A 288,358-nucleotide genomic window follows, 5' to 3' on the forward strand; every position below is an offset into this window, starting at 1 on the left:
AGCTTGAATAGACCCTTGGTTGTGTTGGCATGACAGGGAAATTGCCCACAAGCCTGCAGTGTGATGCTCTGTAAGTAGAATCCTCTGGAGGTAGCCAGGCGCCTGCATCCATCCAGTGCCTCTCCCTTGCCCCTGGTCCAAGTAATATGGGGATGTGGGTGCCCTGTGGCCATACAACCCAAAGCTGCACTGGTGCCACTTAAAACCCTCTGTGTATTGGGGCTGGATTACAAAACTGGGCTTGGCTAAGGGAAAGCAAACAAGACAGAGATAGCCAGTAGCTTTAAGAAGGTTTATTTTCTCTACATTGTGGTTTTATGATTATATTTTCAAAATGCCTCTTTGCTAAGTTTTAAGCTAAATTTTCAAATATGCCTGTATGCTAAAGCACATTAAATTCTCAAATCACTAAATCCAAAATAAATTAAGTCTGGATTTAATATACATAATTTAAAAAAATAATGCTGACCTGGATGGTATGAGGCATCAGAGACACTGATAGTGCCTACCTATTTTTCCTTATCTTAGGGCTAAATGTTCAAATGTCCCCTTTAAAAATGCCTCCTTTCCAGACTCCCTGCAGCTGGGGGTATCTGTGTGATACAGCCCTGCCAATGAGATGCAGGCATGAGTTTTCTTCACCAAAAAAAGGGCAATGTCTAGCTCTCATGGCTCTTCCTCTGTTTGCTGCCTGGAATCTGGGCATGAGCCTGGGCTGTAAGAACCTCCTGTGACCAAGCAGTGACAGTTATGAGTGGGAGAGAAGAGTCCAACATGCAAAGGATGGAAGAATAGAAGGATGTCATTGGTGCTTTGGGCTCTAGTGGCAGCTCTGCGCAGATGACTCCTGCAGAGCTCGTGGCCTCTAAATCAATGCTCGCACTCCCACGGTACATTTAAGCCACATTTTCAGTTACTTCCAGCCAAATACAAATTCTTTCACCAAGCACCTTGTAAATACAAGATTTAGACTTCCACATAAGACATCTATACTAGACTTCCATAAAGACTTCCCAATCTTATTGACTCATAAAAGAGTTTCATCTTTTCTGGGGTTGGGAAATGGATCTCAGGCAGAAATTAAAGACGTATTAGGTATTAAAAATGCCTAATTATTGGATCTAAGTTTTGGGAGCTCCTTAATTCCTGAGATGAATATACCTTGTAAAGATAAATTGATTTAATCTAATTCAACAATCAAGATCTAATTCAATTTTAACAATCTTGAATGCCTTGAGTCTATTAGGAAAATGCTAGAAATTGAAAAGATGCACAAGACACATTTCTTTGCTTATGTAATCATGTCATACCTATAAGCACAGAGGACAAAACATGTAGTCAGTAAAACTACCCTATGCCTTGAAAACCATTAGTTAGGTGTAAAGTCCTATAGAAGAAAGTGTGCCACAGGAGGGAGGGGTGCTTAGGAAAAGCATGATAATAACTGAGGTAAGAATTTTTGACATTAGTCAATGGGAGCAGAAACGGAAAAGAAGATAATATGGTATACCTTGAAACTAAATTTGTAGAGACTTGAAGAAAAGGTAGCAGTAGAGGCTGAATCTGATCCTTTGGGAGGCTATTTCAACAGAAATGGGAAACATGAGATGACGGGTGCTTGAAGGATGCAAAAAATTCACACATGAAAATGAGTGAGAAGGCAGGGGAAATATCTCAGGAAAGGTATCAACAATAAAAACTATGGATTGTTTTTATTAATTCTTCAAGCTTGAATGTTTGGGAATTGCTTTAGAACTCAAGGCAAGCTGCGAAGAGGCAGAAAATTTAGGCAGGGCAGGTCGAGGGGAGCAGGCTGGGCAGAGCAGCACATTTCAGGCTAGCTGTAGAAAGCAGGACGAGGGCCTTAGCAAATGACCAGAGGGCGGCAGGGTCCAAACCTCCTGTGTGTGGCAACAGCCTTGAAGTGCAGGGAAAGAGGGTGAGGCTCTGGAAGAAGCTAGTGGGTTTGCCAGCTAGAAATTCCATTTGAACTAGGAAAGGAGTCCCCAGTGCAGTTGATGTCCAGCTCAAATACATATTTATCCTGGATACCTCTGCTCTTGGTGCCATTGTCCTGTTCCCTTCATCACCGCCCATCCCTGCCACCATCCCCCTGCTTGCTCTCCAGACCACTGCCAGAGAGATCTTTGTAAAAGAAAAATCCAACTCTGATCACTCTGACGGTGCAGCCTGATAACTGACTCTGCCTTTCACCTCGTCGAATCCCAAACCTCATGTGACTCCCAACCCTCCCAGGCCAGGAGTGTGCCCTTATTGTCCTTTCTATTAAAATAATATTTCAACTTTATTTGTCTGGCTTTCTCCCACGTGTCCTTGCTTTCAGCCTAGATGTCACTGGTCCTGGAAAAACCTTTCTTGAGTGAACATTGCTTTCCAAATCTGTTCCAAGGGCTCCTCCTCTTTTAGGAGTGTGTTGGGGCCAGTTACCAAATTTTCAGGATTTTGCCATCTGGTTGTTACACACAGCCATTGTTCGGAATTAAATGACATGAACTTACAACTAATAAATTCATTAATATCAAAGACCCTTCTAACTATCCCACATTTTGCTGTTATCTGGTGTCTTGAGATGATTTGCGCGTGTTGTGTGTGCACACAGAAATACACTGCTGTGGTGTGCTTCTCCGCATCTCCTCCTCGCTCCACATCCAGTGATGTCATGTCAGTAGCTTGGAATGGGCCATGGTGGGATTATTTGTGTAACCCAGTGAAACAGTTGGCATCTCGCCTGCATACTCTGTCCCCTTTGCTGCCTTAACCTTTTGGCCAAAAGAAAAAAAAAGGGAAAAAGGCTTCTGCTCAGCCTGCAGCACTGCACTTAGGCTTGTTGATCATCGAAAGGAATTTTTTTTTTCGAATTTGAGATTTCTGCAAAGCTCCTTCCCCAAAGCTTGCTTCCTTCAGCAGATAGGGAAATGTGTATGAACATAATGACTGCCCTGTCAGAGAGTTTTAGGGACATCATGACCAGACCCGGGTCTGGTGCATTTAAACCTTGAACACATAATGACTGAATTTAAACTGTAAGAAGGCAGAACAAGCAATTTTAAGACATTACAAGTAGATATTTCAGTTTTTCAAGTACCCTTGAACAATCTCCAGATGAAAATAAATTGAAGTCTTCTATCAGTTCAAGTTTCTCCTGGGCTAGATTCCAGATTTAATAGTATTCATATTTGCCTTCCTTCCAAGCTATTTTTAATCTAAGTTTATTCATTTTTGCAATACTAAATACATTTTATAAACATGTCTTATTTTGTGACAGTTACAAATCCAAATTATATACAGAAAGGACACAAACTATTTTATCTCTTAGAATATTTTATGAAGAAAAGCATAAAAATTCAGAGGTGATTATACACATAGACAGAAGAAAATCAATGAAATTTTGTGAAAGAACGGAAGAGATAGATGAAAACCATGCTGGTTACAAATAATGTAATTAACAATAATTGTCTAAGTGCTATCATTGAATAGTATCAACTACATAGTTCATTTTATATTTTTTTCGTGTTACTTTACCTCTCCTTTTTTAGACTTCTATTTTAACTTTTTTAAAAGCTTATACTGCTTGATTATACATTCGTAGACTTTTAGACTCATCAGTTTGTGTTTTATAAAATAGTGCAATGAGAATAGAATAAATGACTAGTGTTTTAAATAATCTTACATATCATTCATTGCCAATTCATTTACACAATCCTTTACTTATTTACTATATGAAAGTTGCAACACCAAATATGAACTATCAGTTTGAACATAAAATAATTAAGATGGGGTCATATCAGGTTACATTCAGATTTTAAAACAGTAGTTTTTGACTAATCCCAATATTTACTTTACTCCTTACTGTATCATACTGTATCTTAGCTCCTTTACTCACTGTATTTATAAACATTGTAGCATACTTTCTATTAGGCAATATGATTTTTCATCTCTTCCTTTGTAAATACTAGTCAGTGCATTTGGAACCCTGAATACATAATGACTGAACTTAAACTGTAAGAAGGCAGAGCAAGCAATTTTAAGATATTACAAGCAGATACAAAATTATTTTAGTCAATTTCACATCATCGGTGTCTAGAAATATACAATTTTATGGAGAAGCCCTCTAGATACTTTGGGCAAGTTAAAAGATGAGAGTTAAAAGACATTTTTGTGTCTAAAAAACTGATAATTTTGGAAATTTCCTCTCTAGATAAACCAGCTGAAGTAAGCCAAATTACAGAAATTGGAAAAGATTTACAGCATATGCCCAGTACTTACTTGTTATGTATACAAATGATCAGGTTTGGGGTTTCCTTCTGCCCCTCAAGTGAAATAGACAGTATTTCCCAATGTTACCTCCACATGTTGGGGCTCAAAGGCAATTGGAAGACTCTCTGTAACAAAAGAATTACTAGTATATTTTTAAAGATATAAAATCATATAACAATCTAAGAGACTGTTCAGAAGAAGCTATAATTTAATTTCTTTTTACACTGAAGTTTTATACATCATACTGCATTTTTTTACACAGTAATACTTGTACCAGTTTAGACATCTGACATATATTCAACTTAAACTTTAGAAGTTTGAAAGATTTATTGCATAAAGGAATCTCTAATGAAGCAAATTAAGTCCATATCCTGTGCTTTTATTTCTAGTAGTTCAATCCAACTTTATTTATGGAAGGTGTTTGATTTTATGGTCAGTATTTCAAATCAAGTACTTAAATGGAGCTTGCAATTTTGCACATGCTCCCCCTAGACATTAGTCATCCAACTGCTTGCTTTATATACTTTCACAAGAATTCCTATGCTTATACCTCAAAACCTGGCTGAGCAAAATTACTTATAAATGTAAATGAGTGCTCCCATTTTCACTCTCTCTGTCATACTCCAGATAAGCAAGTAAATCTGCCTTTATCTACCTTGACGTTAGCCTGTTCCTCCCTTAAAATATTCAAATGAAACTTTCATTCTGCTTCACTACTGTGTCTGTGCCCTTCAATTCCTTGTTGCAGAAGGGATGAGAATAGAGAACAAACTCATCACCTCCAACAGAGAGACAAAATATAGTAAGTTGAGCAGTAAGAAGTCTTTTAAAAATACACACTCCAAGAAAGGGGAGTGTGGGCACCCTCAGAGAGGAGGTGTGCTTTGGATTTAAGGTCTGGGATTTTATAGGACTTTCTTTGTAAGGGTCAGCATAAGGCATGATGTATACAGGTGATTCATAATTCCTTTGAAGTTCTGTCTTAAGAAACGGGTTATTTAGGTGACTGTGTTGGTTTGGACTTATGCATTCTTTGTCCACATAGATTTATTTACACTTCAGAGGTCTGTCTCCTGCCCTGGTTACATAGTTATTTGATTAAGGGATTGGAAGAAGAGGGAAAAACAGCATATAGGTTAAGTTAAAGAATAAGCTGGGCCTTTTTGCAGGCTAAGTAGATTTTACATTGGCACGATATAATTGACACAGTGAAGACATAGGCTGCGCTCTGATAGGTTTCTTCATCTGGGGAATGTCTGGACATTCCAAGTCACTCTTGCCTTTGAAACTTCAACTAATTACGTCATTAACTCTGTGAATCCTTTCTGGCTCTCTAGTTTTATCTAGTTAACTCTCTGAGTCTCTTTTATTGGGCTTTACTGGCTTTATTCTCCTTCCACCATGCTCATGTTTATTTTTATGCCTAACAGTTACCATCAAAAGAACTCCTTGTAAGAACAAGCCTGACCATGTCACTCCCCTGTTGAATGTTATCAGTGGCTTTCCACTGCCCTCAGGGAAAAGCCTCCTCATGGTTCCCATGGTCCTTGTTGATGTGATGCTGCTTGCTTCGTCCCCAGCCTGGCCCTCCTCATGGGCCATCCTGTCAGTGAGCTCACTCTGCTCTCTCTCCTACCACTGATGCTGTACATACATGGTTCTGCCCTTGACATACTACCCCTCCATTTGGGGCCTCAGGGAAGCCTTTCCTGAGGTTCTGGGTTATGTTGTTGCTTCAGGGGTTACCCCTGCTGTCACCTGCATGGTTCAGGAACTGAAGTCACCTTAGCAGATTTGCTGACTAGGTGTCAGCTCACCCTGTGAATCAGAACACAAGTTCTGGTGTGGGTAAAATTGCAATATTTCCAGTATCTCTCACCTGGCCTTAGTGCATCTCTTTAACAATAGGTGATTACAAGGGAGGTTGGCAGTGAGCGTGCACCTGGACCAGAGAGGTTTGGTGAGGTCTTTTTGTAGCCAGGTCACGAGAGACATGGTTGAGCAGGTGTAGATGACTGCTTGTAAGCAATAAACAGGTTTCTCCCACTTCATTTCTCCCTTTGACTGATTTTGGATTCAAAGGATTATTTGTCCTGTGCTGGAAACATATTTTTCTCCTGGAGATACATCTGGGAAGGTAGTGTCTGCAGCTGTTTTTTTTTTTTTTATCTTGTTTTTCAGCTTTTCTCACCTGTATCTGCAAGGCATAGAGGAATTAGGAATAGTAAATTAAAAAGCCTGAATTGAATCTGGGTCAATTTGACTCTAAAATTGTGTTCTATCCAGCACATCCGTGTCTTCCCTAAGCCAACTTGACACTAATCAGGAAAGCTAGGATTTTTTGGAAAACTGTTCAGAAGGGAGACTAGTTGTCCTTTACAGATTTTTCTAAGATACTCTGCTTATGCTGTGACTAACTGTATGTCCTTTCTTAAGTTTGTGCATGCTATTTTAAAGGAAGAGCTCCTCTTGTGTATCTCCTTCCCTCTTTCTGTTAGTCTCAGCCCTTCATTCTGATACTTCTGATCACCAAGTGTGTGGGGATTTCTCACACCAGCTGGGTTTCCTACAGCTCCATTCAGTTCTGACACTCTACCTACAGAAGGCGTCAAAGCCACAGGTTAAAGACCCAGTCCCACAGGAATGCCCACCCACTTTCACTCCAGACACCAATTCAAGTCTAGGTGGTTGCCTGTGCTTCTGACTGACTAGCTATAAATTGAAGGTTCCCACAATCCTCTACTTGAATTTGATGAATTTGCTAGAGCAGCACATACAACTCAGGAAAATAGTTTATTTAGTAGATTATGGGTTTATTTCAAAAGGAAAAAACTCAGGAACAGCCAGAAGAACAAGTTAAATAGTGAAAGCATGTGGGAAGGGGTACAGGGCTTCCACGCCCTCTCCAGGCACACCACTCCCAAGACCAACCCAAAAGCTCTCTGAATCCTCTTCTTGGGAGTTTTTATGGAGGCTTTGTTACACAGACATGATTAATTAAATCACTAGGCATTGGTGGTCAGTTGAAGCCCCTCTCCCTACCTGGATGTTAGAGGTGGAGGTTGGAAGGGGCGTGACTGACTGGGCCACCCTCTGATCATGTGGCAACATGATTCCCCCAGCAACCAGCTTCCCTCCTTAGGGGCTTTTCAAGTCACATCATTAACATAAACTCAGGTGTGGCAGGAAAGGGTTTGTTATGAATAACAAGGCACTTCTTTCTCTAACATTCTGGACCTATTTGAGGTCAAAAGAACAAATAGGATAACCAAAGGAAAGGTTCTTCCCTTGCTCTTATCACTGAAGAAATTCTGAGGGTTTTAGAAGCTGTGTGCTAGGAACTGGATAAAGAGCTATTATATGTTTCTAATAAGTTACAATATCACAGCTATAGAGAAGACTTCTTGAGTGTGAAGAGTTGTTTTAGTTTTTGTGGTCTGTGCTTAGTTTCAGAGTTCAGTAAAACTTACTGACTGCAATTCTGAGGCCCTTGTCTGCCATCTGAAGATGGTCTGCAGAGTGAAGCTCAGTGCGGGCCTAAGCTCTTTGATTCAGGGCTACATTCTGCCCAGCCAACTGGTTGGCCCAGTTAGGGGGCTCTGCTGGCTTATTCTGTGGCTTTGTGGCCTCTGAGATATCAGTCTTGGCTCTCTCTGCCTGTCACCACTTAGAGGCTTCCTTTGCAGTGTAGATATCCTGGGGGGCCGTGCTGGCACATACTTTGGGAAGAAAATGAGATTTACCCTTGCGTTTGAGTGCATGTTTCTCAGTCTGTGTTGTATTTGGCAGTGTGAACACTCCTTATCTGCATATTCTTGGGCCCTTAGTTTGAAATTATTTCGGGCCAGTGGGGAGCTGGCAGCCAAAAGCAGCAGCAGCATGACAAATGCCCTACTATTTGAATATGTACCTGTGAAACGTGACAAACTAAAATCAAAATGATGCCAGCATGGCTCAGGGAAATCACGGAAGCGGAGCCGGGAAATCATTGAGGAAATGCGGTCTGCTCATCAGCGATCCCACATCTCAGAAGAGTGCCGGACAGCATACTGCAGCCACATCCTGAGACCCCCATCTGTTATGGACCGATATGGACACTTGCCCGACACCGGCCATAGCAACCAACCAGAAACAACAATGTGCAAACTTCTCCGCCAGCTCTAATTACAAAACGTTCAAAACAACTTATGTGAATGACTTAACTTACTGCTGTTTACTTTTAAAAACCCAAAACTTTGTCAATAATTCAGAGCACAATTTGGGTTGCTATCTAAAGCTGTGTCTCCCTAGGTTGCAGTTCCTAAGATCCCAAAGGAATACGACTAATTGTTTCACAGCTTTGCCTTTTTTTGGTTGACATACTTTATTCAGTTGCAAGGGTGCTGTTTGATATTTAGTCTTACTTGTTTCACCAAAATAACTGGTAAATGAAGAATATTCCATTTTGATAATGGGTAAGTTAATTTCACTAGAATTTTGGGATTATTCAAGTGAGAGTTCATCTAATATTCTGCTCACATAATATCTAAAATATTTACAGAATACCAGGGCCACATTTGTTTTTTGAACTTTGGTTAATAAAAATAAATAAGATATATATAAATTCTCAGGAAAACATATTTATTCACGTGCTTCATATGAAGAACATCAGTTATGCTTATTAAATCTGTTTTATAAGTAATGCCTCTTTTAGAGATAACAGCTGACAGTAAGTTTATGAAAATAAAATTAATTAAAACTTCCAATTACAAAGATATTTTCAAAATGTAACAAAAATTACCTAGTATTAAACATAGCTTTTAAAAAATTAGTTCAGACACAAAGAGAAAAACATCATACAAATTTGTTTTTAAGAATGATTTGGCTTCTTTATACATTTTCTTCCAAACTCAGATAAAGCTATCTTTAGTCTGTGAATGTTTTCATGCAAATGCCAAGTTCAGCATCCTAAAGAATTTAAAACATCCAGCTTTTAAAGTTATAAAATTAATGGATGAGCTCATGCTGATAAACGGTATAAAAATTTCCAAATATATTTACAAAGAAGTGAAAGCCTCTAGTCCTTGGGGTGTCCTGAATTGTCCCGATGAAAACTGTAAAATGAAATACCTCAAATAGTCATGTCTGTCTCTGAGTTTTATACCATGTAAAAGACATATTACAACAAATCTCTTAAAAGAACTCTCTTAAAAAATATAACCAGAGCAAATGTGACTGGTGAAGAAGTGAAAACTGCCCTGTTAGGGCACTATATGAAAATACAGTAAAGGCAAATGTGGGCAAAATTGTAGCATTTCCAGAATATCTCGCCTGGCTTTAGTATATCTGCATATCAATAGGCGTTCAGAGGTGGAAAGAAGTATGGCTTTAGTGCATTTGCATCTTTCTTCAGGGTTGGAGGAGTTCATCTCCATATCAATGGGTGATCACCTGGGCAACAGAGGGCTTATCTGTACCTGAGAGGTGAGGGGGAGGGCCGGTGGTTGCTGCTAGAGCAGAGAAGAAAGATGGACTGGGACTGCAGTTTGTGAGAAATAAACGGTTTTAAACTTTATTTCTCCCTTGGAACGATTTTAGTTTTTAGAGGTATTTTGCCCCGGGATTTCTTTTCCCTGGACTTACAGCAAACTCTTAAGTTTCAGCTCTGATTGGCATTTCTTGGTTCCCTAGTGGTGGCCGCCATCTTTAATACCAACATGCTGGAAAGTGTGTAGTTGAATTACAGATAACTTATACCTCCTTCTCCCAACCTCCCGTGCAGCCAGCAGACATTGGCCCTCCCTGACTCTCATCACTCACAGAAAGGAGGAAACGCCTCCATGCTGGTCCAGGGACAGACTCAGCTGGTAGGTGCCTTCCTTCTCATTTCAACTGGTAAGAAAAAAAGCCATTTGTATCATCAAGGTATGAAGGCCGCCCGCCAGGGGTATTAAAGCAAGAGGGCTGTCCCCAATGACGCGGCAGGGGCTGCACCGCCCTGGGCAGCCTCTGCTGGCCTTGCTGTGGATGCATCTGTTTAAGCCTGATTTACATTTCTGTTATGTGCAGCCAGTTATTCCTAACTGATAGAGTAGGAAAGACAAAAAAAGGGGAAAAAAAGCGCACTAGGATTTACATATCTTCAGAGAGTGGTACAATGTTGCTTCCTGAAAAACTCCTCAGTTTCTTCCCCATTCGTGTTTGTGAGCCGCCTGAGAAAGCACTCCACTCCCTGATGATTGCAGAAGCTGCATGTGCCATGGTTTCCTGCCTGCCCTTGGGTTTGTCCAAAGTTTTTCTCCTACTGTTTTTGTGCTTTTCCATATTACTATTTATTTTCTGTGATGTGAATTAGACACACAAAAAATAATCTACAAAAAATCGTGGCACACATTCAGTTTCTTATACCATTATCCACAAGGATTCTGATATGTCTTATTTTTCATGAAGACTTTTCCTGGCCACAGGTAAGTCTGACTTTCATGGATTCAGCCTTTCTCTTTTTTAGTAGCTTTTACAATGCATAGCATAATGACAAATTTGATAACTACTCCTCAGTTTAACTATTATGTCAAATTGAGAGTCAGTCCCATTCACGGAATCAGCAAGAGGAAAAAAGAGTATTTCTGTATTTCTGTTCCATACATTTGAGCATTTGAATGCATGTTTGTTTTAGGATTTTGTCTTTTTGAAGGGATAGCAGTGCAGCCAGAACTGCAGTAGCCCCAGGGAATAGCTGTTAAGAAATATGTCCTGAAAGGGAATTGCTTCATTAAACATAAAACTTGCCTTTGTTCATTAGTATCCTGCCAGATGGGAATTTAGCGTTTTGAAGGCAGGCATCCACGTGGAATTTTGTTCCTGACATTGATGAATGACTGTGAATTCTGAGATGCAGGTTTTGCTGTAGGGTTTCAAGGAATGCCAGTCCAGCGTGTGACTCCAATGCCTGTTGTTTTTTTAGCATAGTAATGACAATTGTGTTTGGTGGAGTCTCAGAGCTGGGTTCATATTCCAGCTCTGCAGATGACAAGGTCTGTCTTTGGGCAAGTAACTCAGGGTCTTGTCTCCTCAGCATTGTTGTACAGGACACAGCTGTAACACTATCTCACTATAATTGTGAGTATACAACTCTGTTCATTCAAGAGCCTCTCATGCATGGCACATGATAAGGGCTCAGGCACTGTGGCCTTTATTGCTGTTGCTGGTAATGATGTGTTATATGTGTCACATTTACTTATTGCTGCTAGCAAGATTTGAAGCCAAATATGTGGCCTTTTAGTAGATAATAGTGTTGTACAGATTTCAGTCTTGCTTTTGGCTGGTAAGAAAAAAAAGCCATTTGTATCATCAAGGTATGAAGATAATATAAACATCATCTTCCACATGTTTTCTTCCTTTCACTCTCATTTTATAATTTATGCAAGTCTTTTTTCCATTTTATTCAAGCATGATTGACAAATAAAAATTGTGCATATTTAAGATGTACAGTGTGGTGGACTGATATATCTATACATTGTGAAATGATTACCACAATCAAACTCATTAATGTGTCTTTTATTTATTATTATTTTAAAAAATTTCCCCTCCCTGCATCTTTTATTTTTTGTATTGCTCTAAGCTAACTTAAATCCCTTCTGGAATAAAAGGAGCATATAAAATACATGCCTACAAACATACTCTTCGTAGGGGAAGCCCCCAACCACATTTCAGTCCATGGGATGTGTCTCCTCCCACTTGGTGGCAGCATATCATATATTATACGTGACCTGTTATATAATACAATAGGCAGTGCTCTTGAGGTAGTACGAAGTCATGGACGTTATGTCTTAGAACTCTGGCCTAGAGTCCCTATATGCCTGCTGAGTCATACAGGCACATTAAAAAATGTTAATGAGACAAAACTAGATTGTTTTATTAGGGGGTGGAGAATTGAGGGTCAAATGAACAGGAAGGACTCCTGACTCCTGGTCATTGGTGGGTGGTGGGAGGAAACAGAGATATAGAACTGGACAGAGTGCCTAGGTACAACGTGAACTTGATAGCAATGAAATCCCATCTGGAGGCTGTTTTATTTGTTTTAATTAATCTTCATAGCATTAATTTGTTAATTTTTAATTAATTCGTTTTAATTAATATTCATTACACTGGTAAACAGTAGTTCAGATGAATAAAAGAGTATCTACATTTATTAAGTGATTTCTGTATTCTAGGTATTTTATATACATTATCTATACTATGCATAACAACCTTGTTAATCGGGTGTTTTTATTTCCTTTGGAATAATGAAACTGAAGCTCAGAAAATTAAGTAACTTGTCCAAGATCTGAAAGTCTATAAAGCCTACACTCCTTTCTAATATCCTGATGTGTGTAAATGGGCCCTCTCACACCAAAGCCCGTGCTGTCAAGTCTCCTACATTTAGCACTCTTAGCTCAACACAGAGATAAGTGACTGTTAATAATAACCATAATCATAATCATAATCCTAAGGCAAATAAGTTTAGGTTGTGGTAGTTATCTCTGGATCTAGTGATTGGCTCAGAAGATAATGAGAAAATGTGTGGAGTGTGTGTATAAGACTGAAATCAGGTAGTATCTAGATATGGGAAAAAAGCTATCGCATTTATTAATTAGATTCTCATTTCTGTAGAGAAGGAATGAACTAACTTTAATTAATGAAACCTAATGTTCTTACATTGAGATACATGAAAATACTAGCTGAGCCACTATTTTCAGTTGTACAGAAAGTTGAGTATTTGCATGTTTTATTAGAAATGTAAAGGAGAAAATGTGAGATTCACATATAAAGTATAAAAATTAAATGAAGTGATACATCATGTTTGATTTGATTGTTTATAGTTTAAGATTTGTAGTTAAAACAGAAACGGTTTCTATGATATGAATGCCCTTGCATTGTTCGCCATGTAAAAACTTGTTTAGTCCCTGCAGTAGTGGTGTCATGGAGACCTGTGTATTATATGTCAGGGAGATTTTGGTATCCACACAGAAGAAAGAGAAATGTAGATAAGAAGGGGAAATTTAGTTTGCTGCTTACTGTGCCCTTTAAAGGGGTGTATAATGAAGATATGAGTTTATGACTTTAGATTGATTATAAATTTATTGAAGCCTCTAAGAATATATTTGTGGGAAAGAAACATAGCTAACTGTGGCAGTAGGTGACCTGTATTACACCCTGAGCTGACAGACTCCATAGTCACTGCTACATACTGCACGCTCCTATGGTCACATGCACTACTTAGAAACTTCGTTGCATAGAAATGTAAAACGTAAAAGAGTACATGTTGCTAGGAAAAGTTTTGGTCAAGGAACAGAAAATCATCACCTGTCTAACACTTGGCCAACCATGAATAGATTAGAAAGGAGAAGAAAAAAGCTTGCCTATTCCTATTAATGAACTGCCCATACCAATCAATCAACAGAACAATAAAAAATAATCATATCCTTGTGCAAAATGGTATAAATAAAGCTGTCATTGGCACTTTGTTGAGAGACTACCTCCATCTGACTCTGTGTCCTGTCTCTCCGTGCACCGACACCGTCTCATCCTTTTGGGCTTCACACACACCCCTGGACTCCAGCAACTACTGATTACAAAGTAAATACATACTTAAATCTTAAACCTTTAAATGAAGAGGGATGGCATTTTTTGCACCACTTGATAATACATGCACAAAATACTTTTCTATCCTCAGACAGTACTTTTGCTAACTCAGCCCTTTCCTTGGGGTTAAGATTAGACAGGATTTAAAGAGCTTTAAGAGTGTGATTTTTGAAGAAATTCAGATGACCAGCAGGCACATGAAAAGATGCTCCGTATCAATAACCATCAGAGAAATGCAAATTAAAACCACAGTGGGATATCACCTCACACCAGTTAGGATGGCCAACAGCCAAAAGACAACAAATGCTGGCGAGGATGTGGAAAAGGGGAACCCTCCTACACTGCTGGTGGGAATGTATATTAGTTCAACCATTGTGGAAAGCAGTATGGAGGCTCCTCAAAAAAACTAAAAGAAGAAATACCATTTGACCCAGGAATGCCACTTCTAGAAATTTATCCTAAGAAAACAGGATCACAGTTTCAAAAAGACATATGCATCCCTATGTTTATCCCAGCACTGTTTACAATGGCCGAGATATGGGCAACCTAGGTGTCCATCAGTAGATGAATGGATAAGGATGTGGCACATATACACAATGGAATACTATTCAGCCATAAGAAGAAAACAAATCCTACCATTTGCAACAACATGGATGGAGCTGGGGGAATTATGGTCAGTGAAATAAGCCAGGTGGAGAAAGACAAGTACCGTATGATTTCACTCATCTGTGGAGTATAAGAACAAAGCAAAACTGCAGGAACAGACAGCAGCAGACTCACAGAACCCAAGAATGGACTAACAGTTACCAAAGGGAAAGGGACTAGGTATGGTGGGTGGGAAGGGAGGGATAAGGGGATTAAGGGGCATCATGAATATTAGCACACATAATGTAGGGGGGGCATGAGGAAGGCAGTATATATAGCACACAGAAGACAAGCAGTGACTCTGTAGCATTTGACTATGCTGATGGACAGTGGCTGTAATGGGGTATGTGGTGGGGACTTCATAATAAGGGCAAGGTAGTAACCACAATGTTTCTCATGTGAAACCTGAGCATAAGATTGTATATCAGTGATACAATGAATACATAAATAAATAAATAATTTTTTAAAATGGCATAGAGGTCATAAAAGGCCTCAGGAAAAACAATTGTGCTTTTTGAAAGGCCTCTAGCTATTGAGGACCATTTGAAGCCTTGATAAGCGATATTTAGTGCTTTAAATGAGGAATTAAAACTCTCTCAAAACACTTGTAAGATCTTTATTCCAAAGATAAGTAAAACTCAATTCAGCTTTAGATAAGGAGCATTATGAAGTGTGGGTTTTTTTTTCTTTGAATAATTTCTGGTTTCATACCTTTGTGGTCTGAGAAGCTGGTTGGTATGTTTTTGATCTTCTCAATTTACTGAGGCTCTTTTCGTGGCCTAGTATGTGATCTGTTCTGGAAAGTGTTCCATGTGCACTTGAGAAAGCTGTGTATCCTGCTGCTTTTGGGTGGAGTGTCCTTAGATGTCTGTTAGGTCCATCTGTTCTAATGTGTTCAGTGCCTCTGTCTCCTCACTTATTTTCTGTCTGGTTGATCTGTCCTTTGGAGTGAGTGGAGTGTTGAAATCTTCTAAAATGAATGCATTGCATTCTATTTCAGCCTTTAATTCTGTTAGGAACAGCCAAATACATGAAACAAATACTATGTTGAGTACATAGATATCTGTAGTGGTTATATCTTATTGTTGGACTGACCTCTTTGTCATTACATAATGTTCTTCTTTGTCTCTTGTTACTTTTTTTATTTTTGAACTCTATTTTTCTGATACAAGTATTGCAACTCCTGCTTTTTTCTCCCTATTATTTTCATGAAATATCTTTTTCCATCCCTTCACTTTTAGTCTGTGTGTGTCTTTGGGTTTGAAGCGAGTCTCTTGTAGGCAGCATATAGACAGGTCTTGCTTGTTTATCCAGTCTGTAACTCTGTCTTTTGATTGGTGCAGTGAATTTACATTTAGGGTTATTATCAATAGATGTGTACTTATTGCCATTGCAGGCTTTAGATTCATAGTTACCGAAGGTTCAAGGGCAGCTTCTTTACTACCTAACAGTCTAACTTTAACTCGCTCATTACAGTAGTTCAAACATAATCTAAAGGTCCTTTTTTCCCCCCTCTTTTTCTTCCTCCTCCCCTCTGTTTATTATAGGTGTCATATCCTGTATTCTTTGTGTATTCCTCGACTAACTTTTTTTTTTTGAGAGGGCATCTCTCATATTTATTGGTCACATGGTTGTTAACAACAAAAAAATTCGGTATAGGGGACTCAATGCACAATCACTAATCAACCCCAAGCCTAATTCTCAACAGTCTCCAATCTTCTGAAGCATAACAAACACCGTTGACTGACTTTTTGGGTAACTGATTTAATTTTGCATTTGCTTAGTAATTAATTGGTCTACTACCTTTACTATGGTTTTATTTTCTCTCGTGACAGCTATTTCGCCTTTGGAGCAGTCCCTTTAAAATACTCTGTAGAGATGGTCTGTGGAAGGTAAATTCCCTCAAGTTTTTCTTATCTGAATATTGTTTAATCCCTGCTTCAAATTTAAGTGATAATCTTTCCGAGGAGAGTATTCTTGGTTGGAGGCCCTTGTTTCATTTCATTAAATATGTCATGCTACTCCTTTCTGGCGTGTAAGTTTGCTGCTGAGAAGTCTGCTGATATCCTGATGGGCCTTCCTTTGTATGTGATCTTTTTTCTCTCTCTGGCTTCTTTTAATACTCTGGCCGTGTCCTTGATCTTTGCCATTTTAATTATTATATGGCTTGGTGGTGTCTTCCTAGGGTCCCTTGAGTTGGGAGATCTTTGCACTTGCATGGCTTGAGCGAGTATTTCCTTCCCTAGACTGGGAAAGTTTTCAGTATTTCCTCAAAGCTACATTTTCTTCTTTTCTCTTCTTCTTTTGATACCCCTGTAATGCGAATATTATTCCATTGGGATTGGTTGCAGAGTTGTCTTATTATTCTTTCATTCCTAGAATGTTTTTTCTCTCTGTGCCTCAACTTCTTTATATTCCTGTTCTCTAATTCCTGTTCCATTGACCATCTCCTCTTCTAATCTGCTTTTAAATCCCTCCAGTGTGTGTTTCATTTCAGATACTATATTTTTCATATTTCTCTCTCTCTTGAAGTTGTCCCTGAGATCTTGAATATTTTTCTGTAGCTCTGTGAGCATGTTTATGATTTTTATTTTGAAATCTTAAATCAAGAAGATCGGTGACTTCAGTTTCACTGAGCCCTCTTTCTGGTGTTTGAGGTATCCTGGTTTGTACAAAATTCTTTTGCTGTTTCATAATTCTGATGATGACTATGGAACAATACCTTTGTGTAGGTGGCACCCTCTAGTGCCCAGCTCTACTCTCTGGAGCTATCCAGCACCTGGAGTGATGGTGGGGTCATAGGTACGCAGTGCTGGTGCCTACCAGGAGGAAAAGCTCTTTGGTAGCATGAAAATTCTACCTGGCTGCAGTGTCTGCATCCACTGCCAGGTCCAGTAGGCCGAGAACGGAGGTAGGAACCTCTGTGTTATGCCCCTGTAGGTACCCTAGGTGGGGCTGCCCTCCATGTGACCTGGTGCAATGGTGGTGGCATCAGCTGTGCGGGCTCATGCCTGCTGGGAGGAATGAGTGGCAGGCTGCACATCACAGTGGGGGGCCTTAGCACTGCACTGCCAGCCAGGGGGATGGAGCATCTGATGGTCCTGAATGTTCCTAACCTGCTGGGCTGAGTTTGCTACTTTACCCTTTTCTTTAAGGTCTTTTCTTTTCCCCAGATGTAGGCAGTGTGTTGCAGTCTTCTGGGTCACTCTTTTAGGATTAGTGGTATTTGCTGTATTTTCATTACATGTGGTTTTGGGAGGTGGTTTCTGCCTCAGTTCTCTCACCGCCAGCCTTCTTTTCCCCCTCCATCAGACAAGTACATTTTACATTTCTTTCAGATCATATAGTTTTTCCTCAAAATCTGTGCATATTCCTGTGACGTCTTCAAAAGTAGAGCTTGAGTTGGAGTTAACCCATCCATAGATCCTAGAGGAGCAGCTACAGAGGATTCAAATTCAAATTTAGCAGCATCTGAAAAGAAACAGAAAAACTTATACTCCATATAAAATACTTCAGCGTTAACATGTATGAGTTAATAAAAAGAAGTTGGGGCCTTTATGAGTGTTAAAAATGAAAAATATCTATACACAATTGCGGTACAAAATACGAGACTACTAGGAAATATAACTTGCCCATAGTTATACACAATTAATTCTGACTGTGGCTAAGTATCAGAGCTTCTGGTTTTCCTATTACAAGATGGAACTAGAGAAGATAAAGATGACACAGTTCACCGTGACAACCATATGCTGTAAACGGGAAAAACAGACCGACAGGCAGTTCCCACACAGTCAGGTATACCATGAGAGGTATAAAACAGGGTGCTATTAGAACACACAGAGGGGACATCCCAATTGATACTGCAGGAAAAGGGAAAGATGTGCCAGATAGAGGGAAGAAGCATCTGCAAAGAGCTAGAGGTGAGGAAGAACATTTGTGGAATTGTAAGTAGTCTAGTTCAGTGACATGCCAGAGCAAATGGGCAGAGTAGGGTAAGTAGCAAGAGATGAGACTGAAGGACTTGGCAAGCACCAAATTTGATTTGGGTGTTTTTATTCCTTGCTAAGGTATCTGTAAGTTTTCCTGAGAGTAGAAAGGTAAAACCAATGGTCAAGTCAATGGCTGGAGATTTAAATGTCATCCTTCAAGTGACACTTAAAATTGCCTATTAGTAGGTGAGTCTTGGTTTCTTGGCCTTAAATCACTACCAGAAACATGAGAAGCTGACAAAGCCCATGTGTTCTGAGAAGTGTAGGATGAGAGTTCTAAAGGAATAGCAGAAGTAAAAGAAAAGGTATAGCCAAAAATAAGAACAGACTGATGGATGTGTTGAGATTTTAAAAAATCTATGGAACATGTTGAATAAATGAGGAAGAAATATATTATTCACTATGAATGGCTGTGCCCTCACATTTTCTCATTAGATATGTATAAGAAACAAATATTTACATAATACCTACTATCTGAACAATGGAAAGAGTTGCTATTTACTATTCAGAGTTCATTTCAGAAAGCAGTGACATCTAAATTTAATTAATAAATCTTGGCAACATACCTTCTTTTAGTGCTCTAGTTATATTTTTGTCAAATTCTTGCTCCATCTGAAATAAGTCAAATATTATTTGTAATTTTTAAGTTAAGCAAGACATTATCATGTGAGTGACACATAGCTGATGATGTATGGCCTTTAACTAATAGTTTTAGAGACTAGACTTACCTCGGGGATTGCTTCAATAGGAAAATAATCACATGAATAAAATAAATTCCTACTCAATTTTAGATAACATATCTGCAATGTTATTTTGATTAATCTGATAAAAAGTACAATTTGGTGTGTGTTAAATACATGATTTCAGAAAGGTGATATTTGATCTTACTATTAAGAAGAAATTTAAACAATTCAAGTCATATTATACACTGACTGCATTACTTTGCAAGACTTAGAAAAACTATCCTGTATAAAAGCTTTATCAGTTTTCTTACTCTAATGAATTTTTCCTTCAAAAGGGCTTTCTATTATTGTACTTTTAGATAAGGTATAATCTGTGCTATTAATTTTTCAGCACAGGATCTTAAATACATAAAATGAGGAAAGTGAGACTGTCATAACACTGTCATGTAAAAATTCCTGCCAAAAGTTACGTGAAAGCATTTTTCTATCTGTACTATGACTACAAAATCTCTCTCTACTTCATATGGACACAAAGATTTCAGAATATCTGCTTGAAGAAAGGAAAAATAGAGGCTAGAGCCAGTTTTCAACCTTAATTTCTGATTCATAATTTTCTAGAATTAGAAACAAGGCAAATAATACTCAATTCTTTAATGACGATTTTGTTGCCTTTCTGGAAAGTGGGAGTTTTGATGCATTTTTTTCAAATATGCAGCTTTTCACAAAAATTAGTGTCAGTTTAGTTTCATTTATTGAATAGAGTTAACATTAGGTATCTCTTGAAAATGAGAAATCCAACAACTTTAAAAAATAAAATTTCTGTCTCCTTTCTCAGAAGCACAAATAATTATGACTTTTAAGTAGTGAGCCCTAATCAGTTAAACAACTAGAATTTCAACAAACTAAAAACAAGAATTACATCACAAATTTGAAACCCAGGGGTAAAAAGGATAGTATAACTAACCTTGGCAAAGAATGTGTCCATTTCCTTCTCTCTACGTTTGCTATTGATCTCTGCTAACCTCTCAGTAGTCCTGTGGAGAGTGGTGAAAACAAATGCTTATTATTTCATTTTTCCCTAAGTGATACCTAAATACCTTGCATTAAAAAAAGTTACTACAATACTAAATTGAATTTCTTACAAAACAGTGTTTCAGCATTGAAAATCTGCTTAAGATCTATTGTATACAATTAAGTAAGTACATGTTTTTCTAGGGTGACTCCTAACTAACAAGTAATTCAAAGTAGGGAAGGGAGAGAAACGGCGATTCATGATATAGATGGCTTACAAGTAAAACTTCCTGCCTTCTGGAATGTCTGTATTTACAAGATTCATGAGGAGACACTTAAACCTATTTAGTAAACCAGTTCAGAGATCAAAGATAAAGCATCCATCAAAGACATTTTCGAGCATTTGCTTTGACCACCCTTTATGTCTCACTCATTATCTCAGAGAAATTAGGCATTAGGCACTGAGGCATAATTGAGAGCAACAATCTCTAGGGGAGGAAAAAGGGTGTGGGTGACCAAAGAAGACTAAAATAGCTCTGGAGGCAGCATGTAACATCGTCACCAAGGTATCCATCCTTTCTGTTTTCCATGCACTCCCTCAGGCAGACCACAGTGTTGTCATTATTTTTTTATTTTGGTATCACTAATCTACCATTACATGAGGAACATTATGTTTACTAGGAACCCCCTTCACCAAGTACCCCCCACAAACCCCATTACAGTCACTGTCCATCAGCATAGTAAGATGCTGTAGAATCACTACTTGTCTTCTCTGTGATGCACAGCCCTCCCTGTGCCTCCCCCCACATTATACATGCTAATCGTAATGTCCCCTTTCTTATCCCCCTCCTTATCCCTCCCTTCCCACCCATCCTCCCCAGTCCCTTTCCCTTGGGAACTGCCAGTCCAATTCTTGGGTTCTGTGATTCTGTTGTTTTTTTTCCTTCAGATTTTTTTTTTGTTCTTTTACTCCACATATGAGTGAAACCATTTGGTACCTGTCTTTCTCCGCCTGGCTTATTTCTCTGAGCATAATACCCTTTAGCTCCATCCATGTTGTTGAAAATGGTAGGACTTGTTTTCTTCTTATGGCTGAATAATATTCCATTGTGTATACGCACCACATCTTCTTTATCCATTCATCTACTGATGGACAGTTAGGTTGTTTCCATTTCTTGGCTATTCTAAATAGTGCTGCGATAAACACAGGGGTGCATCTGTATTTTTCAAACTGGGCTACTGTGTTCTTAGGGTAAATTCCTAGGAGTGGAATTCTTGGGTCAAATGGTATTTCTATTTTGAGCATTTTGAGGAACCTCCATACTGCTTTCCACAATGGTTGAACTAACTTACATTCCCACCAGCAGTGTAGGACAGTTCCCCTTTTCTCCACAACCTTGCCAACATTTGTTGTTGTTTGTCTTTTGGATGGGGGGAGTCCTTATGATATCTCATAGTGGTTTTAATTTGCATTTCTCTGATGACTAGCGATGTGGAGCATCTTTTCATGTGTCTGTTGGCCATCTGAACTTCTTTGGTAAAGTGTCTGTTCCGCTCCTCTGCCCATTTTTTAATTGGATTATTTGCTTTTTGTTTGTAGAGGTGTGTGAGCTCTTTATATATTTGGGATGTCAACCCTTTATCAGATCTGTCAGATATGAACATGTTCTCCCATACTGTAGGATGCCTTTTTGTTCTATTGATGGTGTCCTTTGCTGTACAGCAGCTTTTCAGCTTGACATAGTCCCACTTGTTCATTTTTGCTTTAGTTTCCCTTGCCTGGGGAGATATGTTCATGAAGAAGTCGCTTATGTTTATATCCAAGAGGTTTCTGCCTATGTTTTTTTCTAAGAGTTTTATGGTTTCGTGACTTACATTCAGGTCTGTGATCCATTTTGAATTTACTTTTGTGTATGGGGTTAGACAATGATCCACTTTCATTTTCTTACATGTAGCTGTCCAGTTTTGCCAATACCAGCTGTTGAAGAGGGTGTCATTTTCTTATTTTCCCATTTCCTTGATCATATATTAATGGACCATATATGTTTGGGTTGTCTGGAGTTTCTATTCTGTTCCACTTGTCTGTGGCTCTGTACTTGCGCTGTTACCAAATTGTATTGATTACTGTGGCTTTGTAGTAGACCTTGAAGTTGGGGAGTGAGATCCCCCCACTTTATTTTCCTCCTCAGTATTGCTTTGACCATTTGGTGTCTTAGGTGGTTCCATATGAATTTTAGAACTATTTGTTCCAGTTCACTGAAGAATGCTTTTGGTATTTTGATAGGGATTGCATTGAATCTATAGATTGCTTTGGGCAGGATGGCCACTTTGACAATATTAATTCTTCCTAGCCAAGAGCATGGGATGAGTTTATATATGTTAGTGTTTTCTTTAATTTCTCTAAGAGTGTCTTGTAGTTTTCAGGGTATAGGTCTTTCACTTCCTTGGTTAGGTTTATTCCTAGGTTTTTTATTCTTTTGTGAATGGAATTGTTTTCCTGTTTTCTCTTTCTGTTAGTTCATTGTCAGTGTATAGGAAAGCCACAGAATTCTGTGTATTAATTTTGTATTCTGCAACTTTGCTGAATTCTGATACTAGTTCTAGTAGTTTTGGAGTGGAGTCTTTAGGGTTTTTTATGTACAATATCATGTCATCTGCAAATAGTGACAGTTTGACTTCTTCTTTACCAATCTGGATGCCTTGTATTTCTTTGTTTTGTCTGATTGCCATGGCTAGGACCTCCAGTACTATGTGGAATAACAGTGGTGAGAGCGGACATCCCTGTTTCGTCCCTGATCTCAGAGGAAAAGCTTTCAGCTTCTCGCTGTTCAGTATGATGTTGGCTGTGGGTTTCTCAAATATGGCCTTTATTATGTTGACGTACTTGCCCTCTATACCCATTTTGCTGAGAGTTTTTATCATGAATGGATGTTGAATTTTGTGGAATGCTTTTTCAGCATCTATGGAGATGATCATGTGGTTTTAGTCCTTCTTTTTATGTGGTGGATGATGTTGATGGATTTTCGAATGTTTTACCATCCTTGCATCCCTGGGATGAATCCCACTTGGTCATGGTGTATGATCCTCTTGATGTAGTTCTGAATTCTACTTTCTAATATTTTGTTGAGTATTTTTGTATCTATGTTCCATCCCTTGATATTGGTCTGTAATTTTCTTTTTTGGTGGGGTCTTTTCTTGGTTTTGGTATTAGGGTGATGCTGGCTTCATAGAATGAGTTTGGGAGTATTCCCTCCACTTGAATTTTTTTGGAAATCTTTAAGGAGAATGGGTATTATGTCTTCTCTGTACGTCTGATAAAATCCTATGGTAAATCCATCTGGCCCGGAGGTTATCCCCTTGGGTAGTTTTTTGATTACCACTTCAATTTCATTGCTGTTAATTGGTCCATTTAGATTTTCTGTTTCTTCTTTGGTCAGTCTTGGAAGGTTGTATTTTTCTAGGCAATAGTCCATTTCCTCTAGGTTTTCCAGCTTGTTCGCATATTGGTATTCATAGTATTCTCTAATAATTCTTTGTATTTCTGTGGGCTCTGCCGTGATTTTTCCTTTCTCGTTTCTGATTCTGTTGATGTGTATTGATTCTCTTTTTCTCTTAATAAGTCTGGCTAGGGGCTTATCTATTTTGCTTATTTTCTCAGAGAATCAGCTTTTGGTTTCACTGATATTTTCTATTGTTTTATTCTTCTCAATTTTATTGATTTCTTCTCTTACCTTTATTATGTCCCTTCTTCTACTGACCTTAGGGCTCATTTGTTCTTTCTTTTCCAATTTCAATAATTGTCACTTTACACGATTCATTTGGGATTGTTCTTTAAATATGCCTGCATTGCTATATACTTTCCTCTTAGAATTTATAATGGTTATATCCTCTTGTACTGACCCCTTTATCATTATGTAATGTCCTTCTTTATCTCTTACTTTCTTTGTTTTGAATTCTGTTTTGTCTGATACTAAAACTGCAACACCTGCTTTTCTCTCCCTGTTGTTTGCATGAAATATCTTTTTCCATCCCTCTACTTTTAGTCTGTGCATGTCTTTGGGTTTGACGCGAGTCTCTTGTAAGCAGCATATAGATGGGTCTTGCTCTTTTACCCATTCTATTACTCTGTGTCTTTTGATTGGTGCATTCAGTCCATTGACATTTAGGGGTGATTACTGAAATATATGTACTTATTGCCATTGCAGGCTTTAGATTCGTGGTTACCAAAGGTTCAAGGTTAGCTTCTTTACTATCTTACCATCTAACTTAACTCACTTATTGAGCTATTGTAAACACTGTCTGATGTTTCTGTATTTCTCTACCTTCTTATTCCTCCTCCTCCATTCTTTATATGTTGGGTGTTTTATTGTGTGCTCTTTTGTGTTTCCTTTGATTGCTTTTGTGAGTAGTTAATTTTATTTATTGCCTTAAGTTAGTATTTGGTTGGTCTGCTTTCTTTGCTGTAATTTTATTTTCTCTGGTTACATCTATTTAGCCTTAGGAGTGCTCCCATCTACAGCAGTCCCTCTAAAATACCCTGTAGAGGTGGTTTGTGGGAGGCAAATTCCCTCAACTTTTGCTTGTCTGGGAATTGTTTAATTCCTCCTTCATATTTAAATGATAATCCTCCAGGATACAGTATTCTTGGTTCAAGGCCCTTCTGTTTCATTGCATTAAATATACATGCCATTCTCTTCTGCCCTGTAAGGTTTCTGTTGAGGTCTGATAATAGCCTGATGGGTTTTCCTTTGTAGGTGACCTTTTTTCTCTCTCTGGCTACCTTTAATACTCTGTCCTTGTCCTTGATCTTTGCCATTTTAACTATTATGTATCTTGGTGGTGTCCTTCTTGGGTCCCTTCTGTTGGGTATTCTGTGGACTTCTGTCATCTGAGAGACTATTTCCTCCCCCAGTTTGGGTAAGTTTTCAGCAATTATTTCTTCAAAGACAGTTTCTATCTCTTTTTCTCTCCCTTCTTCTGGTACGCTTCTAATGTGAATATTGTTCCATTTGTATTGGTCACACCGTTTCTTCATAATCTTTCGTTCCTGGAGATCCTTTTATCTCTCTCTGCGTCAACTTCTCTGTGTTCCTCTTCTCTGATTCCTATTACATTAATGGCCTCTTGCACCTCATGCAGTCTTCTCTTAAGTCCTTCCAGAGATTGTTTTATTTCTGTATTCTCCCTCCCAGCTTTATCCATGAGCTCCTGAACATTTCTCTGTAGCTCCATCAGCATGCTTATGACCTTTATTTTGAATTCTTTTTTAGGAAGATTGGTTAACTCTATGTCCCCAGGTTCCCTCTCGGGGGATGTCAGAGTTATTCTTGTCTGGATCAAATTCTTCTGCCTTTTCATGGTGATAGAGGTAGTCTTGGGCATTTGGTGTGTATGTCAGCTGGGAGAACAAAGTCCCTTCTGGCTTGCTGTTCGCCTTCCTTTCCTGAGAGAACAGCGACCCCTAGCAGCTTGTGCTGGGCAGTTGCGCACAGACGGTGCCTCTGAGTCTTCCCCTGATGGCTGCAGAGTAGGCTCTGGGCAGTTGCTGTGGGTCTGGCCTCTCCCAAGCTGCTCACTGCCATGGCGGGGCTGCGCCGGAGGGGGAATGGACAGGAGGCTGTTGATCATTGTGAGGGGCCTAAGAGCTGTGCTGCCTTACAGGGGGTAGAGCACCCATAGTTCTCTGGGGTTCCCAGCTGCTGAGATGAGTGTGCCAGGATCCTTCCATCCAGCTGTGAGACCCCTGTCCCTTTAAGACTTTGAAAAAGCACTCGCTTTTCTTTTGTACAACGGGCACCGTTTGCGGGGACCCACTTGCAGATTTTACTGTTCCGTTTCCCTAATTTCCAGCACACTACGCACTGTGTGTCTGTGCTCCTGGTGTGGATGACAAGGGCTGGGTATTTAGCAGTCCTGGGCTCCCACTCCCTCCCCATTGCGACTCCTTTTCTCCCGCTGGGGAGCTGGGGTTGTGGGGGCGCTCGGGTCCCACCGGGCCACGGCTTGTATCTTACCCTCTTCGTGAGATGCTGAGTTCTCACAAATGTAGATGCAGCCTGGATGTTGTACTGTATCTTCTGGTCTCTCTTTTAGAAATAGTTGTATTTGTTTTTATTTTAAAAAATATGTATGGTTTTGGGAGGAGATTTCCGCTGCCCTACTCACGCCGTCATCTTGGCTACTCCCCCCACAGTGTTATTTTAACCACTTTGTGAATTATAGTGCTGTTCATCCCTATGTCAGTCTTTATTTCAGATGGATGCCTTTATGTAGAGTAGAAAAATTATGATAGTTTTTTCCATGAAGCCCTCTAGTGGTAACACCAAAGATTACAATCAGGAAAACAAAACTTCCATGCAGCGGATGTGCTAATGTGAGGAAAATGGAAGGTACTATTGCCAGGATCCTCAACAGAACCTAAACTGGTCGATTTAATTGGCCTGCTGCTAGGCTACTGCCTCCACACCCACAGGCAATAAGCTATTAGTGGCTGAGTCATTATATAAAGACCCCTTCCCAGAGGCAGAGATGTAGATTACGGACCTGCAGACTGTTGGGTGCATGTGATTCTAGTGTCCAGCTATTGATGGGAGAATAGAGCCAGGTAGAAACCTTTTAACCCCAGGAACGTTCCCTTCTCATTTCTCCATCTCACTGAATTCATAGTGAACTTGCCTGGAGCTGAAGCCCTCAGGCAAGACAGCTGAGTAGTAGTACTTGGCCCTTTGAGTTTAAGATGTAATCTTCCAAAAAATAGTTAAACTCATTAATATTTCTATTTAGTGGAATTCTTTAGGAAGTCATTTTATAATAATATCACTGTCTAAGTTACAAAGCTTCAAAAACAATGAGCTTCAAGACTAGTAGATCAGGTTAACTATGAAAATATTAAAAGGAAAAAATAAAGTCATTTAAAACCAACAAGGGGAGAGGGGTACAAAAACTCTTGGAGGAACATTTTAAATGTAAGTTCATTTACAAACATCATTTTCCAGAATATACTATCCAGTTAGCTTTCATTCCTACTAATCTTATAAACCTGGCTCCATAGAAATAATGCTTTAGAGGCAAACTAATGAGCTTAATTTATTTTCTATGATTCTGTTTTGACTTACTTGTCTAGTTGATTTGCCAATGACAGGCTGGTATTTACTTCTTCTCGGTGTAATTGTTTATATTTCTCCAATTCAGCTCTAGTGGAATCTTCCTGAGAAATTTTTTTGGAGAGTTGAAACTCGAGATCTTTAATTCTGAGTTCCATTTGCATTCTAAATGAAGAATTATCCTTCTCTCTCCACTGCTGTAATCTGTTTTGTGATTCATCCTTTAAAACAAATTAAAAGAATGCATTTTTTAAGTAAGTATAATCTGAATAATTATAGCGTATTTGTTTCCCTTAGTTTTGACTCAGTGTTTCAGAAAGCAATTTTAAATGTGAAAAAAAAAAAACTTGAAGTTTAATATATTTACCTTAACCTCATTTGAATTAAATCTGCATTATAAAAATTAGGTTGAGTCATTCTTATTTTAGTACTCATATAATCTGACATTTCAAAGAATAACAATCTATAGTTAAAATATTTAAACAATATAATCCAAGAATATGGTATACTTTTTAAATCACAATTTCCTTTTCCTCTTGTCAGCCAGTCTTGAAAATTCTAAATGATTGTCTAATGAGAATGATTCTGAAAGATGGATTTTGTGATAATGATGGAAACTGAAATATTTAGGAGAAACACATGCTACCATCCTTCCAGAAATCTATGAAACCAACTGGCATAAAAGTAGAGGAAATAGAGATAAATGTATACATCAAAAATGTAATCTGCAGGGAGATGAAATAAGGCACATTACAGATTAATAAATTAACCTGTAAAAACCAATCGACTTCTTTTAATTTTTCTACCGTTTTCTGTCTTGCTCTTTCTTCAGTGTCCCGTCTGTACTCTTCCAGCTTACTGTGTTCCAGTGAAATCCTTGCCAGGTGAGTTTTAAGGTTTCTGACTTCTGAAGTTGAAACTTCCAGTTTTCTTGAAAGATCAACAACCTACATGAATGAAATAAGTGAGTTTGGTAGTGAAGGTAGACTGAGAATGGCCCAAGTCAAAGCCAGTATCAATTAAAATAAATTAAGTTATAATAAAATGTTACCCATACCATAGTAGAGTCTTAGAACACTGAACCTTGAATTACTCAGAAATTCAAGAACAAAATTAAAACCACCAGGAGTCAAAATAACACACTCTTTGCTGCCATTTTTGCCATTACAACATTTGCACTTGGTTTTATGCTCTTATATTTTATATTATTGTCCCATGTTGTTTCTCCATAAAGTTATTATATGTCACCTCTCAGTAGGAAAGGTCCCCCATGCTAACAGTTCATAATTTTAAAAAAGTTTCAGAACTATCACATTGAGTTATTTAGCTCTAACTCAATAAATGCCTCCCCAAATAAGACTCTAATGATCTATAAATATGTATTTTAATGCCATAAGCCTTTTTCTCAACTACAAATGTTTTATGCTAATTCAAATCAGTTTCCAAGGAAAGGATTGTCACAGTTAAGGAGAATTCATACCTCCCAATATGGAATTTTAGTGAGATGAGCCATACATTTTTTTGAACAATACCACAACTCCATAGTGCTATCTTGTTATCTTTTGTTTCTTACCAACAAATAAGAAAACATAATTAACAAAAAGAAAACCTGTTGTAATTTCAGCGATACTGAGGTGGGAAGAACTACTTTTGTTTAGATACAGTGATTACTTGGTAAGATAAGGTGAGTGGATGTGGTTTTCACAAATTCTTACAAATTTTACATTTCCTGTGAAATTCCCTCCCCTTTCAAATGTGTGGCCTTACTACCTGGTTTTTAGTGAAGAGCATATGGTGGAACTGCTGTGTGAACCCTAGGCTTGGTTAGAAAGTGTAAATACAGCTTCCATCTGATATTCTCGCTCTAGGGACGCTCACCCTAGGAGCCCAGCCACCTTGCTGTGAAGCACCCCAGGGCACCAAGTGAATCCTCACAGAGATGTGCCAACTGAGACTGATGTAGCTTCTGTGCCAGCCAAAAGCTGACCTCAACTGCCAAACAAGTGCATGTGGCACCTTTAGGTGATTCTAGTACCCAGTGGTGTATCATCCCAGCTGATGCAAGTGGAGAAGAAAGAAGCTCGCCTCACTGAGCCTTGCCTAAACTGTAGATTTGTGAACAAAATAAGTACTGTTTTGAGCCACTAGGTTTTGAGGTGGTTCATCATGCAGCAATAAATAACTGGCACAGATACTGATATTAAAAATGGGGTGCTGCCATTAAAAAAAAAACAACTAAAACACATAAAGAGTGCCTTTGAACAGGGTGATAGGTGGAACCTGAAAGGAGGTGGAGAAGAGTCAGAATGAAAACAAGCAGGGCCTCCGGGAGCCTGTTAGTGGAAGCCTGATGGCCCCTGAAGGTGCTGACAGCAAGGGCTTCTAGGCAGGGAAAGACAGTGACACTGGAACCTGGAGAAAAGGGGACTCTTGCTCCAAAGCAGCTGAAAATAAAGATCAGTGAGCAAGATAAGCTGAAGGATTTTACACATAAAGGAACTAGGGCTTACTAGGGTCAAATATCTGTTTCCCAATTACAGCCTTTCCTCATGTCTAATTGCCAAATAATTCTAAAAGAAATGACTTCTGAACTAAGATCAAATCCAGGGTGCTGCCAGGAGAAAACACAGCCTAAAGTTGCAACCAAGACTGTAAAATCCTTTGTTAGGATCTCAGAAAGATTTACGGTGGTGCCTCAAATTCTTCTAAGGATCTTCAGAGTTTACACATTTTAAGGCACCATCCTACAAAAGCTTCACAGGAAGCCCAAAGTGAAGAGCTTATCTCAAAATCACTCATGAGGGTCCCTTTCCTATTGGCATGAACCCCAATAAAATTCACAGGAAACTGTTTAAAAAGAGTATTAGCAAAAACTGCCTGGTAGCCTGGACTGAGAGATGGAGAGAATACAAATGAAAAGAGGCCTTTGGGTCTTAGAAGTTCTACAGGGAGGAAGCAGGCTGAAAAAACAGATGCAAACACAGGTCATCTCTTATGAGCAAGACAGAACTGAGAGCTCAGAGGCACAGCAAAGGGCCACGGAGAGGCATTCCCATGATTAGGACTAAGTCTTCCTCAAAGAACTAGCAGCCTGCAGCAGGCTGCCTTTCAGAATTGCTATGGACTAATGTGTCTCCCATTTTCCATTCTGAATGAGAGTCTTGAGCAGGTCAGCAGAATGTTGGCTCTGTGGGTGGTGGTAGATAACTTGGCTCTTCAGTTCTCAATCTTTGTATTGAGAGGAATTGTACTCCAAGGGCTAAACTGTAGAAACCACAGCCCAGGCTCCTGTCCCATCTGCACCTGATGAAGATGTAAGATCTCAGACTCCAGCCTGAACTGGATGCCATCATCACTGAGGCTTGGCACGCAGATACAGGGTAGGGGTGAGTGTGTTTCTCTTGTCTTCTTTTCTTTTTCATGGAAATGTTTTATATATCTTGACCAGTGTTTTGGCTACATGGATATATACTTTTGTTGTTGTCTGTTTGGCTTTTTTATTTTAAGTATAGTTGACATACGATATTACACTGGTTTCAAGTACATAACATAGTGATTGGAGTGTGTTTTTCATGTGGGAGGGTAATTAAAAATTGTGCTTTTTAAACGTGTCTCTACTTTTAAAACATCCATTGATTTCTTTTAGAAAGGAAGGTTATGGGCCAACCTTACTGACTTGCTCCCAGTGAACAGAATATGGGGAAGTGATGCTGTATGAATTCCAAGGCTGGTTGGCCGGGATAGGCCAGGTGTTCCAGCTGCCCCGCCCAACTAAAGTCCCAGCCAGGGCCTGGCGCCAACAATCGGACATGTGAGTGAACTAGCCTCCAAATGACTCCAGCCTCAGCCTCCGAGCTGTCCCAGCTAAAGCTGAAGGAAGCAGAGACAAGCTGCCCTGGCCACACTTTCCTGACGGAGGTTTGTGAATAAGATAATGTTATTTAAGCTACTGAAGCTGGGAGTTTATTAGGGTAAAACAGATAAACAGAAAAGTGGTGAAAAAAGGGATAATATGAAAACTAACTTATTTGTGGTGAACTGATTTTCATCAAGGGTGCCAAACAGTAGAAATGAGTCCCCTTTAAAATGGGTTATAATAAATGTGGAGATTAATTTATTAATGGTAAACAATGCTAATGAGAAGAAGCAGATGACTAGAAGACGTAAGAAGTTTTTCTAGGGTTCCTTTCAATTACAAATTCTTACCCCTAGGCATATATGCCTCTTCATAACTTTTCCTCAGGTTAGGGGATAGGGAAGACTGGTAAGCAAGGAGAGACATAGGATTTAAAGAATAACAACTGAAATACTTTAGTAGCCAATAATGAGGCATTTTATCCGACTTCAATTAACTGAAATTCTAATAGACAGTATGGAGTATTTATTAGTCAGTCTAGCACTCAATCTTCATTTTACTTTCCTCAGTGAGGAAATAAAGAGAACATTCAGGAATCATTTTTAATCTCAGTAGTAAAATAAATGCAGTGTCCTTTGGACTATTTAAGTACACTTTCTCCTTTATCTTACCTCAAGGCTGTCAGTATGGGGAGGTAAGATCATCTCATCTTTATGTTGCACCATAGTACTTCTCCCTATCATACAATTTAGCTTTGAAATTCTGATTCAGTCAATTGTTTATTCAATGACTTGGTTGAATAATTACCTCACTTTTAAGAGTTGTACTCTTGACGTTTTTTTTTCTTGGGATAGGAAGAAATAGGATTATGTCAATTATGCATTGAGCTATAAAGTACAGCTATCCATCTCTTTCGATTTAAGTAAAAGGAGGTGGATACAGAGAACTGAGGTTTCTGAGAATAGAGGATCAGCACCAAGAACAAGGTTGGCCTCAGGATTACACACAAGAACCAGGTCAAAAGAAGATTTAATTGTGAATAGAAAGATGACAGATTAGCAAGACTTCCAAAGAGAAAGCCAAAAGCCCAGACTTCATCTCTTCCTTCCTAGATGGTGAAGTCTGTGGATCAGTCTATGCCCTATAGTGAGTCACTGAAACATAATGAACTACACAGACTGAGTCAGCAGATCCTGTGAGCCAGACATGCAAATGGGAGTGAGGTGGAGGAACACTGGTGAGAGACTAAAGGTGTGAATGGAGAAAAGAAAGGGTATGGGCTCTACCTTTGTTGTCAGCCTGACTTCCCATCATGGCACGGTCAGCAGGGCACAAGCTGGACAAAGGCTCTCTGAAGCTAAAAGTGTCTGCATGAGCTGAGAGAAGCAAGTGGTACTATTCAAGATGACCGTGAAAGAGTCCTCACAATATTTGATTTGGTATTGGCATAAGGATAGACATGCAGCAACCGTATTAGAATTGGGGATACAAAATAAACTCTGGTGAACTGATTTTCAACAAGGGTGCCAAAAGGTTAAATGGGTCAAGAATAATCTTTTTAACCCATGGTACTGGGGCCACTGAATATCCACATACAGAAGAATAAAATCAGACCTCTACTTCATAGCATATATACAAAGTTAACTCAACATGTAAGCGCAAAAATTATAAAACTCATAGGAAAAAACAAAGATGTGTATCTTTGTGACTGGATTTGGCAATGGTTTCTTGGAGAAAAGCAGATTAACTGGATTCATCAGGACAGTGAAAAGGCAAGCTATAGAATAGGAGAAAATACTTGAAAACCCTTTATCTGGTAATGGATCTGTATCTATAATATAGAAATAACTCTTGCAATACACTTAGAAAAGACAGTCCAATATTAAAATAGGCAAAGGAATCAAACAGCCAGTTCTTCAAAGAAGATACCTGAATGGATAATAAGCATAGGAAAAGATGCTCAAAAACATTATTCATCAGAAAAATGCAAATCAAAACCACAGCGAGATGCCATTTCACACCCACTATAGGATGGCTACAATAAAAAACACAGATGATGACAGATGTTGTTAAGAATGTAGAAAAGCATCAGAACCCTCAAGCACCACTTGGGAAAGAGTAAATTAAGAATCTTACTTAAATTCCTGCCTTTTACTATGCTGTTTACAGCTGGGCCTGCATGCTAAATTAGTTGCCTGGGTTGCAAGTTATTTGATTAGCGCTGAAGGTGAAAAAGACCAGCAGATAGGTAAAGTTAAAAAATAAATTGGGCCCGCATAATTAACACAATAAAGACATGGGCTATGCTGAGGTACCCTCCTTTACCTGGGGAATATTCAAACATTCCATGCCAAGTTGTTCCTGGCTTTTTGAGCGTTAACTGATTAACTCTGGGTCTTTTTCAGTGGGCTTTTTCCTGGCCTTACTCTTTTTCCACCTCACTCATATCTATTTTTCTGACTAACAGCTGGATGTAGATAATTTTCTTAATTCTCTCTGTTTGGATACATACTATACATAATCTCAATCTTTCCACATTTTTACAGAATATCTAAAGGGGAAAGGAAATGAGGGAAGTATCTCATTTCAACTGGTTTATATAATGACCTTTTGTACAATTAACCTGAAATCCACAAAATAAATGTATTCTACATCTGCAACAGTGAAGGTAACAAAAATTACAATTTTCTGAAACATTCCATTAAACATTATGATGTGATTTTATTTGGCTTGCCTCATCATGGCAAAAGAGAGATCTGTAAAAAAAACAATGGTTGGTACTAAAAAACAAAGTCTCAACTGATGTGAAGAGTGATGTGTAATTTTGTTTTCCTAAGGATAAATATTGTAAGAAAAAATGGGTAATATAAATGGCAGAACTAAAGTCAGAGTTTAAGAAATAAGTGCATTGTAAAGACAGAATTGTAATAAATTTGTTGTAATGAAAATATAAAAGCTGTCCACAGAAATTAATATTCTCAAACACTGTGTATTATTTCATTAGCTATAGATTAACTGTTGGTATGTTAAATTTCACACATACCTGACTTAGGGCTTGATTTAATTTCTTCTTTAAGTCCTGTCTCTCAATGGTATAGTAGGAGGTAGCTTCTAGCAAACTCTCTGACTCAAATCGTTGTATTTCCATGTCAGCCCATTCTTGTTGGAGTTGGTGTCTCACACGTACCTAATAATATACTTGTTGTTAATATATCACTCTAACATACGTGTTTTGAAAAATGTCACTGCATTCATCAATTCACCTTTTCCTCGTGCATACACACTCCTGGTTACTGAATTTTGTGTGATCCTCCTGCCTAATCAGTACTGTATACTTAAGACAATGAATTCAGCCCCACTATCCACTCCCCCTAAGAATTTGCAGAGCTTTACCGCCTAGGGAAGTCTCAAAAAAAAACCATATACGTGAGACTTGGAGGTGGTAAATTATATGTTGTGAAAGGTTTTCCCTCTTTTTTCCTAGTAACCTAAATTGACTTCAGAGTTCCTCACATACTGAATCCTCTGCGTGAGTCCTTGCAACAGACCCCATCTGAGAATAAATGTGAAGTCATGTCAGTGGGACTCAGGCCCTAGGTAAGCAGGCCTCTACCTGCCTCCCTGACCTTGGCTCCTATAACGCACTCCATTCCTGCTATACACAAATCCTGCTGCCACTGCGCATTAGTCTGAAAAAGAGCTTCAATCACAGACAGTTACAGTTCTCTTTGTACTGGACACACTTATTATGTCCAGTAAGTTTGTTATGTACTAACCTAGGTCTTATAACCTGTCAACTACATTTCTCCTTGAAATGAGAATTGTGAGCAAACTATTTGTAAATAAGTTTGAAGTAGATTTCAAATAGCAATGGGAAAAATCAAATACGGTTTTTTTCTATGCGTCATCACATTTGTCTTAAATTATGATGTATTGGAGAGCAGAAGCCTGTAAACAGGTCATAATACATGATTTGAGACTAAAATGTTTCCAAATTTAATTCAAATTGACATGAATCAAAATAAAATTACACCAACTGAAAATGTATAAAAGCTACTGAAGGAAAAGGACTGTGACATACAGCATCGGCCCTTCATCTCATCTGGGAAATCTGGAATAACTGTCAAGGTGATCCACTTGATTGAATCTAGAGGTTCATTTTAAGTATGAGCATTTCCACTTATCTGCTTCGTCACGGTATTAAAATGTGATGACACATAGACTAAAATTATTATTTAAGCAGTATGAGACTAAATTATAAATGAAGAGAGTCAACACAAATGTCTTTCTTCAAAATAAAGCACCTGCCAAAATTAAATTTTTGCTGGATACAAGCACGCCTTTAAGATATTTATAGTCTATATCCTTTTTATATTCAATAGACTCAACACTTTTCCATAATCAAATATTACTTTGAATTTTCTTTCAGGAATTTTGAAAAATGTTTATTTTCCTGGATACTTACTTCTAGTTCTCTTTTCTCATTTTCACCTTGAGTCATTCTTTCTTTGAGATGATTAAAATCGTCGAGTAATTCTTTATTCCTTCCTTCTAGGGTAAGACATTTTTCCCTTTCAGTTTGGAGTTCATTTTTAGCTTTGTTCTGAGCAGTATCCAGTTGCTGTCGGAGCAACTCATTTTCACTTTGTAGTTGAGATAATCTCTTTTCTAAGAACTCCTGCTTTCTGATGTATTTATTCAGTTTATCTTGTTTGTTCTCATACTTGTGTTCAATGTTCTTCTTTTGACAGCGTATGTGGCTTAGGTCTCTTTGCACACTTTCTAAGTCCAAAGTCTTTTCTCTAAGGGCATCTCTGGTGTGACTCAGCTCAATTTCCAGGCTACTGACTTTACCTTCAGCTTTAGAAAGCTGTCGAGAAAGAATGCTCATGTTTTCTTCCTGATTAGACAGAAACCACTCATTTCTTGCTCTAAGACTATGGAAAGCAAATCCTAGTTCTCTTTCTGATGCCTGACTTTGCTCATGATCACGGGTAGCAGTAGATAGTCTAGAATTGTCTGATACAACTTCTGTCTCCAATCTTTCTCTGCTTGCTTTTTCATTCTGCAACTTAGAATGTAGCATTGTATTCTCAGATGTCAGGAAGTCAAGCTGTCCACCATGCTGGAACATTACTTTTGTAGATGTTTCCTTAATCACTGTTTTCTTTTGAAGATCATCTTTTTCTTTTGTAATTTCAGTGTCCTCAAGATATTTCTTTTCTTTCTGATCTTTCATCGTTTGTGTTTCTGGTTTTAGCATGGCAATTTTATCCTGCAACATGTAGATTTTAAGCAATAGATGTTCATGACTATCAGAAATCTAAGTAAAAGGAGACTTTCGGCTAGCACTCAATTAAAAGACTTATCATGATTTCCTCTGAAAATAGGGGACAACCCGAATGTTTATACAATGAAAACTTTTATGATTCATGGATATCCAACTGAAAAACACTAAGTTGGATCCAAATCTCAAACTTTATTCAAAATTTAACTGAAGAATTACAACTCAGAAGGCATAAAATAGAATAATAATGAATCTAACTACACTTAAAAATTGACTTCAAAGTTTGAAATCTAACCAATTCAGTTACCCTAGAGTAAGAGCCTTAGATCGGCATATATTTGGGCATATTTTATTTCCTAAAATTCTTTTTCCTAAAGATCACCAAACTTCTGCTTTAACTCATTTGTGATGAGTTTTAAATTTTTTTTTTTACTCAATTTGCCTAGTTTGATCCACATTTCCTCACACTTTTGCATGAGGAAGACCTGAATATATATAGATATATTCTATGACATTCCTCATTCATTTTTGCAAGTAGTAAAATTTTAGACTTCCTATTAAGTGATCTATTGACTCTGAAGGACTAGTTCAAAAGGTAATTTCATTTAAACTATGTTACAACATTAAAGCATAGTCAACGATATTAAACCAGAAATTAAAATTTTTTATATACCTGTGGGTGGTTATAGTCACTTCCATCAGGCTGTTCTTCTTCTTTCTTTGACATCATTATGAAGTCTTGTTCTGCTGACAAATTGATATATTCAGTTAAATTGAACTACAACAGAATGGTTCAATAAAAGCAATACTCTTAAAAAAAGAGAAAATAACATATTTTCAATTGAGAGTTTAAATTAAGCTTGATCTTTATCTGAATACTTATTTAGGAAATACTTCTAAATTATGTACAACTTCAACAAACACTTGGGAAATACTAGAAATTGCCAGGATAAAAGCATACAAACATGTAAAACCCTCATTCAAAAATCCATCCATCCAATATCAAACAAAATAATCAGAAACAAAACAATTTAAAAATGCAGAAGAAGAAACATATAAAGCTGCAAGGTACTCTATTTTCTACCTCAGAAGTGTACGATCTTAACAACATGCTAGGCTTCAGCTACATTATTTAGGAACCAAAATTATTACTTTCTGTGACATTATTGGGGTATACACCACCTCTCCTTTTACCTGAAATGTTTGGCTGCACTATTTGACAAACTCCTCTTCCTCTTACAAGATTCAGACTGCTGTATAAAGCCCTCCCTTACTATGGCTGTCTTTCCCCAGATGAATAGGTGTTTCTTTGGGCCTACCTTAGTGTTTTATAGATTTCTCTTGTATTTCTTTACCATATGAGCTGTAAATTATCATCTACGTGTTTGTCCCCTTTGCTCCGAAACTATCGGGGACAGTCTCGTAAATTATCTTTGTATAAATAGTCATTATTTACTTTACTCAATTGTTATTTATTGAGTTCCAGCTAAATACTTTAAAGGTTTAAAGAAGACCGTGGACAACAGGAATCAGGAACGGGTTTTTAGAGACAATGCCTGTGCGGATTAAACAGTGAGGTTAGCCAGAACCAAACAGGTAGTGGGCAGGAATGCGGAGAGCATGCAGGACCAATGCAAGACAGGCAGAGCAGCACATGATGGGGTGACTATTTGACTGAAATACAGGGATTGGTGAGGCTGGCATGCCCAGCAGTTCAGAATGCCAGAGAAGAGGGTGGGCAGTAGAAAAGGCTGATGGTAGGGAGTTAGATAGGAATCAGATTACCAAAGCCTTCCTTATATGTAATTTTGGATGCCTGGACATAAATGTGTTTTAGGGTGCTTCATGGTTGTTATTTATAGCTGAGATAGGTCACTCTAAGTACTGAGGGGAGGGATGAACATGGGTGGGAGGGCAAGCGAATAAATGGAAGCAGACATATTATAAAGCAGTAATGTAAAATAAAGATGATACAGGCCTGAACTGAGAAGATTCTGAAAATATATTTAGGATATAAAATTACCAGGGCTCATCATAAAATTAAGGTCCCTGGAAAACTACTCTCATTACTCTGCTCAGTACTTTGTAAAAGGTATCAGATAAGAAGAGCAATGGTCCACATGAACTGTTCTGAGTTGCTTATATTTAATTCTGTAATTTTTCTATCTCACATCTTCCAATGCAGCAGGAACTTGTGTAGATGTTTTGTTTTAAATGTCCTGCTTTTCGGGTCTGCCCAACTTGAGAGGAAACAGAGCAAACAAGTCAGTTGTACACGTAAACAACTGGGCTGACAGCTCAATGTCATCACTACTCTAGGATATAACTGAAAATCTTCTGTAAACTACATTGCTAATTCTAAAGGTAAAAAGAAAAAGAATATAAAACTATATGGGTAGGAAAAATATTATATAATATTTTAGTAGATACCTGAGCCTATGACTGATAAAGGGCACTGAATTAACTGGTGCACAAAGTTAGAATACACATTACATGTGGTTAATCAGCAGACACATTACATATGGTAATAACAGACTGGTTGTCCTAGCAGTATTAAAATTGGTTTTCTGTATATTAGTTTTAAATGACACAATCCTCAAAATAACCAACACTCCTTGTGAATTATTTATTCATTAAAAAATTGTTAAGACAAGTTGACAGACTATGTATACATATCGGGGGCGGCACTGTGTAGTAAATTCCCAATAATTCCCATTACTCTTGGGAAAGCCAACTCTAAATTACATAAAGTCATAGAAAATACAAGTAATATTTTAATTTTTGGCTTTGGAAGGTGCTCTTTTCGTTACACTTAATGTAGCTGTAACTAATACTTGTGAATTCAGGGCTATAAAAATAAAGCTAGGAGACTACGTTTGGTTTGAGTAGGCAATCTTTAGCTATCTACCTAGTTTCCCAAACAGTCCCTAAACTCTATAAACACAACCCTGCTACACACTCTTAAGTATGTTCACAATACTAGCCTAGAAGAAATTACCTTTTCTCCTAATTCTCTGTTATTTATATATTGTTTTGGGAGAGAAAGAATGCCAATCCTTGCTAAAAGGTATTCTGTTTGCTTGTAGGTTGCATAGAAAGAGTAACCAGAAAGATTTTGTCACAAAATTATTTTTGAAAAATCAAAACTACATGAAGCCATGCAGAGGTGATCAGGGGTTGAATTCCCTGTGCTTTTCTTCTTACCTTCTGTGCTCTCTCTGTCCTCTGGAAGCTGTGATTTACAAAGGTCAGAGTTTATAATCCTCTAACAGAAACACAGCTCCAATATTAATCTTTCCTTTATCTCTGTGGGTCATCTGTCCAAATTCTGTGGAAGCTGACTGATTTTTGTTCATTGACAGTGACACAAATGGACACTTACCTTCAGTTTTCAGATCCCCAGCTGTTTGACTGGACACATCACTGACAGTGATGCCAGGAGAGTCCGAACCTGAAAAATCGGAAAACAGGGTTTCCATGTGTTAGTCTGTAAGTAATGATACAAATTTAGCTAACTTATGCAACGTGTTTATCAGAGAAGCACTCCCACATCCTCCCGTCCCCACTGAGACACACTGCTCCCTCACCGCTTACATGGGCATTTTACATGCCCTATACAGCCATTCACACAGGTAAGCCTACCTAATTAACTAACCCCGTCTGCGCACAGTTGTCCACCACAAGCCACTAGCGGTCGCCATTCTCCCAGGAGAGGAAGGCCACATACCAGCAAGAAGGGATGTTCTCGCAGCCCCCACATGTTCCAGTTGCCCACAACTACCTCTATCGCCATAAAAAGGCAGAAGAATTTGACACAGACCAGACCAACCCAGACTTCCTCCCCTGAGAAGGAATCTGGGGAGACAGACCTAACCAATCTCCCTGTAAAACAATTCAAAACAAAGGTTATAACCATCCTGATGGAGCTGCAGTGAAAAATGCAAGAGCTAACGGATGATGTCCGGAAGGAGATTACAGAAACGAAACAATCTCTGGAAGGACTTATAAGCACAATTGAAAAGCTGCAAGACGCCATTGATGGAATAGAAACCAGAGAACAGGAATGCATAGAAGCTGATGCAGAGAGAGATAAAAGGATCTTCAGGAACGAAACAACTTTAAGAGAACTGTGTGACCAATCCAAAAGGAACAATATCCACATTATAGGGGTACCAGAAGAAGTGAGAAAAAGGGATAGAAAGTGTATTTGAAGAAATAATTCCTGAAAACTTACCCAAACTGGGGGAGAAAATAATCGTTCAGAGCACAGAAGTACACAGAACTTCCAACAGAAGGGACCCAAGGAGGACAACACCCAGACACATAATAATTAAAATGGCAAAGATCAAGGACAAGGACAGAGTTTTAAAAGCAGCTAGAGAGAGGAAAAAGGTCACGTACAAAGGAAAACCCATCAGGTTAACATCAGACTTCTCAACAGAAACCTTACAGGCCAGAAGAGAACGGCACGATATATTTAATGCAATGAGACAGAAGGGCCTTGAACCAAGGATACTGTATCCAGCAAGATTTTCATTTAAATATGAGGGAGGAATTTTAAAATTCCCAAACATGCAAATGTTTAGGGAATTTGCCCCACACAACCCACCTCTAAAGGGTATTTTAAAGGGACTGCTCTAGAAGAAAGCACTCCTAAGGCTAAACAGATGTCACCAGAGAAAATAAAATCACAGCTAAGAAAGCAGAACTATCAAATATTAACTGAAGGCAAAAAATGAAATCAACTACCCCCAAAAGCAGTCAAAAGAAACAAGAAAGAGCACACAAATAAACCACCAAACGTACAAAGAATGGAGGAGGAGGAATAAGAAGGGAGAGAAATAAAGAAGTATCAGACTGTGTTTATAACAGCTCAATAAGTGAGTGAAGTTAGACAGTAAGATAGTAAAGAAGCTAACCATGAACCTTTCTTACCACGAACCTAAAGCCTACAATAGAAGTACATATCTTTCAATGATCACCCTACATGCAAATGGACTGAGTGGACCAATAAAAAGACACAGAGTAATAGAATGGATAAAAAAGCAAGACCCATCTATATGTTGCTTACAAGAGACTCACCTCAAACCCAAACACATGCACAGACTAAAAGTCAAGGGATGGAAAAAGATATTTCATGCAAACAACACAGAGAAAAAAGCAGGTGTTGCAATACTAGTATCAGAAAAAATAGACTTCAAAACACAGAAAGTCACAAGAGATAAAGGACATTACATAATGATAAATGGGTCATTCCAACAAGAGGACATAACCATTATAAATATATATGCACCCAATACAGGAGCACCAACATATGCGAAACAAATATAGAATTAAAGGAGGAAATAGAATGCAATGCATTTATTTTAGGAGACTTCAACACACCACTGACTCCAAAGGACAGATCTACCAGGGAGAAAATAAGTAAGGACACGGAGGCACTGAACAACACACTAGAACAGATGGACCGAATAGACATCTATAGAACTCTACACCGAAAAAGGACAGGATACACATTCTTCTCAAGTGCACATGGAACATTCTCCAAAATAGACCATGTACTAGCCACAAAAGAAGCCTCGGTAAATTAAAAAAGATTGAAATTCTACCAACGAACTTCTCAGACTCAAAGGTATAAAACTAGAAATAAATTGTACAAAGAAAGCCAAAAGGCTCATAAACACATGGAGGCTTAACAACATGCTCCTAATAACCAATGGGTCAATGACTAAACCAAAATACAGATCAAGCAATATATGGAAAGAAATGACAACAACACAAAGCCCCAACTTCTGTGGGACGCAGCAAAAGCAGTTTTAAGAGGAGATTATATAGCAACCCAGGCATATTTAAAGAAGGAAGAACAATCCCAAATGAATAGTCTAAAGACACAATTATCGAAATTGGAAAAAGAGGAACAGATGAGACCTAAAGTCAGCAGAAGAAGGGACATAGTAAAGATCAGAGAAGAAATAAAGAAAATTGAGAAGAATAAAAAAATAGAAAAAATCAATGAAACCAAGAGCTGGTTCTTTGAGAAAATAAACAAAATAGATACTAGCCAGACTTATTAAGAGAAAAAGAGAATCAACACACATCAACAGAATCAGGAACGAGAAAGGAAAAATCACGATGGACCCCACAGAAATACAAAGAATTATTAGAGAATACTATGAAAATCTATGAGCTAACAAGCTGGAAAACCTAGGAGAAATGGACAACTTCTTAGAGAAACACAACCTTCCAAGAATGACCAAGGAAGAAACACCAAATCTAAACAAACCAATTACCAGCAAAGAAATTGAAGTGGTAATCAAAAAACTACCAAGGAACAAAACCCCCAGCCAAGATGGATTTACCTCGGAATTTTATCAGACATACAGAGAAGACATAATACCCATTCTCCTTAAAGTTTTCCCGAAAATAGAAGAGGAGGGAATACTCCCAAACTCATTCTATGAAGCCAACATCACCCTAATACCAAAACCAGGCAAAGACCCCACCAAAAAAGAAAATGACAGACCAATATTCCTGATGAATGTAAATGCAAAAATACTCAACAAAATATTTGCAAACCGAATTCAAATATACATCAAAAGGATCATACACGATGACCAAGTGGGATTCATCCCAGGGATGCAAGGATGGTACAACATCTAAAAATCCATCAACATTATCCACCACGTAAATAAAAAGAAAGACAAAAACCACATGATCATCTCCATAGATGCTGAAAAAGCATTCGACAGAATTCAACATCCATTCATGATAAAAACTCTCAGCAAAATGGGTATAGAGGGCAAGTACCTCAACATAAATAAAGGCCATATATGATAAGCCCACAGCCAACATCATACTGAACAGCGAGAAGCTGAAAGCTTTTCCTCTGAGATCGGGAACAAGACAGGGATACCCACTCTCCCCACTGTTATCAAACATAGTACTGGAGGTCCTAGCCATGGCAATCAGACAAAACAACGAAATACAACCAATCCAAATTGGTAAAGAAGAACTTGAGCTGTCACTATTTGTAGATGACATGATATTGTACATAAAAAACCCTAAAGACTCCACTCCAAAACTACTAGAACTGATATCGGAATACAGCAAAGTTGCAGGATACAAAATTACACAGAAATCTGTAGCTTTCCTATACACTAACAATGAACTAATAGAAAGAGAAATCAGGAAAACAATTCCATTCACAATAGCATCAAAAATAATATGAAATACCTAGGAACAAACCTAACGATACATGTGAAAGACCTATTCCCTGAAATCTATAAGACACTCTTAAGAGAAATGAAAGAGGACACTAGCAAACGGAAACTCATTCCATGCTCTTGGCTAGGAAGAATCAATATCGTCAAAATGGCCACACTGCCCCAAGAAATACAGAGATTTGATGCAATCCCAATCAAATTACCAACAACATTCTTCAATGAACTGGAAAAAAAATGTTCGAAAATTCATACGGAAACACCAAAGACCCTGAATAGCCAAAGCAATCCTGAGAAGGAAGAATGAAGTGGGGGGCATCTCGCACCCCAACTTCAAGCTCTACTACAAAGCCACAGTAATCAAGATAATTTGGTACTGGCACAAGAACAGAGCCACAGACCAGTGGAACAGACTCCAGACATTAACCCAAACATATATGGTCAATTAATATATGACAAAGGAGCCATGGACATATAATGGGGAAATGGCAGTCTCTTCAAAAAATGGTGCTGGCAAAACTGGACAACTAGATGTAAGAGAATGAAACTGGTCACTGTCTAATCCCATATACACAAGTAAATTCGAAATGGATCAAAGACCTGAATGTAAGTCATGAAATCATAAAACCCCCAGAAAAATCATAGGCAAAAATCTCTTGGACGTAAACATGAGCAACTTCTTCATGAACATATCTCCCCAGGGAAGGGAAACAAAAGCAAAAATGATTAAGTGGGACTATATCAAGCTGAAAAGCTTCTGTAGAGCAAAGGACAGCATCAATAGAACAAAAAGGTACCCTACAGTATGGGAAAATATATTCATAAATGACGGATCCGATAAAGGGTTGACATCTGAAGTATATAAAGAGCTCGTGCACCTCAACAAACAAAAAGCAAATAATCCAATTAACAAATGGTCAGAGGAGCTGAATAGACAGTTCTCCAAGGAAGAAATTCAGATGGCCAACAGAAACATGAAAAGATGCTCCACATTGCTAGTCATCAGAGAAATGCGAATTAAAACCACAATGAGATATAACCTCACACCAGTAAGGATCACCACCATCCAAAAGACAAACAACAACAAACGTTGGCGAAGTTGTGGAGAAAGTTGAACCCTCCTCCTATGCTGCTGGTGGGAATGTAAATTAGTACAACCATTGTGGAAAGCAGTATGGGGGTTCCTCAAAAAGCTCAAAATAGACATACCATTTGACCCAGGTATTCTACTTCTAGGAATTTACCCTAAGAATGCAGCACTCCAGTTTGAAAAAGACAGATGCACCCCTATGTTCATTGCAGCACTACTTACAATAGCCAAGTAATGGAAGCAACCTAAATGTCCATCAGTAGATGAATGGATAAGGAAGACATGGTACACAATGGAATATTATTCAGCCATAAGAAGAAAACAAATCCTACCATTTGGACTAACATGGATGGAGCTAGTGCATATTATTCCCAGTGAAATAAGCCAGGTGGAGAAAGACAAGTATCAAATGATTTCACTCATATGTGGAGTATAAGAACAAAGAAAAACTGAAGGAACAAAACAGCAGCAGAATCACAGAACCCAAGAATGGACTAAAAGTTACCAAAGGGAAAGGGATTAGGAAGGATGTGTGGGAAGGGAGGGATAAGTGTGGGGATAAAGAAAGGGGGCCTTACGATTAGCATGTATAATGTAGGGCGGGCATGGGGAGGGCTGTGCAACACAGTGAAGACAAGTAGTGATTCTATAGCATCTTACTATGCTGGTGGAATGACTCTAATGGGGTATGGGGGGGTGTCTTGGTGAAGGGGGGAGCCTAGTAAACATAATGCTCTTCATGTAATTGTAGATGAATGATAACAAAAAATTATAAGACAAGTTGATAGACTGTGTACATATCGGAGGCGGCACTGTGTAGTCAATTCCCAATATTTCCCATTACTTCTAGTAGAGCCAACTCTAAATTACATAAAGTCATACAAAATACAAGGAATATTTGAATTTTTGGCTTTGGAAGGTGCTCTTTTAGTTACACTTAATGTAGCTGTAACTAATACTTGTGAATTCAGGGATATAAAAATAAAACTAGGAGACTAAGTTTGGTCTGAGTAGACAATCTTTGGCTATCTACCTAGTTTCCCAAACAATCTCTAAACTCTAAACACAATCCTGCTACACACTCTTAAGTATATTCTCAATACTAGCCTAGAAGAAATTACTCTCTCTCCTAATTCCCATTTTACATGCCCTGTACTGCTATCCACGTAGGTAAGCCTAATTAACTAACCACGGTCCCTCATTTTTTCTACTTTTTTATTTTCTACTATCACTTACTTAGACTTGCTCATCAATCTCTATTACCTATTCTATATTCTGTAGAGCTTAATGAGGAATTATGATTCTTCAAGGTATGAATTTTATTATTAATGAAATTTATGGGTAACCACTTATTTTACATTTAAACATGCATAATGGTTATTGGGTGCTGTAGAGACATAGGTTTCAAAAAAGTTGTCAGTGAATGGCATCACTTTAATTACAGTATGCACCAGGATTTTCAGAATTCACTTGTTAAACCTGGAATAAGCACAGTCAGTTTATGTGAGAAAAGACAGCCTTGAGTGACCTGTTTCCAAGTTAAAAGAGGGCAAGTTGACTCCAGAGTATAGAGTGCCATGAGTTAGGAAATGAATATATAACAAAATTATTTTCTTTAAGACAAAATCATCAGATTTAAACTCTAAATCTTAAGCAAGTGAGCAAAAAAAGAAATTTGGATGGAAACTTTGAAGCCCTTCCATCACAAGCACTGGTAAAAGTTTCATCCATGAGCCCTGCCTGGCTTAAAGTGGTGGTTGTAAAACATCACCTGGGAGTCCCTGGAGTCCCAAGATCCATCTGCTCATGGGGTCCAAGAGGTCCAAGTATTTTTGCTATAAAGCTCAATGTTACTTGCAATTTCCATTCTCATTCTCTTTACAAGCATACAGTGTAATGTTCCAGAGATACGGTATGTGATAACATCAGAGCTCTAATAGCTAACGTGATGTATGATCATGTACATTTGTATTTAAAATGTTTCAGTTTTAACTTCTAATGTCATGACTATCAATAGATACAACCCATTTAACTAAAAGTTCCTAGGAATTCTCAGTAATTTTTAATAATACAGAGGAATCCTAAGACCAAAACATTTCAGAATTACTGTTTTAAAATTCTACCGATATTTATTAGGGTATAATTACTTTTCCCATTTTTAATAATCAAAGACCTCTCTCCCTCTCTCTCTCTCTGTCACAAATGGCCAACAATGGAAGTTGAATAAATTGAGCACCCGGACTGTTCATTTCAGTACCGTTGGGTGAACACCTCAAGATGGGCTGATACAAGTCCAAAGAAACAAAAACTTCCTTTGGCTGTGTCACCTTCTGTGTTTTTCTTCACAGTGTCCTTTATATGAAGGGTCATCAAGCTGTGGCCCACAGGCCAAATCCAATCTGCCATCTGGCTTCGAAACAGTCGTCTGGGAGCAGTCATGCTTATTATTCACTTATGTCTTGTCTACGACTGCTTTCAAACTATTATGGCCCCACTTAGCAGATGTGACAGCACCTGGTCTCTCTCATTCTGGTTTGACTTAATGAGGTGTGAAGCCGGTAACAGGCCATGCTGGTGTAACAGTATGTAAAATAAGCTGTGTTTCTCAACGAGGCATGGCTTTTCTGACTCCCGTACTTCCAGCAGGAGTCTTTAAGAGCCTGTCTCAGCAGTACTGCTGCACACCAGCGAAGTTCTGAGTGTCTGCCATTTATGTATGGTTCTTCCAGGAAGGTATTGCTGTGTTCCCAGTTTTAAAGACAGTTATTTTTATTAGTGAGATAAATCAGTATGTAATAAGAAACATTCACGTACTAAATGTAATTCAGTTGTTGTAAAATATTCTATTTTTATTTATCATTTTTTACCTTTTTTTCTACTTCATTATGACAAGTTTAATTTGTTACAATGTGATTATAGAGGAAAGATACAACATTTAACTTAAAAATATTTTATGTACACAAAGATATATGGGATTTTAGGGGTCATGACTAAATGAATTCCTTTTCAGACAATTGAAATAAACACCATCTCAAATTTTAAGTTACCTACATTAGCTTTAAAAATAATTCTGAATATTGAACTATTAAGAAAGAAATTAAGAAAGAAAAAATACACATGTAAGTTATACACTGGTTTTCTTCATTGGTCTTTCAAAACTCCCTTATTCTAACTTTATCTATGGTAGACCACCAAGGGCAATTCACTATCTCAACTCTTACCTGGAGAAGAGTTTCGATTATTTTGAGAAGAATTTTTAATTCCCTTGTCCACTTTGTACATATCAATTAGTTGCCAAATGCTATGTGTAAAGAAAGGTTACAAATAATATTACTACTTTAGTACTAATTTGAAAAACATTTACCAAATAACATTCCTAAGAGTATTTTGGATAATAACAGGTAATACAAAGCCTTAATTAGCCCATATACTCCAAATTTCTAAGTATTACAAACGTTTTATTAAGCAAATAATTAAATATGACAAGCAGTAAGATAGTAAGGTGGACCAGTCATGAACTGAGGGCACTATAGCTCAGTAAATGAGTCAGAGTTAGCGTGCCATAACGGATGGATGTGTCTTGAACTCAGAAGGCCTAGCTCTCTAACCAACAGCTATTTGTTACTGGATAAGCTGCTTCTCTTCAATTCAACGTCTTGCTCTAGAAATTAGGGATCTTGCTCTAGAAAGTAGGGATCTTGCCGCCTCATTTTACAAAGTTGTTGCAAGGGTTTAATGAGCTACTATACCCCCAAAATGCTCAGAGGAACACTCAAGGAATGGAATGATTGCTCTTCAACTTGAAACTATTTTGGAATACCAAATAAAACCCAGTGGGTTTTCACATGTTCTAACAAGTTAGCTGCCGTGTTCAGAAGATGTTATTATTTTGGTTAACTGTTCTTCCTTTGTGGTAATTTAGGGGATAAGTAACTTATAAATATACTACCTCATTAAGTTCAATGACAGCATTGTCCCCTATCATTGTAGCTAATCACACCGAGGGCACAAAACAATAGAAGTCAAAACCTGTCGCCGACTGCTACTTTTTTCTCTCCATCTACTCAAACACTGAACTAGCAGGTCTTTATCTGAATGATGTTTCATCTCCATGTCATCTCCAGTTGACTTGAAAGACTTACCCCTACTCTTGTACATGTGGATTCTGATGAGACATGGATGGGGCTTAGCTCTCCTAAGACCAAGTAACCTACTTGAGATTCAGAGATTCCTGTTGAGTGGCTGGCTTTCTTGTGAGGAAGAATCTGAAAGTATTTTGAAACCTGAACTCCACTCAAGGCACTTTGGAAATTTTCATTATTATGGAAAACAGACCACTTAAGGGGCGAACCTTAATTATGGAATCTCAGGCAAACTGGCCCACTATTTAGGTCAGGGCAATATGGGGTCTTCCATGACCTAAGAAACCTGCTACCCTGTGGGTACAGAACATCCTAGGAGAAGGCAAGTCTAATCTCTTCCTGCAGCCTTATCTGAACCTCTCTGCTAATATCTGCAGCTAATGGTCCCACCTAATATCGGCAAACAGCACAGATAATATCCTCAAAGGGTGACTCATTGTGAGGGTCTCAGGCTAGGATGCAGGCTCTCCATAAGGCTTTTGAGGGTGTGCAGAAAAGTGTGTTGCTGAAGCTAGCAGGCCCAGCTGCCAGAACAGGGAGCTCATGCTCTGGAATAGTGGCTGAACATACAAGCATATGTATGTGAACTGAGAAAAGGTGTGGCTTTTCTAGTCTAGTGTAGATCACTATGAGGACAGGAATCTAGAAAGGCAAGGACATTCTGGGAGCAAAGGTCAACCAGGACTGCCTGCAGGGCCATTTCAGTAGCAATGCTGCAGCAGTACAAGCAGTGGAAACAACAGAACATAGAGTGTCCTTTCCCCAACCCCCTCCAAATGACTTATCAAAGAGCACTGTCTCTTTGGTCTTAGGGAAACCCTTGGGTTCTTGGAAAATTCAGGGGGGAGAGTATAGGGGTAGACACCAGGGAAAAAACCCAGGATTTTCTGCTATCCTGAACATGTCCAGATAACATGAGAAAAATCAGAGATGTGACATTATTTGTGCCCCATGCATAGCAGATATACATAGAATTAAATGGATAATGTTATGTCTCAAAAGTCCTGTGATAAAGAACTGGGCACCATTGCTACTAGTCTAGCTTTTTGCTGGGTTTCTGGCTGATGATGTGCACTATGTGTAGTGCCATTCCAAAACTGACTGAAACAAACTATGAAATCACCTGTTACATACTGAGTAACAGTTATTTTAAACATTAGTTCAGTGGTAGCTGGCATTTTAATGTAAATACTTACGTATTCAAACCTCTCTTATGAGCATAATTTTCGGCAGTCCATCCAAGGGTATCTTCTGAAAGGACATCAATATCTTGCTGAAGAAGCAGCCTGGCTATAACTGTTGATCCATTATCTATAGCAAGCATGAGTGTTGTTCTAAAATAACAGAGAAATAACTTCACCCTTAGGAACTTTGTTACTTAAATAACTAACTTAATACACTTTACCAAGTTAAAATCTTGCCTGTCTGTGTAGAACTGACCATGTTCATCTTTGTAAATTACCTCCAAGACTAAAAGGAAGGGACAAAAAGGAAGCCTTTTGTCCCACTTGGCTGTTATGTAGTAGAAGTTGCTACTTTAAAGTCCTCTGGTGGACAAGAAACTATAGTGAGGTCACTTTTCTGAAATAGGTGAAGATTTAAATGAAGAATCCCCCATTTCTTCCTTAGTCCGGTATATTATACTTGAAAAAGACAGAAGACTGATACATTAAAGCTATTTGCAGGCTTATAACAATAGTAGTAATAATGGTAATACTCATAGTTGCAGTTAAGATGCTAAGTATGTGCTAGGCACTAAACTAAATGATGTATCTGTAATCTTACTTATACACAACCACCCTTGAAGGATATATTATAATCCTTTTTTATATCAAACATACTGGTGCTGATAAGTAATGTTCCAAGGTCACACACCTAACAAGCGGGAAAGTGAGGTATCACACCCAGTCTTGTGAGAACCTAAAGCCCACCTCTTTTCTCTTTATCACCCACCTATGACTTGTCTTCAGTAAATGGAAAGTTTGTTCAACTAAAGCTATCTTTCTTCCTTCTACCATACCAATGAAAAATAAAAACATCAAAATATACTAGAAGTGAAAAAGGATAAAAACTGATGAGCCCATAGTATCTGGTAATAGTCATTAACAGTCACTTAGGAATAACCTAGTAACATCATTATTCTTTAAAGAAAGCAACTTAAAGCAAAGACACATCCAAAAGACAAAAATCAATTCCTTTTTATGCTCAACAAGCATCTTTTAGGAAAAAATGTATGTAAAGTAGAGGTAAAAAAAATACTATAAAAGCATTAAGAAGTCCAAAATTGGGTCCTTAAAAAGCCTGTATTTTATAAAAACCAATATGAAACCCACCCTGTAGCTAATCTAAAAATCATGAGCAAAAAAAGTCAGATTGCAAATGTCATCAGCTAATATTGTAAAGGACCCCTGCTGTATAGAATGTTGCCTAATCAGAATCATTGCTTTTTTACTAATGATGCATTGATATTTTCCACGACGTAATTATCAATTAATCCTACACTTAATCTTCTGATGTGTTTATCACGACGCTAGAGAAACATAAGGCTAAAAAAACAATACTGTACCTTTTTTTCTTATCAACAGCATGTACATTTGCTCCTTTAGTTAACAAATACTTTGTCATTTCATAGTTTCCTTGCCTTATAGCAAGCAAAAGTGGTGTGAAGCCTTCCTGTAAAAGAGCAAAAACAATTTATAATTTACAAAATCATATATTTCTAAACTGAATAAAAACTTATGAAAGATCCTCTGCCCTTAAACATATAATATAGAAGGAAAATAAAAAGTGGCCCCTTCCTTCTCAGCCCTCAGTTTTCACCTGCTGCTCCTTCTCTGGGAATGCCCTTCCTCTACACCTCTTCCACAGACTACCTGCAAAGGCACTCTCCACAACTCACTTCAAACACTGAAGTCTTCCAGAAAGCCTTTGCTTCCCATCACAGTATTGACCATGGTGTGCTGTACTTGCCTTACTGCTTCCCATCTAAACCAAGAGTTTCTTGAGGGCAGGGGCTATTTCTTAATCTCTCTGTATCTCCAAGCTTTAAGGTGTAGTAGGAAGTGCTTTAACTATTTTTACTGAGTTAACCGAAGTGAGTCTCTCTAGGGTACTGTTTCTTATAACAATTATTCCAAAGAATATGTATTTTACCAAAAGTTAATGACTATGCCGCAATGAGGATTCCATGTTCTATATTTGAGAAATATTTTAAAGCTTTGCTTTATATGTGTAGTACTAAAGAAACTGTTTAACTTTGCTTACTCCCTATCTGCCCAATACTTCTTTGTTGCAAACATTAACATTTGAGGAATTAAGTGTTTCAGGGATAGTTCTGACAGCTTTCCAGTAAAAATGAAGGTTTTTCCCATGTGTACAAAATTGCTTGATTTTTCTATCAATGGTGTCAGGTTCCAAGATGTCAATGTCAGGCACTACTGCTTCGAATGGGTCACTAGAAAATGGGCTCTGAATTAAAAGAGACAGGCTTCAAATGAAAGGATTGCTTATAACCAAATGGTCCATGGGTTTTGTCCTATAAGAAGATAGTTTTGTTTTACCTTTGCTGTTAGTAAGCTCAATATGAAATTTTAATCCCAATTGTAATGATAACCCTGGGCCCACTAAAAAATCTTTTTATTTAGGTTTCCATTTTAATTGCCACTTAAAATTGTATTCCATGCAAAATACGAATCAAATAAAAATATAATGGCTTATCAATAAAACTTCTAATACTGATCTATATGGATTATTTGTAGCATAATGGAAGTTAACTAAATCACTTGCATTTTTAAGGAACAATGCTGAGGGGAAAGATATAATATTGTCTACACTAAACAGATAACCTAACTGACTGTAACCATGATCAACCGCATTAGGTTTATAGACAGTCCAGTGGGGATAGGATTACCAATAATACATGTAAAAAAAAGTTATTTTTAAAAACCACTTATAGAAAAGATGGTGGCATAAGAGATGAGAGAGAGAGATCTTAAAATGACATATAATATGAAAATATAATTAATACAACTAATCCTGAAAGAGCAACAGGAAAGAAGGCTGTACCAGACTGCATACACATGGGAGAAAAGAGCAGACCTCACAGAATACAGTAACATACCTGACCCGGTGGGACCCAACCCCTTCCCCCACCCCAGCCCAGCAGAAGAGGAAGAAACAGCATGGAGTGAGTGGAAGCCTGGGACTGCTGAACACCTAGCCCTGGAGATCTGCTCTGGGAGCACGAACCTGCATTGTATGCTGCTCTGATTTAGTGCGGTTGGAAAGCTAAGACAGGCTGAATACATGCAGAGATGGAAATTCCAGCTGCTTGTGGAAAACAGGGATTCATATCTGGCTGATGTGGGTGGGCAGTCTGAGAGACTTCCTAAAAGTGAGAGGGCTGCTAAAGGGGCAAGGATTGCGCAGAGCTTACTGCTCAGGAGAAAGGACAGGTAGACAAAATTGTCTGGGTGCACTCTGCCCAGCAGGTTGGGAGCTTAAAGTATCTTCAGGCACTCCATCCCCTTGGCTATGTACACAGCTCCAAGCACCTCCCCCTACCCGCCATGATACACAGCCTGCTGTGTCTTACTCCCACCCGGCTAGCCTGCACCTGGCTCAGGATCACAAACCCGCAAAACTTGCCCTGCCATCAGGCCAGCCAGAGGGAAGCCCCGCCTACGGCAGCTACAAACACAAAGCATAGAGGCTTACACCTGTGTGTTTGGCCCACTGGTTTGGGCACTGGAGACAGGCATAGCAGCCTGGAAGCAGGAAACAGCTCTTTCCTCCCTCAAGGCACCAACACAGCTCTGCTGAGAACCCAAACATTGCTCCAGGGGCTAAACAGCTCCAGAGAGTAGAGCTTCTGGACACTACAGGGCACCACAGACAAACTATGAACTGTCAAAGGAACTTGGTTCAAAGCAAAATTATGAATACACCTGAGAAAGATTGAAATGAAATCGGCCTCATGAATCTTCCTGAAAGATATTACAAAATAAAAATCATTGACATACTCATGGAGGTATAGAAAAATATTCAAGATCTCAGGAATGAATTTAGGACGGAGATCAAATAGTTGAAGAACACAATGGAGGGTATTAAAAGGAGATTAGATACAGTGGAGACAATAAATGAAATAGAAATTAGGGACATGGAAGAGGAATACAAAGAAGTTGAGGCACAAAGACTGAAAGAATACTGAGAACTGTATGACCAATACAAATGGAACAATATTTGTATTATAAGGGGTACCAGAAGAAAAAGATAGAAAGTGTCTTTGAGGAAGTAATTGCTGAAAACTTCCCCAATCTGGGGAAGGAGATAGTCTCTCAGGCCATGGAGGTGCACAGATCTCCCAACACAGGGACCCAAGGACAAAAACACCAAAACATATAATAATTAAAATGGCAAAGATCAAGGATAAGGACAGACTAGTAAAAGAAGCCAGAGAGAGAAATAAGATCATATACAAAGGAAAACCCATCAGGCTTTCATCAGATTTCTCAGCAGAAACCTTACATGCCAGAAATGAGTGGAATGATATATTTAATGCAATGAAGAAGAAGGGCCTCGAACCAAGAAAACTTCATCTGGCAAGATTACCTTTTAAATTTGAAGGAGGGATCAAACAGTATCCAGATAAGGAAAAGCAGAGAGAATTTAGCTCCCAGAAACCATCTCTACAGTGTATTTTGGAGGGACTGCTACAGATGGAAGTGTTCCTAAGGTTTAATAGCTGTCACCAGAGGTAATAAAAAGGAATAGACAAAAAGTACAGAATATGATTTATAATATAAAAAGAATGGAAGAGGAAGAAAAGGAGGGAAAAAGAAAAAAAAGAACCTTTAGATTGTGTTTGTAATAGCATACTAAGTGAGTTAAGTTAGAGTCTTAGATAATAAGAAAGTTACCCTTGTACCTTTGGTAAACATGAATCTAAACCCTGCAATGGCAATAAGTACATACCTAATGATAATCACCCTTAAAGTAAATGGTCTGAAAGCACGAATCAAAAGACATAGTCACTGAATGGACAAAAAACAAGACCCATCTATATGCTGCCTACAAGAGACTCACTTCAAAATCAAAGAAATGCACAGACTAAATGTGAAGGGATGGAAAAAGATAGTTCATGCAACTAATAGGGAGAAAAAATCAGGCATTGTAGTACTAGTATCAGACAAAATAGACTTTAAAGAAAGACACAAGAGACAAAGAAAGACATTACATAATGATAAAGGGATCAATCCAACAAGAAGATATAACCATTATAAATATCTATGCTACCAACACAGGAGCACCTACATATGTGAAAGAAATACTAACTGAATTAAAAGGGCAAATAGAATGCAATGCATTCATTCTAGGAGACTTCAACACTCCACTCACTCTGAAGGACAGATCAATCAGACAGAAAGTAAGTAACGACACAGAGGCACAAACAAAACATTAGAATAGATGGACCTAACGGACATCTACACAACTCTACACCCAAAAGCAGCAGGACACACATTGTTTTCAAGTGCACATGGAACATTTTTCAGAACAGACCACATACTATGCCACAAGAAGAGATTCAGTAAATTTAAAAAGACAGAAATTGTACCAACCAACTTTTAATATCATAAGGGTATAAAACAAGAAACAAACTGTACAAAGAAAACTAAAAGGCTCACAAATACATGGATGCTTAACAACATGTTCCTAATCAATCAATGGATCAATGACCAAAGTAAAGCAGAGATCAAGCAATATATGGAGACAAATGAAAACACCACCACAACGCAACTCCTTCTGCGGGATGCAGAGAAGGCAGTTCTAAGAGGGAAGTATATAGCAATTCAGGCCTATTTAAAGAAGGTAGGACAATCCAAAATGAATTGTCTAAATTCACAATTATAGAAACTGTTAAAAGAAAAAATGAGTCCCAAAGTCAGTAAAAGGAGGGACATAATAAAGATCAGAGAAGGAATAAATAAAACTGAGGAGAATAAAACATTAGAAAAAATTAATGAAACCACTAGCTGGTTCATTGAAAAGTAAACAAACTAGATAAACCCCTAGCTAGACTTAAGAAAAAAAGAGAATCTACACAAATAAACCGAATCAGAAATGAGGAAGGAAAAATCACTACAGACCCCACAGAAATACAAAGAATTATTAGAGAATGCTATGAAAATCTGTATGCTAAAAAACTATATAACCTAGAAGAAATGGACAACTTTCTAAAAAAATACAACCTCCCAAGACTGACGCAGGAAGAAAGAGAAAATCTAAACAGATCGATTACCAGGAATGAAATTGAATTGGTCATCAAAATACTACCCCAGAACAAAAGCCCCAAACCAGATGGATTCACTGCTGAATTTTATCAGACATTTAGAGAAGACATAATACCCATTCTCCTTAAAGTTTTCCAAAAAATAGAAGAGGAGGGAATACTTCCTAACTCATTCTATGAAGCCAGCATCACTCTAATACCAAAACCAGGCAAAGACACCACACACAAAAAAAGAGAAAACTACAGACCAATATCCCTGATGAACACAGATGCAAAAATACTGAGCAAGATATTAGCAAAGTGAATTCAAAGATACATCAAGAGGATCATACACCATGATCAAGTGGGATTCATTTAAGGAATGCAAAGATGGTACTACATTAGAAAATCCATCATCATCATCATCCAGCAAATCAACAAAAAGAGGGACAAAAACCATACGATCTTTCCGTAGATGCTGAAAAAGGATTCGACAGTATTCAACATCCATTGATGATAAAAACTTTCAAGGAAATGGGTATAGGAGGGCAAGTACGTCAATATAATAAAGGCCATATCTGACAAAACCACAGCCAACATCATACTTAACAGCAAGAAGCTGAAAGCTTTTCCTCTAAGATTGGGAACAAGACAAGGATTCCCACTGTCCGTGCTTTTATTCAACATAGTACATATGAGAACTGTATGACCAATACAAATGGAACAATATTTGTATTATAGGGGTACCAGAAGAAAAGAATGGAAGAGGTCTGACCAATAAACTGACCAATACAACTGGAAAAATAATTCCCTCAATTATTTTCCTAGCCACAGCAATCACACAACACAAAGAAATAAAAAGCATCCAGATTGGTAAAGAAGAATTCAAACTGTCACTGTTTGCAGATGACATGATATTGTATGTAAAGAACCCTAAAGACTCCATTCCAAAACTACTAGAACTAATATCTGAATTCAGCAAAGTTGCAGGATACAAAATTAATACAGAGAAATCTGCTGCATTCCTATACAGTAACGATGAACTAGCGGAAAGAGAAATGAGGAAAACAATTCCATTCACAATAGCATCAAAAAGAATAAAATACCTAGGAATAAACCTAACCAAGGAAGTGAAAGACGTATACTCTGAAAACTACAAGAATCTCCTAAAGGAAATTAAAGAGGATACCTATAAATGGAAAATCATCCCATGCTCTTGGGTAGGAAGAATTAATATTGTTAAAATCGCCATTCTGCCTAAATCAATCTACAGATTCAACACAATCCCTAACAAAATACCGACAGCATTCTTCAATGAACTGGAATAGTTCTAAAATTGATATGGAACCATAAAATAACTCGAACAGCCAAAGCAATCCTGAGAAGGAAGAATAAAGCAGGGTGGATCTCACTTCCCAACGTCAAGCTCTACCTCAAACCACAGTAATCAAGACAATTTGGTACTGGCATAGAACAGACCCATAGACAGTGGAACAGAATAGAGAGTCCAGATATTAACCCAAGGATATATGGTCAATTAATATATGATAGAGGAGCCACTGATATACAATGGGGAAATGACAGCCTCTTCAACAGCTGATGTTGGCAAAACTGGACAGCTAAATGTAAGAGAATGAAACTGGATTACTGTCTAAATCCATACAAAAAAGTAAATTTGAAATGGATCAAAGACCTGAATGTAAGTCATGAAACCATAAAACTCTTAGACATGAGCAACTTCTTTATGAACATAGCTCCACAGGCAAGGGAAAACAAAAGCAAAAATGAACAAGTGGGACTATATCAAACTAAAAAGCTTCTGTACAGCAAAGGACACCATCAGTTTAACAAAAAGGCATCCTGCAGTATGGGAGAATATCTTCATAAATGACAGATCTGATAATGGGTTGACCTCCAAAATACAGAAAGAGCTCAGGCACCTCAACAAACAAAAAGCAAATAACCCAATTAAAATATGGGCACAGGATCTGAACAGACACTTCTCCAAAGAAGAAATTCAGATGCCCAACTGGCATGTGAAAAGATGCTCCACATCACACTAATCATCAGAGAAATGCAAATTAAAACCTCGATGAGATATCACCTCACACCAGTTAGGATGGCCAACATCCAAAAGACAAAACAACAACAAATGTTGGTGACGTTGTGGAGGAAAGGGAACCCTCCTACACTGCTGGTCGGAATGTAAATTGGTTCAACCATTGTGGAAAGTAGTATGGAGATTTCTCAGAAAACTAAAAATAGAAATACCATTTGACCCAGGAATTCCACTCCTGGGAATTTACCCTAAGAATGCAGGAACCCAGTTTGAAAAAGACATTGGTGCACCCCTATGTTTTTGGCAGCACTATTTACAATAGCCAAGAAATGGAAGCAATCTAAGTGTCCCTCAGTAGATGAATGGATAAAGAAGATGTGGTACATATACACAATGGAATACTATTCAGCCATAAGAAGAAAACAAATCCTAGCATTTGCAACAACGTGGATGGAGCTAGAGGGTATTATGCTCCGTGAAATAAGCCAGGCAGAGAAAGACAAGTGTCAAATGATTTCACTCATCTGTGGAGTGTAAGAACAAAGCAAAAAGTTAAGGAACAAAACAGCAGCAGACTCACAGAACCCAAGAATGGAGTAACAGTTACCAAAGGGAAACGGACTGGGGAGGTTGGGTGGGAAGGGAGGGATAAGCGGAAAAAGGGGCATTATGATTAGCATACATAATGTGTGTGTGGGGGACACGGGGAAGGCAGTTTAACACAGATAAGTAGTGATTCTATAACATCTTACTACACTGGTGGACAGTGACCTTAATGGGGTATGTGGTGGTGACTTGATCATCGGGGGAATCTAGTAGCCACAATATTGTTCATGTAGGTGTATGTTAATGATGTATCAATAAATAAATGAATGAATAAATAAAAATAAGCAAATAAAAAGGAATAAGTAAATATAAACCACTGATAAATTCTAACTTAAGTCAATCCTATTTCTGAGATTAATATATGACATGAACTCTACATTGTAAATTAATACAAACCATCTCAAAAACCTTGAATATTTATCAAAAAATACTATAAAATAGTGTAACATCAAATTGTAACCTCCAGTGTTTATAGAGGTGAAGTAGGTGACTCAAGGTAGTAAAGACCCCGGGTGGGGACAGAGGAACAGAAAAAGGGGAAGCCCTCTGCACAGCACACCTCAGAGTAGGCATGGCTCCACGTTGCAGATATGATTCTTTAAGAGAAGCCTGAAGCCCAGATTTCTACATGAGTCTCCTTCATTTTAAATATTGACTCAATTTATTGGGGCAAATTAAATGTATTCAGGGGCCACAGTTAGTCTATAGTTCACTTGTTTTACATTTCCCAGTGGTTGTGTTATAAAACAAATAGGTGTATGCAAAAATCTTCCCTTTCTTTAGTATCATATGGTTTACCAAAACATTGGGCCCCAACATGTAATAAAAATTGCTATTAAGATTCATAATACCCAGAAATAAGATCACTCCTACACTGTTGGTGGGACTGCAAATTGGTACAACCACTGTGGAAAGCAGCATGGAGGTTACTCAAAAGACTAAAAATAGAAATACCATTTGACCCACTAATTCTACTCCTGAGAATTTGCCTGAAGAAAACAAAATCCCTGCTTCAAAAACATATATGCACCCCTACGTTTATTGTCACACCATTTACAATAGCCAAAATGTGGAAGCAACCTAAGCATCCATCAGTAGATGACTGGATAAAGATGTGGTACATATACAATGGAATATTATTTTGCTTTGGAAAGGAAATCCTGCCATTTGCAACAACATGAATGCATCTTGAGGGTATTATGCTCAGGGAAATAAGCCAGGTGGAGAAAGACAAATACCATATGATTTCACTTATTTGTGGAATATAAAAAGAAAGAAAAAGAAAAAGAACAAAACAGCATTAGACTCATAGACACCGAGAAGCATCTAGTGGTTACGCAGGGGGAGCAAACTAGGCAGGCATGTTGGAGGGAGGAGGAGGGGTACTATAGAACCACCGTGCTGTACATTTGATAAAAACCAAAAATGATTCATAATACCGCCTCAAAGAATTTTTCCAATGCTTATGAAAGCTACAATCTATTTTTATTTAATTCTCCCAGATTGTTAATCAAATGGATAACTAGTTCTTAGGACTGCTGAACCTAAACTATTAAACAATTCCCATCTCTTTTGTCACTAACTACATGGATTTTGATATTTAAAATTGCAATTCTAATTATGCCAGGGCTCTATGAACGTAACAGACATACTGAGACACTCTATCACATGGCTTCAGCTAAAAAGAAGGTCCATGATTTACTACTATTGCAGTCGGAGAACCCTGCTTGTGATAACCAATTTGTTGGCCTAATGACTTTAATGATACCAAAAGATGCAAAATCCTTCAAGGGTCAGCCTCTATTTATTAAGACTATCCAGAAGCAAATTACTCAAGACTCTTTGAGTGCTAGGGAATAACTGATGGCTGGAAGGAAAAACGTGTTTTTGTTTAGGCCAACAGATATCGCCAGTAATATTCTTTTTAAACTTCTCAGTCACAGAGGTAGGGCCAGATGGAAGTCAGGATAAAATTGTCAGAAAGGAGAGAGCTGACGGAAGTAGTAACCTATCAAACTCCAACTCTTCTAGAGATTTCTTAAGTTTGTGAGATCTGCAAATTTATATATTACACTTATCCATTCAGTAGTTCTTAAGCAAGAGTTGTATCAGTTCCTCAAGGAAATATTTCCAAACATATATATATATATATATATATCTCCAGGCCTTACTGGACTTGGTTTTTTAAAGTTTCCCAGGCAATTCAATTCACCAGCACAACCCTAGCTGAGCACTGGTGCACTGGAAAATCACGTCATTCTCATCTCTCACATATGTGATCAATTCCTGCTATCACTAGAGGATTTTAACAAAGAAAGGAAAGCACAAGAGATGAGTCACTTAGCAAAACTGCATTTAATTTTCCTGGGTGGGGGCAGAACAGGGACTTGTAAGGAAATCCCAAATGTAACTTGATTTTGTTATTCATAAACTCCTCCCTTCCCATCAAGATGTTCTAGATCTGAAGGCAGAGTTTAGCTCTCATCTATATGGCTGTTTCTGAGAGAACAGGATATATCAGTTCATTACATCATCTTCCCTTGTTTCCCACCTCATCACCAACTGCTCCCTGCCAGTCTGGTTCCTCAGAGTCCTCCTAATGTTGATCTCTAAGCAAATATACAACCCATTCATCCTCTTTCCCAAACAAACAATTATTTTCCCTCAAGGCTGAAGACATCTTGCCTAAACAGAGAAAAACAAGAAGGAAAAGGCAAACACAAAAAACCTCTTCTTGTTCTTTCCCTTCGTGTGCCCAAATTCCAAATTGGCCTCCGTATTTCTGATTGCTCTCTCCTTTTCCCTTTCCTTTTTGCCTCTGAAACTTTAGCCAGTGAAAGAGGAATCGCTTTTAAATAAGTCAGGTTTTTTTTATAAAACAGAAACTCATCAACAGTAGCCACAATTTCAGATTATAAAATACATTTCTTTTGTTTTCTTTTTAGATATAGCCTGTTTCCAAAGCAAACTTGGCTTTCCTGTTTTGCTTTACACCAATTAGAAAAAAACTTGGGTGCGGAAAAAATATTTGAAAGAAAAGCTGTACTTCAGCAAATTCAGTGTTTTCACAAACATCTGCCATAAACGCATGTTACAAAGCTGTACTCTAATGCTTTCTTAGAAGAGTCATTACTTTGAGTGAAATCTTAGTTATTTCAAAATATTTTCTGTCAGGAAATGCTTGATTTTCCAAATATGTAAAATTGATCCTAACTATATTAACCTGTCGGGGCTGCCGCATGGGAGGTAATGTACGTCCAGAAGAAACATCAGGCAGATCAGCTTCATCATCACCTGTTCCCTACATACAGCTACAAGCCATCGAGGAACTGCACGAGGCTGAGCAGGAACTACTCTGTGATGTGAGAAACCCTAAGGTGGCACACGGCTGGCAGAGCAGCTGCCAGTACAAGGGAATTGCCCTGCTGATGTCAAGGTGTGACCCAAACCCCTCACTGGATCTTCAGAGCCCCGGGGTCCCAGAATGCCCAGGGCCTGTGGTGTGCCGCTTCCACATCCCACATGCACTCACCCAGCTCCTCTGGCCTGGTACCAGTTCTCCACCTCTCCTTCCACCCATCCCCAGCAGCACCCATTTCCTAAGGCTCTGCAGAGCAGTCAGCCTCCACCATCACCTCACACCCCCTCAGCCTTCAGTCCTATGTGGGCTCTGAGCCTACCACCCCCTCCCAGGCACTCAAGGGAAGGTCCTCCTTCTCAGGAAAAGCGGGGCCAGGAGACTGTACTGCCCTCTGTATGGGCAACCTTTCTCCAGCCCTCCCTGACTTGGCTTTGGAGGTGTTTCCATGGTGACAGGGCCCGATGTCGAGTATGCAGTATATGTATGTGTCTACATATACACACACATGCACATGTATATGTAAAAGAATTTTATACATCTATGTCTACTAAAGAAATTAAAAACATATTATTCAAATTTTTGTAGATAAAGGTGGTGGATGCATACCTTGTTGTTCACCTCGATGTCTGCATTGTGCGAAAGGAGCTGTGCCACTGTTGTTACACGCTCACCACAAGCTGCATAGTGTAAAGCAGTGTTGCCATAGATGTCACTCACATTGGGATCAGCACCATGGTCTAAAAGAATACGTGCACAGTCCTCCTGCTGGCATTGCACAGCCTGTTGGTATTACACAAAGAAACACAGTATAAATTCTAGGATTTCAAAGTAGACACTCTACAGGTTTCACCAGTGAGTTATATTTAAATGAGATAAATTGATTTATCTTCTCAGCTACTACATCAAATCCATCTCAGGCTGGCATCGACAGCTTCTACATACCTTGATCAGGGGTGTCCTCTCTAGGTTGTCACGGAGGTTAAGCTCACATTTTCTCTGTAGCAGAACAGTTACCACTTCTGCATGGCCGTTGGCACAGGCCAAATGCAGAGCAGTCCTAGGAAAGTGAGTGGACTTGTTAGGAACAATGCACTCTTCTCAAAACATACAATTATTCATGTAATTGTGAACATTAAAGAGCATAAGTCTTCAAAACAAATTTACTTTTTCTGGAGAAGGTACAATATTTATCAGCCTTATTACTCACCACATTAATGAAAGTACGGACTATTTGATAGAAATAGCATGACCTTGGGATTCAGCTCATCTTAGGTTTGAATCTTACACATTAGTGATCACTTGGCCTTTTGGTGCCTCAATTTCCTCACCAACATAATGGGGATAAAAATAAGTTATCTCATGGGATACTACTGTGATGTTTAAATAAGAATCGATGCTAAATGCTTTAGAACAGTTCCTAGCATAAACAGCGGGTCAGCAATTATTACACTATTGTTATGATTATTACTATTACTACTCCTTTACAAAGAGAATCCAATTTAGTAAAATGATATAATTGTGCCTACTTTACAAAAATTTTTTAATTAGAACACTGTTTGAATCATTTTAAGATTCTCATTCCCTCATATTTTTAACATCTCACATTGGAATGCAACTATAATTCATAATGTCTTATAACTAATTGGCAGCATTTAAAAAGTTTCTTATTAGTGCATAAAATAGTACAGCATCAGACAATCCACTGTGAATTACATTAAATGAAATAATGGTATACACAACAGATCTACTGCAGTTCACATACTTGGATTTAAATAAATTTTAGTTCTTAAAAGCACTATGATATTCATAAATGACAGATCCAATAAAGGGTTGACATCCAAAATATATAAAGAGCTCACACACCTCAACAAACAAAAAGCAAATAATCTGATTAAAAAATGGGCAGAGGAGCTGAATAGACAGTTCTCTAAAGAAGAAATTCAGAAGGCCAGCAGACACATGAAAAGATGCTCCACATCGCTTGTCATCAGAGAAATGCAAATTAAAACCACAATGAGATATCATCTCACAACAGTAAGGATGGCTACCATCCAAAAGACAAACAACAACAAATGTTGGCAAGGTTGTGGAGAAAGGGGAACCATCCTACACTAGTGGTGGGAATGTAAATTAGTACAACCATTGTGTAAAGCAGTATGGAGGTTCCTCAAAATGCTCAAAATAGAAATGCCATTTGACCCAGGAATTCCACTTTTAGGAAATTACCCTAAGAATGCAGCACCCCAGTTTGAAAAAAGACAGATGCACCCCTATGTTCATCGCTGCACTATTTACAATAGCCAAGATATGGAAGCAACCTAAATGTCCATCAATAGATAAATGGATAAAGAAGATGTGGTACATATACACAATGGAATATTACTCAGCAAAAAAGAAAAAAACAGACCCTACCATTTGCAACAACATGGATGGAGCTAGAGGGTATTATGCTCAGTGAAATAAGCCAAGTGGAGAAAGACAAGTACCAAATGATTTCACTCATATGTGGCATGTAAGAAAAGAAAACTGAAGGAACAAAACAGCAGCAGAAGCACAGAACCCAAGAATGGACTAACAGTTATCAAAAGGAAAGGGACTGGGGAGGATGGGTGGGAAGGGAGGGATAAGGGTGGGAAAAAAGAAAGGGGTCATTATGATTAACATGTATAGTGTGGGAGGGGCGTGGGGAGGGCTGTGCAACACAGAGAAGACAAGTAGTGATTTTACAGCATCATACTATGTCGATGGACAGTGACTGTGAACGGGTATGTTGGGGGGACTTGGTGAAGGGGGGAGCATAGTAAACATAATGTCCTTCATGTGATTGTAGATTAATGATACCAAAATAAAACTAATTTAAAAAAAGCATTATGAAATAGTGGTTCTTCTGAAATATCAAAACAGAAGCAGAAATTTAAAAAAAATAAGTGTTTTGATTTTCATGAAACTTTAAGCCAAAGGAAATTCAGGATTCAGTGAAAAGGATAGCTGGTTTTATTCAATATTTACATTTACAGGTTGTAAGAAAATTAGATATGTGCGATGATCAACTTAGGACTGAATACTATTATAAACATTCAAGAAGGCGGGTAAACATTATCTTTTACAATTTTGTATGATCAGAAGTGCTTTTGTTTGAAAGAGTAGGAAAAGCTTCAGCTGAGATTAGATCCTAACACTTCAATTTAAAAATTTTCATCTTGCTCACAATGGGAAACATCAAGTGTTTAAGAATGAAAGAATCCGGAGTAGAATTTGTTTGCTGTTGGAGAATTAAGTATTTTTTTTGGAGTTTTGTGTGTTTTATTTAACAATTTAGGCCATAATATTTGTAACTTAAAACTCTCTCTATACGATATGCATGTATCAAAGAAACCTGAAGTAAATGCTTGATAGGAATGTCTTTCCATGGCTTCTTTATAAAATCCTCAGTTATCTTCTCCTTTTTACATTAGGATTATATCTAAAGAGATCATCAGCAAGAGATTCTTCTTTTGCATGTTGATTTTGCACCTCCATTTCCTGCTTTAACCACTCTTCTAATTCACTATTCTTCCGAGTATGATGGGCTATTAGATCTGATCCTCCAATGATGTATGGAAGTTTTCCTGCTCCAGGAAATGTGACCTTTTTGAATTTCTTGAAGTTCTTCAGTTGACCATAATCATCACTTACACTGGATGCATTTCTGGAGGTAGAGTTATTGACCACCAGTGATCTAAACTCAGTCAGTAACACCTTCCTTGGAAGCATCTGACCATCATCCAGAAGTTCATCATTGTTAGAGAGTTCTTTAGTTGACCATAGTGAATCTTTCTTGAGCTCACATTTCTTCCCAATTCCATCTTCTTCAGATATTTTGTTACTTTCTGGTATTACTTCATCATTAAAAATGCCATTTGTTTCTACTTCCAATCTTGGCCTTTTTCTAACATTGACACCATCTGCCTGTTTTGGAAGTTTCACTGCAATTTCTAACTCTGGCTATGTATTCTTGAATAATTGTTCCAATACTTCATTTTCTATGACAAAATCATCAATTTTTTTCTTTTTTCTGATCTTGGTTTTTTCATAGAAAGAGATTTATTGACAGAATTGTTCACAGTAGATTTTAAATCTGTATCTGTAAATAAGTTATGTTTTTTTTTTCCAGTAGGCGCATTCTGAGATAGATGCTGCTCCTTATTGCAGAACTCAGATTTTTCAAAAAGAAAAATAAAAATACACTGGTACTACAAATTCCATCTGGAACAATTTTTTGTGGGATAAAAATCTGGCTACTTATCTCCACATAATTAACAGGTATCTCTCCACCATTTATAAATGATTCACCTCTTCCTACTGATAGGAAAATGTTATTTGGGTCTATAGGTCACATTCTATTCTGTTCCATTCATTTATCTGTCATTTCAGTTGTTAATAACTCAACACTGAATTCATAGCACATTTTGATATCTAGAAAGGCAAACCTTTGTTTAATATACAAGACTTTCCTAAATTTCATCACAATAAAAGAGGGACAGCATAAGGAACCTCAATTTTTCAAAGCGTGATTACTTTTTATTTGGTTTATGTGAAATTAATAAATTTAAGAGCACACATTTTGAAAAAATGAATCTTCCTATTTAATAGATAGATTTTCCCACTTCAAAATCCCTTTCCCAGGTTCATCAGTAAAAAGCAGATATATACATAGGTGTGCACCCATATAAAATGGATATTGCATTTTACCCAAAGGATTTTTACAAGTTGACAAATAAGTTTTCATTTTTCTCATTATGTATTATGTGCTTTTAGGCAGTATTGTTAGGCACTTTTATTCCATTATGCACTTTTCTCTAATATCTAATATTATGGTATGAAAATGTATACATTAAAAATAAAATGCTGTCTATACTCCGTTTTCCTATTAGTGATGTTAACTTAAATCACTGCCAAACTGTCCATAAGTGCTCTGTAAGAATTACGAGTTAGTCTGAAATCGCTAGTTTTTGTCTCTTCTTCTCATACTGTGGGCATAGGCACCAGGTACCCCTTGTCAGGCTTCCGGGACCCAGGTCCTGTGGGGCCTTGGTGCCAGGAGGCACGGCTCCCCAGGTGAGCCTGGAAGGTGAGCGCTTTCCCCGGTCCACCCACCTCCTCCCAGACCGCCTCTGGCCTCCCGGCCCCTCTTACCTGTTCTTCTTGTCCGGGTCATTCAAGCCATTTTTCCCCATAAACAGAATCTGCTGCACTCTGGCTACTTTGCCCTTACTGGCAGCCATGTGGATCTTTCTGACATCTTTGCTTCGGATATGGTACTGGGCCTGAAAGTTGACTCCCCAGCAGTCAACCTCCGTGTTAGTGGAATGGTTTCTGAAGGAGCGCAAAGATGGCCAACACTTCAGACCCCAGGATCCAAATATCCTCTCCATCGTAACAAAGCCTCGGGCTTCAGGAGATCTCAGCTCCCCTGCTGCCGTCCGCTGAACAGCACTAGTGCTGTATGAGCCTACCTAGGTGCCACAACAGCCCAGACACCTGTCAGCAGTTAGCACACAATAACTTCAGGCAACACAAGTGCCCCGCCCAGATGACATCACAGGGCAGGGCACTCAGAGAACAAGGGTGTGGAGAGTGTATGTGCTGGGCCCAGACAAGGCTCATTTCGGCGGGTGCTTGAGAGGAGCATTGGGTTCCCTTCAACTTCAGTGGGGGGGGGGTGTGTGTGTGTAGGTGTGGCTGAGGTGGGAAATTGGCAGAAGGTAAGACTAGTCCACACGGAAAAGCTGTGTACGGGGGCAAGAGCAGCGTGAAACTTCAGGATGCTGAAGGCCTCCTCCCCACAGAACTAGATCTAATATTGGAATTCAGCAAAGTTGCAGGATATAAAATTAATAGAAAGAAATCTGTGGCATTCCTATACACTAAAAATCAACTAGCAGAGAGAAATCAGGAAAACAATTATTCATGCCTCAGTGCACACATTATCCTGGATTATCGAGGTGGCCTCAATCTAATCACATACATCCTTCACAGTGGCAAATGGGGGCTGAAGAGCCCATCAGAAAAATGTAGCACAAGAAAGAACAGAGATTCAAAGCATGAGAGGGGCCTCAAGCCACCATTCCCAGTTTTGAATACGTAGGAAGACAGACAAGTAATACAGCAATCTGGACAGCTAGCAAGGAGCAGGGGATCTCGGATCTTTGACTGCAGGAACTGTCCTCTGCCTACACCTTGGAAAAGTTGGAAAAGGAAACAAATTCTCTTCCTGAGCTTTAGTCTATGAGACCATGAGACACTGCTCACCTCCAGAAATGTGAGATAATATATCGGTGTATTTAAGCAGCTAACTTTGTATCAATTTCCTATGGCAGCAATAGAAAACAAGTACGACCATACTACTTTTCTACAGACATACCTAGAAGGGAGGCTGATGAGTATGAGTCACTACAGTTCAAGTAGGAAAGGGTTAAATCCAGGGCCCATGAAATGAAAAAGATAAATAGGAGTTTAGTGAATGCCAACAGCCCAAGGAACTACCCACTTTGAGCCATGTGTCTTAAACTGGTCGCGAGATGAAGGCAGAGAGAGACCCTTCTGAATTGTATGGATGTTGCAGACTGCAACATCCTTTTTGGGACCCAGTTTTACTATTACTATCAAAAACCTGATAATATTCATATGTGAAAATAAAAATCCATTTCTAAAATACATTTAAATTCATATCTGAAACACTGAACAATCTGTACGAGCCATGATGTTTATTAGTGTTATTAGTGAGAGCACCATAGTGCTCTCATTAGAGCTCAGTAATAAAGAATCTGTATAATAGAGAATTGAAACATGCATATAATACAAAGTTTAAATTAATCCCTCTGTCTTTCCAATTCTACTAAAACTACTAAAAGGCACAAAGCTCTATGTGATGAATTCAAAATACAGTATTAAGCGTTTATTTCCATTGTAAACTTTCTACAATGCCCATTGTTTTCATTTGTGCTTCAGAAATTTAAAGGTAGCCCAAAAGTAAAAGAAAAATGTTATTCTGCTATTTAATATAAAATACATTTTAGTATGGTGTAAAATGGAATACCATAGTCATTTATTTTATGCCTTTCTTCTAATAAATTTTCCAAAAAATTGGTTATAATGCTAGATGGAAACCAGTCAGACAGGAAGCTGCTTAAAAAGCATGCTGTATATCTACAGTTTCCCTGATAAGGCCTAATTTCCATCCTTCTGCACTATGTTCTGTGACTGGAAGGCTGACTTACTCCATGAACATACTCTCTTGCCCTCTTGCTTCCCATTGGAGTTGCTCTGTGAGAGAAACTAATAAAAGAAAAGAGGGCAGAAAGGATACCAGGTGATTGTATATATTTCCCAGCCCTGTCCTGGCAGAGGCTGCTAAGGGTTCACCAGCTGCCAAAGCATGTCTTTGTCAGGCATCCTTATGCATATAAAGTGTCCTTCTCATGCCTCTTCAGCCCAGGTATAGCATACATGTACCACATGCCTTTTAGGTTCTCAAAATCAGCCTTATGATTTTATGAATAGTTTACTTAACTTTAATACCTCAAATTTCAAGTTTTATTTTTTACCATAACTTATCTACCAAAATTGTGCATGATACAAAAAAACATTTAATACTACTGATTTTTGAAAAGGTTAACAAATCATAATTAGATCAAACAAGTCTAAAACTGGAAAAGGTTGTGAAAAACAACCATTTCAAGTCTCTAGAGATTGAAGACAGATAAAAAACTGAAAAACGGTATTCTTCAAAGCCTGCTAGAATTTTGGGCATCTGCGGTATTGCTGCCTCAGTGCTCCCATCCTCCAACTCCATCCTCAGAGATCAGTGAAAATAATTACCTTAGTCCGGTAGGCCTGGAAATTAAACCCAGTATCTTTGATACCAGGAGGTTAGAATCAACTGGGGCTGGTAGCATAACTTCTGGCATTGACAGCTAAACTAGCAAACTTGGTAAAATACAAATGGGTGGATGGCATAGTTTGCCAGTATGACATCGTGATATCTGTTGGGGAAATTGTCAAACTGACAGATTTAACAGATTGACCCTGGAAAGGAGATAGTTAAATCAGCTCTCCATACATCCCTGGCTGACTGTGAAACTGTGGACAGGGAAGACCCACCAAAATGAAGTGGAAGAAAAGCCTAGGGAACTTGAGAGGTGGCTGAATTTTGACTACATTTTCCAACCTAAACAGAATAATCAGGGTACAGTGGAAGAATGTGGGTTTGAGACGTCTTCACACAATCTTTTCCCAAATCATCGGCTAGCCATTAAGATATAAAGATATAGAAGTTATCCCTTAGAAGTGAGGCAAAAAATAAAAATAAGAATTAAGGAAATAACTGAACAAAGATATCAGTGACTGCTCAGCATAGGGCAGACAGATTCTGAAGCCAGGCATATTGGAAAAAAATAAAAAAAATAAACTGTCAGAAAAAAAAAAATTCAGAACTGATAAAATGAATTATCTAAAGTGTCTAATTATCAACCAAAAATTATAAGACACACACACACACATACACACACACAAAGGAAAATATGGTCCATTCCAGTCAGGGAGCAGTCCATTGAAACTGACTCTGAATGAACAAAGGTGGTGATATATTTAGTTAACAAAAAATTAAGAAGCTATTATAATATGTTCAAATTATTTATTAAGGAAAATATGGCAGTATCTCAACAAATAGGTAACCTCCATAGAGAAATTTAAACTAGAATGAAAGAGCCAGATGGAATTTGAAAAGTTGAGAAGAACCAAAAACAGAATAAGTAAGAAAGAAATAGACTCATCGATGAATAGAATTTATCAAAAAAATTATTATTGAAGAAAATTAAAAGGATATGGAGGCCTGTGAGACAATGATAAGCATAGTGACATAAGTGGTGAAAGTTCAAGAAGGACAGAAGAGAAAGGGATGATATTATTCTAGGAAATAAAGGCTGAAAACTTAAAAAAATTCAAAGAAAACATTAACCGATTATTCAAGAAATGCAGCAATCTTAAATAGAATAAACACAAAGAGATTTAGGCCCAGATACATCATAAGTCAAACTTCTGAAAGACAAATAGAAGAAAAAATATTAAAAGCCTCAAAACTTTCACTAAAAATCATCAACATGCTTAAGAGCTAACTTTATATCAGAAATGACACCAAATGACTGTGGAGTGACATATTCAAAGTGTTAAAAGATACAAACAAAAAAGGTAAAAAAGGTCAAACAACATTTCTACAAAACTACCCTTCAAAGTAAAGACAAAATGAAAACTTTCCCAGGAAGGGGGTGGGAGCAGGGGAGGGGACAAAAACAAAAAACAAAAGAAACTTTCCCAGATAAGCAAGAAGTGAGAGAGAATTCATGGCTGCCAACAGACCTTCCATCCATGAAATATTAAAAGAAGTCCTACAATACAGACAAAAATGCTGTCAGACAGAAACCTGGTTCCATAGTAAAGACTAAAGAGCACCATAAATAGTAAATATGTTGGCAATTATAAACCCTTCTTCTTTCAGTAACTTATGAAATAACATGATTATTTAAACAATAAATATAATGCTGTATTTTTCAATTTATAACATATATGTAATGTATATCTGACAGAAAGAGCAGAAAGAAAGGAGTTTGAAATGGATCTATATTAAAATGAGGGAAAGTTTCTAAATAGTACCAAAATTAAGTCAGTATAAAATTGAAGTGGACTGTGTTAATTTAAAGATGCCTAATTCAATCCCAAGAGCAAATTCTAAAAAATAAAAACAAAAATAAAAGTATACAGTTAAAAAAAATCAACATAGGTGTTAAAATGATACATTAAAAATACCTGATTAAGATAAGTAAGGCAATTAAAAGAAACAGACAAGAAAAAGACATGAACCACCTACAAAAGCAGCAGCAAAATGTCAGATGTACATCCAAGCACATCAATACATATTTTAAATGTGATTGTGTGGAAGACTTTAATCAAATGTAGATATTGTCAGACTGGATATAGGAACCATAAGAGAGGTGGAGCAGCAATATTAACATTAGAGAAAATAGACTTTAAGCCAAGAAATGTTATAGAGTAAAAAAACAGACATCTCATGATGATAAAAACGTCCATATCTTATGAATATTTAACAGTTATAGATGTATATATACTTAACAAAAGAAACCTAATATATAATGGAGCAAATAACAGAACTGAAAGAAAAATACTTTTTTAATGACAGAGATTTAGATATTACTATCATAATAATTGATATAACAATTAAAAGTCTGTAGAAATAAAGAAGTTCTAAATAGTACTATCAACCAGTTTTACATACCTGAGACTTGAAAAACATTGTCTACCCCAAAATAACAGAGTATATCCATATTCTTGATAAACACACATGTGATATGTTCCAGGATAAACCGTAACATAAACCTCAATGAAATTTAAAGATCTGGAATCACATGAAATATATTCTTCGACTAAATCAATACTAAATAAGAAATGAAAAACAGAAAGAAATGGGGAAGATCCATAAACATTTGAAAATTAAACAATATCACTTTTCTAAATAGCCATGAATAACAGAATAAATAACATAAAAAAGTAAAGAACATGGTGAATGGACTGTAGAGGAATATCACAAAGTAGTCAAACCTGATGAGAAGCATTTAAGCAGCGTTTGAGAAGAATTTACAGCTTTTAAGACAAAAACTAGACAGGAAGAAAGATTTAAGGTTCATAACAGCCAATCAAGGAGATAGAAAAAGAACAGTAAAGCAAACATACAAAGGGAAGAAAATAATAAATATCAAAATAGAAAACCAAAAAGCAATAGAAAAGAATATGAAATCAAAAGATGGTTCTTTGAAAAAAATCAAGAAAATTAATAAGTGTTTACCTAGACTAACACATAAAAAAAAGGGAAAAGAAAGATACCAAAAATAATGAAAGCAAGAAAGGACATCAGAGAGAAAAGGGAGAGTATTATGAATAAATGTATGCCAACAACTTAGGTAAGTAAAATGAAACTAATGTACTTCTATTCTAGGCACAAATCATCAATCTCACTCAAAAATAAATAAATGACATGAATACCCTGCTTCTTTCTGAAGAAAGTAAATTCTAGTTGGAAACCCACACATAAATAAAACAACAGGTCTGGATAGCTAAACTCAGAGAATTTTGTGAAATATTTAAAGAATAAATAATACCAATGTTACACACCACTATTTCAAAAAATTTAAGAAGAGGGCATATTTCCCAATTCAATCTTTAATGCTATTATTACTCTGATACATGACCATATAAATCCCTACATACTTGGAAAGTAAATAACACTCTTGCAAATACCTCTGGGTAAAATAAGAACTCAATAATGATTTGATTTCATATAAAGACATTAAAAAAAACTACAAACCAATATATCTCAGAAAAATGGAAAATTTTTAAATATTTGGGAAAATTGAATCTAATAATACATAAAAATGTTAAGCCATTTTGGTCAAGTGGGGTATATCCCCAAAATGCAAAGTTGGTTTGACTTTTGAAAATAAATTAGTATAATAAGTATATCATATTAATAGCATGAGAGGTATTTGACAAAATCCAGCATTCACTCCTGATAAAAACCTATCAGCAAAGTGGTACTAGTAAGGGATTTCTTCAACATGATAAAGGACTTTGATGAAAAAATCTAACTAATATCATACTTAATATTCAGATATTTGAAGCTCTCTCCTTAAGAGTAGAAACAAATTATGAATGTCCAGTCTCACTACATATATTCTACATTGTACTGGAGGATCTTGCAGTGCCATAAACCTACAAAAATAAATATATCCATATGGAAAAGAATTAAAAAAACTACATTAATTCATATACAGACAACATGATTATCTACAGATCCTAGAAACTAGAAATGATGTTGCAAGGCTACTAATCACAAAATCAATTTAAATCATTTGCATCTCTCTACAGTAGCAAAGAAAAATTGGAAATTTGAATTTAAGAAATAATGCCATTCTTATGCCAGCAGAAGATTTTGAACTACTTAGGGAAAAACCGGATTAAAAAAAATACACAACATCTATAAACTGAGCACTAAGAAGTATTTCTGAAAGAAATTAAGGAAGACCTAGAAATATGGAGAAATGTTCATGGGCCTCAAGACTCAATATTGATAATAAGTCAACTTTTCCCAAATTTAGTTACAGATTCAATCCCAATAAAAATCCAAATACCCTTAAAAATATATAAACATTGGCAGGTTGATTTTATTTTCATGTAGAAATAGCACAGAGAGTAGCCAAAATGATTGTAGTAAGACTTACATGCTAGGGGATTTACACTATTGATGGCACGACATTCTAAAGCCACAGTAATCAAGACAGTGGGTTATTAATGTCAAAATATATAAATTAACCAGTTCAACACAACTGAATGTCCAGAAATTGATCCACACGTACATGATCAATTTACTTTTTAATAAAGGCATGAAACAGTTCAGTGGATAAGGAACAGTGATTTCAACAAATGGTGCTGAACAACTGGATATTCGTTTAAAAATAACTTTCATCTATACTTCACTCTTAAAACAAGCATTAGCTTGAAATGGATTACAGATATATAATATGAAACAATATTACAAAAACATCTAGGAGTAAACAGTTGAAATTTTCTACTCTGGATTAGGCAAAGATTTCATAAATATATAATGTCAAAAGCATCATCTATTAACATATGACAAATTGGATTGGATCATAATTAAGAATTTCTGATTTGGGGCAACATTTAAACAGGCACTTTACAAAAGAAGATTACAGATGGCAGATAAGAGCCCGAAAAGATGCTCGATAAAACAGAATGAAGAACTGATGCATGCAGTAATGTGGACAAAACTAATTATGCTGCGTGGAAGAAGACAAAAAAAATTATATGTACTGCATGATTCCATTTAAATGAAATTCTGAGAAATGCAACCACATCTGCAGGACTGGAAAGCAGACTGGTGACAGTTAGGGTGGGATGGAGGGAGGATGTGGTTCGGCAGCTTCTGGTGTGCAGACCGCTGCCTCTCAGGCTGGATTTTGTCCTTCTTGAATTGAAATGTGCAAGGACCTAAATAACATTCAAGGGCTGGAGAAGGGATTGAGAGTAAGTCGTGAGATGTCCTTGTGCGGCCACTGCTGCAGTTGAAGGGGCTGCTTTTGCTGGCAGACAGTCCATGGGGACTTGGGCTTTGCCTTTTTAGCACTGGTTGCTAAGGACATTCATGAACAAGTCTTCATATGGACATAATGCTTTCATTTCCTGGGAGTGGAATGGCAGGATCACATAGTTAAGTGTAGATATAACATTTTAATAACTGCCAGACTGTCTTCCAAAGTGGTGGGCCATTTTATATCCCCACCAGCAGTGTACATAAGCTCCAGTTCTTCCTTGCCAATATTTAGTATGAATAGTAATAATTAGCCATTATAGTGAATGTGTAGTGGTATTTCATTATGTTTTAGCTTGCATGCTCTTAATGGCTAATGAGTCTGAATATTATTTCCTGTAATTATTTGACATTCATGTACTTCTTTGGTGAAGTACCCAAATCTTGGCACATTTTCTTTTCATGGCATTGTTTGTTTTCTAAATATTGTTTTCAGTTTTTAAAAAAATGTATTCTAGATGCAAGTGCTTTATTAGACATATAATTTGCAAATACTTTATCTTAATCTGTGCCCTGTATTTTCCTTTCATTAAGAGTCTCTTCTGGAAGGTGGAAGTTTTAAATTTGATCAAGTCTCAGATTTTTTAACCATATTTCTTATTTCAATATATTTCCAAACACATTTTCATGGAGACCTCTAAAAAATCATGATATGTAAGGCACTGTAAAAGGAACTAAGGAAACTAGAAGGACTAATATCTTTACCTTCAGGAATTTATAGTCAGGTCTGGGCTGGCTGAGGGAGGATGGGTTAATAGAGAATAACACACATTGTGCTGCCTGAGTAAGACAGATGCCTAAGGGCCTATGGCAGCCCACTGCTTAATGCAAAATCAAAAACATTGCATTACTAGAAATAAACAATGGATTGTTTTTTTTTTATTAATCTTGAGATGATAAAATCTTTCTAAGCATAACAGAAATCCTATGAGCCATAAGAAATTGCTAACTTAGGCTACTTTGAAACACTAAGGGTAAAATTCCTTCAAGTGATGAGTATGCAGGGCTTAGAAATAAATAAGGAAACAATAGGAAGAATATAGGAACATGTTCAAAATATGGAGATGTATATATAAAAGTACATGCCAAAGTCATTTGAAGATATTCAACATCACACATAATATTAAAAGTTCATCTTAAATGGAGAGCATATAAATTCCTGCAGCTATCCAATAGAAAAGACCACAAGCCAGAGGACCTCTAATAAACAGGGTAGAGGGAGCTGATTCCAATCTATAGAAATGCAAAACAAGATGTAATAGGAGCAACAACAGAGTTAACACGAATCTGAGCTCAAAAGAAAACATGTACCAGTTAGGGAACTTAACAGAGTGAGTGGAAGCTGAAATGAAAGAGTTTACAGAGAAAGGCATAGAACTTGAGCATGTAGACGTGGGCCTGAAATCCTCAAGTGGAAAGGAGACTGGGCTGCAGTATTTCCCCCACAAACACCTTTACCAGATTCTTGGGCACCTTCTTGAGATTTTTTTTCATTTCTGCACAATAATATGTGTATGAATCATTCCCAACCTGTTGTTTCAAAATACTAGCTTACTTTATTTCCTGTTCTTCACTTTGCTATGGCCACTTAATAAGCTTTCTTCAATTATCTTCTATGCCAGCATCAATAGAGCTAGCACATCCTTTTAATGACTGGCTGCACAGTGTCATCCTGATTGGATATCTAGGTTGTTTCAGGTCCTTTGATGCTGTGGATTTGTTTCTGTTCATCCTGCTCGGAGGTTAATTTGGTTCTGTAATTTCAAAACTCATAGAAACTCTTCTCCTTCTTCTCCCTTCATAACTGCTTCTCAGACATTTCCTCTGGGCTTTCTGCAGAATAATTTTTTGAGCTTCTCATTCTAAACTACTTCATATCTTACATTATCTTTTATATTTTCACCCTTTTCTGTGTGTGTTAATTATGATGATATTCTCAGATCTAATACTTCCAATTACATATATTATCTTCATCTTCATTCTATTATTCAATTTGCTTTAATTTTAAATATACTCATTTTTTTTCATTTTGAACCTCTATTTGGCTCTTTTGCAGATCCACAGTTTTTAAGACCATGTCCTGTCTTTCACTTACAATTTCCATTCTTTGATTTTTTTTAAATGACAATTAAATATAATTGTGATTTCTTCTTTAATCTCTGGACTATGGTTTCCCTTAGAATGGTTTATTTTCTCAATGGTTTATAATTCAGATTCAAATCTCTTTGTCAATGAGAGTGGTTTTACTGAAAGTCTCGTGCACTCTGTACTGTAGGAGTGTCCGAAAGAAGCTGATCTGTACCACTGGCTTTTGCTGGAAAGTAGTGACTTTCTCCAGTCTCAGATCCCTTTATGTTTTGTTTTTATTTTAATTTCTCTGGGGTATCCATATATGGGTACCACTCTTTCAAAACCAAGCCCCACCAGAAGGAGACTTCTTTTCCAATGTATTTTCTGGGATGCCTTTTTTTTTTTCTTCTTCTTCTTCTTTTTTTGAGACCTAGAGCATCAGGAATATGAGGGGGTTTGATTTTCATTGTGTAACACTTGACTATTTTAACATATGCCTGAATTATTTACTTGAGAGCATAATGCACAAGGATTTAAATTTATATCTAATCTCAGCTTCAGAGAATTCTACATGAAAATTAAGTTAGGAAGAAATCTGAGATGAAAGCAACACGACATGGTTTAGTCCAAGGTAAAAGTCCTGTGCAAATGCTAAATATGGAGGAGAAATGAGATTATATATGCTCTTAAACTTTTATTTCTTAATACCACACTATGCAGGTGACTTTTTTTTCCAATTGTGCACATATATGAATGTTGAATCATAAACTAATCCTATTTCCTGAAAGTCTTCATTTACATGATGGAAAGTAGTAAGGGAAAAAAATCTATTAGCTCGTGCTTTCAGTTTATAAAGTGCCAAGAAGAATTCACTATGACTTCAAAATTGTGAGCTGCTAAGAGATTTGTAATTAAATATCAGTATATTAATACTAAGACTAGCAAATAAAAACCATTATACTAATGCTTCTCTATATGTATTATATATAAGTGTGTGTTGGAATATGACATTTTTATTATTATTTATTCTAGATGTAAGATTTTTCAGATTTTTATTTGCTTCACTCAGTATTGTTGGAAACCTAGAAAATGCAGGAATGTCAAGGGTACTACTAGACACGGGCGGGAATGTATAGGAAGTGTTATACGGAGTTGTCATCATAAACGAAGGATAGCTGAGGGGTATCAGGGTTACAAAACACTCCAAGGAATGTAAATCACACTAATGATTAATACTTCGCATGTGAGGTTACAAACAGCAAGGAAGGGTGATAACAGATTCTAGAGTCATTCTTAAAGAAACATTCGTTTGTATTTTTGTTAAGATTTCCACAAATGAGTACATCTGTATTGTATACATCTGACTATGAAATGGCCGTGTCCGAGGGTGGGTATTACAGCTTTCTCTCATGGCTGATGCTTCTTTCTATTTGAATTTCTCATGAATGATCTTTTTCCTCTACTTCAGCATTTTGAATTTGTTAAACTGTGTTTCCCAAGATGTTACCTGTGAACTCTCGGCACCAGAATCACCTGGGATGAGATGGAAGCTACAGAGCGACTTTCCCAGGAGACATCACAGAGCTAGCGAATCAGAAGCTCTGGGCTAGAGCCCTGGTCTCCTCAGGGTACAGTAGTCCTCACATGCAAACACATACACCTCCAAACTCTGCACCCTCCAAAACACCAACCTGGCCCAGGAGTGAGAACCTGCATGTCAGAGGCAGGGTGTATCTCGGGCAGGAAAGCCTTCATTTGGAATATTGTAGACACGCTGAGCTCTCTAAAGCTGTTATTAGTATCTCAGTCAGGCATGGTTTTGAAAGCTAGTCTGGGCTACTGGCATCATTAATGACATAATTTATACAAAAATATAAACTCTGTATTCCAAAAGCAAGTTTAAACTTCACACATTAATAATAATATGGCATTTATTGAGGATTTTACATTTGTTATCACTGAATTCTCAAAAGTAAACATGTAACATAGGTGCACTTATAGACATGCTCCAGATGAGGTCACTTCATTTTCATAAATTGAATACTACTAAAATTTTTTACCATTGAAATTCACTTGTGATTGGTGTACCATTTAATAACAGATACCTTGGATCCATAGATTTTGATTAACGGTTGCAAGCTGAGGTTGATTCAGCAGTAAGAAATTTGTATCTTTGCTTCCTGCTATGTGATGACTTGCATGAGCCCAAAACCTGAGCCTATGCTTAATTTTCCCATTGTAAATAATGTTTTTATTATGTTTGTGTAAACAATACAAAAGTTAAGTTTACCATGATGAAACTACAAGTGGAACTATTTACTACTTTCTAGACAGGCATGCTTCATTTAATTGGGCTTCACAGATACTGTGTTTCTTACAAACTGAAAGTTTGTGGCAACTCTGCACCAAACAATACAGTCTATTGGCACCATTTTCCCAACAGCATTTGCGCATTTTGTGTTTCTGTGTCACGTTTGGTAATTTTCACAATATTTCAAGCTTTTTGTTATATTTGTCATGGTGATCTGTGAGATCACAACTCCCTGAAAGCCCAAATGATGGTTAGCATTTTTTAGCAATACAGTATTTTTTTGTTTTTATAGACATAATGTTATTTGCACACTTAACAAGACTACAGTATGGTGTAAACACAACTTTTATATGAACTAGGAAACCAAAATCTCATTTGACTTGCTTTATTGCAATATTTACTTTATTGCAGTGGTCTGGAACCAAAACCATAGTATCATTGAGGTACGCTGGTAATTACTTTATTCTATATTCAATTATTAGTCTAATAAGTCAATTAAATCCTTTGCTTGATTAATCAGACATTATTTTATTTTCCATGCACTAATTTAGACTCATTGTCAAGCAATTCTGAAAATTCCCCTTAACTTTGATATTAAATATTGGTCTTCCAAAGGTTAAGATACAGGAAAATTTTTTTGTATGAGTATCTCTCCATGTTCTTTAATACTGTATTCAAATAAATGTGTTTATTTTGTCCAGAATAGTTTTGACTTAGTTTGCTTAGTTAAGTTTTCTCTTAACTACTTTTAACATGACTGGAGAGAGATATATATATCACATAATATGCAGGAAATCTAATAAACTATTTATCTTACTGAAAATAGCACATGATAGTACCAATTATTCCCACAAAAATTGAATGAAACCAACATTAATTTTTATAATAAAAAAAGGAAAGAAATATATGATTTGACTTCTTAAGTATTTCTCCATCTTACCTGCTGGTTTACAGGAATGTTTATGTTGATTTCTTTAATCTGCAATGATAAATAAATAATAAAAGTGAGAAAAGTAAACACAAGAAAGACATTTTATGAGAATTTACTTAAAGTGAATTCATATATATGATATTCTATGTTGATATCCAAAACTCACTTCATATCAAATATCAATTACTGAAGTTTCTTTTTAAAAATTATGACTATGAAAATTATCAACAATTTCATGCGTAAATATTTTGAAAAAGAATTTTCATCTACTAATTTCCTCATTGAGGAGAAATTAAAAGACTGTGTTTTCATACAATGTTAAATGAAAATCTACCAACAATATAGAGAGTAACTTTTTATAGCTTATTTTCCTGTATGAAATCAAATTATATTCCATTTGTTTTAAGGCTGAGGAGAACAGAGGAAATGGAATATTCAAACCCTAAAGGAAAAAGCATATGTGTTTAAATATTTTTTATTTCATTTACAATCTTTAAAAATTCATTAAAAATATTTATAATATTTTGTACCCCTAATAAAGTGTAACATTTACTTTAAGACTAATGAGTGACATTTCATAAGAACTTAAAATAAATCCTCAGAAAAAGAAAATCCTTTGTATTCAGCCATATGAACAAAGTCGGACCGTTAAATTAAAATGAATATCGGATTTAGAGAAATGACCTTATAATACACAAAGTGTTTGTTCAACAGAATTTTTACTAAATACAACCAATTATTATTTTTCATTGGTTTTCTAGAGAAACTTAAACGTTGCCAACTCTGTATAGTATAATCTAATATCAAACCACAAATAGGTTATTTTCACTTAGAATTTATTTTATTGACTTATTTTTCCTTTTTATAGTTTTACTTCCTTTTGCTTTACTGATAAATGTGAAATAACAGGAAATTTAATGGATATGATGTGTGGAGTTGAAGAATCATCAAATGGCTCATCCGCAAGATTAGACTTACTGTCAAGATTTGTGTTTTCTAAAATAAAAAAGAAAAGAAAATTTGATAAGATTTACGTAATTTCAGTAGGGTCATGTACAAATAACATGTCTTTCTTACATTGCTATAATCATTTCTAAATAGTTTTTGCTCTGAAAAGAAATCAGCCATGAAACCTCTAGAACTACTGTTTCCTTCAGCAAAAAATCAAGGCAGTTTGGATATTTAGACAAAAAAAAGCAGACCCCTAAATATCTGTTATTAACCAATCAAAACATCCATATTGAATACTTCATGGAATTATGTTTTTTGCTAGTTCTTAGGGATTGTTAGAAAAGTTAGAAAATTGTACCAACACGTTATACGGATCCTTGTCTTCAAGCACATATTATCTAGGTTTGCAACTATAATTCTTTAATCTGAAAAAGCAAAAGCCTAAATAATGTATTTTAGAAAAAAATCAGCTGTGTAAATAAGTATTGTATGATATAAAGTAGAGGTTGAGATTGTGAACTACATAGGGATCACAGAAACTTGTTCTACTAATCTAAGTAATGTTTGTGGAATTGACATTCTTTGTGGAATTGACATTCTTTCTCCAATAGCTTACAGAGTCTGAACTGTCCAACTTGGCTGCAGTGTGGAATGGGCTAATGCTCAGGGAAGGAGCTGCAGTGCAGATGCGTAATGACATGGTCAACGTCTGCCGTCAGAGAGACTTAGGTTTGAATTCCAGCTGTACCTATTACTAAATATCCTCGGACAGGTAACTAATTACCCTGTGCTTAATTCCCTTCCTTTGTAAAATGTCAACAATAATATTAGCCACATATATTTGTTGGAAAATGAAATGAAAAAACAAGTGTCATGGAGTTAGAGCTCAGTAAGTGGCAATTATTTATACAAAAGAAGTTTGGGTTTCCTTTGAAGACAATGAGAGTGTTTTAAAGAATGCTGAGCAAAGATGTCTTCCTTTCACTATACTTTGCAAATGCCTCTCTTGTTTTCTTGTCAACTCCAGATGCAGATTTGCATACTCCTATCAAGTGTGTGACAACCATGTGTGAATCAGGCGGGGTGCAGACAATGAGGGTAGAGGTCACAGACTATTAGCAGCCACAACCTCAGTCAACTCCAGGCATGCCCACAGTTAAGTGGGAAAGGAATCAAGGGATGCCTCCTTATATATGAAAATGGTAGAATGTCTTCTTGGTAGAATGTCACTTGGAAACAGAATGCCTACTCTTATATTTCAAAGCATATGCTAGGGAAACTGAATTATAAATGGACACACCTATAGAAAATACTAGGCATAATTTGTTTTCACAATTACTTATTTTGTAGTCATAACACACGATATCAATAAAAGAGCTTAAGAACATAAAAATATTAGAAACAATGACAATGTCTATTTTAAAAAATAAAGTTTTATACCATTATTAAGATTAGGTTTATTTTATCATGTGTGGAAAAATTAAGCTATAAATAATATATTGAATATAATGCATTCTTAATAATGAAATCTACTCATAGAGCAAAATTTAAAACCTATTTATTTTTGGCAACAATCTTAATTCTAAATAATGGAAATTCTAAATTTTCTACATCACTTTTAGACTTCTCTTCAAATAAGAAAAATTAACACTTGTCCCAAAGACATTTTTAATGTTAAACGTCTTAGAAACCAATGTTAATTGTATATTTTCAGAAGCAGTAATTTGTGTTATGAGAAGCTGAAAAATTAATGTAATCTTGAACAAAATAGAGTCAGTGTCTGAGCATGAAGGCTTGTAGAGATGAAAGGACATAATTGCAGTCTACAACACGTCACTGGCTTATGATGATTACTTAAACTATCAATCTTAAGGCTGTGAAGAAAGCAGAATGGTTTAGACTGGGATTGACATCTACAAGAACAGCAAATGACACAAACTACTACCAAGTAAAACAGAGGGGAAAGAAATCCACTTCCAGGCTTTTATCCCAAAAGGGAAAGATAATCTCATAAAGTATATATTCATCTCTACTTGATTTCTTGGAAGAGCACTTCTCACAAGCCTCAAAAGCAGATACTGTCTTGTTTCCAAGTGCCCCGTTATATTATCTCAGGCAGCAGACAAAGCTTCATAATTCCATACCTCTGACCCTGCATCTAAGCCTGCTAATTTGAAACCCGTTTCGCAAACATTGGTTCCAGACTGACTGACTGAGAGCAGTTCCTGTTCAAGCACCCCGTGTGCTCTGGGGTACAGACATGAAGAGTCCATGAGGCCAGCTTTGGCCAATGCCAACATCTGTCAAGACCACTGAGCAGACCAGTCTGAGGAGGAGATCCCATGTTAGCCTTATACAGCTGAGGTAGCTCCCAGACCATGATAAAAATAGATTTTCCTTCTTCCATATGCACGATAATGCCATTATAGTTCTATTACCAAAGTAAACTTTGACACTTACGTTTCCTGCCAGGCTACATTTAAGCTCCAACCATTGTGGAGGTGTTGTGCTGGTGTGTTTGTGACAGCAATTGTTACAGTTTCACCAACCAATGTTCATGCTCCCCAGTTTTCTCCCAGGGGTCAGACATTTTAAATAGTTATTGTTGCTGGAAAGCACAATGACTTAACCTTGGAGATTATGTACCTATGTTGTATCTTTAATTTATTATTTAATTTAATAATAAATTCCTTTAGAAGTTTGCAAACTTCTTATGTCAGCTCTTTGAGGTGGGGTCCTGTCTTTGTGCTCTTCAGTGTATCCTGTTTCCCCAGTGCCCACAATGCCTTTCCTAACACATGTACATGCTAAGCGCTCAAATGTTGAAGGATGTTACATATATTTTACCCACCAATGCAATTATTTGCTCAATATGAATCTGTCCCTTGTAATGGAAACATTCCATATTTTTCATATATAACTTTGAATTATTTGTTGCCAAAACATAACAAATATTTTAACACATTGTTGATTTAAACTAAGAATGTGTAATTAAATTAACACCTACTTGGAATTATAGGATGACACAATCTACACTTCAGAATTTCTAGGAACCCCTCACAACATCTTAATAAAAAACAGAAAGTATACTTGAATCCATACTCATAATAAAATGAAATGATGGAAGAAAGAAAGGAAGGGAAGGAGGGAGGTAGGATTTGAAAAAGAATAAATAAATAGCTGAGGCCAAAGAATTCCAAATAATTTATGTAAATACTCTACCCTCAAAGGTGACTATAGAATTAGAATTTATTTTGCAATCTTAAAAGACATTTACTTCAAAGACAGCACATATTTTTAACTATTTTTATTCATACACCTCTTCACAAATTTAAAGAAACTTCTATGACCTCTTTAGAGAAAGAAAAATATTCAACAATTTGCTTGCATTCCAGAGAATTCCCAAACTTTGGGGAATTTTGGAAATCCCATTCCGTGGAACATTGTAGAGACTTCTAGAAAAGAAGGAAAATGGCACAAGAAATGGAGCTGATTTAACCCTCTCCCACTAGGTAGTGAAATATGCTGTTATTCTCCCTCTCTAGAGAGAGTGACTACAGCGAAAAGAGTCTCAGCTGAGACTGAAACTGGTGCGCACAAGGCAGGAGGCTTGGTATCTCCTAGAAGTTTTGACCCCAAAGTTAATTATGAAATATGACTTGGTTTAGTGACATATATATTTTGAAACACAATGTCTAGAAAGTAACAGAATATTATAATTTTGATCTTTTCTAATTTTTTCCTCCATATCACTTAGCATTATCTAATACTATTTTGTCTGATTTTTATTTTATTTTGGTATTATGATCTGTTTGCCACCGTCCCCCACCCTCACCAAAAATAAGTTCATGAGGTCAGAGTTCTGTTGTTTATTTAAATACATCACTTCCTGCACCTACAAGATTGCGTAGATCTTAGCAGGTGCTCAATCAGTATTTGTTGAATGAGTGAAAAGACCAGATATCTCAGAACAAAGGGTCAAACTCTTGTATTTGAGTTCTAACTTTGTCTTGAAAGCAACTTACTTCTAAAGATTAGAAAAGATAAATTATTAACTTTGAGTATCTATAGTAAGTCTAATGGCTTCATAACTACAGTTTATACCAAACAAGTCTGATTGTCTATAGAAAGTCTAATGGCTTCAAAAACTAGAGTTTATACCAAATAAGCTGGAAGGAACACCTCATGATTTTAAAAAAAGCAAGTACTCATCTCCGACGAAGAAGAGTTTTTGGATTGAGACCAAAATATGGAGAAAGAGAGTCTGGTTGGTCTGTCCTTCAGAGTGAATGGAGTGTTGAAGTCTCCTAGAATGAATGCATTGCATTCTATTTCCCCTTTTAATTCAGTGAGTATTTGTTTCACATATGTGGTTGCTCCTGTGTTGGGAGCAAAGATATTTATAACGGTTATATCTTCTTGTTGGATTAACCCCTCTATCATTATGTGATGTCCTCATTTGTCTCTTGTGACTTCCTTTGTTTTGAAGTCTATTTTGTCCGATGCAAGTACTGCAACTCCTACTTTTTTCTCTCTATTAATTGCATGAAATATTTTTTTTCATCCCTTCACTTTTAGTCTGTTTATGTCTTTGGGTTTAAAGTGAGTCTCATGTAGGCAGCATATATATGTGTCTTGTTTTTTTATCCACTCAGTGACTCTATGTCTTTTGATTGGTGCATTCAGTCCATTTACTTTTAGGGTGATTATTGATAGGTATGCACTTATTGCCATTGCAGGCTTTAGATTCGTCGTTACCAAAGGTTCAAGGTTAACTTCCTTACTATCTAAGAGTCTAAGTTAACTCATTTAATATGCCATTACAAACACAATCTAAGGGTTCTTTTCTTTTTCTCATCCTTTTTCTTTCTCCTCCCTTCTTTATATATTAGGTAGGTATTATATTCTGTACTCTTTGTCTATCCCTTGATTGACTTCGGGAAGAGTTAATTTTGTATTTGCTTAGTAATTAGCTGTTCTACTTTCTTTACTGTGGTTTTATTACCTCTGGTGACTGCCATTAAACCATAAGAATACTTCCATCTATAGTAGTCTCTCCAAAACAGTGTGTTGAGTTGGTTTGTTGGAGGTAAATTCTCTCAGCTTTTGCTTATCTGGAAATTGTTTAATCCCTCCTTCAAATTTAAATGATAATCTTGCCAGATAATGTAATTATCTTGGTTCCAGGCCCTTCTGCTTCATTGCATTAAATACATCAATACGTCATGCCACTTCCTCCTGGCCTATACGGTTTCTGCTGAGAAGTCTGATGTTATCCTGATGGGCTTTCCTTTGTATGTGATCTTATTTCTCTCTCTGGTTGCTTTTAATAGTCTGTCCTTATCCTTGATTTTTGCCATTTTAATTACTATATGTATTGGTGTTGTCTTCCTTTGTTCCCTTGTCCTGGGAGATCTGGGCACCTCCATGGCCTGAGAGACTATCTCCTTCCCCAGATTGGGGAAGTTTTCACCAGTTACCTCCTCAAAGACACTTTCCATCCCCTTCTCTCTCCTTCCTCTGGTACCCCTATAATGCGAATATTGTTCCTTTTGGATAGGTCGCACTGTTCTCTCAGTATTCTTTCATTCTTAGAGATCCTTTTTCCTCTAAGAGGCTCAGCGTCTTTGTATTCCTCTTCTCTAGTTTCTACTTAAATTTTTTTTTTTGGCAAGAAGAGGGAAATCTTTATTTTGGTTAAAAAAGGTACAGGACAGCAGCCAAGCAACCCCCACCGTGGGCTGAGCAGATTTCCAAGGCTCACCCGGTTTCCTTTAGTTCCTCAGATGATTCTGGGGCTGTCAGAGCCAACTCAGTTCCCTCAGTGCCTGCAGTAAAGTGTACAAGCCTCCTCCTTGCATTCTACCACTGACTTGGAATAAGGACTGTGGGAAGTCAGCATGTTCTAACATCACCCATATCCTCTGAGCTTGTGCCTTTTTCTGCCCATGTGAGTCAAATTTAAACTCTTAATTAATATCTCGGTCCTACTGAGGTGTAAGTCTATTTGTTTAGATTATTAGCAGTGAGGACTAAAGCATCAGAAAATTAAATGTTGGAACTAAATAAGAATATCAGTACCTATGTTTGAAAGTTGATAAAATTAAGCCTGTCAGAAAAATAAATTTACTGTGAAGGGCCACACATTATTTGCCATACGATCCTAAATTCCTTTGAATCCGGATGAACACCATTAAGAAATGTCATTATTTGCACATTCAAATCTTTGATGCCACACTGATCTGTTTAATCAAAACTTCATCACAGTTTGTCTGAGCATGCTGCCTGCCTTTGAAGGGCCAACTGCAAACCTGAATCCATCTAACAGCACGTGGCTTTAAAAGACAATGCACTGTTTTGCTCCCTGTATAATGAGCTTAAAATTACACTGTCCTTTTGAAAATAAAAACCCTTAATTTGAAATATCTTTGCTTCCATGGCTCTATTTCAAATCTACATGAGTCTAGTGCACAGGGAGCTCTGTGTCCTGCTGTTTGTTCATTTGTCTAGAAACCTGTTCAAAAGTATGACTTTTCTTGGTACATATATGTAGCGAACTTAAGACTTGAAATTCTTATTTTTTATATCATGTTCACCAGAGTGGCAATAGGGTGGCCTAAGTAAGATTCCCCATAACAAAAGACAGGTCATCAATACTAACAAACCTTGATTAGTTATTCTGAGTGCACACAACAGAGAACCCTCTCTTGTCACTACCTGTGGAATAGGGCTTTTTACAGACACCTGAGATTGCCCCTTTGAGGTTTGAAATGTGTAAATATATCAGAAGTTTTCTATAAATAGCTCTTAACAGAGTAATGTATTCAAAAACCAAATAAACTAGAGTTGCGATAGCCAAAAGGCTTACAGTATTTTTCACCTTGTCTGACCCTTGAATATAAACTATTAAATGTAACTTCTCTATCCCTTCCCATGTAAGTTGATACAGAAATTCAGTGGGGTTAATCAACCATAACAAATGTTTCCCAAAACACCAATCACGGTTCTGTTCCTTTCTGTGCTATTTCTTCCATCATCTCACCATCCCCAGTGGAAGCTCGTCAACTTTCCAGTTTCTCCCAGAGTGCAGTTTAGAGGTTACCTACAATGGAGCGACTTGGGCTGGTTGTTAAAAATTCCAGGGCTCAAGTAAACTGACCAAATTAACATATCTGAGGCTGGGGCTTCAGATCTGCACATTTACTGACATCTAAGCAAATGCCACACTAAAAACTGATAAAATTCTGCCTAGTGCCAAAAAAAAATTTAGAAATCAAGCTCCTCTGAATTCTGCCTGTCTCGTGTGCATGCGCGCACACACACACACACACACACACAGTCTTCACATGCTCTTCCAAATGTCCTTGCTACTGAGATTTTACATATATAAATGTTACCATTTATAAGCTTTTAAATATTTGTAATGATTCAGACATAGTTTTTACCTAGATATATACTTGGATATTAACTGGTAGGGATTAACAGAAAAACTGAAAAAACATAGTAGGTGACCTCTGTAGGTATTTATTTGAATTACATTTCATCCTGGGTGGTGCTATGGATCTGTTTCTAATAGTAAAAAAAATTGAGATCATTTGAAAATCTGACAGCATAATTGAGCAATGTCCTCATTTCTTAATGAATAAAATGAATGATTTTTATCAATGCATCCTTGTTTGCATATGGGAAAAATTGTGACATTAGAGAAAAGGAAAGAGAACTCCCCACTTCTTCATGTCTGCATTTTCTCACATTAATTCCATTTATCTGCAGTGAAAGAAAAGCATAGCTTAACATGACATATTGTGAATTGGCCTTATGTTTTGCTTGCACAAAGAGAATAATGACAAATTACATACCTGTAGAATCACGTCTCCAATAAAAAGCAGTCCTGAAAGTTCCACTATAACGACAAGGACAACTGATTATGTATGGGCTACTTTATTCACGCGGGTAAAAGTTTTTTAACTAAATAAAGTCAAAACTGGTTAAGAAAATTAAATGCTTTATAAAAATCACATTTTAAAAGAACAAGTAATGGAACAAAAACAATCACATGATTCAGCACTGATATTGACATACATGCTGAGATATTTCTATTTAAATTCTATGGTTTCAGATCTAATAGTTGCCAACAATCAGTCACTCTTCTGGATGAATGGATAAATTTTCCCATGTACATATGACTTTAAGGTGTCTGTGAAAAAGTTGAGAACTAGACCTTCAATCCAAAACCTATGGAATCAGCTACAAGAACTTTTTAAAACATTATTTGTCTTACTGACTTCAGTCAGTGCAACAGTTGCTTTGCATCTGCAGTTATTCCCTAGATGAAATTTCATGTGATAGGCTGAGTTAAGTTGTACATAAAAACTGAAAAAGATATTTATTTGCAGTTGCCTATATTTGATGTGACTTGTTATCCTTACATTTGTCTACATGTTGGTTTAATGAAACAATTGGAAAGTTATGCAGTTCCTAGTTCACTCACAGTCACATGCTCTTTATTTTTCCTTGTTGCTTTTCTGAGAGAAAAGCCTCCCCCTGGAGTAATAAAGGACACAGATTAAGGAATCAGACTCGGCCACTTACTGCCCGGTCTAGGGGACGCTGGAGCTAGTCGGCCACATGCTCATGTATCATTCTTAAACTTCATCTTATTTTAAAATAATCATGATTTACAAAGGAATGGCTACTATATAATTCTCTTAACACTTTACCTCTTTGCTCCTTGGAGATTTTTGAAATGACAACTGGAATGTTATGTTCTGCTCCCCCCTGAAAAGAAAAAATCATATACTGTACTTTATATCATATCAAAAAAACCCACAAAAAAAACCACTACAGCTAGATATAAGTTAGGAAATAATACAGGTTATGAATAGAATGTTAATGGATAAAGACAGAATTTAAATGAACTTACGAAATCTCTCTACTAAGCAGATAGCACTCTGAAGAAATTTTTCCATCTGGTTAGAATTTCACTTTGACATCCAATAACTAATAGCAATTGATTTTGAAAGTTTTCATTTTTCAAATGAAGCTTGGTCATGCCTTAAATAGGATTTCCCTTCAATGAGCAGCAGTGTTGCCCATTGTAAAAATTCCCGTTTAAGGTTCCAAACACCAGATAATCAAGTATTCCATTAAATGGATTAATCAGATAATCCATTTTCTGGCTAAGTTGCTCTTTGCCAAACACAGACCCCTTTGGATGCTAAGTGACTGGAGGAAACTTTCTCTGCACAAATTGACACAAAAATTGAGAGTGTGCATGTGCATGGTGGGGAAGTGATCATCTGCATTACCTTAATTAGTATTAGATTCCTCTTTGTGAAAAAGCACATACTAAACAATTAACAGAATTAAGTGATTTGGCAAAAATAATGTAGTAGTGCTTTGCTTAACTGACCAAATGAGATATATAAAAAGACAGAAAAACACGTAAGCCACGCATATGTAGAAAGAAAGAAAATAAATCCCTGAAATAATGGCAAACAGTCTGTTTCTATACCACAGAGTTGGGAAGGTTGAAAGCAATAGTTGAAAAATCAAAAAAGTGAATTAAAGATTAAAATGTCATGTAGAAAATAAGTATAGCACTTTCAACACAGGAGAGTTGAAAAGAGGATCTTAATTCCACTGGGGTTTCTCTGTCTTCAGAATAAATAAACTTCCTAAGCCTTTCTATTTCAAGGACAAAATTTATTTTAGAAGGGACTTCTTTTCCATGAATGCCCATCTTTAACACTGAGCTGCCGATACACTTAAATATAAGATCGACAATAGTTGGGAAAAGTAGTGGTGTTCGACTTTTTTTTTTGGCAAGGAGTCCTACTATTTCTGGATTATTAAGAAGAGGCATGATTACAAAATGTTGAAAACTGTTTCACTCTGATTCAAGTTTAAACCCCTTCTCGATGCCCTTTCTTCACTATTTTCCACCAACACAGTATTCACCCACTGCCCAAACTATCCTGTGAGGGGTCTTGGCATCAGCTACATTGGCTCCTGTTTCTACTTTATCTTTTGTTCTGTGTGTCCATAACAAGCACTGATCTTGTCTAAAATGATCTGTCCTCTGGTCAAAGAAATAATGATTTGTGACTGCTGGGGTGGTTGAAATGAGTGAATATTTAGAGCACAGTAAATACTGACTATAAAGGTAGCTATTATTCTAATGCAACATCTTGATAAAAGTTTATGAGTAACATTACATGGCATTAAAGTGGTAAATAAGGTTGGGACTAACCCATTCTAAGACCCTTAGTATTTACTAAGTAAGATTCTGAGTTCCCAATCCCCTGCATTCTGTTCCTCTTTTCCCCATTATACTTAACAGCTTCTAACCTACTCTTCTCTTTATTCACTTCATACCTTTACTATTTGTGTCCTTTCTCCCTCCCCATCCATAACTAGAATGCACGTTCCACGAGGGCACTGAATGTTTTAGCCATCTGTTTCACACATTGTAGTAACCTCAGTATATAGCGTAAGGTTTTTCTTTTTAAATCTTTGACATGTTTGTTGAATGAATGAGTGAATGTTTAATGAAATCTAAAGCTTCCCAGGCCTAAGATCACTTCATTCATTAAATATGCTGCAGAATGATTCTGAGTAGAAGCTAAGAAAGTAGGTGGTATACAATGAAATCAAATGCCCATGGTCACAGATAGTTTCTAGAGATACTTGGAAACTGGAAAGCATTTCAAGTGCATCTCTAGTTCTTGGGAAAAAAGTCGGTTAATAAGATGAATCATCCACTGATGAAGTTTTAATTTGTATAAGAAAAGGAAACAAACTCATGTAAATATATGTCTAAGACATTCTGGAGCAGAGACTAATGCCCACGCCACTCTTGCCCGTGTGGCTGGCACCAGAGTGCTTTCCTTCAGTTCCTTCAGCTGTTTTTGCTTCTCAGAGCTTTCTCTCCTCTTGTACTACTGAATCCAAAGATTTTCTTATTGCTCTTGATTTTTAATGCAAGTAACCGTGTCAGGCTCTTGGGAAAACTTTCCCTAGGGTCTTTCTGGAGAGAAAAGGCTGTTGAGATAGTAATTTTCAGAGGGTCGACTCAGTAACCCCATTATCCCTCAACAGCTGAGACTTGATGACTATCTTTTAATAACAAGATATAACTGGCTCTTATTTTGCCAACGTTTTCTTTCTATATATAAATTTCTCCTGAAATTTGGATGGTTAGAGTCCAAAGGTGGTCTTTTGGTTTGTGGGGTTTTTTAAATCAGATATTTCAAGCTTTGAGATAATTTTTAAGTTAATATCAGAAAATTACTGTATTAATTACTTAGAGACTAAGTTTTAAGGCAAAACTCAGGAAATAAAGTTAGAACTTAAAATCACAGTACCTTCATTTGTTGGATGAAACGTGAGAGCTGCCCAGCTCCATTAAACTTAATTAGATTTGATTCTGGCTCTAAATGGGGAAATTCAAGACTTTTCAGACAGATATCGAATAATAGGGCTTACCCTGTTTAAAATAGGCTTCCTACTGCACTTGGAATGAAGACCCAAATCCTTAGCAGCCCTCTCTCCTGTGGCCCCGGCCTCCCTCTGCAGCTTCATCCTGATCCTTCATCATTCTGAGCACGAAAGGACATCAGTAAAACTGCCCCCTCGGCCTGGAATGCTTTTTTCCTTTACTCTTAAACCTGGAAAAGTCCTACTCATATTCAGGATTTCAGCAACAGGACCCTTCAACAGAAAATCCTTACTTGGAGTAATTCATTTCTATAGCATGGATCATGGCTATGATTTAGATTTATTTACATCACAATTTGATCAATGTCCTCTTTCCCACTGGAGTGTAAAGGGCCTGAGATCAGGGCTGGGTTTTCTTTTCTCCCCAAACCATCCTTAGGTCAGCCGGGTGCATGGCTTGTGTTCGTGGTTTACAGAAGAAGTGGATTAATTTAGCTTTTCTGATCCAGTATAAAATCAAGATTATGGAAAGTGAGGCAACATTTTATATTGGGTCCCAGAAAATATTAAAACAGACACCATTCAATTTTGTAACAGTTTTTTTTACAAAGCATACTTAATTCATAGCTAGCTTTATAGGAACCAGGATATAAGGTTCTGTCTGAAGTATTTTGAGTAGGACTCTATACAATGATTGCAAAAACCCATCAAATAAACCCAGGACATTTTAAAGTTTTGTGAATCTTGCCAAATAAATCTTTTTAATTTTATATTTCTATTATTCCAATCAATCAATCAATCATATTCTGGGCTCTGGGGGAAAACAGAAAGATACAAAGATCCTACCAATATATATCCATTTAGAGTAAGGAAAGCACTTGTATACAGATTAATAGCAACACAGTAATTAAGGCTAAAAACCCAGTGAACAGGTATAGAAGAAGCACTGACAGGAAGGTCACCTGAAAGAATATGGGCAAATATCTTTGCCCATTTGAAGGTCATGCAAGCCTGGTGAATCTGAGAGCTTCACAGAGTTAAAATAAAAAACTACTGGAGACCAACCATGAAAATTCCCTGGGAAGGCAAAAACAGCTTAGGCAAGCAAAACGGCTCAATTTAGCTTATTTTGCAAAGATAACTTGACCTGAGTGACTTGTTGTTTTTGTCTCGGGGAATCACAAGCAAAACTTGAACTGTTTCCCAAGTTTAATATGAGGTAACCCTTAACCAATCCCTACCACTTAAGGAAATTCTAATAGTATAACCAGTCTACTATATAAATAATCTATTATGTAAGTGAAGAATCTACTGTATAAACTTCTTTAGAACCATATAACCCTGAGCCACATTCCATATTTTGTTTTCAGTGCTTCCAGTTTTCAAACCGTCTCTGGTGTGTGCATAAACTATTAAATTACTAGTATGGTGTGCATCGGTTTTATTTCCATTATTTCTGAACCTTTGACAAAGGGAAACAGTTTCAGCTTAAGAACAGAGAAAAATATGTGATTACAAGTGCAAAGGTTAGTGATTCTTTATCAGTTTTTGGACAAAGATTTCTTTTTGGAAACTTAAAAATGTACATAGAAAACCTTAACATTTTAGTGAGGGGCAAAGAAAAACAGAAACTAAATCACAGAAAAAACACAGAACTCTGTGACTCCTGAGGGATGTATTAATCAAGGAAAATAGAATAACAAGAGCCAGGAAAAATCCAAAAGAATTGTCAAAAAAAAGATACAAATTGTTGCACATATGGGGATGTCTCTAAAAAGCAACACAGGAGTAAAAACAGCTTGCAGGAAAGAGCAAGGCTTCCTGGAAAACAAAGAGCAGGAGTGAGAACAGAGTGAAGAGCCCTAGCAGCAGCTCCTGAGTTTCTGGTCAGAACGCTTGGCTGGCATTTCCCCTATTTTAAGTATGACTGTGATCAGAATAGGGGCTCGCAGATAAGAAGTCACTTAAGGACAGCAGACGGCTGGGCCTGGTGTACTGTGTGGATGCGTGCCTCCAAGCTTCATCTCTGAACCCTGCTGCATGCACCCTTTTGATTCTAATTAGATTTGTTAACTGAGGGGATAACATACACCACAAGAAAGGAGAGAACCAAACTGTGATCCCAGGATGGGCACATTCCCCTGGGGTAAAGACTTCGTTTTCAGAAGCTGAAGACACATAGTTTGTCTAAACCAGAGGATGGGATCAAGGAAGTCAAGCACCAGAACACATCTGCCATGTGTTCAGAGGGCCTTGGTTCCTTGGTGTGTGTGTGTGTGTGTATGTGTGTGTGTGTGTGTGTTTGTGTGTGATTCCTTATTTAGAATTAACAGGGATATTTAGCTAATATTGGTCTCTACCTTTTAATGGTAAAACACTCTCACTATTAAAAGGTGGGATTTTAATAATCTAAAGGTGATTTTTTTGTTAACTTTCCATGTAATTGATGCCAAAACTTTTTGGATGACTCACTGTGTTCCAAACTGATGGTCTAGCATCTTCAAACATGATCTAAAAAAATAACAATGATGGTTTCCAAAGGAGAGTCTCAGATCTTATAAGACTGTCCCAGTAATGCAAAAGGAAAATGTTCTCAAGGTGAAAAAAACAATTGTAAGAGGAGAAGTCAACAAAACTTTAAAAGAAAATGGATAAAAATTCATTTAAATCTTAAAATATCTTAAAAGAGTTAAATCTAATAAAATATTTCTCTCTTTTTGTTTAATTTGTTTTCCTTTTATTTTTTGGAATTTTAGGAAAATTTGAAATGGGAATCATCTTCAGTGTATATTATATCATATCTACCATTTGGACTTCAAAGACGTCAAATCAAAGACCTAGAGTTGAACTGGAGAGGCATGTAATGCCTCAACGTCTAAGCCACCTAGACATTTTTTTTCCAGAAGTTTCAACATGCTCACATTAATAAGGTAGAGAAAATAAAAGGAGGTAAAAGCTTACTTTATTCACAACCCCTACAGGAGAATCAGCCAGGAGAGGGTGTACTGGAGCAGGAATGGTGTCCATGGACAGGGTAACATAGAGGCTTAGTGCTCCAGGGACACCATGCTGCCCACAGTCTGCAGAACTGGGGCATGTTAGTAAGTAAAGCATTAAAACAGATGCTGCACAAGGAGCCTGTCAGTGATACTGCCTACAGACCTTTGTAGCACTGACCTCCCCATGGAGACCTGAGGTTTTTACTACCAGGCACCACGGGCACAGTGGTAGGAGGGTCCTGGGAGCCAATGCTCCTCAGCAGCGTGGAGCACGGCCAACTGGCCTCAACTTCTAAGAGCACAAGTTAGAGTATTTTAGTGTTTTCTGACCAAAAAGGACATTTTGTTACCCTTCAGTCAAGTTTTAAAAGATAAGCTTTTTGGAAGGAAACACTGTAATACAGCTCCACGCATTCTGAGTACAGTGAAATTCAGGAGCATCTATAAGGAGCCTTAACTACATGGATTAATGCCTTTTCAATTGTCTAACACACACTGTTCCTTCATTATCTCTACTTGAGGTAGTCAAGCTTTTCATTGATAATTCTAACTACAAAACATCCACTATGTGCCAGCAGTGATTACTTAACTGAAGGTAAAATACATGCTTACATATTTATGTGAATAGTTATATTGTTGGCTGGAATTGTTCCAGCAATAATTAAAAAAATAAATAAATAGACAAATAAGTAAACGGTTTACATTAAAATCTTAATTCTGCATTTAGGCTAGAATAATTTCTTAACTGTTATTTACATATGTATATAAATTCTGAACACCTAAATCTAAAGAAAATAATGCAAATAGATAAATACAGTTTATAGTTTATCTGACTCACAAATGACAGGGTAAATGGGAAAAACATATATATATAACAACTGCTATTTGAAATAAATAAATGAATAAATGATCACATTTTGAAATATATTAACAGAATAAAAGATAGTTTAAAAATACAAGCAAAGATCAGAGGTTAAGTACTGAGAAAACCAAATGGAAAAACCATAAAAGGAAAGTCTTAAGGATGAATAGGTAATATTCTAAATAAAAATACTGATGTTTGTACTTCTTTTTGTTTGGTTGGAGTAAAAATGATATATAATCTTATATTGGCTTCACATATATAAAATAGTGATTCAATCATTATATACATTACTACTAGCTTGCCATAAGTGTAGTAACCCCATTACCACACCAAGATATTACAGTATTATTGCTTATATTCTCTATGTTGTACTTCTATTTCTACAACTAACATGAGATTCTTACCTATGTTTTCTTCTAAGAGTTTTATGGTTTCATTCCTTATATTTAGGTCTTCATCCATTTTGACTTTATTTTTGTTTAGTTTAAGGTAGCGATCATTCTCTTACATGTAGCTATCCAGTTTTTCCAAGACCATTTACTGAAGAGACTTTCTTTTCCCCATTGTATATTCATGACTTCTTCATCATATATTAGTTGACCATATATGCATAGGTTTATTTCTGGGCTTTCTATTAATTATGTTCAATTAATCTATGGGACTTTTCTTCTGCCAGTACCATCTATCTTAATCACTGTATCTTTGTAGTACAGCATGAAATCAGGTCGCATGTTATCCCCAGCTCTGTTCTTTCTCAAGATGGCTTTGGCTATTTGGGGTCTTTTGTAGTTCCATAAAAATTTTAGGATTATTTGCTCAAGTTCATTGAAAAATGCCATTGGTACTTTGAGAGGGATTTAATTGAATCCGTAAATTACTTTGGGTAGATTAGCCATTTGAAAATATTATCTTCCCATACTTTAGCATAGGATAGATTTCCATTCATTTGTGTCTTTTTTTTCATCCATATGCTATAGTTTCCAGAGTACAGGTCTTTCACCACCTTAAATAGGTTTATTCCTAGGAATTTTATTATTTTTGAACCAACTGCAGATGGAATTGTTTTCCTGATTTCTTTTTCTGTTAGTTCGTCATTTGTATACAGAAAAGCAACAGATTTCTGTGTATTGATTTATTATCCTGCAACTTTGCTGAATTCATTTGTTAGTTCTAACAGTTTTTTGATGGAGTCTTCAGTGTTTTCTGTATATAGTAACATGTCATCTATAAATAGTGATAGCTTTAGTTCTTACCAGTTTGGATGCCTTTTATTTCTTTCTCTTCTCTGATGGCCATGACTAGGATTTCTAGTACTATGTTGAATAAAAGTGGTGAGAGTGGGCATTCATGCCCTTATGCTGACCTTAGAGGAAAAGCTTTCTGGATTTTCTACTGAGTATGATGTTGGCTGTGGGTTTTGTCATATATGGCCTTTATTAGGTTGAGGTATGTTCCTTCTACACCCATTTTATTGGAGAATTGCTTTAGGACTATAAATAGACTGTATGGCTCTAGAACCCCAGCCCTGCATAGGTCATGCTGTTTGTGGCTAGGCAGGGAGCAGAGCAATACCCGATTATGGCATTTGAAGGCATTCCTTTATGACCAACAACTGCAAAGACTGAGTATACAATCTATTGATTCTGAAGACAGCAATCATTTTCTTTAACACATTCAAATGTTACAAAACATCCCAGGTTCTTCCTAGGGACTGATAGGGAGTTTATAGGACCAGGAGGCTGTGCTTGTATAAAGACATACTGATGCAAGTTAAAATAAATCAAGCACTACAAATCCTAAACAAAATACTCACCTGTGGACTACCAGCTTATGGCAAGACATGTTTAACCTGACAATCACTATCAAATCAAAGACTGGTGGAGGCATAGGTTTGACCGGTGGATGCTGGCATCACAAAGTCCATTGCCTGATACCTCTTGTGAGACCCTTTAGAGTGGGTCTTTGACATAAGTTTATGCCATGTATATATAAGGGGAGCAAGTTTCCTTTTCCTTGAGGTGGAACTGACAGTGATGGCTAGCCCAGAGAGTTGTTACACGCACATAAAGAAAATAAGCTTGGGCAATCGTATGTTCTATCCCTGTTGCAATTTATGGAGATTACAAAAACTAAGTAGAACAGAAGTGAAAATAATTTTGCAATCAAAATAAAAAAAAAAATTCTTACTTTGAAAACAAATGTCTTTGTGTGGAGTTAATTGCACTGTGAACCCTCTGCACAGCATCAGGAATGGATGACTCAACAAAGTCATTGCCAGCTCATCCACCCTGTATTTTTTCAGAAATCAATTTCATTATTAAAAGGATCAAAAAGACCTTAAAGTTAGGAATGAGGTCATATCAATGGTGTTACAAAAACTTCTAAGACAATAAAAATATTATACAGTGTCCATATGATACTGTTCATTGCAGAGAAATAGGTAATTATCCCATATGATACTGTTCATTGCAGAGAAATAGGTAATTATCCTGAGGCAAAGCTTCCAACAACAATAACAGCATTATTTAGGGAATGAAAACATTCCCAAATCTAGTAAAACCACATGAAATATTTTCTTTTTTACAACACTGGTTCAAATAAGACTCAAGTGTGTTAGCACTCTGTCATCTCTTCAGCCACCTTGCTTTAATGTTAAACATTAAAATGAAGTAAATATGAACACATCCCTACAGAGATTTCCTTAAAGTAAGAATTGAACTCAAAATTTCAGTGAAAAATAATTCATGCTGTTTCTACAGCTCTTTGATGTGTGAGAATTCTGTAAAATTGAATATTATAGAAAAGGAAGCTTTTCACTTAGAATTGATAAATATTTTCCAGTTGATGGTTTATGAAGTTTAAATTTAAAGAGAAAAAAATGTTTAATAAAAATGATCATGAATAAATATTTAAAACTCATAGAAAAATAATCAACATATTATTGAGTTCATTTTTGAGACTATTAAAATTGTAATAACAATTTATGTGACATAGACAAAAGAAATTTTAGTACTATTGAAAACAAGAGTAAATACGGAAACCACCTCAAAAATATAATTTAAAATTAATGTCATTGGAGGGGAATAAAACAACACAACAGAGGAGGAAGGTAAGGCAGAAACTTCCTCCCACTTCACTCCAAGAAAGCAACTACAACAAAATCAGCTAACCCTGAGAATGATCTGAAGACTGCAGAACAGACCACCTACACCCAGTGAAGAAGAAAAGACTACACAGAGAAGGGTCAAGTGGCAGAGCTGCAATCAATCAGGAACCAAGTCCTTCTGCCATACTAGCCCATTAGTGGGAGAGAGAGGAACAGAGTGGGGATGGAATTAGCACTCAGGAACTCTGCACACCTGGCCCTGGAGATCTGTTCTAGGACCATGAGTCCACATTGTGCTGGGCTTTGATGATTTCAGGGCTTGGCACCAGGGAGACTTAGAGCACTCCGGGGGACTGAGACACCTGACACTCATGGAGGACAGGCATGCTCTATCGGTCCTGCTGAGACCCAACACAGAGGGAGAAGCTTGAAAGAGTTACCAGCAAAGGGAAGGGTACCAGAGGGGTGGAAGTTGGATGAACTCTCTGCAGAAAAAAAGGGCCAGCGGATACTTCTCCAGCCCTCCCACAACCCAACTGGGTCAGGTGCTCATAGGAGCCACCCTCAGTGCTCCAACCCTTTCACTTCACTGGCAGCTCAGTCCCAAGGTGTTTCTCTGCACACCTACATGCCTGTCCAGACCGCTCACCCTGCTGTGCTTCCATCACTGCAAGTCAGGCAGAGGGTGGCCCTGCCCACAACCATCCCTGCTCACTTCTGCTTGGCTAACAGACGGCCTGCTGAGTTAAGCTACTAGACTGACATTAGCCACTGCTGTCAGATGGGAACAAAAGTGGCCCCACCCACAGCCCACCAACAGGAATTACAGCTCCACCACAAATGAGAACCAAGCAGAAGTGAGCACAAAGCTTGAGCTCTGGGAACCACGGGATACGTTCTTCATAAACTATTATTTTCTAGACCAGGAAGCATAGCAGATCTATCTGATACAAAGGAAAAAACACAGAAACCCAGATAAAATGAGGAGGCAGAGGAAGAAGTTCTAAACAAAAGAACAGAATAAGACACCAGAAAGAGGGCTAAATGAAAAGGAAATCACCAATCTTCTGAATAAAGATTTCAAAGTAACAGTTAGAAATATGCTCACTGATCTGTGGAAGAGGACTGACAGTCCTGAGGAGGACTTCAAAATAGAGATGGAAGAGTTGAAAAAGAGCCACTCAGAGCTGAAGAATACAGTAACTGAAATGAAAAATACAATGGAGGGAATGAATAATAGATGGAAGGAGAGGAGACAATCAATGAGATTGAAATTAGAGAAGAGGAACACCGAGAAGCTGAGGAACACAAAGAAAAAAAGATCTCTATAGAAATGAGAGGATGATAGCAGAGCTGTGTGACAACTCCAAATGAAACAATATTCACAAATTGTGGGTCCCAGTAAGAGAAGAGAGCGAGAGACAAAGGAATAGAAAGTCTCTTTAAAGAAATAATTGCTGAAAACTTCCCCAATCTGGGGAAGAAAATAGATATCCATGCCTGGGAGTACAGAAAACCCCTAACAAAAGGAACACCAAGAAAACAACAAGACATGTAATACCTAAAATGACAAAGATTAAAGATAAGGAGAGAGTACTGAAAGCAGCCAGAGAAAGGCAAAAAATTACTTATAAGAGCAACTTGTCAGGCTACTAGCAGACTTTTCAGAATAAACTTTACAGGCAGAGGGAGTGGCATGAAATAATTAATGTATTGAAAGGGAAGCACCTACAACCAAGAATCTCATCCCAGCATGGTTATCATTCAGAATTGAAGGAGGTTAAAAATTTTCCAGATAAACAAAAGTTAATAGAATTCACCACCAGTGTACTGGCCTTATGGGATAAATTAAAGGGGCTTTCTATAAATGGAAACATTCATAAGCCTAAATATTTTTCATCAGTGAAAATAAACTCATAGTAAAGGTGGAAGACCAATTACTTACAAGGAAGTGTGAAGTTAAAAACAAAAGTAGTAAAATTAACTATACAAAAAGTACAGATTATGATATCTAATACATAAAGTGTAGAGGAGGAAGAAGAATATACAAGAAGTGCTTTTAGCTTGTGTTCGAAAAAGAGCAACCAAATATAGACTTGTATATTTAGGAAAATATTAACAAACCTAAAGGTAACCACAAGCCTCAAGCTTATAATAGATACCAAAAAAATTTAACAAAGAAGAAATCCAATCACAACACGAAAGGAAACCATCAAATAACAAAAAAAGAGTGTAAGAGAAGAAGAAAGGAACAGAGAGGAACTAGAGAAACAACCAATAAAATAGCAATAAATACATATCTGTCAATAGCTACCTTAAATGTAAATGGACTGAATGCACCAATCAAAAGACACAGGATTGCAGAATGGATAAAGAAACAAGACCCACCTATATGCTGCCTACAAAAGACTCGTTTCAGACCTAAAGACATACACAGACTGAAAGTGAAGGGATACTTCACTTGTGAACCTCAAGTGTAGAAAGTGCCATGAATCATGGGTTCTTTTTAAGACAATTATTGTCACTGGACCTGGGCAACTGTGTGCACAATATGCTACCAAAGGTCTATTTAGAAAAAAGTTGTGTGCTAGCATTGCATTTTCAAACTGCACACAGTGGTAGCCACAACACAAAATGCTGTTCATTGAGCCAGATAGAACTTGGGAAGTGATATTAAACTTCAGGAAAGCATTATTTAACACATCAATCTGAATTTTATTTGTTTGATCATTTTACTTGTATTCTAGTTATAAAATAACAGTTTTGCTATTATGGTTATATAAAATTGGCAAGCATGAGGAGTTGTACACCACCTCTTTGATGTCTGTTGACACTTTCATAAAACAGACATATAGTTGGCTCAGCATATAGTTCAGGACTGATGTGGTTATCAAATATGATTGTCCAATAAAAAAGGCATGCAAAGTATTTTGAAAACTATGTCACATGCAAATATAATCTTTTAATGATTATTGTTTCAACCAATACCTAATCTATAGCCTCACATAATTATCCCTTGATACTTTATCATTTCCTTCAACTTGACATGCTATTTGTGTTAATAAGAAACCAGCAAGTTTGTAGGTATTAAACGGAGGAAAAAGTAACAAGAAAATTGAGATCATATATATGTAAATATTCTTTCAAACAAATTCTAAAGTGTACAAATGGCATATAGAAGTTGTTCCCAGATTCTTAAAAGCACATTAAATGTAACATGTTAACAGAAAATGTTCTTGGTAATATTAACTCTCACTTTTATGTCATTATAATTTTGACTTTTTTAAGTTTCATAATTTTAGGGTAAATTAAGCTAACCTTTTTTATTATTCATTTGGTTTCAATATTGTTTTATTTGATTTGGTACAAACAGGAAGATTTCCATAAATTTTTTCAGAACAGCACGTTATTATGCAAAGCAAATTCAGTTTATTGGTGCACATTAGAATCAAATTACACTGATATCATATTTGTTTCATAAAACGCTCCAATTAATATCATAAAGGATAGGATAATCAGAAAACTCTGAGCATATTCTGCATTTTTTATGTAATATTTAGCAGAGATGGAGGGAGAACTACTTCATTTTTCTTTCATCAAGTCTTGGGGTTAAGAGGAAGGAGACAGGGCCTCAGCAAAGCTACAAAATAAACTTAAAATTATCTGATGAACATTTACTTTCAATTCTGTCCATGGACCTATGAGACTCTATTACTTACTGAGGATAAACTCAAAAGACAAACTGGAGTCCTTTCAGGGAAAGGGAGCTTGGGCCACATGGCTCAGCTGCTCTGTGCACAGGGTATCAAAGGTCAGGCTCTGGATGATGGGACAGAACCCAGAGGGGGGACACTGAAATGAAACAGCTGTGCCCTGCTGTCACTGTCACTGCAAAATACCTAGACCTCAGTGAAAGCCCACTTTCTTTCACAATCGCCAAGCCTTTTGTGAATATTCTGTATTTCCCCCTCCCTTCCTCCTGGGGAAAAATAGCTCACTAATGAACTATCATAGCTAAATAGTCTTGATCGCATTAAGTCTTCTCCCAAAAAGCATAACACTGAGTCATGAGGGCTGTCCTCAGAAGCCAGACACTCCTCAGCATGCAGATCAACAGTAAGGCCTGCCAGCCATAGCATTTTCTTTGAACTGCAGAACTCTGCCTCATCATTTTGCATCATTAAGTATGTAAATAGGCTCACTGTCTTGCAGGCTGCACTGTTTTTCAGAGGCTGAGAAAGGAAAGACACCAGTTACTTGTTTTTAGATTTTGATGTTTGAGACATGCTTTTTATTTTAATTATTTATTTTCTTTATAATCTCTGAACTCTCCAAGTACTACTATGCCCCAAACCTGGAAATCCAATTTATAGAATTTGACCTTGAATGCTACAAAATTTTTAAATATGTGGCTTATCTCAGGATAGACATATATGTTCATTATAGATTTTATGTACAAATTGATGGGAAGTGTGTTCCACATTTTTAAAGGTATTAGAAATATTTGTGTGTATTTTAGGTATATGCTGTTATTTACAGAAATATTTCACCATCCACTGCACTTTTAAAGTGTGGCGAGGTAAACAAGATTGCCCTGTATTTAGTCATTATTATGTAATCAAATTTATACCATATCCACAGTAAATCAATCAATATAGTAAAATAGTAATTAAAAATTATTAAATTATCAATTTCATTTTGCTATATATTTGAGTGAGTATAATTAAAGATTTTTGATATTTCATAATTCACTCATTGTGCAACAACTTCGTGGTTTTGAAACAGATATTTTGTCTAGACAGTAACAAATAACTGGATTAAAACATCAAATAATCAATTATTCATTCGGAATTTAGAAAATAACTAGATCCCACTAGAATTAAATAAATAGGTGTATATAGCACTTAGAGCACATGGCCAGTGTCCGATAAATGTTAATTATCTTTTATTAGTAATATTAATATGGGTTTGATACAGGTTAGTTAGTTAACATAATAGAAAAGGTCTCACTAACTTAAAGTCAACTAATGTAAACTTCATTCTCTTTCAGTTGAGTTCAATAGTAATTTATTGGGTTGAGGATATATTTGAAGTAGAGAATATTATAGGTGAGAAGAGCATGTAGGAAGCTATTCAAAAGCCCAAGTGACCAGAGACTGAACTATGGAAGAGGAGGACATGAAGACAAGAGAAGCGAGAAACAGCAATCATTGGGAGGAAGACTGGTGGGAAGAGGCAGTTGGAGAAAAGGAAGAGAAGGAAGAAGAAATCTTGGGGTCTCAGGCTCCTGCTCATAGGAATATGGGTGTTATTAGGGCTGTGGGCCGGATAAGAGGTCCCCAGGGGAAAGCGAGGCATTCAGTTAGAACATGCCCAAGATCAACCTTAACATGCAGAATTAGAAGAATTGTGGGTCAACCAAAATGAAACTTCCAGCGAATGATTCGATACTCAATTCAGAATATCAGGGAAGACAGCATTGTTTAGATGTATTTTCATATAATTTTTAAAAAGTATGTGCGTGTCATTTGTGCTCCAGAATTTTCATTCAGTAAATTTTATATCACATTTCACTTTTAGCTTTGCCCACATATTTTTTAAATATCTCAATGGTAAGTGTTCTATTACTTAGACTTGCCATGAACTGCTTCCTGACTATTATTGCACAGTTGAAATCTATCACAGAAACAGAAATTCTATGCCAGGAAGGACTTGTGAGAGTGTCCACTTCCACCTTTTTAAGAAATGAGAATATTAATTCCAGTAATAAATAAGGTATCTAAAGTGGCCGAGAGCAATAAAGTTTAGTCTGATGATTTAACCCAGGAATTTTCTCCATATCTCACACTTCAAATCTTCAATAGAAATGCCTTGTGTCCTCATACTGAACAATTTCTACAAGCAAGAAATAAATCTTATACTACACAACACATAATAGTTTATCAATATATATATGGTAGGTGTTAAAATGAATTATGCTTTAAACAAAAACTTTTTCTAACGTAAAATGTGTAGCATTCAGATGTCAAATATTACCCAGAGTAAGAAGTGTGCAGGCATGAGTAACATTCGCCAAATAAAACACATCCCAAACAATAGGATAGATTCCCAGTAAACACAGGATCAAATAAATTCTGTGTCAATTTTAGGTTATTTAAATATATTCAAACAATTAAAAATGTTACATCTATGAAAAAAAGAACATCCTTAACAAATCTTTCTATTATAAATGCCTTGCTTTTAACATCAGTTATTAAAATGCATGTTTATACACAATGCCCAGATTTTTCTTCAATTGTTACTGTGTATTTTTTATTATGTTGGATTACTTTCCTTGGTTATACTCCCCAATTTAGGATAGAAACTCAAATGGCATGTTCCTCTTTGTACTACTTATTACACAACAGGTAGAGTTACAGTGTTTCCCCTTTAATTAGGATGGCTTGGTGAATGAAAGGATCTAAATCATAAAATATTCTATAAGTGCTATTTTACATTGACACATTCTAATCTGCTAATTGGTATTGTGTGAACACACACACACACACACACATATACTGCTTATCTTAAATCTTAAAATTTGTTACAAATTTTTAATTTATGAACTTATACTTTTTTCCCCTTTATAAAAATATATTTCTAATGCCATGAAACTTATTTGATATGGGATGCAGATATAAATTATCTTCCCTGATATTCATGTATAAATGTCCCAGTAGCAAAAGTAAATAAATAAATGATTTTCTTCTTGATTGAACAACTTTATTTTCTTGTATTATTTTATCCCTATATTCTGATTTTCTGTTTTTTACATAATAGAACAGAATATTGATATGCACTTATCACTATTCTAAAATCTGGTAAACAGAGTGATTAATATAGTTTAACATGAAAGTTTTGCTTGTAATGTGTACATATAAAATGGTTAGTGAAATTTCAGTTGGCCATAATTCAATACTTATGCTGGAGGCTCTGAAATGTTGACTGCTTTGACTATAGTGTTTGTGTACTTACGGCAGAACAAAACAGAGAAACAGTCAGGGAGAAAATGAGAAGCAGAAGGAAAATGTGTGTGTGTTTGTTTAGTCGTGAATAGTTGTAGCATCTCTAGAACATAAGTTACATTAATTTAAATTTTGTAATACATTTTTCCCCAAACACTGCAAGGATATTTTCCCATGGGTATCACAAACAGTTGAAGATCAGAAAGACAAGTCCATAAATTCATAAAAAGAAATACAATTATCATAGATCATTCATCTTTTCTGGGGTTGGGGAACGGATCTCAGGCAGAAAGTAAAGACTTATTAGGTATTAAAAATGCCTAATTATTGGATCTAAGTTTTGGGAGCTCCTTAATATGAATATACCCTGTAAAGATAAATTGATTTAATCTAATTCAACAATCAAGATCTAATTGAATGTTAACAGTCTTGAATGCCTTGAGTCTATTAGGAAAATGCTAGAAATTGAAAAGATGCACAAGACACATTTCTTCACTTATGTAATCATGTCATAGCTATCAGCACAGAGGGCAAAACATGTAGTCAGTAAAACTACCCTATGCCTTGAAAACCATTAGTTAGGTGTAAAGTCCTATAGAAGAAAGTGTGCCACAGGAGGGAGGGGTGCTTAGGAAAAGCATGATAACTGAGGTAAGAATTTTTGACATTAGTCAATGGCAGCAGAAACGGAAAAGAAGATAATATGATATATCTTGAAACTAAATTTGTAGAGAATTGAAGAAAAGGTAGCAGTAGAGGCTGAATCTGATCCTTTGGGAGGCTATTTCAACAGAAATGGGAAACATGAGATGACGGGTGCTTGAGGAATGCAAAAAATTCACACATGAAAATGAGTGAGAAGGCAGGGGAAATATCTCAGGAAAGGTATCAACAATAAAAACTATGGATTGTTTTTATTAATTCTTCAAGCTTGAATGTTTGGGAATTGCTTTAGAACTCAAGGCAAGCTGCGAAGAGGCAGAAAATTTAGGCAGGGCAGGTCGAGGGGAGCAGGCTGGGCAGAGCAGCACACTTCAGGCTAGCTGTAGAAAGCAGGACGAGGGCCTTAGCAAATGACCAGAGGGCGGCAGGGTCCAAACCTCCTGTGTGTGGCAACAGCCTTGAAGTGCAGGGAAAGAGGGTGAGGCTCTGGAAGAAGCTAGTGGGTTTGCCAGCTAGAAATTCCATTTGAACTAGGAAAGGAGTCCCCAGTGCAGTTGATGTCCAGCTCAAATACATATTTATCCTGGATACCTCTGCTCTTGGTGCCATTGTCCTGTTCCCTTCATCACCGCCCATCCCTGCCACCATCCCCCTGCTTGCTCTCCAGACCACTGCCAGAGAGATCTTTGTAAAAGAAAAATCCAACTCTGATCACTCTGACGGTGCAGCCTGATAACTGACTCTGCCTTTCACCTCATCGAATCCCAAACTTCATGCGACTCCCAAACCTCCCAGGCCAGGAGTGTGCCCTTATTCTCCTTTCTATGAAAATAATATTTCAACTCTATTTGTCTGGCTTTCTCCCACGTGTCCTTGCTTTCAGCCTAGATGTCACTGGTCCTGGAAAAACCTTTCTTGAGTGAACATTGCTTTCCAAATCTGTTCCAAGGGCTCCTCCTCTTTTAGGAGTGTGTTGGAGCCAGTTACCAAATTTTCAGGATTTTACCATCTGGTTGTTACACACAGCCATTGTTCGGAATTAAATGACATGAACTTACAACTAATAAATTTCATTAATATCAAAGACCCTTATTACTATCCCACATTTTACTATTGTTATCTGGTGTCTTGAGATGATTTGCGCGTGTTGTGTGTGCACACAGAAATACACTGCTGTGGTGTGCTTCTCCGCATCTCCTCCTCGCTCCACATCCAGTGATGTCATGTCAGTAGCTTGGAATGGGCCATGGTGGGATTATTTGTGTAACCCAGTGAAACGGTTGGCATCTCGCCTGCATACTCTATCCCCTTTGCTGCCTTAACCTTTTGGCCAAAAGGAAAAAAAAAAGGGAAAAAAGCTTCTGCTCAGCCTGCAGCACTGCACTTAGGCTTGTTGATCATCGAAAGGAATTTTGTTTTTCGAATTTGAGATTTCTGCAAAGCTCCTTCCCCAAAGCTTGCTTCCTTCAGCAGATAGGGAAATGTGTATGAACATAATGACTGCCCTGTCAGAGAGTTTTAGGGACATCATGACCAGACCCGGGTCAGTGAGACTCAGCTTAGGACACAGAGCTTCTCAGCTCATCTCGGACCCTCACTGGTGCCCTTGTCTGCAGCCTTGTCACTCCTAACTGCCCCCATTCCTGCTCCCCCTTGCCTTGCATAAAAGAAGCTTGGAGCTGACATGATGGGGCTTTAGGGCATGCCCACCATCTTCTCACCATCATCTGCTGGCTTTCTGAATAAAGCTGCTTTCCTTGCCCCAACATCTTGTCTCTCGACTTATTGGCCTGTCACATGGTGAGTGGCAGGAGCTCAGACTCGGGAACATTTACAGCATGGCAACTGCCAAATGCTGCAAGTCAGGGTTTCCTCTTAACCCACAGAACCAATTTTTAAACATTTCCCAGCACACAACTCTCCTCTAAGGGGAGTTTATAGGAAAGGGCCTCTAACTCTCTCTGTTGCCTCTAATCCCTCTCCTTACCCATCATCAAACTAACTATTTTGTTGAATGATGGCAATCACCTAGTAGACTGTAGGATCAGTAAGGCGAGAGACAGTGTCTCACTATTTCCATCATCTCAAAATGACACTAATAAAATTTTGTCACAGTTATTGTGTCTAGCTTATATCAGCCGTGGACATTATTGCAAAGCTCTTGGAAAGCTGAGGGGTTGACCTGTGAGCATCCAATAAAGCTTTGTTGAGTGGATTAATTAGGAATGAAGGACTGAGTGAAATGTTTAAAGGATGATGTTCCTGCCGAGGTGCCACTGTTTCCCTCTGCCCAGGGTGCTGGGTGATCTTCTGAGGAACCTAAGCAGGTAACAAAGTCAGGACAGCACCTATGGTGACTGGAAGAGACTAGAACTAAGGGAGGAAACTAAGCTTCAAGAGAAAAAAAAGTCAACTTTCTCTAAAACAAGATTATACAGTGACATACAATGGCAACTGTCTCCCTTTTAAGCATCACGTACTTTAGAGGCACTAGAAAGTCATTGTAATGGGAATACCTGCTGGCTGACTGATGCGCTTACACTGAGCTCAGTCAGGAAGGAGCAGCTTTACCTGGAGGAGTGGAGTATCTGGGCCTGGCCTTCCGTGTCTTTTCTTCCCCAGATGAGTTTCTGACCACACATTGATATGCACCTTGGTCTGACTCGTGCATGTTTTCGATCACGAGTGTTCCACCATCAAACAAATGAAGTCGAATGTTATCTCCCAAATCCAGTGAATGGCTGGAAACATGGTTTACATACGTATTATTTAATTCCAGCCATATTTAAAACTCCGAACAAGATTGAATATATTCCATGAATATCAATGTATTAATTTCTTCTTCACAGTCCAAATTATTTTAATTTAAAATTCTACTGGTCCCTTCCCATTTCTGAAACCACACCCTGAACACAGATTTCAAGTCATGACATGGTAGAAGGGAAAGAGGTCTCCATGCCCTGCCTTTCAGGGCAGTATGATTTAGGCAGTAAGGCAATCTCTCCTATGTGAGGGACACTCCTGCAGACTTAAGCCTCTGAATCCCCATTTTGAAAAAAGAGCAGAGGTAGTTTTACCTGTTGTCTGTGAGTTGTTCACTGTACTTTCGTATTTTTTAAAAGTGTAAAAGAAATACATTCAAACCAACATTGCACAAAGCCAAGTGTAACTACATGGCTTCACCTTAAATAAGTACACCCCACTTGCCCAGTTGTTAAATGTTAAGCCCTCTTGACTGACCTGGACCATCTTAGAGACACTAGGAAAATGCCATCTGTCACTTTTAACGGAAAGTCCTCAGAATACAAGCAGTGACAAATTCCATCCAGAACATTCCGACATGTGAAATCACATTACGTCAATAACCATGAGGGAGGGAGTGCCGGCATGGGTTGTTTTTAGCAATAAATGCAAACCTACCGACACACAACATATGTTGGACATTTTTGCAGGGCTTTTATCTGGCCAGGATTTTTTTTTCTCCTTGGAAAATACTTAATGATCATGCATGAAGAGGAATACAGATGTTCACACAAGTATGCTTAGTACTAGTGAATGTATTAGGTGTAAAAAGGAAATCTACCCTTCCCACCATTCATCACTCAATGAACATTTATTAAATACCTACTGTATGTCACCCACCAATAACATCCTTCATAGAGGAAAAAGTCTGTTGGAAGAATCCACTCTCTTTAATTCATTTGCTTTACAGAGTCTCAGGCTTCCAGATAAACATTTGTCTACTAATTTAAAAATGTGCCAGGCACTCCTTCCGGACTTGGCTGGCTTCTTCAAAAGTGAAAGACAAGCCCCACTGATGGGCCCACATTGTCTTTTGAGGTGTCTGTGCCACCCCACTCCGCGGCCTTTGGGTCCAGTCTCGCACCCACCCCGCGATGGGATAGGAGGTTATTACCTTGGTCGGAGCTGTTCCGGTGATGGGCTCTGTAGCCAGCAAGGCATGGTACCCAGCAGACAGTTTCTTCTCTATCAAGGTGACCCGGACCTCTGCTCCTTTCCATGGTTGTGGCCAGGCTCCGGCTGGCAGCAAGAGCAGCAGCAGTGGCAGAAGCAGTAGCTTTAGGCTCGGGCCACGGGCCAGGGTTGGCATGGCCAGCAGCGGTGGTGGCGCCTCCACGACCACACGAGTGTAGACACACGTCCCTCGGCGCGAGCACCGCTTTTCCCCATCATTTCTAGGGGCGGCCCTCCCAAAGGTCGCACCCATTATGACAGATTTTGGGTTCACAGGAATCCTGCCAATACTACGCCAATTGTCAGTCTGGGGAAAGGAAATCCTGGGCAAAATACTCCTAAAAACCAAAATCAGTCAAAGGGAGAAATAAAGCTTAAAACCCATTTATTTCTCACAAACTGCACTCTGAGGCCATCTTTCTTCTCTGCTCCAGCAGCCACAACACTGTCCCTCCCCCTCACCTCTCAGGTACAGATAAGTCCTCAGCTGTCCAGGTAAATCACCCATTGATATGGAGATGAACTCCTCCACCTCCGAGGAAAGATGCAAATGCACTAAAGCCATACTTCTTTCCACCTCTGAATGCCTATTGATATGCAGATATAGTAAAGCCAGGCGAGACATTCTGGAAATGCTACAATTTTACCCACATTCAGGCATTTCTTAACAAGTCTGAATATATGCAGAATTTTATGCTTGTTAACTTTCCCACTGCACCAGCCTGTTTTAAGTTACCACTGTTTATATGTGGACTTTTGCAATAGCCTCCTAACTACTGTCCCTGAATCTGCTATATTAAAACCAAAAGCCAGATCTCATCACTCCTCTGCTCAAAACCCTCAAATGGTATTTTTCCTTTACAGTAAAAGCCAAAGATCTAACTAGGACATAGAGAGCCCTCTGTGGTTCTTTATTACCTCTCCAAATTTACTCACTGCCATGTTTCACTTCATTCTCTGTGTTCTAGCCACACTGGCTTCCCTGCTGTTCCCGGAACACACCTGGCAGCCTTCCTTCATGGACTTTGCATGGCTGTTTATTCCCTCCTGTCAATAACAGCTTGTTCTTGTGCTCCCTTCAGTTCTTTAACTTAGGGGTCTCCTCTTTGCGAGTCTTTTCACTAGCCAACCTAAACTTTCAACAACCCTCCCCTAAAAATATTTATCCCCTTTGCTCTATTTTTTCTTCTTGACACTTTAGTATCTAACATACTTTATGTGTTTACTTATTTATGTATGTATTGTTTATTATCTGTCTCAACCTATTCTTGGACACCAACCAACAAACCAGAATTCAATGCAATTCTGACAATAATCGACCCAGTGTTGGGCAGACTCCACAGGTAAAGGCTCTGGCCCACAAGACTGCCCCCATTTCAGATGCCAGTCGCAAGTCCCAGGCCACCCATACGTCTGCCAGCTATAAATCACGGGTTCCCACAACACCTTCCTCAGGTTCAATAATTTGCTAGAACAGCTCCCAGAAGAAGGAAAACTTACATTTACTGGTCCATTATGAAACAGAAATAAACAGCCAGGTGAGGAGGTGTACTGGAGGAGGTCCAAAAGGGTCCTAAGCAAAAGGGCTCATGTGTCCCAAGGACTGGGAGTGAACAACCCTCTTGCACTGAGCATGTCTGCATTGAATCTCCTTGTTCAAGTATTTATAGAGCTCAGCCACCAGGCCAGCCCTCCTCTCCCAGAGGCTAGGGGGTTGGGACTCAGAGTTTCTAACTTCTAAACACACCAGATCTTTCAGGAGATCACCTGCAGCCCTGAGACTGTCTAAACACCCCACCCTACATCACCTTATCTGGCATAAATCCAAATGTGACCCAAAGGGTCTCCTTAAGAATAACAAGATGGTCCTGTCACACAGGAAATTCCAAGGGTTTTAGGAGCTCTGCCAAGAACTGGGAACAAAGACCAAATATTTACTGTTTATTTTACCACACTCTTCCTCTAGAATGTAAGTTCCATGTGGCAGGCAATTTTTTTTCTCTGTTTTACTTTATAGAATTATTTAATGTAAAATATTTTACGCAATATTCATATAATTTACATACTTTGTAGTTTATTTTTCTTTACTGCATTCAACACTATCTCCCAGTGCAACAATAATGAACTCAGTAGATGCTAAATAAATTTGAATTAATAAATTAAAAGGTTTCTTACTATATGCCAGGTTTTGTATTATGTATTTTACTTACTTTATTGTCATAAACATTAGTTCCTGTCATACTTCCTATTTAACTGATGAAGACAGCCAGAATTTAGATAGGTTCAGTGGCATGTTCAAAGTCACTCAGCAAGTAAATATAGGAGCAAGGATTCCAAACCAGATAATCTGACCCCAGGTTCCAGTTACTTTTCATTCCATAGTTATTGATAGAGAAGTAAATTCACAGTATGTTGTTAAATGAAAAAAGTAGACTGTAGAACTATAACATTCTTTTAAATAGTGTGCATATACATATTTGTGTAGAGATTTAAAAATTTAAGAATTTATTCTAAAATGGGACCTCTGAGTAATGAGATTATCTGTTACCTTTATTTTCCCAAGTATTTTTCTTTTCAGCATTTTTGGTAATGGATATACTGAAGTCAGAAATACTAAGTTCTTTAAAACTATAGTAATCAAATTATTTTAAGGCATATTTTCTATTTCTTTGAAAAGTTTTAAATTATTTTAATTAGTCATATTTAAGAGATGGTTTGATCTCTTCTCAATGAGTAAGTTCACCTTCTGTATCTTTCCTAATTCTACAATTTAAATTCAAGTGTATTCAGCCAACTAAACAACCAAGACTTATAAATGTGTTTACCATCTTTCACAGCTTAAAATGCATATGGGTCCTACACAAGCCCAGTTAAGATTGCCTATAGTACATAAAATCCCTTCACCATCCCCACCAACATCACATACCAGAAACTCTCCATCCAGCTGATGATAAATTCTCTTAAAATCAGGTCTCCTTGATACAAACTTCTTGAAGTTCAATTTCAAAAGGTTTAATACTGCATTCAACAGCCCAGACAGACAATTGATAGGACACCTCCAAACACTGTCATCTTGATGAGCAACACTTTCAATGCATCCAGCTGATTAAAACAGAAACACCTCTTTCCTGCAAACTTCTAAGGACATGAATCTTCATGACCTACTCCTGCAAAAGTCAGTCTCTGAGTATTATTTTGTTCCTGATACATGAACAGAAATGGATTATCTGTAACTTCCTACAACGCAGGCAGGGAGGGTCCACTTCCAAGATGGCTCACTCACATGGCTATCAGCTGAAGGCCTCAGCTCTCCACAGGGACCTCTCCATAAAGCTGCTTAAGAGTCCTCACCACCTGGCAGCTGGCTTCTGCCAGAACAAATGATCTCAGAAAGAAAGGAGGACACTGGTGCTTTGCATTACCTTGTCTCTTAAGTCACACATTGTCATGACCACTTTGTTCTATTCATTAGAAATATACCCCTAAGTGTAGTCCATACTAAAGGGAGAATAAGGCTCCCCCTCTTAAAGGTAAAAGAATCAAAGAATTTCCAACATTTTTTGTTGCCACAAATAAAAAATTTCAGTCAAAAACGTATGAATTTACTCCTATCCATTATCAAATGATTCAACATCCAAATGTCTCAGATGATTTTATATATGCATTTCTTTTGCAATCTTAAAATTTATAAGGATAATCTACAATTTGTATTCGTAAAAAAGCATCAGCAATTTTTGGATTCCTAGTCTTGTAGATTTCTGTCTGAAGAAAAGAAAAGTTGGCTACTTATAGGTGGTAATTAATAAAAATGATTAAGACTATGGTTAGCATCATAATTACAAAACATGAATCTGTATATAGGCCACGGTAATGGTAAAAGAAGTTATGAGTGTACTAAAAAGGGCAATTTAAGTATAATACATACATTATTTAAGTTCTGTTAATATCAACTGTATCTTAAAAATCAAAGTTAAACTTTTAATTTTGTTATCCAATTACATACTTATGAATTCATACCTGACAGACATTTCTTAACGAAATGATCAAAGTCAACATTGCCAGTAATGGTACCAAGACTGTGCCTTCAAGATTTACTGTTTTGACATGAACTCAGCATCACTTGTGTGACAATCCTGTCCAAACAGGCATAACCGGAATCTGCTCATGAGGAAGTATCCAACAAACCTGAACTGAGGAAAAATCTTCAGAATAACCGAACTACTTATAAAACAGCTGACCTACACTCTTCAAAATGTACATATCATGAATATCAAAGACTAACATACTGCCCCAGATTGAAGGCGACTAAAGACAGAGGACTTTTGGACACAACACAGCATAATAGCTTTTCTCTGCCTAAAAAAGATATTATTGAGACAATTAGCAAAATCTGAATAGGGTCGATAGATCTTTCTGATTTTGATAATTATGTTACAGTTACGTTAAGATAATTCCTTGTTCATAGGAGTAATCATGTCTACAATTTACAAATGGTTCAGGAAAAAAAACTATTATATTCCTACCTGTATATTTATCTAGAAAGTGAGAAGGGAGAAAACATAAAGCAAATACAGTAAAATGTTGACATTTGGGGAATGGGATCCAAGAGTTCTTTGCACTATTCTTGCAACTTTTCCATATGTCTGAAATTATCAAAATAGAACATTTCTAAAAGAAAAATGAACTTTAAAAATGGTATTAACAATTTATAGCCCACTGAATAAAATAAACAATGAATCCATATTGACCGAAGTAAATGAATAATCAGAAATTTGATGAGGAACAAAGGTATTTACATAGTCTCAAAGCTCTTCCCTATAAAATAATAATTCACTATAAAGTGAAAAGGGGACATTCTAGTGGAGAAATCTGGCCTTGCTACATTCTCAGTGACCACTGCTAACATCACCAGGAAGGGGACAAATCAAAATCATAGGCCAAATGACAGGATGCAGGGAGAAAGAGTATAGGACCACTTCTGTAAGCCTTTGGCTGAAAGTGTTTGATTTGAAGCTTATCAATAAAAACAGAAAAATCCACATTGAGGTACATTCTATGTTACTGGGATTTACTCTTCAAAAGATTTAAGGTCATGAAAATCAAGGACAGAGTGAGGAACTGTTCCAGACTGAAGACGACTAACAGGCACAACAGCCAAATGTGATCTGTGGGTCTGAGTGGCATCTTTTTGCTCTAAGGGACACTACAGACTAGTGGCAACATGTGAAAAAAACATGAGGACTGAATACTCGAATGTATTAGTGTTAATTTTCTGGTAATTATGTGGAACATACTAACTTGTAGGAAATAAACACTAAAGGAATCAGGGAAGGTGGCTTAATGTCAGCAAATATTCTCAGATGATGCCAGGGAATGAAGCTCTTTCTACTAAAACTGGGAACTTTTCTCTAATTTTAACACCCGTTTCAAAAAGTAAATCAAAATAAATAAATAGAAAAGGAGAAAAGCCTTAGGCAAATCTTATTTCTGCATGAATATCTGTGCATCAGTGTTTAAAATTAAATTACATGTTTTATAGCACTCTAACAATCATTAACACATCAAAATATTAATAAAATCCATAGCAGTAGCATATCAAAATGATGTCTGTCTAAATCTTGAGGCCCATATATCGTGATAAAAAGTGGAAAATACAAAAAAGCTAAAAATTAACCCCCCTGAGGTATTAACAACAATGTGAGTGTTTGGATGCTGTTTTAAATAGCTGGTACTCGGGCAGCTCCCTAGTGCCAGCTTTCATTCACAAAATCTTAAAAGTTAGTAAGGTGCCAGGAAATAAAGTTTAAAATAGTGTATAAATTTTCATCATACACATGAAACAAAAATATTTTCCTTTAATAAAGATTTTCACATGTCCTATGTTTAATGCAAAAGGATGAAAATGTTACATAAACAGACCAGTATATATATTTTTACATTTATCTTTCAGATCATATAATTTTTCCTCAAAATCTGTGCATATTCTTGTGCTGTTTTCAAAAGTAGATATTGAGTTGAATCTGACATATCAGTAGATCCTAGTGGAGGAATTCTACAGAATTCAGATTCAAATTCAGCAGCAGCTGGAAAGAAAAATAATTATATTCTTTATTTAAAATACTTCCGAGTTAACAAGTGTTAAGTTAGTAAAAAAAGTTGGAACCTTTTTAAGTGTTGAGAATGAAAAATATCTATATACAACTATAATACAAAATACAAGATTACTAGTAAATATAACTTGCCCATGGTTGCACGCTGAATCAGTTGCTACTGTGGCAAAGTATCAGAGCTTCTGGGTTTCTCATTACAAGAAGGAACTACACAAGATGAAGATGACACAGGTCACCCTGACCACCATATACTATAACCAAAAAAACAGACCGACCGGCAGTCCCCAGTCAGGTATACCACGAAAAGTATAAACCAGGGCACTACTGGAACACACAGAAGGGACATCCCAGTTTTGTGTCAATATTGTCAGCTGTTTGGTAAAGGTGATGTAAACTGATACCTGATGACAGGGGAGGATGTGCCAGATAGAGGGAAGAAGCATCTGCAAAGAGCTAGAGGTGAGGAAGAACATTTGTGGAATTGTAAGTAGGCTAGTTTGACAACAGGCTAGAGCAAAAGGGCACAGTAGGGTAAGTAGCAAGAGATGAGGCTGAAGGATTTTGGCAAGAACCAAACTGATTTGGGTGTTTTTATTTCTTGCTAAGGAATTTGGAATTTTTCCTGAGGAGTAAGAGGTAAAACCAATAACAAAATCAATGTTTTGTCAAATCAATGAGATTTAAATGTCACCAATGAAGTGACAGTTATTCAAACGATAATTGCCTATTAATAGATGGGTCTCAACTTTTTAGCCTTAAATCACTACCAGAAACATGAATACTTGATGAAACCCATGTGTTTTGAGAAGTGCAGGTTGACAGTTCTACAGGAATAGCCAAAATAAGGAAAGGTATAGCTAAAAATGAGAACAGATACATGGATATTTTGAGATTTTTAAAAAGGTGTGGAACATCCTTAATAAATGAGGAATAAAAATATTTTTCATTATGAATGGCTATGCTTTCACATTTTTCATTAGATATGTATAAGAAATATTTAATGTAATACCTATTATTCAAACAATGCAAAGGGTTGCTATTTAGTATTTAGCATTTATTCCAGAAAGCAATGACATCTAAATTTAATTAATAAATTTTGCCAACATACCTTCTTCTAGTTCTCTAGTTATATTCTCTTCAAATTCCTGCTGCACCTGAAATAAGTCAAACGTTATTTATAATTTTTAAGTTAAATGAGACATTATCGTATAAATGATACATAGCTGATGAAATATGGCCTTTAAATAATACCTTTATTACAAACTAGACTTAACTTGGGGATTGTTTAAATAGAAAAATAATCACATAAATAAAATAAAATAAATTCCTATTTAATTTCATATAACATGTATCTGTAATGCTATTTTGATTAACCTGACAAAAAGTACAACATTGGTGTACTGGATTAAAAAATTTCACAAAGGTGATGTTTGATCTTACTGGTGTGAAGAAATTTAAACAATTCAAATCATATTGTACACTGAACATATTACTTTGTAATTCTTAGAAAAACTGCCCTTTATGAAAGTTTAATTAGTTTTTTTTTTAATCTAATTAATTTTTCCTTAAAATGGGTTTTCCCTTCTTGGAGTTTTAGAAAATTAAAATCTGAAGGCATGGTCTGTGCTCTTAATTTTTTTCACTTTTTTTTTTGTATTATTAATGTACAATTACATGAGCAACATTATGATTACTAGACTCCCACTATTATCAAGTCCCCACCACATACCCCATTAGAGTCACTGTCCATCTGCGCTATTAATTTTTCAGAATAGGATCTTAAATAGATAAAATGAAGAAAGTGGACTGTCATAATAATGTAATGTAAAAATTCTACTGGCAAAAAATGAAGTATAAACAATTTGTTACCTGTATTATGACTAAAACACCTCTCTATTCATATGGACACAAAGATTTCAGAAAATCTGCTTGGAGAAAGGAAAAATAGAGGCTAGAGCTAGTTTTTGAACTTAGTTTCCAAATTAATAACTTTCTAGAATTAGAAACAAGGCAAAAGATACATAATTCTCTAATTGTAACTTTTGTTTCCTTTCTAGAAATTGGGGCCAATTTTGGAAACCCTTGACTAGTTATACTTACCTACTTAATTATAAAATGTGGGGGAATATTTCAAACTATAATACAAGTGTCCTTACTACAATAAAAGGGTTATACTGTATCTTATTACAGTAAATGTGTCCTTATTTAAATCTTTCTGATAAAATTGATCCTCTCACTAACTGCCTTCAAAATAGGGTCTAAATCAGTATACTGAATATAATAAACACTGTGATGATGATGATCATGTGATACGTCATGCCTTTACAAATTTTAGGTGCGAAGACAAGCTTTTTGGCTAACATGTTTCCAATATTTTCAGAAACTGTTTTCCATAACACTTTTGTGACAACTGCATTATACACAGGCCTTATGAAAGGAATAATGTGACAACAACATTACTAGACAGGGCTTTAAAATTAAAAACTCAATCCCAGTTCAAGAAGCAGCCTTTATTGATTGAAACAATTTTGTATTACCGTTTATAAACACTATGTAAAATGTAAATCACATTTTTATGTAACATGAATTAAGGAACTACCAATGTAATGTTAATTATCTTTTCCCCAAAAGTTCTTTTCCTAAATATTTACTTCCTTGACATTTATGTTGATTTCTAGGTAAGGACTGTGTTATGATGGTAGAAGTAGCTCAAAGTCCATTAATAAGGAAAACACATCTGCAATTTTATTTATACTTTTCCATTTATTAACAATAAAGGGGAGAAACATGATTTCACTTGTCTGTGGAGTATAACAACAAAGCAAAACTGAAGGAACAAAACAACAGCAGACTCACAGACTCCAAGGGACTAACAGTTACCAAAGGGAAGGGGTTGGGGAGGGTAGGTGGGGAGGGAGGGAGAAGGGGATTAAGGGGCATTTTGATTAACACACAATATAGGTGGATCACGGGGAAGGCAGTAGGGCATGGAGAAGACAAGTAATGACTCTATAGCATCTTACTATGCGTATAGACAGTGACTATAATGGGGTGGGAGTGAGGACTTGATAATATGGGTGAAGGTAGTAACCACAATGTTGCTCATGTGAAACCTTCATAAGATTGTATATCAATGATACCTCAATTATAAAAATAAATAAATAAAAATGAAGGGGTGAAAATTACACACAAGAAAACAATGTATCAGCAAATTTTAACTTAAAAGATTATTAATTAGAAGGGTTTTCTCATAATTGCTGGCCCTCAAACTATGTCCTTAGAAATCTAAGGTTCCACTAGGGACACTGCCTCACTCCATCTCTCTAGCTAGGCAGCTCTACTTATCTCTGTTTTATGTAATAGTTTAATGTAATTTTTTCTCTTTTAAAGAAAGATTCTATTGTTTGAAAGAAAAAATGTTTTAAGGTATGAAAGTCACTAATTTATTCAAAGTCACTAATTTTACATTAAGAGGTAACAAGGCTCAATGAGACTTGCCCAAGATCACAAAACCAATGAGCTGCAGTCAAGGGATGGGCTTTAGATTTTCTTAACCAAGCCTAGAGTTCTACATCAGCTACCTCATCAAATTCAAGAAAACTACATATATTTTTAACTTTAACTCAGAGATAATGAATATGTAAAACCTTGTCATGTAGCCCAGTGTTGTATAGGTCTGAGACACAAAATAGCTTTCTAACTAGATTATAAGCTTTAAAGTCATGAATAAAAATAAAGGAATAAAATTAATATCCTAAATCCTCTTAGCAACCAATATACTCAATTTATAAAACACATATTTATTATTCATAGGAACGGGACCTTGAAGAAGAAAATCTTTAGTTGAATCAAGCAAGCTAAAATTGAGGAAATTCTTCCTTAAAAGAACTATTTGTTTCCTCCAAATAAAACCTGGTTTACCAAAATCGATCAATAAGTAAATTATCCATGTTATGGGTTGCTTATAGCAAAATTTGAAATAAAACAGACTTCTCTTTATCATCTACCATATTTCTGTCCAACCTCTCATAATTAGTTATGTACAAAAGACATGATTAATTTCGATTATAATTTAAATTCAGTCAGAATTTAGAAGAACATGTTATTTGGGATGAAGTATTTAGAAGCCTGCACTGTTCCACATCTAAACCACACCCTCTAACTCATTAGTATTGTTAGGCAGAAAAATAGATATGAGCAGGTAGAGGGAGAATGAGGCCAGTGAAGCCCACTAAATGGGACTCAAAGAGTGAACCAGACTGTGATGGGGTATGCGCGGGGCACTTGGTGACGGGGGGAGTCTAGTAAACATACTGTTCCTCATGTAATTGTAGATTAATGATACCAAACAAAAAAAAAGAGTGAACCAGAGGAAACCAGAGAGCCAGAAAGGACTTACACAGTTAATAAGTTAATCAGTTGAAGTTCCAAAGGCCAGGAATGACTTAGAATGTCAAGATATTCCTCAGATAAAGAAAAGTATCCAAGAGCAGCCCATGTCTTCATTGTTCCAGCAAGATTATGCCATTGGAAAATCTACTTAGCCTGCTAAAAGACCCAGCTTATTCTTTAACAACCTATATGTTGTTTTTCCCTTTCTTTCAGCCCCTTAATCAAGTAACTTTGTCACCAGGGCAGGAGACAGACCTCAGAAGTGTAAATAAACCTATGTGGACAAAGAATGCTGACATCCAGGCCAAAAGTCACCTAAATAACCCTATTCTTAAGACAAAACTTCAAAGGAATTATAAATCACCCAAAAGGCTCTATAAAACCCCAGACCCAACACCCTTTAAGTGTACCTCCTCTCTGAGGTTGCCACACTTCCCTTTCTTCGAATGTGTCACTCTCTCTGTTCTACTCCAGATAAGCAGGGTGGGGCTGCTGAGAGCTCTCCTTTGAGCTTGCAAGTCCCCCTCCCCTAGGTGACCCGATGGAACTGCAGCTGTGCCATCATGCTCTTCAGTAGCCTGCTTGAAAATCTCTTTTCTTTGTTTTGGGAAGTCCTCAGAACATAATCTCACTCCATCAAGTGCTGTATGGCTCCCCCAAATCCTGGATAGTAGTTGGCTTAGTTCCTACACCATGCAGATTCAAGTGGATACCGGACACCAGGTGACACTGGCTTTAGCAGTTGGCAAGGGATATGCCCAATGCCAAGCAGGAGTTCATTGAGCTTCCCTTTCCTCCCTGTTTTTCCTTCCTTTTTCCTTTATTCAAGTAAACCTGCCTTTGTGCACCTTGACTCTGGCCCACTCCCTCCCTTGGAGTGTATTCAAATAAAACCTTCACTCTACTTCACTGCTGTGTCTCTGACCTTCAATTCACTGTTGCAGTGGGAAGAGACACAAGGTAAACAAAGTCAACCCCCAACAGTACATGTTAGTAATAAAGCTGGTAAGTCCATCTTCATCTATCTGGCTGACTCCTCTGCTCTCAATTCAGAAGGTGAAGAGGAGTGTCATCTGCCACCTACCCCACCAGAGCTCCAACAAGAAAGATAACTACACAACATTCAGAGAAACATTCTCTTCTTCCTTGATTTTATAATTAATCTACATTGTTCAGAAGAGTCCCCACTTTCAAGAGGGGAAAAAGGTGAAAGGAACTTTTAGAAAGAAATATAATGAAGCCAATAACAACAACAATAAATATTGTTCATTCACTCAATAATAATTTATTGGGGATTCAAGATTGCGGTGTGAGAGGTGAGATGGAGAACTCCTCCCCAAACCACAAATACTATAAAAATATGGTTAATTCACACAACTAACTCTAAATCAGCAAAAAGAAAGAAGGCTGAACCAGACTGCATACAGACTTGATGAACAGAGCAGACCTCACAAAACAGGGTAAAGTACGAAAGCCTTAATCTGGCAGGACCCAAGCCCTTCCCAGACCCCAGCTCACTGGCAGGAGGAAGAGAAACGGACACGGGAGGGGGTGGAAGCTTCGGACTGCTGAACACCTACCCTGGAGATCTGCTTTGTGAGCAGAAACGTATATTGTGTGGTGCACTGGACATTGGGGATCTCAGACAGGGGGAGTACTTGAGAGACTGAGATTCCAATTGTTTGTGGAGGAGGAGATCCACATCCGACTGCTCAGTGTCAGAGGAAAGGCAGGCAGTCAGAAAGGCTTCCTAGCAGTGAAAGGGCTGCTGAAGGGATGGCATTTGCACAGAGCTTCCTGCACGGGAGAAGGGCGAGCTGGACAAGGTTGTCTGGGTGAGCTCTGCCCAGGTGGTTGGGAACTTTGAGGAGCTTCAGGTGCTCCATACCCCTGTATGGATGCTCGGCTCCAAGGTCCTCCACAGTGACATGCAGCCTGCTACACTTTCCTCCTAGGCTGCTGGCACTGGTTTGCAAACTGGCAGTCACTGTGTTGGGATCAGGCCAGCCAAAAGGAGGCCCTGCCTACAACAGCCAGACATGCAAAGCACAGTGGCTTACACCTGTGTGCTTGGCTCACTGGCTCTGCCACTAGAGACAAGCTTGGCAGGCAGGAATCAGGAAACAGATCTTTCCTCCTCCAAGGCACCAGCTCCAGTCCCCTATGACCCCCAACCTCACTCTAGGGGCTGAGCAGCTCCAGAGACTGGAGCTTCTGGACACTAGTGGGCAGCACACAGAAATATGAAATGTCAAAAGAACATGGTTCAGACCAAAATCTCACAAACCCCAGAAAAAGGGCCAAATGAAACTGAACTCACCAATCTTCATGAAAGACAGTTCAAAATAAAAATTATAAACATGCTTATGGAGGTACCGAAAAATAATCAAGAACTCAGGAATGAACTTAAGTCAGAGATTCAATCATTATGAAATTCCATATCTGAAATGAAACATACAATCAAGGGATTTAAAAGCCAATTAGATGTAGTAGAAGAGATGGTAAATAGAATAGAAATTAGAGAAGAGGAATACAAAGAAGCTGAGGCACAGAGAGAAAAAAGAATCTCTAAGAATGAAAGAATATTGAGAAAACTGTGTGACCAATCCAAACAGAACAATATACACATTACAGGAGTACCAGAAAAGAAGACAGAGAGAAAGGGACAGAAAGTGTCATTGTGGAGGTAATTGCTGAAAACATTCCCAATCTGGGGAAGGAGACAGTCCCTCAAGCCATGGAGGTGTACACATCTCCCAACACAAGGAACCCAAGGAAGACAACATCAAGACATATAAAAATTAAAATGGCAAAATCAAGGATAAAGACATACTTTTAAAAGCAGCTAGAGAGAGTAAAAAGATCACAAAGGAAAACCCATCAGGCTATCTTCAGACTTCTCAACAGAAACCTTACAGGCCAGAAGGGAGTGGCATAATATATTTAATGCAATGAAGCAGAAGGGCCTTGAACCAAGAATACTCTACCTGGCAAGGTTATCATTTAAGTTTGAAGGAGGTATTAAACAATTTTCAGAGAAGCAAAAGCTGAGAGAATTGACCTCCCACAAACCACCTCTACAGTTCATTTTGGAGGGACTCCTATAGATGAAAGTATTCCTAAGGCAAAATAGATGCCACCCAAGGAATAGACAAAGAGTATAGAATATGATTCATAACAAAGAAAGAATGGAGGAGGAAGAAAAAGGAGGGAAAAGAAAGAACATTTATGTTTTGTTTGTAATAGCATAAGAAGTGAGTTTAATAAGACTGATAGAAAAGGAATTACCCTTCAACCTTTAGTAACCACAAATCCAAAGACTGAAGTTGCAATAAGTACATACCTATCGATAATCACCATAAATGAAAGTGCTCTGAATGCACCAATCAAAAGACATAGAGATACTGCATGGATAAAAAAACAAGACCCATCTATATGCTGCCTACAAGAGACTCACTTCAAACCCAAAGATATACACAGACTGAAAGTAAAGTGATGGAAAAAGATGTTTCATGCAACTAATTCTGAGAAAAAAGCAGGACTTGCAGTATTTGCATCAGACAAATTAGACTTCAAAACACAGAAAGTAACAAAAGACAAAGAAGGACATTACATAAAGATAAAAGGGTCAGTCCAACAAGAGGATATAACTATTATAAATATCTATGCAACCAACACAGGATCACCTACATATGTGAAACAAATACTAACAGAATTAAAGGGGGAAGTAGAATGAAATGCATTCATTTTAGGAGACTTCAACACACCACTCACTCCAATGGACAGATCAGCCAGACAGGAAATAAGAGACAGAGGCACTGAACAACATATTAGAACAGATGGACCTAACAGACATTTACTGAACATTCCATCCAAAAGGAACAAGATACACATTCATCTCCAGGGCAGATGGGACATTTTCAAGAATAGACCACATACTAGGCCACAAAAAGAGCCTCAGTAAATTCAAAAAGATTGAAATTCTACCAACCAGCTTCTCAGATCACAGAGGTATGAAACTAGAAATAAATCACAGAAAGAAAACAAAAAAGCCCACAAACACATGGAGGCTTAATAACATGATCCTAAATAATCAATGGATCAATGACCAAGTAAAAACAGAGATCAAGCCATATTTGGAGAAAAATGACAACAATAATTCAACAACACAAAATCTGTGGGATGCAGCAAAGGCCATGCTAAGAGGGAAATATGCTGCAATACAGGCCTACCTCAAGAAAGAACAATCCCATATAAGCAGTCTAAACTCAGAATTAATGAAACTAGAAAAAGAAGAACAAATGAGGCCCAAAGTTGCTAGAAGGATGGACATAATAAAGATTAAAGCAGAAATAAACAAAATTGAGAAGAATAAAACATTAGGAAGATTCAATGAAAGCAACAGTTGGTTCTTCGAGAAAATAAACAAAATAGATAAACACCTAGCCAGACTTATCAAGGAAAAAAGAGAGTGTACACACATAAACAGAATCAGAAATGAGAAAGGAAAAATCATGATGGTCACCACAGAAATACAAAGAATTATTAGAGAATACTATGAAAAATTATATGCTGACAAACTGGATAACCTAAAAGAAATGGACAACTTTCTAGAAAAATACACTCTTCCAAGGCTGACCCAAGAAGAAACAGAAAATCTGAAGAGACCAATTACCAGAAATGAAATTGAATTGGTGATCAAAAAACTACCTAAGAACAAAAAACCTGGAATAGATGGTTTCACTGCTGAATTTTATCAAACATTTAGTGAAGACCTAATACCCATCCTTCTTAAAATTTTCCAAAAAGTAGAAAAGGAGGGAATCCTCTCAAACTCATTCTATGAGGCCAGCATTACTATAATACCAAAACCAGGCAAAGACACCACAATAAAAGAAAATTACAGACAAATATCCCTGATGAACATGGATGTAAAAATACTCAACAAAATATTAACAAACCAAATTCAAAAATACATCAAAAAGATCATCCATCATGATGATCAAGTGGTATTCATCCCAGGGATGCAAGGATGGTACAGCATTCAAAAATCCATCACCATCAGCCACTACACCAAAAAAAGACAAAAACCACATGACCATCTCCATAGATGCTGAAAAAGCATTTGAAAGAATTCAACATGCATTCATGATAAAAACTTTCAACAAAGTGGGTATAGAGGGCAAGTACCTCAACATCATAAAGGCCATATATCACAAACCCACAGCCAACATTATACTTAACAGTGAGAAGCTGAAAACTTTTCCTTTAAGATCGGGAACAAGACAAGGATGCCCACTCTCCCCACTTCTATTCAACATAGTTCTGGAGGTCCTAGCCATGGCAATCAGACAACACAAAGAAATAAAAGGCATTGAGATAGGCAAGGAAGAAGTCAAACTGTCACTATTTGCAGAAGACATGATACTGTACATAAAAAACCCTAAGGAATCCACTCCAAAGCTACTAGATCTAATATCTGAATTCATCACAGTTGCAGGATACAAAATTAATACACAGAAATCTGTTGTATATCTATACACTAATGATGAGCTCGCAGAAAGAGAAATCAGGAAAAACAATTTCATTCACAATTGCATGAAAAATAATAAAATACATACAAATAAACCTAACCAAGGAAGTGAAAGACCTATACCCTGAACACTACAAGACACTCTTAGGAGAAATTAAAGAGGACACTAATAAATGGAAATTCATCCCATGCACTTGGCTAGGAAGAATTAATATTGTCAAAATGGCCACCCTGCCTAAAGCAATCTACAGATTCAATGCAATACCTATCACAATACCAAGAGCATTCTTCAATGAATTGGAACAAATAGTTCTAAAATTCATATGGAACCACAAAAGACCCTGAAGAGCCAAAGCAATCCTGAGAAGGAAGAATAAAGCAGGGGGAATTATGCTCCATGACATCAAGGTCTACTACAAAGCCACAGTAATCAAGACTATTTGGTACTGGTACAAGAACAGACCCATAGACCAGTGGAAAAGAATAGAGAGGCCAGATATAAACCCAAGCATATACGGTCAATTAATATATGATAAAGGAGCCATGGAATTACAATGGGGAATGGACAGCCTCTTCAACAGCTAGTGTTGGCAAAACTGGACAGCTACATGCAAGAGAATGAAACTGGATTATTGTCTAACCACATACACAAAAGTAAACTCAAAATGTATCAAAGTCCTGAATGTAAGTCATGAAACCACAAACTGAGAAAAAAACATAGGCAAAAATCTCTTGGACATAAAACATGAGCAACTTCTTCATGAACATATCTTCCCAGACAAAGGAAACAAATGTAAAAATGAACAAGTGGGACTATATCAAACTAAAAAGCTTCTGTACAGGAAATGACACCATCAGTAGAACAAAATGACATCCTACAATATGGGAGAATATATTTATAAATGACATATCCAATAAGAGGTTGACATCCAAATTCTATAAAAAGCTCACAAAACTCAACAAACAAAAAGCAAACAAGCAAAATTTAAAAATGGGCAGAGGAGTTGAGTAGACAGTTCCCAAAGAAGAAATTCAGATGGCCAACAGGCACATGAAAAGATGCTCCATATTGTAAATCATCAGAAAAATGAAAATTAAAACCAGAATGAGATATCACCTCACACCAGTTAGGATGGTCCCCATCCAAAAAACAAACACTAACAATTGTTGGCGACCATGTGGAGAAAGGGGAACTCTCCTACACTGCTAGTAGGAATGTAAATTAGTTCAACCATTGTGGAAAGCAGTATGGAGATTCCTCAAAAAATTCAAAATAGAAATATCATCTGACCCAGGAATTCCACTTCCAGGAATTTACCCAAAGAATGCAGCAGCCCAGTTTGAAAAAGACAGATGTACCCCTATGTTTATCGCAGCACTATTTACAATAGTCAAGAAATGGAAGCAACCTAAGTGTCCATCAGTAGATGAATGAATAAAGAAGATGTGGTACATATACACAATGGAATATTATTCAGCCGTAAGAAGAAAACAAATCCTACCATTTGCAACAACATGGATGGAGCTAGAGGGTATTATGCTCAGTGAAATAAGCCAGGCAGAGAAAGACAAGTATCAAATGATTTCACTCATATGTGGAGTATAAGAACAAAGGAAAAAACTGAAGGAATAAAACAGCAGCAGACTCACAGAACCCAAGAATGGACTAACAGTTACCAAAGGGAAAGTGACTGGGGAGAATGGATGTGAAGGGAGGGATAAGGGGGTAAAAGGGGCATTATGATTAGCACACATAATGTAGCAGTGGGGAGGGACACAGAAAAGGCAGTATATACAGAGAGGACAAGTAATGATTCTACAGCATCTTACTACACTGATGGACAGTGACTGTAATGGGGTATGTGGGTTGACTTGATAATAGGGGGAGTCTAGTAACCATAATGTGGTTCAAGGAATTTTACATTAACCATATCAAAATAAATAAATTAATAATAATTATTATAATAATTTATTGACAAGCTACCTGACAAAATTATAGTTGATGTTATTGGTTGGAAAATAATGTTGCACTCTTTTTGGGACCAGTTCAATAATACATATATGCCAAACACATACATACACACACATTTTCAATAACTACTGATAATTTTAAGTTAAAATTTGATTATCATTTTAATTTTAAATGTTACAAAAATAAATATAAAAATGTAATGAAACCAAGTAAGTTTACCCATTTAAACCACTGCAATTCATTATCAAATTGTAAATAGGTTAAGGTATGAAGGAAATTACATTTGTAAGTTTATAAATATTAAATACATTCATCTTGTTGCAGAGAAAAGACCTGAGGAAATAATTGTTGATTAAGGTGTTGAAAAATTAAGTACGGAGAGAAATGAATTGGAAAAAGCTGAGTGATTACTTGTATCTTTCAAAAGATAAGATGCTTACTGGGCATTGTCTAAGTAGGCAAAATGAAGCAAGGACATGGGGGAACTATACACAGCATATAATGGGCATACTAAACAAGTTTAATAAACTCTGTCTCTGCCTTATGAGAAACTAGCTTAACTATTGGGATAGTTTGATTAGAGTTAGAATTCAGAGCAGGCATTGCCTTGGGAGGTAAACAGGAAGAAATGTGACTCAGTAATCTGTTGAGATACAGTTCTATAATGTAAAAAGTTGGGTCTTGGGAATATTAACTGTTTTGCTCTGATGTTTTGCATAACCCCATTTAGAAAGCATTGTTGATAGTACTGTATGGGAGAAGAGAGGGGAAGACAGCACAGAAGGAAAATCCTGAGTTCACCTTCCCTGATGGAAACACCAAGGCTGCAGCTACATATAGTATGACCAACTATGAGAACAACCTGAGGACTAGCAAAACAGCTCTTCCACAGCTGGAGATATAAAAAAGCCACATCAAGAAAGGAGGGACAGAGATGCAGCTGGGAACCAACCCACAGTGCAGCAACTCCCAAGTGGGAGGGACATCCTGGGTCCTCCCCGAGGAGCAACAGGTTCAAGCCCCACCCCTGCTCTGGATATCTCCACCAGGAAGATGAGCCCCCATAAAATCTGGCTTTGAAAATCAGTGGGGCTTAACTCTGGGAGTGCCAGAGGGCTACAGGAAACTGAGACAGTGTTCTTTAAGGGCCTATGCACAATATCACTTGCTCTGAGATCCAGCACAGAGGAAGCATTTTGAAAAATGCCTGAATTATACATAAAGATTTATTGACTCATTTTAGGGCATGTGCAACAGGGGCAGGGCAAATCCCTACAGATAGGTAGGGATTTTTCTCTCAAAATGTAAAGTCCTTCCATTTTTCTTGCTTTCCCTCAGCCTATCCGGCCTCACCCTAGTGGGAATGAATTCTGACACTCTCCATCCACTTGCTGACACCACTCACCCTGCCCCAGTGCTCACCTGCACACTGCCCCACACAAATTCTCACTCTGGCAGGTGCCCCTCCAAAGTGGCTCCCACCTGCCACAATAAATATCTATGTACCCAACATAGGAACATCTAAATATAAACACAAATAAAGGGAGAAATCAGCAGTAATGAAATAATAGTAGGGAACTTTAACACCACACCTACCTCAACAGATTGATAATGCAGGCAGAAAATCAATAAGGAAACATTGTCTTGGAAGATTCAACAGACCAGATGGAATTAACAGATACATATAAAACATTCCATCTAAAAACAGCAGAATACATATTCTTTTGAAATGCACATGGAAGATTCTGCAGGACAGATCACATGTTAGGCAATAAAACAAGTCTTAATAAATTTAAGAAGACTGAAATCTTATCCAGCATCTTTTGCAACTACAATGTCATTAAACTAGAAGTCAATTACAAGAAAACCTGTAAAACACCAAAGGTATAGGCTAAACATGCTACCAAACCAACAAAGAAATCAAAGAGGAAATAAGAAAAATACCTTGAGACACAAATGAAAACGGAAGCACAACATTCCAAAATCCTGGGACTCAGCAACAGCAGTTCTAAGAGGGAAGTTTAAACAGGTCTACCTCAATAAAGAAGAAAAACCTCAAATAAACAATCTTACCTTACTCCTAAAGGAATTAGGAAAAAACAGAGCAAAACAAAGTCCAAAATTAGTAGAAGGAATTAGTAAACATTACAGTGGAAATAAATGAAATAAAGACAAAAAAGGAGAAAAGATCAATGAAACTAAGACCTGGTTCTTTGAAAAGATAAACAAAATTGATAAACCTTTAGTCAGATTTACCAAGAAAAAAAGAGAGGACCCCAATAAATAAAATGAGAAATTCAAAAGGAGAAGTTACAACTGACACCCAAAAATACAAAGGATTATAAGAGACTATGAAACATTACATGCCAATAAGTTGGACAACATAGAAGAAATGGAAAAATTCTTAGAAACACAATCTTCCAAAACTGAATCAGGAGGAAATAGAATATCTGGTCACACTGCTTACCAGTAATGAATTGAATAGTTATAAAAAAAAAAATCCTGACCATGAATAGAAGTCTTCACAGATGAATTCCACCAAACATTTAAAGAAGAGTTAATAACTACTATCAATATTTCCAAAAAATTGAAGAGAAAGGAATGCTTCCAAATTCATTCTGAGTTTATCCATTATCCATTATCCTGATACCAAAACCAGACAAAGACACTACCAAAGTAAAATAAAATTACAGACAAATAGCTCTGATGAACATTGATGCAAAAATCCTCAACAAAATGTTAGCAAACAGAACTCAACATTACATTAAAAGGATCATTCCCCACCACTGAAATCAATCAGAAAGTAAGCCAAAGCATCTCAGTCTACCTGTGGTTATGAGGCAGTAAAAGTTAATTTCTAAAATCAAATTTAATGCAGCACTGATCTATTTTTTTCAAGATTCAGCTTTTCAAGAAATTTAAAATGTGTCAATTTAGTTCTACTTCCTGCCTAAAGTTAACAGTAGGTATCTCTTGAAAATGAGAGACCCAAGTACTTAATAAAACAAAATTTGTCTCCTTTCTTATAAGCCCAGATAATTATGAATTTTACATAGTATGCAGTAATCAAACAACTCAGACTTTCACCAAATTAAAAACAAGAATTATATCAGAAATTTGAAACACAAGAGAAAAAACAATAGCATGACTAACCTTGGCAAGGAACGTCTCTATGTTATCTGAAGTCCGCGGGTTTGGAGTAGGAATTGGTAAGTTTTCTCTTGGAGTAAGATTTCTATTGAGCACTGAATCTTTAAGATTTCCAACGCAAGGTGTTTCCAGCGCTGGTCTCATAGTGCTGAGTAAAGTTCTGTTCTGCTGGTTCTCCTCAAGAAGTTTGGCATTGATCTCTGTTAGCCTCTCATTAGTCCTGTAGAGACTGGAATAAGCAAATGCTTACTAATTTTTCCTTAATGATACCTAAATAAGTTGCATTTTTAAAAACTTACTGTAACAGTAAATAATATTTCTTATAGAACTGTTTTAGCACTGAAAATGTGCCAAAGATTTACTGTATACAATTATAGGCTTAAACTTGTAAAGAAGTACGTATTTTTCTAGGGGGATTCCGAAGTAACAAGTAATTCAAAGGAGGGAAGGGAGAGAAATGGCTATGAGCAAGGCAGGTGGCTTACTGGCAATGCTTGCTGCCTTCTGGAATAGCTGTATTTAAAAGATTCTTGAGGAGGCCACTTAGACCTATTTAGTAAACCAGTTTAGCAATAAAACATAAAGCATCCCTCAAAGAATTTTCACACATTTGCTTTCCTCACCCTTTTATGTTTCATTATCTCAGAAAAATTAAGCATTTGGCACTGAGGAATAATTTAGAGCAACAATATCTAGGTGAGAAAGAGAGGAGAGGGTAATCAAAAAGAACTAAAATAGCTCTGGATGCAATTAGCATATAATAATGTCACCAAGGGATCCATCCTTTCTGTTTTCCATGCACCCCTCAGGCAGTCCAGTGTTATTTTTAGCCACTTTATGAATTATACTGCTCTTCATCCCTATGTCAGTATTTCCCTACTTCACATGCATGCCTTTACATAGAGCAGAAAAACCATAAAGGATAGTCTGTCTCAAGGAGCCCTCTCGTGATAACAACAAAGATCAAAATCAAGAAAATAAATTTCCAAGTGCCAGGGTGTGCTGAGTAACAATTCTTGGCCCTTTGGGTTTAAGACATAGTCTGCCAAGAAATAGTTAAACTTATTAATCTTATTAATATTTCTGTTTAGGGGAATTCTGAAAAGCAATTTTATAATGTTATCATGATCTAAATTATAAAGCTTCCAAAACACCAAGCTTAATCAATAGTAGGTTAGGGTACCAATGAAAATATTAAGAGAGAAAAAAAAGTCATGTAAAACCAAACAATGGGAGAGAGATACAAACTGTGCTGGACTAACATTTTGAAGGTAACTTTATTCATGAACATCATTTTCCAAAGTTTACTATGCAGTTAGCTTTCACTTCCTACTACACTTATAAACCTGGCTCGATAAAAACAATGCTTTAGAGGCAAACTAATGAGCTAAATTTATTTTCTATGACTCTATGTTTTGACTTACATGTTTAGTTTATTTTCCAATGAATTTCTAACTTTTAATTCTTCCTGGTAGAGTTGCTTGTATTTTTCCAATTCTGTTTTACTAGAATATTGAGAAGTTTTTGTTTTGGAGAGCTCAAATTCCAGGTCTTTAATTCTGAGTTCCATCTCGCTTCTTATTGAAGCACTATTATTTTCTCTCAACTGCTCTAACTTTTCTTGAGATGCTGCTTGTGCCTAAAGCAAATTAAAAGGATACATTTTAAAAATAATTATAACCTGAATAATTATAATATATTTGTTTCCTCTGGTTCTGAGTCAGTGATTCAGAGAGCAATTTTAAATGTGAAAAATAAAGCTGAAGTTTAATATATTTATCAGGACCTCAACTGAATTAAATCTGAATTATAAAAATAGAGTTGAATCAGTTTTATCTTAGTATTCATGTACTATGACAATTCAAAGAGTAACAGAATCAATTTAAAATATTAAAAACTAAACAATATAATCTAAGAGTATGGTATAATTTTTAATTCACAATTTTTCTTTTCATCTTAATATTCTTATACCAACCAGACTTAAAATAAAATGATTATCTAGTGAGAATCATTCTGAAAGGTCAATTTTGTGATAATAACAATGGAAACTGAAATATTTAAAGGGACAAACATATGCCACCTTCCCTCCATAAATCTATAAAACAAACTGCTCTAAGTAGAGGAAACGATGTATATATCCAAAATGTAATCTGCAGTGAAATTAAGGCATATTACAGATTAATTAACCTGTAAAAACAGATTGACTTCTTTTAATTTTTCTACTATTTCCTGTCTTGCTCTTTCTTCAATGTTCCGCTTATACAGTTCTACTTGGCTGTGTTCTACCATATTTATTTCTATATAATTCCTGAGGTTTACTACTTTCTGTTCCAACTTCTTTTTATTCTTCTCTAGTTTTTCACATTTCTTTTGCATTGCTCTCATAGATAATAGCTCCTGTTGAAGAACTTGATTTCTTGCATCTAGATTTTGACATTTTGAAGATGAAGTTTCCAGTTTTGCTGTAAGATCATTAATCTGCATGAATAAAATAATTAGTTTAGTAATTAAGAAGGTGGACTGAGAATAGTCCAAGTCAAAGCCAGTATCAAGTTTTGAAATAAATTCAGCTACAATAAAACATTACCCATACCATAGTAGAGTCTTTGAACATTGAAACTTAAATTACTCAGAAAATCAGGAACAAAATTAAAATCACCAGGAGACACAAAAATACATAATTTACTGTCATCATCTTTGCCATACAACATTTGCACTTGACCCTATACTCCTCTATTTTTCTATTATTGTTCCATGTCTTTCTCCATAAAATGATTATACGTTACCTCTTGGTAGAAGGGTTCCCCCATCTTAACTCTTCATAATTTTAAAAGAAGTTTTAGAGCCGTCACACTGAGTTACTTAGGCCTGAGTCAATAAATCCTCCCAAAATAAAACTTTGAAGACTAAGACTAATTAATGATCCATAAATATGGATTCTAATGCCATAAGCCTTTTTCTCAACTACAAATGTTTTATATTAATTTAAATCACATTCCAAGGAGATAATTGTCAGGGTTAAGGAGAATTCACATCTTCCACTATGAAATTTTAGTGAAATGATCCATATTTTTGAAAAATGAGACAACTCCACATTGCTATCTGTAATCTTTAATTACTTTCCAACAAATAAGAAAACATACTAAATAAAAGAAAAATACTTGCTGGAATTTCAGTGATACTGAGCTGGGAAGAACTATTTTCCTTTAGATATAATAATTACTTTCTAAGACAAGATGAGTGGATGTGGTGGTTTTGCAGAATTCTTTGACACCTTTCCCATGGAATTCCCTCCCTTTCGGTATGTGTGCCCTCGCTACCTGAATTCTAGTGAAGAGAATAAGGTGGAACTGCTGTGTGACTCCTCAGGCTGGGTTAGAAAATGTGAAACAGCTTCCATCTAATTCTCTCTCTCTAGGGAAGCTCACCTTGAAACCCAGCCACCTTGCTGTGAAGAAGCCCAGGGCCCCCAGTGAATCCTTCCTTGTATATATGTGCCAGCCGAGACTGCCCTAGCTATGTGCCAGACAATACCAGCTTTGGGTTAACATCCAAAATAGCTAAAGAACATATGCCTCAACATCCAAAAAACAAATAACCCAATTAAAAAATGGGCAGAGGACCTGAACAGACACTTCTCCAAAGAAGAAATACAAATGGCCAACAGTCATGTGAGAAGATGCTCCATATTGTTAATCATTAGGGAAATGCAAATCAAAGCCACAATGAGGTATTAACTCACATCAGTTAGAATGGCCATTAACCAAAAGACAAGAAATAACAAGTGAGGATGTGGAGAAACGGTAACCCTCCCACACTGCTTGTGGGAATGTAAATTGGTACAATTTCCAAAATGGGAAGCAATACGGATATTCCTCAAAAAACTAAAAATAGAAATACCATTCAATCGAGTAATTTCACTTCTAAGAATTTGCCCAAAGACAACAAAATCCCTAACTTGAAAAGACATATGCACCCCTATGTTTATCACCACATTATTTACAAAGTCAAGATATGGAAGCAACCTAAGTGTCCATCAGTAGATGAATGGCTAGGGAAGATGTGGTACATATACACAAAGGAGTATTATTTAGCCATAAAAAGAAAGAAATCCTGCCATTTGCAACAAAATGGATGGATCTACAGGGTATTATGCTCTGTGAAATAAACCAAGCATGGAAAGACAAGTACCATATGATTTCACTCATTTGTGGAATACAAAAATAAAGCAAAACAGAAGGAACAAATTAGCAGTAGACTCATAGACACTGAGAAGTGATTAGTGGTTACCAAGAAGGAGGGGTTGGGGCAGGTTGGTGGGGAGGGTGAGGGGGATAAAGAGGCACAATAATTCCCAATCCCAGTGTTAGTTGGTCATGGGAACTGTAGTACAGCATGGAGAATATAGTCAATGGTTCTGTAACATCTATGTTTATAGTAACCACACTACAGGAGGTGAAGATTTAACAATAGGGGAAACTTTGAAAGCAATGTCAGTATATCAACAATACTTAAAAAAACATAAAGCCAGCTTCAACTGCCAAACACGTGAAGAGCCTTCAGGTGATTCTAGTCCCCAGTGGCACGTCATCCCAAGCTAGCCTCACTGAGCCTTGCTAAACTGTAGATTTGTGAACAAAATAAGTACTGTTTTGAGCCACTAGGTTTTGAGGTGGTTTATCATGCAGCAAAAAGTAACTGGCACAGATACTGATATTAAAAATGGGATGCTGCCATTAAAAAAAAAACTAAAACACATAAAGAGTGCCTTTGAACAGGGCGATAGATGGAACCTGAAAGGAGGTAGAGAAGAGTCGGAATGATAAACAGCAGGGCCTCCAGGAGCCTGTGAGTGGAAGCCTGACAGCCCCTGAAGAGGCTGACAGCAAGGGCTTCTAGGCAGAGAAAGACAGTGACACTGGAACCTGGAGGAAAGGGGACTCTTGCTCCAAAGCAGCTGAAAGTAAAGATCAATGGGCAAGATAAGTTGAAGAAGATGATTACACATAAAGGTACTAGGGCTTACTAGGGTCAAATATCTGTTTCCCAATTACAGCCTTTCCTCATGTCTAATTGCCAAATAATTCTAAAAGAAATCACATCTGAACTAACATCATATCCAGGGTGCTGCCAGGAAAACATGGTCTAAGGTTGAAGCCAAGACTATAAAACCTTTGGTAAGACCTCAGAAAGATTTAAGGCAGTGCATCACATTCCTCTAAGGATCTTCAGAATTTATGTTTTAAGGCACCCATCCTACAATAGCTTCACAAGAAGCCCAAAGTGAAGACCTTATCTCAAAATGTCTGTGGGGGCAGCTTTTGTAATGGCATGAACCTCAGTAAAAGTCACAAGAAACTCAAGGTTGTTAAAGCAGTAGTAGCAAAAACACCGCTTGCTGGCCTGGACTGAAAGAGACCAAGAGAAAACAAATGAAAAGAGGCCTTTGGGTCTTAGAAGTTCTATAGGTAGGAAGCAGGCTGAGTAAACAGTTGCAAACACAAGCCATTTCTTATAAGCAAGACAGAACAGAAAGCTCAGAGGTACAGGAAAGGGCCACTGAGAGGCATTCCCATAATTAGGACTATCTTCCTCAAAGAACTAGCAGTGTGCAGCAGGCTGCATTTCAGAATAGCAATGGACTAATGTGTCTCCCACTTTCCATTCTGAATGGGAGAGTCTTGAGCAGGTCAGCAGAATGTTGGCCCAGTGGATGGTAGATAACTTGTCTCTTCAGTTCTCAGTCTTCATATTGAGAGGAATTGTACTCTCAATGGCTAAACTCTAGAAACCACAGCCCAGACACCTGTCTGCATCTGCACCTGATGAAGATGGTAAGACCTCGGACTCAAGCCTCAACCAGATGCCATCATCACTGAGGCTTGGCGGGCAGGTATTGGGTGGGGGTTAGTCTATTTTCCTTTTTCTCTTTTCCTTTTTTTAATGGAAATGTTTTATATATCTTGACTGGTGTTTTGGCTATGTGGATATATACTTTTTGTTTTTTTATTTCAAGTATAATTGACATACACTATTAAGTTGGTTTCAAGTATTTAACATACTAATTGGAGTGCATTTCTCATGTGGGAGGATAATTAAAAATTGTGCTTTTCAAATGTATCCCTAGCTTTTAAAATGTTCACTCCTTTAAAAAGGTAGAATATGGGCCAACCTCCGTGACTTGCTCCCAATGAACAGAACATGGTGAAGGTGATGCTGTCTGCATCCCAAGGCTGGTCAGCCTGGACAGGCCAGGTGTCCCAGCTGCCTGGCCCAACTAAAGTCCCAGCCAGGGCCCAAACCAGCAGCCAGCCAGGTGAGTGGACTCCAGATGACTCCTGCCTCAGCCTTTGAGTTGCCCCAGTTGAAGCTGAGAGGAACAGAGACAAGCTGTCCTGGCCACACTTTTCCTGGCTGTAGGTTTGTGAATAAAATAAATGCTTTCTTAAGCCACTGAACTGGGGAGTTTGTTAGGAAAAAACCAGATAAACAGAAAAGTGGACAAAAAAAGGGATAATAAGAAACATAACTTACACAGTAGAAATTGGTTTCCTTTAAAATGGGATATAATAAATGTTGAGATTAATTTATTAGTGGGAAACAATGCTAATGAGAAGCAGATCGCCAGAAGAAAGTCCTAAGAAGTTTTTCTAAGGTTCCCTTCAATTACAAATTCTTACAACTAGGTAAGTATGCCTCACAATTTTCCCTTAAGTTAGGGGATAGGAAAGACTGGTAGGCAAGGAGACACATGATTTAAAGTATAATAGTTGAAAGACAACCAGAAATAGTTTAACAGCCCAAAATGGGACCTTTTACCTGATTTTCAGTTAACTGAAATTCTAAAAGAGATAGACAGCTTGGAGTACTTATTAGTCAATCTAGCACTCACTCTTCATTTTCATTTCCTCAGTGAGGAAATAAAGAGAACATTAATTAAGGAATCATTTTTAATCTCAGAAGGAAAACAAATGCAGTGTCCTTTGGCTCTATTTAAGTTAAATACAATTTCTCCTTCACTTTACTTCAAGCTTGTCAGTATGGGGAAGTAAAACCATCCCATCTTTATGTAGTACCATAATTTTTCTCTGTATCATACAATTTGGCTTTGACATTCTGAGTAAATCAATCACTAATCAATAATTACTTGAATATTTCCTGCCTTTTAACAGCTGTACTCTTGACATTTTTTGTTTGGATAGAATGAATATGATTCCACTAATTATGTACTGAGCTATAAAACACAGCTATGCATCTCTTTCTACTTAAGTAAAAGAAGGTGGATACAGAGAACTGTGATTTCTGAGAATGTAGGGTCAACACCAAGAACAAAGTCAGGCCCAATGTTACACACAAGAACCAGGCCAAAACAGTATTTAATTCTGAAATGCAAGATGATGAATTAGCAAGATGTCCAGACAGGAAAGCCAGAGCCCAGACTTCATCTCTTCCTTCCCAGATGGTGAAATCTATGGATCAGTCTATGCACTATAATGAGTCAATGAAACATAATGAAGTACACAGACTGAGTCAGCAGATCCTGTGACCCAGACTGATGTAAATGGGACTGGAGTGCGAGAACTGGGTGAGAAACTAAAGGTGTGGGGGAAAAGGGAATGGGCTCTACCCTTGTTAGCCTGACTTCCCATCATGTCACACAGCCAGCCAGACATAAGCTGGACAAAGGCTCTCTGAGATGCAAAAAGTCTCCACAGGAGTGGAGAGCAGTCAGTTGGCTACACTGACTTTTTATTATCAAGTAAACAAGTGGTAATACACAAGATAACCAGGAAAGAGTTCTCATAAAATTTGATTTGGTACTTGCATAGGATAGACATGTAGACCACTGTATTAGAATCGGGAATCCAAAATAAACTCTCACATTTATGGTGAATTGATTTTCAACAAGAGCGCCAAACAATTAAATGAGACAAGAATAGTCTTTATAATATGTGGTACTGGGACCACTAAATATACATACACAGAAGAATAAAATCAGACCTCTACTTCATAGCATATATACAAAATTAGCTCAAAATGTGAGAGCTAAAATTATAAAACTCATAAGAGAAAACAAAGGTGTATGTCCTTGTGACAAGATTCGGCAATGGCTTCTCAGGCACGACACCAAAAGCTAAAAGTAGATTAAGTGGACTTCATCAAGAAAATGAAAAGGCAAGCTATGGAATAGGAGAAAATATCTGAAATCCCTTTATCTGATAAGGGGTTTGTATCTAGGATATATAAATCACTCTCACAATTCACTTACAAAAAGACAATCCAATACCAAAATGGGCAAAGGAACTGAATAGACAGGTCTTCAAAGAAGATACATGAATGGTTAATAAGCATATAAAAAGATGCTCAACATCATTACTCATCAGAAAAATGCGAATCAAAACAAGAATGAGATGCCATTTCACGCCCACCAGGATGGCTGTACTAAAAAAGACAGATAGTGAGAAATGTTGGCAAGAATGTAGAAAAAAAGGAACCCTCAAACACTACTAAGGAAAATATGAAATGTGCAGCCACTTTGGAAAACAGACTGGCAGTTCTTCAAAAGGTTAAACACAGAGTTACCATGTGATCCAGCAATTCCATTCAAAGTATATACCCAAGAGAAATGAAAACATATGCTCACACAAAAACTTGTACATGAATGTTCAAAGCAGCATTATTAACAATAGCCAAAACGTGGAAACAACCCAGGGTCCATTAACTGATAAACAGATAAAGTGCAGTATGTCCATAAAATGGAGTATTATTTAGCAATAAAATGAAATGAAGTACTAACACATGCTATGAAATAGATGTACCTTGAAAACATTACAGTAAATGAAAGAAGACAGTCACAAAGGCCACATACTGTGTGATTCCACTGATATGAAATGTTCAGGGTAGGCACATCTGTAAAAACACAGGGCAGAGTATTGTTTCCCTAGGGCTGAGAAGAGTAGGGAAGGGGAAACTGCACAGGGTCACAGCTAAATGTATGGCGTTTCTCTTAAGGGTGATGAAAAGTTCTGAAATTGATTGTGGTACTCTCTGAAGAAACTAAAAGCCACTGAATTGTATGTAAACACTGAATGACTGAACTGGTAGGATGATCATTTTATCTCAATACAGCTGTTACCTTTACTTGGCGACAATGAGGTGGTGCCTGTGCTACAGGGTTGTACAATGGTGTGTTGCTTGCTTTTAGAGCACCAGCAAGGGTTCAAGACATAAGGGACTCAGCAAAGGAGAGTGGGAATGGCAGGAGTGGGAATGGCAGGAGAGACCCTGCTCTGCTTGGCAAATAGTTACTATAAGTCAATTTTTCACTATAGGTCAATTAATTGCAATCCTTTTGATAACTGCAATATATTTGATAAAAAAATGTATCAAGTCTATAAACTAATGGACAAATCTGCATTTTCCTCTCAAAGCATTGAACGATTTATATTTCCCAACATTAAGTGATACTGGGTCCCAAAATTGATTGAAAATTACCTTATGTTTTAGTTTATTAATATGAATGTCCATTTCAGTTTGATCAGGTTTTAAATCTCCATGGAAACAAAGCTCTCCATTTTCATATTCATTTAACTTCTTTCTTGTCCTTTTTAAGAGTTTCTTAAGTCTGCAGAAATGGAGGAGAGGGGCGTGAGTAGAGCAGCGGAAATCTCCTCCCAAAACAACATATATCTATGAAAATATAACAAAGACAACCCTTCCTAGAATAAAGACCAGAGGACACAGGACAATATCCAGACCATATCCGCACCTGAGAGAACCCAGCAACTCGCGAAGGGGGTAAGATACAAGCCCCGGCCCGGCGGGAGCCGAGCGCCCATCCCCCCAACTCCCGGCCGGAGAAGAATAGGCAGAGCGGGAGGGAGACGGAGCACAGGGCTGCCGAACACCCAGCCCCAGCCATCCGGGCCAGAGTGCAGGGCCCTCGATACTAGGAAAACAGGGCAGCAAGAACAGTGAGCGGGCAGTGGAGGGCGGGTGTCGGAGGACATAAGAAAAGCACGCGACCATTTTTTTTTTTTTTGCTTTTTTGCTGTTTTGTTTTGGCGAGCGCTGTTTGGAAGTCTTAAAGGGATAGGGACCCCAATACTATGGAAACAGGGCAGCAAGACCGGTGAGCAGAGGCCTGAGGCTGGCACCAGAGAATAAAGAAAAACGAGCGACCACCTTTTTTTTTTAATTAAAAAAATTTTTTTCTTTTTTTTTAAATTTAAAAATTTTTTTTCTTTTTTTTTTTTTTGGTGGTCGTAGTTTTGTTTTGGCGGGTGCTTTTTGAAAGTCTTAAAGGGGCAGGGCGGGACACTTAATCCAGAGGTAGGGAATCCAGGGATCTCTGGGCACCCTAACCCCTGGGCTGCAGGGAGCAAGGAGGCCCCTTACGGAGATAAATAGCCTCCCAGCCGCTCCTGCTCCAACGCGACCCCACCATTTTGGAGTAGCTGCCCGAGCCAGGCCACGCCCACAGCAACAGCGGAGATTAACTCCATAGCAGCCGGGCAGGAAGCACAAACCCTGTCTGCGCACAGCTGCGCAGCACAAGCCACTAGAGGTCGCTGTTCTCCCAGGAGAGGAGGGCCACAAACCAACAAGAAAGGAAGTCCTTCCAGCCGTCACTCATCCCACCTCTGCAAACTATTCCTATCACCATGAAAAGGCAAAGCTACAGGCAGACAAAGATCACAGAGACAACACCAGAGAAGGAGACAGACCTAACCAGTCTTCCTGACAAAGAATTCAAAATAAGAATCATAAACATGCTGACAGAGATGCAGAGAAATACGCAAGAGAAATGGGATGAAGTCCGGAGGGACATCACAGATGCCAGAAAGGAGATCGCAGAAATGAAACAAACTCTGGAAGGGTTTATAAGCAGAATGGATAGAATGCAAGAGGCCATTGATGGAATTGAAACCAGAGAACAGGAACGCATAGAAGCTGACATAGAGAGAGACAAAAGGATCTCCAGGAATGAAACAATTTTAAGAGAACTGTGTGACCAATCCAAAAGGAACAATATCCGTATTATAGGGGTCCCAGAAGAAGAAGAGAGAGGAAAAGAGATGGAAAGTATCTTAGAAGAAATAATTGCTGAAAACCTCCCCAAACTGGGGGAGGAAATAATCGAACAGACCATGGAAATACACAGAACCCCCAACAGAAAGGATCCAAGAAGGACAACACCAAGACATAATAATTAAAATGGCAAAGATCAAGGACAAGGAAAGAGTGTTAAAGGCAGCTAGAGAGAAAAAGGTCAACTATAAAGGGAAACCCATCAGGCTAACATCAGATTTCTCAACAGAAACCCTACAGGCCAGAAGAGAATGGCATGATATATTTAATACAATGAAACAGAAGGGCCTTGAACCAAGGATACTGTATCCAGCACGACTCTCATTCAAATATGACGGTGGGATTAAACAATTCCCAGACAAACAAAAGCTGAGGGAATTTGCTTTCCACAAACCACCTTTACAGAACATCTTACAGGGACTGCTCTAGATGGGAGCATTCCTAGAAAGAGCACAGCACAAAACACCCAACATATGAAGAATCGAGGAGGAGGAACAAGAAGGGAGAGAAGAAAAGAATCTCCAGACAGTGTATATAACAGCTCAATAAGCGAGCTAAGTTAGGCAGTAAGATACTAAAGAGGCTAACCTTGCACCTTTGGTAACCACGAATTTAAAGCCTGCAATGCCAATAAGTACGTATCTTTCAATAGTCACCCTAAATGTTACTGGGTTGAATGCACCAATCAAAAGACACAGAGTAACAGAATGGATAAAAAAGCAAGACCCATCTATATGCTGCTTACAAGAAACTCACCTCAAACCCAAAGACATGTACAGACTAAAAGTCAAGGGATGGAAAAACATACTTCAAGCAAACAACAGCGAGAAGAAAGCAGGGGTTGCAGTACTAATATCAGACAAAATAGACTTCAAAACAAAGAAAGTAACAAGAGATAAAGAAGGACACTACATAATGATAAAGGGTTCAGTCAAACAAGAGGATATAACCATTCTAAATATATATGCACCCAACACAGGAGCACCAGCATATGTGAAACAAATACTAACAGAACTAAAGTGGGATATAGACTGCAATGCATTCATTCTAGGAGACTTCAACACACCACTCACCCCAAAGGACAGATCCACTGGGCAGAAAATAAGTAAGGACACGGAAGCACTGAACAACACAGTAGAGCAGATGGACCTAATAGACATCTATAGAACTCTACATGCAAAAGCAACAGGATATACATTCTTCTCAAGTGCACATGGAACATTCTCCAGAATAGACCACATACTAGGCCACAAAAAGAGCCTCAGAAAATTCCAAAAGATTGAAATCCTACCAACCAACTTTTCAGACCACAAAGGCATAAAACTAGAAATAAACTGTACAAAGAAAGCAAAGAGGCTCACAAACACATAGAGGCTTAACAACACGCTCCTAAATAATCAATGGATCAATGACCAAATCAAAATGGAGATCCAGCAATATATGGAAACAAATGACAACAACAACACTAAGCCCCAACTTCTGTGGGACACAGCAAAAGCAGTCTTAAGAGGAAAGTATATAGCAATCCAAGCATATTTAAAAAAGGAAGAGCAATCCCAAATGAATGGTCTAATGTCACAATTACCGAAATTGGAAAAAGAAGAACAGATGAGGCCTAAGGTCAGCAGAAGGAGGGACATAATAAAGATCAGAGAAGAAATAAATAAAATTGAGAAGAATAAAACAATAGAAAAAAATCAGTGAAACCAAGAGCTGGTTCTTCGAGAAAATAAACAAAATAGATAAGCCTCTAGCCAGACTTATTAAGAAGAAAAGAGAGTCAACACAAATCAACAGTATCAGAAACGAGAAAGGAAAAATCACGATGGACCCCACAGAAATACAAAGGATTATTGGAGAATACTATGAAAACCTATATGCTAACAAGCTGGGAAACCTAGGAGAAATGGACAACTTCCTAGAAAAATACAACCTTCCAAGACTGACCCAGGAAGAAACAGAAAATCTAAATAGACCAATTACCAGCAACGAAATTGAAGCGGTAATCAACAAACTACCAAAGAACAAAACCCCCGGGCCAGATGGATTTACCTCGGAATTTTATCAGACATACAGGGAAGACATAATACCCATTCTCCTTAAAGTTTTCCAAAAAATAGAGGAGGAGGGGATACTCCCAAACTCATTCTATGAAGCTAATATCATCCTAATACCAAAACCAGGCAAAGACCCCACCAAAAAAGAAAACTACAGACCAATATCCCTGATGAACGTAGATGCAAAAATACTCAACAAAATATTAGCAAACCGAATTCAAAAATACATCAAAAGGATCATACACCATGACCAAGTGGGATTCATCCCAGGGATGCAAGGATGGTACAACATTCGAAAGTCCATCAACATCATCCACCACATCAACAAAAAGAAAGACAAAAACCACATGATCATCTCCATAGATGCTGAAAAAGCATTTGACAAAGTTCAACATCCATTCATGATAAAAACTCTCAGCAAAATGGGAATAGAGGGCAAGTACCTCAACATAATAAAGGCCATCTATAATAAACCCACAGCCAACATTATATTGAACAGCGAGAAGCTGAAAGCATTTCCTCTGAGATCGGGAACTAGACAGCGATGCCCACTCTCTCCACTGTTATTTAACATAGTACTGGAGGTCCTAGCCACGGCAATCAGACAAAACAAATACAAGGAATCCAGATTGGTAAAGAAGAAGTTAAGTCTGCAGAAATGTGCAGAATGAGTAAGTCACGTTCTTTAAGAGCAAATATTTAATAATTATTTTAACAGATATTATGCTCTATCAAATAAAATAAACAAATCTATAAATTACAATCCTCTCATATGTTACAATCTCACTTTGTGAAAGTATGCTGACTAAATTGTAATCTTAGGTAAATAATATGAAGAAAAATTTTATGACATGTATTACAGTTAAAGGGTTAATATTCTACTTATAAAGAGTTCTTATACATAAGTTATTCATATCTATTTTTAGCATGGTCATATAAAACATTAACCTATTACTATTAATTAAAAACCAGATGTCAGTATCCAAGGTAAAAAAGAAAAAACATACTTATATACAAATAAGTATTTGTATTTGAAAAATACACAAAAATATATTTTAGTATCTATTAACCACAGCATACAAGAAGAAAAGAAAATACACACAACATACATCAAGGGAGATCATTCAAAATAGAAATAGGAAAGAAGAATCTCTGAAGTCTGAGTTGACAGGAAAAGGAAAGAGGCAGAGCTTTAGGAGAAAGGAAATCGGCAGAGAGAGAAAGTGTCAAGACTGTCTTAAGAAGAGGTGTAGATCCTATGTTTATTGCAGCACTATTTACAATAGCCAAGAAATGGAAGCAACCTAAGTGTCCATCCGTAGATGAATGGATAAAGAAGAGGTGGTACATATACACAATGGAATATTATTCAGCCATAAGAAGAAAACAAATCCCACCACTTGCAACAACATGGATGGGGCTAGAGGGTGTTATGCTCAGTGAAATAAGCCAGGTGGAGAAAGACAAGTACCAATGACTTCACTCATCTGTGGAGTATAACAACAAAGCAAAAACTGAAGGAACAAAACAGCAGCAGACTCACAGAACCCAAGAATGGACTAACAGTTACCAAAGGGAAAGGGACTGAGGAGGATGGGTGGGAAGGGAGTGGATAAGGGGGAAAATGGGGTTTATTATTAGCACACATAATGTAGGGGGTTGGGGATGTGGGGAAGGCAGTATATACAGAGAAGACAAGTAATCATTCTATAGCATTTTACTATGCTGATGGACAGTGACTGTAATGGGGTATGTGGGGGGGACTTGATAATAGGGGTAGTCTAGTAACCATTATGTTCAAATAATTGTACATTAACGATATGAAAAAAAAGGTGTAGAAATCTTGGCAAGTGCAATCTGAACACCATGAAAGGGATGGAAAACAAAGCGGACAAATACAGTTAAATGAGAGGAAAATATTGATGAGAATCAGGGAACAAATTTAAGAATTCAGCAAATAAACAGAAATGAAGCCATGTGGGGGCTTCACAGACACAGGAAAATAATCCATTCTTTTGATCTGAGTGGTAGAAACCAATTACTCATTTTGTTCTTCAATTCATGCATATATATTTGTATGAATGATACGTAACTAAAAAATAAAGAAAATAAAAGCCACAGTAAGATAATTTTGATGTTGTTAAACAATGATACAGGTTTTTAGATATTAAAATATTTGAATGCTGACAGGAAGAACTACTAAAAGAAGGAAACATTACCAAAGAGAGCAAAGATACCTTGCAGAAATACAGATTCAAGGTAACCGATGAATTCAGCTGACATGTCATGCAAAAGGCGTTGTTATTGTTCTAGGAATCATTAAAGAATAAATGTAATATTTTGGCATTCTAAAAAGCTTCAGATTTTGAGTTTCTAAAGTAAATTTTTAAGTAGGATAATCTGTTTAATTTAAAAAATATGAATGTAAAATGAATTTGTATTTAGATTTTAGTAAAGCAGAATTATAGTTAAATCAATTAATGGTTGAAATGAATTGAAATGTTAAAATCTTACCCAAAAATCTCTTTTTCTAATTCACTGTTTTTCTTCACTTCTTGATCCAAACTATGTTCTAGAGATTGTTTTAACTCTGTCAATTTCTTTAACTGTTCCTTTTCACCTTGATACTATGAAAAAAATTTTTAAGAAAATTATTTTAAAATATTTAGAAACTCACCCTTCTTTCTTCAAACTGTTATTTCTCATGAGTTGTGGCTAGTAATTCTATGTCATAATCCTGAGTCATTTCTATAAGTAGTCTAGAAAAATCCCTCATTATTTTTTTCCCTTTTTCTTCAAATCAGATGGGTAATGTGCAAACACTGTACCAAGGTTTGAGGGAGGCACACAGTCATGCAACAGCAAGAACACTCAATCATCATGCTTATGAACTAAAAAAGGATCAATTCTTTGTTATTTTTAAATAAGCTTAATCAGTTTTGGGTATTCTTAAAATGTTTTGAATTTTTGATACCTTAATAGGTTTCTGCATGACACTGAAAGGGGACCAACTTCATTCACAGAAGACTCCTTATCAACAAATTGTCACATCACAGGTATGAAAAGTGTGCTAATACAATGTAACTGATTTACACAAGTAAAAATAATAATAATTTTCAATGTTTCTTCAGCCACCAAAGGACCAGTCAACAGAATATTCTAGCTCCCCAGTAGGTTTATCTGTATAATGAAATTTGCATGAACCAATCTAGTTACTGTGACTGAAATTAGCTGGTAGATGAATCTACCTCATGCTCCAACTTGGGGTTCATAATGCAATCTTCTTTCTGATCTGTAGCCTCTCCTATAAAGGATAGTGGGAATGGCAGGAGAGTCCCTGCTCTGCTTGGCATATAATTACTATAGGTCAATTTTTCCCTATAGGTCAATTAATTGCAATCCTGGATTACACATCAATCTCTTCTGAGGTTAGACTGTTAAATCTTGGAAAGGCTGATTAACTCAAGCAAATGAGAAAAAACAGCTTCTGAACTTGCAGTGCTATGAGCACTGTTACTGTGTGAAGCCCTGACTGACCAGCCATTTCTACTTTTTAATGGCATCTCTTCTCTTTAAATTCCAACAAATGATACATTCCTTTCAGAGGATTGTTTGCATAACAACCTAGTATTCATTCTTGGCAAAGAGCAGGAATTACAATATTGGAAGTAATTCATTGTCAAAGTCTCACTGAAAGATTCAGATTTGCAAGAGAAATTCAGAATTCCAGATCAAATCATTCCTCAAATTTCTGGGAATTTTTTAACATGAGAAAACATTAGCAAGAACTCAAATAGATATTTGTACGCAAATGTTCATAGCAGTATTATTGATTATAGCCAAAAGGTGGAAAAAAACAAAATTTGTCAACAGATGAATGGATAAACAAAATGTGGTATATATAAAATATTGTCTGTAGACAATCACAATATTTTTTATTAAAATCTTACAAAAATCATTAACTTATGACTATAAAAAGGAATTGCACTACTAGTGGCAATTAGCATCACTATGAATACAAAAAATATTTTTGTCACTATGAATACAAAAAATATTTTTATCAATGAGATTTTTCATATTGTCCAAAATATCCTTAGGTACTACTAGAAAAATTTTTAAATTCCTTTTTGGTATTGTTAGAAAAAACATAAAACTGAAATGTGATTTACTCCCACCAGAAGTTTAAACATTTTAACAGTAAGATATTAACAAAGGGCCACGTGGTAAAATACAAGCCAGGAAGTTGCTCAGGCTGGGGCAGTGGGGGATTTGATAAAGAAAGGGCTGTGCCTATTTGGGAAAAGAGAAAAGGTTTAAACCAGTCAATAAAATTAAGACAAATGTAAGGGAAAGCCTAACATGGATATAACTTGCTTAGGCAACATCCGGGAAAGAACGTAAACCCAGTAGTACTCATCCAATGAGGAACCAGGGAAGGGACTCAGGTGCTAGGGAATTACTTGGGCCAACTGCCCCAGGTGTGCCTGCTTACCAGACACCCGATCTTACAAGACCGCCATTAAGGCCTCATTCTGCTGCTCTTTTTGTCTCTGTGTCCACTTACTGAGTTTGGACCAGTGAGTGTATTTCTCACAGTATGACAGAAATTAAGAGACTGACTTACCAAACTTGTACTTACAAGGTTTTTCTGAAGCTGTTCAATTTTGCCTACTTGCTTTTTGATTGTTACTTTTAAGTTGTCATTTTCGATTTCAAGCCTAAAATGTATATTTTAAAAATAATTATTCTACCACATAATTTCCAAACAAACACCTGAAGGTGCAATTACATAAACTCTTAAAAATTTGACAAGTAGATGACTTGGCAATTGTGCCATAAATGTGCAAAAATAACGCATTTCAAAATAGCTCAAAGCTGAAATTTTTATCCAGCCCAACAATACATATTATCCTGAGAAACAATTCCCATACTACATTGCTCATCTACTTTATAGATACTCAAGTTATTATCTGTGCAGCTTTAAACTGTACCTTTGCAAGTGATCCTGTGTCTTCTGAGCACATCTTACAGCCTCTATATGTTGACCTTGTGCTTCTTCCAACTAAAATAAAGAAAATAATAAACTTTACTGATAATACACTACAAACCTGTCATCACCTGCTTTTGAAACTAAATTTTACTGGCACACAGCCACACTCTTCTACATTATTTACAACTACTTTCATGCATAACAGCAGAGCTGAGTGGTTACAACAGAGATCTTAAGGCCCATGAAGCCTAAAATATTTACACTCTGGTCCTTTACAGAAAAGTTTACCAACCTCTTCTCTAGTTATTCATGTTTTTAAATTATATTTCATCAGATAAATGCACAGATTTGTATACTGGTCAAATGGGTAAAGATAGGAAATTACCTTAGGTCAAATATTTCTGTTTTATTACAAGCACCACATCACCTATAATTTTAAATATTCACATAGGTGAATGACCACAGCTACTCAATCTGATTATAAAGTTAACATGCTGCTTTCAGTGACAACCAAATGTTTCATGAAATCATTCAAGAGGCAGTATCTACATAGGGGCCAGAACGCCCGGGGTGGGGAACATCCCAACTCCACCACTTATTAGCTCAGGATATACCCCACTACTTTTCAAAGAACGTTCACCAATTCCACCAGCCAAGTACAATCAAGTGCAATCATGTAGAACATTTTTATCACCCAAAAAAAAGCCCTGCATCCCTCAGCCATCACCCCCAGCTCCCATATTCCTCAGCCCCAGGCAACCACCAGCATTTCTGTTCCCAAGATTTGTCTACTCTGGATATCCTCATATAAGCGCAACCACAGTATATGGTCCTTTGTGACTAGCTTCTTTCACTCAATGTGTTCAGGGTTCATCATGTTATATCACATATTAGTACTTCATTTATTTTTATTTTTGTCAAAGAATACTTGGTGGTGTGGTTTAAGCATTTACTCATTCATAAATTGATGGACCTTTGGGTTGTGTCTACTTTTTTTTTTCCTGTTTATAATTTATAACTTACTGCCTCCCTGAACTACTCCATGTGCAATGATCACAGACTACAGTGCAAACAGGCCCTCCTGGACTGAGTAGTACCTAATTTACACGAGCATCAGAGACAGGGTAAAGCCACAGACATGGGAATAATGGGCCCTCAAAGTTCCCAAACAACTTCATTCCCAGCAACTGTTTAGGTTCACTGATTTAGCAAATACCGTGATAAGGTTAGATAGCATGGCAGATCATAAAAGCCATCTCCAGAGCTTTACAGCTGGTTAAGTGCTATACATCTGTAAGTCCCCATTCTGGCTGCTTAATGAAGGAAGGCAAATTTAGACTTTATTCCATAGTGGGAGGGGGGAAAGAGAGCATTCAACAATTCTCCTCTATTAGGTTAACTGCTTTCAATTTTATATTTAATTGCTTAAAATACACTTAGAATAAAAGCCTTATTGTATCAGTGTTCCAAAAGAGAAATTATTGGTAAGTTATAGAATAAACAACAGCTGAAATATTTTAATTTATACAAGATAGGTACCATGCATATCAAGTACTATTTCCCCGTAGACAAACTTGGAAAGGAAAGATTACCTCATGAAAAATAAAATAAAGTAAGGGGCTAAATTAAAATTGTTCTGCACAGACTAGATGATAAATGCTGGTAAGGCCAATGAAAGAAGAGTTAGAGACAGCTTCAGGAGAATGGAGGTGTGAACAGGTCTGAGTGATGCAGGATTAGGCAAGAGCAATAGGGTCAGGAAGGACACGTGAGCAAAGGCCAAGAGATGGTGAGATCAGCCCAATTAACTAAGGATAAAATCTAGTGGCAGGGAAATAAAAACATGCCCACAGTAACTTGTAAATGAATGCTTATAGCATCATTATTAATAGCCAACAAGTGGACACAACCCAAAGGTCCATCAACGTATGTATAAGTGGGTAAGCTACCCCATGGAGAATTGTTAATAATAAAAATAAATGAAGTATTAATATGTGCTATAACATGATGAACCTTGAACATATTATGTTCAGTGAAAAGAAGCTAGTCACAAAGGACCACATCTTGTGGTTCCACTTACATGAAATATCCAGAATAGGCAAATCTTGGAAATAGAAAGTAGACTGGTGTTGCCTGGGGCTGGGGAAGGTGATGGCTGAGGGATGTGGGGTTTCTTTTTGGGGTGAGGAAAATGTTCTTGATTGCAGGGACAGTTATACACATATAAGTTTGTGAATACACCAGAGATACTGAATTAGACATTTTAAATGCGTAAATTGTATTGTATATGAATATCTCAATAAGGCTTAAAAAAGTCCAATGGTTGGATCTAGAAAATTTTCTTAATTCTCTACTTTTGGATACATACTATACATAATTTGAGTATTTCATGTTTTTACAGTATATCTCAAAGGGAAATGAGGGAAGTATCTAACTTCAATAGGTTTATATAATGACCTTTTCTACAAATTATCCTGAAATCCACAAAGTAAATGTACACAGCTCCTATTTCCATTCACCAAAGTGAAGACCAGAAAAAAGACAATTTTCTAAAACATTCCATTAAACAAATTAACCTCTAATTTTATCTGATTTACCTTATCATGCTAAAAGAGACATCTATAAAAAACAATGTTTAGTACTAAGAAAAAAAGTCTCAACTTCTGTGAGAACAATGCATAATTCTCAGCTTTCCTAAGGGTAAATGTTCTAAGAAAAAATGTACAATACAAATGGCAGAATGAAAGTCAGAGTGTATATTATAAAGATAATAAAATTGTTCTAAATTAATTATAATGAAAATATAAAGGAATGCTGTCCACAGAAACTAGTATTCTAAAACACTGTGTATTATTTAGTCAGCTTATAGATTAACTGTTGACACATTAAATTTCATACATACTTGAGTTCTGATTTGCCTCAATTTCTTCTTTAAGTCCTGTGTTTCATCTTCTAAATTAATTTGGTAACATGATGTAACCTCCAGAGAAGCCTCTGACATAGATTGTTTTTTTAGGGTATCAGCCAGTTCTTGTTGAAGTTGTCTCATAACTACCTAATAACATATTTCTGTTATGATCAAACTGATTTTATAAATCACCTAATTATTATGTTAATAATATATAACTCTAACATATGTATTTTGAAAAATATCACTGCATTCATCAATTCACCTTTTCCTCATGTTCACACATTCCTGTTTACCAAATTTAGTTAAGGACAAAGAAGATGTGATCCTCCTGCCTCATCACTACTGTGTACTCAGACAATGAACTCAGTCCCACTATCCACATCCCCTCAGAGTTTACAGAGCTTTACAGCCTCGTGAAGTCTCAAAAGGAAATGGTATGCAAGTAGGACTAGGGGTGGTAAATTCTACATTGTGAAACATTTTTCATCATTTTTATTAGTGGCCTAAATAGACTTCAGAGTTCCTCACATATTCAATCCTCTGCTTGAGTCCTTCCAATAGACTCCCATGTCAGAATAAAAGTCAAGTCATGCCAATGGGCCTCAGGCCCTAGGTAATTGGGCCCCTACCTGCCTCCCTGACCTTGGCTCCTACAACTTACTCCATTCCTGCTACACAAGAATCCTGCTACCCCTCATTAGTCTGAAAAATAGCTCCAATCACAAACAGTTACAGTATTGGACACACTTAGATCCAGTAAGTTTGCTGTGTGTGAGCTTATATCTTATAATCTCTTCTTAACTACATTTCTCCTTGAAATGAGAATTATAAGCAAACTATTTATAAAAATGTTCAGAGTAATGAATAGCAGTGGGAAGATTAAATCAAATATGGTTTTGCTAAAACTCACATTTGTCCCAAATTATGATGTATTGAAAAGTAGATGCTGTTAAATAGTTAGAGGTCATAAGAATACATGCTTGGGACTAAAATATTTCCAAATTTAATTCAAATTGACATGAATAAGAATACAATTATATAAACTAAAAATGTATAAAAAGCCAGTGAAGGAAAAGGACTATGAGATACAGCATCTGCACTTCATTTCATTGGGAAATCTGGAATTGACTGCCAAGATGATCCATTTCATTGAATCTTAAGGTTCATTCTGGGTATGAGCATTTCCATTTATCTGCTCCATCATGGTATTAAAATGTATTGACATGAAGATTAAAATTATTTTAGCAGTATAAGACTAAATTGTTTATATCATCTCAATCCAATAACAATTTATAACTTAACTTCTTAAAATTTCATAGTCAACACAATAACTTTTTTCAAAGTAAAGCACCTCCAGGTCTAATTTTTTTGCTGGATACAAAGCATGCTTTTAAACTGATTTACAGTCTACATACTTATACAGTATATATTTCTTATATTCAACTAGTTTCAACATTTAGCCATAATCAAATATTACTTTGAATTTTCTTTTAGGAAGTTCATTTATTTTCCTGGATACTTACTTCTCTTTCTGCTTTCTCATTTTCATACTGATGCATTCTTTCTTTTAAATTATTACAATAATTGATTAATTCTTCATTTCTTTCTTTCAGCATATGATCTTGTTTTTCACTTTCAGCTTGCAGTTTTTTTACAATTTCCTGAAACTGGTCTTGGATATTAATTACTGTCTTTTCTTTATTGTCAGCTTTGTTCTGAGCATCATCCAACTGCTGTTGGAGCAAGGTATTTTCACTTTGTAGTTGAGATAATCTCTCCTCTAAGGATTCCTGCTTTCCAATGTACTTACTCACTTTACCTTGCTCATTCTGATACATTTGTTCAATTTCCTTATTTCGACACTGTATGTGGCTTAGGTCTCTTTGCACAAGTTCTAAAACCAAAGTCTTTTCTCTGAGAGCATCTCTCATGTGATGGAGCTCAATTTCGAGGCTATTGAATTTACTTTCAGCTTTAGAAAGCTGCTGAGAAAGAGTCTCATTGTTATCTTTTAGGTTAGACACATCAAAATTGATTTTGTCCTGTAAACGAAACCACTCATCTTTTGCTCTCTGGAAAGCGAGTTCTAGATCTCTTTTTGATGCCTGACTTTGATCATAATCCTGTATAGCAGCAGCCAGTCTAGAATGGTATGATTCAACTTCTGTCTCCAATCTTTCTTTGTTTTGTTTTTCGTTCTCCAGCTTAGAGTTTAGCATTGCATTCTCAGCTGTCAGGACATTAAGCTGTCCACTGTATTGGAGTATGGCTTTTGTTAGTGTTTCCTCATTCACTTTTATTGTCTTTTGAAGATCATCATTTTTTTCTTTTATAATTTCAATGTCCTCAAAACATTTCTTTTCCTTTTCCTGGTTCTGATTTTTTATTGTGTCTATTTCCAGTCTTAGCATGGCAATTTCATCCTGCAACATGTGGTTTTTATGCAAGAGATCTTTTTCATGACCATCAGAAACCTAAGTAAAAGAAAGGAGACTTTCAGCTAGCACTCAATGAAAAGACATATGATTTCCTCTGAAAATAAAGGATAACCTGAATGTTTATACAATGAAAAGGCTGTGATAAATGGATATCCAACTGGAAAAAAGTAAGTTGGATCCTAACCTCAAACTCTATACATGAATTTCCAAAATTTCAAAAAATGAACTGAAGACAATGAGCCCATGAAAGTAAAAAAAGAAACCAAGAGAGAATTTTTTAAAATCTCAGAATAAGAAAGGCCTTTCCCTGAATTACATCTCAAAAGGCAGAAAAGAATAATAAATCTATATTTAAAACTACACTTAAAATTGAGTTTCCAGTCTGAAATCTATTCAGCTACCCCATAGTAAAAGCCTTAGCTCAGCATATATTCATACAGATTGTTTCCTACAATTCTTTTTCCTAAAAATATTCCATAGATTTTTTCTCTTTTCTAACATTTTAGAATCTTTTCTAATGACATCTAGTCTAAATCTAATCTGCTTTTCTAACATTTAGAATTTCTAATAATTATAAGAATCACATCTACTGATATCTGATAAATCTTGACATTGTACTAAACACTGTTACATACAATGAACTCAGTCAGTCATCACAGTTCTTCTGGAATCGAAAGGTTAAAAGCGTGAGCAAGCTGCAGGATTTTCCCCAGGTCTCTTGACTCCACCACTGGAGCACCCAACCACAATTACTTTTCCAGTTTAAATGTATAAAGAAAGAAGAAGCCTTGTATTTCAAAATACTAATGGTAAATAAGGTAAAATTTATAGAGTTCTTCTTAAAAAACCATGGGATTATTTGCTTCTGCTTGATATTTCACATAAAAGTAAGTGTTTAATAGGGGAAAATACACTGAACTATTTTCCTAGGACTAAAATACTTATCAATACATTATCACTAAGTATGTATTATGGCATATCATTGTTTTCAAAAGCTCCTTGTATGACTATTTTTTTCAGAGGAGAGTGACATCCAAACTATGGTCTTTGAAGTGGCTATACTTATCTTCCATACCAACAGTGGAAGTGATGAATATCCTCCCTGTTAATCTATCAAAGAGGTGAAAGCCCTTCCCAAAAGTGGAAAATATGTTTTAAGTAGCAATAGTTTTAGGATTATGGAAGTTCATAATTCCTATGGAAAATAGTAAAAGCCTCTCTCCTCTGAATAAGACTGTTATGAATATCACAACTTGATGGTTACAGACAAATGGATTTAAGATATGATTTTATCCACTCAACCAAAAATGTCACCTTCAACCGCCACCACCACCACCACCACCAAATGTATATACACATATATAGGCTTTAAAAATCCTTCATACTTTCCATGACATATATACTGTTGATGTTTTAAATATATACACATACAAATACATAAACACACATTTGAAAATGACTAAAGAAAAACACCTCAGAATTCATTTTTGTATGTGCCATTTCTGTCCCCTTTTGTTTGCAAAGGTGATTGGTCAGAATCCTGTCTTGCAATATTCTGGCATTCTGTTCTTGAGAAAGTTGCCTCTGAATGTCATTTCGCTCTTCTGTAACCTAAAAACACACTTCATTGGGTTTTTGGTCTCTATCACTTAAAACAAAGTCAAAAGCTTAAGAGCAGAACCTTAAAAAAAACTGTTAAAAAAATTGGCCCTTTTAAGCACAACAATTTTTATCCCACATGAATAACTCAAATTTTCATTTAAATGACAGCAAAATTTGTCATAAATAGAATAAAACTATAGGCAGATAAAATACTGTGAAATAAAATTTCTATTCAAAACAAGGTAATTTAACATATACTTTAACATAAAAAAACCAAAATAAACATTTATGTTTAAGCAAAATGTTTTAACATTTATGTTTATGTCAACATTGATGTTAAATTTATATTTAACATTTGTTTAAGCATAACGATTTATGCTTAAACATAATGATTAAGCTCAATTTACCTTCCCTTCCTTCATCCAGAAAACGCACAGAGCATCTATTAAATTCCAAGAATTGCAATAAATGAATAATTTTAGCTATAAATGTCATCATTCACATTAGGATGAGATAATCTTTTTGGCTTACCCTCAAATAATATATATTAAATCAAAGGAATATTATAAATAATATTGATGAAACAATGTTAGAAAAAAGAAAATTTTCCCAAAGATTAATGTACCTGATTCAGATTAATTCTTACAGTCCTCAATTCCATGTCTCGTGTTCGAAGAGCAAATTCCAATTGTTGTTTCTTTTCAACTTCTTTACTGTATTGCTCCTCTTTTCTTCTTAAATGCATCCTAGTTTTTTCATACAACATATCAGCATTTCTTCTCTTTTCTTTTTCTTGTTTTAAGGTAAATCTACAGTTAAATATATTTATCTTAAAATTTGTTCTGTTAGAAATAGGCTGTTTTTCTGATCTAGTTATACACACACTGGTTTATAATCCCCAAATTCCCACATCCTTGTATTTTTTTCCTTTTCTATGTCTCACATTATTTAATTTCTTACTTTAATCTCTTCCAAAAAATACATATACTTGAGAAGTAGCAATGAAAATCATTCTGCTACTTAGTAAGTTTTAGTCAGTAGTAACTCCAGTAAAGGAAAAGAATTTTGAATTTATTCAGTAATGTTTGAGTTGAAAGTGACCCTTTTTTTCCCTACATAGTCATAATTACTCCTCCAGTAGGACAGATCATTTAGTTACTAATTCAAAAAAGAAGTTGTTTATAAATACATTTATAAATTCATTAGAAATAAACTTTTAACTTCACAAAATATTATAGGTCCCCTTAAAAATGATTTGCAGTGTAAGACAGCATCTGCAGATGTCTTTTATACCACATGTATCTGCAGATTACTGCAACCCAAGACTCCCTAGCTGAGTCTACTATCTGCTGCCCTGTAAGTTTTATGTTTCTTCTTTTACAACACTTTTCAACTTATCTTGTTCAGTATTATCTATTTTCTACATTATTTTAAAATCTTTTGGAGGAACAAAGGTTCCAAATTAAGTAAACGATAAAGAGTAACATAAGCTTTCAGCACACACCTTTGAATTAATTTTATCTATGTATGAGATGTTAAATAACTAATGAGTAATCACTTTCCATTTTATTTTTTATTCCATGCATATGTTAACAGTAAAAATGCATATAAATTTCTAACACATTTTTCAGTCTTGAGAAAAACGTCCACTTCATACTCTGTTGGTGAGAGTGTAAATTTAATATAAACTTTCTTGAGAACAAGTTAAAAGTATAGATCAAATATACACATACAATTTTGTCTTTACTGTTTTTTATACAAAATTTATTTATACTTTAAATAATATCACTTTAAAGTTTTTATACTTGATGAATTTATTCCAAGTAAATAACCAGAAATGTGGAAACAGATTTATATGAAAAATGTTTGCTGCAACATTAATTATTTAATAAAAGGAAAAACAACCATAATTTTTTAAGATAAATAATGAGGTAGGCCTCTATGTGGCCATTCAAATTAATGACTGAACTATACATTAAATTATTAGTAGAAGTAGTCACCATTAAGAACTTGCTACAGTGTTTACAAGTATTTCATATTCCACAATACTAAACAAGTTTTTTCCCAGTAAAATCCCACAAAGTTAGTAATTATGAAACTTCTACATATCCATGGTATAAAAGTAAATAGTTCAGAAATTTCTTTAAAACCAAGCTGTTATACCTCAAACTGCTGAGTTCTTGTTCCCATTCCACTTTTTGATGCTCTAACTGTGATGCCATCTCTTTTGTTTCTGATAGCTCCTTTTGTAGTCCACTAACCTTATGTTCCATATTTTTTACTTTTCCTTTAAGTAGTTCACAGTGACCTTTTTTAAGTTCTATTAATCTTTCACATGAAAGAACTACATCCTGGATTTTCAGTAAGCTCACAGAATCTGCACAAGGTAGAAAACAATAACAGAAATGAAATATATGATTACCTTTTGTGTACAAAGAACTGTGCCTTTTCACATTCACTCATTCATACACTGATATACTGAGTACCTATAATGTGGAAGAAATTATATTAAGTTCTATAGACAAAACAGACAAGACCCTCTGGCTGTTGTGTACCTTAAAGTCTAGTGGAGGAGAAAATAATTAAAAAATTAATTATAATTTATAAATAATTATAAAGTAATTATAAATTCCAATAGATACTATAGGAAAACAGAGTTCTGTGATCACATTAACAGAACTTGACCAAAACTTGGCCCAGAGAAGAAGATGGCTACAAGCAGAGGAGAAGGAACATTCTAGACAGTCTGTGGCCTGGGCCATCATTCTACTGCAAGCTGCTTCTGGTGAAGAGAGTAACAGGTACTGATTTGTCCTCCTGCCTGAAACAAGCAAAAGCAAAACAGAAAAAATACATTTAAAAATCATTTTCAAGACAAAGGACTTTAGGCCATGAAGGACAATGACACCTGAAAACAAATGGAGTCAGCCTAAGGAATGCCTCAGCTCCCTGCCTCGAGAGAATTCTGAGACCATGACAGAGAGAAGGCACTGAGACAGAGCCCAATTACCACCTGAGCTGTGATGTGGCTATACACCAAGGCACACAGAGCTCCCAGTGAGAACCCAGCAGCACCAGGAGTGGTGTCTGTTCCCCCAGCCAGGCTGAGAAAACTTGTAATTCACAGGACAAGGACTATAGTAGTCAGAAAGGTCTTACTTCAGTAGTAGGGAATAATTAGCCCTGGGTTGAGCACTGCTCCATATTCACCTAACATATCACAACACAAGACACGAAAAGATCAAACTCTTTCCAAGGAATTTAAGTGTATGCAAAACCAAAGCTAAAAAGACAAGTAGAGGCATGGAAGCTATTTTAAGAAAATCAAACAGCATTTATAGAGATGCAAATGTCACAGGTGAAGAATGCACTGGATGGGAATAAACACTTATTAGACATCACAAAATGAAACATTCATAAGTTTGGCATCAGTAAGCTGTGAGAATACTCACGTGGTTAATATATACTTCATCAAAATGGTGAGGTAAAGGGACAGAAAAATATTTGAAGAAAAAATGGCCAAAAACTTTATAAATTTAAGGAAAATTATAACCCCACAGATCTAGAAAGGATCTGACAAGGAGACAAGAAATGGAAGTAAGCTGTTACCTTTTCTTATTTATTATTTTTTAGGTTTGATATCATTAATCTACAATTATATGAGGAACATTATGTTTACAAGACTCCCCCCTTCACCAAGTCCCCCCCACATACCCACTCTCCCCACTGTTATTCAACATAGTGCTGGAGGTCCTAGCAATGGGAATTAGACAAAACAAAGAAATATAGGGAATCCAGATTGGTAAAGAAGTAAAACTGTCACTATTTGCAGATGACATGATATTGTACATAAAAACCCTAAAGACTCCATTCTAAAACTACTAGAACTAATATAGGCATTCAGCAAAGATGAAGGATATAAAATTAATACACAGAAATCTGTGGATTTCCTATACACTAGCAATGAACTAATAAAAAGAGAAATCAGGAACAAAATTCCATTCACAATTGCATCAAAAAGAATAAAATACCTAGGAATAAACCTAACCAAGAAAGTGAAAGACCTATACCCTGAAAACCATATGACACTCTTAAGATAAATTAAAGAGAACACTAACAAATGGAAACACATCCCATGCTCTTGGCTAGGAAGAATTAATATTGTCAAAATGGCCATCCTACCCAAAGCAATATACAGATTTGATGCAATCCCTATCAAATTAACAACAGCATTCTTCAACAAACGGGAACAAATAGTTCAAAAATGCATGTGGAAACACCAAAGACCCCGAATAGCCAAAGCAAACCTGAGAAGGAAGAGTAAAGTGGGGGGTATCTTGCTCCCTATATCAAGCTCTAATACAAAGCCACAGTAATCAAGACAATTTCATACTGGCAACAGACCCAAGCCACAGACCAGTGGAACAGAAGAGAGACTCCAGACATTAACCCAAACATATATGGTCAATTAATATATGATAAAGGAGCCATGGACATACAATGGGGATAAGACAGCCTCTTCAATAGTTGGTGCTGGCAAAACTGGACACCTACATGTAAGAGAATGAAACTGGATCACTGTCTAACCCCATACACAAAAGTAAATTCAAAATGGATCAAAGATCTGAATGTAAGTCATGAAATCATAAAACTCTTCGAAAAAAACATAGGCAAAAATCTCTTGGACATAAGCATGAGTGACTTCTTCATGAACATATCTCTCTGGGCAAGGGAAACAGAAGCAAAAATGAACAAGTGGGACTATATCAAGCTGAAAAACTTTTGCACAGCAAAGGACACTGTCAGTAGAACAAAAAGGCATCCTACAGTATGGGAGAATATATTCATAACTGAGAGATCCGATAAAGGGTTCATATCCAAAATATATAAAGAGCTCATGTATGTCAACAAACAAAAAGCAAATAATCAAATTTAAAAAGGGGCAGAGAAGCTGAACAGAGAGTTCTCCAAAGAAGAAATTCAGATGGCCAACAGACAGTGAAAAGATGCTCCACATCACTAGTCATCAGAGAAATGCAAATTAAAACCACAATGAGATATCACGTCACACCAGTAAGGATTGGTACGATCCGAAACACAAACAACAACAAATGTTGGCGAAGTTGTAGAGAAAGAGGAACCCTCCTACACTGCTGGTGGGAATGTAAATTAGTTCAACCACTGTGGAAAGCAGTATGGAGGCTCCTCAAAAAGCTCAAAATACAAATACCATTTGACCCAGGAATCTCAGTTCTAGGAATTTACCCTAGGAATACAACAGCCCAGTTTGAAAAGGACAGATGCACCCCTATGTTTATCGCAGCACTATTTACAATAGCCAAGAAATGGAAGCAACCTAAGTGTCCATCAGTAGATGAATGGATAAAGAAGATGTGGTACATTTACACAATGGAATATATTTTAGCCATAAGAAGAAAACAAATCCTACCATTTGCAACAACATGGATGGAGCTAGAGGGTATTATGCTCTGTGAAATAAGCCAGGTGGAGAAAGACAAGTATCAAATGATTTCACTCACCTGTGGAGTATAAGAACAAAGGAAAAACTGAAAGAATAAAACATCAGCAGACTCACAGAACCCAAGAATGGACTAACAGTTACCGAAGGGAAAGGGACTGGGGAGGATGGGTGGGAAGGGAGGTATAAGTGCAGGGAAAAAGAAAGGGGCATTACGATTAGCATGTATAATGTCGGGGGAGGCACAGGGAGAGATCTGCAACACAGAGAAGACAATTATTGATTGTGCATCTTATTATGCAGATGGACAGTAACTGTAATGGGGTTTGTGGGGGGGGGTCTTGGTGAAGGGAGGAGCCTAGTAAACAATGTTCCTCATGTAATTGTAGATCACTGATACCAAATTTTTTTAAAAACTGCTTTCGCTGTGTCCCACAGAAGTTGGGGTGTGGTGTTGTTATTGTCATTTGTTTCCATATATTGCTTGATCTCTATTTTGATTTGGTTGTTGATCCATTGATTATTTAGGAGCATGTTGTTAAGCCTCCATGTGTTTGTGAGCCTTTTTCCTTTCTTTGTACAATTTATTTCTAGTTTTATACCTTTGGGAATGAGAAGTTGGTTGGTAGAATTTCAACCTTTTTGAATTTACTGAGGCTCTTTTTGTGGCCTAGTACGTGGTCTATTTGGAGAATGTTCCATGTGCACTTGAGAAGAATGTGTACTCTCTTGCTTTTGGGTGTAGAGTTCTATAGATGTCTATTAGGTTCATCTGTTCTAGTGTGTTGTTCAGTGCCTTTGTGTCCTTACTTATTTTCTGTCTGGTGGATCTGTCCTTTGGAGTGAGTGGTGTGTTGAAGTCTCCTAAAATAAATGCATTGCATTCTATTTCCTCCTTTAATTCTGCTAGTATTTGCTTCAAGTATGTTGGTGTTCCTCTATTGGGTGCATATATATTTATAATGGTTATATCCTCTTGATGGACTGACCCCTTTATCATTATGTAATGTCCTTCTTTATCTCTTGTGACTTTCTTTGTTTGGAAGTCTATTTTATCTGATACTAGTACTGCAACACCTACTTTTTTCTCCTTGTTGTTTGCATGAAATAACTTTTTCCATCCCTTGACTTTTAGTCTGTGCATGTCTTTGGGTTTGAGGTGAGTCTCTTGTAGGCAGCATATAGAAGGGTCTTGCTTTTTATCCGTTCTATTACTCTGTGTCTTTTGATTGGTGCATTCAGTCCATTTACATTTAGGGTGATTATTGAAAGATATGTACTTATTGCCATTGCAGGCTTTAGGTTCGTGGTTACCAAAGGTTCAAGGTTAACTTCTTTGCTATCTTACTGTCTAACTTAACTCGCTTACTGAGCTATTGTAAACACAGTCTGATGATTCTTTATTTCTCTCCCTTCTTATTCCTCCTTCTCCATTCTTTATATGTTAAGTGTTTTATTTTGGGCTCTTTTGTGTTTCCTTTGACTGCTTTTGTGGGCACTTGATTTTATAGTTAGTATTTGGTTGGTCTGCTTTCTTTGCTGTGATTTTAATTTTTCTGGTGACATCTATTTTGCCTTAGGAGTGCTCCCATCTAGATCAGTCCCTCTAAAATACCCTGTAGAGGTAGTTTGTGGGAGGCAAATTCCCTCAACTTTTGCTTGTCTGGGAATTATTTAATTCCTCCTTCATATTGAAACGATAATTGTGCTGGATACAGTATTCTTGGTTCAAGGCCCTTCTGTTTCATTGCATTAAATATATCATGCCATTCTCTTCTGTCCTGTAAGGTTTCTGTTGAGAAGTCTGATGATTGCCTGATGGGTTTTCCTTTGTAGTTGACCTTTTTTCTCTCTCTGGCTGCCTTTAATACTCCGTCCTTGTCCTTGATCTTTGCCATTTTAATTATTATGTGTCTTGGTGTTGTCCTCCTTGGGTCCCTTCTGTTGGGGGTTCTGTGCGCTTCCATGGTTGAAGCGACTATTTCCTCCCCAAGTTTAGGGAAGTTTTCAGCAAAAATTTTTCAAATACACTTTCTATCCCTTTGTCTCTCTCTCTTCTTCTTCTTCTTCTTCTGGTACCACTATAATGTGGACATTGTTCTGTTTGTATTGGTCACACAGTTCTCTTAATATTGTTTCATTCCTTGAGATCCTTTTATCTCTGTCTGCATCAGCTTCTCTGTGTTTCTGTTCTCTGATTTCTATTCCGTTAATGGCCTCTTGCACCTCGTCCATTCTGCTTTTAAGTCATTCCAGAGATTGTTTTATTTCTGTATTCTCCCTACTTAGCTGTTGCATATTTCTCTGCTAGGCCATCAGCATGGTTATGACCTTTATTTTGAATTCTTTTTCATGAAGATTGGTTAAGTCTATCTCCCCAGGTTCCCTCTCAGGGGAGGATGTCTGTGTGATTCTGGTCTGGATCAAATTCTTCTGCCTTTTCATGGAGATAAAGGTAGTCTTGGGCAGTTGGCGCATCTGTCAGCTGGAAGAACAAAGTTCCTTCCTGCTTGCTCCTTGCCTTCCTCTCCTGGGAGAATGGCAATCCCTAGCATCTTGTGCTGGGCAGCTGCATGCAGACAGGGTCTCTGATTCTTGCCCATGCCGCTGTGGAGGAAGCTCTGCATAGCTGCTCTGGCCGTGGCCGTTCTTAGGCTGCTGCTCTGCTATAGCGGGGCCAGGCTGGACTGTAAATGGGTGGGAGGCTGTTTATCGCTGTGAGGGGTCTCAGATCTGCACTGCCGCCCAGGGGGTTATGGTGCCCGGAGTTCCCCGGGATTCCCAGCTGCTGGGTTGAGTGTGCCTGGACGCTTCCATCCAGCTGTGAGGGCCCTGTCCCTTTAAGGCTTTCAAAAAGCACTTGCTTTTCTTTTGTTCCAGGGTGCCGGCTGTGGGAACCCGCTCGCAGGTTTTACTGTTCCATTTCCCTAGTATCCAGCACACCATACAGTGTGTGTCTACGCTCCTGATGCGGATGACTAGGGCTGGGTATTCAGCAGTCCTGGGCTCCCTCTCCCTCCCCACTCCAACTCCTCTCTTCCCACCTGGAAGCTGGGGTCAGAGAGTCCCTGGGTCTCACCGGGCCTTGGCTTGTATCTTTCCCCCTTTGTGAGGTGCTGGGTTCTCACAGATGTAGATGTAGCCTGGCTGTTGTCCTGAATCTTCTAGTCTCTCTTTTAAGAATAGTTGTATTTGTTGTATGTTCAAAAACCTATATGGTTTTGGGAGGAGATTTCCACTGCCCTCCTCACACTACCATCTTGGCTCTGCCTCCTGTTATCTTTTTTTCAAGTTGAATATAGTTGATACATAATTTTATTTTGGTTTCAGATGTACAACATAGTGACTAGACAATAATACACATTACTAATTTCTCACCACAATAGGTGTAGTTACCATCTGTCACAATACCAAGATATTACAATATCATTGGCTATATTCCCTGTTACCTTCCATTACTGTGACTAATTTATTTTGTAATTTGAAGTTTGTACTTCTTTATCCCTTTCACCTTCACCTACTCCCTACCCTGATTTTCTTGTATATGATGTGGTAGAATGTTACTTGAAGGTGGACTGTAATACTTAAAGTCATATACTACTAACCTCAGAGCAACCACCAAAATATCAAAACAAAAGAGTTATAGCTAATAAGCCAGAAACAGAAATAAAACTATATCATATAGGTACTCACTTAATCTAAAAGAAGGCATAGAAAGAGGAAACGGGGAACAAAGAGCATATGGGATAAACAGAACTCCAACCACATGATGACAGATTCAAATCAATTATATCAGTGATATAGTTGTTATATTAAGTGAAAATGGTCTAAAAAGCTCAACTAAACAGCAAACTTTGAGATCTAAGTTTAGATCTAAATTATATGCCACCTGTAAGTAATGCATTTTATATTTAAAGACACAGATTTGTTAAAAGGATAGAAATATGATATGCCACACTAAGAGGTGACAAAAGGTTGAGTTGAATTGGTTATATTAATACCAGACCAAACAGATTGGAGAAAAAAATACTACCAACAATAAACAAGGTCATTTCATAATGCTGAAAGGGTACATGAGTAAGAAGCATACTAACCCTAAATGTTTATGTAGCTAATAACAGTTTCAAAATACATGAAGTAAAAATTACTAGAAATGCAAAGAGAAATAGACAAATTCACAATTATAGTCTGAGATTTCAATAGGCACAAAGTCAGCAAGGATAGGGTAGATTTGAATACCACCATTCTCCTCAGACACCCATGGAACACTTAACAAAACAGATTATATTCTGGTTCAAAAAACAAATCTTACTGAAAGAACTCAAAAGGATTTAAGTCGTACAACATAGGCTGCCTGATGACAAAGAAATCAATCTAGAAATCAGTAACAAAAATACCTCTGGAAAATACTCAAATATTTGTAAACTAAATACACATCTAAATAACCCTTGGATCAAAAGAGAAATTAGAAACTATTTTTAATGGAATGAAAATGAAAACATATTAAAATTTGTGGAATGCTGCCACAGTAGTATATAAATGGAAATTTAAAGCAGTGAATATCTATTTAGATCTGAATTTTCAAAAATATCTAATAATTATGGTTACAGTGTAGACCAAGGTTCCAGGAGGTAGAAAGGCAAGGAAAACAGTTCTGAGACCATTTCAACATTCTGGTTGGAAAATTATGGTAACCTGACCTTGGGTGAGAACACAGGAGAAAAACACAGTCAACAAATACACTAGTGTGCCATTTACATTCAGAAAAGCACGTGGAAATTATTATAGCTCATTGGCTGAGAGTATACAATAGCTCTCATTTTATTTTAACATAAACATATTTCTGAGATGGACAGATTTGAAATACACATTAAGTTCTTTATGGTGTACTCCTAGATAAGGTATGCTTATATTACCACAGTGTACTCAAAAGCTTTATATTTATACAATGGTCCTACCTTTACACTCCATGCCAAGTTGTTTAATTAGCAACATGGAATTCTTGCCCTCTGAAGCTGTTTCAGATGACTGAGTTAAGTCATCAAGGTCATCCATTGAATTAATTTGCTTTTTGACCTACAAATAAAAAAATACTATTTCAAAACGTCCCCAAAGTATTCATAAAATATACTAAGTGTACAGCGGCAATAAATATTCATCTTTTTATAAAAGCAAAACCGTAAGTACTTCTTAAGAAACTGATTTTTACCAAAAAAATACCTTAATAAATAACTAGTGCTTCTAAATTACTTTTTCAAATTCAGTATCTATAGACAAAGGAAGATTTTCTACTCTTTACTGTAACTTTTATATTTTTTTACTGCAGAATAATATTTTTTGTAATTTATTTTTTACAATACCTTATTCCTTTCATCAGATGTTTTCTTTGCAGGTCTAAAAACAAAATTTTTTTCAGACAAATATTAAATACTTAAAACAATATCTTCACCTATTGTTTTTATATGGTATCTCTGCATTTGTATTTAATATTCTAAAGTGATTAAACTATAAATAGAGTAACATTAAAGGACAAAGAAAATATGCTATTAAAACTAACAAAGTATTAAATTTAGACCAAACTAACAATCAAATGGAAAGGAAAAGCACAATATTACTTGAATTATTTGATAGGAAGAAATGTATCAAGATTTTTAGTTGCCATTTTCAATAAAAAGAAGCTTTCACTGGTACTAAAAAACCTGATTAGAAAGTATTACTTGAGTACTTATATAAAGGAAACTCTTTTTTAGTAACCAGGATATGATACTCAATTACAGTTGAGCCTTGAACAACATGGGTTTAGTTTGAATTATGCAGGTCCAGTTACACACAAATTTTATTTCAATAAACATATTGGAAATTTTTGTAAAGATCAGCAACAATTTGACAAAATATTTTCTTTTCTCTAGTTTAAGAGTATAATATATAATTCATATAATATAGTAAACATGTATTAATTGACTACATGTTATTACTGAAGCTTACATTCAACAGAGGCTATTAGTAGTTAATTTTTGGAGAGTCAAAAGTTATACATGGATTTTTGACTGAATGGAGGTCAGGGGCTGTGGGTGCCTCTAACCCCTGTGCTGTACAACGGTCAAATGTATTTTGCATTCTTTTATTTTTAATTTTTTTTACTAAGATATCATTGATATGCACTCTTATAACGGTTTCACATGAAAAACAATGTGGTTACTACATTCTCCCATATTATCAACTGCCCCACATACCCCATTGCAGTCACTGTCCATCAGTGTAACAAGATGCCACAGAGTCGCTATGTGTCTTCTCTGTGCTACACTGTCTTCCCCATGATCCCCCCAACGCCATAATACCCTCAATCCCTTACTCCCTCCCTCCCCACTCACTCTTCCCTACTCCTCCCCTTTGCTAACCGCTAGCCCCTTCTTGGAGTTTGTGAGTCTGTTGCTGTTTTTTTCCTTCGGTTTTGTTTTTATGTTATGCTCCACAAATGAGGGAAATCATTTGGTATTTATTTGACTTTCTCTACCTGATTTATTTCACTAAGCATAATACTGTCTAGCTCTATCAATGTTGTTGCAAATGGTAGGACTTCTTTTTTCTTATGGCTGAATAATATTCCATTGTGTATATGTACCACCTCTTCTTTATCCATTCATCTACTGATGGACACTCAGGGTGCTTCCATATCTTGGCTATTGTAAATAGTGCTCCAATAAACATCGGGGCGCATATGTCTTTTCAAGTCAGAACTTGTATTCTTTGGGTAAATTCCTAGGAGTGAATTCCTAGGTCACATGATATTTCTATTTTTAGTTTTTTGGTTAAACTAGTTTACATTGCTACCAGCAGTGTAGGAGGGTTCTCCTGCCTTTGCATCCTTGCCAGAATCTGTTGTTTAGTATTTTCGATGCTAGTCATCCTAACTGGTATGAGGTGATATCTCATTGTGGTTTTAATTTGGATTTCCCTGATAATTAGCAATGTGGAGCATCTTTGCACGTGCGTGTTGGCCATCTGAATTTCTTCTTTGGAGAAGTCTCTGTTCATATCCTCTGTCCCATTTTTTTTTAATGTTTAGGTAACATTTATTATATAATGGCATACATATTGTACCACTTAATCAAAAAGAGTAAATGTTTTAAGAGGATTGATCAGGCTCCCTGGAGAAAGTAGTGACACTTTGGTCAGTCATGCATAAGATACAGCATCTGCATAATCAGAGATAGAAAGCAGTCCAAGTAGACGGATTTTACAATATAAAAAACAGCATGAATATCAATAAACATGGTTTATGTTAGGGGCTTGTCAACCCAGCCCCTTATTTCTGAATGCTAGTCACCTTTATTATCTCCATTGGCAAATTTTCCTTGTTTAGATTCCTTCCTTACCCATAAAAATCTTGATTTTTAACTTATGGGAAATGGAGATCTGCCTCTGAGTATGAGTGTCACCTAATCTCTTAGACTCATGACCTGATGAGTTTAATTTAATGTCTATATGTAGGTAGAGGAAACTTGGCATTCACTGTTGTAACTTGTTATAGAACCTGGGAGTTTCGTACTGAGGAAAAGTTGATTTGAAATAGCTGAGGTCAGAGACAGGATGAAATCATAAATTAAAGAGACTGATGTTACTATGTTGCTTTTCAATAACCTGAATTTATTTCCTCACACTGCCATCTTGAAACCTATCCTCTGTCCATTTTTCTAATAGGGTTATTTGCTTTTGGGTTGTTGAGGCATGTGAGCTCTTTGTATATTCTGATGTTAACCCCTTGTCAGATATGTTATTTATGAATATATTCTCCCATTATGTAGGATGCCTTTTTGTACTGCTGATTGTGTCCTTTGCTGTACAGAACCTTTTTAGTTTGATGTAGTCCCATGTGTTCATGTTTGCTTTTGTTTCCCTTGCTCAAGGAGATGTGTTCAGAAAAAAAGTTGCTCATGTTTATATGCAGGAGATTTTTGCCTATGTTGTCTTCTAAGAGTTTTATGGTTTCATGACTTGCTGTCCAGTTTTGCCAACACCAGTTGAAGAGGCTGTAATTTCCCCATTGTATGTCCATGGCTTCTTTATCATAATTAATTGATCATGTATGTTTGGGTTTATATCTGGGCTCTCTAGTCTATTCCACTGGTTTATGGGTAGGTTCTTGTGCCAGTACCAAATTATCTTGATTACTGTGGCTTTGTAGTAGAACTTGAAGTTGAGAAGCGTAATCCCCCCCATCTTTATTTTTCCTTCTAAGGACTACTTTGGCGATTCCAGATCTTTTCTGGATAGATATGAATTTTAGAACTATTTGCTGTAGTTTGTTGGAGAATGCTGTTGGTATTTTGATAGGGATTGCATGAATCTGTAGATTGCTTTAGGCAGGAGGGTCATTTAGATAATATTAATTATTCCTATCCATGAGCACAGGATATATTTCCATTATTGGTATCTTTAATTTTTCTCATGAGGGTATAGGTCTTTCACTTCCTCTGTTAGGTTTATTCCCAGGTATTTTATTCTTTTTGATGCAAATGTGAATGGAATTGTTTTCCTGATTTCTCCTTCTGCTAGTTCATAATTAGTGTATGGGAATGCAAGAGATTTCTGTGTATTAATTTTGCATCCTGCACCTTTGCTGAATTCATATATTTAGATCTAGTAGTTTTGGAGTGGATTCTTCAGGGTTTTTTGGGTACAATATCATTTCATCTGCAAACAGTGAAAGTTTAACTTCTTCTTTACCAATCTGGATCCTTCTTATTTTTTTGTGTTTTCTGATTGACATGGCTAGGACATCCAGAACTACGTTGAATAAAAGCAGGGAGAGTGGGCATCCTTGTCTCATTCCCGATCTTAAAGGAAAAGATTTCAGCTTCTCACTGTTAAGTATGATGTTGGCTCTGGGTTTGTCATATATGGCCTTTATTATGTTCAGGTGCTTGCCCTCTGTACCCATTTTGTTGAGAGTTTTTATCATGAATGGATGTTGAATTTTGTCAAATGCTTTTTCAACATCTACGGAGATGATCATGTGGTTTTTGTCCTTTTTGTTGATTTGGTGGATGATGTTGATGGATTTTCGAATATTGTACTATCCTTGCATCCCTGGAATAAATAATACTTGATCATGATGGATGTTCTTTTTGATGTTTTTTTGAATTCGGTTTGCTAATATTTTGTTGAGTATTTTTGCATCTATGTTCATCAGGGATATTGGTCTGTAATTTTCTTTTTTTGTGGTGCCTTTGTCTAGTTTTGGTATTAGAGAGATTCTGGCCTCATAGAATGAGCTTGGGAGTATTCCCAGCTCTTCTACTTTTTGGAAATCTATAAGGATGCTGGATATTAGGTCTTCAGTAAATGTTTGATAAAATTCAGTGATGAAGCCATTCCATCCAGGCGTTTTGTTCTTAGGTAGATTTTGATTACCATTTCAATTTCATTGCTGGTGGTTGGTCTGTTCAAATTTTATGTTTCTTCCTGGGTCATCCTTAGAAGGTTGTATTTTTCTAGAAAGTTGTTCATTTCTTCTAGGTTATCCAGTTTGTCAGCATATACTTCTCTGTATTTCTCTCATAAATCTTTGTATTTCTGTGATGTGCACAGTGATTTTTCCTCTCTCATTTCTGATTCAGTTTATGTGTGTAGACTATTTTTCTTGATAAGTCTGGCTAGGGGCTTATGTATTTTGTTTATTTTCTCAATGAACCAGCTCCTGATTTCATTGATTCTTTCTACTGTTTTATTCTTATCAATTTTATTTATTTCTGCTCTAATCTTTATTATGTCCCTCTTTCTTCTTCTGACACTGGGCCTCATTTGTTCTTCTTTTTCTAGTTTCATTAATTGTGAGTTTAGACTGTTCATACTTGTATGTGGCACCCTCTAGTGCATGGAAGCTGTACTCTGGAGCTGCTCTGCCCCAGGAATGATGTTGGGGATTGCAGGGGTGTGGCGCTAGTGCCTGGGAGAAGGAAAAATCTGTTTACTGCTTCCTGGCTGCTGTGCCTCTCTCCACTGCCAGGAACAGTGGCTGTGTGCAGAGGTGTAAGCCTCTATGCTTTGCGTTTTTAGATGCCATAGGTGGGGCCTCCCTCTGGCTGGGCTGTTGCCAGGGCAGGGCTGCCGGTTTGTAAGCCAGTGTGGGCTGGCAGGGAGGAAGGAGCAGCAGGCTGCATATCATGGTGGAGGGCCTTGGAGCTGGTAGCCAGTCAGGGGGATGGAACGCCTGAAGCTACTGAAAGTTCCCAACCTGCTTGGCAGAGTGTGCCTGGAAATTTCTGATCATATGCCCTTTCTCCTGAGCAGTAAGCTCTGTGCAGTCCTTGCCCTTTTAGCAGCCCTCTCGCTGTTGGGAAGTCTCTCAGAGTGCCTGCCTATCTTTTGTCCCAGAGCAGCCAGATGTGGATCCGTTTTCCGCAAGTGGCTGGAATCTCAGTTTCTCCAAGTATTCCTCCTGTCTTAGCTTTCCAACCCCACTGATCTCCAGAGCACAATGCAATGTAGGTTTGTCCTCCAGAGCGGATCTTCAGAGCTGGGTGTTCGGCAGTCCTAGGCCTCCACTCCCTCCCCACTCCATTTCTCTTCCTCCTGCCAGTGAGCTATGGCAGGGGAAGAAGGGCTTGGGTCCCACTGGATCACAGCTTTGGTATGTTACCCTGTTCCATGAGGTCTGTTCTTTTCTCCAGGTGTATGCAGTCTGGCGCAGCCTTCTTTCCGATTGCTCTTTTAGGATTAGTTATATTAATTATGTTTTTGTATGTGGTTTTGGGAGGAGGCCTCTGTCTCACCTCTCATGCTGCCATCTTTAATCCTCTGTCCCCTACTCTGCATTATTATAAGAATTTTACCTGTGTTAAAGGCACTTTTCTCCTGACAGTTCTATGAAGTAGGTAATATAATAGGTATTTTATCCAGGAAGACGGTGAGGCACAGAAAGGCTAACTTACTCAAGCCCCAATAGCTAGTCAGTAGCAGACTCATAATTCAAAACATGTTTTACAATATACTGTGAAAGTGTTATTTATTTTTAAGTGTTTCTAAGAAATAAAGCAAGTGAATCTATATTATTATTCCATTTTGCATTGATTATAAATAATTTATGAGTCTTACATGTTTTTTGAAAAATAAGAGTACTATGTTGTACACCTGAAACTAATGTATGTCAACTACACTTCACTTAAAGATTTGAAAATTAAAAAACAGACTTCATACATAGGCAATATTGGAAATCTACTTTCCATAAACTAAAGATTTGCTTTTTCTAAAGAAATTCATCAAAAGGTATTCATTCAGTCATCAACTGTTTATCTGTGTATACAGCATGTACTCACTAAACACATAATATGTGCCAATGACATTGGCACAAGAAGCATGGATTTTGTAATTTAGAATTTTATACTCCAAAAGTAATAATGTAATAGATTTATAGTTCTATTTTTATTGTAAATAAACAAAAGTCTTCTCTTTTCCTCCAGAATCCAAACAACCATGAAGTTACTATAACCTGATCCCTCAGAGCACCTTGCAAAATCATAGCTGTTCATGACAATACTGTCAAAGGCACTAAATATCTAAAATCATCAAGGAATGATTACATTCTATTCAGTGTGACCTGTTTTTATATTTAGTAGTATATAATTTTTAAATATTTATGTATGATAAAATAACTTAAGTAATCATGTATATATTCAATCATATGAGAATATTCCTCTTAGGAACTAATTCTGAATCAACAACTTCTTACCATAAAATAATACATGAATAGGAGTACTGTGGACCACTTGTTTACTATAATCTTTATTTAAAAAATTTTTCTTATTGAAGTATATTTGATATACAATATTATATTGGTTTCAAGTATATAACAGTGATTCAACAGTTATATACATTAGTAAATCCTACCCAACTACTGTAGTTACTGTCAACATAGAAAGATGTTACAGACCTATTGACTATATTCTCTATGCTGTACTTTCATCCCCATAACTACTTTATATGATGACTGAGATTTTGTGCCTCTTTATCCCCTTCACCTATTTCACCCACCCATCCCATCCCCTCCCCTGTGGTAACGACCAGTCAGTCTCACACACTCAATAAGATTTTTAATACCTGAAAATACAAACAAAATTAAATTAAATAAATAATTCCTTTTCTATTGGCTCATTTCCAACAGCATACAAACATATTCTACAAGCTCCCATCTTAAAATTAAAAAAAGATTCCCTTGAACTCCACATTCTTTGGTTATCATTGATTTCTCTATTGCTTTTTTCCATTAAAAAATCTCTAAGAAATGGTTTACACTTATTCACTACTGGTCTACTTTCCATGACTACTATTTATTGAAAATGCTCCTTATCAAAGTCAGTTAGCCTCATCTTAACCTTTCAGCAGCCTTTGAAATTTGAAAAAGGAAACGTGAGCATTCTTTTGAATTGGCCTGTCACTATGTTATAGTGTCTTCGATCCACAAAAAATAATCACTGGTAAAATTCGTTGATATGGAAATAAAGTATGTATAGACTTTACCTTCCTTCACCCTGATCTATTTCACTTGAACTGCTGTCATCATTCACTTGTAGTAGACCACCAGTTAGTGCATCAGCCTTCTCAAACATTAGTTTAGTCACAGATTCTTCTGATGTCCATTTGTCATTTTAATTTTTCTTTACTTCCTTCATATTATTTTTAAAAATCCATAAAAAAGCCATTGTTTTCTAATAATTTTACTCACAAAGAATAAAAGAATTTTTGTAAAATTCTGTTATGCATCTTAATTCACATATTAATTCACAGAATTATGAAGTACCAACCATTTACAACATATTCCTTGCTTCAAAGGACAGATAAATAGACAATTATGATACAACGTGATATGTAAGAGCTGACATATGAAAAGGTGTGAGCATAATGAAGGCCTTACCAAAAAAGGAAAATAAACAGAAGTCCTCAGGAAAAGAAATGGGAGTAAAACCATTCTACTTAAAGATTAGGATGTGAACACAAAGACTAGGCACATGGCATTTAGATAGTGCCTGGAACCTGAAAGGAAAAGTATAAAATATTGGAAACAAGTAGTAAGAGATGAGTCAGGAAAAAATTCTAATGAACCTTGAATGCTATCCTAAAAAGCTAGAATTCACTGCCTAAAAGCAATGACTCTTAAACACAGAAGTAATAATTAGATTTGTGTTGTATTTTGGTTTTTATTTAAAATATAACAAAATTTAACTTAAATGAAGTTTTTAGCATAGCATTAAGGCACATATAATATCAAAGAAGAAATCAGGGAAGTTATCTCAGCGGGAAAAACTTTACTTGTAAAATACCTATATGTCAGAGTGACGTCAACATCACAGCTGAGTAAGATGTACCTGTTTTATCACACCACCAACAATCTGGCACCCATCCATGGATAGAAGTGCCTTTGTGGGAGTTGTGGAATCTAGCATCAGAGGCCAAGGGACCTCAGAGGAGTCTCACCCACCTATGCCTCAGGCAACAGGCATTCAGGCTATTGTCCCAGCTGTGGACCTGCCAGAAGCCCATAAACTGACTCCAGCCCATAATTACATCGGGGAGCCCTGGGAAACACTGTCTTAGATAATCACTCATGGATGACAGCCTTTTTGGAAATCCAGTTTTCAAGCAAAGTTCAAGTATACCAGTGCGGAAAAAAAAAACTAAGTTTGAACACACTGGAGAAGGCAGTCATTAAAGACTGAAGGACAGCAATGCAAAACTTCAAAGAACGTGAAAAATCAAGGAAATATGGAACCACCAGAGGATCACAATAATCTTCTAGTAACTGATTCCGAAGGCCTGGAGAGCTGTAATTTATCTGACAAAGAATTCAAAATAGCAGTGTTAAGGAAACTCAATGAGCTACAAAAAAGCACAAAAAGACAATTCAACAAAATCAGGAGAACAATAATGAGCAAAATGATAAGTTTAACAAAGAGACAGAAATAATAAAAAAAGACCCAAGCAAAAATTCTGAAGCTGAAGAATACAATAAATGAAAGGAAAAATGCAATAGAGAATAGAAAGCAGAATCGATCAAGTAAAAAAATCTATGAGTTTAAAGACAGGAACTTTGAAATTATCCAGAGGAAAGCAGAGAAAAAAGGAATGAAAAGAGGTGAAGGAAGCCTATGTGAATTATGGGATACCATCAAAAGAAACAATCTGTGAAATATTGCAGTTCCAGAAGGAGAAGAGAGGTTGAAGGAGGCAGAAAGTTTAAAGAAGTAATGGTTGAGAACTTCCTAACCCTACAGAGAGCTTTGGACATCCAAGTTTCTGAAGCTCACAGGTCATCAAACAAACTCAACCTAAAGAGCTCTTCACAAAGACAAATCATAATGAAAGTGTCAAGAATCAAAGACAAAGAGAGGTTCTTAAAAGTGATAAGAAGAAAGATGCTTTTCATCTACAAGTAAACCCCTATAAGACTATTAGCCATTTTTCAGCAGAAACCTTACAGGCCAGGACAGAGAGAGTGGGATTACATATTCAAAGTTCTAAAAGAAAAAATTGCCAACCCAGAAAACTACCCCAGAGTTATCCTTCAGAAATCAATCAAATCAAATTTTAAAAATTGACATACCACATTAATAAAATGAAAGATAAAAATCATAAGATCATCTTAATATGTGCAGAAAAAGCATTTGACAAAATTCAACATCCTTTCATGATAAAAACTCTCAACAAAAAGTAGGTATGCAAGGAATGTACCTGAACATAATGAAGGCGTATATGACAAGCCAATAACTAACATCATACTCAGTGGTGAAAAACTGAAAGCTTTTCCTCTAAGACCAGGAACAAGACAAAGGTTCCCACTCTTCCTTTTCAACATAATACTACAAGTCCTAGCCAGAGCAATCAGTCAAGAAAAAGAAATAAAAGGCACCTAAATAATAAAGGAATAAGTAAAACTGTTTGTATATGATGTGATTCTTTACAACAAAATCCTAAAGACACCATTAAAAGTTGTTAAAAGTAATCAATGAATCACTAAAGTTGCAGGATACAAAATCAAAACACAGAAATTAGTTGCAGTTCTACACACTAAAAACAAAGTATCTAAAAAACAGTGAAGAAAATATTCTATTCACAAAACATCAAAAAGAATAAAATACTTAGGAATAAAGTTAACCAAGTAGGTGAAAGATATGTTATATACTGAAAACTATAAAACTTTGATAAAAGAAATTGCAAAAGACTGAAACAAATGGGAAGACATCCCCCTGTTCATGGACCAGAAAAATTAATATTTTAAATGTTCATATTATTCAAAGCCATCTACAGATTCAATGCAGTCACTACGAAAATACCACCAGCATTTTTCACAGAAATGGAAAAAACAATGCTAAAGTTTGTATGGAACCACAAAAGACCCCAAATGGTCAAGGCAATCTTGAGAAGGAAATATCTTGAGAAAGAAGGAAGTGTGATGCCTTCTGACTTAAAACTATATTACAAAGCTATAGGAATCAAAACAACATGGTACTGGCAGAAAAGTAAACACAAAGAGCAATGGAACAGAACTGAGAATCCAGAAATAAACCCATGCATATGGTCAACGAATATTTGACAAGAAAGCCAAGAATACTCAACAAAGGAAAGACAGTCTCTAGCAGATGGTGCTAAGAAAATTGGATATTCACATACAAAAGAATGAAATTGGACCCCCATCTTATACTATTCACAAAAATTAACTCAAAATGGATTAATAAATTAATTGTTAAGATCTGAAACCATAAAACTCTTATAAGAAACCACAAGTGAAAAAATCTTTGACATTGTTCTTGGCAGTGAGTTTGGATGTGACACCAAAACACAAGCAACAAAAGCAAAAATAAATAGAGCTACAAAAAACTAAATAGTTCCTACAGAGCAAAAGAAACAGGCAACAAAATGAAAAGGCAACCTACAGAATGAAGGAAAATATGTGCAAATCACATCATCTGCTAAAGGGTTAATATCCAAAATATATAAGAAACTCATACAACTTATTAGCAAAAAAACAAAGAATCCAAGAAAAAATGGACAAAGCATCTTAATTGCCATTCTTCCAATGAAGATGTTCAAATGCTGAAAGGTACATGACAAGGTGCTTAATATCACAAATCATCAGGGAAATGCACATCAAAACCACAATGAGATATCCTCTCACAACTGTTACATGGCTCCTGTCAAAGACAAGAGATAGCAAGTGTTCATGAAGATGTGGAAACCCCATGCAGTGTTGGTAGGAACATAAATTGGCATAGCCACTGTGGAAAACAGTATGAAGGCTCTTCAAAAAATTAAAAGTAGACCATCATATGATCCAACAATATTACTTCTGGGCATATATCTGAAGGAAATGAAATCACTGCTGAGAGATATCTGCATTCCTATGTTTGTTGCAGCACTATTTATAAAGCAAAGACATGGAAACAACCTAAGTGTCCATCAGTGGACCAACAGATTTTTTTAATGTATATATTTACAATGGAAGGAAATCCTGCCATTTGTAACAACATGGGTGAACCTTGAGAGCATTATACTAATTGAAGTAAGTCAGAGAAAAACAAAACTGTATGATCTGATGTACATGTGGAATCCTAAAAGAGGAAACTCAGAGAAACAGAGAATAAGTTGGTTATTGCTAGGAGGAAATGCAGGTGAGTGAATGATACCCTGAAAGCCATATGAAGAAAGCTTTTTGGAAGAAAGAGTTTTCACTGGGTCAAATATTCTTGAGGGTCATGCACTCAGAACAAAAAGAAAAAATCTGCTAACTAGTAATTTTGTTGGTAACAAAGTAAAATGCCAGTGTAACATCTAACTTCCTTCGTAACTCAGCAGATATTTAAAGTACTCTAACAAAATTTGCTTAAGACATAACAATGAGGCAAATGCTTTAAATATACTTAAGTTGTGAAACAATCAGTACACTAAATCTAACTTTACTTTATTAAGTATAAAATTTATTAATCATGAATATTAGCTCAGATTATAATTAATTTGTATACTACATTACTTTGTTTCCTTATTGGTGGGTATTTAGACTATCTCCCACTTTTTGAGATCACAATGCTATAATCAATACCCTTACATACATGTGCAACATATTTATATAAATAGCCTTAACATATCTGCCATAATACACACACACATAACATATATATATAATGATCTGGTATATATTATATATATAATAATGTATAATAAATGTTTTTAGAATGTATGTGTATGTTTGTGTGTGTGTATGTGTGTGTTTACACAAGTCATGTTTTCTTGTAGGGTCTAGTCCTGGAAGTGAAGCTGTAGGGATCAGGAGATGACATATTTGAAATTTTGAAACACACTGCTAAACTACTCCTCAGAAAGATTTTACCAATTCCATCTACCAACAGTGCAGGAGAATGCCTTTGTCCTCAACATTTGCGTTATCTGGTTATTTTTATTATTTTTTAAAGATAATTATCTTTATGGCTGCAAAAAGTAGTATGTTATTTGTGTTCTTCTGATTACCAGGCAAGGCTGATTATCTCCAGTAAAAGTATAAAATTTGTTAATCTTAAGTATTAGCTCAGATTAGGATTCATTTTATAGGAAAGTAACAATTACCTAGTGTTAAATAGGCTTACCTATCAGAATCTTCACTCTGCGCAAGAGGAAATTGCTGGTTATCAGTTTTGTCCCTTTTTCTTTGTTGAATTAACCCAGCAGCAGCAGCAGCAGCAGCATGTATGTTTCCTGATTCTCCCATGTCATTACTTTTGTGCTGCTGCTTTTCTTCTTCAACCTTTAAGGAAAGTTTGAGACTAAGAATGATTGTTATTACTTTATTCATTAAAAAGAAATTCTTTGTTTTCATTAACTTTATCATTTGACTCTGCCTGATTTTAACTGCTACAAATATTTCTGTGCTTACTTTAATTTTATCATTACAGGTCACTGAAATGTTTGCAAACTCTGTTTCATTTCTGTTTGAATAAAAGCAGTAGATTTAGCCAACATTTCTTAATCTTGGGCTCTTACTCACATCCATTCACTCTTTGCTATCTAACATTACCCCCTCACTTGGCCAGAGACAGAGACACAATAACAGACACAAAATTTATCCTCTTCTGTCTTTACCATTTAGAGGAAGTGTCCTTGTGGTGCTTCCATGACAAACAGGATGCACCCCTCCTTCTGCACTAAGCTACTCTTTCCCCAATACCTTTTAAAATTTTAATTCATTTGGATTTCAGGGTATCGAGAAAGTGGTGATGTGCACTAAAATATGTAAACCAAAGTTCACCACACACAAGGAGCAGAGCAAAACTGACAAACCATAGAATTATGGAAAGTGAGCAATGCTCCTCAAATTTTACATCCAATAACCACAACATTTTATAGCTAGAGGGTATAGAAGTAATTATCAACTTTAGCCCCTTCTCTACCAATAATGGAAGTAAAACCAAGAAAGGTTAAATGATTTGTCCAAAGCTCCTTAGTGGCACACTTTGCATTTTATGGCACCAAAAGAGATAATATAATTCTTTAATACTGAATCAGATAAATTACCAGATAAACTCATCAAATTAATCAGATAATCTAAAAGTGTTACTTTGGCATGGTAATTTAATACCTTTGTTGGAGGTGATGGACATCTAGACAATCATGTAATTTCTCTTTTAAAGGAGGATATCTCTAGATCTTGACTATTTTAAAAACTCAATGTACCTCAAAACTCAATTTTCTCCTTTGGACTTAAACACTGAATTTTTTGCTGAAGGTTTATGCTACCTATATAATAAAGGCATACACGTCAACACTTACCACACTTAAATAACAATATAAAGGTTTGACTCAACAGGAACATCTGAGAGTGGTGATAAAAAATGTGGAAGTATATATAATATTAGTTATTAGAAATATATTGAAGTGAACATGTTGGAATTCTAAATTCCAAGGGTTTGAGTAAATCAGATTAGATTATACATACTAAAGAACAATAAACAGATTGATAGATTGATATACTTGCTTATATTTCATTGCTTCCTTCCCATTTTATTGTTTATGGAAATGCAATCTCTATTTAAGCGAATAGACTTTTAAAAACCCAGAGCTTATTACATTTTTAAAGCAACTTCCTTTATGCTTACTCTGGTTCAGAAGTCCCATGGTACACAGCTAAATTAGATTCCCAGTTCATATGCTGCTTAGAAGACTCACAGACTTAGACTTAGGTTGATGAGGGGAAAAAAATTATGAGAATGTCTTCCTGACTCCTATTATTTAGATTGTGGAAATAATCTACTTCTAGACACAAGCTTTTGACATAGTGAAAAATCAGAAGGGATCATATAATTTATAAAGAGAAAAAACAGTAGCAACAATGAATGTCTATCTCTTTTTGCAGTTGAACTTTCTGTTTACAAAGCCAGGAACTCTACTTGTAACATGCCTATCTCATTCTTAAACTTTTGCACGTTTTGCTGCAATCCTTCATTTAGATATATATCTGAGGTTCTGTCACTACACTGTGGAGAACTCACATTTTCTAATTTGGGTTCCATGCTTTTATAGTTATTAGCATCTGCAATTATCTGCAAATAATGGCTTCTGGAACAAGTCTTCTATTGGTTTTGTTTCCTTATAAGTTTGTCTAACAGCAGACATATCGTGCCTTTTTATTTGAATCATGTATTTCATCTCATTGGAGCATTCAACCCAAAAATCAAAAAGGCTTTTTATATCACTATAAGATATATGTTCAATGTCTAATTTCCAATTGGTGGTATTTTGACTCTTATTTTTTGTCATTTGCTTATCAAAGTCTTGGTCTTCTTTCACTTCAGATGTAACTACCCCTTACTTTATTTTCTGTATCATTATAAAAACTCTCCTAATTTTTGTTAAAAACATGTTCAGTGTCTGGTTTGTTACAATTTTCATAGTCTAATTTATCTTCGATTAAATAAAGCTTAGGAGATGACTGGCAAGTGCATTCCAGGGATCCAGAGTATGAATGAGATGGAAAGACATTTTCTTTCTGTTCAGGAAGTGCCTAGAATACTACAGAGACAGGCACTCCAAATGCATCTCTTTCATCATAATCAGGTACACTATTTGTCAAAATAGGTATTTTCTTTACTTCTGCTTTAGCATTATCATGTAGTGGCTCTTCCTCAAGACAAGCTGCAATTTTGTATTTTTCACAAATTTCACCAAACTTCTGCCTTAACTCATCTGTGACAAGTTTTAAATTACCTTTCCACTCTAATTTTCCTTGTTTAATGCACATTTCCTCATGCTTTTGCATACAAGGAAGTCCTGAATACACAGATAAATCCTATCTATCACATTACTCATTCACTTCTGTGTCTTTACATATTTTTACAGATGCAAAGGTGGAAGAGTTAATTTGCTTGATTTGATTTTCTGCTGTCTTTTATGCCAGAGTACATGTTTGTAAAATAACTTTATCCTTAATGAAGTATGGACAAAGAAGAATTAGAAAATAAAATTTAACTGTTAGATTTCTTAATCTATGTTTAGCTACTCCCAAATCACTGGATTATAACTAAGAAATGAAAAATAACTTGCCTTTAAGAGGAACCCCCCACAAATCTAATTTTGTCACTGTTGGAACTGAACAATTTATTATGTTAACTCTACCAAAAATGAGTTAGGAGATGATTTTATTTTTACTGTTACTAAGGCTTCCTCACTTAATATTATTTCACCTCACTATACCTTAAATACAAAACCCCTACAGTGCACTTAAGGATTCTTTTTGAAGATTAATAGAGAATAGGTAAACTTTAAATTATTAGAAGTCAATTATCAATTAACATTAGAAAGAAAAGCAAATTCCTAAATTTTAATTCAAAATTATATACAGTGATAGTGTATACATGGATATTGATTATCTGCTTGCATCCAGTTCTAATATATTCTAATATCCCCTGATGAGTGAATAACAAAATCTTAACTAATTTCCAAAACTGAAATGAAATAAATTAGAAAGTTATTGTTTGTAACCTAACAACAAACGTCCCATCCTGGAAGGTGTGACTCTCTTAATAGGCAGTTGGGTTGATTTTATGACCCCATTCTCTCCCTGAATGTAGTTTCTGAAGTCAATTATAGATCACAAGGCAGAATAAATCTTTATCTTAGCATTTAGTGATTGGCAAAATGAAACTGCAAATTATTATTCTTTTTATATGAATCCAACACAGTGGCTATCATTGTTATACTGTTCATAATTTCAACTGCTTAGTCATATGATTTGATATTTGAATGTTAACTTCTTTATCATGTGAAGATGTTATAAAAATAGAGAAACAAACAATATTCAGGAAATTCTGTTTACCTTAATTCTAAGGTTAAAGTTTAGCTATAAGCTATAACACTTTCTAACAATATTTTAAGTTTGTGACATTTTATAAAGAATTATTATTGAGTGATCATCTATTGACTATGAAAAGCTAGTTCAAAAGGTAATTTCATTTGTACTATGTTACAATATTAAAGCATAGTAAACATTATTAAACCAGAAACTTAAATTATAATTTTTATATACCTGTGGGTGATTATATTCACTTCCATCACGCCTTTCTTGTTCTTCCTCTGATATCATTTGTAAGTCTACTTCTGCTGACAAATCTATATGTTTAGTTAAAATGAACTACTTAGAATGGTTAGATAAAAGCCATAATCTTTAAAAAAATAGAAAATAATATTTTTATCAATCGAGAGTTTAAGTTAAGCTTTATCTTTAGCTGAATATTTACTTCTTTAGGTAATACTTCCAAATTATCTATAAATTCAACAAACATTTGGGAAATACTAGATATCACCTGCTTCATGGATCTGCCAAACTTGTGAGGAAACAGAGCAAGCATGTCAGTTGTACAGGTAACTAACTGGACTAACTACAGCTCACAGTCACTACTCTAGGATATAACTGAAAATATTTTATAAATACAATGTTAATTCTAACAATAGGAAAGAAAAGATAAAACTACAGGGGTGGAAAAAATAGTGTATGCTTTATTACTACAGACCTGAGCATATAACTGATTAGGGGATTGAATTAACTGATACATAAAGTAGAAAACACACTACATGTAGTTGATCAACAGACTAGGTATCCTAAGAGAATTAAAATTGTTTTCTATATATTAGTTTTAAATGATACGATGCTCCTTAAAACCAACATTCCTTGTGAACTATTTATTCATTAAAATATTATAAAACAAGTTGACAGACTGTGTACATAACTGAGGAGGTAGTAGTAAATTCTTGATAATTCCCATTAGTCCTGGGAAAGCCAATTCTAAATTATATAGTCATGGAAAATACAAGGAATATTTCAATTTTTGGTTTTGGAGGGTACTCTTTTAGTTACACCAAATATAGTTATAATTAGTAATTCTGAATTCAGAGCTATAAAAGTAAAGCTAAGAAACTACATTTTGTTTGAATAGGCAATCTTCTATCTTTAATTATTTACCTAGTTTCCCAAATAGTCCTCAAACTCTAAATACAATTCTACTACCCACTCAAGTATATTCCGAACACCAGCCTAAAAGAAATTCCTCCTTCTAATTCTTTGTTGCTTATATATTGCTCTGTTTAGAGAAAGAATGCAAATATCTTGCTAAAAGGTATTCTGTTTGGTTGTAGGCTGCATAGAGTAAACACAAAGATTTTACCACAAAATGATGTTTGAAAAGTCAAAACTATGGTGAAGCCCTGGAGAAGTATTCCAGTGTTGAATTCTCTATGCTTCATTACCTTCTTTGCTCTCTCTCTGTTCTGAAAGCTGTGATTCACACAGGTCACAGAGCGTATAATTCCCTAACAGAAACACAGCTCCAATATTAATCTTTTCTTTATCTGTTAAGGTCATCTGTCCAAATTCTGTGGATGCTGTCTGATTTCTGGTGATTGATTGTGACACAAATATACATTTATCATCAATTTTCAAATCTCTGGATCTCTTACAAGTCTCAAAACTGAAACTAGGAGAATCCCAATCTGCAAACTCTGAAAACAAAGTTTCCATTTATTAGAACGTAAATAATAATACAAATTTGACTAACTTGTAAATGTCTTTATCAGAGAATCCTCCTCTCCCCACCAAAACACACTACTCCTTCACAGCTCATTGTATTTTACATGCCCTATACAGCCATTCGTATAGATAAGTTTAACTATTGTCTCTCATTTTTTCTATTTTCTTATATTACTTACTCTGATTTGCTCATCAATCTCTAATACATATTCTGTATTCCATAGAGCTTTGTTTATTAGTAATTAAGATTCATGAAGGTACAAATTTTTTTGTTATTAATGAAGTTTATGGGTAACCACTTATTTTACACTTAAATATGCATGATGGTATCATGTGTTGTAGAGACATGGGTTTCAAAAAAAAATTCAATGAGTGGTACTACTTTAACTACACTGATGCACAAATATCTTCAGAATTCATTTGTTAAGCCTGGATAAATATCATAAATTATGTGAGAAAAGACAGCCTTAAGTGGCCTTAATTGTCTAGGTCCAAAGAGTACAGAGTGCCATGAGAAAGGAAATTAATACATAACAAACATATTTCCCTTTTTAAAAAAAAACACATTGACAGATTTAAACTTTTTAAAGTAAGTGAGAGAAAAAGCAAGGAATCTTTGAAGCCCTTTCATCACAAAGGACAGTTTATCATTTCATCCATGAGCCCTGCATCGTTTAAAGTGGTGGTTCTCAAGTATCACCTGGGAATCCCTAGAGTCCTAAGATCCACCTGCTCATGGGGTCAGAGAGGTCAAAACTATTTTCATCATAATACTAAATGTTACTTGCCATTTTCACTCTCATTCTCTTACAAGTATACTGTGGAATGTTTCAGAGATAAGATATGTGTAACATCATAGCGCTAATGGCTAATGGGATGTATGATTGGATACACATGTATTTAAAATTTTCCAGTTTTAATTTCTAATTATCTATAATATCATGAGTATCAATAAATATAACACATCTAATTAAAGGTTCCTTAGAATTACTGTTTTAAAAATCTACTAAATATTCATGAGAATATAATTAAATATTTTGCCCATTTTTAATAATCAAAGACATCACACACACACATACATAGAGTCTGCTTAGAACATCTGGTTGGCTTAAGATAATCAGTGTAACAACACTAAGATGAAATAAAGTTAAAACATAATTGACACATCAGCAAGTAGAGCTTTAGTCTAAGTAAAAGTCAGAATTCAAATAAGCATTTTAAAACATTGAAAAAATCTTAGAGTCTAATAATTAACCCCTGGGAAACCCTAAGAAATACAGGGAATTCAAACTGGGAAATTTAGGTTATCAAAACACAAAAATAGAAATTTCTGAGAGGGGCAGAAGATGGCGGCGTGAGTAGAGCAGCGGAAATCTCCTCCCAAAACAACATATATCTATGAAAATATAACAAAGACAACCCTTCCTAGAATAAAGACCAGAGGACACAGGACAATATCCAGACCACATCCGCACCTGAGAGAACCCAGCGCCTCGCGAAGGGGGTAAGATACAAGCCCCGGCCCCGCGGGAGCCGAGCGCCCCTCCCCCCACCTCCCGGAGGGAGAAGAGCAGGCAGAGCGGGAGGGAGACGGAGCCCAGGGCTGCCGAGCACCCAGCCGCAGCCATCCGGGCCGGAGTGCAGGGCCCTCGATACTAGGAAAACAGGGCAGCAAGAACAGTGAGCAGGCACTGGAGGCTGGGCGACAGAGGACATAAGAAAAGCGCGCGACCATTTTTTTTTTTTCTTTTTTGCTGTTTTGTTTTGGCGAGCGCTTTTTGGAAGTCTTAAAGGGATAGGGACCCCAATACTAGGGAAACAGGGCAGAAAGACTGGTGAGCAGAGGCCTGAGGCTGGCACCGGAGAATAAAGAAAAACGAACGACCACCTTTTTTTTTTTTTTTAATTAAAAAAATATATATATTTTTTTAATTCAAAAAATTTTTTTTTTCTTTTTTTTTTGGTGGGCGTTGTTTTGTTTTGGCGGGTGCTTTTTGGAAGTCTTAAAGGGGCAGGGTGGGTCACTTAATCCAGAGGTAGGGAATCCAGGGATCTCTGGGCACCCTAACCCCAGGGCTGCAGGGAGCAGGGAGGCCCCTTACGGAGATAAATAGCCTCCCAGCCGCTCCTGCTCCAACGCGACTCCACCATTTTGGAGTAGCTGCCCGAGCCAGGCCACGCCCACAGCAACAGCGGAGATTAACTCCATAGCAACCGGGCAGGAAGCAGAAACCCTGTCTGCGTGCAGCTGCGCAGCATAAGCCACTAGAGGCCGCTGTTCTCCCAGGAGAGGAGGGCCACAAACAAACAAGAAAGGAAGTCCTTCCAGCCGTCACTCGTCCCAGTTCTGCAGATTATTCCTATCACCATGAAAAGGCAAAGCTACAGGCCGACAAAGATCACAGAGACAACACCAGAGAAGGAGACAGACCTAACCAGTCTCCCTGAAAAAGAATTCAAAATAAGAATCATAAACATGCTGACAGAGATGCAGAGAAATACGCAAGAGAAATGGGATGAAGTCCGGAGGGACATCACAGATGCCAGAAAGGAGATCGCAGAAATGAAACAAACTCTGGAAGGGTTTATAAGCAGAATGGATAGAATGCAAGAGGCCATTGATGGAATTGAAATCAGAGAACAGGAACACATAGAAGCTGACATAGAGAGAGACAAAAGGATCTCCAGGAATGAAACAATATTAAGAGAACTGTGTGACCAATCCAAAAGGAACAATATCCGTATTATAAGGGTCCCAGAAGAAGAAGAGAGAGGAAAAGAGATGGAAAGTATCTTAGAAGAAATAATTGCTGAAAACTTCCCCACACTGGGGGAGGAAGTAATCGAACAGACCACGGAAATACACAGAACCCCCAACAGAAAGGATCCAAGAAGGGCAACACCAAGACACATAATAATTAAAATGGCAAAGATCAAGGACAAAGAAAGAGTTTTAAAGGCAGCTAGAGAGAAAAAGGTCACCTATAAAGGGAAACCCATCAGGCTAACGTCAAATTTCTCAACAGAAACCCTACAGGCCAGAAGAGAATGGCATGATATATTTAATACAATGAAACAGAAGGGCCTTGAACCAAGGATACTGTATCCAGCACGACTATCATTCAAATATCACGGTGGGATTAAACAATTCCCAGACAAACAAAAGCTGAGGGAATTTGCTTTCCACAAACCACCTCTACAGAACATCTTACAGGGACTGCTCTAGATGGGAGCACTCCTAGAAAGAGCACAGCACAAAACACCCAACATATGAAGAATCGAGGAGGAGGAACAAGAAGGGAGAGAAGAAAAGAATCTCCAGACAGTGTATATAACAGCTCAATAAGCGAGCTAAGTTAGGCACTAAGATACTAAAGAGGCTAACCTTAAACCTTTGGTAACCACGAATTTAAAGCCTGCAATGGCAATAAGTACATATCTTTCAATAGTCACCCTAAATGTTAATGGGTTGAATGCACCAATCAAAAGACACAGAGTAACAGAATGGATAAAAAAGCAAGACCCATCTATATGCTGCTTACAAGAAACTCACCTCAAACCCAAAGACATGTACAGACTAAAAGTCAAGGGATGGAAAAACATATTTCAAGCAAACAACAGTGAGAAGAAAGCAGGGGTTGCAGTACTAATATCAGACAAAATAGACTTCAAAACAAAGAAGGTAACAAGAGATAAAGAAGGACACTACATAATGATAAAGGGCTCAGTCAAACAAGAGGATATAACCATTCTAAATATATATGCACCCAACACAGGAGCACCAGCATATGTGAAACAAATACTAACAGAACTAAAGGGGGATATAGACTGCAATGCATTCATTCTAGGAGACTTCAACACACCACTCACCCCAAAGGATAGATCCACTGGGCAGAAAATAAGTAAGGACACGGAAGCACTGAACGACACAGTAGAGCACATGGACCTAATAGACATCTATAGAACTCTACATCCAAAAGCAGCGGGATATACATTCTTCTCAAGTGCACATGGAACATTCTCCAGAATAGACCACATACTAGGCCACAAAAAGAGCCTTGGAAAATTCCAAAAGGTTGAAATCCTACCAACCAACTTTACAGACCACAAAGGCATAAAACTAGAAATAAACTGTACAAAGAAAGCAAAGAGGCTCACAAACACATGGAGGCTTAACAACACGCTCCTAAATAATCAATGGATCAATGACCAAATCAAAATGGAGATCCAGCAATATATGGAAACAAATGACAACAACAACACTAAGCCCCAACTTCTGTGGGACACAGCAAAAGCAGTCTTAAGAGGAAAGTATATAGCAATCCAAGCATATTTAAAAAAGGAAGAGCAATCCCAAATGAATGGTCTAATGTCACAATTATCGAAATTGGAAAAAGAAGAACAGATGAGGCCTAAGGTCAGCAGAAGGAGGGACATAATAAAGATCAGAGAAGAAATAAATAAAATTGAGAAGAATAAAACAATAGTAAAAATCAATGAAACCAAGAGCTGGTTCTTCGAGAAAATAAACAAAATAGATAAGCCTCTAGCCAGACTTATTAAGAAGAAAAGAGAGTCAACACAAATCAACAGTATCAGAAACGAGAAAGGAAAAATCATGACGGACCCCACGGAAATGCAAAGAATTATTGGAGAATACTATGAAAACCTATATGCTAACAAGCTGGGAAACCTAGGAGAAATGGACAACTTCCTAGAAAAATATAACCTTCCAAGATTGACCCAGGAATAAACAGGAAATCTAAACAGACCAATTACCAGCAACGAAATTGAAGCGGTAATCAAAAAACTACCAAAGAACAAAACCCCCGGGCCAGATGGATTTACCTCGGAATTTTATCAGACATACAGGGAAGACATAATACCCATTCTCCTTAAAGTTTTCCAAAAAATAGAGGAGGAGGGGATACTCCCAAACTCATTCTATGAAGCTAACATCACCCTAATACCAAAACCAGGCAAAGACCCCACCAAAAAAGAAAACTACAGACCAATATCCCTGATGAACGTAGATGCAAAAATACTCAACAAAATATTAGCAAACCGAATTCAAAAATACATCAAAAGGATCATACACCATGACCAAGTGGGATTCATCCCAGGGATGCAAGGATGGTACAACATTCGAAAGTCCATCAACATCATCCACCACATCAACAAAAAGAAAGACGAAAACCACATGATCATCTCCATAGATGCTGAAAAAGCATTTGACAAAGTTCAACATCCATTCATGTTAAAAACTCTCAGCAAAATGGGAATAGAGGGCAAGTACCTCAACATAATAAAGGCCATCTATGATAAACCCACAGCCAACATTATATTGAACAGCAAGAAGCTGAAAGCATTTCCTCTGAGATCGGGAACTAGACAGGGATGCCCACTCTCTCCACTGTTATTTAACATAGTACTGGAGGTCCTAGCCACGGCAATCAGACAAAATAAAGAAATACAAGGAATCCAGATTGGTAAAGAAGAAGTTAAACTGTCACTATTTGCAGATGACATGATACTGTACATAAAAAACCCTAAAGACTCCACCCCAAAACTACTAGAACTGATATCGGAATACAGCAAAGTTGCAGGATACAAAATCAACACACAGAAATCTGTGGCTTTCCTATATACTAACAATGAACCAACAGAAAGAGAAATCAGGAAAACAACTCCATTCACAATTGCATCAAAAAAAATAAAATACCTAGGAATAAACCTAACCAAAGAAGTGAAAGACTTATACTCTGAAAACTACAAGTCACTCTTAAGAGAAATTAAAGGGGACACTAACAGATGGAAACTCATCCCATGCTCGTGGCTAGGAAGAATTAATATCATCAAAATGGCCATCCTGCCCAAAGCAATATACAGATTTGATGCAATCCCTATCAAACTACCAGCAACATTCTTCAATGAACTGGAACAAATAATTCAAAAATTCATATGGAAACACCAAAGACCCCGAATAGCCAAAGCAATCCTGAGAAAGAAGAATAAAGTAGGGGGGATCTCACTCCCCAACTTCAAGCTCTACTATAAAGCCATAGTAATCAAGACAATTTGGTACTGGCACAAGAGCAGAGCCACAGACCAATGGAACAGACTAGAGAATCCAGACATTAACCCAGACATATATGGTCAATTAATATTTGATAAAGGAGCCATGGACATACAATGGCGAAATGACAGTCTCTTCAACAGGTGGTGCTGGCAAAACTGGACAGCTACATGTAGGACAATGAAACTGGACCATTGTCTAACCCCATATACAAAAGTAAACTCAAAATGGATCAAAAACCTGAATGTAAGCCATGAAACCATTAAACTCTTGGAAGAAAACATAGGCGAAAACCTCTTAGACATAAACATGAGTGACCTCTTCTTGAACATATCTCCCCGGGCAAGGAAAACAACAGCAAAAATGAGTAAGTGGGACTATATTAAGCTGAAAAGCTTCTGCACAGCAAAAGACACCATCAATAGAACAAAAAGGATCCCTACAGTATGGGAGAATATATTTTAAAATGACACATCCGATAAAGGCTTGACGTCCAGAATATATAAGGAGCTCACACGCCTCAACAAACAAAAAACAAATAACCCAATTAAAAAATGGGCAGAGGAACTGAACAGACAGTTCTCCAAAAAAGAAATACAGATGGCCAACAGACACATGAAAAGATGCTCCACATCGCTAATTATCAGAGAAATGCAAATTAAAACTACAATGAGGTATCACCTCACACCAGTAAGGATGGCTGCCATCCAAAAGACAAACAACAACAAATGTTGGCGAGGCTGTGGAGAAAGGGGAACCCTCCTACACTGCTGGTGGGAATGTAAGTTAGTTCAACCATTGTGGAAAGCAGTATGGAGGTACATCAAAATGCTCAAAACAGACTTACCATTTGACCCAGGAATTGCACTCCTAGGAATTTACCCTAAGAACGCAGCAATCAAGTTTGAGAAAGACAGATGCACCCCTATGTTTATTGCAGCACTATTTACAACAGCCAAGAATTGGAAGCAACCTAAATGTCCATCCATAGATGAATGGATAAAGAAGATGTGGTACATATACACAATGGAATACTACTCAGCCATAAGAAAAGGGCAAATCCAATCATTTGCAGCAACATGGATGGAGCTGGAGGGTATTATGCTCAGTGAAACAAGCCAAGCGGAGAAAGAGAAATACCAAATGATTTCACTTATCTGTGGAATATAAGAACAAAGGAAAAACTGAAGGAACAAAACAGCAGCAGAATCACAGAACTGAAGAATGGACTAACAGGTACCAAAGGGAAAGGGACTGGGGAGGATGGGTGGGTAGGGAGGGATAAGGGGGGGAGAAGTAGGGGGGTATTAAGATTAACATGCATGGGGGGGTAGGAGAAAAGGGAGGGCTATACAACACAGAGAAGGCAAGTAGTGATTCTACAACATCTTGCTATGCTGATGAACGGTGACTGTAATGGGGTTTATAGGGGAGACCTGGTATAGGGGAGAGCCTAGTAAACATAATATTCGTCATGTAAGTGTAGATTAGTGATACCAAAAACAAAGCAAAAAAAAAAAAAAAAGGGCAGTTCCTGTGTGGTAACCTCCAACGAGTTCTACACAAGGGTATAAAGGGCATATAAAAGTGTAGGTAAAGGGTCTGTTTGTGTTTATACAGAGGATCAAAGCCTAATTGGCCTACCCCGAAAATGAACTAAGATACGATATGAAGAAGAACTTCCAACACCAGCACTCTCTGGAAGACTCATGCCAGAAGATGATCATCAAAAAACCCCAACAAAGATCCACACACTGCTACAGCTGTAGATGCACTGATCCCACCAGTTCCTGGACTTGCCATGGGAATGAGGAAGGAGATATCTAAGCTGACCTGTGCATACAGTAAAACAACAAATTTGACTGGATCTATACTGTTGGAACTCAACCAAGAATTTGGAGAAGTGCAAATTGTAGCGCTCCAAAGTCTTACAACTACAGACTATTTACTGTTAAAAGAACATATGGCATGTGAACAGTCCCCAGGAATGGGTTGTTTTAATTTGTCTGATTTCTCTCAGACTGTTCAAGTTCAGTTGGACAATATCCACCATATCATAGATAAGTTTTTACAAATGCCTAAGGTGCCTAACTGGTTTTCTTGGTTTCACTGGAGATAGCTGGTAATTACAGATATGCTTTGGTTATGTAACTATACTCCTATTATGTTAATGTGTGTGCGCAATTTAAGTAGTAGCTTAAAACCTATACATGCTGAAGTTACTCTACAAGAAGATATGTCAAAGAAATAATCAATCTTCCCATGTTTTCTTCCGCCTGCTACTTCTATAGCTTTTCTTCTTCCTTCCTAATTACAACCCTTAAATAGAATTCGTGCCTCATATCAAATTTACCGAGTATCATAATTCTTCCAAGTGGTAAAGATACCTCAAGACAAATGCTGGGCATAGAAGCCACAGGGCATAAATATGCAAAGAAGTAAAAAGCTAACCTTTTCAAACAATAAGGCTTCCCTCTCACTTACCAACTGCACATTTCCCTGTATGGCCCCGGAAGATGACTGGTTAGCCAGAGACGGGTAAGATTCCTCAAGGGAGGAACAACCTAAGACAGGCACAGTCGCAGGGGGGCCATCAGGTGAGAAATTGGGGATCAACAGAGGTGAGGCTTAGAACCTCACCCCCCCTGTTCTGAGAGAAATCTTCTGCATACGTGGATGTTTTATTGCCCTGGTCTAGCTTGGATTAACACATAGTCTACAGGCACACACCTGATCATCTACATTTGCTCTCTTACAACACTAAACTATGTTTTCTACCTTTATCTTGTATCTACCTACCACTTCAGCATTTTATTAAAAATAATAATAATAAAGAGAGAAATGTGGTATCCACATATAAATCAAGTATAAAAACCAAATGAGTATTCATATTTGAACTGACTGTTTAGAGTTCATAATGCATGAGCAAAACCGAAAGTTTCTGTGATGACTGCCCTTGTACTGTTCACTATGTAACTTATTCATTATGTAAGAATTTGTTCTACATGTTAAAAAAAAAAAAAATAGATGTAACTCAGTCTATAAAATGTTAGGAGAACTCAGCCTGAGTTTTCTTTGTATTTAAGAGAAACATGTAAAGAAAGGTGGTCCTTCTAGCTTTTGGATGCTGTCATGTGAGAATATGATGCTTAGAGTCATTCCTAATTAGCTAACCAGGCAAGCAGATATAAAATACTGCCAACTTCAGAGCTAAAAAAGGGACACCTGGGACCCCGAAGACATCACTGACCCACAAAACAATCCTGGTTCCTATTATTTTAGCCAATGTTAATTAGGTCCTATGTATTATTTGCAGCTAAAAGCATTCTACCTAATAGATTTCCCAAGGCCTACAGAAGACCTATTCCTTTCTACAAAACTGTATGATGTGCTTTCACAAGTGCCCCCAGCTAGCTATCACCTCTTTCCCAGCCACTCCCATAGCATACTTTTTGTGCCAGCAAAATTGCACTGCTCATGAACCCTGCAAAAATATATGCCAGTATCTTAGCCTCTGCACGGCTGTTCCTTTTGTCAAACAAGTAATCTTTCTGTTCTTCCTGACAAATATCATCTGTTTGCCTCTACCCATCAAGCTTCTACTCACTCTGCATGCTTTCCTTAAATCCTACCCACTTTTTAAGAATTCCAATTCCTCCCATGGGTTTAAAGTGTCTGGCACATAGCAAACACCAATACAAAATGATAAATAATGATCATTGTAAGTTCCTAGTGGGCTCTGGCAGAGTGTAAGCACTGAATAAAGTATAGTAAATAATAAAAATTACAAAGATAATAAAAAGTTCCTGGAGGGTGGGGACTGTGTTTTTTAAATGTTTGTCTTCTCCGACATTCAGAATACCACTTAGTACCTAAAAGACACTTGACAATTATTTCTTAAGCAGACAATTGAATAAATAAGTTTTCTTTGAAAATTCTGTTTAAAAAACACAGAAATTAACCAAGGACAGCTCTATTCTATCATGAGCAACTTAAAACAAATCTCTGTCCATTCCATATTTGTGTCTCCTATAATTTGCAAAACCAACCTAAGATGTTCTTAGATAAAGTCGGCTAAGCTGAAGGCATCATCATTCAGTACAGAGTATACAATGCACAAGGTAACACACCTAGGGAGCATGCAGGGTTGTTGTTATTGTGAAACATTTCTGTACTTTTATTATAATATGCTGAGAACCAAGTTGGGCCATTGGAATATTTATTATGGTAAACTTTTGACTAGTGACAACAGAGCATCTTGTTCTAACAGTTTCAGGACAACTGTCCTACAAACAGGAGGAAACATCTGTTCTAATGAAGTCAACGTATCTCATTCTGTGTTGACTTATGAGGAATGAAGTTGATAACAGTGAGACCATATGGTTGGTGTAACCATATGGAAAGTAACCTGTTTCTCAATGAGGCATTGCTTTTCTGACTCCTGGACTACCAGCAGGTGTCTTTTAAGAGCCAGTCTCACTGGTATTGCTGCACACCAGTGAAGTTCTGCAGTTCTTACTGCCTGTCATTTATGTATGGTTCCAAGAGGGCATTGCTGAGTTCCCAGTCTTAAAGATTATTTTTTTTTAGTGAGACAATCACTATTTAGTAAGAAACATTCATTTTACTAAACAATCCATTTGCTGTAAAACTTAAAAAGTCCATTTTTATTTAATTATTTCTTACCATTATTTTTAATTTTATTATAACAAGTCCAATTTGTTATAATGTGATTATAGAGTAAACATAGAACATATTAACTTAAAAAGCTTTTTTCTTATTTATACAAAGTTATATAGGATCTTAGGGGTCACGACTAAATAAATAAATTTCTTTTTAGACAATACTGTCTCTGATTTTAAATTACCGACAATTAGCCTCTTAAATAATTCTGAATATTGGACTATCAAGAAATAAATAAAGAAAAAATATACATGCAATTTACATAGTTTTTCTTCTTTGCACTTTCATTATCAAAATTCCCTTATTCTTACTTTATCTATGGTAGGACCACCAAGACTAATTCACTATCCGAACTCTTACCTGGAGAAGGATTTAGAGAATTTTGAGAAGAAATTTTAGATTCCTTTTCCTCTTTACGATTGCTATGTATAAAAAAGGTTATAAATAATATTACTATTTTAACACTGATATGAAAAAACATTTACCAAATATATTAAATTCTTAAAGTGTACTTTGGATAACACCACAGCTATTACCAAAACTTTACCCCATATACTTCAAAAAGCATATCAGTAATCAAAGAAGAAAAATAGCAAGGTGGACCAATGATGAACTGAGGGGGCACTATGGCTTAGGAAATTAGTCAGAGGTAGCTTGCCATAATTCGACAATTACTTGTTAAGCAGACAAATGAATAAGAAAGCTTTCTTTGAAAATTATGTTTTAAAAAACACAGAAATTAACCAAGAACAGCTCTATTCTATCATGAGTGCCTTAAAACAAACCTCTGTCCATTCCATCTTTGTTTTTCCTATAATTTGCAAAACCAACCTAAGAAGTTCTTTGATAAAATCTGTTTTGATAAAGATGTCATAATGGATGTTTCTGGAACTCAGAAGGCCTAGCTCTATAACCAACAACTATTTGTTCTTGGACAAGCTGCATCTCTTCAATTCAAAGACTTCCTCTATATAATAGGGACCTTGCTCCCTCATTTTACAAGGTTGTTAGGAGGATTTAATGAGATACTACACCCCTAAAAACGATTGGAGAAACAATCTAGCAAGGGAATAATTTGTTCTTGAACTTGAAACTATTTTGGAATCCCAAATAAAATCTAACGCACATTTTCATAGGTTCTAACCAATTAGCTGCAGTGATCAGAAAATGTCATTATTTTTGGTTATCAGCTGTTCTTCCTTTGTGGCAATTCCAGGCATCTCAGCTACTGTATAATTCATATTTATAGATATATTCCCTCATTAAATTAAATAACAAAATTGTCCCCTATCATTGTAGCTAATCATACCAAAGTCAGAAAACTACTAGAAATCAAAACTTGGCTCTGACTACTACTATTCCTTCTCTATCTACTCAAACAGATCACCAAAGGAGAAAGGCAAGTCTGATCTCTTCCTGCAGCATTATTTGAACCTCTCTGCTAATATCTGCAACTAATGGTCCCAAATAATATTTGCACACACAAAAGGCAAACAATTTCCTCAGCAAGGATAAAGCTCTGGGTTAGTATGTGGGCCCTCCATGAGTTTTTGAGGGTCAGGGGAAGAGTGTGTGGCTGAAGCTAGCAGGCCCAGCTGCCAGGACAGGGTGCTGGTACTTTGGACTAGTGGCTGAGCATACAAACATGTATATGTGAACTGAGAAAAGGTGTAGCTTTTTTAGTCTAAGTGTGGATCACCATAAAGACTGAGTAATCTAGAGCAGCAAGGGCATCCTTGGAGCAAAGGTCAATCAGGATGGCCTGAAAGACCATTTCAATAGCAACACTGCAGCATTCAGCAGAAACAGAATGATTAGAATGTCCTTTTCCCTGCCTCCAAATGTCTTATGAAAGAGGGCTCTCTCTTTGGTCTTAGGGAACCTCTTAGGTTCTTGGAAAATTCAAGGGTGAGCGTATAGGAGATAGTCCCCAGGGATAAGTACAGGATTTTCTGCTATACTGAAGATGTCTAGACCCAAATAACATTAGAAAAATCAGAGATGAGACATTATTTGTGCCCCATGCCTAGAGGTTACACCTGGAATGAAATGGATAATGTTAGGTCTTAAAAGCCCTGTGATAAAGAACCCAGCACCAGTGCTATTTCTAGTCTAGCTTTTTGCTGGATTTCTGGCTGATGACGTGGACTAACTCATTGCCATTCCAAAACTGCCTGAACCAAACTATGAAATCTCACTTGTTACATATCAAGTAACAGTTAAATTATTTTAAACCTCAGTAGAGTAGTAGCTAGCATTTTAATGTAAGAACTTACACTTTACAACCAGTAACATGAGCATATTTTTCTGCAGCCCATCCATAGATACCTTGAGAAAAGAATCAATACCTTGCTGAAGAAGCCTGACTGTATTTGTTGATTCATAATTTACAGCAAGCATGAAGGCTGTGCTAAATTAACAGAAAGATTAACTTCACCCTTAGGAACTTAAGTTATTTAAACAGCAAATTTGATATGCTTTACCAAGTTAGTATCTTGCCTGTCTGTGTAGAATTGACCATTCACATGTTCAGGGGCTCATCTTTGTAAATTACCTCCACGGCAAAAAGGAAGCCTTTTGTCTAACTTGGGTATTAAGTAGTAGAAGTTGCTAATTTAAAGTCTTTTGACAGACGAGAAACTATGATGAGGTCACTTATGTGAAGTAGGTGAAGATTTAAATGAAGAATTCCCCATTTCTTCCTCGATCTGATATATTATACTTCAAAGTCAGCTGGAGAGCAGGTAAAAGCCGTTTGCATGCTTAAAACAATAATATTAGTAATAACAGTAATGCTCATAGTTGTAGTTAATGATACCAAGTATGTTCTAGGCACTAAATTAAGTGCTATATCTATAATCTTAATTACATACAGCCACCCTTGAAGGATATATTATTATCTGCATTTTCATATCAAGAAACAGACGGGTGCTGATAAGTAATGTTCCCAAAGTCACACACCTGGTAAGTAGGAAAGCTAGGAATTAAACTCAGTCTTGTGAGAATCTAAAGCCCATCTCTTTTCTCTTTATCACCCACCTATGACTTCAGTAAACAGAAAGTTTATTCAGTTAAAGCTACCTTGCTTCCTGTACCATACCAATGAAAAATAAAAACAACAAAATACACTAGAAATGAAAAAGGACAAAAACTGAATAGACCATAGTATATGGTAATAATAATTAATAGTCACAGGAACAACCTAATATCAGTACTCTAAAAAAAGCAACTTAAAGCAGAGAGACATCCAAGACAAAATCAATTCCTATTTATGTTTAACAAGCATCTCTTAAGGAAAAATATGGAGGTTAAAAAATACCATAAAAGGGTAAAGAAATTCAAAAATTGTGTTTTTAAAGAGTCTGTACTTTAGAAAACTGATATGACACCCCCCTTTAGCTAATAGTAAATCATATGGGCAAAAAAAAATCAACACTGCAAGTCAATATTGTAAAGGAATTCTGCTATATATACTGTTGCCCCATCAGAATAACTGCTTTTCTACTAACGAATGATGGGTTGATATTTTTCACTATGTAATTATCAATTAATCCTATTTTAATCTTTCTGACTTGAGTGGTTTTCACCACTCTAGAGCAATATAAGGTTTAAAGAAAACACTACTGTACCTTTTCATCATATCAGCTGCACATATACTTGCTTCTTTCTTTGCTAAAAATTCTACCATTTGCTGTTTGTTTTCACTTACAGCAAGTAAAAGTGGTGTAAGGTCATCCTGCAGAACAGCAAAAACAATTTACAAAATTACGTATTTCTAAAATAAACCAAAAACTTACAAAAGGCACTCTGCCCTTAAACAGAAAATATAGGAGTAAATAAAAAGTAGCCCCTTCCTTCTCAGCCCTCAGCGCTTTCATCTTCCGCTTTCTCTGGAAGCGCCCCTGCTCTACCTCTTCGACAGATAACCTACCAAGTCATTCTCAAAAATTCACTTCAAACATTGAAGTGTTCCAACAAGTCTTTGCTTCCATCACAGTGTTGATCATGGTGTGCTATACTGACCTTAGTGCTCCTCATCTAAACCAAGAGTTTCTTGAGAGCAGGGGCTATTTCTTAATCTCTTTACTTCCAAGCTTTAAAACATAGTATTAACTGCTTTAAGTATTTTTACTGAATTAATAACCTAAGTGATTCTCCCTAGTGTTTCTTACAATAATTATTCAAAGAATATGTACTTTACCAAAAGTTAATGACTGCGCCCCAATGAAAAAATTCCATGATCTGTTCGAGAAATATTATAAAGCTGTGCATTGTATGTCTAGTATTAAAGAAAATCTGTTTAACTTTGACCAATACTTTTTTGTGGCAAACATTAACAGCTGAGGAATTAGTTTCAGGGATACAGTTTTGATAGCTTGTCAGTAAAGTGAAGGTTTTCTTCAAGTTATACATACTTGCTTGATTCTCTTCTATCAATGATACCAGGTTCCCTGATGTCAATGTGAGGCACTCCTGCTCCAAATGGGTCACTAGGAAATGGGCTCTGAATTAAAAGAGACGGGCTTCAAATGAAATTTGACTGCTTATTACTATGGTTCATGGTCCATGGATTTTGTCCTACTGTAAGAAGATAGTTTTATCTTAGCTGTCAGTAAGCTCACTATGAAATTTTATTCTCAGTTGTTAAGATAGTCCTTGGACCCTGCATATCAACTTAAAAAAAATCTGTTTTTATTCTGGTTTCCATTTTAATTGCTACTTAAAATTATATTCCATGCAAAATATGAATCAAAAATAAAAATATAATGACCTATCAATAAAACTTCTAATACTGATCTATATGGATTATTTTTAGCATAATGGAAGTTACTAAATCAGTTGTACTGTTAAGAAACAATGCTTAAGAGAAAGATATAATTGTCTGCAATATGTATAACTTAGTCAACTATAACCAAGATTAACTTCATCAGGCTTAGTGACATTCCAGTGGGAATATGATATAGCATATAAAAAGCTTTTTAAAAAACCAGCTATAAATTCCAACTAAAAAATTCAATCCTGTTCCTGAGGTTAATATAAAATATGAAATCTACATTATAAATTAATATAGACTATCTTGAAAATCTTGAAAATTTTATCAAAATATACTATACAATAGGAACTGTGACCTAACTGTGCAGAGGCAAAGTAGGTGACCCAAGGAAGTAAAGACCCTAGATAGACACAGGAGAACAGAAAAGGGGCAGCCTCTACACAGCACACGTAACAGTGGGATGGGCTCAGTGTTCCAGATATGATTAAGAAATGCCTAAAACCCAGATTTCTGCATGAATCTCCTACATTTTAAATATTGACTCACTTTATGGAGGCAAACTAAACATATCCAATAACATTACATGTTATTTTTCCAAAGGGTTGTATATAAAGCAAATATTTATATGTAAAATCTTTCTTTAGTATCATATGGTTTATCAAAATATTGGACCCCAACATGTAAATAAAAATTGCTATTAAGCTTCCTAATACCCACTCCAAGGATTTTTCTTAATGAGTATAGTCTTATCTTCAAGTATAAAACACAGTGGCTCGTTACCCACATCAGCAAATCTTCACCCCCACCAGCACAGCTACTATCTGTCAGCACGCGAAGATGTTACAGAAGCATTGGCTGTATTCTCCATGCTGTACTATTATTGCTGTGATCAGCATACACTATGATTGAAAAATTTTGTGCCCGTTTATCAGTCTCCACCTCCCCTCCCACCCACCCCAACCATCCCCCCCATGATAACCACAAGTCCCTTCTAGGTCTGTGAGTCTACTGCTATTTGTTCCTTCTGTTTTGCTTTGTTTTTTTTTTTTGCTTTGTTTTTATATTCCACAAATAAGTGAAATCATATGGTATTTGTCTTTCTCCACCTGGCTTATTTCACTGAGCATAATACACTCTAGCTCCATCTGTATTGTTACAAATGGTAGGATTTATTTTCTTCCTATGGCTGAATAATATTCCATTGTGTATATGTACCACATCTTCTTTATCCATTCATCTATTGTCGCTTAGGTTGCTTCCATATCTTGGCTATTGTAAATAGTGCTGCAATAAACAGAGGTGTTTATGTATCTTTTCAAATCAGGTATTTTGTTTTCTACAGGTAAATTTCTAGGAGTGGAATTACTGGGTCAAAAAGTATTTCTATTTTTAGTTTTTTGAGGAACCTCCATGGTGCTTTCCACAGTGGTTGAACTAATTTACATTCCCACCAACAGTAGGGGGTTTCCCTTTCTCTGCATCCTTGCCAACACTTGTTATTTCTTCTCTTTTGGATGGTGGCCATTCTAACTCGTGTGGGGTGATATCTCACTGTGGTTTTTATTTGCATTTCCATGATGACAAGCAATGTGGAGCATCTTTTCATATGCCTGTTGGCCATCTGTACTTAGGAAGAATGTTGGTTCAGGTTCTCTGCCCATTTTTTAATAAGGCTATTTGGGTTTTTTTGGTGTTAAGGCATATGAGCTCCTTATATATTTTGGATGTTAACTCCTCTTCAGATAAATCATTTACAAATATATTCTCCCATACTGTAGGATGCCTTTTGGTTTTGCTCATGGTGTCATTTGCTGTTCAGAAGCTTTTTAGTTTGATGTAGTAACACTTGTTCATTTTTTATTTTGTTTTCCTTGTCTGAGGAGATGTATCCAGGAAAAAAACTGCTCATATTTATGTTCAAGAGATATCTGCCTGTTTTCTTCTGAGCTTTATGATTTCCATTCTCACATTCAGGTCTTTGATCCATTTTGAATTTACTTTTGGGGATATGGAGTTAGTCAGTAATCCACTTTCATTCTCTTCCATGTAGCTGTCCTGTTTTTCCCACCACCAATTATTGAAGAGGCTATATTCTCCCCATTATATGATATGGCTCCTTTGTTGTATATTAATCGATCATATATGCATGGGCAAATATATGGGCCCTCTCTCTATTCTGTTCCATTCATCTATGGTCTGTTCTTGTGCCAGTACTATATTACTTTGATTACTGTAGCTTTGTAATACAGCTTGAAGTCAGGAAGCACGATCCCCCCCCTTTTGTTCTTCTTTCTCAGGATTGCTTTGGCTATTCAGCATCTTTTGTGATTCCATATGAATATTACAACTATTTATTCCGTTCAAAATGCTGGTGGAATTCTGATAAGGATTGCATTGAACCTGTAAATTGCTTTGGGCAGGATGATCATTTTGACAATATTAATTCTTCCTATCCATGAGCACAGGATAGATTTCCACTTTTTGTGTCTTCTTTAATTTCTTCCATGAATGTCTTATAGTTTTCAGAATATAGGTTTTTCACTTCTATGGTTAGGTTTATTCCTAGGTATTTTATTCTTTTTGATGCAATAGCTACAATCTATTTGTATTTAATTCTCCGAGACTATTAATCAAATGGGTGACTAGTTCACAGGACTGCTGGAACAAAGTTATTAAAACTTTTCCCATGTATTGTCACTAACTACATGGATTTCAATGTTCAAAACTGCCATTCTAACTATGCCAGAGCTCTACAAATTTAAAAAATACTGAAACAGTCTATCACACTGCTTCAGCTAAAAAGAAGATCCGTGATTTATTACTATTGCAATCAGAAAGCAGTGCTTGCAATAACAAATTTGTTGGCCTAACGACCTGAGTAACAAAAGGTGCAAAATTCTCCAAGGGTCAGCCCCTACTTAAGAAGACTACCCAGAAGGCAATTTCTAAAGACACTCTAAGTGCCAGTGAATAACTGATGATTGGAAGGAGAAAAGGTGTTATTCCTTAAGCCAAAATATATGACCAATAATATTCTTTTTCAATTTCTCAGTCACATAGGTAGAGCCAGACGGAAGTCAGGCTAACATAATTGGAAAGGAGAGAGCTGAAGGAAGTAGTGCCTATCAAACCCCAATTCTTCTAGAAATTTCTTAAGTTTTTGAGATCTTCAAATTTAGATATTACAATTATCCATTCAGTATTTCTTATACAAGAGCTGTACCAGTAACCCAAGGAAATATTTATAAATATATACATCCAGGCCTTATTAGACTTAGTCAAAATCTTCAGGGGACAGTCTAAGCTTAAGTTTTTTTAAAGTTTCCCAGGCAATGCTGATTCACCAGCACAGTTCTAGCTGAGAACTGGCAAACTGGACAATCACTTCAGTCTCATGTCTCACATATTTAGGCCAAATCCCTCTATTTTGATTTGGTAAAAAAAAAAAAGAAAGCATAAGCATAAGAAATGAGTCACTTAGCAAAACAGCATTTAATTTTCCAGGGCAGGGGTAGAACAGGGACTAGTAAGTAAACTAAATGTAATTTGATTTCATTATTTAAAAACTCCTCCCTTCCCATCAAGACATTCTAGATTTGAAGGCACTTTAGACTCTTATCTACCTGGCTGTTTCTGTTAGAATAGGCTATCAGTTCTTCCCTCATTTCCCATTTCATCACCAGCTGTTCACTGACAGTTTGGTTCCTCAGAGTCCTCCTAAAATCAATCTGTAAGCAAGTTTATAACTCACTCATCCTCTTTCCCAAACTAAAAATTATTATCCCCCAAAGCTGGAGACATCTTGCCTAAACATGTAAAAACAAGGAAGGGAAAAAAAACAACATAAAAACTTCTTTTTATTCCCTTTCATTTGCCAAATTTCAAAACTGGCCTGCATATTTTTCATTACTCTCTCCTTTTCCTTTTTCCCTCTTAAGCTTTAGCCAATGAAAGATGAGTAACTTTGATACTCATCTTTTCACTCTTTTATGAAATAGGAACTTGTCAACAGCAGCCACAATTTTATATTATAAATGCATTTGTTTTGAGTTTCAGATAAAGCCTATTTCCAAGGAATTTGGCTTTCTTGTTTTTTTACACTAATTAGAAAAAAAACTTGGGTGGGACAAAAATACTTGAAAGAAAAGCTTTACTTTAACAAATTTGGTCTTTTCACAAATATTTGCCATAAATGCATACAAGAAAGTTGTACTCTCTAATGCTTCTTTAGAAGAGTCATTATTTAAAGTGCAATCTTAGACAAGTTATTTCAAAATATTTTCAGTCAGGAAATGCTTGAGTTTCCAAATATGTAAAATCGACATTCTGTCAACCAAGTATGCTCCTGCAGGCTGCACCGTGGGAATTAATGTATGTCCTAAAACAGACAGACCAGCTTCACAATCCCCACCATCACCTGCTCCCCACGTACAGCTACAATAATGCGACGAGCTACACAAGGCTGAGCAGGAGCTACTCTCTGATGTGAGAAACCATAAGGTGGTACATGGCTGGCAGAGTGGCTGCCAGCACAAGTGAATGCCCCGCTGATATCAACATAACCTGGCCCATCACACTGACCTTCAAGAGCCCTGGGGTCCTAGAGTGCCCAGAGCATGTGGTCTGCTGTTTCCCCTCCCACATGTACTCACCCAGCTCCTCTGGCCTGCTACCAGCTCTCTATTTCTCATCAGACCCATCCCCAGCAGCACCCATTTCCTAAGGCCCTGCAGAACCTCCAGCCTCCACCATCACCTCACACCCTCTCAGCCTTCAGTCTTTTGTGGGCTCTGAGCCCACCACCCACTCCCACACACTCACAGGAAGGTCTTCCTTCTGGCGTGGAACAGTGGCCAAGAGAGTTTTGCCCTCTATATGGGCACCACGTTTCTCTAGCCCTCTCTGACTTGGATTTGGAATTGTTTCCATGGTGACAGAGCCTGATGTATAGTATTCAGTGTGTGTGTGTGTGTGTGTGTGTGTGTGTGTGTGTGTGTGTGTGTAAAAGAGAATTTTATATATTTATTGCGACTAAAAAAATTGAAAACATTATTTCAAATATTTATAAATAAAATGGGGTAATCTGTACCTTGTTTCTTGCCTCAATGTTTGCGTTGTGTGAAAGCAGCTTTTCAGCTATTGATAAATTCTGACCAAGGGCAGCATAGTGGAGAGCAGTGTTGCCACCGATGTCTGTAAGATTTGGATTGGCACCATGTTCTAGAAGAATAGTTGCACATTCCTCCTGCTGGCATTGCACGGCCTATCAGTATTATACCAAGAAACAGACTGTAAATTCTAGGATTTCAATCTGAACACTTCATAGACTTTGCAATTAGTTATATTTAAATGAGATGAATTCATTTCTCTTTTCAGCTATTACATAAAATCCATCTCAGGCTGGCATAGATGGCTCCTACATACCTTAATAAGAGCTGTCCTGTTTTCATTATCATATAGGTTAAGCTGGCATTTTCTCTCTACTAGGAGAGTTACTACCTCTGCATGGCCATTAGCACAGGCCAAATGGAGAGCAGTCCTAGGAAAGAATGAACACTTTTTAGGAAATTATAATGCACTGTTTCAAAACATTGCAATTATTCATGCAATTGTAAATATTAAATAGCATGTATTAAATAAACAAGTATTTATTTTTTCCTGGAGAAGGTACAATATTTATTAGCCTTAGTAGTCACCACATTAATGAAAGAGCAGTCTATCTGAATAAAAGAGCATGGACCTTGGGATTCAGCTCACCTTGGTTTGAATCCTACTTTAGCGATCCTAAGTCTTGCTGTGCCTCAATTTCCTCATCAACAAAATGGGGATAAAAGTAAGTTATCTCACAGGACACTACTGTTATGCTTAAATGAGAATCTATGCTAAGTTTTAAAACAGTTCCTAGCACAAATAGGTCAGCAATTGTTATATTATTACTATTACTACTACTTTACAAAGATAATTATTTCAATTGAGTAAAATGATATACTTACACCTACTTTGCAAATATGTTTTAAGGATTAGAGAGAACACTGCATCATAATGACTTTAAGATTCTCATTTTCTCACATTTGAACATCTCTGACATTGCAATTCAACTTATAATTCATAATGTCTGACAACTATAATTGGCAGCACTTAAAAATGTTTCTTATTGGTGCATAAAATAGTGCAGCATCACACAATACTATCCGTGGTGGTGTAGCACCACACCATTGTGATTAAAATTAAGTGAAATAATGGTATACACAACAGATCTATTGCAGTTCACATACTTGGCACTTGAATAAATTCAGTTCTTAAAAGCATATAAGGGTTCTGTCCGGAACTATCAAAAGAAAAAGAGAATTTTTTAAAAGTATTTCTTATTTTGATTTTCAAGAAACTTTAAGCCAAGGAAACTCAGGATTCAAGTGAATATGGATAGCTCATTTTATTCAATATTTAGATTTACAGCTTGTTTGAAAACCAGGTATTTCCAAAGATCAACTTAGTACTGAATACTATTATAAATTTTGAAAAAGACAGGTAAAGATTATCTTTTACAATTTTGTATCTTGAGAAATGCTTTTGTTTGAAAGAGAGGAGGAAATGCTTCAATTGAAATTAGATCCCAATACTTCAATTTTTAAATTTCTCACCTTGTTCACACTGGACAACATGAAGTTTTTAAGAATGAAAGGATCCTGAGTATAGTATGTCTGCTACATAATAGGTATTCAGGTTATATTTGATTAATAGATTTTAAAAATGGATATAGTTCGAAAGTTCGATATTTTTCAAGAAAAGTTACAGAGGCAATAGTTTTGCAATAGTAATATTTGCTATTTTTTATTTTCATAAGGACATGACTAAAATTTTATAAGCTTTTGCCACAGTAATCACTTATATTTACCAGTTTTTATTTTCACAAGGATGTAATGAAATGATGGTTCTACCATTGTTTACATATCAGGTAATAAAGCTACATATAAAAAAGTATGTAATTAAACATATACACAATAAAAATTATAGACACAGATAAAAAGATTCCTTTTACTTCTGAAGAAGCTGTTATCAAAAGATACCAACCCTCAAAAAAAATTTTTTTAAGTTATTTTTAATCTGTGCAAGATTCATATTTCTGCTTCGCAACAGGATTATTTCATTAATAAACTCTTACTACATCTATACATTGTCATTGTAGAGCTCACAGATTTTTCAAAAAGGAAAAGAAAAATTCACTGCTAATACAAATTCCTTCTGGAACTTATTTTTGTGGAATACTAATCTAGCTAGTTTTCTTCAGGTAGGTATTTCTCCACAATTTATGAAAAACTCACCTTTTCCTACTAATAAGAATTGTCACCAGAATCAAGCTCTGAAGTCTTACATATATTTGGGAGCTTGGTCATTTTCCATTCTGTTCCATACATTTATTTGTCTTTTCAGCTGTTAGTAATGGAATACTTTGTAAAAATTAACAGCACATTTTGATATCTAGAAGGGCAAATCTTTGTCTAGTATACATAATTTTTCTAAATATCATTGCAGCGATAAATTAGGGACAGCATGTGAAACCCCTAATTTTTAAAAACATATTTTTATTTGGCTTATGTAAAATTAACAAATGTAAGAAGAGAACACATTTTGAGAAAATGAATCTTCCTGTTCAAGAATATTTTCCCACCTCAAAAGTCTTTTCCGTGGTCCATCAGGAAATAACATCTATGTACATACATGTGCACCAAAATAAAATGGACACTGGATTTTACCCAAAGAATTTATATAAATTGATCGATTACATAAATTTTTATTTTTCTTATTATGTGTTATGCACTGTTATGCACTAATACTTTTTGTTAGGCACTTTTATACCATTATGCACCTTTCTGTATTATCAAACATTATAGTATGAAATGTGTACATTAAAAATAAAATGCTGTCCATACCTCATTTCGTTTTTCTATTATTGATGTTTAGCTAAGTCACTGAAAAACTGTCAGTCAAATGCTGTATAAGGGAAATTACGAGTGGGTCTGAAACCAGCTATAGTTTTAGTCTCTGCTGCTTGGGCCTGGGCGCCTGACTGTCATCAGGCTTCCAAGACCCAGGTGCAGCGGAGCCTCGCGCCAGGAGGCTCGGCTCCCCAGGGGAGCCAGGGAAGGTGCGCACTTTCCGGGTCGGCCCACCTCCTCCCGAGCCGCCCTGGCCTCCCAGTCCCTGTTACCTGTTCATCTTGTCTCTATCATTTAAGCCATTTTTTCCGAGCAATAGGACCTGCTGCACTTGGGCTACTTTGCCCAAGTTGGCAGCCTTGTGTATCTTCCCAAGATCTTTGTCTGCAATGTGGTACCCGGGCTGGGAGTCGGCTCTCTTGCTGTCCTTCCGCAGGCCGCCCCCGCTGTCCCTCCGCTCGCTGCTGGAGGGGCCCCAAGGAGAGTCGCTCTGCCTACCCCAGAAACCAAAAATCTTCTTCATCGCGGAGCCAACGGGCTTCCAGAGACACCCTCAGCTCCGGCGCTGCCTTCCGCCAGTGCTATGAGATAAGCCAACCGGGTCTGGCCACAACCGCCCAACTCGGATCGGCGGTTTCGAATCTTTCAGCTGAGACTAACTGTCGGCTGGCAAAGCCGCTCAACACACGTGCGCGGGCGCCTCACCGAGACTGCGTCACTGCGCTTGCGTTCAGGGCACCCGTCCAAGGGTGCGGAGAGCGCATGTGCGGGACCCATACGTCACGAATCAAAGCGTTTCGCTGGTGAGCAGCGTTGGCTCCCCGTGAAGGTGGTGAGAGTTAGCTCAGTATTTCAGGAAATTTATGAAAGTTAAGCTAATAGATATGGAAAAACGGTCTTTGTGTACGTCTGGACTTGCAGTGCCAAGAAACTTCAGGATGCTGAGAACCTCTTCCCCAGAAAACTCCCCTGAAAAATTCTAAACCTCCTTATGCGTTAGTTTTCCTTCTACATCCGTCTGGGCCCCAGGAGGTCTCCAAGGAACTTAGTGGATTCGGAAAGTGGTTTTCTTGGTTTCAGAGATTATGGCAATGTGTATTATTAACTGCAGACTTAGGAGAAAAGAATACATATTCTCCAGATGAAATGTAAACATTTCTGCAAGCATCTTATCCTTTCTCTTTGGCCCAACCTTATATTTATGTTTTATTTTTATTTTTTGCTTTATTTCTCCCCAATTAAATCTTTACTCAATCTAAGATTTATTTTGGAGCATGGCTTATCACTTGAGAACTTAAAAAAAAAAGTTATTTACTTGTCCTAAACCACTGTTTCTCACGTAGTTTAAAACACCACTTTATTGAACATTAAATTCTCTGGTACATTTTTTTCATTTCTGGGTTTTCTATTGGGTTTGCTTCTTGCACCAGTACTCTTCTTTATAAAACATATTGTAATTTTCATTACAGCTCCAAAGTTACCCCCTTATTCTTCCTTTTCATTATACTCTTAGCAGTGTTTACCTCTACATTATTTGATACTTATTTTTAATCATTATGCCAAATTAAAAAGAATTCTTGCCTCCCACAACTGACAAGGGAGACTGGAAATCAAGTTGCCAAATGACCAATGGCTTAATCAATTATGCTTGTGTAATGAACAAACAAACATACAAAAAAACCCTCTGAAATGAGACTATAACAGAGCTTCCTGGTTGATGAACACATCTATGAACTGAGAGGGTGACATGCTTGGGGAAGGCATGTAGACCTTGCCCAGATCTTTCTGCCCCATGTACATCTTCATTCGGTGTCTCTTCATATTCTTTATAAATAAATCAGTAATCCTAAATAAAGCAGTTTCCTGAGTCATTATAATGAATTATCAAACCTGAAGGAGGATCATGGGAATCCCCAAATTGTAGCCAAGTCAGACAGAAGAGCAAGTAGCCTGGGGACTGGGGAGTTGGGCCTGTTTTGAAGTGGGGGATGTCCTGCAAAACTGAGTCCCTTAACCTGTGGGGTCTATGCTAACTTTCGGTAGTTAAGCGTATCAAACTGAATTCCGGGACAGTGGGTATTGCAACTGTATAGAACTCAGGCACTTCCACTTCACTGAGCACTGAACATTCCTGTCTCCTGAGTTATAATATAGAAACTAACATAAAATTTTCTCCATCCACTGGGGTTCTTGCTTGAGTGTTAAATCCTGTCTCCCCCTAAAAAGTCCCCACATCTATGAATTCTTGCTTATCCAGTCTTATACTCCATCCCACTTACCAAGTCCCTTAAAATCCAGTCCCATCAGTACCCACCCTGGCTTGTGCCTGCTAACTAGCACCTACTAAATAAAGAAAATTAATATAAATTAAATTTTCTCTATTAGATAATACAGTATAAAATATATAACTCATAAATGTAAAAGTGATTATTCAATGAGTAATTTGGGAAATACCAATTTGTGAACTTAATTACACATCTCACACACATAAACCAAAATGAACTCTAAATTAGTAAAGTGCTTAGTGTTTTAATGAAAATATTAAACCATTACATATTTTAGAAGAAAACAAGTTAAGTGGTATTATTAATGATTGATGGAAGATTTTTCAAACAAAAAAACAAAAGTTAGAAAATATCAACACATTGGGCCACATAAAACTTGTGACCAAATAAACTTAGTATAAATGCAAATCATTGATCTATATGCACACACACATCACATACATAATTGTGACAGAAATTACACAAGTATTTCAGATTTTGAAAAATCATGCAAATGGAATTATATCACCAAAAATGTGTCCCAAACAAAAATCTGTTAATACAGATAAGCACAATTTTGCACACATGGCATATAATCAGCAGGCAACATCATCTCCCACTATATTTTTAAATATTCAGGTATTTTTCTCCTAACCCACAAAGAAAGAGAAAAACGTTATTCTCAAATAATTAGAAGTCCATACAGTTGTTTGAACTCACAAAGCAATGAAACAGAAAGTTCGGCCCCATATAACTACAATAATGCCAAAGTCCGAGTTCATCAGCTAGGCCAGGCTCAGGATGGTCCTTTCTTTCTTTCCTAATTCCATCCCTCCTCCCTCAGGCAGGGTAACTGGAAGAGGTGGTAGAGTTCTTATCTGGCTGATTCTATTCTAAGATTTGAGCAGTTGGAATCTGGCAATTATTTTAAATCTGATTCTTTCTCTCAGGGGTACTTCTATACCCACAGCTGTTCTCACTTGCAGCTCCCTTGACCTGAGTCAATGCAATCCATTCAGTTGACCTTTCTTTGTCCTTAGGTCTTAAGGAATCTCGAGATCCACTTTGGATTGCTCTCTCGTGAAGATTCTTCTTAGAGAAGACTCTTAGAAGCCCTTTTGTATGTTATCTAAAATAGTCTCCCCGAGAACAACTCATTCTCATGCTTCATGGGCATTTATTTGGTCCTTCAATACATTCATTTTTTTGTCGAAACAAATCCTGACCACAGAACAGTCTCAATACATTAGCAATTCTTCCCTCATTAGCCAAAGCACCTTACCCATCCTCTCAGGTTCCAGGTTTCCTGGCTATGAGTCCAACACTTGCTTCCAGAGCTGCAGCAGACTCCTGTGATGCTCCCCAAACCAGGCTTTACAGCTCTCCTCACATGCTCCCCCTTTGGCAGCTTGGTCACTTGTTTACTTTTCTTCCCCATGAAATGCATTCTCAAGTTCGTAAGAGATTAGCTACCCATTATGTCACCATACAGATGCAATACTGAAGACGTCACAACATTTATTATAACTAAATTAAGTTCCTGCTGTAAATGGAGGGGATTGCATTCTTGCCTAAAAGAATCAGGACTCATGGGTGACAGATTGGAGGCAGGGGAGAATTTGCATAGACGAAACCCTCAGTTCAAATGTATCAACTCTTCAAATTTCCATATCCATGACTAGGTGTGTTTCTTTCAACACAAAGATCAAGACAATATTCCAACATGTTTAAATGCCACATACTTACATGAAGCATTATGTTCATAACTACTTAGACTGAAATAACTCAGCATTTATTTTGAAGTATAAATACACAGAGTATCTAAAAATAAGTAGGTATCAGTTACCAACAGTAATCAATTTAATAGATATAGGTTACATGTGAAACTGGCATTCTGGTAGCTTTGAAAAATGTACAAGTCCTCCCTAGGTCCCTTCTTATTAAACTGCTTTGGTTGGACTGTGATCCAAAATGAGTCCAAGAGATTCTCTTTCAGCATGATGAGGTGAGGAAGTTGACAAATCATCTGCCCTTTTTAAAAAGCAACTAAAATGTTGGATAAAATTGTATTAAAAAAAAAAACTTTTCAGTGCTCAAATCAACTGAAGCCCATAACAAACAAAGAAAAACTCTGAAAACCACCGAAGTGATGGTAAGAACCGAATGAGCCTGCAGTGTTGTGCTCCCACATCCCATGCCTGGGCTTGTTGCCACTGACAGAAGGGACACGCTTGACTTGATGCACTTAACTAAGTGATAATTTCAGGGGGAAACAACCAGAGTTCTCTAGTCTGAGGCTGCAGTCCTGTTTGGGACAATCAAGGTATTTAACTGCTAGATATTTAACTGTAAATTATGGAGGTTAATACAGCTATCAGGATTTGATAAGTGCTTCATATACTCCAGATTTACCAGAGGCATGCAGAGTACAAACTGAAGCTGGTTCAAGCCACCCACACACCCATGGGTCACCACAGCCTTCACTTACATACAAAGGAGAAGTAAAAAAGCCCAGTAGAAAGCAAAAACTAGGGCAGAGTTGAAAATGACCTGAACATTTAAGGTACCTGCAAGCCCACACACAGATTCATCAGTATAGTGGAAGGCCTGAGTGATAGGGTTTGAACACAACCTCTGTCCAGTCTTTTGACTAAATGTTAGTATGTAATGTAGACAGCAGCAGTGGTTAAAAAGCAAGCTTTAGAATTTTTAAAAATGAGCAAAGACATCAGTGACAGCACACCATAGTAGAAAAAGACTTCACAAATTTACTGGAGGCAAATTACTAAACAAGAACTACCCACTGGGAAGAAAATCAGAATCCATAATTTCTATGTCACATGAAAATCAACAAGATTACAAAGCAAAGAAATAAGAAAGTGTGAATGAAACACCCCACTCAAATAACAGAGATTGTCAGGCTGGATTAAAAAAAGCAAGATCCGTCTGATAAAAGACTTGTATTCAAAACCTATGATATACAATACGTAATAAGATAATCTAAAAGGGATGTGAGTGTGTAAAATATTTGAATAGACATTTCTCCAACGATATGCAAATGGCCAATAGCATAGGAGGGGATGCTCAAAGAAATGTAAATTAGTGTCAAAGAAATGTTAATTAAATCCCCAATGAGATATTACCACATACCCACTAAAATGGCCTCATCAAAAAGACTATAGGAAGTACAGTAGAAGATGAGGAAAAACCAAAACGCTTGTACACTGGTGGCCGGAACATAATATTTCATAAGTACTTTGAAAAGAGTTTATCAGGGTTTTACAAAGATTAACAGAAACTTACTACATGACCCAGCAATTTCAATCCTAGAAGTCTACCTGAGAGAATTAATGCACATGTTCACACAGACATGGGTATGTATGCACACACACACACATACACACACACACACACACACACACACATACACACACGGAGATGGGGGACAATAAAAATGGGACAAATGAAAATAATTAGTGAATGTGGATCAATGATAATGGGACTTTCTTGTATTATTCTGATAACACTTTTCTAAGTTTGAAATTACATCAAAATTTAAAATTACCAAAAAAAGAGGTGAGCAAGAATGTCATGTAGTGAGCTCCATCTATCATCTACTTCAATGAAAACCACATACTGCTTAAAAGACATTAGAAAACTGTAGATAATTTTAATAAATTTACTTCAATAATATAATTGCACTGTAAAACCAATACAATGTGCTCTAAAATAGTTTTTCTATGGAGTTAAACTTATTTATAAATCCTGTGACAACACATTCATAGTCACAAAATTTGAACAAAGAACATAGATGACTTTCCACTTCTAACACAGGTTAAATCAAAAGTTCATTTTGAAGGAGATTGAGTACTTGGTTCAATTTTTCTTCCAATACCAAGTATAATTATGTAGTTCTTCAGAAGTGAATTGTGTTACTTATCTATTTAACAAAACACTGCTGCTGTGCTTTGAAATGAATTTCATTAGTCACAGTGACAGTAACGTTAAAAAAAGAAAAGACCATGAAACTGCATGTTGCATTTTTAGAAGGTTAGAATCATTTAAATTCTGATGGTATATGTTTGTTTTCAACTCTCCACGCTTAGATTTTTTAAGCCATTTTATGTCTGGACGATTTGGAGCACAATCAAGTGCCTCTTAATGAAGTTTCTATTGATGCACTTAGAAATACGGTTTACCAACATCTTAATAGCATCATTTCTTTATCAAAGATAAATGGTATTATCTGAAAATAGAGACAATCCTGCAACAACTTTGCTAAGTCAAAATATTTCCTAGCAGTTACAGGAAATTTTATTCACATCTAGTAGAGTAACCAACCATAAAATCATTACTTATTTTCAACTTTAATAACTGATTAACATTTCTCAACCCAGCTGTTTTCAATCCTGATAGTTCCTGGTTTTAAAATATTTGCTGTAGATTGCTAATTTATAGTAGGTGTCATCACAAGAATAACCAGCATTAGTTAACTGTGACAAAAGACTGACAAAGTGTTTCACACGCTTGAGTGATACCAAGTCAAGAGAGGGAGAAAAAAAAGTGTTGCAAAAGGAGACGACCACACTTACATTCTCACAATAAAAGCAACGCATCCATTTCAAGAGTTATCATGTCATTTCCAATTTCTTCCCCTCAAGAACAATTTGAATCTCTTTGGCATCCAAAGTCTCACAGGTCAGTAATGCTTCTGGTAGGTTCTTATGCTCTTTTGCATGAGTCTTCAAGGTATGTTTTGCTCATTCATAAGAGTCCTGAAATAGAAAAAGCAGATATGTAAGAGGCAGAACACCGAGAAGGAAAAACCATAAATGAGAAATAAATGTAAAACCTGTTCATTTCTGTTTATAAAAGATAAAAGCCTTTAAAAGCTTGGTTCACATAGATAACACTTTTGTACTTTGAAATGTTCCATTTCCATTATAGATAAATGAGGACTACTTAAGACAAAAAGCTACTTGAAAAAATAAAAGTATACATCATATTTATCTGGTTTTAAAGTAAGGTCTGTGACAAAAGAAATCTATTTTTCTATTTAATATATATGTAAAAAGAAAGGGAGTTTCCCCCATTTACTTCTTGAGATTTCATCTCTTTGCACAACCCAAAACAGGCCAGAAAATGTCACAATGGCATTGTAATTCCATTGTATCGGTATCTCTTGAACTCACCACATCACTTAATTTCTACTCTCACCACCTTAATCCAAGCAGCCCTTACTTAAACTGTAAGATCAAATGAAAAATATGAATAACTTCTATTTTAAATCAACAAAAACATAAAAATACAGTAAATTTTAAAACCTCCTCACCCAAAAAAAATTTTTTTCAGAAAATTCTTTTACCAGCTTTACTGGAATATTATTAGCATACCACAGAGTTTAAGGTGGTTAATCCAGTATTTTTTAATATATTCAGAGTTGTGCAACCATCACTACAATCTAATTTAGGGAATTTTCACACACACACACACAAACCCACCCTCCCAAATAAAAGCTCCATATCCACTTGCAGTCACTGCCCCTTCTCCACAGCCTTTGACAACCACCAGTCTACCTTCTGTTGCTAACGATTTGCTTATTCTGCATGTTTCATATAAATGGAGTCATATAATTATGTGCTATTTTGTGATGGGCTTCCCTCTCAGCACAATGATTTCAAAATCCATCCATGTTCTAGCATGTATCAGTATGTCACACACAAAAATGTATTTTAATACTTACTTATTTAATGTCTCTGGGAAGCTTGTGTATCCTATGATGATAACTCCTCCATTGGGTTTAAAACTATTTTAAAAAGGACCTTTTTGCTGCAAATTAAAACAGCACACATATAGAAATGCTGTATACAAAATTGTTTATCATTAACCATAAAAGCAAAGAACAGGGACTAATATATTTTTTAGGCCCCAAATAAAATTTCTTTAATTGCTTTTTTAAAAGGAACAAATGTTAGGCCAGTGCACTTCAACAAAACTGCTAATAATAAATCACAATATCATCTATAATCATGCACATTCACAATATTTGTTCTACTTAGGAAGAGAAGACCTGACACAAAAAGCTTGGGCACTAATTTTTGAAATATTATGCTCAAGTTTACCCATTCGAATTTTACTTGCTCCTAGACTTCCTATTTGGTTCCAGAATGTTTTATATGACTTTAAGAAAGCTTTTTGTTTGTTTTTGCTTCTTTCACAGTAACTCCTCTTCTTTTTATACTATGGCAATTGAAGCAAGCTTTTAATCTACTGCAACCTTAGAAGCTGGCCACAAACTTTGAAGGAGCCAGTGTACTCTCCCTTACAACTCCACAGACTACTATTCCCATTTGGAATCATTGCTTTCCTGTCATAATATATAAATGAAAACGGTGTAGATATCAACAGTTAAGGGTAGTTAATACATCAACTACTCCCTTAGTAATGCAAACAATATAATATTGACAATAGCATGTCTTGACTTTCTGCATAGGGGACTACTCTATTGCCTATAAACATAACATTTCTTCCTAGCTCTTAAATGTTACCAAATATGTCCCCATATTACAAACTCAGGAAAAGATTCAGTTACCCATCCATTTCTGCAAGAAGTTGATTTATAGTCTACCTTGAATATGGATGCACCAGAGATTCAGTTCACTTCCCACCAACAGAATCTAATTCATCAGTAAATATAACATGAAGAGCATTTGCTTTTGCTTCTCCTAGGAAAACAGAAAAGATTCAAATAAGCATAATCAAATCAACACTTTTGAACAAAATCATATAAATATTAAATATTAAAATCCTGTAATATTGTCAAAAGCCAAAAAAAGATATAGAACATCTTTTTAAAACTGACTGAAGAACAGTAGCCTCAGAAGAAAAAATACTATGCAATACAGAATGATACCTAAGAAACACAACTGAGTACTTATTTTTCTAGCTGTAAAAATGATATACAATCAGTTGAGGCCACTTACTATTTAATTATATACCATAGAACAGATGAATAAAATGAAACAAACAAAAACTCTAGCTTTTCAGCGGCCCCCAACCTCATCCACCACTTCTGCTAACTCTTGAATTTGGGAAAAAAGTACAGTTCTGTTTCAGCTCACACAATAATTTACCTGGAACCAGAATCCCATGATGGCTATTTCAACTGACTATCAATTACAATCAAGTAGCAAAGAAAAGGTAAGTGCCTTCTTCCCCTAAAATTAAGAAAATCTAGTATCACTATGAAAGATACATCCAAATGGACTAAAAAGCTTGCTTATATGGTGGCTCCCACACCCACAAACATCTCATCAACTTCTGATCCAGAATCATAATAAAAGAGAACATCAGCTTCTCCCACCACAGGTTGGGCAAGATAATAACGGCCTATCCCATCTTGGGATGGATGTGAGACTGCACCCAAAGGCCATGGAGTGGCGTGGCACAGACGCCTACACTGGCCAAATGGGGCATGTACTTACAGCAGCATAGCTACCTCTCTACTAGCCCTTAAGTGGAGAACTCCAGCGCTTATTGGGGCCAGTGACGTATATCAGTGGAAAGCAGGAAGAACTTGCTTTTGAACCACCATCAGCTGAGAGTCCTTATCAGGAGGTAAAAGCCCCTACACCTGTAGATGCTTGGTATACAGACGGCTACAGTAGTGGGCAGCCCCCAAAGTGGAGGGCTGGGCTTTCCATACTAAGACTGAGATGGTAAAGTGGAGAATGGAGAGGGGAAGAGCAGTCAGTGGGCTGAGTGGTGGGCAGTATGGCTCGTGATCACCCAGGAGCCCTCCCCTATAGTTGTCTGCACTGACAGCTGGGCCGTCTATCGGGGCTTGACCTTGTGGCTGCTGACATGGAACCATGCCAACTGGATGGTTGGTCACCGGCCCCTTTGGGGGCAAGAGTTGTGGCAAGACCTATGGGCCTCTGGTCAGACTAAGAGAGTTACCATATATCATGTGACTGGCCATTTGCCTTTGGTATCCCCAAGGAATGATGAAGCAGGTGCACTGGCTAGAAGGAAAGCCTACCTCTGATGTGGCCCAATGGTTACATCAGCATTTGTTGCACACGGGGCAAAAGACAATGTGGGCTGTAGCCCAACAGTGGGGCTTGCCATTAACCTTTGAAGAAGTCAACAGAGTTCAGAGGGAGTACTTTGTGTGCTCTAAGAGGGACTTAACACCAAGTCCCACAGCAACATGGAACAATAGTAAAGGGGCTGGTACCCCTCATCAGGTGGCAGATAGACTATATTGGGCCTCTGCCCATATCAGAAGGATATTGCTATGCTGTGACTTGTGTGAACACAGCTACTGGACTATTGATTGTTTTTCCTGCACTTGCTTTTGAGATCAGCAACCACCAAGAGGAGCCTAGAGCATCTCTTTGCAGGCACACAATTTACTGGACATGTGTTACAAAGATGGGTGCAGCAATTAGGAATAAAGTGGAAGTTTCATGTACCATATCTACTGGGGCAGGCATGATAGAGAGGTACAACAGTTTGTTGAGATCTGGCCTGAAGTCAGACAACAATAGTCTACGGGGCTGGTCAGTTCATTTATAGACAGTGCTACGGTGTTTGAATGAGAAGCCTGGAAGAGGATCCTTGTGCCCTGTGGATATTCTAACATACATTGTTGCTTCTCCTATACAACTATATGTGCAAACCAAAGAAGAGTTTTGGAAGCCAGGATATGGCCAGCAGAGCAACATCCTGCTGCCAGCCCCTGCATTAAACCCCGGAGACTCTGTTGAGTGGACATGACCCTGGACATTATGACACATGGACCAGTGACAGCTGTCCCTTCTGGCACCTTGGGGGAAAAGGCCTGGAAGCTGGCTCCTGTGTATTCCTGCAGTAACAGAAGAGTGGCCCCCAATGGTCATGGTATTGTACCCAAAACGTCTAGGAGGAAAGAGCATCTTATGGGGAAGTTTTGTTTTATCTTTATGGCCAGTGCATGTACCTCCCATAGCCCTATATATTGACCCATTTGTAACTTCCACAGGGAGGAGGGTGAAAGTCTGGTATACTAGACCAGGACGAGATCCCATTCCTGCCACTGTTCTTTCACAGGACCACTCTCTGGCATGCATCCTACCTGATGGGCAAGATTTGCCTATGCTGGTGCCATTAAAATATGTATCTTAGCCCCCCTAAGTTTATTTTCTTCTAGAGTCCCTGTGGTCCGGACATGTCTGCTCTCTGCAGCTGCCGCGGGGTGATTGCTCAGAACTTCCTACCTGTTCAGCTACTGACTGTCTGTGGAACGGGTGAGCTATGGACTTAATCTGCATAGGACTTTGAACTAAATTCAAAAGGATTATCATTATTTTATTGCTGTTGCTATTTTATGTTGTTAGTCTGGTTACAGTGCTCCAGTTTTCTCTCACAGGGGCCATTGTGGAAGATGGTAATTGAGTAGATTGTGAGGTGAGATTTCTGGAGAGGTGGGCTGTGGGTAAAATTGCAGTATTTCCAGAATCTCTTGCCTGGCTTTAGTGCATCTCCATATCAATAGGTGTTTCCAAGTGGTGAAGAGAAGTATTCCATCTCCATCTCCATATGTAATTACATGGGCAAACAGAGGCATATCTGGACTGGAGAGGTTGGGTGGGATCCCTTTTTCCTGCATCCAGGTGACAAGAGACACGGGAGACCAGAAGTGGATGACTGCTTGTAGTCAATAAATGGTTTTCTCCCACTTTATTTCCCCCTTTGACTGATTTCAGTTCCAAAGGTATTTTGCCCCAGGATTCTCCCCTGAAGTTACACTGAGGAAAAGCTGGGTGAGGAGACGCGCAAAGCCAGGTATGAGGGAAGAGGAAGAGCTTCCAAGGTGTCCCTAGGAGGCTAACTCTCCTTACACCACCATGTGTTCAGTAATCATGTGCAGGCATGATGATTATTAATCCCATTTCCAGCCTGTCTGCACTCTTCAGAATAGGGAGTGAGCTGAAAGTTCCAAGCTTCCAATCATGGCTTGGTCTTTGTGGTATTCACTAGACCCCACCAAGAGTCACACCCATTAGAACAAAAAAAATTGCTATTACCCAGGAAATTCCAAAGGATTTAGAAACCCTGTGTCAAGAATTAGGTTCAAAGACCAAATAGTAAAACTAAAGAAGCTCTTAGTGCTATCGCCACTGGGAAAATGCAAGGGTTTAGGAGCTCTGTGACAGGAATTGGGGGCAGAGACCCACATATATGTCTTCTATTATTTCACAGTTTGGGAATCAAATATTGACCATATACAATTAGATAATGTTTGAAGAGGGCAAGGGAAACTTTTTAACTTCCTCCTTTAACATGTTTGAAGATGGAATTTTTCACCCAGACAGGACCTACTGCAGAATCAAGCCCCGCTGTTGTCCAGAAACAGACTAAAGGGGAAAAAAGAAACATTTACATATTTGGCAGATTCATAAAATTCCCACCACCTTATATTTCAGATGCAAGAAGGCCCCCCCAAATTAAATTAAATATCTAAGTTCACAAACATTAAATCAGAGTGAGGAGTAGAAACTAGGGTTTCTGTGTTTCTAGACCATGTTTCAAGGAATAAACTGTTCATATTAAAAGGACATCTTTGTACTTTCCAATTAAAACTAAGAATTATCTGTTTCTTTTCCTTATAATATCTAATAATGGAAATTTAAACCAATGGTTCTCAAACTCCATTGTGCATAAAAATCACTTTAGAAATATGTTTATGCAGGTTCCTAGGCCATGGCCCAGAACTTCTCTTTCATAGATTTAGGGAAGGGCCCAGAAGAGACAGTAGTTTTATCAATCACCCTGGATTATCCTGACACAACTGGTTAGAGATCTACACTGTGAAGTATATAAAAACTGGCACTGGCATTTAAAAGAAAAAGGAGGCACACCTGAACAGATTATTTCACTTTTCATGTAGCCTTATTCCTTTAACAACTGTTTTTAGTTGCCCTCAGATGACATACCACTAATGACATGGTTAAGTATAAGAAAGACAGTAAGAGTTTGGTAGGGTAGTAAAATATTTGAGATAAACCATGGGTTACTATTATAAAGCTTTCTTTCCCCCCCCCCATTTCTATTTATTTATTATTGAGTTTAAAGAGTCCTTTGTATATTCTGGATACAAATCCTTTATGGTACAATATTGTCTGTCTATGGCTTGTCTTCTCATTTAACCATGTCTTTTATTTATTTATTTTAATTTTTTTATTTTGAGATCATTAACGCACAATTACTTGAACAACATTATGGTTACTAGACTCCCTTCATTATCAAGTCCCCCCCACATACTCCATTACAGTCACTGTCCATCAGCGTAGTAAGATGCTATAGAATCATTACTTGTCTTCGCTGGTTATACTTCCTTTTCTGTGTCCCACCCCCCCTTACATTATGTGTGCTCATTGTAATGCCCCATTTTTCCCCTTATCCCTCCCTTCCCACCCACCCTCCCCAGTCCCTTTCCCATTGGTAACGGTTAGTCCATTCTTGGGTTCTGTGAGTCTGCTGCTGTTTTGTTCCTTCAGTTTTTGCTTTGTTCTTATACTCCACAGATGAGTGAAATCATTTGATACTTGTCTTTCTCTGCCTGGCTTACTTATTTCACTGAGCATAATACCCTCTAGCTCCATCCATGTTGTTGCAAATGGTAGGATTTGTTTTCTTCTTATGGCTGAATAATATTCCATACAAAGCTTTGTTAAACCTCCTCATCAAGTAAACTTCCACACTAGACAGATGCAAATGAGTAAACTGAGCAATGTCTAATTTTCTCAGAATCAGCCAAAATATTGCCTTTAAGATAGTTTGACAGCCAAAGATACTGTCTTTAAGATAGATTGAAGTTTAGAAGCAAAGAATTAGTAGGCAAAAATACAGGTTTAAGAAGAAACCTTCAACATACCAAGATTGTATTATAAGTCAGGAGAGCAAATTTAATTCAGTAATTCTAGAATGGACATTAATAGTTACAGCCCACCAAATTATTTTTAAACTATCTATATTGATGGAGTTAATAAATAATGCAAATAAGTTTGCAGCCGAATCACTTGGATCTTATAAAAAATTAGAGTACCTACCCATAGGCAATGCATTTTGTATTTTAATTATGTTTTGCTTAATGTAAGACAGCAATTAAAAAAATAAAGAATAATATTTGATGCCACCTTAACAATATATGGGGCTATGTGCAAATTCTGGGATGAAATACTGAGCTAGGTCAACCGATGTTCTTAATTTTCTATCAATGTTTTCTCTCAAGGTAATCAGTCATAAAAAAGTAGAGAACAAGGGGTAAAAACTGAGTGGTAATAGAAAATACAGTTGCAACCAGTTAAACTTGCCAATATTACTTCTTAGACTGGCAAACTGAGAAAATATGGAACTCATTTTGTACGTTAATTTTTAATACACATTTTAATAACTATTAGTGTCTTTGAAATGGATAACCATTTCCCTCTGTATTGCTATTATGGAATTCTTCTACATGTTTTTAATTTTATAATTGGACAGGTTTCCTAAAACTCTGGGAAACTAAACACTACTAGAAATTAATATTTTCACTCTAACATAATCCTTGGAATTTTAACAAAATTTATATTCTCAAAACAAGTAGTAAAACTTGAAGTTGTACAGTATTTGAAGGAACTGTTCTTGTAATCTGCAAAGCAATGTCAATAAAATAAGCCTTCTGAAAATGCAGGGGGTACACAGTCAAAACAGACTAAAACTTTTCTTCTTCAATGTAAAAAACAAAAAACAACTGCAAAGTGACCCAATATGAGAATTCTTTATTTAGGAAGGAAAAGCCTAGAACCTAGAGCCACAAACATTAGTGTTTTCTTTCTCTTAGTCTTAGGTAGACTAACTTTAAAAAAGAAACAGTTTTTTAAAAGATTTAAACAAATTAATAAGTTAGAAAAAGAAAAACCTTTATCAGATAAAAATGGGTTTTTTAAGAGTCCATAAATGTTTTCTTAGAGAATCTGGAGGAGAAAAGAAAAAGCCTAAGTCAAAAGACACTGATGAGAAATGTCAGCTCAATGAAGTGCAAAATTAGCTTACTCCTGGTACTCCTCTATTTCATTACATCCTATTTTGTAACTTGGCGTTCTTTTGCATAATTGCCACGTTACCAAAAACTTCATGAAGCCACTTGTGCTTCCGTCCTTGACTTTGATTTCGCACTTAGAAAATCAAAGGGTCAGCAGATTATTTCCATTTCCTCACAGCTTAAGTTACAAATACAATGGGATATATGACAACTTTTGGATAATGAAATGAAATGAAAAGCTGCATAACTTATCAAAGTTATTTATAATCATTTAAAGGTGGACTCTGAGTTCCTTTCAGATATTCAATCCAAGTATGGATGGTGTCAAATCAACTACTCACCATTGTTTTTCTGTGTTAGTGCCTGGGCTTTCAGAACACCTTGTGCAAAACCAGTTTCAAAAGCATCTAGTTACTGTCACAATACTAAGTCTTTCTGATGTGGAGGGTTCTTGTTTGCGGAGCTGAAGAATGAACTTCACAAACATTCAAGGTAGGAGAGCAAGGCAGAGGCTTTTATTTAGAGAGAAAGCGAGAGGACAGAGTTCCTGGCTCAAGCCAGGAGGGGACAAGAGAGTCCGGGGTGGTGCGTTGTCTGGGGTTTTATCGGCAGTTGAGAGACAAAGGGCTAGGGATTTTAGGACCACTTCGCGAGTGACAACATTTCTTGGGCACTTAGTTTTTGAGGAGGTAAGCGGTAACGTGGCTCAAAATTTAATCAATAAAAAAGGTATACATATAAAGTCTCCTATGTTTTCCAGCCAGTCATATTCTTTTCCTTTAGGAGTCAGCTGTTCTACATCTATTAGGTATTCATTCAGGAATATTTCATAGCTATACAAACATACATATATTCCCCCACCATTTTTTTGTGGAAAATTGCACATAACATTAAATTTATCACCTTAACCATTTTTAATTGTAGTTCGGAGGTATTAAATAGGATATTTTGTGCAACCATCACTACTGCCCATCCCCATAACTTTCTTCATCTTGTAAAATTGAAATTCTGTACTTATTAAACAATAACTGCTCATTCTCTCCACCCTCAGCCCCTGGCAACCACCATTATACTTTGTGTCTTTATGATTCTGACTATCTCATGCACATTCTGGAAGTGTAATCACATTATGTATCTTTTTGTGATTGGTTTATTTCACTTAGCACGTCTTCAAGGTTCATCCATGTTATACTTATACTGCAGAATTTCCTTTCATTATAAGGCTGAATAATAGTCCACTGTATGTATATTCCATGCTTTGCTTACCAACTCATTTTTCAGTGGACACTGGGTTGCTTTCATGTTTGTGCTATTATGAATAATACTGTTATGAACATGGATATACAAATATCTCTTCAGACCCATATTTCAATTATTTTGGGTACATACCCAGAAGTGGAATTGCTGGATCATATGGTAATTCTGTTTTTGATTTTTTGAGGTGCCACCATACTGTTTTCTATAGTGACTGCCATTTTACATACCCATCACAGTGCATGGGGTTCCAATTTCACCACATTGGCAACAACAGTGTTTTTAAAGTAGCTATCCTAATGGGTGTGCTATGGTATCTAGTAGTTCTGCTTTGCATCTCCGTGATGATTAAGGATGTTGAGCATCTTTTCATGTGCTTATTGGCCATTCCTTTTTTTTTTTTAAAGACAAGGATATCTTTATTATCTGAGGTAAACAAAGTATTCTTGAATAGGATAGAAAATGTATTAACCCTAAAATGTTAACTTGGATTACATTAAAATTAGGAGGTTCCTAGTCATGAAAGACACCATTCAGAGAGGGAAAACACAAGCCACACAACATATTCAATATTGTGAATATAGTGGTAGTACATATACAATGATTCATATCCAGATTCTGTACCATCTTTCTATGTTGATAGATAGTAACTGCCATAGAGGGGGTGAGGACTTAACAGTATGGGCAACTGCTGAACCACTAGTTGTACATTTGAAACCAGTATGATTGTATATCAATAATACTTCAACAAAAAAGACTCATATCCAGAATATATAAAGAACTGAAAATCATTAAGAAGTAGTTAACCCAATATAAAGCTAGGCAAATGATTTAAATAGTCATTTTATCAAAGAGGATATCCAAATAGCCAATAAACATATCAAACCATGTTTAGCTTCATCAGTAATCAGGGAATGCAAATCAAAATCACAATGAGATACCATTGTACATTCACTGGACCAGCCAAAACAAAGACAAGACAATACCAAATTTTGGCAAGGGAGTGGAGCAACTGAACTTTCATTCACTTGTAGCAAATGGAGTGCAAATCAGTGCAACTCCCTTAGAAAAGTGTTTGGTGGTTTCTACTAATGCTCAGCATATGTGCATTTTTTTTTTTGGTATCATTTATGTACAATTACTTGAACGACATTATAGTTACTAGACTCTCCCTATTATCAAGTTTATCAAGTCCCCCCCACATACCCCATTACAGTTATTGTCCATCAGTGTAGTAAGATGCTATAGAATCATTACTTGTCTTCTCTATATATATTGCCTTTCCCATGTCACCCCTACCCCCACTACATTATGTGTGCTAATTGTAATGCCCCTGTTTCCCCCTTATCCCTCCCTCCCCACCTATCCTCCCCTGTCCCTTTCCCGTTGGTAACTGTTAGTCCATTCTTGGGTTCTATGAGTCTGCTGCTGTTTTGTTCCTTCAGTTTTTGCTATGTTCTTATACTCTACAGATGAGTGAAATCATTTGATACTTGTCTTTTCTGCCTGGCTTATTTCAGTGAGCATAATACCCTCTAGCTTCATCCATCCTGTTGCAAATGGTAGGATTTGTTTTCTTCTTATGGCTGAATAATATTCCATTGTGTATATGTACCACATCTTCTTTATCCATTCATCTACTGATGGGCACTTAGGTTGCTTCCATTTCTGGGCAATTGTAAATAGTGCTGCGATAAACTTCGGAGTGCATATATTTTTTTCAAACTGGGCTCCTGCATTTTTAGGGTAAATTCCTAGGAGTGGAATTCCTGGGTCAAATGGTATTTCTATTTTGAATTTTTTGAGGAACCTCCATATTTCCACAAAGGTTGAACTAGTTTATATTCCCCCCAGCAGAGCTGGAGGGTTCCCCTTTCTCCACATCCTTGCCAACATTTTTTGTTTGTCTTTTGGATGGTGGCCATCCTTAACTGGTGTGAGATGATATCTCATTGTGGTTTTAATTTGCATTTCTCTGATGATTAGCGATGTGAAGCATCTTAGTTGTGCCTGTTGGCCATCTGAATTTCTTCTTTGGAGAAGTGTCTGTTTAGCTCCTCTCCATTTTTTAGTTGGATTATTTTCTTTTTGTTTGTTGAGGTGCGTGAGCTCTTTATATAATTTGGATGTCAGTCCTTTATCGGATATGTCATTTATGAATATATTCTCCCATACTGAGGATGTCTTTTTGTTCTGTTGATGATGTCCTTTGTTGTACAGAAGCTTTTCAGCTTGATGTAGTCCCACTTGTTCAATTTTGCTTTTGTTTCCCTTGCCCGGGGATGTATGTTCATGAAGAAGTTGCTCATGTTTATGTCCAAGAGATTTTGCCTATGTTTTTTTCTAGGAGTTTTATGGTTTCATGACTTACATTCAGGTCTTTGATCCATTTTGAATTTACTTTTGTGTATGGGGTTAGACAATGATCCAGTTTCATTCTCCTAGATGTAGCTGTCCAGTTTGGTCAACACCAACTGTTGAAGAGGCTGTCCTTTCCCCATTGTGTATCCATGGCTCCTTTATTGTATATTAATTGATTGTGTATGCTTGGGTTAATGTTTGGAGTCTCTATTCTGTTCCACTGCTCTGTGGGTCTGTTTTTGAGCCAGTGCCAAATTGTCTTGATTACTGTAGCTTTGTAGTAGAGCTTGAAGTTAGGAAGTGAGATCCCCCCTACTTTATTCTTCTTTCTCAGGATTGCTTTGGGTATTTGGTGTTTTTTGTGGTTCCATATGAATTTTTGAACTATTTGTTCCAGTTCATTGAAGAATGCTGTTGGTACGTTGATAGGAATTGCATTGAGTTTGTAGATTGCTTTAGGCAGGATGGCCATTTTGACAATGTTAATTCTTCCTAGCCAAGAGCTTGGGATGAATTTCCATTTATTAGTATCCTCCTTAATTTCTCTTTGGAGTGTCTTGTAGTTTTCAGGGTATAGTTTTTTTCACTTCCTTGTTTAGGTTTACTCCCAGGTATTCTTTTTGATGCAATTGTGAATGGAATTGTTTCCATGTTTTCTCTTTCCACTAGTTCATCATTAGTGTATAGGAATGCCACAGATTTCTGTGTATTAATTTTGTATCCTGCAACTTTGCTGAATTCAGATATTAGATATAGTAGTTTTGGAGTGGATTCTATAGGATTTTTTATGTACAATATCATGTCATCTGCAAACAGGGATAGTTTAACTTCTTCCTTGCCAATCTGGATGCCGTTTATGTCTTTGTGTTGTCTGATTACTGTGTTTAGGACCTCCAGAACTATGTTGAATAAAAGTGGGGAGAGTGGGCATCCTTGTCTTGTTCCCGATCTTAAAGGAAAAGCTTTCAGCTTCTTGCTGTTAAATATAATGTTAGCTGTGGGTTTGTGATATATGGCCGTTGTTATGTTGAGGTACTTGCTCTCTGTTCCCATTTTGATAGTTTTTATCATGAGTGGATGTTAAATTTTGTCAGATGCTTTTTCAGCATCTGTGGAGATGATCATGTGATTTTTGTCTTTCTTTTAGTTGATGTAGTGGATGATGTTGATGGATTTTCAAATGTTGTACCGTCCTTGCATCCCTGGGTTGAATCCCACTAGATGTAGTAGATAATGTTGATGGATGTTCAAATGTTGTACCATCCTTGCAACCCTGGTATAAATCCTACTTGATGGTCTTTTTGATATATTTTTGAATTCGGTTTGCTAACATTTTGTTCAGTATTTTTGCATCTATGTTCAACAGGGATATTGGTCTGTAATTTTCTTTTTTTGTAGTGTGTTTGCCTGGTTTTGGTATTAGAGTGATGCTGGCCTCAGAATGAGTTTGGAAGTATTCCCTCTTCTACTCTTTGGAAAACTTTAAGGAGGATGGGTATTAGGTCTTCACTAAATGTTTGATAAAATTCAGTGATGAAGCCATCTGGCCCAGGTGTTTTGTTCCTAGGTAGATTTTTGACTACCAGTTCAATTTCGTTGCTGGTAATTGCTCTGTTCAGATTTTCTGTTTCTTCCTTGGTCAGCCTTGGAAGGGTGTATTTTTCTAGAAAGTTGTCCATTTCTTCTAGGTTATCCAGTTTGTCAGCATATCATTTTTCATACTATTCTCTAATAATTCTTTATATTTCTCTGGTGTTGGTCGTGATTTTTCCTTTCTCATTTTTGATTCTGTTTATGTGTGTAGCTCTCTTTTTTTTCTTGATAAGTGTGGCTAGGGGTTTATCTATTTTGTTTATATTCTCAAAGAACCAGCTCTTGCTTTCATTGATTCTTTCTATTGTTTTATTCTTGATTTTACTTATTTCTGCTCTAATCTTTATTATGTCCCTCCTTCTACTGATTTTGAGCCTCATTTGTTCTTCTTTTTCTAATTTTGTCTATTGTGAGTTTAGACTGCTTATATGGGATTGTTCTTCTTTCCTGACGTAGGACTGTATTGCATTATACTTTCCTCTTAACACAGCCTTGGCTGCATCCCACAGTTTTTGTGGTGTTGAATTATTGTCATTTGTCTCCATATATTGCTTGATCGCTGTTTTTATTTGGTTTTTCATCCATTGGTTATTTAGGAGCATGTTGTGAAGCCTCCATGTATTTGTGTGATTTTTCATTTTCTTTGCGTAATTTAGTTCTAGTTTCATACCTTTGTTGTCTGAGAAACTGGTTGGTAAAATTTCAGTCTTTTTGAATTTACTGAGGCTCTTTTTGTGGGCTGACATATGATCTATTCTTGAAAATGTTCCATGTGCCCTTGAGAAGAATGTGTATTCTTCTGCTTTTGGGTGTAGAGTTCTGTAGATGTCTGTTAGGTCCATCTGTTCTGATGTGTTGTTCAGTGCCTCTGTGTCCTTACTTATTTTCTGTCTGGTTGATCTGTCCTTCAGAGTGAGTGGAGTGTTGAAGTCTCCTAGAATGAATGCATTGCATTCTATTTCCCCTTTTAATTCTGTTAGTATTTGTTTCACGTATGTAGGTGCTCCTGTGTTGGGAGTATAGATATTTATAATGGTTATATCTTCTTGTTGGATTGACCCCTTTATCATTATATAATGTCCTTCTTTGTCTCTCGTGACTTTTTTTGTTTTGATATCTATTTTGTCTGATACAAGTACTGCAACTCCTGCTTTTTTCTCTCTTATTAGTTGCATGAAGTATCTTTTTTCATCTCTTCACTTTTAGTCTGTATATATCTTTGGTTTAAAGTGAGTCTCTTGTAGGCACCATATCAATTGGCTTTTTTTTTTTCATTCAGTGACTCTTTGTCTTTTCATCCGTGCATTCAGTCCATTTACATTTAGGGTGATTATCGATAGATATGTACTTATTGCCGTTGCAGACTTTAGATTCGTGCTTACCAAAGGTTCAAGGTTAACTTCTTTAGTATCTAAGAGTCTAACTTAATTCACTTAATATGCTATTACAAACACAATCTAAAGGTTCTTTTCTTTTTCTCCTCCTTTTCTTCGTCCTCCATTCTTTTTCTATTAGGTATCATTTTCTGTACTCTTTGTCTATCCCTTCATTGACGTTGGAGATAGTTTAATTTTGCATTTGCTTAGTAATTAGCTGTTCTACTTTGTTTACTGTGGTTTTATTGCCTCTGGTGACAGCTGTTAAACCTTAGGAACACTTCCATCTATAGCAGTCCCTCCAAAATAGACTGTAGAGATGGTGTGTGGGAGGTAAATTTTCTCAGCTTTTGCTTATCTCGAAATTGTTAAATCCCTTCTTCAAATTTAAATGATAATCTTGCCGGATAAAGTAATCTTGGTTCCAGGCCCTTCTGCTTCATTGCATTAAAGACATCATTCCAATCTGCTTTAAGTACCATCCATTTTGCTCTTCAACAGTTGACTCTCTGACCAGAATTAATTCCTGAGTTCTTGAATATATTTCTGTACTTGCACGAGTATGCTAATGATTTTTATTTTGTACACCCTTTCAGGAAGAGTCATGAGGTCCATGTCCTCTTTCTCAGGAGTTATACTTATTTTACTGTGAAGCAGGTTCCTTTGGCATTTCATATTTGTATATGGCGCCATCTAGTGTCCGGAATCTCTTCTCTCTGGAACTGCTCAGCCCCTGAAGCAATGTCGGTGGTCGCAGGGGAGTGGTATTGATGTCTGGAGGGAGGAAGGAGCTGTTTCCTGCTTCTCGGCTGCTATGCCTGTCTCCACTGCCTGAACCAGTGGGCCGAGCACACAGGTATAAGCTTTTGTCCCAGAGCAGCCAGGTATGGATCCCTGCTTTCCACAAGCGGTTGGAATCTCAGTGTCTCCAGGAATTTTGCCTGTCTTAGCTTTCCAACCCCCTAATCACGAGAGTACCATGCAAGCACCATGAAATGTAGGTTTGTGCTCCCAGAGCAGATCTCCGGATTTAGGTATTCAGCAGTCCGAGGGTTCTGCTCCCTGCCCGCTGTGTTTCTCTTCTTCCTTCCGGTGAGTTCAGGTGGGGGAAGGGCTTGGGTCCTGCTGGGCCATGGCTTGGCTACATTACCCTGTTCCCTGCAGTCTGCTGTTTTCTCCAGGTGTATTCAGTCTGGTGCAGTCCTCTTTCCTGTTGCTCTTTTGGGATTAGTTGTATTCATTATGTTTTTTTTATTAAATGCGGTTTTAGGAGGAAGCCTCTGTCTCACCTCTCACACCACCATCTTTAATCCCAACATCTGGCCATTCCTTTTTATCTTTGGGAATATGTCTATTCAAGTCCTTTGCCAATTTAGTTTTTTTTTTTGTCATTGATTTTTAGGATTTCTCCAAATATTCTGGATATTAATCACTATCACATTAATGATGTGCAAATATTTTCTCTCATTCTGTGGGTTGCCTTTTTGCTCTGTAGATAGTGTCTTTTGATGGACAAATATTTAAAATTCTCATCAAGTACCATAATCTATTTTCTTTTTGTTAACTGTATCTTTGGTAGCATATCCAAGAAATCATTGCCAGATCCAGTATCTGTGAGTCTTTTTTGTCCTATGTTTTCTACACTGAGTTTCATTGTTTTTTGGTCTTTTATTTAGGTCTTCAATCCATTCTGAGTTAATTTTTCTATATTGTGAGTGTTCATCTTGATTATTTTGCATGTAGATTTCCAATTTTCCCAGCACTGTTTGTTGAAAAGACTTTTTCTATATTCTGTTCTATTGGTTCATATGTATTTCTGTGTGCTATTATCATACCGTTTTGACTACTGTGGTTTTGTTGTAAGTTTTGAAACCAGGAAGTACGATTTGTTCTTTTCGAAGATTGTTTTGGGTACTTAGGGTCCATTGAAATTCCATATGAATTATTATGGGTTTTTCTATTTCTGAAAAAATACTTTGAGATTTTGATTGGGATTGCGTTGAATCTGTAGATCACTGGGTAGTATTGACGTTTAAACAATATTAAGTCTAACAGTCCATGAACATGGGATGTGCTTCTACTTATTCATATCTTAAGTTTCTGCAGCAGTGCTTTGCAGTTCTTGAAGTAAGTCTTTTACCTCCTTTATTAATTCTTGAGTATTTTATTCTTTTTTACGCCATTGTAAGTAGAACTGTTTCAGTAATTTTCAGATTGCTCATTTTTCAAGTATAGAAATGCAGATGATTTATTTTGTTGACTATTCTGGTACATTTCTGACTTTATTAGTTCTAACAGTCTTTCTTGTGGATTTTCTAAACCTTAAACTTACAAGATTATGTCATCTGCAAACATAATTTTCCTTCTCTACAATTTGGTTGCCTTTTGTTTCTTTTTCTTGCTCTGGCTCACAACTTCCAGTACAATGTTCCATAGAAATGGTGAAAACAGGCATACTTGTCTTACTCCTTATAGGAAAAGTATTCAGTCTGTCACCATTATTTGCTGTGGGTGTTTCATTTGTGGCTTTTATTACATGGAAGTAGTTTCTTTCTATTCCATTTTGTTGGGTTTTTTTAAATCATGAAACTGTTGAAATTTGTTAAGTGCTTTTTTTGCATCAGTTGAGATGATCACGTGTTTTTTCTATTTATAGTTTTGTTGATGGATATAGTATATTGATCAATTTTCGTATGTTGAGCTACCTTGTATTCCAAAAAATAAATTCCACTTGTTAAATGTGTCTTTTTTTTTTTATCATGCTTGTGAATTATGTTTGCTAGTATTTTGCTGAGTATTTTTTTTATCACTGTTCATAAGAGATTTTGGTCTGTAGTTTCCTTTTTTGCAGTGCCTTTGTCTGCTTTGGTATTAGGGTAACACTGATCTCATAGAATGAATAGGAAGTTCCTGCCTCTTCAATTTTTTGCAAAATTTGAGAAGGATTTGGTGTGTATTATTCTTTAAACTTTTTAGCTTCATTTTGCCTATGAAGCTGTCTGGTTCAGGGCTTTTCCCTTTTGGGAGATTTTTGATTACTGATTCAATCTTCTTACTATTTATAGATCTATTCAGATTTTCTATTTCTTGATTTAGTTTTGGTGGGGTTTGGGTTTCTAGGAATTCGTCAATTTCATTTAGGTTATCTGATTTTTTGGTTTACAGTTCATAGTACTTAAAATCCTTTTTATTTCTGTATAATCAGTTGTAGTGTTTACACTTTCTGATTTTAGTATTTTGAGTTTTCTCTCTTTATTTTCTAGTCCATCTACTTAAGTGTTGTCAATTTTGTTGATCTTTTTGAAGAATCAACTTTTAGTTTCATTAATTTTCTCTCTTGTTTTTCTATTATGTATTTCATTTATCTCTGTTCTAATCTTTATTTCCACCAGCTTTGGGTTTAGTCTGTACTTTTTCTAGTTTTTTAAGTTCCCCCTTTTTAACAGAAATGTTTGCATACTTTATATACTGATCTAAGTCATGCTTTGTGTTACTGTATGTAGAATTTCCTTGTTTGTTTCAAGCCTTTTGCTATTACAGTTGGTGCTTCAGTGAATAAACTTTTACATGTCACTTTTTATGTGTAGATATATTTGTAGACCAAAGACCTGAAGTTGTATTGCTGGGTTGAGGGTATCTGCATTTATAATTTTGGTAGATACTGCAAATTGACTCTAGAAATTACGCTAGTTTACTCTTTTACTAGTAATATATGAGTGTTTACCGAAGTTTTACTGTCAGAGTGTTGTCAAACTTTGGATCTTGGCTGATCTAATAGGTGATAAATGGAATCGTATGGGTAAGAATACTTATTATATTTAGAAATCTATATACTTAGAATAGTATCTATATACTTAGAGTAGACCTCATAGGAACATATTTCTCAATCATTTATCACCAGAAACTCCCTGGATATTTATTACAAAGAGTTCCTAAGTCCTTCTATGAAATCTGTGTCATCCTGGGAAACTTTTTAACTAGTGCCCAGATAATTTCTGATCTGTTTGATTAGCCAAGTTTGAGAGACATTGCTCTAGAAATTGGAATTTATCAGAATGTGTTCCTTGACAGTATATGTAAAACACCTGGGATGCTTATTAATCTTCAGTATACTAGAAAGCACAGTCATGGCTATTGACTATCTAGATATAAAGGGCATTTTTCATTTTCTATATTTTAGGTCATTTTATGAATGCAGGAGTGAAAACAAAGGAATAGCAAAACACAATTTTACTGGAAAAACTATTTTGACAACAACTTGAACATAAGACATCCAAATTTTAAATCTAATTTTCCCTGGTTTTGAAGATGTATATATTGAAATGGAAACATCTTTTAGTACAATTATTGTTAACCAACTGTCATGCATGAGGTTGGAGCATATTCATCTTAGAAATATTGTTCCTGATTTCAAATACATATTTAATTTGTTCTGCCTTATTACTTTTGGTTCTTTATGCACTTGGTTGTCAAAAACAATACTGATTCTAAATTTCAAATACACTGACTGGTAATTTTTGTACTTGCATGGTCAAAATGTAGTACTTTGGCTAACTTCAGTGGCTCATGATCTTATTGAGAGGATGACCATCTTTGTTATTTGCAATGAATTTTCATTTATACTTTCTTACACACAGGTAAGAATAATCAGTGCAATGACATTTAAGTTTTTTCTCCACATTACTGTTTCCTTTCAATCTCTTTTGTTTAAACATCTTCATTTGGACACTTAAAAGCCACATCAAGTAAATTCTGGTGTACAAATATAAAAGATGAAAGAAGATGGTGGTAATATTTTAGGTAAACAGGATCCAGGGACTTGTTTCAAAATACTGCATGATAAACTAAAGTTCTTCCATCTGAATGACTAACTGAATGGAGAATCATGTATCTTTTGTTAATTAGAGGTCTGTTGTGTTTACTCATTGATACATCTTAAGGAATTGCAGTTATGATGTCATCTTCTGAAAACTCAACAGTCCAGAATTTTCTTACGTGATCAGTTTCTTCATTATAAAAGTCTAGACTGTAGCTAGACATCTTTCTACATTCATTTTCTGATTTGTCTAATATCTTTCTCCTCCAGCTTTGATCTGCCTGCCATTACCAGTTAACAATGAAAAATTCAAAATTTACCGCAGTGCTCAAGGAATACTTTGTAGAAAAAACTTCTCTAGGCTTTGTACATTTTTGAAAGAGGATGCACTACTTTGGGCAATAAAACTGAAGGGTAACAAAATGTGATTTATTTCACTGATGCACTATCATTCTAGTTGACTATTTTTTGTTCCTGTTCTTTGAGTTTTCTTAGCATAGTTGGGAATAACTGATTATAATGATAAAATAATTCCTAGATAAAGTAGCAAAACTGTTACAAGATACAGGAAAACTAAGTTCATTGAGATTTTGTGATTTATGCAAGGGTCCAGTTGAACCCTTAAGATATTTATAAGAATGATTTTACTCTATTTAAAATTCTTCTTTTTTATTTGGAAGATTTCTAAGAAAAAATAAGAGTCTTGAAATAGAACTGGAAAAAGAAAAATAATTAAAATTGGGTCCACTGAACCATGAGTATATAAAGAGTTAAGGGCCAGATTTCTGGAACCCACTGTTGACTTAGTTTCTGATCCTAGGACCCAGGAATCTGGGTTATTAAGATTTCCAGATTATTTTTATGGACTTGAGAGTTGGAAAAACACTGTTTTTGGTCCTTAAAAGGGTTTTTACTTTTGCTACCATATAGTAGTATTTTAGGTTACTACCCTGATGTATATTTCAGTTTCCTCTGCTGTTTAAAAGGTTTTGTATGGCTTCATTTTACAATAATTGAAGCAGATTAGGTTGCTCCTATGATTTGCTGCATTCCTATGAAAATAATTCATGGGACTAGAATGTTCAAGCCCTGTAGTAGCAAATATTTAAAGAACAAATGTGTCTTGAATCTTTTGCCTTACAGAAAAGATACTTTATTTATTGTGTCATACATTTAAGCTGAGAACCTGGAGGAAAGCAATTAAAGTTGGTAGCAGAGCTGGGACTAGGACCTGGGTTTTGTTAAATTTTTGCACTATATTAAAAAATTTATTTTCTTTTTAAACTCGGGTATAATTGATGTATTACATTAGTTTCAGGTGTACATGATTCAATATTTGTACATGGGAAATGATTACCATAGTGTCTTGTTAACATCCATCACCACAGATAGTTACAAAAATCTTTCTTCTTATGATGAAAACTGTTAAGATTGACTCTCTTAGTAACATTCAAATATATGATACAGTATTACTAGTCACCATGTTATACATTACATCCCCAGGACTTACTGATAGTGGTAGGTCTGTGCCTTTTGACCTCCTTCACCCATTTTGCCCATCCTCTGTCTCACTCTACCTAGCCCCCAGCCCAAACTCTGGTAACCACCAGTCTGTTCTATTTATCTGTGAGGGTTTTTTTTATTTGTTGTTAGATTCCACATGTAAATGAGGGCCTTTATGTTATTTGACTTTCTTTTTCAATTACTTCACTTAGCATACTGCCCTCAATGTCCACCCATGTCACAAAAGCAAAATTTCCTTCTTTTTTGTGGCTAAGTAATCCATTGTATGTTTGCATATACCACATTTTAAAAATCCATTTATTTGTCGGCTCTTATGTTGATTCCATTTTTGTGCTTGTGGGCAAAATTGTAATATTTCCAGAAATATCTCACCTGGCTTTAGTGCATCCACATATCAACAGGCGTTCCTCTGGGATGGAGAAAAGTTCATCCCCATATCAGTCGGCAATTATCTTGGCAAACCGAGGGCTTATCTGAACCTGAGAGGTGAGGGGGCGTGCTGGTTTGCTTCTGCCAGAGTAGGAGAGAGAGATGGCCCCAGATTGCAGTTTGTAAACATTAAATGGGTTTTAAACTTTATTTCTCCCTTTGACTGATTTCAGTTTTAAAGGTATTTTGCCCTGGGATTTCCTCTCCCCAGACTTACAGTGCTGTTGTGAATAATGCTGCTGTGAACATGAGTGAGTGTACAAAAATCTCTTCATACCCGGATCTCAGTTCCTTTGTTCATATACCCAGAAGTGGAATTGTTGCATCATATGGTAGTTATATGTTTAATTTTTTGAGGAATCTCTCTGTTTTTCTGTGCTGACTCCACCAATATATATTCTCACCAGAGGTGCGCATATTTTCCACATTCTCACTAACACTTGCTATTTCTTGTTTTTTGATAATAGCCATTTTAGCAGGTGTGAGATATCTCTTTGTGGTTTTGATACACATTTCCCTGATGACTATTAATGTTGAGGAGGGTTTCATGTACTTGTAGGCCATCTATATATCTTCTTTGGGAAAATGTATATTCAGGTCCTCTGCTCACTTTTTAATTAGATTTTTGTGTGTGCTTTTGAGTTGTATGGGTTCCTTATATATTTTGGATATTAATCCCTTGTAAGTTATATGATCTGTAAGTATTTTCTCCCACTTAGTAGATTGCCTTTTAATTTATTGATTGTTTCCTTTGTGCAGAAGCTTTTTAGTTTGATATAGTACCATGTGCTTATTTTTTTTGTTATTGCCTTTCTTTTTAAGGTTAAATCCAAAAAAATCATTGCCAAAACCAACATCAAGGAGCTTACTGAGCTTACTGTGTATGTTTTCTTTTAGGAAGAAGTCTTACAATTTTAGCTCTTATGTTCAAACTTTGAATCCATTTAGACTTGATTTTTGTGTATGGTAAAATCCAGTGGTCCAGTTTCATTCTTTTGCATGTGTTTGTCCAGTTTTCCCAACAGCATTTTTTGAAGAGACTGCCTTTCCATTGTATATTCTTTGCTTCCTTGTGAAATATTAATTGAACATAAATGCATGGATTTATTTCTGGGCTCTCTCTTCTGTACTGTATATGTCTCTGTTTTTTATGCCAATATTAATACTGTTTAAAGTATAGTTTTCTGATACAATTTGAAATCTGGAAGTGTGGTGCCTGCCTCCAGCTTTGTTCTTTCTCAAGATTGCTGTAGCTATGTCTGTGTGTGTGTGTGTTTCCAGGCAAATTTTAGGATTGTTTGTTCTGTTTCTGTGAAAAATGCCATGGAACTTTGATAGAGATTGCCTCAAATCTATAGGTTGGTTTAGGTATCATGGACATTTTAACAATACTAATTTTTCCCATCTATGAGCAGAGAATATGTTTCCGTTTATTTGTGTAACCTTCAGTTTCTTTCATCAATGTCTTAGACGATTTAGCATAGAAGTCTTTCACTTCCTTAAATGTGTTTTTAGGTATTTTATTCTTTTTCATATAATTGTTAATGAAATTGTTCTCTTAATATCTTTTTCTGATAGTTTGTTAGTGTATACAAAAGTAACCAATTTTTGTATATTGCTTTTTGTAACTTCCGGGAGAGGAGATGCTGGGGCAAAATACCTAGCTGAAACCAAAATTAGTCAAAGGGAGAAATAAAGTTTAAAACCCGTTTATTGCTTACAAAAAAGCCATCCAGCATCTCTCTACTGCTAAGGCAGAAGCTAGCAAATCCTCCAGCCAACCTCTCATGTTCAGATAAGCCCTTGGTTGCCCAGTTTTACCCATTGATGTGAAGATGGACTATTTCTCTCCACCTCTTGGAAATGCCTGTTGATATGGAGATGCACTAAAGCCAGGCCAGAGATTCTGGAAATGCTGCAGTTTTACCCACTCTTTTGTATACTGCAACATTACTGAATTTATTAATTTAACAGTTTTTTGGTGGCATCTTCAGGGTTTTCTATAAGTAATATGACCCCTCAGATAGAGTTTTCCTTTTTTCCTTTTTGATTTCGATGCCTTTTATTTCTTTCTTGCCTACTTCCTTTGGCTATGACTTCTAATACTATATTGAATAAAAGTGGTGAGACTGGGCACCCTTGTATCTACATTTTTATTCCTCTCTCACCATGTTTTATGTTTTTGATGTCACAATTTACATCTTTTTATCTTGTATATCCCCTTACAAATTATTGCAGTTATTGTTATTTTGTCCTTTAACCTTTATACTATCTTTGTAAGTGATTACTCTACCATCTGTACATCAGATTATTTTGAATTTTTCTTTATATTTATTTTTACAAGTGAAATGTGTACTTATGTTTTCTAGCTACTAATTAGCCCCCATTTGTTTCTGCTTAAGTTCCTGTAACATTTCTTTTAAGGCTGGTCTAGTAGTGATGAAATCCACTAGCTTTTGTCTGTCTGGGAAACTATCTTTCCTGAAGTTCCGAAGGACAGCCTCTCTGGTGGAGTATTCTTGGTGGCAAGTTTTTTCTTTTAGCACTTTGAGTATGGCATGCCACTCCTGACTTGCAATGTTTCCTTTGAAAAATATGCTTATAGTCTTAGGGGGTTCCCTTGTATGTAAAAAAAAAAATTTTCTTTCTGCTTTTAAGATTCTTTTGTTGTCTTTAACTTTTGACATTTTAATTGTGCTGTATCTTGGTTTGGGTCTCTTTTGATTTCATTCTATTTGGAACTTCCTGGGCTTCCTGGATTAGGATGTTTGCTTGCTTCCTTCCCCATGTTAGGGATGTTTTTAGGTGTTATTTCTTCACATAAGCTTTTTCTCTCCTTCTGGGACCCTTGTAATGCAAGTGTCCTGTTTGATGTTGTTTAATAAATTCCTTAAACTGTCTTTAGTATTTCTCATTCTTTTTTTCTTTTTGCTTCTCTGGATGTTCACTGCCCTGTCTGAGTTTACTGTACCTTTCTTCTGCTTCATTGGGTATGCTGTTCACCCCCTCTAGTGTTTTTCAGTAAGATTCTTAAGCTTTGTGGCTTCTGTTTGGTAATTTCTTAAATTTTTATATCTTTTGAAATTCTCACTTTGTTCATCCATTGTTATCCTGTGCTTAGTGAGCATCTTTATGACTGTTATTTTGGACTCTATTAGGTAAATCGGTTATCACCATTTCACTAAGGTGTTTTGCTTAGGTTTTCTTACATTTTTCATTTGGAACATGTTCCTTTGTTTCTTCATTTTCCTTGACCGCTTGGATTGCAGTGATTAGATAAAACAACTACCTGTCCTAGTCTTGAGTGATTGGTTTCATGGAGGAGATGAACCTTGCCGGTCAACCCTGTTCTAGCTCTTGGTTGTCTCTCATACCTTTTCAGGTGTCCTAGCTCTTGGTTGTCTCTCATACCTTTTCAGGTGTCCAAGCAGCCTGCTTTATTTTTAGTGGCTCCCAGTAGTTGAGTGTGTGCCAAGACCTAGCATGTCCCAAAGGGGAGAGTCTTGGTCAGAACTTAGATTCAGTCTGATTGGAAGCCATATCTGCAGGCAGTAGCTTTTCAGTTATGCAGATACCTCTTTCAAGGGAAGACTGGGAGATGGGGATTCCTGTCCCATCTGCACAGAGCCCTGGGATGATAACCAGTTAATAGTTTCTTTGTTTGCTGTGCAGTTATCCTGTTGAACCCGTGAACATAAGCCCTGCTGCCATCCAAGGCTAGGGTACCCAGAGATGTGCCCTGTGGGTGACAGCCACAAAAGCCAACATGCCAAACATGTACATAAGCTCCTTTTTCAGAGACACCAGTGACCTAGGATGGGACAGAGAGAGAAGGCACAAAGATGGTGCCTGCTTACCTCCCTGATCTTTGGAGAGATTTGTAGTCAGCTTAATTAGGAGTCTGCTTCTCAGGCCACATCTGTGAAGGTAAGCTAATAGGCCTCTTGCATTTCAGTTTGCTGGCTCTGCAGTATTCCCTGGGGCAGATACCCTGTTAAGATAATCTGTTAAAAACTGGTTCTCCATTTGTTAACGGGACCCATGAACAGAAGCCCTGCTGGCCACCAAACCAGGAGATCAATGGGTGTCTCCTGGACAGCAACTACAGAAACTGGAGCACATGCTATGTTGCACTGTATTTTTAAGATCAGAGTATTCTGCAATCCTGAATTTTTATCACTCCCAAGATTTTTTTTAAAGTTTAGAGAAGCCAACAAACATTATTTTAACTTGAACAATCACATATCATTTTTTAAAAATAATTAATTTATTTATATATTTTTGAAGAACATTATGTTTACTAGGCTCTCCCCTACCCCAAGTCCCCCCCACAAACCCCATTACAGTCACTGTCCATCAGCATAGTAAGATGTTGTGGAATCACTACTTGTCTTCTCTGTGTTGCAAAGCCCTCCCCTTTCCCCCACCCCCCACATTATACATGCTAATCATAATACCTCCTTTCTTCTTCCCCACCCTTATCCCTCCTTACCCTCCCATTCTCCCCAGTGTCTTTCCCTTTGGTAACTGTTAGTCCATTCTTGGGTTCTGTGATTCTGCTGCTGTTTTGCTCCTTCAGTTTTTCTTTTGTTCTTATACTCCACAGATGAGTGAAATCATTTGGTATTTGTTTTTCTCCACTTGGCTTATTTCACTGAGCATAATACCCTCTAGCTCCATCCATGTCGTTGCAAATGATAGGATTTGTTTTCTTCATATGGCTGAATAATATTTCATTCTATATATGTACCACATCTTCTTTATCCATTCATCTACTAATGGACACTGAGGTTGCTTCCATTTCTTGGCTGTTGTAAATAGTGCTGCGATAAACATAGGGGTGCATCTGTCTTTTTCAAACTGGGCTCCTGCATTCTTAGGGTAAATTCCTAGATGTGAAATTCCTGGGTCAAATGGTATTTTTATTTTTAGCTTTTTGAGGAACCTCCATACTGCTTTCCACAAAGGTTGAACTAATTTACATTCCCACCAGCAGTGTAGGAGGGTTCCCCTTTCTCCGCAATCTCACCAACATTTGTTGTTGTTTGTCTTTTGGATGGTAGCAATCCTTACTGGTGTGAGATGATATCTCATTGTGGTTTTAATTTGCATTTCTCTGATGACTACCGATGTGGAGCATCTTTTCATGTGTCTGTTGGCCATCTGAATTTCTTCTTTGGAGAACTGTCTGTTCAGCTCCTCTGCCCATATTTTAATTGGATTATTTGCTTTTTGTTTGTTGAGCGTGAGATCTTTATATATTTTGGATGTCAAGCCTTTATCGGATCTGTCATTTACGAAAATATTCTCCCATACTGTAGGGTACCTTTTTGTTCTATTGATGGTGTCCTTTGCTGTACAGAAGCTTTTCAGCTTGATATAGTCCCACTTGTTCATTTTTGCTTTTGTTTTCCTTGCCCGGGGAGATATATTCATGAAGAAGTCGCTAATGTTCACATCCAAGAGATTTTTGCCTGTTTTTTTCTAAGAGTCTTATGGTTTCATGACATTCATTCAGGTCTTTGATCCATTTTGAATTTACTTTTGCGTATGGGGTTAGACAGTGATCCAGTTTCATTCTCTTACACATAGCTGTCCAGTTCTGCCAGCACCACCTGTTGAAGAGACTGTCATTTCCCCATTGTATGTCCATGGCTCCTTTATCGAATATTAATTGACCATATATGTTTGCGTTAATGTCTGGAGTCTCTAATCTGCTCCACTGGTCTGTGGCTCTGTTCTTGTGCCAGTACCAAATTGTCTTGATTACTGTGGTTTTGTAGTAGAGCTTGAAGTTGGGGAGTGAGATCCCCACCACTTTATTCTTCTTTCTCAGGATTGCTTTGGCTATTCAGGATCTTTGGTGTTTCCATAGGAATTTTTGAACTATTTGTTCCAGTTTGTTGAAGAATGTTGTTGGTAATTTGATAGGGATTGCAACAAATCTGTATATTGCTTTGGGCAGGATGGCAATTTTGACGATATTAATTCTTCCTAACCAAGAGCATGGGATGAGTTTCCATTTGTTAATGTCTTCTTTAACTTCTCATAAGAGTGTCTTATAGTTGTCAGGTTATAGGTCTTTCACTTCTTTGGTTAGGTTTATTCCTAGGTATTTTATTCTTTTGGATGCAATTGTGAATGGAATTGTTTTCCTGATTTCTCTTTCTATTGGCTCATGTTATAGGAAAGCCACATATTTCTGTGTGTTAATTTTGTATCCTGCAACTTTGCTGCATTCCGATATCAGTTCTAGTAGTTTTGGAGTGGAGTCTTTAGGGTTTTTTATGTACAATGCCATGTCATCTGCAAATAGTGACAGTTTAACTTCTTCTTTACCAATCTGGATTCCTTGTATTCCTTTGTTTGTCTAATTGCTGTGGCTAGGACCTCCAGTACTATGTTAAATAACAGTGGGGAGAGTGAGCATCCCTGTCTTGTTCCTGATCTCAGAGGAAAAGCTTTCAGCTTCTCACTGTTCAGTATGATGTTGGCTGTGGGTTTATTGTATATGGCCTTTATTATGTTGAGGTACTTGCCCTCTATACCCACTTTGTTGAGAGTTTTTATCATGAATGGATGTTGAATTTTGTCAAATGCTTTTTTCAGCATCTGTGGAGAAGATCATGTGGTTTTTGTCTTTCTTTTTGTTGATGTGGTGGATGATGTTGATGGAGTTTCTAATGTTGTACCATCCTTGCATCCCTGGGATGAATCGCACTTGGTCGTGGTGTATGATCCTTTTGGTATATGTTTGAATTCGGTTTGCTAATATTTTATTGAGTATTTTTGCATCTACGTTCATCAGGGATATTGGTCTTTAATTTTCATTTTTGGTGGGGTCTTTGCCTGGTTTTGGTATTAGGGTGATGTTGGCTTCATAGAATGAGTTTGGGAGTATTCCCTCCTCTTCTATTTTTTGGAAAACTTTAAGGAGAATGGGTATTATATCTTCTCTGTATGTCTGATAACATTCCGAGGTAAATCCATCTGGCGCAGGGGTTTTTTTCTTGGGTAGTTTTTGATTACCGCTTTAATTTCTTTGGTGGTAATTGGTTTGTTTAGATTTGGTGTTTCTTCCTTGGTCAGTCTTGGAAGGTTGTATTTTTCTAGGAAGTTGTCCATTTCTTCTAGGTTTTCCAGCTTCTTAACATATAGGTTTTCATAGTAGTCTCTAGTAATTCTTTGTATTTCTGTTGGGTCCGTCGTGATGTCTCCTTTCTCATTTCTGATTCTGTTAATGTGTGTTGGTTCTCTTTTTCTCTTAATAAGTTTGGCTAGAGGCTTATCTATTTTGTTTATTTTCTCGAAGAACCAGCTCTTGGTTTCATTGATTTTTTTCTATTGTTTTATTCTCCTCAATTTTATTTATTTCTTCTCTGATCTTTATTATGTCCCTCCTTCTGCTGACTTTAGGCCTCATTTGTTCTTCTTTTTCCAATTTTGATAACTGTGATGTTAGACTATTCATTTGGGTTTGTTCTTCCTTCTTTAAATATGCCTGGATTACTATATACTTTCCTCTTAAGTCTGCTTTCGCTGCATCCCACAGAAGTTGGGGCTTAGTGTTGTTGTTGTCATTTATTTCCATATATTGCTGGATCTCCATTTTAATTTGGTCATTGATCCATTGACTATTTTGAAGCATGTTATTAAGCCTCCATGTGTTTGTGAGCCTTTTCGCTTTCTTTGTACAATTTATTTCTAGTTTTATACCTCTGTGGTCTGAAAAGTTAGTTGGTAGGATTTCAGTCTTTTTGAATTTACTGAGGCTCTTCTTGTGGCCTAGTATGTGGTCTAGTCTGAAGAATGTTCCATGTGCACTTGAGAAGAATGTGTATCCTGTTGCTTTTGGGTGTAGAGTTCTATGGATGTCTATTAGGTCCATCTGTTCTAGTGTGTTGTTCAGTGCCTCTGTGTCCTTACTTATTTTCTGTCTGGTGGATCTGTCCTTTGGAGTGAATAGTGTGTTGAAGTCTCCTAAACTGAATGCATTGCAGTCTATTTCCTCCTTTAGTTCTGTTAGTATTTGTTTCACATATGCTGGTGCTCCTGTTTTGGGTGCATATATATTTATGTTTATATCCTCTTGTTGGACTGTGCCCTTTATCATTATGTAATGTCCTTCTTTATCTCTTGTTACTTTCTTCGTTTTTGAAGTCTATTTTGTCTGATGCTAGTACTGCAACTCCTGCTTTTTTCTCCCTATTGTTTGCATGAAATATCTTTTTCCATCCCTTGACTTTTAGTCTGTGTATGTCTTTGGGATTGAGGTGAGTCTATTGTAAGCAGCATGTATATGGGTCTTGTTTTTTTATCCATTCAGTGACTCTATGTCTTTTGATAGGTGCATTCAGTCCATTTATATTTAGGGTGATTATCGGTAGGTATGTACTTATTGCCATTTCAGGCTTTAGATTCGTGATTACCAAAGGTTCCAGGTTACTTTCCTTACTATCTAAGAGTCTAACTTAACTCACTTAGTATGCTGTTACAAACACAATCTAAAGGTTCTTTTCTATTTCTCCTCCTTTTTCTTCCTCCTTCATTCTTTATATATTAGGTATCACATTCTATACTTTTCCTCTATCCCTTGATTGGCTTTGGGGATAGTCAGTTTAATTTTTCATTTGCCTCTCAATCAGCTACTCCACCCTCCCCACCATGATTTTACTCCCTCTGGTGATAGCTGTCCTTCCATGTGTAGCAGTCCTTCCAAAAAAGACTGCAGAGATGGTTTGTGGGAGGTAAACTCAGCTTTTGCTGATCTGGAAATTGTTTAATCCCTCCTTCAAATTTGAATGATAATCTTGCCGGATAAAGTAATCTTGGTTCCAGGCCCTTCTGCTTCATGGCATTAAATACATCATGACACTCCCTTCTTGTCTGTAAGGTTTCTGCTGAGAAATCTGTTGTTAGTCTGATGGGCTTTCCTTTGAATGTGATCTTATTTCTGCCTCTGGCTGCTTTTAACAGTCTGTCCTTATCCTTGATCTTTCCCATTTTAATTACTATGTGTCTTGCTGTTGTCTTCCTTGGGTCCCTTGTGTAGGGGGATCTGTGGATCTCCATGGCCTGAGAGACTATCTCCTTCCCCAGATTGGGGAAGTTTTCAGCAACTACCTCCTCAAAGACACTTTCTATCCCTTTCTCTCTCTCTTCTTCTTCTGGTATCCCTATAATGCGAATATTGTTCCACTTGGATTGGTCACACAGTTCTCTCAATATTCTTTCATTTTTAGAGATCCTTTTTTCTCTCTGTGCCTCAGCTTCTTTGTATTCCTCTTCTCTAATTTCTATGTCATTTATTTTCTCCTCCACCTTATCCAATCTGCTTTTAATACCATCCATCGTGTTCTTTAACGATTGGATTACTGACCTAAATTCATTCCTGAGTTCTTGGATGTCTTTCTGTACCTCCATTGGGATGTTGATTATTTTTATTTTGAACTCCCTTTCAGGAAGAGTCACGAGGTCCATATCATTTAAATCTTTCTCGGGGTTTGTATTAACAATTTTACTCTGGACAAGGTTAATTGGCGTTTCATGTTTGTACATGGCGCCCTCTAGTGTCCAGAAGCTCTATTCTGGAGCTGCTGAGCCCTTGAAGCAATGTCGGGGGTTGCAGGGGAGCGGTACTGGGGATAGAAAAGAGCTGTTCCCCTCCTCCTGACTCCTTTGCCTCTCTCCACTGCCTGAGCCAGTGGGCCGGGCACACAGGTAAAAAATTTTTGTCCAAGAGCAGCCAGATATGGATCCCTGCTTTCCACAAGCAGCTGGAATCCCAGTCTCCCCAGGAACTCTGCCTGTATCAACTTTCCAACCCGGTATTCATGCGAGTCTCATGAAAGCACCATGAAATGTAGGTTCGTGCTCCCAGCGCAGATTTCCGGAGCTAGGTACTCAGCAGTCCCAAGCCTTCCACTCCCTCCCTGCTCCATTTCTCTTCCTCCCGCTGGTGAGCTGGGGTGGGGGAGGGTTTCGGGTCCCACGGAGCCACAGCTCTGGTACGTTACCCCGTTCGCTGAGGTCTGCTCTTTTCTCCAGGTTTGTGCAGTCTGACGTGTCCTCTTTCCTGTTGCTCTCTCAGGATTAGTTGCACCAATTAAATTTTCTAGTTGTATCCAGTTTTAGGAGGAAGCCTCTGTCTCTCCTCTTACGCCACCATCTTTAATCCAAGTCTGCACTATCATTCTTTTAATGTCTTTTTGTTGTTGTTGTTGTTATCATTAATCTGCAATTACATGCAGAACATGTTTACTAGGCTACCCCCTTCAACAAGTTTCCCCCACAATCCCCATTACTGTCACTGTCCATAAGTGTAGTAAGATGCTGCATAATCACTACTTGTCTTCTCTGTGTTGTACAGCCCTCCCCATGCCCCCCACCACATTATACATGCTAATCGTAAGGCCCCCTTTCTTTTTCCCCACACTTATCCCTCCCTTCCCACATATCCTTACTAATCCCTTTCCCTTTGGTAACTGTTACTCCATTCTTGGGTTCTGTGATTCTGCTGCTGTTTTGTTCCTTCAGTTTATCTTTGTTCTTATACTCCACATATGAGTGAAATCATTTGGTACTTGTCTTTCTCTGCCTAGCTTATTTCACTGACCATAATATCCTCTAGCTCCATCCATGTTGTTGGAAGTGGTAGGATTTGTTTTCTTCTTATGGCTGAATAATATTACATTGTGTATATATATCACATCGTCTTTATCCATTCATCTACTGATGGACACTTAGATTGCTTCCAATTCTTGGCTATTGTAAATAGTGCTGCGATAAACATAGGGGTGCATCTGTCTTTTTCAAACTGGGCTGCTGCATTCTTAGGGTAAATTTCTAGATGTGAAATTCCTGGGTCAAATGGTATTTTTATTTTTAGCTTTTTGAGGAACCTCCATACTGCTTTCCACAAAGGTTGGACTAATTTACATTTCCACCAGCAGTGTAGGAGGGTTCTCCTTTCTCCGCAATCTCACCAACATTTGTTGTTGTTTGTCTTTTGGATGGCAGCCATCCTTACTGGTGTGAGGTGATATCTCATTGTGGTTTTAATTTGCATTTCTCTGATGACTACCAATGTAGAGCATCTTTTCATGTGTCTGTTGGCCATCTGAATTTCTTCTTTGGAGAACTGTCTGTTCAGCTCTTCTGCCCATTTTTTAATTGGATTATTTGCTTTTTGTTTGTAGAAGTACGTGAGCTCTTTATATATTTTGGATGTCAACCCTTTATCGGATCAGATGTTGTTTATGGGTATATTCTCCCATACTGTAGGGTACCTTTTTGTTCTATTGATGCTGTCCTTTGCTGTACAGAAGCTTTTTAGCTTCATATAGTCCCACTTGTTCATTTTTGCTTTTCTTCCCCTTGCTCAGGGAGATATGTTCTTGAAGAAGTCGCTAATGTTTATGTCCAAGAGATTTTTGCCTATGTTTTTTTCTAAGAGTTTTATGGTTTCATGAACTACATTCAGGTCTTTGATTTATTTCGAATTTATTTTTGTGAATGGGGTTAGACAGTGATCCAGTTTCATTCTCTTACATGTAGCTGTCCAGTTTTGCCAGCACCATCTGTTGAAGAGACTGTCATTTCCCCATTGTATGTCCGTGGCTCCTTTATCATATATTAATTGACCATGTATGTTTGGGTTAATGTCTGGAGTCTCTAATCTGTTCCACTGGTCTGTGGCTCTGTTCTTGTGCCAGTACCAAATTGTCTTGATTACTATGGCTTTGTAGTAGAACTTGAAGTTGGGGGGTGAGATGCCCTCCACTTTATTGTTCCTTCTCAGGATTGCTTTGGCTATTTGGGGTCTTTGGTGTTTCCATATGAATTTTTGAACTATTTGTTCCAGTTTGTTAAAGAATGTTGTTGGTAATTTGGTAGGGATTGCATCAAATCTGTATATTGATTTGGGCAGGATGGCCGTTTTGACGATATTAATTATTCCTAGCCAAGAGCATGGGATGAGTTTCCATTTGTTAGTGTCTTCTTTACTTTCTCTTAAGAGTGTCTTATAGTTTTCAGGGTATATAGGTCTTTCTCTTCTTTGGTTAGGTTTATTCCTAGGTATTTTATTCTTTTTGATGCAATTGTGAATGCAATTATTTTCCTGATTTCTCTTTCTAGTGGTTCATTGTTAGTGTATAGGAAAGCCACATATTTCTGTGTGTTAATTTTGTATCCTGCAACTTTGCTGTATTCCTGTATCACCTCTAGTAGTTTTGGAGTGGAGTATTTAAGGTTTTTAATGTACAATATCATGTCATCTGCAAATAGTGACAGTTTAATTTCGTCTTTACTAATCTGGATTCCTTGTATTTCTTTGTTTTGTCTAATTGCCTTGGCTAGGACCTCCAGTACTATGTTAAATAACAGTGGGGAGAGTGGGCATCCCTGTCTTGTTCCTGATCTCAGAGGAAAATCTTTCAGCTTCTTGCTGTTCAGTATGATGTTGGCTGTGGTTTTATCATATATGGCCATTATTATGTTGAGGTACTTGCCCTCTATACCTCCTTTGTTGAGAGTTTTTATCATGAATGGATGTTGAATTTTGTCGAATGTTATTTTAGTATCTATGGAGATGATCATGTGGTTTTTGTCCTTCTTATTTATGTGGGGGATGATGTTGATGGATTTTCGAATGTTGTATCATCCTTGCATACCTGGGATGAATCCCACTTGGTCATGGTCTATCATCCTTTTGATGCATTTTTAAATTCAGTTTGCTAATATTTTGTTGAGTATTTTTGCATCAATGTTCATCAGGGATATTGGTCTGTAATTTTCTTTTTAGGTAGGGTCTTTACCTGGTTTTGGTATTAGGGTAATGTTGGCTTCAGAGAATGAGTTTGGGAGTATTCCCTCCTCTTCTATTTTTTGGAAAACTTTAACGAGAATGGGTATTATGTCTTCTCTGTATGTCTGATAACATTCCAAGGTAAATCCATCTGGCGCAGGGGTTTTTTTCTTGGATAGTTTTTTGATTACCGCTTCAATTTCTTTGCTCGTAATTGGTGTGTTTAGATTTTGTGTTTCTTCTTGGTCAGTCTTGGAAGGTTGTATTTTTCTAGGAAGTTGTCCATTTCTTCTAGGTTTTCCAGCTTCTTAGCATATAGGTTTTCATAGTAGTCTCTAATAATTCTTTGTATTTCTGTTGGGTCCGTCATGATGTTTCCTTTCTCATTTCTGATTCTGTTGATGTGTGTTGGTTCTCTTTTTCTCTTAATAAGTCTGGCTAGAGGCTTATCTATTTTGTTTATTTTCTCGAAGAACCAGCTCTTGGTTTCATTGATTTTTTCTATTGTTTTATTCTTCTCAGTTTTATTTATTTCTTGTCTGATCTTTATTATGTCCCTCCTTCTGCTGACCTTAGGGCTCATTTGTTCTTCTTTTTCCAATTTTGATACCTGTGATGTTAGACTATTCATTTGGGTTTGTTCTTCCTTCTTTGAATATGCCTAGATTGCTATTTACTTTCCTCTTAAGAATGCTTTCGTTGCATCCCACAGAAGTTGGGGCTTTGTGTTGTTTTTGTCATTTATTTCCATATATTGCTGGATCTCCATTTTAATTTGGTCGTTGATCCATTGATTATTTAGGAGCGTGTTGTTAAGCCTCCATGTGTTTGTGAGCCTTTTTGCTTTCTTTGTACAACTTATTTCTAGTTTTATACCTTTGTGGTCTGAAATGGTGGTTGGTAGAATTTCAATCTTTTTGAACTTACTGATGCTCTTTTTGTGGCCTAGTATGTAGTCTATTCTGGAGAATGTTCCTTGTGCACTTGAGAAGAATGTGTGTCCTGTTGCTTTTGGATGTAGAGTTCTAGAGATGTCTATTAGGTCCATCTGTTCTTGTGTGTTGTTCAGTGCCTCTGGGTCCTTACTTATTTTCTGTCTAGTGGATCTAGCCTTGGGAGTGAGTGGTGTGTTGAAGTCTCCTAAAGTGAGTGCATTGCATTCTATTTCCTCCTTTAATTCTGTTAGTATTTGTTTCACATATTCTGGTGCTTCTGTGTTGGGTGCATATATATTTATAATGGTTATTTCCTCTTGTTGGACTGGTCCCCTAATCATTATGTATGTCCTTCTTTATCTCCTGTTACTTTCTTTGTTTTGAAATCTATTTTGTCTGATACTAGTACTGCAACACCTGCTTTTTTCTCCTTGCATTTTGCATGAAACTTCTTTTTCCCTCCATTGACTTTTAATCTGTGCATGTCTTTGGGTTTAAGGTGAGTCTCTTGGAAGCAGCATAGGGACGGGTCTTGCTTTTTTATCCATTCTATTACTATGTGTCTATTGATTGGTGCATTCAGTCTATTTACATTTAGGGTGATTATTGAAAGATATGTTCATTTTGCCATTGCAGGCTTTAGATTCGTGGTTACCAAAGGTTCAAGGTTAGCTTAATATCTTCCTGTCTAAGTTAACTCGCTTATTGAGCTATTATAACCACTGTCTGATGATTCTTTATTTCTCTCCCTTCTTATTCTTTCTCCTCCATTCTTTATATGTTGGGTGTTTTATTCTGTGCTCTTTTGTGTTTTCTTTGACTGCTTTTGTGGGTAGTTGATTTTATTTTTTGCCTTTAGTTAATATTTGGTTGGTCTGCTTTTTTTGCTGTGATTTTTTTTGTCTGGTGACATCTATTTAGCCTTAGGAGTGCTCCCATCTAGAGCAGTCCCTGTAAAATACCCTGTAGAGGTGGTTTGTGGGAGGCAAATTACCTCAACCTTTTCTTGTCTGGGAATTGTTTAATCCCTCCTTCATATTTAAATGATAATCGTGGTGGATATAGTATTCTTGATTCAATGTCCTTCCGTTTCATTGCATTAAATATATCATGCCATTCTCTTCTTGCCTGTAAGGTTTCTGTTGAGAAGTCTGATGATAGCCTGATGGGTTTTCCTTTGTAGGTGACCTTTTCCTCTCTCTAGCTACCTTTAAGATTTTGTCCTTGTCCTTGAGCATTGTTATTTTAATTATTATGTGTCTTGGTGTTGCCCTCCTTGGATCCCTTGTCATGGGAGTTCTGTGTGCCTCTGTGCTCTGAGAGGCCATTTCTTCCCCTAGTTTGGGGAAGTTTTCAGCAATTATTTCTTCAAAGACACTTTCTATCCCTTTTTCTCTCTCTTCTTCTTCTGGTACCCATATAATGTGAATATTGCTCCTTTTGTATTGGTCACACAGTTCTCTTAATGTTGTTTCAATCCTGGAGATCCTTTTATCTCTCTCTGCATCAGCTTCTATACGTTCCTGTTCTCTGGTTTCGCATCCATCAATGGCCTCTTGCATCTTATCCATTATGCTTTTAAATCCTTCCAGAGATTGTTTTATTTCTGTATTCTCCCTCCTTAGCTCTTGCATATTTCTCTGCATGTCCATTAGCGTGGTTATGACCTTACTTTTAAATTCTTTTTTAGGAAGATTGGTTAGGTCTATCTCCCCAGATTTCTTTTCAGGGGAGACTGGGTTAATCTTGTCTGTATTTAATTCTTCTTCCTCTTCATGGCGATAGAGATGGTTGTGGGTAGTTGGCACGTGTCATCTGGGAGAATGTCCCTTCTTGCTAGTTCGTTGCTTTTCTCTCCTTGGAGAAGGGCGACCTCTAGCGGCTTGTGCTGGGCAGCTGCGCGCAGATAGGGTCTCTGATTCTTGTCCGGCTGCTGTGAAGGAAGCTCTGTGCACGGTTGCTGTGGGCTGCGCTGGAGCGGGAACGGGCGGGAGGCTGTTTATCGCTGTGAAGGGCCCCGGAGCTGCGCTGCTGCCCAGGGGTTTAGGGCGCCTGGAGTTCCCTGGTTCCCAGCTGATGAGCTGATTGTGCCAGGACGCCTCCGTCCATCTGTGGGGTCCCTGTCCCTTTAAGACTTTCAAAGGCCACTCTCTTTTCTTTGTCCCAGAGGCGCTGACTGCGGGGACCCACTCGCAGATTTTACTGCCCCATTCCCTTAGTATCCAGCACCCCACGCACTGTGTGTCTGTGCTCCCGTGCAGATGGCTGGGGCTGGGTGTTTAGCAGGCCTGGGCTCCCTCTCCCTCCCCGCTCCGACTCCTCTCCTCCTACCGGGGAGCTGCGGTGAGGTGCGCTCAGGTCCCGCTGGGCCGTGGCTTGTATCTTACCCCCTTCACGAGGCGCTGGGTTCTCGCAGGTGTAGATGTAGTCTGGCTGTTGTCCTGTATCTTCTGGTCTCTCTTTTCAGAATAGTTGTATTTGTTGTACTTTCAAAAATATGTATGTTTTTGGGAGGAGATTTCCACTGCTCTACTCACGCTGCCATCTTGGCTCCGCCCCTCCAATCACGTATCATTTTTTAAGTGTGAGACCAGTAGTAATGGGCAGTCTAAGACAGAGAGTGAGGTCAACTCAGAAAATTATGAGTATTGCTATTCAAGGTGATAATCACATGGAAAGCTTTACTAGTGTTTTCCTACTTCATTAATCAGAGTATTGCAGCTGGAAAGCAAATTAACTAGATATTCCAACATACCACATACAGTGTTTGAGTTATGGAGGCCTTTGGTCTGTGCACATATTTAAAGATGTTAAAGAAACTACCCTGACATCATCTTGAGGGGTTGGAAGGTCTAATGGGAAAATTGACACTAGGCAGAATACTCTGGTATTTTTATTTTTTATCTTTAGATGTCCTAAACCCTAAAACTACTCCAAGCACTGAGAAACCTCTTAGAAGGAACTAATGTGGGGTTACTTTCTAAGGTCTAGGGATGCACTGGATAGAGAGACCTTTCATCTTTCGTAGGAATGAGGAGAGTCAGGGAGGTTGCAAAGAGCTTAGAGTGGGCCAAACTTGGTATAGGGGTAAGTGGAGAATGCCAGTTCTTTCCAAGAATTAGACCAATGAAACAAAGTTGTTACAGTCAGAAATGTTGTGATTAAACTTTGGTAATATAAATGGATGGCAAGATGTTTTGCCTACTGATCTCAGGAGCAGTGGGAGCTACACTTTCTTATTGATTACTCAGCTGAAGGGAAGGTCTAGAAACAAAATTATGTAATTTAGTTGGTACAGTAATAGTGTTTGATAGGGAGTTTTAAATCAAAGTACAATGAGATTTCTCACTGGTGTAAAATAATTATTTTTTACAGTCCCCTTAAATCTCATTATTGGTCATTCTGAAATGCCAGACATAATTGAAAGGATTTTTCAAGGGTAGCTTTGTGATTCTTCAAAAACTGCTAAGAATTTTTGCAGTTAGCATTAGGTCAAAGATTTAAATATAATATACAAGTAATTTAATGGAGTCAGAAAAATAATACAAGATTTATTCTGCTGGATAGTTTTTAACAGTGTTATGTTCAAAATTGTAGACTTATAAGATAAGAAAACTTGAACTTTTCAATGAATGCTTTAAAGGTAATCTTGTTTACTGTTACTTCAATAATATCAGTCCAATATTTAGTAAATATTTTTTTCTTTTGGCAAAGTCATCTTTGCTAGATAAAAAAAGAAATTAAACATTAGACCTTGACCTCAAGTAACATATAAACATAACTTAGCTATCATGTAAGGCAGAATGAAATTGCTGAATTGAGAGACATCTTGTCAGACTGAGGTCATCAGAGATGCTCTCCCAGCATGACTAGGATTTTGATAGAGAAGTTCTGGAAGGACATTCTTGGAAGAGTAATATGTTTTTGCAAAGACACAGAGGCACAGAAGCTCTTGACCTGGGTGGGAAGTAGTAAGTGGTTTGTGGCTAGAACCACTGTAGTGCTTGGAAAGAAGTTGGATGAAATGAGGCCAGGGTTGGCTGCTATATATTGCAGGAGCTGGGTGGTTGAGAAGTGGCTCCTTTCAAGAGCAAGATGCTAGAGAAACAGGTGCTACAGGAGTCTAGCTGGAGAAGTAAGCTGGAATCTGGAAGAGAAAATCCTTTCTCCTCTAGTGTACCTTCAGCTCTTTCTGCTGACAAAGCCTATCATCATGCCAGCTGGCAAAAGAGCAGTATTTAAAGGGTCCATCTCTCTCTTTGCAGAGCAGCCAATAATGGGTGGATTTGAAGATCAGAGATAATAAATTGATAGCTAGCTAAAGAACTATGTCAAGCCATATGCCAATTTGGAATACATTGTGTTTTAGGTTTAAAGAGTATATCAGTTATTCATCTCAAAATAGCCAATCAAAATTTCAGAGTACATATCCTTGTAATATTTTCAGAAATTTTGTTTTGAATTACTACAAAAAGCAATTCATGGTCTCTAAAAAGAATTGAACAGTATAGAAATGTTTGAAATGTATAAACTTCATGTTTGAAATGTATAAACTTCCCTCTTACCCCTCAGTCCCTTACCATCTGTTCCATCCATGTCTCCTGAAGATAAAACCATTGTTAACAATTGGTGTGTATTGTTTTTCTTTGTACAGATATATGTATGTCATAGAGGTTGGTTGGTAACCGTAATCAGTTAACAATTTTTAGTATAGCCTAGATGTTCATATTTTTCCATGTGCTTTGAAACTTAAATTCTGCTTACTGTGTGACACATTTATACATGACTATGTGTATATTGCTGGCTTATGTATACAATGTAAATTTCAGTGGAATTTAACTCAATTTTTTTGTGTTTTTCTTCAGAAAAATTGTGCAAAAATGTCTCTGTACCCATCTCTTGAAGACCTGAAGGTAGATAAAGTAATTCAGGTATGCTTAATTTGTTTAAATACTTTTTTTTCTCCATATATTATTATGTCATACATTGTGGTAGGTGAAGTGAAGCAGGAAACTTAAATAGCAGATGTATTTGTTCATCTTTATACTTCATATACTTTGTTTCAGTTTATTAATTGCAGACCAAAAAGTTACAGAAAAGTTAGCCACTCTTTTTCATTTTAATGTGAAATAATGGGCATGGTATATTTTTTCTTTAAATTTGGACTTAAACTCTTCAAAGATAGTTGGGTTTAATGAATAAAATTTAAGTTAAATACAACATATTTAAGTTGGTAAAAATCACTCCCAACTTTTTAGATATTCATAGTATTGTTTAAAATTTGTATATTTTTCTTTTGCATGTTCAGGGCTGACCAGTTGTTAAAATAATTTTTTGCCTACTTTTTGAAGATTAAAATTATAGAAATAGTGAATTATATACTACTTTTAGAACAGCAATAGTGTAAAAGCACAGTGAAAGCACAATGATTTATTTCCTTTTAAGATGTAAGCAGCAGACATCTCATGTGTTCATGCTCTAATTGACTATGTTAGAGATTACAGTATTTCCATTTTCATTAAGTCAGAATTTTTTGTAGTCCTTCAAGCAGGTATTAGCTTTACAGATAGATGCTTCTGCTTAAGAAAAAAATTTGAGGTTGGGATCAATTCTTGCTATTTTGCAACTTTTTATTACTCTAGAATTTCTAATGAGATAATTTGTAGTATTTAATGAACCCATCTGGTTTCCAGTTTACTTTTAAGTTTATCTCTTATAAACTCAGAATTTTTCATCTGTTGTTTATTCTTTTAATTTGACAAGTTAAATCAAACACCTAGTTGTATTTTTTCATTCCTAAAATTTTTTAATGTGACGTGTGTGATAAAATTCTTTTTGAGTTTAGTACTTTAAGCTGCTTATCTAAAGATTATTTTATTTGAGGTCTTGACCTCAGTTGACCTTAGTGTGAGATATACTTCTTAATCATTATTTAATGAGCATAAAAAGATTATTACAAATTTGAGAGATGTTTTAAGCAGCCTCAAGAATACAAGTGCTTTTAGGCAAAATATGTTGGCCTTCTTAGATTAGACATTCCTCCCCCCATAATAGTAACAAATGTGTGGCTGAAATTACTTTGTAGCACTATAGTACCAATTATTTCCACCAAAATTAAATGCTACCAATATTAATTTTTATAATAAAAAAAGCAAAGAAATATATGATTTGACTTCTTAAGTATTTCTCCATCTTACCTGCTGGTTTACAGGAAAGTTTATGTTGATTTCTTTAATCTGCAATGATAAATAAATAATAAAAGTGAGAAAAGTAAACACAAGAAAGACGTTTTATGAGAATCTATTTAAAGTGAATTCATATATATGATATTCTATGTTGATATCCAAAACTCACTTCATATCAAATATCAATTACTAAAGTTTCTTTTTAAAAATAATGACTATCAAAATTATCAACAATTTCATGTGTAAATATTTTGAAAAAGAATTTTCATCTACTAATTTCCTCATTGAGGAGAAATGAAAAGCCTGTGTTTTCATACACTGTTAAATGAAAATCTACCAAGAATATAGAGAGTAACTTTTTATAGCTTATTTTCCTGTATGAAATCAAATTATATTCCATTTGTTTTAAGGCTGAGGAGAACAGAGGAAATGGAATATTCAAACACTAAAGGAAAAAGCATATGTGTTTAAATATTTTTTATTTCATTTACAATCTTTAAAAATTCAGTAAAAATATTTATAACATTTTATACCACAAATAAAGTGTAACATTTACTTTAAGACTAATGAGGGACATTTCATAAGAACTTAAATCCTCAGAAAAAGAAATTCCTTTGTATTCAGTCATATGAACAAAGTTGGAAAGTTAAATTAAAATGAATATCAGATTTAGACAATGACCTTATAATACACAAAGTGTTCAACAGAATTTTACTAAATACAACCGATTATTATTTTTCATTGGTTTTCTAGAGAAACTTAAACGTTGCCAACTCTGTATAGTATAATCTAATATCAAACCACAAATAGGTTATTTTCACTTAGAATTTATTTTATTGACTTATTTTTCCTTTTTATAGTTTTACTTCCTTTTGCTTTACTGATAAATGTGAAATAACAGGAAATTTAATGGATATGATGTGTGGAGTTGAAGAATCATCAAATGGCTCATCTGCAAGATTAGATTTACTGTCAAGATTTGTGCTTTTTGGAATAAAAAAGAAAAGAAAATTTGATAAGATTTATGTGATTTCAGTAGGGTCTACAAATAACATGTCTTTCTTACATTGCTATAATCATTTCTAAATAGTTTTTGCTCTGATAAGAAATCAACCAATGAAACCTCTAAAACTACTGGTTCCTTCAGCTAAAAATCAAGACAGTTTGGATATTTAGACAAAAAAAAGCAGACTCCTAAATATCTGTTATTAACCAATCAAAACATCCATATTGAATACTTCATGGAATTATGTTTTTTGCTAGTTCTTAGGGATTGTTAGAAAAGTTAGAAAATTGTACCAACACTTTATACGGATCCTTGTCTTCAAGCACATATTATCTAGGGTTGCAACTATAATTTTTTAATCTGAACAAGCAAAAGCCTAAATAATGTATTTTAGAAAAAAATCAGCTGTGTAAATAAGTATTGTATGATATAAAGTAGAGGTTGAGATTGTGAACTACATATGGATCACAGAAATCTTGTTCTACTAATCTAAGTAATGTTTGTGGAATTGACATTCTTTGTGGAATTGACATTCTTTCTCCAATAGCTTACAGAGTCTGAATTGTCCAACTTGGCTGCAGTGTGGAATGGGCTGATGCTCAGGGAAGGAGCTGCAGTGCAGATGCGTAATGACATGGTCAACGTCTGCCGTCAGAGAGACTTAGGTTTGAACTCCAGCTGTACCTATTACTAAATATCCTCGGACAGGTGACTAATTACCCTGTGCCTAATTCCCTTCCTTTGTAAAATGTCAACAATAATATTAGCCACATATATTTGTTGGAAAATGAAATGAAAAAACAAGTGTCATAGAGTTAGAGCTCAATAAGTGGCAATTATTTATACAAAAGAAATTTGGGTTTCCTTTGAAGACAATGAGAGTATTTTAAAGAATGCTGAGCAAAGATGTCTTCCTTTCACCATACTTTGCAAATGCCTCTCTTGTTTTCTTGTCAACTCCAGATGCAGATTTGCATACTCCTATCAAGTGTGGGACAACCATGTGTGAATCAGGCGGGGTGCAGACAATGAGGGTAGAGGTCACAGGCTATTAGCGGCCACAACCTCAGTCAACTCCAGGCATGCCCACAGTTAGGTGGGAAAGGAATCAAGGGATGCCTCCTTATATATGAAAATGGTAGAATGTCTTCTTGGTAGAATATCACTTGGAAACAGAATGCCTACTCTTATATTTCCAAGCATATGCTAGGGAAACTGAATTATAAATGAACATACTTGTAGAAAATACTAGGCATAATTTGTTTCCACAATTACTTATTTTGTAGTCATAACAAACTATATCAATAAAAGAGCTTATGAACATAAAAATATTAGAAACAATGACAATGTCTATTTTAAAAAATAAAGTTTTATACCATTATTAAGATTAGGTTTAATTTATCATGTGTGAAAAATTAAGCTATAAATAAAATATTAAATATAATGTATTCTTAATAATGAAATCTACTCATAGAGCAAAATTTTAAAATTATTTATTTTTGGCAACAATCTTAATTCTAAATAATGGAAATTCTAAATTTTCTACATCACTTTTAGACTTCTCTTCAAATAAGAAAAATTAAAACTTGTCCAAAAGATATTTTTAATGTTAAATGTCTTAGAAACCAATGTTAATTGTATATTTTCAGAAGCAGTGATTTGTTATGAGAAGCTGAAAAATTAATGTAATCTTGAACAAAATAGAGTCAGTGTCTGAGCATGAAGTCTTGTAGAGATGAAAGGACATAATTGCAGTCTACAACATGTCACTGGCTTATGGAGATGATTACTTAAACCATCAATCTTAAGGCTGTGAAGCAGAATGATTTAGACTGGGATTGATATCACTCTACAAGAACAGCAAATGACACAAACTACTACCAAGTAAAACAGAGGGGAAAGAAATCCACTTCAGGCTTTTATCCCAAAAGGGAAAGATAATCTCATAAAGTATATATTCATCTCTACTTGATTTCTTGGAAGAGCACTTCTCACAAGCCTCAAAAGCAGATACTGTCTTGTTTCCAAGTGCCCCGTTATATTATCTCAGGCAGCAGACGAAGCTTCATAATTCCATACCTCTGACCCTGCATCTAAGCCTGCTAATTTGAAACCCCTGTTTCACAAACATTGGTTCCAGACTGACTGACTGAGAGCAGTTCCTGCTCAAGCACCCCATGTGCTCTGGGGTACAGACATGGAGAGTCCATGAGGCCAGCTTTGGCCAATGCCAACATCTGTCAAGACCACTGAGCAGACCAGTCTGAGGAGGAGATCCCATGTTAGCCTTATACAGCTGAGGTAGCTCCCAGACCATGATAAAAATAGATTTTCCTTCTTCCATATGCATAATTATGCCATTATAGTTTTATTACCAAAGTAAACTTTGACACTTACGTTTCTTGACAGGCTACATTTAAGCTCCAGCCATTGTGGAGGTGTTGTGCTGGGGTGTGTTTGTGACAGCAATTGTTACAGTTTCACCAACCAATGTTCATGCTCCCCAGTTTTTTCCCAGGGGTCAGACATGTTAAATAGTTATTGTTGCTAAAAAGCACAATGAGTTAACCTTGGAGATTATGTACCTATGTTGTATCTTTATTATTTAATTTAATAACAAATTCCTTTAGAAGTTTGCAAACTTCTTATGTCAGCTCTTTGAGGAGGGATCCTGTCTTTGTGCTCTTCAGTGTATCCCATTTCCCCAGTGCCTACAATGCCTTTCCTAACACATGTACATGGTAAGTGCTCAAATGTTGAAGGATGTTACATATATTTTACCCACCAATGCAATTATTTGCTCAATATGAATCTGTCCCTTGTAATGGAAACATTCCATATTTTTCGTATATAACTTTGAATTATTTGTTGCCAAAACATAACAAATATTTTAACACATTGTTGATTTAAACTAAGAATTTGTAATTAAATTAACACCTACTTGGAAGTATAGGAGGATACAATCTACACTTCAGAATTTTTAGGAACCCCTCACAACATCTTGATAAAAGACAGGAAGTATACTTGACTCCATACTCAGAATAAAATGAAATGATGGAAGAAAGAAAGGAAGGGAAGGAGGGAGGTAGGATTTGAAAAAGAATAAATAAATAGCTGAGGCCAAAGAATCCAAATAATTTATGTAAATACTCTACCCTCAAACGTGACTATAGAATTAGAATTTATTTTGCAATCTTAAAAGACATTTACTTCAAAGACAGCACAAATTTTTAACTATTTTTATTCATAGACCTCTTCACAAATTTAAAGAAACTTCTATGACCTCTTTAGAGAAAGAAAAATATTCAACAATTTGCTTGCATTCCAGAGAATTCCCAAACTTTGGGGAATTTTGGAAATTCCATTCCTTGGAACTTTGTAGAGACTTCCAGAAAAGAAGGAAAATGGCACAAGAAACAGAGGTGATTTAACCCTCTCCCACTAGGTAGTGAAATATGCTGTTATTCTCCCTCTCCAGAGAGAGTGACTACAGCGAAAGGAGTCTTAGCGGAGACTGAAACTGGTGCGCACAAGGCAGGAGGCTTGGCATCTCCCAGAAATTTTGACCCCAAAGTTAATTATGAAATATGACTTGGTTTAGTGACATATATATTTTGAAAGACAATGTCTAGAAAGTAACAGAATATTCTAATTTTGGTCTTTTCTAATTTTTTCCTCCATATCACTTAGCATTATCTAATACTGTTTTGTCTGATTTTTATTATATTTTGGTATTATGATCTGTTTGCCACCGTCCCCCACCCTCACCAAAAATAAGTTCATGAGGTCAGAGTTCTGTTGTTTATTTAAATACATCACTTCCTGCACCTAGAAGATTGCGTAGATCTTAGCAGGTGCTCAATCAATGTTTGTTGAATGAGTGAAAAGACCAGATACCTCAGAACAAAGGGTCAAACTCTTGTATTTGAGTTCTAACTTTGTCTTGAAAGCAAGTTACTTCTAAAGATTAGAAAAGATAAATTAACTTTGAGTATCTATAGTAAGTCAAATGGCTTCATAACCTACAGTTTATACCAAACAAGTCTGATTATCTATAGTAAGTATAATGGCTTCAAAACCTAGAGTTTTTACCAAATAAGCTGGAAGGAACACCTGATGATTTAAAAAAAAGAAGTACTCATCTCCCAGGAAGAAATGTTTTTGGATTGAGAACAAAATACGGAGAAAGAGAGTCAGAAAGAGAGAGGAAGAGACAGAGAGAGAGAGAGAGAAAGAGAAAAAGATTGAGAGGGAGGTTTGGGCTCCTACAACTTGGCTTTGGGCGAGCCTTGAAGGGGCAGACATTAGTTTGCATACATTGCATAGAAAGCACACATTAGTTTGGAAAACCCCTGTTGGGACGTTTTGGACTCTTCTCCCCAGGTGCCCCTGGAAACCCCATGTCGAACAGTTTCAAATGACAGAATAGCTCAGCTACAGGAAGTGCTTCAGTCTGAAGGAGAGAATCCAAGATTTCTCCTGCCTGCAAGGCTGCTGAGAAAATAACTAGGAGAGCTGGAAAATAAGAAGCTTTGCGTGGGATTGCACACATCAGCAAGTGCATCTGGAAGAAAGTGCCACTCAGACCTCGGGGATGAGACTCCCTCCACCAGAGAGTGCACAGGACCAGTGCTGACATGATACATTATCTCTGCAGGACAAGGGGAGGAGAAGAGGAGGAGAACTAGAATGTGAGCTTTTACACAAAAAGACTGAATTCCTTCCCAGTAGCATTTCTCAACTGCCTTCTCTCACTTTTGCAGTAACCTACATCCATCCAGTTGTAGAAGGGGTTTGAATTTAGTCATCCAGTTTATCATAAAGTAACAAAAAAGGACATCATGGGTAAAGGTGTATATTGCTGTAATTTTATATGTTCTCTATAAAAGATAATTAAAGATAATATTTCAGGTTTGTTGTTCTATTACACGTACGCCATACTTCTAGAGAAGTATTTTAAAATGCCAATCTTAAATTACCATGGCTGATTAAGTTAATTAACCATTGTCCATTACTTCTGGAACAAAACAACAGAATATCACAGCATTCAAATCCTTCCATGACATGGTCCTTGCCTCTCTCACGGGTCACCTGTAAACCAGGTCTTGGTCCAGAACTGCCAGAAGTCTGCTTTGTTGTGTGGACCACAGTGCCATTGCACACACACACCAACCCAGGCCCTACCTGATGGCTGGCTCTCGCTCTCTCTCTCAATCTCTCCCTTTCTTGCCTTCCCTCCTTCCTTATTTCCTTCACTAACACTCTTCTTCACTCACTCTCTCTTCCTCTCACTTTTGTACTTGGCAAGAATTTATTATTTTTTTAATGTTTAGCTGAGGTGCACAGAGATTAAATAGCCTTAATTCACCCCAATGTGGCACAGCCAGGTTCTGTGTGAAACCAAAGGTCATAATGATGTATTTTAAATTATGTATATGTCAAATAATAATGCATTAATTAATTATGATATATACAAAGAGCAAAACACTGATTAGTGCATTAAAAGTGGGTGACTTCAGAATATTATTACTGTCATAGGAAAATGCTCATAATTATATTTTAACTGATCAAAGGCTGACATCATCAATATAAGAGGATGGTAATCTTGTTTTACATAAAATTAAGTATGTTTTCATGTATATGTAATACATATACTGATAAAAACATTGCAATAAATTTTCATTTTTATACTCTTCTGCACATTAATAAATACCTAAAATAAAAAATATTATGAAAGCACATATTTAAAAGATATTTTTTACCAACTGTATTATCCCAAATGGCTTTTGTGTTTAATTTTCTAGAAAAGAACATGTCAAAGATATTGAATAATCTTTTTAAAGGAAGAACAATTAAAAACCCAACATGAGGAGACTGCTCACATTTTTGGATGAAATGGAATAAAAAAAAAGTTTTTTCAAGTTCTTACAATTACTGAAAACACTTGTGTATCATCTACCTATTTTTATGTATGTTAAATAGTATTAGGAGAGAGATGCATCCTATTTTATCCAACATTTGCACCATTTACCTTGACTTCTTACTTTATTCAATTATATTAGTCATTTGCTTTTTCTTATAGGAATCACTGGTATTGATGAAGTTTCATATTTAATAAACCATATATATATATATTTTTTTATTTTTTATTTTTTTATTGAAGGGTAGTTGACACACAGTATTACATTAGTTTCAGGTGTACAACACAGTGATTCAACATTTATATACATGATAATTCTAGGTACCAGCTATCACCATACCAAGTTGTTACAATATTTTGACTATATTCCTTATGCTATACATTACATCCCGGTTACTTATTTATTTTACAATTGGAAGTGTGTATATATATATATATATATATATATTTTTTTTTTTTTTTGTGAGGGCATCTCTCATATTTATTGATCAAATGGTTGTTGACAACAATAAAATTCTGTATAGGGGGGTCAATGCTCAATGCACAATCATTAATCCACCCCAAGCCTAATTTTTGTCAGTCACCAATCTTTTGAAGCTTAATGAACAAGTTCTTACATGGAGTACAAATTCTTACATAGTGAATAAGTTACATGGTGAACATTACAGGGGCAGTCATCACAGAAGCTTTCGGTTTTGCTCATGCATTATGAACTATAAACAGTCAGTTCAAATATGAATATTCATTTGATTTTTATACTTGATTTATATGTGGATACCACATTTCTCTCTGTATTATTATTATTTTTAATAAAATGCTGAAGTGGTAGGTAGATACAAGATGAAGGTAGAAAACATAGTTTAGTGTTGTAAGAGAGCAAATGTAGATGATCAGGTGTGTGCCTGTAGCCTATGTGTAAATCCATGCTAGACACGTAAACCATATAGTTTAAATGCTATTATATGTAATATCTATCGAATATATTATATGCAATAATATATTCCCATATCATTAAAAGTTTAAATTCAATAGTTTTCTTATCAAAGACTTTTCATTAGAATTTTGAGTTTTAAGTTGAGGCTGCTTAAAAAATTTGAGGGGCAAATACAAAATCATTGAACACTTACACTGAGAATGTTTCTCAGATATTTCTTATATAGAAGAACTGAAAAAATAATTATAAATCTACTACTTTACAATTTACCCAACGTCTAGAGTGAACTTTTATCTAAATATTATGAACTGCACTTTTAAGAATAACATTTATCATGCTAGGAAATAATAAATAGTGTCCTCTTTTTCTTTGAAAACATTTCATTGAATGTTAATGATGGAAACCACTTAAAATAAGCTTGATTACTACAGATCTGTTAAATTGGGATATAGATAATTATACAACTGGCTCTAATAAAGACTTGTTTGGAGTTCGTTTATTTAGAGATAAATTTAGGATAATAGGAATGTCCATTTGTTTGACATATCACTCATTTTTAAAAATCCCTTTATTTTGTATATTCAATTTTAGCATCATCAATTATATCCATAAACTAAAGCAGTAATAACCTCTTTGATATCTAAATAGAGAAAAAGAGAAATGCAGTACAGCATTCAAATATTCCTTTAAAAATGGTCTTTCCTCCTACTTTAAATGTCTGTGGGGATAATTATCTCCCAATTAAATGTTTGCAGATGAGTGAAGATATTACATTTAAAAATATTTATCCTACTAACCTTTTGCTTTTAAACCTCATATGTGAGTCAGTTCTGACAACTGCAGTAGTGTGCTCTCAGGACGGATGAGGCAGGACCCTGCTAAAAAGGTATATTTTGCCATGAAAATCAATTTTGAAGATTTACTCAAGCAAATCATTCTTCTGGAAGCAAGAAACTGTCCTCCTATTCCCTCAGAGATTTGTGGCCAATATTATTTAACAGATGTGTGAGGACTCAAGAGATCTTCATTCTATAGATATAAATCCACCTGAAGACTGATGATAAAAGTGTGTGGGCACATCAAGGCAATCTATCCGTTCTGTAGCTGTTGATAAAAACCTGCCTTTCTCATGCAAAGGAAAGAATCAAGAAAATGATTTTTGCCTCAGAAGCCCACATTTCAGCTCATGTTTTCCATGCGTTTTTACAGGATACGGATTCTATGCCCTCATTACCTTCATTATTACCCAGGGTATTATCAAGGAGCTCCCTCTTCAGCTGTCCTTAGCTTTTAAGCTCCATTTTGGAATGAGGAATGTTCTAAGATATATTCAATTGAGCAACTGCAAACCCAAAATGATTCCTTGCATAATTCCCTAATGGTTCCTCACCAATCTACTTATCACTTTACATACACCTTCTCTCCCATACAAAGCCTGCTACTAAGTGAGAAGGCTCTGTACCCTGTAACCCACAGTTAGAGGGAAAGGTAATTCCTTAGTCTTGCTTTCCTAGAAATAGAGCCTGAGGAAGTCATACATGTTAAACCTTTATTGAGGGAGGATGATCAGACCCAAAGAAGCTAGAGAAAGGGGTAAAGGGCAGCAAGACAGGACAGCATAAGGCAAATAGAAGGAGGTGAGGAGTGTGAGTCACTGGGCTGGCCCCTGCCTCTCCATGAAACACTGCTGGTCATTCCATCAAGTGTGAAACCCCTGCAGAGTCTTATGCAATCCCTGAATTTCCAAATAGTTCATTTTCTGAGGAAGGGCAAGTGATTTGCCAGAGAGCTTCTTTCTGATCCTTGTTTCTCTTTGGACAATGTATGTTCCATGGGGATTGCTCCCCACATTCCTGTTATCATTAGTCTGGAAGCACCTGGTGAGCCCAGCAGGATCAGCTCCTGCTACTGTGGACATGACGGGGACACAGCAGGTGGCTGAAGGGGTGGGTGTGTTAGGCAGAGACCCCCATGTAGTTCCTGTAGCTTTGAGAAGATGGAACATTGAGAGCATGAATGCCCTGGCCAGGAAGAAAGGCAAAGAAAGATCTATGGCAGGGGTGGGTCAGCTAGGCAGAGCCAAATGGATCAACGGTGGCATATAAACGGTGTTCAGTAAAACTGCCCACTTTCATTATGATTGCATTATTCAGTGTATCAATGCACATGATTTGTTGTACAAATAAAATTCAGCTAATATTTTCCCATGTCAAAAATTTCAAAACTTTAACTTTTAGTGAGTCGTTTTCCAAGAGACAGAGTGGGTTATTTTATTGAAATCCCTCCTGACGTAACACACTCAGATAAGCTCTAATGTAAAGAACAAAAATATGACTGCCACAAATACAATGTAATGTCCAAACTTGCCCTTATTATTTTCTGATTTAAGTTAATGACTCTGCAGTTGTTTGATTTCACTGTCTGTAACCCCTTTTTAGTTCACACCTGCATGTCTGAGATTCATATTTTAGTGTATGAGAAAATACAATGGAAAAAAAAAACAACATGCTAGGGCTGAAAAGTAATTTAAGGACTCAAAAAATGTCAGCAGCTATAAAAAAGGAAGAAAAAGTCTACTTAAGTGCCACCATGCCTGTCAGAACCACACTCGGCAACCTCTGATCACAGTCTTTAGTTCATTTTCAGTAAATCTTCTCTCTGCTAGGTTTTATTTTGCATTGACTTTCAATTCACCTACAAAGCTGTGTTAAATCTGTTCAATGTAACAGACATAATAAAAGTGTTTGCTTTAGCTTTTCACAACCTAAATTTTTATGGGAAAATTATTCCATCTTTGCAACTTGCAAGTGTTTACCATGCAATATTGCAGATCTCTATGGATTAAATATGTAACTTAAATTTTTATTTTTTTCATTTCTGCAGGTAATGTGTAAAATATAGGAAGATGGGTGAAGTACCTGCTGTGTATTCATTGACTAAATCTGCTTGCACACACATGTGTGTGCATTTGTGTGTGAGAATCCTGAAGGACTGTGACCACCCAACAGACGTCACAGGGGGTATTGGTTACTTATGCATTTTCTTTAGAGTTACTTTGCTTTCAGTATTAAATAATTTGGTATATATCATTGGCTGTCTATCTCAAAAGACATTCACAATCTTCTTTTCTCAATCATATCCCATAGCAAACACCAGAAAGGTAGACACTAGACATTATCACTACCCTGTCACCTCCCCACCCCTTGGAATAGTCACGGGACTGAGTTTAGGAGAATGAGAAGTCAGCATTAGTATATTAGAGGGTTTCTAGGCAATTTTCTCTTAGTTTGACATAAGGGGAGATAGGTAACTGGTGCTACTTACACTTTTTCCCTTTCTTTCCTATTCTGAACACTGAGGTGATGTTTGGAACCATTGCAACCCTTGTGTAACCTTGCGGTGACAAACATAAGGTCAAAGCCATCACTTTAATAACGGTAGTGAAGGGCAGTGTGGGTATAGATAGAAGTTGGGTTACTAGTGTCTTCCTTAAACCAATGAAGCAAAGCCAGTAAATGCCACTATCAAGAATCCTTGTCAGTTGGGTACAAACCCCATTTCTTTACTCAAACAGTATTTAGAGTTTCTCTTGTTTGTCATTAAAAGCATTCTTAATTGATAGAAACATTGGAAAATAGAGTCTATTCTCTTTCATGTAATAAAATGTAAATCATATATTTTTAGATCCTCACATATGTAATCACACTTTCTTCTTTAAGATTACACTAATTTTCAATGAACCTTTTAGGGCAGAATCATTCATATACATAGATATTTCTCTATCTATATATAATTCTCTACACACATCCACACACACACACCAGTAATACATTTCAAGTCACACACTTAATTTCTATAAAGGAAATGCAAGTGTAGGGTATATTCATGAAGGAATTTAGAAGAGGAGAGGAGATCCCTTCATGTTATTATGTAACTTTAGTAGAAGTGTCAGGTGAAATTCTCTGTCAATCATGATTTATTTCAGTGGTGTGGTAGTAAAGACAGACTGGGAAGGCTGGATTCATGAAACACTAGCTGAAAGAGAGCCTCACATTTTGTCTGCTTCCTCTGTCTCTTCTAAAGATGAGGGAACTGATTTTTGGCCAAAATCATAGATACTTAATGGTGTAGTTAGTACTAGACATTTATTTTAATTCAGTGCATCCAGGTTTATCAATAATCTATGCAAAAAAGTGCCTTTCAGAATCTCAGATAACAAAGATATGCAACCTCACATACAGTAAACAAATCAGTACTGCCATTTATTAATGGCTTGTAGATTAAGGCACATAATATAGATTGCAACTGGAAAAAAGAAAAATTACAAATGTTTCAACATCAGTTAAAGGCCAGAATGTTCCAAGTTCCTTATTTTTTTTTACCTTAGCCTGCTAGAAGGCCCAGCTTATTCTTTCTTTTTTAAGGTATCATTGACGTGCACTCTTCTGAAGGTTTCACAAGAAAAACAGTGTGGTTACTGCATTCCCTCTTATTAACAAGTCCCACCCCATACCCCAGTGCAGTCACCATCCATCAGGGTAGTAAGATGCCACAGAGTCCCTACTTGTCTTCTCTGTGCTGTACTGTCTACCCTGTGACACCACCACACACCATGTGCACTGATCATGATACCCCACTATCTCCTCCCTACCTCCCCACCAGCTCTTCTCCACCCTTCTCCTTTGATAACTCCTAGACCCATTTGGAGTCTGTGAGTCTGCTGCTATTTTGTTCCTTCAGTTTTGCTTCATTGTTTTACTCCACAAATGAGGGAAATCATTTGGTATTTGTCTTTCTCTGCCTGACCTATTTCACTGAGCATGATACCTTCTAGCTCCATCCATGTTGTTGCAAATGGTAGGATTTCTTTCTTTCCTGTGGCTGAGTAGTATTCTATTGTGTATATGAACCACATCATCTTTATCCATTCATCTACTGATGGACACTTAGGTTGTTTCCATATCTTGGCTATTGTAAATAGTGCTGCAATAAACAAAGGGGTGCATATGTGTTTTTGAATCTGAGAAGTTGTTTTCTATGGGTAAATTCCTAGGAGTGGAATTCCTAGGTCAAATGGTATTTCTATTTACAGTTGTTTTGAGGAACCTCCATACTGCTTTCCACAATGGTTATACTAGTTTACATTCCCACCAGCAGTGTAGGAGGGTTTCCCTTTCTCTGCATCCATGCAAACATTTGTTGTTCCTAGTCTTTTTGATGTTGTCCATCCTAACTGATGTGAGGTGATATCTCATTGTGGTTTCAATTTTCATTTCCCTGATACTTAGCGATGTGGAGCATCTTTTCTTGTGTCTGTTGGCCATCTGAATTTCTTCTTTGGAGAAGGGTCTATTCAGATCTTCTGCCCATTTTTTAATCAGATTGTTTGCTTTTTGTTTGTTGAGGCGTGTGAGCTCTTTATATATTTTGGATGTCAACCCCTTTTCAGACATATCATTTATGAATATATTCTCCTATACTGTAGGATGCCTTTTCTACTCATGGTGTCTTTTGCTGTACAGAAGCTTTTTAGCATGATGAAGTCCCATTTGTTCATTTTCCTTTTGTTTCCCTTGCCTGAGGAGATACGTTCAGGAAAATGTTTCTGATGTTTATGTCCAAGAGATTTTTGCCTATGTTTTTCTTCTAAGAGTTTTACATTTTCATAACTTCCATTCAGGTCTGTGATATATTTTGAATTCACTTTTGTGTATGGGGTTAGACAGTAGTTTATTCTCTTGCATGTAGCTGTCCAGTTTTGCCAACACCAGTTGTTGAAGAAGCTGTCATTTCCCCACTGTATATACATGGCTCCTTTATCATATGTTAACTGATCATATATCATGGGTTTATATCTGGCCTCTCTAGTCTGTTCCATTGGTCTATGGATCTGTTCTTGTGCCAGTACCAAATTGTTTTGATTACTATGGCTTTGTAGTAGAGCTTGAAGTTGGGAATCATAATCTCCCCAGCTTTCTTCTTTCTTCTCAGGATTGCTTTGGCTATTCAGGATCTTTTGTGGTTCCATATGAATTTTAGAGCAATTTACTCTAGTTCGTTGAAGAATGCTGTTGGTAGTTTGATAGGGATTACATTTAATCTGTAGATTGCTTTAGGCAGGGTGGCCATTTTGACAACATTAATTCTTCCTTTCATGAGCATGGGGTGTGTTTCCATTTATTGGTATCTTCTTTAATTTCTCTCATGAGTGTCTTATAGTTTTCAGGGTATAGTTCTTTCACTTCCTTGGTTAGGTCTGTGCCTAAGTATTTTATTCTTTTTGATGCAGTTGTGAATGGAATTGTTTTCCTGATTTCTCTTTCTGCTAGTTTATCATTAGTGTATAGGAATGCAATAGATTTCTGTGTATTAATTTTGTATCCTGCAAATTTGCCGAATTCAGATATTAGCTCTAGAAGTTTCGGAGTGGATTTTTTAGGGTTTTTTATGTACAACATCGTGTCATCTGAAAACAGGGACAGTTGAACTTCTTCCTTGCCATTCTGGATGCCTTTTATTTCTTTGTGTTGTCTGATTGCCGTGGCTAGGACTTCCAGAACTATGTTGAATAAAAGTGGGGAGAGTGGACATCCTTGTCTTGTTCCCAATCTTGGGTGAAAAGCTTTCAGCTTCTCGCTGTTAAGTATGATGTTGGCTGTGGGTTTGTCATATATGGCCTTTATTATGTAGAGGTACTAGCCCTCTATACCCATTTTGTTGAGTTTTTATCATGAATGGATGTTGAAATTTGTCAAATGCGTTTTCTGCAACTATGGAGATCATTGTGTGGTTTTTGTCCTTCTTTTTGTTAATGTGGTGGATGATGTTGATGGGTTTTCAAATATTGTACCATCCTTGCATCCCTGGAATAAATCCTACTTGATCATGATGGATGATCTTTTTGATGTATTTTTGAATTCAGTTTGCTAATATTTTGTTGAGTATTTTTGCTTCTGTGTTCATCAGAGATATTGGTCTGTAATTTTCTTTTCTTGTGGTGTCTTTGCCTGTTTTTGGTATTAGAGTGATGCCAGCTTTGTAGAATGAGTTTGGGAGTATTACTTCTTCTTCTACTTTCTGGAAAACTTTAAGGAGGATGGGCATTAGGTCTCCACTAAATGTTTGATAAAATTCAGCAGTGAAACCATCTGGTACAGCAGTTTTGTTCTTCAGTAGTTTTTTGATTAGCAGTTCAATTTCATTGCTGGTAATTGGTCTGTTTAGATTTCTGTTTCTTCATGGGTCAGTCTTGTAAGGTTGTATTTTTCTAGAAAGATGTCTGTTTCTTCTATGTTATGCAATTTATTAGCATATAATTTTTCATAGTATTCTCTAATAATTCTCTGCATTTCTGTGATGTCTGTAATTTTTCCTTAGTGATATCAACAAAGCTCCCACACCTTTCTTTATTGATCGCTCTGCACTTTTCTACACTTTTATTTTCATTCTTCTAATACTTTCATTTTATACTTTCTCTGATAAGAAATATATGAACATTACTATTTTTGTCCAGTCTGACAATCTTTATAATTGGACAGTTGTGTCCATTTAGCTCTACTACAAATATTACGTGTATATTTATTTAAATTACTGCTGTTTTATGTGCTTTCTATTTGTCCAACTTGTTCTATTTTATTTTTCTTTCTTTTTCTGTCCTTGTGGCCCTCTTTTACTGTATTAACATTATTTTTCCACTTACTCTTTGTTAATTTGGAAGTTATACACTCTGACTATTATGTTAGGGCTTTCTGTAGTAAATAATACATCCATTTTTAACATATTAGACTTTAAATATTAACTACATTTACCTCCTTTGCACATATATGTTACTTTTGTGATATAATGCAATTCAGTTCATCTAAATACCTCAAGAAAACCATTATTATTATTTTACACAGAAAATGTCCACTGAGATTCATTCACATGCTTATCATTTTCCTCCCTATTCCTTGCTTTCCACATCTCCAAGCTCATATCTGGAATTATTTTTGTTTGCTTAAGAAAACACTCTTCAATATTTCTTTTATTAAAAGTCTATTCTTGTTGAATTTTCTGTATCTTTCTATTTGATTGAAAATTACTTCATTTTACCTGGATTCTTAAAATATATTAATAAGATATATCAAGATAGGATGGCATTTATTTTTTTCAGTACAATGCAGATATTTTTCAACTGCCTTTCTGCTTACATTTATTTCTATTGCAAGTAGCCATTGCTTCCAGTTTTAACTGAGAAGAAATAAGCCCACTGTAGCCCATTTCTCCGTCAGACCACAACTAAATGCACTGGGCAAAATACAAAAGGCAACTACCTGAGAAATCTTTAAGAAGATAACAACAAAAACTCTGGGGATAATAATTAATATAATTATAGTGGTTCTCTGGTTTTGTTTCATTTTGTGTTTGCTTTCTTTATCTCTCAGAGTTGACATGAGATCAAGACAAATTAGATCATGAACAACAAAACTGTGATAAAAGCCCGTCTTTGTCACCAGAGGCCTGGGAAGGGACCCTCTATGAGTCAGGGGTTCTGAAAAGAACACTTAAGACATTTTATTTTTTTTGTTCCCTGCCCTGCTCCAAGGCCAGCCTGTCAAACAGCTGCTCATATGAATGTAGTGAGAAACTTGGAACCTGGGCCCCTGATATAGGAGAACCCCATATCATTTCCTCTCTCTCCTTTTACTGTGCCCTGAGGGGAGGCCCCACCCACAAGGAAATGTACAACAATGCAGGAGGCTAAACTCTGAGAGAAACTCTGACTTTCTGGAAAGATCAAGGACAGATACTCCCTGGGAGCCAGAGAGTGTGGGAGAAATCCTACAGAGAAGTGAGGTGGAGAAGGGGACACCTTAATTCCATGTGTGAACTGAGAGAAATTCTGGGTTCACCCCCTAGCAGTGTGGAATCAAAACTTGAAAACTCAACAGATAGCTTTCCCACCATGGAAGACAAGACAGAATTTAATGTATGAATCTAAGCATGTTTTTGTCTGCCCTATTCATTCTTACAGTAATCCAAAAAAATGACTGCCCCTTTTCCACCCCCGAAAAAATATATATATTCAAGTCAAATCCCTGGAACTTTCAAATGTTTCCTTATTTGGAAATAGGATCTTGGTTGATGTAATTAATTATGTATCTTGGGGTGGGATTATCCTGGATTATCTAAATTCAATAAGTATCCTTATAAGCGACATGTGAAGGAAAACAGGCACACAGAGGGATGTGAGTGTGGAAGTGTAGACTGCAGTGCTGTGGCATGAGCCTCGGAAGCCAGGACACACTGATGGTTACCAGAAGATGGATGAGGAAAGGGAGGATTCTGTCTTGGAGCCTCCAGCGGGAAGCAGCAGGGGTGTGAACACAGTCCTTATGCTGCATAACAACTCCATTACTTAGTGACACAGCACATGTTCACTGCCTCTGTTTTTTGTAGGTCAGGAACCCAGGCGTGGCCAGCTGGTTGCCTCTGGGTTTCTCAGGCTACAATCAAGTCTGTGGAAACTGCAGTCTCTTCTGAAATTTCAACAGGGGAGCATCTCCATCTAAGCTCAATATCCAGCCCCAGTGAGGACAGGATCCATAAGGGTGTTCCTCCCAGCAAGGGGAGCTAATTAGGAGTCATCATAGAAACCAGCTTGTCTAAGCTGGCTGGTCTCTGGGTATCCAGATCCCTGCCACACACAAAATACATTGCCCCTGACAGGTTCTCAAGTTTCATCCCATTACAGCACCAGCATACTTCAAGATCTTCAATTATTTCAAATGAGTTGGTCATGGAAAAAAAAAGGTAATGACTTCGTACAGATACTTGATCATGTATCTGGTGAAATAATAAAGAATGGAAAAACAATTTTTTGAAGTATTTACTTGAAGCAAGTCTTGTTTTCACAATTCAAGAATTTAATTTTTGCAGATATATTCAAGTCTTCCTTACCCAAAATCATAGCAAAATGCCCAGTGGGAGCTGGCTTAGGCTTTAGCTCGAACCCAGCACACTAAACCATAGCTCCTGCCCTTCCTCCCTTCCCATTGTGTGAGCATATTATTTAAATAAAATACATGAGCCCCTGTGCAAGTACAGCTTTAAGACAAGTCCCCAAAGCATCCTTTCCTACTGTATACCATTTACTAAATACATTGTAGGTATCTTGGAGCCACCTTGAATAACCATGAATTTAAATTAAAACAGTGTGTCCAAATACTTGTAACTATTATGTTCAGTGACCTGCTGGAAAAAGAAAATTTTCAGATAGCCACTATGGTTACAGAATTTCCACAAAAGTAGTTATGAAAATGTCCCTATTCCACAGAATTATTACTGCCAGACACCAGAAAAAGAGAATAGAAGGCTGTTGGCATATTGTTATAGTTACTCCAGTACAGTTTTTGTTTCCTTGTTTGCTTTCTTTTTAACTTTTCTTATGTCTATTCTTCAACTGGTCCATATATTAAAATATGATTCATTATTTAAAAATGTTTCTCTAATATTAAGATGTTAATATTCCTTTTCAAATCATGTGTACATGTATATTTTATATAATTTCAGTAAAATTATTTTTAAACTTTTTACCTTATTCCTTTATGTGCATTTTCCAGTTGATCTTTTTTTAAATTATGTTTCTGCATGCTAATCTGCTGGATAGAATTTCCTCAGATGTTTATCTCAGTATTTTCCTTTTTATACTTATTAATAAGAGTCAGATTTATATAGGCCTATACATATATCCTTATACAAGATATTGTTTCTAGGTTCTTTTTTAGAGTGAAAATTAAGATGACTAGAAAATATCCAGCTATCTAAACAAAACTTTTCTAGCTACTCTCAATCTAATTCTTTCTTTATACTAGTCAGCCTAGTCGGCTGTATCCGTTGTATCATCCACACAGTCATTACGCTTTCGCTGAAGTCAGTACAACTTTTACATATTGTTATTATGCTTAATAATTTTTCAGCATTTATGTAGCACTATATGCTTCCATATATATATGTGAGGGTATTTTGCAACCATTACAACTTTTGATTACAAGGTCCAAGGACACTTACTTAACTTGTGATCACAGGGAGGAGAAAGAACAGCTAGGTAACTTAGTAGAGCAATGGCTCTATCATACTGCATGGCTCTCCCAGCTGCTGAAACAACATTGGATGGGAGAATTGTCTGCTTTCTTAAGTTTCATGATGAGTATTTCTCACAAGGTTGAAACACAAGCAGTAAAATTTGACTTGTCCTTCTTGTTCTTTATCCTTACGATAGAGACATTTGCATTACCACTTTTTTAAATATGGTATTGATTTTTCAAATGCTTGTCTTTTGGGTCACAGCATTCTAGCTGAACATACCTTCCAAGGACACATAGTTTTCATAAGAGTATTCCTAGGATTATTTGGGGTCAATGCAAATTTGGATGTAGATAAATAGAAGAAAACTTTGAATTTAAAATTTAACATTCTGTTCTAAATTTTTTTTATAAATACAGGATCATGGCTCATTTTTAGGTTCTCTATTGCATGTGATGAAATAAGAGACAATACTCTCATGAGGTATTTTTCTTTTTTCTTTAACCCTAGAAACAGCCCTAAAATGTAGGTAAAGCATGAGAGGGAGAGGCATGCTCCTTAGAGAAGTACTGTATTTTGGTGTTTTTGTCCTTGTCAGTCTGAAAACTCTCGCCATCTTTTATGACTTTAATATGATGACACAACCAAATTAACAAAGACTGGGTTTTGGGGATCACTATTGTCCAAACTAGGCCTCCTTGTTAGTTGAGGTACCCAGTTAATTCTTGGTGTATTTGTACCAATCTGGCACCATTTTTTGGAAAAAATCATCTGCCTTTATTAATACCACGATGCAATATAATTTCACTCATACCAAATAACCAAAAATTAAAAAGACAGGTGACACCAAGAGTAGAGGTGATCTGTGAAAAGAGAATGGTCAGCCACTCAGTAGACAGTAAATTACACAGCCAATTGGAAAACGTTTGCATTACCAGAAAATGTGGAACAAGTACATAGCCCATGTCTATCAACTCCACTTCCAGACATCCACTTCAACATCCCCTTAGGAGATGGGGGCATAGCCGTTTATGATGGCATTGCTGTGTTTAGTGGCTGGTGGTCCTTCTCATTTTAAGAAGAAATATTTGCTACACTCTTAGATTTCAAAGCAAAGATGTTTATGTCTGGAGAGTCACATACATGAGGAGAGTTTTATATGTTCATGAATTGGTGAAAGATTTACATATTTCTGCTAGACCATTTACATGTTAGACCTCTGAACTTCCCTTGGGATTTCTTAAGTGCTCCAACAAGGCATATAAGAATTGTGGGCAGAAGAGATTATTGACACAGGCATAGATGATATTTAGTATTTTTTAAAACAGTCTTTAACTGATATCAAATAATCCTTAATGACCTACATCAAAACTCAAGGTGGTTTATGGTTTTCATATTTTGTTACACTATACTTCCCCTAGAAGTAAGGGGGAGAAACGATTTGATTTGGTTATTAAAGAATAGTGATAATGAGAAGATAGAGATAATAAAGAAACAGACTGGGGAAAGAAAAAAAGCCTAGAGCAGGAGGAGAAAAAGTTGAGAAACCTTTCCTAGCAATGTAGACATGGCTCTAAGGTTTGATTTCTGGGCCCCACGATGACATCTAACTATTCTTGTGCCAGCACAGCTTCAGGTAAGAGCTTCCAGCTCCACGGTGACTCCTTTCACTCTCCACTCCCAGCACGGCAAACATTTCCAGCTGCAATTCTAAGATCATTAAAGGAATATCAATAATGCTTTCTGAATTCAGTACTGCTTTAGTCCAGAATGACTTTACATATATATATACACATTAGTGATTACATGTTAAATATTTATTACTACTTATTTAACTAATGTAGATGTTTATGTTTGTGCATGGAAATGTATATGTGAAGGTATTCTTGAAGTGATAAATCAGGCTAAACTGTCAAGATAAAATTATTGCCCTTAAATAAGTTTTCCAGAATGGCTTTCATGATGGATGTGAAATGGCTCATTCTTAGATCAACCCCAGAAAGTTAATGCAAAATTACAAATATACTGAATTTACCAAGGCTGCATAACTCCAGGTATTTCCTGAGTCACTACTTACATTGTGCTTTGTGAGGTTTGAAATATTAGTTGCTATTGCTTGTAGCCTGTCAATACATTCTTCACCAGATAGGCACTGAATGATCCCACTGCAGACCCCATCCACAGCAGTGACTTGAAAAGCATTCTGCCTGCAGATATGTCAGAACAGATCTGATCAAAACATCATCTCATTTACCTATTTGCAACTTGAAATATCTGTTGATAGCTCTTCCTTCACACAATATGAATACAGCTTCCAATTCAATTTGCTTGCTTCTCTTTATGAATATTTCTGTCTTTAGATGGAACACTAAAGATGAACCCAGACAACAAGCAATTTCAAATATTAGACAAAATCTTCAAATGTGGATGAATTTGGAGCATCTTTGAGAGGTATTATGTAAATGGAAGTCTAAGAAATTTTAGAAAGGTTCTTTTCCCAGTTTACCATAAAATTATATGTGGAAGTTTATCTATTACTCTGGCTACAAACATCTCTTGTTGAAATTTTTTTCAATACATTTTCTGATTTATATTGGAAAGATTTAAAAAATCATACAAATATTAAACATAAATATCACTTTATGTCATAACTGGCAGCATTTTGTCAGTTGTTTAACCACTTTCATCCTCAGCTTATTCATCTTCTCAAAGACAGTTTGGGACAAGAGATTCATAGCTCACTTTTAAATCTGAATTTTCATGGTCTAAATTTATATGAATGTTATACATTTTGTTAACAAACCAACTTTTATTTAAAATGCAATAGCCAGTCTAAATATCCCTACGGTCTTCTGTTGATTTTTTTGTAGTTTGTTAGAGAAAAGTAGATTATGCCATCCTAAATTGTTTACCAAAGTGCTATAGAATCTTAAGTGACTCCCTATGACTTTAAAGATTTACTTTTTTTTCTGTATCAAGTTCTTATACTTTCAGAAATAAGCTTAATGGACAAATATAGATAGAAACCCCACATTAAATGGAATGCCTTATGCTTTGAATTACCTTGTTGTCCAACACGATACACTTTAGAAAATGCACACATAATATTTAAATCCCAGCGAATTACAAAGCAATGGCAAAGTTCTGTAGTTCATTACTTAAAGGCAATGTAAACTGCATACATTTATATATTTTCCTTTAAGTTCATGCCCTTACTGTCTTCTCTGAGCTTTACAACTAGGTATTTGTTGATATTATACATGTTTTCACTTCCCTAAAGTCAACCTCAGAGCATATGTCTGGCTCAACGTCATCACTAAGCCTGTGTCCTCACTGCCTTCTCGGAAGAGCAGTCTGTGCCTCAGAGCCGGGCACGGGGTAAAGCCTTTCACTTCTAAGGCACTCTGCATCCAAATTATTAACATTTTTGAGAAATTTACTTTCATATCCTTAACCACTTTCAACTGATAGCAGGGAAGTGTTCAAATATAATTATTTGTTTTATCTTAAAATCACATGAAAATCATCTAAGAAGTACAACAATGGTCTGTCTCTATGAAATAACATTCTTTTGAATTTATGACAAAAAATACGCATAATAGGAAGAGTATTACAACTTCACATGACTTTGTAAGCTTTAATTTTGATATTCAGCAGTGAGCAAGATATTAAAAATATCCAGACAGAAGCTCAACCATCCATGGAAAATGAGAGCTAATTTGAGTTTACTAATATACATTTGTTTCCGCTCTCTGATTATCATAACCTTTGCTTCATGTGTCATGAATTAAAGGATGTCTTGAACATATTTATCCTCTGTGCCTTAAGTTAATCATGACTGCTTGATAATTTTAGCTGATTAAAACACAGATTTGAAATCTGACATCTATGTAATCGTATATTTTACATAGTCCCTATATGGAATAATTCTGACTGACTGTTCTTTTCTAAACCCAGTCTTATATATGAATATATATCACTTTTGACATTCTGTTTCAAAGGTTGATTTAATGGAAACCCTTCCATGAATATAAGTGAAGTATTTGAACAGTTTCTTTGTCACATATGGCCTGTTATAAAATAAGGCTGATCATAACGATTTCTGTCTGAGTATATTTCTGTCTTTACAATTGGATAAATGAGAGTACTGGCAAATTACTCCATTTAGATGTGCCTCAACTTCCCGTAAAGGAAAATGTAATAATATGCTTTACAGATTTAACAAGTATTTATAGAGTAAATGACAGGATCCAAATACTTTCACAAATAACTGGAGCTCTGAATAGTTTTCTTCTGAATAATCCATTAACGTGGTCTTGATTGCTATATTTGAAGTGTTTAGTAAGAATGTCTCCACTCACCCTTTCATGGAGCACTTGGGATGAACTGAGGTGCTTTTGTTTTTATTTGTACCTTTTAGAAAATGTAATTCTTTGGAAATAATAATAGTAAAATATCTTATTTGTTTCATCTTACTTAATGATATAATTTTTGTATCAATAGACCCCATTACCCATTGACTTAGAATTGTGAGACATTAAACATTAATAGTATTTACAATGGTTTGAGGATATTCAGTCAAAATTATTATTCTTAGTACACACACACACACACACACACATTTGCAAAAAAAGTTACAAAATTGAAGACTTAGATGATCTGAAGTTTTAAATTTAATCATTATTCTCACAATGAAAATTATTTCTCAAAAGTTGCTGAATTTCAATGTAGGTTTATTCATTTAAAATACAAACTTAGTTTTCCTTGGTATGAAAAATATTCACGCTATGAAAATTCATAAATAATTTTCAATATTAACACAGGTAATAATTTGCATTTTGATTCACTGTGGATTTTATACCACATGAAGAGATATGTAGGAAAATGTTGAATTTGTGAAGAGTGAATAGGAAAAGGCAGAGACAGGAGGCATTTCAAGCACACAGAGCAAAAGTTGTGAAGACTAATGTATACACACCTGGAGTGGCTGGATTGGCACAACCAGGGGGAGTGTGGGAGATCAGCATGGAAAAGCAGCAGGCTCAGAGTAAGAGAACTTTGTGTGTCACGCAAGGGTGTTAAAGTCCATGGAGAAACCCTGCTGAACTCTACATAGAGGTCAGATTTGTGCAGGGAGTGGTCCTCTTGGACCAGTTAGGACAGTACTGTAACTGGCAAAATATGAAATGACATAAAACTGAAATGAACACTTGTGAGAGTGAAATAGGTGAAGGGGATTAAAAGTATAAACTTTCAGTTATAAAGTAAATAGTTATGGGGATGTAACACATAGAATAGGGAATACAGTTAATAACATTCTAACAACTATGCATGGTGGCAGGGTTTCTAGTTTCATTACGGTGATCATTTCTTATGTATATAAGTGTTGAATCACTATTTTGAGCACCTAAAACTAATATAATGTATGTCAATAACACCCCAGTAAAAATGATGCAATGTTAAACCTTTTAGGTGTTTTTGTATGCAATTCCGAAAATCTGTTATGTCCTGTATAGTTTTATCCATCATAATGTTTTAAAATGTGTCATAGAAATAGCCAAATTCCCTTGTAAATTGCAGTATAATGAACTCTCATCAGATTTTTAACTATGGCCATTTTTGAGTCTTTGGCCATTTACAGATGGTTATTATTTTATTCCGATGCTTTTGCCAAAGTGTTCTTGTAAAAATGCCTCATTTTCAAGGAGATTCACGGAAAGACTGACAAGCACAGGTTTCTGATAATGAAGATCAATTTGGGAGAGGCAACCATGGAGCTTTGAGGTGCTTCCCAAGGCTACCTGCACAGCCCCACAGTATGTCATGGGAGGTAAGCCTGAGACCCGCCCCTTTTCTCCTTCCCCGCGTCAGTAAATGGGCTCTTTGCACTGATGGTAAAGCATTAACGTGTAGATGCATCTCTGCTGCAGGACATTCTACAGACTTAGTTGGAGCATCTGCAATGGAGAGCATGGGCAGTGCATCCACAGAAAATTAAAGGCCCAGGTGCTGCCAAAAGGAGTCTGGGAGTTTGGGTGAGGTGTTAGTCGTTCTAGAAGCAGTGACTGATGAGGTACAAACCTATCCAACCCCCTAAGAAGGTGAAAGAGGTGTAAGCCTTTGTAGGGACTTAGGGGTTTTGGAGGACTTCTATTCCCCATCTGGCACAGTTCCTTTGCTCCTTACACTGCTTGGTAAAGAAAGGACATATATGGGAGTGGGATTAGAGCAGCAAATGGACTTTGAGAAGACAAAGATACTAAGAATGCTCTGAGCATTTCCCAAGCAGGGCTCCCATTCGAGTTAGATGTGTCCATGACTCCAGAAGGTATGGCAGAGACAGCAAAGGAGAGAGCACCCCTGGATTTTGGTCCCAGCTCTAGAAGGGAGTGGAAATGTGATATACCCCCATAGAGCAATCACTTCTTCAGTGTATACAGTACTTCAGGTATAGCCTTTCAGGAAGGAGCAGCATATCACAATAATTTACCTTCCTATCAAGGGGTGGGTTAATAGGTGGCTTGACTCTAACCCACATTTTGACTAGGTGGCATCTCCCTCCTGCAGCTGGGGAGTACCCTGTCCAGAGCCACTGTCTCTAGAAATGCAGATGCTACGAGGCCTTGTAGAGCATGGAGATGCTCCAGCTGCCTCCACCCCTATGACCTGTAAAGAGGGGGCTGGGGAAAATTCTCGCTAATTCCTCATATACAGAAGGCTAGAAAGAGGAACAACCCACAGTGGCCAGTGGGCTGAACTCAAAGGAGTCTAGTTGCTGATCCCTTAGGAGCCCTGGCTGTTAACCCTTTGCATGCACACTTGGGACGACCTACAGGAAGGAACCCAGGCTTGGAATGGGAAGCTGAGCAGTGGATGATCACGAATAAGTCCTTGTGGAGTTGGGGTAGGTAGAAAGACATCTGGGTTTGCCTGTAAGCGCTTGAGGCAGCCCTCACTGTCTTCTGTTTCCTGGCACACTCAGACAATTAAGAAGCTTATGCTCTAGTCCACGAATGCAGCCTAACAACTGACCGTTCCATAGATACAGCCGATCGGGTGGACAGCAAGAACAACCACTGTGTGTCTGGGTGGGATGGCATATTGCCCAGGATGCCAGATTACCCATGAAATACAATGACTTGGTTAATTCAGTAACATCATGTCATGTGTGTCTAAACAATACCCAGGGCAGCTGCCAAGGGAGTTCGGCCATTCACTGCCATTCCTAACTGGTAAGGGATTGGCAAATCACTTATATTGACCGCCTTCCTCCCCGAGAGGGTTCTAACTATGTTTTGGTCTGTGTGGACACTACATCTAGCCTAACCAAGCTTTTTTTGTTTCTTAGCAAACTAGGCTGCTGTCACAGGGATTAGAGAAGCTAAACACCAAGTATGGATACTTTTGTCAAATAGACAATGACCAGGGATCATATTTCAGAGATCATGATGAGCAATACTGGGAAAAAGCACATAATGTTGAATGGAGATTCCATTTCCCCTATGACCCACAAGCAGCAGGCTTAGTGGAAAGGAAGAATGGAATAATACTGAAACAGCAGATTAAGTTACTGACAGGTAAAACCACCTTGTTCAGGAAAACTGAAGTAATGCCCCAGGCCTTGACACATTTGAATGATCAACAAGCAGGGTTCATTGCTCCACATGCCAGACTGGGGACACTACCAAAATACCCAATACTGTAAAGACATGGAGATTGTGGTAAACAGCCACCGCCCCAGCTCTCACTGTGGACCCACATGCTATGCTGTTGAGAGCATCAAGCTCCACCATGGCTGGAAAGGAATTATCTGCTAGAATGTGCAGGGGGGGTGTCCCACCTGATGGTGAGTTACATCACACCCCTGGCTGAGGGGAATTAGTCAGTCTCCAGTGGGATCCCATTGTCCTGCTGCAAGCGAGACCTATGGAAGGGCATTATACCTGGGATGGAACATGTACCATTGAAGAAGGTAGAAGGTGGGGGGCCTGCTAGCATATCCCACACCTACTCCATCTCCTTACATTGGACATTGCTTCCTTCCCTGGCCAACATGTGTGGTATGGATAACCAGGTGAGGTTCTTAAAGCTGCCAAACTCCCTCTCCTCAAGGCTATGTGGGCACATTCTGTTTTTCACTGGTACAATCATTTGGCCACCATCTTTGTCCCCTCCTTTGGCCTGGAGGACATTATAGTGCACATAGAACTCCTGACTAACCTCACCCAACAAGTTTTGAATGACAGCTGACAAAGCCTGTCTTTATAGAGCACTGAAATGTCTCTAATGAGAAAAGCTGTCTGTCCTCCAAAATAGGACAGAGTGGGAGCTGTTGCAAGGATTCATCCCTGAGAGAGGAAGGTGGTGTTGAGACCATCTGGACAGTGCATGTGACTGAGCCCAGGTAAGGCCTCTCTATAAACTAAGATTCTGGCAGGTGGGGGCAGACATCTACTGGTCTTGTGACTACCCAAGATAAGCCTGTAAGTTCCCTTGCTTATTCCTTCTGCCACCTACCAACTAGAGTGGTCTTCCTCTTTCTTTGGCCTCTCCTTGCCCTCCATGTAAGGGAGCCAGTCTGTGATGCAACAACGTGGAACAGGCAGAGTATATATGAAGACCATGCTACAAAAAGACACACTTGCGACAGCTTGCGGAGTAGGTTAAGCCAAGTAAGGTTTAATGCTGTACAATTAAATATTTTTTGAGAATCTTGACTGTTCCTGGTTTACATGGAGCACAGGCCTTGTGGACTTACTGGCCTACTGAGTAAATGAAAAACATCAACCAGTTCACTCACTCAGGAGCTGCATGCGTGGACCACATGTAAGAAGACAGAGATGGAAGAGCCAGGGTGTAGGACCCCCACGAAGGGAAGCTGCTCCTCCCCTTCCTGGAGGAGGGGGCCTCTCCTTCCCCTCCACACCCGTGGTGTGATGTGCCTTGAATGTGGCGTCCTTCTGTCCCATCACATTACGAGTAGCAAGTCCCTACACTTGGTTTCCCTTTCTCTCCTGCCAGTATCCTTACAGGAAAACATTTCTCAGCCTAATTCACTGCAACAATTATTCTACCCAAATTCACCTCAAAACTAACCACTTTCTCAGTCCTCTCAGTATTTCTTTTCTGTAGTTGATATGATCAACCCCTTTCCTGCCCTTACAACCCTGGTGTCTCCGGTCATGGTCAGTGCCTTTTCCTACTTACTTGCTTCTTCCTATTTCATACAATCACTGATTCTGCTTCCTCCTCAGATCCTGTAAAATGTACATTCCTAAAAGTCCAATCCTTCAATGAGCAACAAGAATTGAGCTTATTATAAGCCAGGGTCATAGTCTGCTCTGTCATTAAGACACCCTTTTGATAAGACTCTTGATAACAGCACATTTTTCACAGCCACCATCCTTGCCTACTGTTCAGAAGTGAAACTACATCCATAGCTATCCAGCATGGCGCCATCCCAAATGTCCTCACACCTCAGCAGAAAAAGGCTAAGCACTCTTGGGAGGGCACTGGGAATTGTGCTATCACTGCAATTTTCCAAAATAACAACACAAATCAGTAGACTTTATTTCAGTACTGTTGATTTTCAGAGTACTTGAGAAGCATGCAATAGATGATGCTCTACTCAAAAAAAAAAAACAGAGATGCCATTCTGCCTCAAAAAAACTCATTTAATTAATATTTATTGGGTGCTTTTGGGCCATAAAGCCTGATAACCACTGGACATACAGAGATAAATACCTATGTTTCTAAAACTAAAATACACACACACACACACACACATACATATATATAAATATATACATAATATATATGTATATATCCTCATATCCTTTTTTTCTACATAAGGAAAATAACACTTAGAAATTAAAAGAACAGCCAAAGTCCCACAACTTCTATGCCCCATTCTAATACCCTGACACTGTAATGTCCTGCAGCATTATAACACTTCAGCATTGAAATAGATATTTCTAAATCAGGGTCAGTGCCATATGATGAACATAAACTATCTCACACTAAAAAAAAAATACTGTGATGCTTTAATTTATATATACACAGTAGTATATGACAGTAACGGCTGTTGGAATTCCATATGAGAAGTATTATATCACTGAAATTAAAATCATGGGCCTTGGGCAAACCCACCACCAAGTAAAATCCTCGATTTGGCACCAAGTAAACAATTTTCTGTATTTGTCCTCATGGGTTAGTAATTCATACTTTCCTTTTTTTCCCCCTCACTGCCCTGTGAGTTCCTTCAGGGAAAGAACCAAACACAAAGCCTTCCAATTACAGACATTAAATCATTGTTTATTGAATGAACAAGTGCACAATAAATTAGCTCTTGACTCTGAATTGCTGTGCAATCCACTCTGAAAAGTCCTATACTTATAACTTCTAATTACTGTAGTATTTATTTAGTGTAATTAATTCAATTGATAAAAGTTGTTGATGTGTTGAGGTGTCATAAAAATAAAAGTGTATAGTCATTTGGACAAATGCAAATGATTTCTTTTTACCATAAACTGACCTAGCTAAATACTTTTGCATCATGTATCTGCATAAATTTATTTTTAAAGTAAAAGCAAAACAAAACACAAACATACATGTTTTAAGAAAATATCATTAATGGAAATATCCAGAGAGTTCTTAAGGAGGGTTGAAAATAGAACCAAAAGAAAGAAATAAAGAGAAAGAGAAGATACATTTAAATAAGTACTTATGTGAAAATAATATATATCTTGATGAATTTAAAAAAATATATAATTCTAATCATATCAGAAATACACCCAAAGACAGAAAAGAAATTAAAGTGTTCTAAGTCTCTAG

The 288,358-nt window shown here is 36.8% G+C and overlaps 2 protein-coding genes, 1 long non-coding RNA gene and 1 other non-coding gene across 4 annotated transcripts in view; all 4 read right to left on the reverse strand.

Moving 5' to 3' along the window:
• Nucleotides 1-15,271: 15,271 nt before the first annotated feature.
• Nucleotides 15,272-110,426, reverse strand: LOC118929212 (ankyrin repeat domain-containing protein 26-like). The gene is made up of 19 exons (XM_057499337.1): nucleotides 110,327-110,426; nucleotides 81,603-81,724; nucleotides 80,738-80,776; nucleotides 67,376-67,695; nucleotides 65,651-66,128; nucleotides 63,143-63,298; nucleotides 62,807-62,980; nucleotides 51,474-51,580; nucleotides 50,104-50,241; nucleotides 47,987-48,066; nucleotides 39,838-39,906; nucleotides 37,129-37,199; nucleotides 35,634-36,443; nucleotides 34,212-34,355; nucleotides 28,083-28,259; nucleotides 27,325-27,533; nucleotides 20,163-20,232; nucleotides 19,082-19,127; nucleotides 15,272-17,997 (listed from the first exon to the last, which is right to left on the reverse strand). Exons 1-19 carry the CDS (start codon nucleotides 110,424-110,426, stop codon nucleotides 17,861-17,863), a joined length of 3,447 nt encoding a protein of 1,148 aa, XP_057355320.1. The 3' UTR covers nucleotides 15,272-17,860.
• On the reverse strand, nucleotides 89,034-210,680 carry LOC118922865 (ankyrin repeat domain-containing protein 26-like). Its single transcript, XM_057499338.1, is given in 30 exon segments — nucleotides 89,034-89,446; nucleotides 89,539-89,582; nucleotides 90,400-90,457; nucleotides 110,327-110,496; nucleotides 111,672-117,813; nucleotides 118,949-118,994; nucleotides 132,891-133,116; nucleotides 134,312-134,526; nucleotides 135,075-135,365; nucleotides 142,383-142,512; nucleotides 148,550-148,662; nucleotides 150,660-150,753; nucleotides 151,027-151,097; nucleotides 153,928-154,080; nucleotides 155,460-156,410; nucleotides 157,848-157,985; nucleotides 158,602-158,785; nucleotides 160,140-160,353; nucleotides 168,414-168,531; nucleotides 168,816-168,849; nucleotides 175,975-176,128; nucleotides 177,262-177,275; nucleotides 181,089-181,246; nucleotides 185,021-185,103; nucleotides 186,238-186,489; nucleotides 197,637-197,698; nucleotides 200,906-201,012; nucleotides 207,140-207,313; nucleotides 207,475-207,589; nucleotides 210,260-210,680. Coding segments are annotated over 26 exon segments (4,485 nt in total). The 5' UTR covers nucleotides 210,511-210,680; the 3' UTR covers nucleotides 89,034-89,446; nucleotides 89,539-89,582; nucleotides 90,400-90,457; nucleotides 110,327-110,496; nucleotides 111,672-117,676.
• LOC130683207 (small nucleolar RNA U13) lies at nucleotides 148,834-148,938 on the reverse strand. The gene has a single exon (XR_008996829.1). It is a non-coding gene; the product is annotated as a small nucleolar RNA U13 (small nucleolar RNA).
• Nucleotides 210,681-279,614: 68,934 nt separating the features above from the next.
• Nucleotides 279,615-288,358, reverse strand: part of LOC118930935 (uncharacterized) — a 20,421-nt gene continuing 11,677 nt past the window's right edge. The window contains exon 3 of the long non-coding RNA XR_008996318.1: nucleotides 279,615-279,732. This is a non-coding gene — a long non-coding RNA (uncharacterized LOC118930935). The remainder of the gene's footprint in view (nucleotides 279,733-288,358) is intronic.

This window comes from Manis pentadactyla, chromosome 3 (genome assembly GCF_030020395.1).
Source record: "Manis pentadactyla isolate mManPen7 chromosome 3, mManPen7.hap1, whole genome shotgun sequence".
Taxonomy (NCBI): Eukaryota; Metazoa; Chordata; class Mammalia; order Pholidota; family Manidae; genus Manis; species Manis pentadactyla.

What these genes read in the sequence shown, in the direction of transcription:
- LOC118929212 (XM_057499337.1), bottom strand. Translation starts at nt 110,426, where the DNA reads ATGCACGAGTCAGACCAAGGTGCATATCAATGTGTGGTCAGAAACTCA. An exon ending in GCTGTTGATAAGAAAAAAAG is followed by an intron (nt 50,242 to 51,473) that starts GTACAGTATTGT and finishes CTGTTATTTTAG; the next exon opens with AACAACACTCATGCTTGCTA. An exon ending in ATGAGAAAAGAGAACTAGAA is followed by an intron (nt 34,356 to 35,633) that starts GTAAGTATCCAG and finishes GTATATTATTAG; the next exon opens with GTACGTGTGAGACACCAACT.